At 47.9% G+C, this 259244-nt stretch overlaps 3 protein-coding genes and 1 non-coding gene across 10 annotated transcripts; 3 read left to right on the top strand and 1 right to left on the bottom strand.

Annotated features, from left to right (window-relative positions):
• The first annotated feature begins 20515 nt into the window (after positions 1 to 20515).
• On the top strand, positions 20516 to 213050 carry RAPGEF1 (Rap guanine nucleotide exchange factor 1). Of its 6 annotated transcripts, none has more exons than XM_060250718.1 (26): positions 20516 to 20657; positions 118007 to 118146; positions 125923 to 126101; positions 128563 to 128719; positions 133099 to 133187; positions 133712 to 133864; positions 138580 to 138703; positions 141195 to 141378; positions 143198 to 143686; positions 150306 to 150508; positions 151020 to 151178; positions 166216 to 166503; positions 168228 to 168320; positions 177346 to 177434; positions 178496 to 178607; positions 182034 to 182109; positions 185441 to 185514; positions 190581 to 190684; positions 193331 to 193516; positions 194048 to 194132; positions 196110 to 196204; positions 198588 to 198666; positions 199382 to 199483; positions 203845 to 203942; positions 204114 to 204242; positions 211974 to 213050. In XM_060250718.1, the coding sequence occupies exons 1-26, from the start codon at positions 20633 to 20635 to the stop codon at positions 212122 to 212124; spliced, it is 3663 nt and encodes a 1220-aa protein (XP_060106701.1). In that variant the 5' UTR covers positions 20516 to 20632; the 3' UTR covers positions 212125 to 213050. The 6 variants fall into 6 exon arrangements, with proteins under 6 accessions (XP_060106701.1, XP_060106700.1, XP_060106699.1 ...); XM_060250717.1 differs by lacking the exon at positions 20516 to 20657 and adding an exon at positions 97511 to 97668 and having other exon boundaries at positions 151023 to 151178; XM_060250716.1 differs by lacking the exon at positions 20516 to 20657 and adding an exon at positions 97511 to 97668.
• Positions 213051 to 221919: 8869 nt separating this feature from the next.
• PRRT1B (proline rich transmembrane protein 1B) lies at positions 221920 to 234858 on the bottom strand. 2 transcript variants are annotated; one of them, XM_060250939.1, is made up of 4 exons: positions 234713 to 234858; positions 230670 to 231104; positions 228508 to 228651; positions 221920 to 225227 (listed from the first exon to the last, which is right to left on the bottom strand). In XM_060250939.1, exons 2-4 carry the CDS (start codon positions 231051 to 231053, stop codon positions 225081 to 225083), a joined length of 675 nt encoding a protein of 224 aa, XP_060106922.1. In that variant the 5' UTR covers positions 231054 to 231104; positions 234713 to 234858; the 3' UTR covers positions 221920 to 225080. The 2 variants fall into 2 exon arrangements, with proteins under 2 accessions (XP_060106922.1, XP_060106923.1); XM_060250940.1 differs by having other exon boundaries at positions 230670 to 231070; positions 234713 to 234815.
• On the top strand, positions 233825 to 233896 carry TRNAT-UGU (transfer RNA threonine (anticodon UGU)). The gene has a single exon. It is a non-coding gene; the product is annotated as a tRNA-Thr (tRNA).
• Positions 234859 to 239717: 4859 nt separating the features above from the next.
• Positions 239718 to 255096, top strand: UCK1 (uridine-cytidine kinase 1). The gene is made up of 7 exons (XM_060250981.1): positions 239718 to 240022; positions 243197 to 243356; positions 246058 to 246154; positions 247421 to 247563; positions 249419 to 249513; positions 249769 to 249817; positions 253377 to 255096. The coding sequence occupies exons 1-7, from the start codon at positions 239789 to 239791 to the stop codon at positions 253562 to 253564; spliced, it is 966 nt and encodes a 321-aa protein (XP_060106964.1). The 5' UTR covers positions 239718 to 239788; the 3' UTR covers positions 253565 to 255096.
• Positions 255097 to 259244: the final 4148 nt, after the last annotated feature.

Here is a 259244-nt window from a genome sequence, read left to right as displayed (position 1 = left end):
CTTGACACCCATTTTTCTCAGTGCTGTTCCAGGTTGGCTGTTGCGGTCCTGGAACTTTGTGGGAACTTGGCAGGGTGGCCAGATGCTGTTTTTGGCTTCCGAACAAACTCTCAGTGCTGGGACTTGCAAGGAGAAACGAAATTGGAGCTTGGAGCTGTCATGCCTTGTAACGTTTCTCGCTGGGTCACCTTTCCTTCCAGAGCATGATTTTTTAGGATTTGACTTTGGAGTATTGATTTTGATTTGCCTTGTTTTGTTTCATGTTAATTTCACTTGTTTTCTGCAAAGCAAGCCCGGAGTCACCTTCAACGCCAGGCCAATTGGGGTTGGGAGGAAAGACTGCTGCGCCTTTGAGACCGATCGCTACGGCCTTGGGAGTAATAGCTGGTAAGAGCCGATGCGGTGTAGTGATTAAGAGCATCCGAATAGTATCTGGAAGACCCCAGGTTTGAATCCCCACTGGTGCCGTGGAAGCCAATCACACTCTCAGCTTAACCTACCTCACAGGGTCGTTGTGAGGATAAAATGGAAGAGAGGAGAATGATGTTAGCCGCTTTGAGTCCCTATTGGGGAGAAAGGTGGCGTATACCCAGGGATAGAATTCTAGCCGGAGCTCCTTTGCATATTAGGCCACACACCCCTGATGCAGCCAATCCTCTAAGAGCTTACAAAAAAAAGCCTTGTAAGCTCTTGGAGGATTGGCTACAGCAGGGAGGTGTGGCCTAATATGCAAAGGAGATCCTGCTAGAATTCCGCCCCTGAGTATACATAAATTTATGAGCCCTGGGAATTCTATAGAGGAAATCAGCTCAGTCTTTCTAGAGAAGAGGCATTCAGATGGTTCTTGTGGGCTTGTTGGCGCCATTGGGAATTCCAGAGCCATCCTTTTCAGCTAGTGATAAGCTAAAGTTAATTCAGCAACTAGCCACAGAATGTGGCCTGCCCCATGCTTGTCGCTTCGCTCTCCCAACCAGCAAAAACAGGAGGGACATGACTGAGCCTCCAGCAAGCCAACCTAGAGGGTTTGATGGGCCACACCACGTTTGCACAAGACAGCTTAGGGCAGTTTACAAAAATAAAAATTAACTGAACGCAATTGACTCTTAAAAAAAAAAAAAGACTCTAATTAGGATTGTCAGCTCCAGGTTGGAAATTCTTGGGAGATTTGGGGAGTGGAACCTGAGGGTGGAGTTTGGGAAGGGGAGGGGATATTTTTGAAACTTGAGAGGGTTTTCTTTTTTGAGGAGAGGCACCAGATGCTATGCTGAAAATTTGGTGCCTCTGGCTAAAAAAACAGTCCCTCTCCCAAGCCGCAGATCCCCAGGCATCAGTTCTCCATTATACCCTATAGGAATTGGTCTCCATAGGGTATAATAGAGTGCCCAGCAGACATTTCTCCCCCCCCCCCCCCGCCGTTTCTGATAACCCTGAAGTGGGGGGAGGGCCTCCAAACTGGGGGATCTTCTGCCCGCCAGCTAAGGGTTGGTAACCCTAACCTGGAGGGTGGCAATTCTAAGAGATGCCAGAAACCTGGAGGGGGGGGGGAAGTACTGCTCCTTAAACGGGGGCTTAATTAGATGCTATTTACCAGGAGTTCTTATTTACCTCCAAGCCCTGAGAAGCTTCAAGTGTCCATTTTTAGGCTTTATCAAAGAGGCAGTACAATTTCCCCCAGACCTTCAGCAGCTCTATTATTTTCCTGTGATGGCATAATAGTGTTTGCACTGTTGTCCTCCTGTCTCTTTCATAATGTGATTTGTGGCTTATTAAGGGAAAAAACACACACTTGTATTTGCAACCTTGGGCTGCCCACCCCAAGTTCTATTAATGTTTCTCAGGACTACCATTCTTTTAAATCTTGCTCTCTTCCTTTGGCTTCCAGTGTAGTTAAATTTCTTCCTGTTCATTCGGGTTAACACCATATTCATCAATAGGTAGTTATCAGGTTGTGTTCCCTGACCAGTGTGCTAGCAGCGGAGGTGGTGGAGGAGGAGTTTCATGTGAACAAAGGTGTAACAGAATCCAGAAAAGTCTGCAGACCACAGGCAGGAACATAAACTGTAAAGAGGTTGTTAATTTAGCAGTGACCAGAAGGTGGGGGCTACTGGCACATGTATTAGGCACGGTATGATGTATGGCACTCTGGCTTTCATGAAGTGTGCCTGGCTTGTACCGTTTCACACTGCAGGTTTTGTGCTTACGTTACTGAAAAGATTAATCATGCAGCCCAGTTCAATCCATGTAACAAACCATCTGTCTGGGAGGAGGGCTCTATCTTTCATCCTAGCATGCAGGTTTTCTCTGCATCGGAATCTTTGGTTGTGTGTGGAAGGATTCCATCACCAGAGCCCTCACCCACCAGTTTGAACATGCAGATCCTATGCACAGACATGGGATGAGAACTAGGGACAAATAGACACATGATTTGTAATGGCCAGGGCTTTTTTTTTTTTTTTTGATTCCCCACTCCTCCACTTGCAGCTGCTGGAATGGCCTTGGGTCAGCCATGGCTCTTGTAGGAGTTGTCCATGAAAGGGCAGCTTCTGGGAGAGCTCTCTCAGCCCCACTCATCTCACAGGGTGTCTGTTGTAGGGGGGAAGGTAAAAGCGATTGTGACCGCTCTGAGACTTTGAGATTCCGAGTATAGGGCAGGATATAATCCAATATCTTCTTCTTTTGCTGTATGTGAGCAAACCTCCCCCTCTCTTTCCATTTGCAGAAACAGAATTGGTTATTTTTTTTCCTCCATCACTGCAGAAAGCCAAAAGAATAGAGCAGCTGAAGTAAGGTCTGAAGGCCAAGTTTCAAATCCCTGCTGCACCGAGAAGCTCACTGGGTGATCTTGGACCTATCATTCTCTCTCTGCCCATCATACCTCGCAGGGTTGTTGTGGGGAAACAGTTCGGAGGGGGAATGTTATCCCGCTTGGAGCTCCCTGAAGGAAGGATAGATTCTCAAAAAGGTGGACACTTCACTGCTTGGGGTTCTTGCAAAGGTAAAGTCGGATAGTCCACATATACATTTGCTCCTTGGATCACATCGGACTGGGTGGCAGTTTGGGGAGCTGCTATGGGACCCTGCAGGCTCTGCTCCCTGGAAGGCACCACAAAATATGTTACAAGGGGCTTAACATAACAACATAAGAGGAGCCATGTTGGATCAGGCCAATGGCCCATCCAGTCCAACACTCTGTGTCACACAGTGGCTAAAAAACCCAAGTGCTATCAAGAGGTCCACCAGTGGGGCTAGAAGCCCTTCCACTGTTCCTTCCCCAGCACAAGAATGCAGAGCATCACTGTCCCAGACAGAGAGTTCCAACTATAAGCTGTGGCTAAGAGCCACTGATGGACCTCTGCTTCTGCAGGTGCCAGCCTGCAAATGGGCAAAATCGACAACTGCCCCATACCAGTGCCTTCTCCGTTGTGGCCCCAGCCTTGTGGAATGGCCTGCCCAAAGAAGTCAGGAAGGCTTCCACTTTCCTGGCCTTCTGCAAACTACATAAAATGGAACAATTTGAGAGGGCTTTTCTGCACAGGTAATAAGGCTGCTCTGTACAAAATGGTTTCACAGACCTACTTGGATAAATTATTAGGGACTGTGGTCTATACTGTTGCGTTTAGCTTATTGTAAGTAGGATCTGTTTATGTAATTTCTCTACTGGGCCATATTTATGCTATACTTCAGTTCTTTCTGGTGGTTCCAGACTTCTGAAATCCTAATGCATTGGAAAAGAGCAAGAGTCCTATAGCATCTTAAAGACTTAACAAACTGAGCCAGTTTGGTGTAGTGGTTAAGTGTACGGACTCTTATTTGGGAAAACTGGGTTTGATTCCCCACTCCTCCACTTGCAGCTGCTGGAATGGCCTTGGGTCAGCCATAGTTCTGGCAGAGGCTGTCCTTGAAAGGGCAGCTGCTGTGAGATCTCTCTCAGCCCCACCCACCTCACAGGGTGTCTGTTGTGGGGGAGGAAGAGAAAGGAGATTATAAACTGCTCTGAGATTCGGAGTGGAGGGCGGGATATAAATCCAATATCATCTTCATTTGTGGCAAAGGAGTCACTGTTCACTCCTTCAGATCTTGACCTAATGCATTGGTTACTGAATGCCCCGTTTTGTTTTATATGTATAATCTTTCTGAGTCTCTGTAAGAAAGGCAGAGCATAAATTACATAAATGAATAATTTTCAAAAAAAAAATCACAGCTGGAATTTGCATGACTGCATTGTCCTGAAAAAGGAGGCCTCCAGTGGAAATACCAAGAGGAAGGGGAGCGAGAAGGCATTGGTGTATTTATAGATATAAAATATACACAGATTTAAAGTATTACTGCACAGAGCTTCCAGTTCTGTTTCCTTAAATCCATGCCCAAAGCTAGGCTGTCTGGCTGTTATAACAAAGTTCGGGGCCTACAGTGCCTGAGGAGTCAGGATCAGAGCAGGTGAAGTCATCTTTTAGAAAGCAAGATGTTCAAGTTGATCGGTATATGACTCCTAAGAAATTGGCAAAGATGAATAATAAGATGCCAGACAGATGTTGGAAATGTAAAAAACATGAAGGTTCTTTCTACCATATGTGGTGGACTTGTGAAAGACCAAAAAAGTATCGGCAGATGATTCAACAAGAAATTTCTAGGATCTTGGGATATGAATTTAAGAAAGTTGCAGAGACTTTTCTGTTGGGATTACAAATGGAAAAATTTCCAAAAGAAGATAGAGCTATAATTTGGTACTTGCTTTCAGCTGCTAGGATGTTATATGAGCAGTTGTGGAAGCAAGAAAAAATACCAGAGAAATGGGATTGGATTGTAAAAGTTATGGCATGGATTGAAATGGACAAATTAACAAGGATTTTAAGAGACTATAATTTAGAAGTTTTTAAGATGGAGTGGAAAAAGTTCAGAAGATATGTAGAAAAAGAGTGGAAAATAAAAGGACATTGGACAATTTTTGATAATGATTAAGTCTTAGAAAAAAGAAGAATATTAATTTTTGTTTTTATTAGTTAAGAGTACCTTTACACATTAGTACTTTAAGTAAATAACACCAGTGGGGGTCAAGTAATGGGGGGAGGGGTGGGTAGAAAGTAATATATGGGATAGATAAAAGAAGTTATTAATGATGCAAGAAATATAATTTGTTACCATGTGTTACCAAATAAAATTGTTTTAACAGGAAGATGTTCTAGTTGATCAGAAAGATACGATACTTTAGGACAAACCAGCTCTATATCACTATGTCAAAAACAAAGGTCATGTCTGGCATTGGGGAGGAGACCCTAACTCAGTCATAGAGCATCTGCTTGGCATGCAGGAGGTCTGTGCAGGTTCAGTCTCTGGCATCTCCGGTTAAAAGGAGTTGTTAGGAGGTTATGGGATGGGGACTTTGGCACTCCTTTGCCAAGCTGAATAGAACATGCTGGCCTTGGTAGACGAAGGGTCTGATAAGGCAACTTAATGTATTCATGTGTAAAGATCATTCATGTTTTATCTTTGGGAGAAGCTACTTTTTTCTTACAAAGATTCAGGTGGGTAGTTGTGTTGGTCTAAACCAGGGGTGGCCAAACTGCTGCTCAAGAGCCACATGTGGCTCTTTTACACATAATGTGTGGCTCTTGAAGCCCCCACCACCCTGTCAGCCAACTTGGAGAAGGCATTTCTCTCTTTAAATAACTTTTCCAAGCCAAGGTAGCTGGTGGCTTGGAGATTGCATTTAAAGTTAAAGCTGCTTTCTTTCTACCTATCTCTCCCTCCCCATCTTCCTTCCTTCCTTCCTTCCTTCCTTCCTTCCTTCCTTCCTTCCTTCCTTCCTTCCTTCCTTCCTTCCTTCCTTCCTTCCTTCCTTCCTTCCTTCCTTCCTTCCTTCCTTCCTTCCGTGTTGCGTCTCTCAAACATCTGACGTTCATGGTTTGCAGCTCTCAAACATCTGACATTTATTCTATGTGTCTCTTCCATTAAGCAAGGTTGGCCAACTTTGGTCTAAAGAAACAGAACAAAGTTTGAGTCCAGTGGTACCTTTGAGACCAACCACGTTTAATTCTGGGCATAGGGTTTTGTGTACCTGTACATAAAAAGCTCATACCAAGAATTAAACTTTGTTGGTCTTAAAGGTGCCACTGGATTCAGACTTTGTTCTGTTTCTTTCTCTCACAAAGTTACCTCCAAGTCCAGAAAATCTACTGAAGATTTATTATATTGATATCCCACTTTTGGGGTTCAAAGTGGGATTTTAGTCTGTTAATTATGAACTATAGTGTTACTGTTCCAAGCTCAATCTCAGACCACTGCCAGTTCCAAAAAATACAACTTGATTCTGTGATGTGATTTGTTTTAAACCTCTAATGGGCTAGACCACTTGCTTCTTTACTGGCCCTGGACAGCCAAGAGGACCAAGTTGGGTGGAGCCAAACAAATGGTACAGATAGCACTCATTGGCTAAAAGATGTCATTCTCCCTGATGACTACAGCCAGTCATAAAGGGCAGAGGGCTGGATCCTACTGGCAAAGGAATATATGACAGGAAGTGAGCAGATCTTTGCATCTGACAAAGTACCAATTTTTTTTTTGTTATCTGGCAAAGGGAGTACTGATTCTACAGCAGACCAACACAGTAGGGTTGTCAAGTCCAATTCAAGAAATATCCGGGGATGTTGGGGGTGGAGCCAGGAGCAAGGGTGAGACAAGCATAATTGAACTCCAAAGAGTGTTCTGGCCATCACATTTAAAGGGACCGCACATCTTTTAAATGCCTTCCCTCCACTGGAAATAATGAAGGATAGGGGCACCTTCTTTTGGGGCTCATAGAATTGGACCCCCTGGTCCAGTCTTTTTTGAAACTTGGAGGGTATTTTGGGGAGAGGCACTGGATGCTATGCTGAAAATTTGGTGCCTCTCCCTCAAAAAACAGCCCCCCCCCCTGAGCCCCTGATATCCGCAGATCTATTCTCCATTATACCCTATGGGAATCAGCCTCCATGGTGAACAATGGAGTGCCCAGCAGGCATTTCCCTCCCTCCCCCCCGCGCTTTCTGATGATCCTGAAGCGGGGGGAGGGCCTCCAAACTGGGGGAAGGACCTTGAGCCTTTTGGAGTTTAGTGCCATTTTGAAATCTTACTGGAGACTTTCTGTCCCATTTGTCCATCGGGAATTCTATGTGCAGTCTTTGGACGCACTGAAAAAGAATCTTGTGGGTTTTGCAGCTTTTTGCAACTTACTTGATGCATCAGAAGCACTTTGATATTATTTCTGAGCTTTTGCCTTCGGTTGAGAGATGTGGCTGGAGCCCCCGATGCTAGGAAAGGATTCGAAGCAGGAATAAGTCGACCTGTTCACTGGAACTCCTTGGATGGAACTGTGAAACTTTTGGGGAATTGCTATTGCTATTTAGTCTTCTATTGAACATATTTGCATGCTTTTGTGTCAGTGCATTCTTAGTTATTTGGTCGCTATAACTTCGGTTGTGCTGTCTTTACCCACCTGGGGACTGGCAACCCTGCAACACAGCTGCCTTCTGAGTTTTTCCATTGATGCATATAGACTTGCTGTCGAGTCACCCTGATCTTCCTTGATGGTCTCCCACCCAAGTGCTAACTGTGGCTGACCCTGCTTAGGTGCCTGGCCCTGAGGAGTACAGGCCAAACTGGCCCCTTCAGCCTGCCTGGTTGCTCCCAGGAAAAGAAAGGGAAGGAAAGGTCCCCTGTGCCGGCACCAGCCGTTTTCGACTGGGGTGACGCTGCTCTCAAGAACTCCCCTTAAATAAAATCCTCTAACTTCTCTTATGTCTCATGCAATGCTGCCCTCTTCAGGCCGGATATAGGAAAGCGCTTCCTTGTTGGTACCAAATCACTCTTTTATGTGTTATCTGATTGAATAAAACGGAGATCTAATCATGAATTCAAGAACCGCTGCTCGGTAGATTAGAAATGGAAAAAACCCTGATAGGCAAAATAAAGCACATTTTGGAATTAGGATTAATAGCTTGCTTGCTCCTAACTACATTTATTCAGACGCCAGTTCCATTTATTACAAAGCAGCTTGCTTCCAGATAGAGATGCTTAAAACCTCAGCCGCAATCTCTTCTTTCAAGCCATATCAGTTAATGATATATACATAAACTGTGTATTATCATTTCTCAGGAACAAAAATGTAACAGTCTAACTAGAGCAAATGAAGGCCGTCCGCAGAACAGAGTGATGCCTTATTGCAACCCTGCCCCGCCAGATGCAAAACTCACTGGGTGACCTTGGATCAGTCACTCACTCAGCCTAATCCCAGGGTGGCCAAACCTGCTTAACGTAAGAGCCACATAGAATAAACGTCAGATGGTTGAGAGCTGCAGGATGTTTGAGAGCAGCAGGAAGGAAGGAAGGAAAATAGATGGGGAGGTAGACAGGGAGAGAGGTGGAAGGAAAGCAACTTTAACTTTAAATGCATTCTCCAAGCTGCTGGCTGGCTTGACTTGGAGAAGTGATTTAAAGAGACAAATGCCTTCTCTAAGCTAACCGATAGGGTGGAGGGGGCTTTAAGAGCCACACAATATGTGTGAAAGAGCCACATGTGGCTCTCCAGCCACAGTTTGGGCACCCCTGGTCTAATCCCTTCTTCACAGGATGTTGCATGCGGATAAGTGTCCATGGGGGGATAATGTGTCCCAAGCTGTTCTTCTTGGAGGAAGGGCAGAACAGCACTGTCATTAATAGCCAAAGAAATGAATGCACCTAGATAGCTTCCTCTGTGGATCAGGCACCAGAGGAGCAAATTAGGGAGTCCAGAAGTTCCTTCCACAGGTCTGCACTGCTTGGTTTCCCTTGGGATGAGCTTTCACATCCTGGACCAGCTACTCATACAACCAGAAAAATGCGCAAGCAGATTTTTTTCAGGTGGAAAATCATTCTAGAAATGTGTCTTAAATACCAAGAAACAGTAACCATATTGCAAATGTTTTCTTTCTGTATGTGTGTGTGTGTGTGTGTGCGTGCATACTGTATGAGAAATTAAAAGAGAAGGGGGTACTTTCTTGTTATGTATGAACATACACCAGCTCTACTCGGCTGGGAGAAACCTGGAGACCCTAGCCTGGTTTTAAACCCTGCTGTGAGGTTGAAAGCCACTATTAGAGTCTCCTGAAGTGTTTTAAAAGACTAAAAGCAGCAGGGGGGGGGGGGTCCCAGCCACAGTGCTGGAAAGGGATAACTCTACCACCGCCCCCAGGCATGGTACCAGCGTGTTTTCTGGTTCCTCAGTTTAAATCTGGCTCAGTTGCATCTGATTTTGGCCTTTATTTCATGCCTCTTCCTGATCACAGGGACCTTCAAAAAGATCCCATTTCCCAGATCTACTTGTGAGTAAACATGCTGATGACTGGCTTTTTTTACTTTGTAAAAAGGCGACCTAGCACCCATTCCGCAGAAATAAGTCCAGGTGGCAGATAATCTGGAATATGAGGTATATTCAATGGAAAACCACCAGCACCGCCCCCCCCCCCAAAACCACCCCAAAACAAATAGAGATGACTATTCTTCCATAACTATAAGATAGTTCAGAGATTTTTTTTTTCTGAGGGAACACACTGGAACAGAGTTCTAGAACCTCCTTATGGATCCAGAATTCTAAAAGAACTTTAAAAGTTTGTGAGGGGCACCCATGTGTTTCTCCTTCATTTCTTTTTTGAGAGTTCTTGCACCTCTTTTTCCAGAAAAACAAACAAACCCTGACAGAGTTATCAGAAGATCTTACGGGTCACAGTCTTCCTACAGATCAAATGGTTTGTATTTCAGACGAATAATGAGTATTAATGCATTTTTGTAAACATGATACAGAAAATGTAGTAATTTGCAAGGTACACTATGAACCTGAGCATTCACAATTATTCACTATTTTAAAATGTTTACCTACTGCTTTTCTGTCACGGACTCACTAGGGGGCAGGAGTGCTCTTTCCAATGGGTCTCTCCTGTGTGGGGGAGTTGTATCTAATCTATCTATATCTTCTGCTAATGAGGATGTCAGAGGTGTGGTTATGGGAATTGCTTCAGGAAGTGACCCGGTCATGATATATTTTATCATCTATTAACCTCACTTAGCAACTTTGTCATTCAGAAAAAGATAAGCAGGACTTAGAGGGAAGCAGGCTGGCTTGCCTGTGGACAGAGAAAAACAGAAGATCATGCCTCTCGCTTATGTTAATTCCCCTGGAATAACTATCGCCTTCTGGGCCAATACTTAAGCCATTAACTAGATTGGTAGTGGTGGCCAGTGCCATCAAGTCACAATCCACTTATGGTGACCAATGTTCCCTCTAAGCTGCAGTCTTGTGAGCAAAAATTCTACTTTGTGAGCTACTGGCAGGCCTCGGATTCAGTGGGAGCTCACAGGAGTACAGCTCCTGAACCTTTCTGAGAGTTCCACCTCCTTCTCCATTGAATAGTAGGTGCAGCTGCATAACAATCCCTGGATGAGCTCCACCACCTATTTTTCTACAGAATGACCCCTGGTGCTGGTATTAAAGTTGTGAGCTACTGGCATTAAAGTTGCAAGCTACTGCATAAATTCTTGTGCTCTGGGGTCCTCCTTCCTGATCTGAGACCAAAATGTGTGGGCTGGAGGCTAAAAATCTGTGAGCCAGCTCATGCTAACTCATCTTAAAGGGAACACTGATGGTGACCCCGTGAGGGTCTTTTAAGGCAAGAGACATTAAGGGGTGGTTTCCTGCTGCCTGCATCTGCACAGCACGCCTGGACTTCCTTGGTGGTCTCCAATCCGAATCCTGACCAGGGCTGACCATACTTCTCTTCTGTAACTGATGAGATTGGGCTAGCCTGGGGCACCTCGGTCGGGACTAGAGCAGATGAGAACCCTCCATTTCATTCCATCTCGATATGAGCAGACTGAATGAGTGGGAAGACATCCGGTCTCCACCTGCCAGGAAATTAGTTGCTGTGGATCCGAACTGTGAGCGATACCAGAGAAACCATGAGCAATCATAATACTGTTGGGACTGCTACCTGGACCCCCGGATCTCTTGCAGCTTGAGATGCAGTAACTTAAACTGGCAACACAAAATAGTGTTGTGGGTTTTCTGCCAGATTACCGTGAGTGAGTCTAACACTGTGAGTTGCTCTGGTATGGCACACCTGCTTGGGAGCCAGGATCTGTGTCAGCATTCCTTAGAAGTTGCAGATGTTTCCTCAGCAGGAACTATCAGGCAATCGTTTCTGAACAAAAACTCTTTCTTTCTTTCTTTCTTTCTTTCTTTCTTTCTTTCTTTCTTTCTTTCTTTCTTTCTTTCTTTCTTTCTTTCTTTCTTTCCTTCCTTCTTTCTTTCCTTCTTTCCTTCTTTCTCTCTCTCTCTCTCTCTCTCTTTCTTTCTCTCTCTGTCTCTCTTTCTTCCTTCCTTCCTTCCTTCCTTGTAGAGGCCCCTCAGAGCTTGGAGAAGGGGATGCCTCTCCTGGCTGAAGGGAGCAGGAGACGGATGTGTGAGCGGATGGAAAACCAGCCGGCTTGCAGAGTGAAAGAGACGCAGCAGAGGGGCAGAGCTGACAGTTGTCTGGGGGTGGGGAGTGAAGCCCTGGCAGAGTGCAGGCTCTCTCTCTCTCTCTCTGGGAATCTGACATGGGAATGCCACCCTCTATTTATTTATTCCCTTTCTCTCTCTCCTTCTTTCTTTAAGGGAACCAAAGCAGGATATACACAGATTCCCAGGAACTCTGGCATCTAGGCAGCAACCAAACCAGATGCGGTCAGCAAGTCTGAAGTATTGCATACTACTACAGAGAAGCAGTACTTTTCCTCCGCTAATATTCTGCTCGTGAATAAAGCAAATTTTCTGGCTTTAGCAGTCTGAAACTTAAATAACTGACTTGAAAATAAGCCCAACTGAATAAGGGATTCTTCTCAAGCATGTGTTCAAGCAACTGCAGAGTTCTGGCCCTGGCTCAGGGGTCCCCTAGGGATGGGCACGGAACGCGGAAATGGTGATTCGTTTCATTGGTTTGCCCGAATCGGTTCGTTTCATTTCATTTTTTTTTAACTTTCTGAACGAATTTTGGCTCATTTGGCTCAGGATGACTAGAAAGCGTTGGAGTGCTGCAAATGTGCCTGCTGTGATGACATCACCCATAAGTGACGCTATTACACCAGGCACATTTGCCGGGGCGGCAGCGTCACTCCTGGGTGATGTCATCACGCTGGGCACGTCATGGCGCACAAGGAGAATTCCCCACCGCTAATGACACAGACAAACCACCCAAAAAACCAAGCAGCTTAATTTTGCGAACCATGCATAGCATGAGTATCCAAAAAGAATTAACTACAAATCAACTATTTTAGGCATGAATCGTGATTCGCACTTTGATTTGTGCCCATCCCTAGTTCCCAACTTTTTTGAGCATGCCGGCTGCTACAGGGGGAAGGGCTAAACTCAAAATGGCTGCCACGGGAGGTAGAGCCAAGCAGAATTCCTCCCTCCTCGTAATTCCTGGGAAAAAGGAAAGCTTGAAAGAGAAATGGAACCACACACTGACTAAGGAGAGCTCTGGTGCTTAGCAGTCCTGATCCTCCAGTGGCTGCCGAGTATTACAGACAAGGAAACCCCTTTAATTTGAGTGAGGGAAGCCAATAAGAAGCCCTGTTTTACAATCCCTGCCTAGATGTTTTAAAGAAAACACATCCATTCTGTTGTAAATAAAAGCTGGATGTTCCTTTTAAGACACTGGCTGTCTAACTTGGAAGTCCTTGAAAACTTATCAGGGGTTGTTGAAAGACAGTTTATCTGCTATTATGTTTGCAATATACATCCTCAGTGGGGATGTTAGGAGTGTTCCAGATCTACTCTCAGTATGGTTGCTGCCAACTCTGCGTTGGGAAATTCCAGGAGAATTAGGGATAGAACCTACAGAGGGCAGAATTTGGTGAGGGGAGGGACCTCAGTGGGGTATAATGGCATAAAGCTCACTCTTCAAAGCCCACCATTTTCTTTGGAAGCACTGAACTATGTTGTCTGGAGAGCAGTTGTAATTCTGGGAGATCTCCAGGCACTACCTGGAAGTTGGCAACCCTCACTTTCAGGGCTTGCCTGGCGTCAATAAGGGGCAACAAAGACAGCCCCACAACTTGGCCTGAGTGCACACCTTAGAATATTCCCCATAATCTGCTGGTCTCGAATTCAGCAGGAGCACAGCTCCCGAACCTTCCTAACGGGCCCTCCCTCCTCCCCACCTACCTTGTCCATTGAATAGTAGAGGCAGCTGCATAACAATCCCTGGATTAGGAGAGCGGGCAGTCAGCCAGCCACCAGGAGCTTTGCCACACCCCCAGCAGCCCTCATAAATCCCTGGAGAAGCCCACACCATCCTTTCTCCACTTATGTGGTTTCGGGTGGCAGGTGGCTTTTGACTGTGGTGGTGGGGTGACCAAGGAAAGCCCCAGGTGAGTGAGGCCTGCTTGGACCTGCTGGACCTCTAGCCAGCCCAACCAGGCGTTGCTTACTCGGGGCTCTCCCCTCTTGCATCAGGTTGCTTTTGGCTGGTAGGGGGGGCAGCATATGTTAATGAGCTCCACCACCTATTTTTCTACGAAACGATCCCTGATCATCTGCATAAAGTTTGGTTCCAGTGACACCTTTAAGACCAACAAGGTTTAATTCTGGCTATAGGCTTTTGTGAGCAGGCACCAATGTGCATGCACATGAAAGCTTATATCCAGCCCAAACTTTGTTGGTCTTAAAGGCGCCACTGGAATCAAACTTTGTTCTATGGCTTCAGACCAACATGGCCACCCACCTGAATCTATCCCCATAACGGTCTGCAACCTGAAGAGCTCCACAGCGCTGAAGCTGATATGGAAACCATTCCCTGAAGGCAGAAAGTTTGAATGGCACTGCCTTGAACTTGGAAGGAAGCATGGGCCAGGTCTGTATGGCCTAATTTCTCTTCCAAACCACTAGAGGTCACCAGTTTTTCCTCTTTCTTGTGCTCTTTCTTAAATGTAGGGGCTTTCCACAGGATCTGATTCGGGACAGCCTTTGAAGCGGTGTGGGCAGCAGATTCCTGAAGAGGACTCAACTTTTCTGCACTCGGCTCTGTTACTGTTTCTAAAAAAGGAGTTCACCGCTTTCCAGTTAGAACACCGTAACAGCCTGACCTCATCCCTATAAAAATAAAACTGGATAGGTGTGTGCTTGTTGTTCAGGAGAGGAATGTCTGACTGGCAAACCGAGTGACGCTTTCCCCGCTTATTATCTATTCATCTATTTGCCAGTGAGGGGGCTTGGAAATCTTCCTGTAAGTAGAGCCAGTTAAAAAACTCAACTCAACTCCAACCCTGGGAGACTACAGACCGTCATTCCCCATGGATTTGCTCCTGTCTTGTGGTAAAATCCTTGCCTTTTTAGAGAGCCAGTTGGTGTAGTGGTTAAGTGCGTGGACTCTTATCTGGGAGAACCAGGTTTGATTCCCCACTCCTCCACTTGCAGCTGCTGGAATGACTTTGGGTCAGCAATAGCTCTAGCAGGAGTTGTCCTTGAAAGGGCAGCTGCTGGGCGAGCCCTCTCAGCCCCACCCACCTCACAGGGTGTCTGTTGTGAGAGGAGAACATATGGGAGATTGTAAGCCGCTCTGAGTCTCTGATTCAGAGAGAAGGGTGGGGTATAAATCTGCAATTCTTTTTGCCGAATGATACAGCCGTTAGTCAGGGACTGGGATTTAGATATATGGCTCAAGCTAGCCCAGTTGCAGAACATAAGAGAAGCCATGTTGGATCAGGCCAATGGCCCATCCAGTCCAACACTCTGTGTCACATAAGAACATAAGAGAAGCCATGTTGGATCAGGCCAATGGCCCATCCAGTCCAACACTCTGTGTCACATAAGAACATAAGAGAAGCCATGTTGGATCAGGCCAATGGCCCATCCAGTCCAACACTCTGTGTCACATAAGAACATAAGAGAAGCCATGTTGGATCAGGCCAATGGCCCATCCAGTCCAACACTCTGTGTCACATAAGAACATAAGAGAAGCCATGTTGGATCAGGCCAATGGCCCATCCAGTCCAACACTCTGAGTCACATAAGAACATAAGAGAAGCCATGTTGGATCAGGCCAATGGCCCATCCAGTCCAACACTCTGTGTCACATAAGAACATAAGAGAAGCCATGTTGGATCAGGCCAATGGCCCATCCAGTCCAACACTCTGAGTCACATAAGAGAAGCCATGTTGGATCATTCCAGTGGCCCCTCCAGTCCAACACTCTGTGTCACATAAGAACATAAGAGAAGCCCTGTTGGATCAGGCCAGGGGCCCATCCAGTCCAACACTCCGTGTCACATAAGAGGAGTCCTGTTGGATCAGGCCAATGGCCCATCCATTCCAACACTCTGTGTCACATAAGGACATAAGAGAAGCCAGGTTGGATCAGGCCAATGGCCCATCCAGTCCAACACTCTGTGTCACACAGTGGCCAATGTGTGTGTGTGTGTGTGTATATACACACACATACACACACACATATATACACACACACAAATAGAGGAGATTGTGACCGCTCTGAGACTGATTCAGAGAGAAGGACGGGGTATAAATCTGCAGTTGTCTTTTTTTTGACTGGGGCCTGGATTTCACAGGCTGATTTGGAAAATACTTCCTAAAAAGCATTGCTGATTTCCCAAAGGGAGTGTGTGTGGGGGAGGGGTCTAAATGGCCTTTTAGGCACCCTTCTTGCTACACAGACTGACTCAACGAAGACCCAAGGAGAAAGCACACAATCTGCAAAGACCTCTGTTCCGTGTAGCAATACGCAGTTTGTTGAATAACAAAAACCCAACCTATTGTAGAACAATATTCTCAGAAAAAATACGTTGTTGTAATATACAATACAAAGATAATTCTCAGTAAAGCTAAGCAGGGGTGGCCCTGGTTAGTATATTTTTTGATTTACTAAATTGGGTTTCTTGACTACCCTTCCCCACTTATGCAGGGCTCAGGGTGTTTTACAACAATTTGCTTAATACAATATAAAACAAGTTAAAACCATAAAAACAGTATTTAAAACATTCCGTGTTTGTACATTCAAAGCATTTGATCAAGATGGCAGTGCTAGCATTCAGTCATGGGCAGGGGTCATTTTGTAGAAAGAGGTGCCGGAGCTCATAAGCACAACTCATTTGCATCCGTCCCCACAATCATCTGCAACCAGAAGAGCTCCACGGCCCTGAAGCTGATGTGGAAACCATTCCCTGAAGGCAGTATTAAATTATATCAGCTTAGTATCTACCTTAAAATGCTTCTTGAATTATAACTTGAGTTATAAACCTTACTCCCATCATGCTTTTAAAATTTCTCCTATGTGGTCCTAGTGGCAGGATGAAGATTTTCATCTGTCTGCTTTACATGTTTTGGTTATGTTCCCTTTTTTGTGGGGGGGAAATATTAGAAAGTTTGTCAGATCTTAGAGTTCAGCAAAATTCTCACGGGGGGGTTGAACAATGGAGCTCAGAGGCAAATATTGAGGGGGGGATAAGAAAGAAAGCACAATACAATTTAGAGGTTCCAGAGCTCCGCTCCTGTGAGCTCCTGCCCAAAATGAGGCCTCGTCATGGGGGAGGGATAGGAGGGTGGCAGGCAGATGTAAAAGCCATACTGGGATGGGAGACCACCAAGGGAAGCCTAGGGTTGCTATGCAAGGGCAGGCAATGGCAAACTACCTCTGTTTGACTCTTGCTTTGGCAAAAAAACAAAAAAACCCACTATGGGCTCACCCAGGGTTTTTTTGGTAGAAAAAGCCCAGCAGGAACTCATTTGCATATTAGGCCACACCCATGACATCACCATTGTTATACACAGGGCTTTTTGCAGAAAAAGCCCAGCAGGAACTCATTTGCATATTAAGCCATACCCCCTGCCACCAAGCCAGCCGGGACTGCGTTCCTGTGTGTTCCTGCTTAAAAAAAAAAGCCCTGGGCTCACCATAAGTCAGATGTGACTTGACAACCCATTCCACCACATCCTATCCCAGATCTGCATACAATGGATGGAAAAACTGGGCTTAGGGGTCGCTGAGATAATGGGGAAGTAGCTGTGAATTTCCAGGGTGGTTGGATGACGACCGTTGGGGTTTCTTTCAACTCTGTGTTTCTATAAACTGCACTCCTAACCAATTGGCAGGACAGTACAGGAGACCAAACTGAAGCGAGAGGGAGCAATCAGTGGTGATTCGTATGGCCCACAGAGACACAGCTCCAGACATCGATTGCTACGGACAGAGAATTCAAGCAACCAGCTTGCCACAAGGCAACTGTGTGCAAACCTTACCCCTGGGTAAATGGCCCCAGATTCTCCATGTGCGACAGGATGTTGGTGTGAGGAGAAAGCAGAGAAGAGCCATTAATCCCATAGCTTTTGAACTGGCATCAGGAACTGGGCTCTTAAACAGTTTGATCTGTTGCAGTTTAAAGATAACGTTTCACTCTACATCATGAAAAACATCAGCTGCTTATTTTTGCACATCAAAGGCACAGAAAGAAGGGAGGTCTCTTTTGGGGCTAGCTGGCAATGTTACATGCCACCCTGAATTCTGTTTATGAAAAATGGGAATAAAATTGTCATTAAAAAAAAGACAGAAAAATAAAGGTGAATGCCCTCGACAAGGGAGAGCTGATGTGGAGGTGGAAGGATGGAGTATTAAATTACCGTATGACCTGGGGACAAGACTGCCAACCCCCACTCTGCAGCAAGATCTGCTAAGCTGAACATGGGCCACCATCAGCCTAACCTATCTCACAGAAACAAATGGAAAGGTGAACAATGCCACCCCACCTGGAGCTCCTTGGGGGGAAATGGACCAGACATGTCCTTATTTCAATTTGTGAAATGCTGGAAGGGGAAAAAATGCATATTTTATTTTTTTATTTTATTCCATTTATATCCCGCCCTTCCTGCCGAGGCGCCTCAGGGTGGCTTACATGGTCATGCATGTGCATGAGTATAAACATACAATAAGACATAAAACCATAAAACAGTTTAAAAACATAGAAGATTGACATTTCGGTGCTATAATCCTAAATATCAGATTGATGTTCTCTGTGAAGCAGATCTTAGATGGTCCTCTCCACTGCTGCTATACAGTAGATTGCAAGAGGTGGTCTGTATGTTATCTAAAAATGGCCGGCGGTCTAATTTACAAATAGAGAGCATAACGTTGCCAACTGCAGTTTGGGAAATTGCTGGAGATTTGTGGATGGAGTTTATAGATGGCAGGTTTTGGGGAGTGCGGGTACATAGGGTTGCCAGCTTCAGGTTGGGAAATACCTGGAGATTTGGGGGGGCAGAGCCTGAGGTTAGGGTTTGGGGAGGGACTTCAATGCAATATAATGCCAGAGTCCACCTTTCGATGCTGCCATTTTCTCCAAGGTCCACTGATCTCTTGGCACCTGGAAATCAACTGTAATCCTAGGATATCACCAGCCACCACCTGGAGGCTAGCAACCTTAGACATGGGGCATAATGCCATAGAGTATACCCTGCAGCCATTTTCTCTAAGGGAACTGATTTCTATAGTCTGAAGATAAGTTGTAATTGAGGTAGGAGCTGTGGCACAGTGGTAGAACACAGGACCATAGTGCGCTTTAGAGAACATGTCCTCTTTTTGTGTGCATGTGTGTGCCCATCTTCTCTAAGGGAACTGCAGTAACTCACAACTTTAATGCCAGTAGTTCACAGCTTTAATATCAGTAGCTCACAAGGTAGAATTTTTGCTCACAAGACTCTGCAGCTTAGAGGGAACACTGGTTGCTAGATGTTTTCTTTCTTTTTTGGTAAAGGTAGTCCCCTGTGCAAACACCAGTCATTTTCGGCTCTGGGGTGACGTTGCTTTCACAATGTTTTCATGGCAGACTTTTTACGGGGTGGTTTGCCATCGCCTTCCCAGTCATCTACGCTTTCCCCCCACCAGTAAGCTGGGTACTTATTTTACCGACCTTGGAAGGATGGAAGGCTGAGTCAACCTGGAGCCAGCTACCTGAAACCAGCTTTCACTAGGATCGAACTCAGGTCGTGACGTGAGCAGAGGGCTCCAACTGCAGTACTGCAGCTTTACCACTCTGTGCCACAGGGCTCTTTTCTTTTTTTGTAATACCTAATTTCTTTGCTCTTTTTAGAGGACATGTCTTCTTTCTGTGTGCATGTGTGTGCCCATCTTCTTTTAGGCTCTTAAAAAACCCGATGGAAATGTCCTTTTGGGGGGATTGGAAGGTCTCAGGACCATTCCTAGTGGGCAGCAGTTCCCCCAGCTGAAAGAGCAGGAGGATTTCAAATGAGAGCCGTCACAGGGATCACTAAAAGTGGCTTGAGGTCATCAGCCTTGGAAGGTGGCCTCTTCCTTTGCTTTCCAAAATCACTAAAAATGGCTTGAGGTCGTCACCTTGAAAGGTGGCCTCTTCCTTTGCTTTCCAAAACCACTAAAAGTGGCTTGAGGTCGTCACCCTTGAAAGGTGGCCTCTTCCTTTGCTTTCCAAAACAACTAAAAGTGGCTTGAGGCCGTCAGCCTTGGAAGGTGGCCTCTTCCTTTGCTTTCCAAAACCACTTAAAATGGCTTGAGGTCGTCACCTTTGAAAGGTGGCTTCTTCCTTTGCTTTCCAAACCAACTAAAATTAACTTGAGGTCGTCAGCCTTGAAAGGTGGCCTCTTTTTTTGCTTTCAAAAACCACTAAAGTGGCTTGAGGCCCTCAGCCTTGAAAGGTGGCCTCTTTCTTTGCTTTCCAGAACCACTAAAAGTGGCTTGAGGCCATTAGCCTTGGAAGGTGGCCTCTTTTTTTGGTTTCCCAAACCACTAAACGCGGCTTGAGGACATCAGCCTTGCAAGGTGGCCTCTTTCTTTGCTTTCCAGAACCACTAAAAGTGGCTTGAGGCTGTCAGCCTTGAAAGGTGGCCTCTTTTTTTGCTTTCCCAAACCACTAAACGCGGCTTAAGGACATCAGCCTTGAAAGGTGGCCTCTTTCTTTGCTTTCCAAAACCACTGAAAGTGGCTTGAGGTCCTCAGCCTTGAAAGGTGGCCTCTTTCTTTGCTTTCCAAAACGACTAAAAGTGGTTTGAGGCCGTCAGCCTTGAAAGGTGGCCTCTTTCTTTGCTTTCCAGAACCACTGAAAGTGGCTTGAGGTCCTCAGCCTTGGAAGGCGGCCTCTTTTTTTCCTTTCCCAAACCCGCCGAATAACGTTGCCCGCCGGTGCAGCGCGTCTGAACTTGGGCCGCCTTCCCTCAGACCCAGGCCTCTCTCTCTCCCTCAGCGGCTGCCGGCCTGCTTTTCCCCAGCCCGGCGGCAGGGCGCGCTGTGCAGCCGGCCCCGGCCTCTTCCGCGCCGCCCTCCCCTCTCTCTCTCTCCCCGGGCCCGCCGGCGGGAGGAGGGACCGAGGCGACGCGAGGCGAGGGGGCCGGGCTGAGGCGCTCGTAGGCCGCTGCGGCGTCTCCTGGCCGCCGCCGCCGCGCGCGCGTCTCGTGTGTCCGGCCGTGCTGCTTCCCTCTCCGTCTGGCGGCGGCGGCTCCTCGTCCACCCGCCCCCCGGCCGGCCGGGCTGGGCCTCTGAGCCCGAGCTCCTCCCGGGCCCCCTCTCCGGCGGGCGGGATCGGAGCCCAGCCCCGGCGCGGCCGCGACATGTCCGGCAAGATCGAGAAAGCAGGTGGGCAGCGGCGGGAAAGGAGGGCCGCGGGGCCGGGAAGGGAAGGAGGGGGTCGTCTTTCTGGGGGGCGGGAGGGGCTGGGGCTGGCCCCGCTTCCCCCACAACCGCCGCAGGGCGCCTCTGAGGCCCTCCCGCCAGGCTGGGTCAACCCCCTCCGCCGTTTATAACCTCCTCCTTCTTCCTCCCTCCTTCTTCCTCCTCTTCCTCCTCCTCCTTCCTCCTCTTCCTCTTCCTCCTCCTCCCTCCTCCTCCTCCTTCCTCCCTCCTTTCTCCTCCTCCTCCTCCTTCTTCCTCCTTCCTCCTCCTTTTTCCTCCCTCCTTCTTCCCCTTCCTCCTCCTCCTCCTTACTCTTACTCTTACTCCTCCTTCTTCCTCCCTCCTTCTTCCTCCCTCCTTCTTCCTCCTCTTCCTCCTCCTCCTTCCTCCTCTTCCTCCTCCTCCTCCTTCCTCCTCCTCCTTCCTCCCTCCTCCTCCTTCCTCCCTCCTTCCTCCTCCTCCTTCTTCCTCTTCCTCCTCCTCCCTCCTTCTTCCTCCCTCCTCCTTCTTCCTCCCTCCTTCCTCCTCCTCCTCCTTCCTCTTCCTCCTCCTTCCTCCTCCTTCCTCCCTCCTCCTCCTCCTCCTCCTCCTCCTCCTCCTCCTTCTTCTTCTTCTTCTTCTTCTTCTTCTTCTTCTTCTTCTTCTTCTTCTTCTTCTTCTTCTTCTTCTTCTTCTTCTTCTTCTTCTTCCGCTGTCTCGCTCGCCCCATAGCAAGAGCCACTTCGCTTCCTCCTTCAGCGCCAAACCCCGCGGGGCAGGCTTCCTCTCGGCCCCACAGAAGAACTGCAGCTTCCCCATCTCCTCCCAGGGCCGGGGAGGGGGGGGTGGTTTCCTGCCCTAGAGAGGAGGAACCGGTGCCCAGCCCTAGAGGACTCACTTGCCTCTCACTCAGGGGTGCCAGGGCTTAGGGGAGGACAGGCCTAGATTTGGGAGGTGTATCTGCCCCCCCAAAACAGATTGTCAGCTTTGAGCCCCATAGGACTGCCCCATAGGAATAGAGCAGCACTGGGTAGGGGTTTTTTTTTCCTTGCCCCACGAAATAGGTGTCTGACAGAACTTGCCCCCCATTTCCTTGCTTCTCAGAGCATGGAGGAACAGACCCCCAAAACTGGGGTTCAGGGTGTGACTCTGGTTTCCACAGGATGCTCTTCATTTCGCCATTCAGAGAGAGGCCCTACCGAGCAGCGTGCTCATCTTTTTCTAGGATGTACCCATTGAGCTGAGTTCCTCACACCCTACAGAGTTCTGTCCCTTTTTTCCTGCTTTGTAAACCCATACTTCCTTAAGGTGGTTGAAGTAGGTGGTCTCTTTTTCAAGCCCCATAGAAGCATTGTCTTAAGATTATACGGCCCCACAGAAAACTCTTTCCTGGAACTCCTCTTGCTCTTTTTTCAAGCCCAGCCTCAAAGTATTCTATAAGGAGACCCCCTGCAGGTCAGATATAACCCCTTGCAAGAATTCAGTAGTACCCACTATTAATTCACAGACTTTAAAAAAAGACAGTGCTTCTCTAAATATATCCTTGCCCATTCCAACCTCACAGAAGAGATGCCCTCACACACACCCCCCCCCGTCCCCCGCAGAATAACATACTTCTCTTTCAGACACACAGAATAGCTTCCAAGGTTCTCAACAGCCAATAAGCCCACCCTATAGAGTCACACTCCTCCCCATTCATAGAATTACCCCATAGGGTAATACTCCTTCCCATCCGTAGACTCTCCTAAGTTCCATGATTAAGCAAAATCACAACTCATAGAAAATCCTGTCTCCTCTCGCAGCCTGTTACTCAGCCCTTTAAAATAGATTCCCAGTACAGAGTGACTTTAAGGGCTGTTGCAGCCCCACAGAACATCCACCCCCCCCCCAGCTCCAATGGTCTAATTTATCCTACCACAGAGAACAGCCCCCCACCCTTAAACAGGGCTCTCTGGAAAAGCTGTACTTGTGGTGCGGGGAGAGGGAGTGATGCTTTCCACATTTATGTATAAGCCTGGAACTCCGCTGACCAGCCCCTGGAAAAAGCTTGCAGACACACCCCTCAGCTTCACAAAAGCTCGCTCTAACATAGCTGATGGAATTTCCATGTTTTTGGTTCCTTATTTACTGTGCAAGCCTGGTGGTGTTTGGGGGAACTGGAAGGTAGGGCTGGATGTCTCAGATCTAGACTTAAAGTGGGTGTGGGGAGTGCCTGTACCATGGAGGTGGAAGGTGTGGGATGACTCTGCATTGCTAGTAAAACTTGAATAGAAATAAGAGTAAGGTCCTTGTAGGGAGAGCCCCAGGCAGACACTGGGAAGTTTCCTGTCCATTTTAAATTTCCTTTCAGTCTTATTCTTTTGCAAGCTGTGTGTAGGGGGAACCCCCAAAAGTAATTGGAGTTACCCAGCCCTGGCTGCTATTTTATTTTATTTTTTAAAAAGAATATTCAAACTTGTTTCTGAAAACTGTATGCGGCGTCTCTTTTTTTGTTGTTGTTCAGTTGCACAGTCAAGTCCCCATGGACCAAGTCACGCCAGGCCCTCCTGTCTTCCACCATCCGCCAAAGTCTGCTCAAATTCATGTTTGTTACATCAGTAACACTGTCCAGCCATCTCATCTTTTGCCATCCCCTTCTTCTTTTGCCTTCTGTCCTGACACTAAACACGTCTCTAAACACATCTAATTACAGCATGCATTTAATAAGTGGAACCAAAGGTGTTAATGTGTCATGTCACCTATATGTGATGGTCAATTTGTAAGTACAAATTCTTGTGTGTGGGGGGGGGAGAGAGAGAGATGTTGCATTAGTGTCCCTTTACTCTCCTCATTCTCCAAAATGTTGGGTCAGGCTTGGATTTCTTGTCTGTTTCCTGAAAAGAGTTTTGGAAGGTACTGCCCTGCTTGAAGTGTGTAACTGGGATGTCGTAAAAATTCTATGAACTCGCTGTTGCTGTTTATAGCTATATTTGGGTGTACCAGGGGTGTTATATTTAAAGATTCAATTAGTGTTTTGCAAATCAAACGGCAAATTTATTTGGTTTTATTATGCAGCATTTAATTAGCACAGAGAAATCAATTTTGTATTGTGTTTCGTGATGTAAGGACTCGCTACATATCTTCCTTGGGGAAATGTACAGTAACAGGGAAACATTTCCACGCTATCTACTTTCTCTTTGACTATCCATTGCTTAGTCCTACTTTTGCTAGCTTGTGTCAGTGGCAGGGAGATTCTGAGTTTGAGTGCTTCAGATATGGTTTGTCCTGGCTTTGGAGCTCTGAATCTGGCTTCCTGTGGTGTAGTTCTGGAGGGGACTCTGGGGAATAAAAATGACTTGGTCTGCTTGAAACTATTGTATGTTACACAGCCATGTCTCCTTTTCCACTGTCTAATAAGAGAGCATCACATCACGGAAGATGTCCCTGAAATGCTGCAGATTAATTGCTGAGTCATCTCTTGGGCGATTGTCCTACTTGGCTGGAGAAAGAGATGGAGCAGGCTAGGTACTATCAGAGAGTTCTGTGGGGCAGCCCTGTTCAAGGGACCCTCCCGTCCACAAGTAGGGGTTGAAGGGGAAGGCCCTGATATTGAGAGGGATGCAGGGATCTCAGTAGTACTGGGAGAGGATGGATGATGAGTATGATTTACGTTAGCTGTGTGTGATAACCTATTTTGCCTGCCTTGTAAAATAGTGACTAGCCAGGTTGCCTGTGGTGAGAAGTATCAGTTGCCTCCAGGAGACCTTGGAGGATAGAGCTACAAAAGCTGTTAAGGTTATCTACATTGCACTAATTTCTTTGACAAATGTTTGACAAAGGTTTCCCATGTTTCTGATCACCTCTGAGGCATGCTCCCCCCACGTTGGAGACACCCTTCATTTTTACCTGCTCTAAGAGGATGCTTTTCAGGTATAAAACTTGTAGCTTGCTGTTATGCCTTCTGATTAGAGGAGAAGTGGCGTGCAGAGTTTCAACCGGCAGCCTCCTGTGAGAGCAGGAAATTCTGGACCTTCATTCCAAGTAGTCCAGTTATCCTGCAGAACCTTGGCGGAATTATGTATTCCAGTGAAGGAAAACAAACCTGAGCAGTAAATCATATGGAGAGATAGCAGTCAAACTCCTCTGTAGGTGGGTGCTTTGACAGTTCACAAGTGCCTTTATTTCATTCATTCATTTCTCGCAGCACATAAGGAATTTTTTCGTGGCACATAGTTTGGAAATTACAAGTCCGAGGGTTTTCAGGATGTTCAGTGCTCAGTTTTGCCCTTTTGCTGATCTCAGTTGTGTTCAGTTGCGTTTTTTGTTAAAAGTGTGGTTCTGTTCGAATGCAGAGACGAATAGCAAGCATAAAAATGAGAATCTCATTGGACCTTTGTGGGATGGGTGGATGTTACATCTGGTAGAAGACTGAGTAACAGTACATGGCCTCATAGGTGTTGAAAACAGAATGGTTTTAATTGTGCAGCACTAAAGGAGAAGTATGGTCTGTGGACTCATTGAGGCAATATGTAGATTCCTAGAAGGGTGTAAAGAGAGAATGGATGTTTTGGGGTGGGGGATGGGGCGAAGAGAGACAGCTGGAGTCTGTTGGAACGCAAGACAGCTGACTTGCAGCATAACAAAAAAAAAAAAAAGCTGAAACTGGAAACAATTTCTAAATTTATTTTCTGGGTGTGGATGGTCCATTTTGGGCCCTATCTGAAAGAGGAGGAGGACTCGTTCTGTCTAAAATTATCCATTGGTGCAACCTGGCAGGCGGGAATGTCTCATTTATCTGAAGCTCAGTCTGCTCTCTCTGTGTAGCAGTAGGCGGCATTACTGGATAATGTTTTTCATGCCTGGAAGAGTGTTTGGCTAGTCTTTCCTGTGCCAGCGAGGCAATTTGGGACAGTGCCTATAATTTCCTTTAGCCCTTCTGTCCTTCATTGAAATGTTTTGTGCCGGTTTCCTTTTGCCTTCAGGCCACTGGTTGGGACAGGGGATATTGCTGCTCTTTCTGTGACTGCTCAGCCGCTGCTCTCAGAACTAGCAAACTGGCCGCACGGAAAGCTTTGAAGATTGCAGAAGTCCGTCTTCGATTTACATTTTTGCTGAAAGATACCTTAGCTTTATCATACTGCAGTCAAATTCTGCTGAAAGCACAACCGTACCTTAAGAAAGATGTTAAATTTTGAAAGCTTGGCAGGGAAAAAAAAACGTTTCTGTGTTTTAGAGGAGGACAAAGTTTGGGAAAAGTTGACACATCTGCGATATTCGCTCCCTTATCAAGCCTAATTTTATTTTACTGTTTGAAGAACATAATTTCTAACTCGGCAAATAAGACTACTATCAAAGATTTCAGGTTTTCACGGCTGGTAACATCATTAGGGTTTGTAGAATCTTTCGGGATCAAGTGCCGTGTTCTACTGGATGTTCCAGTAGAACACGGCACTTGATCCCGAAAGATTCTACAAACCCTAAATAAGACTACTGCTTGGCATGTTTATGAAATTTAAAAGTAAATGCCTTAGATTTTTACAAGCAATATTGCCAACACATCTGAAACACATCGTAGTGGTTCGAGCAGCAGCCAGGAGAAGAGTCCCAGGTTGTATCCCCTGTCTTCCATGGAAGCTTGTGCTAGATGACCTTGGGCCAGGCACACATTCGACCTAACCTACCTCACGGCCTTGTTGCGATGACAGAATGGAGGAGAGAAGAATGATGGGAGCTGTTCCAGGTCCCCACTGGCAAGAAAGTTCGGGTATAAATGGAATAAAGATATAACCATGGCAAGAGAGCCGTAAACTGCTGCACTCTAGACCACGGGCCTCAAACTCTCTTGTTATGAGGGCCGGATCTGACATAAATGAGACCTTGTTGGGCTGGGCTGAGCCATGTGTGTACCTGTGTAAGATTGGGTAGCAGAGATATTAACTTTATAAAGGACACAGACAGACACAAAGATTTTTTTTTTAAAACTTAAAACAAAGCATGCTTAAAATATTAGCACTTGTTGGTCTTAAAGGCCCCGTGGCGCAGAGTGGTAAAGCAGCAGTACTGCAGTACTGTGGTCTGAACTCTCTGCTCACGACCTGAGTTCGATTCCGGTGGAAGCTGGATTCAGGTAGCCGGCCCGAGGTTGACTCAGCCTTCCATCCTTCCGAGGTCGGAGAAATGAGTCCCCAGCTTGCTGGGGGGGAAGTGTAAAAGACTGGGGAAGGCAATGGCAAACCACCCCGTAAAAAGTCTTCCGTGAAAACGTTGTGAAAGCCCCAGAGTCAGAAACGACTGGTGCTTGCACAGAGGACCTTTCCTTTCCCTTTGTATTTCTCTCATGGGATCCAGGGAACTGGCAAGAGAGACCAAAAGAGTGAGGAGCCTCAGCCAGTAGAAGGAAGAGAGGCATGGCTCAGTAGCTCTGTTGTGTGATGGAGAGAGCCTGATAAAGCAACGTCTGCCTCCCCCCCTCAGCCAATGAAGAAAATAGAGGTTTTGCTGTGTAGCTCCTGTGCAGTTGAGCAAGTCTTGCAAAGCAAGCTGTGATGCAAAAGAAAGCAAGAGAGAGGGAGAAGGAAGCCAGTTGCTCGGGGGCCTGATTTGGCCCCTGGGCAGCATTTTTGACACTCCTGCTTTAGACTATTTAGTGTGCGTGCATTTGCCATTGAGAGAGAGAGAGAGAAAAAATTTTGAAATCACAAATTTTATAGCAATTGAAAGGGAGTATGATGTTTGGAGAGAGAAAGCGTATCATACAATCATAACAGAACTAGTAACAGATTTGACTGTTAAACTTTATGATAGCGTGTGGTAGAGAAAATCAGTTGCATTTAAACACATATATTTAATAAAACATTGCATATGCCTATTGTGTACACATGAATGATCATTATATCTGATTCTCAGCGTAGTCCCAGATGTTAATCATTATACCACAGATTGGGACAACTCAGAAGAGAGATATTTTGACAAACCGGGGAGGGTGCCCAGGCAGAAAGATCCTAAACCTTTAAAAGAGTGGAGTTACTTAAGGTTATATCAAAGGGATGGCCAGCTGTGGCTCTGGAGCCACATGTGGCTCTTCCACACATATTGTGTTACTCTTGAAGTCCCCACTACCCTGTCAGGCAGCTTGGAGAAGGCATTTCTCTCTTTAAATAACTTCTTCAAGCTAAGCCAGCTGGTGGCTTGGAGAATGCATTTAAAATTAAAGTTGCTTTCTTTCCAGCTCTCCTCCCTCCCCCATCTATTTTCTTTCCCTCTTCCTTCCAACATTTGATGTTTATTCTATGTGGCTCTTACATTAAGCAGATAAGATTGACAAGATAGGGAAAAAATGATGATATACTATGAGAAAATGGTAGAATATGATGAGTAGGTTGTTATAGTTTTTTAAGCTGCATCATATATATCTTTAAGCTGTAATGCTCTCTCTCTATATATATCTAAGCAATCACACCATATATACTATGTTATTATTTTTAAACTGTTATGCTATATACCTTTTTTATTTACATGTGTATTAAGACAGAGGAATGTCCTTAATATCTGTAAAATTGCCCTTTACATTGTGTTTCTGGTAATTATATTTCTTATGTATTTTTCCCCATTTCCTTTTTTCATTCTAAGAACATAAGAGAAGCCATGTTGGATCAGGCCAATGGCCCATCCAGTCCAACACTCTGTGTCACACAGTGGCCAATATGTGTGTGTGTGTGTATACACACACACACACACATATGTATTCTACATTTCCTTAAAATTCAAAATAATATTTATATTTTAAAAAGACTGTGTGAGGGGGGGGGGGGGACGGGGAACAAAACCCGGAAAGGTATTGTCTTCACAAGTGCAGCCACACCGTAGTCCTGTCCCACTGGCCACAGACTTACTGGTGCAGGGCTGGCTGTCTCCATGCCAAGCAGCCCTGAAGAGACCTTGAACTGAGGTCATAGGCCTCTGCATGGGGCAAGGGCCGACACTGCCTTATCCACCCAACTCCGGGCTTTTTTTGTAGCAGGAACTCCTTTGCATTTTAGGCCACACCTCCCTGATATAGCCGATCCTCCTGGAGCTTACAGTAGGCCCTGTAAGCTCTTGGAGGATTGGCTACAGCAGGGGTGTGTGGTCAGATATGCAAAGGAATTCCAACTCATGGTGGAGGCAACAGATTGAGGGCTGTTCCTGGTCCAGCCCAGGTGTGTGGTTGTGAGGAGTATGGGGGGAGGTGGGGGGGCAGTGGCAGCTCTGGGGAATGGAAAGCCACCACTCCTTTCTTGCGGTCCCCGTACATAAGCCAGGAAGGTAGAGGGGTGGTTCTGCAGGTGGACAGGCTGGCCAGTGAATATACATCCTAAGGAGGGAATGAGGAGAAAGTATGGGATTCTCCACCATGAGTCCTGTAGGTCCCCCACATGCTATTATCTGATTCTGAAGGTTGTCTTACATGAAAATCTTAATACTGCAGCAAGTCACACTTTCTCTTAAAAAGCATTCTACTCATTCCGAAAACAAAAAAAAAATTTACAAGCTTTTTCAGTATTCTCCAAAATTTCCATCTTTTCTGTTTGACATGAAAAAAAGTCCGTGAGATGGGGAATCAGAAATGTTTCCCTCGATTTTTTTCCTTCTCTGGTCCTTCATATCGCTCTACCCTATGATTTTACTCATGATTATCTTAAAGGTGAAGCAAAGCATAAGTGTTAACGTGACTCGTTTAGTGGTGCGAAAATTCCATAGAAGGCACCTACTTAAAGCGATATATTGTATGAATTGTACACAGTGGCATAGTCCACAATCCCTAACGCTTTACATCAGGCTTCTTTCTGAACCCCTTTCTTACATTACAGCCCTGTTTCTTTTGACAAACTGGGGAGGGTGCCCAGGCAGAAAGATCCTGAACCTTTAAAAGAATGGAGTTACTTAAAGTTGCTTACTGTATGTTATATCATCCAACAAGATTGATAAGATAGGGGGGAAAGCCCTCTTGAATCATTCAGTTTTGCTTCATTTGTGGGAAGCCAGGGGGATGGAGCCTTCCTGAACATACCAAGTAGGCCATTCCATATGTTGGGGGCCACAGTGGAGAAGGCATGTTGATTTTGCTCATTTGCTTGCATGGCAGCACTTACTGAGGCCCTGCTCAGATGAGGGATGCTGGAAAATCATAAGGGGAGAGGCGGAAAGGAAAGTTTTACTCAAAATGCTGCTTTCAGTGAAAATTTCATATAAGACAATCTGCAGCGTTAGATAATAATTGCCATGTATGTTGGAGACATGCATATTTTCAAGAATATGTTGAGATGTGAGCAATCTGGGCAACAATTATAATGATTTTAATGGTAATGTTAAACAGTTTGGCATTCTCAATGTTATAAAAGTTTCTTGATATCCAGATACGTTGGTAATCCTACATATTGTGACTATGTGAAGTTTTTTCTGTCCCAGTAATACACTTTATTTTGTTAACTGCAGAATCCCCCCCATCTTTAATGTCTATTTTTTCTTATTATTTCAGATGGTAAAAATTAATATACATATAAAAGTAGCATGTAGGGTGCAGCAGTTTACAATTCCCTTTGGCTATATTTGCAGTTTTTCCTGCAGAAAGCAAAGATATTTATACTTTTAAATTCCATAAATATACTGAACAGTACAATCTTATAAGCTAAATTATAAATGATGCATATTATGTTGTTAGATCAGTAAAATAACTTTTTAGGCTTGATAGGAAAGTGAACATTGCATATACTTCAGAGTTTCCCCCACATTTCTGTTTTTCCTGAGAACAAAACAGGGTGTGTGCTCCTCGTGGTTTCAACATTTCCAGAATTCTTACCAACTCTCCATTTTCGTGATGGTGTTTTTAAAGCGTCACAGTTGTTGTTTCTGGTACGTGACCTCTTTAAACCTGTGAGTACAGTGAGGTTGTGTGTATCTTCAAAATACTGTGGTATGTAATTACAAAATGAATGAGTTTGTTTAGATGATGTTTTGCTGTTTATCTCCAGTGCTGTTTATTTAATCCTGCCAGTCTGGGGAACCATTCAGGCATGCTAACATCCTTTGAAAGAATTCACTCACATAATTTCCTCCAATACAAAACCGTTTTGAAAGGTCTGGGCAACTCCCTCTTCGTTGTAGCAAATCTTTCTCTCTCGCTCTCTCTTAAAAACCCTGTGTTTTCTGATAGAGCAAATTTCCATGCCCATGTGATCCAAATGCTGTTAAAGTAGCCTGAGGAATGTTCTCCAGATTTAGAAACTTTTTTTTAAACTCGCCAACTGTCATGCAATGAAGGGCTTAAGGGGGAATCGATAGTTTAGCCAGGGTTTTGTCTTATGACTTGTCTATTAGGTTCAAACTAACACCCCCCTCCCCCCCAAAAAAAACCTTGGAATGCTCACTTTGGCTTAATTAATTATGACAAAAAGAAAACTCAAAACTAAGGGACTGCCTTAGTGGTATGTCATTAGTGTTTCCCACATTTCGGATAGTTTACATGCGTTCTTTTCCGATTTTAAGATATTTATTCCCCTCCCAGGATATTTTTACGGCATCTATTGGCTGTGGTCAGTTGCTGTTATTTTACTATCTTGTGGGATTGTTAAAAATTTCAACTGTATGGAATATTTTATGAATACTGTTACCCGTCCTGACCCTTGTTATACAGGGGAGGGTGAGCTATAAATTGAACTTAAAAACAATTGGAGGCATGCTATGAAGCATGAGAAGTTGCTGTTCCCACAAGCTTAGAGTGAAACAAGGAAATGTTATACCATTAACCTGTATCCTTTCACACATACCCACACGAAGCTGCCATGCTGAATCAGACCATCGGTCCATCAAGGTCCATGCTGTGCTGTCTTCTCAGACGGACAGCAACTCTCTGGAGTCTCAGGCGGGGGTCTTTCACATCCACAACAGCCTAGTCATTTTAACTAAAGGTGCCAAGGATCCAAACTGGGACCTTCTTCCAAGGTTCTTTCATTGGGCCACTGCCCCTCCCCAAAGCCCCTCCGTATCCAGAAGTCACTTCCATGGTTGTCATGCATAACCTGTGATCTTACATATGTTTCTGTTGCACATATGCCCCAACATTGCAGTTGGCTAAAGTTTCCTGCTTTGCTTGCTGAGTCTGCAGTGATTTACCAAGAGCTTATCTGTTTCCTCACGTATTGCCATGCTGAACAAGACTGCCAGAAACTTCTTTCTTTTCTTATTACTCTCATTACAAGTTTATACTGTTTTCTTGCTCATGTCTTTTAAGTCTTGTTTTCCATCTTTATTTATAAACATTCTTACTTCCTTTCTGTTCTAACCTTATCCTTGCAGCCCACTCCTCTTCCTTTTAATTCCTTTAATTTCATTTTTATCCCACCTTTCTTGCTGAGACACAAGACATCCGATGAGCAATGTAGCAGGACGGGGGTTACAAAATCAGAAGACAGGGCAAATAAAAGCAGTCTGAGAGATGGCATACTGTAGACCAGGGGTGGCCAAACTGTGGCTCGGGAACCACACATGACTCTTTCACACATATTGTGTGGCTCTCAAAGCTCCCACCACTCTCTTTAAATGCATTCTCCAATGCACTTGAATGCATTTAAAGTTGCTTTCTTTACACCTCCCCCTGTGTTACTCCTTCCTTCCTTCCTCCCCTCCCTCCCTCCCCCCCTCCCAACCTCTGACATTCATTCTATATGGCTCCTGCTTTAAGCAAGTTTAGCCACCCCTGCTATAGACAGTGTACAGTGTGGATTGGAGATAGAAGACAAAGACTGCAGACATGTACCATGACGTGCACAAGAGATTACAATCCTGCTCTCTTTATAAAATTGTTATACTGTGACCCTGTTTCTTCATAAAAGGCCGTTCTGATCATTTTTTTGTTTTACTCCCGAGAGGCATTTGCCAATGTTGAGGCAAAAGATTCCTTTTATCTGCTCTTCATTTTCACATCCTTCAACATTGCTTTGATTATTCTGTCGTCTGGTGCACCTTTTGCTCCAGCTTCCTTACCAGCTCTATGTTGTTTCCTTCTCTTTTCCAGTTTCTGCTATTTGTTTCTTTGACCCAGTTGACTTCTTCGTTTTTTGAAATGTATTACCCTATTAATCCTTCTTTTACTGCATATTCACAGTTATTTGCCATCTTTCGGTTCTTTCTCTTCCTCCTTTGTCTGCCCTTGTTACACTTGATAACTCATTTCTGAAGCCTTCGACCTTTTCTATTACACTATTTCTCTCTTCTCTTTTTCTTCTGCGGAGGTGGTGTCTGCCCTGCCCCTTACACCTTACTTTCCGTTTTGCCACCTCTGATCTGGTTTTCACTCTTTTAATTGAGCAGTGATAGCTATAGCTTCTGTTTCCAATAATCTTACAGCAAAACGTAAAAGTCTCTCTTCTTTCTTCATCCTTCCATGTAGCTGTTCATTTGGTATAGTTTGACCATTCAGTTATCTGGCCTTCTTCGATAGTATTTTAATCATAGTTTCAGTGATACAGGAGAGCCAGTTTTCTGTGGCAAGTTGTCCAAAACGGAAAATTCTCTAGGAAACTTTCCGCTACTGTATTGCTCCGTTTCAAAAAAAGAACTCTCTGCTGGTACATTTTTCTGTAGATAAATCAGTAACTTTGAATGGCATTTGAGTCAAATTCTGCTATTTCGGAGTTGTAATTAACAAGTGATGTAATTAAGAGTGATGGTGAGAGCACAGAAGATTTGTGGATGTTCTCTCCCCTCATTGGTGGATCTGTATGATATGGGATGTAGAAGGAAGATACAAATGATCTTAAGGGACCCTTCACATCCGGGCCACTTGCTATTTGAGATTTTACCGTCAGGTAGGCGATATAGAGTGTTGAAGGCAAAGACAAATAGATTCAAGGGCAGCTTCTATCCAAGTGCCGTGGTTAAGCTAAATGCAGGGTTATGAATGGTTATGTGTTTTTAGATGCATTTAAATGTTCTATGTATATGTCCTTTTGTGGGTGTTGATGTGTTGGTATGTTTGTGGAAGAGCACCTCATTTCGTTGCTCTCATTTTCTTTTTTGAGAACAATGACAATAAATTTATCTATCTATCTATCTATCTATCTATCTATCTATCTATCTATCTATCTATCTATCTATCTATCTATCTATCTATCTATCTATCTATCTATCTATCTATCTATCTATCTTGTAGGTCTGTCTTTAGGGTGCAGATGGTTTGCTGTTGCCTGCCTCTGCATAGCAACCCTGGACTTCTTCGATGGTCTCCCGTCCAAGTACTAACCAGGGCTGGCCTTGTTTAGTGTTTGAGGACTGAAGAGGTCAGGATATCCAGTGTAATTACACTGTCCTAAACTTGTAGGTTTAAGCCGGCCTCATTCTTCACAGGATTGCAACGTGAAATGTTGATGTCAAAAGCGTTAAGCAAAAGAAAAGTTTAAACCTGCACAGCAGATTCTCGTTTCTGTTGTTTGAACTATAGATTGGAAATGATTAATTTGGGTCGGCTGATGTGAAAGCAAAACAAAAGCAAGGCACCCAGATGCGTAGTATCAGCATATTGTGATATGTTAGAATCATAGAATCACAGAGTTGGATGGAGCCGTGCAGGTCATCTAGTTCAACCCCTGCTCAATGCAGGATCAACCTGGAGCATCCCTGACAGCTGCTGCTTAAACTACCAGTAAGAGGGAGCTCACCACCTCCCTTGGTAACTGATTCCACTGTTGAACAATTCTTGACCGTAAAAAATGGTTTTTCTAATATCTAGCTAGTACCTTCCTGCCCCCTATTAAACCAATTATTGTGAGTCCTCTTCTCTGTTGTCAACAGGAACAACTCCCTGCCCTCCTCTTCGTTGTTGTTTTGCTTACCAAATAAAAGCCTAAACATATTAAGTCAGGTGAGCTCAGTAGATTTAGAGTGTTAGAAGGTCTTCCATTCAACAATCTGTAGAAAATGTATGATTTATTGAACTTCCCCAGTTTGCATACAAAAAGTATCACTAGTCACACAGAGACATCCAGTGTTCCCTCCGAGCTGAGTTGGTGTGAGCTAGCTCACAGTTTTTTAGCCTCCAGCTCATACATTTTTGTCTTAACTCAGGAAAAATGGCTCCAGAGCAAACTAATTTGTGCAGTAGCTCACACCTTTAGTGCCATTATCTCACAAAGTAGAATTTTTGCTCACAAGATCCCAGAGCTCTAAAGGAAACATTGGAGACATCTGTATCATATCTCTGCTTCCAACTTTTTAGTGTTCTCTGCTATCTCTCACTGAAAAAACTCTGAGAGCCAGTTTGGTGTAGGTGAGAGCCAGTTTGGTGTAGTGGTTAAGTGCATGGACTCTTATCTGGGAGAACTGGGTTTGATTCCCCACTCCTCCACTTGCAGCTGCTGGAAAGGCCTTGGGTCAGCCATAGCTTTCACAGGAGTTGTCCTTGAAAGGGCACCTGCTGTGAGAGCTCTCTCAGCCCCACCCACCTCACAGGGTGTTTGCTGTAGGGGAGGAAGATAAAGGAGATTGTGAGCCGCTCTGAGATTCAGAGTGAAGGGTGGGATGTAAATCCAGTGTCGTCGTCATCATCATCATCCTTTCTCTCAAATTTAACACTGCCAAAATTGCAGGGTTTTCCCCCTTCCTCTTCATCCAGGCTATCCCTTGTTGCAGCAGTCTTTGCATGGTGAACATGCTTGTGTGAATCACCTTTCTTAGACAGTGGCTTGCCCGAGGCCATCTGGTGACTTTTCATGATTGAGATGGGTGTTTGGACTAGTGGTCCCCAACAGTTTTGAACCTTCAGGCACCTTTGGAGTTCTGACCCAGAGTGGTAGGCACAACCACAACATGGCTGTCACAGGAGGTGGAGCCAGCCATGTTTTTCTCGGTGCTCAAAGTAAAGGGGCTCACACAGTTCGCTCCACCATGCAAAGGATCATGTTGGAAATGTGTTTAGTTGGATGGCTGCATTTGCATATTCATGCAATTAACTTGATTTACATGGTGCATTTATGAATTTGTCAGGTAGGGTGCCAAACGGCAGTTAGTGGACGCTTTAACGCTTGTTCATGATTGCTTACATTTAGGTGTGAAGGAACCTCGGGAAGAATTGATTCATTAACTACAAGGGAGCCCTTGTTTGAGAGCATATTTATGTCCAAAGCACTTCACTGTTTGTATCTCATTTAGCATCTCCATCGTAAATCTTAGTTTTTAGTATGAGAGATGGTAGCGCTAGGCAAGGCAGCTCACAGGCAGGTTCCTGACTGTGGAGGGATTTGAACCCTGGTTTCTCCATCTAGTTCAAACATTTGGGCATTCTGCACCACGCTGGCTTCTAAATTAGAAAGGCCCAGTGTGGGTTCTTTGCTTCATTGTTTTGCTTTGTTTGTTTTTGCTTCCTTATTTCTCATCCTTCTGATTCAGAATAGCTACTCACCTGGTCACCAGTTCGGAGTAAGACTTTTGTGGGCAGGTGGGCTAGAAGAAAATTATGTGGTCCTGTAATTTCTGTGGAAGGGGCTGTGGCTCTGTGGAAGATCCTCGGCTTGGCATGCAGAAGGTCCCAAGCTCAATCCCTAGCATCTCCAGTTAAAAAGACAAGGCAGATGCGGTTCATTGGGGCCAAGAATCCCAGCTACAAATACAAGTTGATGGGATGTGAACTGGCAGAGACTGACCAAGAGAGAGATCTTGGGGTCGTGGTATATAACTCACTGAAAATGTCAAGACAGTGTGCGTTTGCAATAAAAAAGGCCAACGCCATGCTGGGAATTATTAGGAAGGGAATTGAAAACAAATCAGCCAGTATCATAATGCCCCTGTATAAATCGATGGTGCGGTCTCATTTGGAGTACTGGGTGCAGTTCTGGTTGCCGCACCTCCAAAAAGGATATTATAGCATTGGAGAAAGTCCAGAAAAGGGCAACTAGAATGATTAAAGGGCTGGAACACTTTCCCTATGAAGAAAGGTTGAAACGCTTGGGACTCTTTAGCTTGGAGAAACGTCGACTGCGGGGTGACATGATAGAGGTTTACAAGATAATGCATGGGATGGAGAAAGTAGAGAAAGAAGTACTTTTCTCCCTTTCTCACAATACAAGAACTCGTGGGCATTCGATGAAATTGCTGAGCAGACAGGTTAAAACGGATAAAAGGAAGTACTTCTTCACCCAAAGGGTGATTAACATGTGGAATTCACTGCCACAGGAGGTGGTGGCGGCCACAAGCATAGCCACCTTCAAGTGGGGTTTAGATAAAAATATGGAGCAGAGGTCCATCAGTGGCTATTAGCCACAGTGTGTGTGTGTGTGTGTGTGTATATATATATATATATATATATATTGGCCACTGTGTGACACAGAGTGTTGGACTGGATGGGCTGTTGGCCTGATCCAACATGGCTTCTCTTACGTTCTTATGTGATGTGGAAGACCTCTGCCTGAGACCCTAGAGTAGAGGTGTCAAACTCATTTCTTATGAGGGCCGGATCTGACATGAATGAGACCTTGTCAGGCCAGACTGTGTTGGGCCGGGCCATGTGTGTACTTATTTAAGATTAGGTAGCAGAGATATAAACTTTCTAAAGGACACAAACACGATTAAAGATTTCTTTTAAAAAAAATATGCTGAAAACATTAGCACTTGTTGGTCTTAAAGGTACTTTTTTTGTATTTCTTCCATGGAATCCAGGCAATTGGGCAAAGGAAGCTCTGGCTGTTTCCCTCCCTCCTCAGGGGACTAGGAGGGGGAGGAGCCTCAACCAATGGAGAATATCAAGGTTTTGCTTTGAGGCTTCTGTGCAATTGGGCAAGCCTGGCAAAGCAAACTGAGATGCAGAAAGAAGCAAGAGAGAGGGAGAAGGAAGCAGACAAGAGCCAGTTGCTGGGGGGCCTGATAGAAGGAAGCAGACGAGCCAGTTGCTCCAGGGGCCTGATTCAGCCCCCGGGCCGCATGTTTTGACACCTCTGCCTAGAGAACAGAGGCTGCTGGTCTGAGCAGATGGCATTGACCTTGATGGAACGATGGTCCGATTCAGTCTAAGGCAGCTTCTTGACTTACATTCAAGGTTGTTCTGGTTTATTTCCAAGCTGAGGTCTACAGCCATAAGGACCAGAAAGCCGGATAACGGTACAATGAAAGCTGGGATTTGTGTATCATGCTTTCTGTTTAGTTCTGCCAAGCCTTTGCAGAGCTCTACCGCGAAACCACTTCTAGAACATTTAGGCACCAGATCACCTCACCTGACATCTCGTCTTGAGCAGCTGCAGCGAGACAGATTTGATCCCTCATGTTCTTAATGCATGCAAGTTCCATTGAGCTCGGAGGCTTGAACTTTCTGAGAGAGATTACATAAGCGCGGATATCTGTTGCATGTTTTTTAGTCATCTTATTTTCCATCTCTGAAAAATGCATGTGTGGGAGTCTGCCTTTCCAGTTGTCTGACATTAGGAGCAGCTGTAAAGTGAATTATTCATCTGAAAGGGTAACTTCCAGCAGTAGGGGAAATCTGTAGACAGTCTTGGAATAGCTCATCCTGAATTTTCAAGCTTTTTGCGCACAGAAACACAAGTGGTACGCGTTTATGCTGCAAGCAGTTGATGCTTCCTAAATAATGGGGAAAGCAATGAAACTTCTTAGCAGACATCATTTTTGTATTTTGTGGAGGAGCATATTTGTCGTCGTCATCATCATCATCTAATCCCTACTCCTGCTGGGTTCTAGGCCAGCGGTCCTCGACCTTTTTGGCACCAGGGACTGGTTTTGTGGAAGATAATTTTTCCACGGACCAGGGGGGAGGCAGAATGGTTTCAGGATAATACAATTGTGCACTTTATTTTGGTGTGGTGGCTAATGTGCAGACTCTTATCTGGGGGAACCGGGTTTGATTTCCCACTCCTCCACTTGCAGCTATTGGAATGGTCAGCCATAGCTCTTGCAGAGTTGTCCTTGAAAGGGCATCTTCTGGGGAGAACTCTCTCAGCCCCACCCACCTCACAGGGTGTCTGTTGTGGAGGAGGAAGATAAAGGAGATTGTGAGCCACTCTGAGATTTGGAGTGGAGAGCAGGATATAAATCCAGTGTCGTCGTCTTCTTCCTACATTGTAATATATAATGAAATAATTATACAACTCACAGCCCAGTTGCTAACAGGCCATGGCCTGGTACTGGTCCACGGACCGGGGATTGGGGACCCCTGTTCTAGGCGATGTACAACAATGATAAAAACATCAAAGGATAAAATATATAAATAATGCTAGAACCACAAATCCGAGTTTGATTCCCCACCCCTCCACTTACAGCTGCTGGAATGGCCTTGGGTTAGCCATAGCTATCGCAGGAGTTGTCCTTGAAAGGGCAGCTGCTGTGAGAGCCCTCTCAGCCCCACCCACCTCATAGGATGTCTGTTGTGGGGGGAGAAGATATAGGAGATTGTAATCCGCTCTGAGACTTTTGATTCAGAGAGAAGGGCGGGGTATAAATTTGCAGTCTTCTTCTTTCAAAAGAATCAGATGGTGAATTTCAGTTATTTCCCAATTTCAGACAGCCGACCACTTCACAGGTAGAGGGGAAAGAGAGAGAAGTGCAAGTACAGAGACCAAGGAGGATGCCAGCCAGAATGGAAGCTGTTGCTGTCTTCAGCCAAAAGCCTGGCAGGACATCTCTGCCTAATAGGCTCTGCAGAATTGCATAAGATCCCTGATGGTGTTCAGCAGAGAGTCCCACCAGGTTGGGGCCAGGATCAAAAAGGCCCTGGCCGAGGACAGTCAGAGGCCTTTGGGGCCAGGGATCACCAGCAGATTTCTGTCCAAAGAGCACAACACTCTCCCGGGGTCATACTAGAGAAGACAGTCCCTTTGATACAACAGGATATAGTTTGTGTCTCTACCCATGTAGGTTTTTCATCTGTGAATACTCTGTGCTGAAAGGCAGTGCCCATTTGTTAATTGCCTTTGTTACCAGGTTTGAGTTAATGGGTACCGGATGAATTATACCGAAAGTACCAGCAAGCACTGGAGCTTATCGTGCCGTTTTCTTTTACACTGATGGAGGGGATGGTTTCGTTAAGATGGGGGATTCCCGTGAGTCAAAGTGGGCAGGTCCTAATCTCAGAGTTCCTGTTTTCACAGGTGGGGGTCAACCTGCTTCTCACTGTGGGAGTTTCCCAAACCACAGAGGTTGTCTCTTAAACTCTGAAACAAACTGTAAAATAAGTCGGCTAACCAGTATAAACCAGCAGAAACACTGTAACATGTAACAATAACAGTCGAGAGAGAGGAAGGAATGAAGAAAGCCTTTGGAGAGCTAGTCAGCCAGTTTCCCCCTTTAATTCAAAGTAGGGTAAGCTGTCCTTCCTTCCTCAAGAGAACCTCCATAATAAGTTCCTGCATTCCTTTCTCACGCTGAGGAGGAGAGTGTCTTACCTTGGGATTTCTAAAAGCAGTCTCCCCACCCCCCATGTAGGGTGGGTATGGCTGACAATCTGCCTGAGCAACTTTTCACAGAACTCTTTGACCAAAAGCTGCGTCAGCCAAAATAAGAGCAGGGTGACCATTCATGACCACCAGAGACCAGGAGTTTAATATTAAGATCTTTAATATTAAGATGTTTAGCCTGGAGAGGAGGCAGCTGAAAGGTGATATGATCACCATCTTCAAGTACTAGAAGGGCTGTCATATAGAGGATGGTGTGGAATTGTGTTCTGTGGCCCCAGAAGGTAGGAGCAGAACCAATGGGTTGAAATTAAATCAAAAAAGTTTCTGACTCAACATTAGGAAGAACTTCCTGACCATTAGAGCGGTTCCTCAGTGGAACAGGCTTCCTCGGGAGGTGGTGGGCTCTCCTTCCTTGGAGGTTTTTAAACAGAGGCTAGATGGCCATCTGACAGCAATGAGGATCCTGTGAATTTAGGGGGAGGTATTTGTGAGTATCCTGCATTATGCAGGGGGTTGGACTAGATGACCCTGGAGGTCCCTTCCAACTCTATGATCTGCCTCACCTGTGTTAAGATGCTGTCTCCTTCATCAGAGTAAAAACCTTGTATTTATTTGTAGTATGCTTTCTATCACTTTATTTGGTATACGTTAAATTAGTATTACTTGGCCTGTCAGATTAATATTGTCTGCTAGACCCAGAAAAAAAAACAGATTCCCATTCCAAGGAGTTCATGGTCAAAATTCCATCCATGGGAAAGATGACAAAGAGAGAGGCTGGCTAACAAAGGAAGAATGCGCACATCCTTTAAAATGTAGCCTCACTCATTTGTAAATACCTGCAAGTGTGTGATTTAAAATCTGGAAGAGACTGACATGATGATGATTTTGGATTTCTATCCCGCCCTCCACTCCGAAGAGTCTCAGAGCGGCTCACAATCTCCTCTACCTTCCTCCCCCACAACAGACACCCTGTGAGGTGGGTGGGGCTGGAGAGGGCTCTCACAGCAGCTGCCCTTTCAAAGACAACCTCTGCCAGAGCTATGGCTGACCCAAGGCCATTCCAGCAGGTGCAAGTGGAGGAGTGGGGAATCAAACCCGGTTCTCCCAGATAAGAGTCTGCACACTTAACCACTACACCAAACTGGCTCTCCCCCCACTTCTCTTGCCTTCGAGCAGAATCTGGGATCTGTGGCCCTGGAGGACTGGAAGAGGAGAGGTCTTGAACAGTGTTGATGAAAAACTCAAACTGAATCTAACAGAGTTCTGCAGAGCCTGTTGGAAGACCTAAGAAGCAGCAGTGACAGGGGCCCCAAATCCTACTGTGCGGCAGCCACCATTTCATCAAATAGTTCTTGCCCAGCTCCAGTTGTTTAAATATTTCAATGTTTCTTGACTCGAAAGTCTGAGCCTTAAATTCCTAGAAACTGATGATTAGTTGTGAAATTTTTGTGAAGTTTTTTTTTGCTGAGAAAATCTCTCAAAAGCTTTTTGACTTGGGCTCTTTTTTTTAATACAGATGAGACAATAGGAATTCCCACTGCACTAATGTGCTCCATTTGTAGACCTTTTGGATCTGGTAACCACAGTGGATATTGTCAGGATTCTGGGACCTATGAAAGCCACTATTTGTATTTTGGGTCCTTGTCCATCCGGTTACTGAAAGCATGTATGGATCCCTGGTGTCTATCATAAATCATTAACTGGCTCAGCAAATCATTTTCCTCAGTCTCTAAAACAGGTGGGTCATCTGTTTGCTACTTTATGATCCATCCCAAGAGAAGAATTATGTGGCCAGATGTCACCTGGTGTCTCATATATCCTTTTTGGGCAAGATGAGAGAGAGAACAGTAGCAGAATCACTCCAGTTCTTTCTGGATAACTTGTCTGACATCAAGCTAGACTGCAGAACAGTCAACATTAGTTGATAACGTCCATCCAAATGTAGAAACAGACAGTGTCTCTTTATTGTTTCGGCTGGATTTATCAGCTCACTTTGGTAAGAAGACCATGCCATCTTCCTGAGACCTTTGACGTAGAACTAGGGCTTAAGGGATGTCCTTTGGATAGGTTTACATTTTCCTTACGAGCGGAACGCAGAGGATTGCGGTTCAAGACCAGTTGTCATCTGTGTGGGACTTACCTCATAGAGTTCCACAAGGCTTAGTCTTAATGCACAGGCTATTTGGTGTCTGTATAAAGATGTTAGGGGAAATCATTTGTGGTTTTAGACTAGGCTGTCATCAGTCTGCTGATGATGCCCAGCTGTATATTTCTTTATCCGGATCATCTGGTAATGCTGCAGAGGTCCTGAACCGGTGCCTCACTGCTGTGGTTAAATGACTATGGGTGAACAAGCTGGAACTGAATCTGGGCAGGGTGGAAGTAATAAGAACATAAGAGAAGCCATGTTGGATCAGGCCAACAGCCCATCAAGTCCAACACTCTGTGTCACACAGTGGCAAAAAATTTTATATACACACATACACTGTGGCTAATAGCCACTGATGGACCTGTTCTCCATATTTTTATCTAAACCCTTCTTGAAGGTGGCTATACTTGTGGCCGCCACCACCTCCTGTGGCAGTGAATTCCACATGTTAATCACCCTTTGGGTGAAGAAGTACTTCCTTTTATCCGTTTTAACCTGTCTGCTCAGCAATTTCATCGAATGCCCACGAGTTCTTGTATTGTGAGAAAGGGAGAAAAGTACTTCTTTCTCTACCTTCTCCATCCCATGCATTATCTTGTAAACCTCTATCATGTCACCCCGCAGTCGACGTTTCTCCAAGCTAAAGAGTCCCAAGCGTTTCAACCTTTCTTCATAGGGAAAGTGCTCCAGCCCTTTAATCATTCTAGTTGCCCTTCTCTGGACTTTCTCCAATGCTATAATATCCTTTTTGAGGTGCGGCGACCAGAACTGCACACCGTACTCCAAATGAGACCGCAGGCTGGGATGACTGAGAACTTGAAGGACATTGTACATACCAATTTTGGTGGGGTCCAGCTGATATTTGCAGACTCAGTGAAGAGCCATGGGGTTATACTGGATCCAGTAATGTTGCTGGGGAAGCAAGTTAATGGATCTGCAAAAAATGTATCCTTCCATCTATGTTTAGTCCAGAACATGATCTTGCCTCAGTTGATTTGGCCTTATGGGTCCATGCTATGTTATTTTTATGCACTCTGTATGTGTTTGCCCTTGAAGACAACTCAGGAACTCCAGTTGGTAACATCACAGTCTAGTTACTACAGGGTGCTAGGTGGAATATGCCCATTCTGCAGAAACTGCATTGGTTACTAATCTGTTGGTGGGGGAAAGTGCTGTCAAGATGCAGCCAATTTATGGTGACCTTATTGGGTTTTCAAGCCAAGAGATGTTCAGAGATGAGTTGCCATTGCCTGCCTTTGCCTATCAACCCTTGACTTCCTTGGAGATTTCCCATTCAAATACTAACCAGGGCTGACCCTGCTTTGGCTTTTGAGATCTAATGAGATGGGGCTGGCCTGGGCCAGTTACAGGGTCCAAGTCAAGTTTCTAGTTATCCCCTACAAAGCCATTAATGGCCTTGGACCTACACACCTGCAGGACTGCCTCTTCTGACATGGTCCACTGTGGCGGTTTTGATTATGTGATAAAACCTTCCAAAGAACTCAAGCTGCGCAGTCAAGTCCCCAGCTATACACGGAATCTAGGATACAGTCTTAAACTTCCTATGCTGAACTTAAAAAGCTGTATTTGAGTGGCAAGGCTTGGATGCTAGTGGGGGGTGGGTGGGTGGAATGGCTCCCCAGCCTTGTCTCTAGTGCATAGTGCAGTCCCATCTATTATTATTATTATTGTTTATTTATATTCCGCCCATTCCCCCATTGGGGGCTCAGAGCGGAGTACAGCAAATAGAAATAAAATCACAATAAAACCAACGACAACATTCATCAAAGTGCAGCAAGATGATTCAGCAAGGTGACGTGACAGCAGGGTGGTATAGCATAAAATAGTACCACAATACAGCATCACAGTACAGTAGTGCAGTAGTCTTACTCACCATCCCAAGGGGGCTGTGTTTGGGTTGAAGCTGCAAGTGCTAACCTCTGATGGCTTTAGCTGTGGACGGCATGAATGGGGAATGCACTGGAATCTGGAAGGGCTAACTTGGAAAAATGAATCATAGAATTTGAATCGGTGGATCATAAACATGTTGATGCTGAAGTGACTGGCGGTGATTTCAGCTTGACTGACTTCCAAAGAAGCATGCTTAAAATTGCTGCCTGAGGCGGTCTAAATTGCTGCCTGAGGCGGTCTAAAGTCTAAATTGCTGCCTGAGGCGGTCTCATAGGAGTTGTCCTTGAAAGGGCATAGCTCTCATAGGAGTTGTCCTTGAAAGGGCAGCTGCTGTGAGAGCTCTCTCAGCCCCACCCACCTCACAGGGTGCCTGTTGTGGGGGGAGAAGATATAGGAGATTGTAAGCCGCTCTGAGTCTCTGATCCAGAGAGAAGGGCGGGATATAAATCTGTCTTCTTCTTCTTCTTCTTCTTCTTTCTTCTTCTTTTCTAGATTCAGTGTCCCTCTCCCCCCTTCCTTGTGCCTCTAGGTGTCCCAGGCTGCATACCTCAAAGTAACGCCAGAGCCCTTTTCCTGCCTCTAGCTTTCTGAAATAATAGTTTAATCATTATGAAGGCCCCTGTTTTTTTGAAAAGGCAAGCAAAAGTCTTCTGCTGGAAGAATTCTTGGAATTCTTGTTCCGGGCCATGGGTCGGGGGGGGGGGGAGGAGGCTTCTCTCGCAGCAGCCAGATTCCGCACACGGAGCCCAGCTGTCAGGCCTCCGGTGGGACAAACAAACAGTCTTGGAGCTGCAGGTTCCTGTTAAGTGATTCTCTTTGGAAACTTCCCAGTTTGACTCTTTCCCTCCCCTTCTTGTTTGGAAACATTCTGGGATCTTAAAATAAAGCTGTCAGAAATGGAAATTGGGGAACAGATGACTAAATGATCAGCCACTTAATGATGTTTATCCACAAGCAAGACTGAAAATAAACAACAAATACCATTTGAAGGTTGGTAGTCAGTTTGCATGGGTTGGACTTCAGTTTGCAGACATCTTCCCAAACTTTGAGCTTTCAGGATCCAACCCCAAAAATGGTATCTACTAGTTGTGGGGTGGGGGGCAGATTTCCATCAAGCATTAAAAACTGAGTTGCCACGGCTTTTAATTTTAGCTGTGTCCACAGGACCTGAAGTGTGTAGCACAGGGGTGGCCAAACTGTGGCTTGGGAGCCACACGTGGCTCTTCAACACACATTGTGTGGCTCTCAAAGCCCCCACCGCCCTGTCAACTGGCTTGGAGAAGGCATTTCTCTCTTCAAATCACTTTGCCGAGCCAGCTGGTGGCTAGGAGAATGACTTTGAAGTTAAAGTTGCTTTCCCTTCCTCAAACATCTGACCTTTATTCTGTGAGACTTTTACATTAACCAAGTTTGGCCACCTCTGGCTTAGCATAAGACCAGCCTGATGAATGGACTCAAGTCCATGCAAATGGCTTCTCTTAGTTTTCTGATGGAATGGAAAGAGTTATCACTCTCTCTTCCATTCCAAAAATAGCTTCCATTTCTGATCTCCTAGAGAACCTCTGCTTCCCAACGGGTGACCAGGCTAGTGGTTGGTCTGCATTTTAAATATTTCTGGATGGGATTATTTGGGAAGTCATATTGTGAGAGCCAGAGTGGTATGGTGGTTAGAATATTGAAGTAGAATTTGGAAGGCCCAGGTTCGAATTTCCACTCTGTGATGGAAGTGTGCTGGGTGACATTGGGCCGGTTACACACATTCATCCTACCCTACCTCACAGGGTGGTTGTGAAGATAAAATAGAGGTGAGAACAATGGAGGCTGTTTTGGGGTCCCTTTTTGAGGGGGGGGAAAGGTGGAGTATAAATGACACAAAAAAATAAGTACCACATGAGTCTAATATGATGCTTTGAAGTATGAAGAACTTTGCACACAGAACTGGAGAGCCAGTTTGGTGTAGTGGTTAAGTGTGTGGACTCTTGTCTGGGAGAACCGGGTTTGATTCCCCACTCCTCCACTTGCACCTGCTGGAACGGCCTTGGGTCAGCTCTGGCAGAGGTTGTCCTTGAAAGGGCAGCTGCTGTGAGAGCCCTCTCCAGCCCCACCCACCTCACAGGGTGTCTGTTGTGGGGGAGGAAGGTAAAGGAGATTGTGAGCCGCTCTGAGACTCTTCGGTATGGAAGGCGGGATTTAAATCCAATATCTTCATCTACCTCACAGGGTGTCTGTTGTGAGGGAGGAAGGTAAAGGAGATTGTGACTGGCGATTGTGAGCTGCTCTGAGACTCTTCGGAATGGAGGGCGGGATATAAATCCAATATCTTCTTCTTCATCTTCTTATATCTTGAATAAAATCTTGAACTCAAGATTATATCTTGAACTCAAACTTTGTTCTGTTGCTTCAGACCACCATGGCTGCCCACCTGAATCTGCATGCTTTAACAGATTGTCTTAAGCAAACAGCTGCGATTTTTCTTCAGGATCATGTGAAGTTGAGCGGGAACATCTTGGTGTTCTTCTCGGCTCCAGCAGCAGAAACTGAAGGCTGTGGCTCAGTTGTGGACCATCTGCTTGGGGTGCAGAAGGCCCTGGGTTCAGTCCTCAGCATCTCCAGAGATCAAGTGGTAGGTGATGTGGAAGACCTCCCTCCGCCTGAGATCCTGGAGAGCTGCTGCCAATCTGAGTAGCCAGTACTGACTTTGGTGGACCAGTGGTCTGGTTCAGTATAAGCACGGCTTTTTTTGTAGCAGGAACTCCTTTGCGTATTTGCCCACACACCCCTGATGTAGCCAATCCTCCTGGAGCTTACAGTAGGCTCTGTAAGAAGAGCCCTGTAAGCTCTTGAAGGATTGGCTGCATATGAAGGGCGTGGCCTAATATGCAAAGGAGTTCCTGCTACAAAAAAAGCCCTGATAAGTATGTTAATCTAAGTTGTTGCATATGCCTGTGACAAAAAGAAGCATTCTGGGAGGAGGAGTGACTTTCCCACCTTACACAAGCTCCTGTTTTCAGGCTGGCTCAAACTTTCCCATACTAGTCCTGGAGCACCTGTGGCTTCTCTGCCTTCCATTAGAGTGACATCAGAATGGAGGAACTTTGCAGGTCTGTGCAGGGGAGTTGTACTTCCAATCCCCCCTCCCCAATTGAGGCGCCAACATTAAGGTGACTTCCATATGGTTTCTCTGTTCTTATAGTTATTGTAGGAACTGCAGGGGCCAATAAAGAGGCTCGCTGCCCCCTCCCACCTTTCCTGGCTTAAGTAGAATAAATGAAGGGTGGGGCAACTTTTAAGCACAATATTAGACTCAATTTTTCTTTTAAAACTTGGTGGGATTTTCTCCCCAGAAAGAAGCTTGGTTAGGTAGACCAAAGAGGGCGTGGGCCTTTGCTGTAATCGTCCCTTGGGGCTATGGTTCCTTGCTGGAGCAGGGGCAATTAAACCATTGTAAACATGTTGATTTAGCAAAGCACTCATCTGTCTAAACTAGAGCCGGGCATGACATCATTCTCTCTACATCTTTTTGAGCTTGCCTGATGCAGCCCTTCTTGGTACAGAGTTTGCTCTTCAGAGAAGCTGTGCACTAGCAGTCAAAATGTTGTCGCTGTGGGTGAAAGGGAGGAAGAACGTGCATCCCGTTGTAATCGCTGTTAGAATTTAGCTATCAGGCACAAAATGCAATATCTTGAGAGGTCTTCCATTAAATACCCGAATGCCCTGCAGAGTTGCTTACCTTCCCCTAGCGACCGATAGAAGCAGAATAAATGAAGCATCCGAGCGTGTGTTTGTAGGTATAATTAATCTGCATGATTTATACTAGCAGCAGGACTTCCATTGCCCCTTTTAAGGAAGAGTGTATTGCGCCCTGCCCTGTATAGGCCAATTTAGCCTGATCTCGTCAGATCTGAGAAGCTAATCAGGGTCGGCCCTGGTTAGTAATTGGATGGGAGATCACCGAGGAATGCCAGGATCACCATGAGGAGGCAGGTAATGACAAACCGCCTGTGAACTTCTTTTGCCTTGAAAATCCTGCAGGGTCACTATAAGTCAGCTGCAACTTGATGGGAAAAGAAAAAAAAAAGTTTATCCCAGACCATAGATGTTAAATACTGAATAGCCCCACCTGAATAGCTAGTTTGGTGTAGTGGTTAAGTGCACAGATTCTTATCTGGGAGAACCGGGCTTGATTCCCCACTCCTCCACTTGCATCTGCTGGAATGGCCTTGGGTTAGCCATAGCTGTAGCAGGAGTTGTCCTTGAAAGGGCAGCTGCTGTAAGAGCTCTCTCAGTCCTTCCTACCTCACACGGTGTCTGTTGTGGGGAGGGTGGGGTAAAGGAGATTGTGACCCCTCTGAAATTCAGAGCATAGAGTGGGATATAAATCCGATATCATCATCTTCTTCGCTTGTTGTCATGCCTTGCGTACAGAGGGATGGGGGGAGGTCAGTAGTTTGTTTATTTGATTTCAGCCCACACCTGAACCGAAGCAGGCTCGGGGTGGCTCACAAAACATAATAGAATAACAATAAAAACAGTTAAACATTAAATTAAAACAGTTTTAAACCCTTTGAACAATTTGGTGCTAATTCCATATAATTTAAGGATGGCATTCGGTGTTCTTGGACATCCAATTGGATCTAATATCTCAGCAGTGGCTGTCATTCAGTTAAAAGCTAACTGAAATAATATCGTCTTGCAGGCCTTGCGGAACTGGGCAAGGTCCTGCAAGGCTCTGGCCTCCTCAGGTCAAGAGTACAGTTCAGTACAGTACAGTGAGCCAGTTTGACGTAGTGGTTATGCGCACAGTTTTTTATCTGGGAGAACCGGGTTTGATTCCCCACTCCTTCACTTGCAGCTGCTGGAATGGCTGTGGGTCAGCCATAGCTCTCACAGAACTGTCATTTAAAAGACAGCTTCTGTGAGAGCTCTCTCAGCCCCACCTACCTCACAGGTTGTCTGTTGTTTATTTTATTTATTTATTTTATTTGATGGACTTATATCCCGCCCTTCTCACCGAAGTGTCTCAGGGCGGCTCACAACACAATGATTCATACAATTCCATTTAAAACATTTACAATTCCATTTAAAACATTTACAGATACAATAAAAGCATAGTTAATAAAACAAGATAAAATAAAGGCAGCGGTCTATAAGAGCATTTTGTTCCATCCAAAGATGTTCCATCCAAAATATCAGTTAGGTGTTATAGGCCTGCCGGAAGAGGGCTGTCTTGCAGGCCCTGCGGAACTGCCCTAGGTCCCGCAGGGCCCGCACCTCCTCCGGCAGCTGGTTCCACCAGTAAGGTGCCGCTGTTGAGAAGGCCCGATCCCTGGTGGATTTTAGGCGGGCCTCCTTTGGTCCAGGGACTACCAGCAGATTTTGTGAGCCGGAACGTAGTACTCTCTGGGGAACGTGTGGGGAGAGACGGTCCCTAAGGTAGGCAGGTCCTAGGCCATACAGGGCTTTAAAGGTAATGACCAACACCTTGTACTGGACTCGGAATGTTACTGGCAGCCAGTGCAGATCCCGGAGCCCCGACCGAATGTGCTCCCATCTTGGGAGCCCTAATAGCAGCCGGGCAGCAGCGTTCTGCACCAACTGCAGTTTCCGGGTCCGGCACAAGGGTAGCCCCATGTAGAGGGCATTACAGTAGTCCAGCCTCGAGGTGACCGTAGCATGAATCACTGTTGCTAGGTCGTCGCGTTCCAGGAAGGGGGCCAACTGTCTCGCCCGCCTAAGGTGAAAAAAAGCGGACTTGGCAGTGGCTGCTATCTGAGCCTCCATCGTCAGAGAAGGCTCCAACAGCACCCCCAGGCTCTTGACCCTGCCCGACGCTGTCAGTGGTGCGCCGTCAAAAACTGGCAGGGGGATTTCCCTTCCCGGGCCGCAGCGACCCAAGCAAAGGACCTCTGTCTTCGCTGGGTTCAGCTTCAGCCCGCTCAGCCTAAGCCACCTAGCCACTGCCTGTAACGCCCGGTCCAGATTTTCTGGGACGCAGGCGGGCCGGCCGTCCATAAGCAGATAGAGCTGGGTGTCGTCTGCATATTGATGACAACCCAGCCCATACCTTCGGGCAATCTGGGCAAGGGGGCGCATATAGATGTTGAATAACATCGGGGAAAGTACCGCCCCTTGAGGCACGCCGCAGTCAAGCGTGTGCCTCTGGGACAGTTCCTCCCCAATCGCCACCCTTTGTCCCCGACCATCAAGGAAAGAGGAAAGCCATTGCAAGGCCAGCCCCTGAATCCCAGCGTCGGCAAGGCGGCGCGCCAGAAGCCGATGGTCGACCGTATCGAACGCTGCCGATAGGTCCAACAACATCAGCACCGCCGAGCCACCTTGTTGTGAGGGAGGAAGGTAAAGGAGATTGTAAGCTGCTGTGAGATTCAGAGTGAAGGGCGGGGTATAAATCCAATATCAGCAACATCATCTTCTTTTTGCCTTAGGTTCTTCTTGGGTTGTGTTCTGTTGATGAAATGCAAGAAAGTGACATGGCAGTTTAGAAGCAGAGCTGTCTGTTCATCAAACCTCATGTCGGATGGACTTTGACTCATGTAGGATGGGAAGTGGTACTCAGACTTCACTGGAAAAATTGGAAGGAATGTAAAGCATTTGTTTTTACAAATGTATTGAATCAATTAAGCCGTGCACTCAGTTGCATGCAACCCTTCAGCAGCTGAGGAATCTCTTGGAAAGCTGACTCCTTTGATGAATACAGAGTGTCTCTTGCAAAGAAGGCTGGGAGCATTTGTGGGGTTTGGCAGCCTGAGCAGGAAGCTGGAGCGATCTTCCTGGGTCCTCACTTTACCCTGAGCTGGATCTGGCAGGCTGTTTGAATTCTGACCGCTTGCACAAAGGCCTGGATGTTTACGCTTGAGCAGTGGGTTGAGCTGTGAGAGTTAAAGTCAGATGTGGCTTTTAGTTCAGTAGATGCCAGCTGCACGCCCAGTTCAGTCTGCATAAGGATCAATTCAGTGAGTCTGCATTTTATGGAGAGAGGCAGGATGAATTTAGCGGGGGTGGGGGAAATCCCATTGGGTCTCTCTCAGCAGTACCAAACAGTTTGTTCCTGATAGTCCTATAGGCAGCAACACTTTGGCCGATAGGTTTGGCAGGATCCGGTCACTCCCAAACTGCATGTTTAGGCATAATGGGGCTGGACTTTCATTTTTAAGGGGCCGTGTTGGATTCTCCTGCTTCTCAGCGCTTGATTCCCCCCCATCTCCAAAACCGGCGATGCTGGTGCAGTGGGATAGATGCAGTGGTGGGATTCAAATAAATTAACAACAGGTTCTATGTCCTAATGACCATTTTAACTATACCAAAAGATATACCGAAAGGTAGTTTAATAATTCATGCATTAAATACCGCAATAAGAACAGTAAAAGAGGTAAAGACAACTAGATTATGTTTAAAGAAAGATTTATTGAAGATATTTCCATATTGGGAGTTCTGGCCCTCACATTTAAAGGGACGGCACACCTTTTCAATGCCTTCCTTTCATAGGAAATAATGAAGGATAAGGGCACCTTCTTTTGGGGCTCATAGAATTGGACCCCCTGGTCCAATCTTTTTGAAACTGGGAGGGTATTTTGGGGAGAGGCACTACCGTCCTCCACTGTGAAGACTGCCCATTTATACTCACTCTCTGATTCCTATTACTCAGCCAGTTTTTGATCCACAAGAGGACCTTCCTTTTACTCCATGACTTTCAAGCTTTCTAAGGAGCCTTTGATGAGGAACTTTATCAAAAGCTTTCTGGAAGTCAAGGTAAACAACATCTATTGGGTCCGCTTTGTCCACCCCCTCAAAGAACTGTAACAGGTTAGTGAGGCAAGATCTTCCCTTACAGAACCGATGCTGAGTCTTCCTCAATAACCCGTGTTCATCAATGTGCCTGCTCATTCTGTCCTTGATAATGGTTTCTAACAACTTTCCCGGTATTGAAGTCAGACTGATTGGCCTGTAATTTCCTGGAAATCCTCTGGAACCCTTTTTAAAGATGGGGGTGACATTTGCTACCTTTCAGTCCTCAGGAACAGAGGCAGATTTCAATGAAAGATTACAGATTTTTGTTAGAAGATCCACAAGTTCAACTTTGAGTTCTTTCAGAACTCTCGGATGTATGCCATCCGGACCCGGTGACTTATTAGTTTTTAATTTGTCTATCAGTTGTAGGACCTCCTCTTTTGTCACCTCAATCTGACTCAGGTCTTTCAACACCCCTTCCAATATTAGTGGTTTTGGGGCGGGCAAACACTTCTCATCTTCCACGGTGAAGACGGAGGCAAAAAATGCATTCAGCTTCTCAGCCATTTCCCCATCCTCCTTCAGTAATCCTTTTACCCCATGGTCATCCAAGGGCCCCACTGCTTCCCTGGCTGGTTTCCTACTTCTAATAGTCACCTAATTTGACTGCCATTTGCAAAAAAACCAAACAAGCCCGACGCCCCCACAAGCGTTTGCAGCCAACAGACCTTCGCCTACTCATGCTTCCAGGAATGAAAGTGGGCGGGGCTTCCTGACTCCACGAGTGCGCACGAGCGAGCGGAGCCCTTCTTTGCCGAGGGGCATGCCGCGTCTGGTAGTCTTTCAAGCCTCCTGCCCGCTGCGCTACCGAGCGCAAGGACTACGAGTCCCAGAAGGCGCCGCGGTGGATAGCTTGAGCTGCTTTTTCCTCGGCGCCTGGGTTTTAATCACACGTGGGAGTGGTGAAGCTGGAAGGGGCTGGAGGGAGGGAGATGCAATTCCTGGCAGGGCGCACGTCTAACTTGTTCGCTTGGGCTTTTTTGCAGTCTGGTGCGGAAAAGAAACTGGTGAGTTTTAGGCACTTAGAGGGGAGAGTCCCCGTTGATCCGAGGGCACCAGACCAACAAACGGTTCTATAGAACCGATAGCACATTAGGTAACGGTTCCATAGAACCTGTGCGAACCTGCTGAATCCCACCACTGGATAGATGTGCACTGTAGCCCACACCTGAACTGACAACCATGAGCAGTGCTCAGGAAGCGCAATCTCATCCATGATCCTTGGATGTCTGGGCAAAAGGGGAGAGCTGTATTGATCACACTGTCTTCCAATTGCAAGGTGTTGGGTTGTCTATTTAAAATGGATTATTTCTTCATCATTTCTCTAGAAAACTGCTCGTGGCAGCTTGCAACAGGTAAAAAAAACCTCTCATCAGTCATAAAACAGCCACAATAAGCAGAAAAACACAATGAAAAGCACAAAGCGATAAAAGGTATCCAAAACAATAGCAATTACCATTGAAATCAGCAATATATATGTGTGTGTGTGTGTGTGTGTGTGCGTATTGCAGCATCATGGGATGAGCTCCAGAAACTGAAATGGTAAGAACATAAGAGAAGCCCTGTTGGATCAGGCCAATGGCCCATCCAGTCCGACACTCTGTGTCACATAAGAACACAAGAGGAGCCATGTTGGATCAGGCTAGTGGCCCATCCAGTCCAAAACTCTGTGTGACATAGGAACATAAGAGAAGCCCTGTTGGATCAGGCCAATGGCCCATCCAGTCCGACACTCTGTGTCACAAAAGAACATAAGAGAAGCCATGTTGGATCAGGCCAATGGCCCATCCAGTCCAACACTCTGTGTCACATAAGAACATAACAGAAGCCATGTTGGATCAGGCCAATGGCCCATCCAGTCCAACACTCTGTGTCACATAAGAACATAAGAGAAGCCATGTTGGATCAGGCCAGTGGCCCATCCAGTCCAACACTCTGTGTCACATAAGAACATAAAAGAAGCCATGTTGGATCAGACCAATGGCCCATCCAGTCCAACAATCTGTGTCACATAAGAACATAAAAGAAGCCATGTTGGATCAGGCCAATGTCCCATCCAGTCCAACACTCTGTGTCACATAAGAACATAAAAGAAGCCATGTTGGATCAGTCCAATGGCCCATCCAGTCCAACACTCTGTCACATAAGAACATAAGAGAAGCCATATTGGATAAGGCCAATGGCCCATCCAGTCCAATACTCTGTGTGACATAAGAACATAAGAGAAGCCATGTTGGATCAGGCCAATGGCCCATCCAGTCCAACACTCTGTGTCACATAAGAACATAAGAGAAGCCATGTTGGATCAGGCCAATGGCCCATCCAGTCCAACACTCTGTGTCACATAAGAACACAAGAGGAGCCATGTTGGATCCGGTTAGTGGCCCATCCAGTCCAACACTCTGTCACATAAGAACATAAGAGAAGCCGTGTTGAATCAGGCCAATGACCCATCCAGTCCTACACTCTGTGTCACATAAGAGAAGCCATGTTGGATCAGGCCAGTGGCTCATCCAGTCCAACACTCTGTGTCACATAAGAACATAAGAGAAGCCATGTTGGATCAGGCCAATGGCTCATCCAGTCCAACACTCTGTGTCACACAGTGGCCAAAAAAATTATATATATATATACATACACACACACACTGTGGCTAATAGCCACTGATGGACCTCTGCTCCATATTTTTATCCAATCCCCTCTTGAAGCTGTCTATGCTTGTAGCCGCCACCACCTCCTCTGGCAGTGAATTCCACATGTTAATCACCCTTTGGGTGAAGAAATACTTCCCTTTATCCGTTTTAACCCGACTGCTCAGCAATTTCATGGAATGCCCACGAGTTCTTGTATTGTGAGAAAGGGAGAAAAGGACTTCTTTCTCTACTTTCTCCATCCCATGGTAAGCTGGTGAAGATTTAAAAAAAACACAACCCAACACAATCGGCCAGTGTTGTGGGTAAATAGACACCAGGGGTCTGTGAGCTTTGGTATACTCCCTGTAAAACGGGAGCATTGGTGGTCTACCTCAAAGGTGGACTCTAAAATATTTGGCATGCTGTCAGTGGCAAAAACATGGTTTTAAAAATAGAAAGAGAGAGGTGGAAACATGAGTTGCCCATTTCCTGCATTCTCCGGGGGTGTGAAGAAGATCAGCACTTCAGCTGAAAGGAAACAGCACCTTACAGATGGAGCAAGGAGGAGTGGGGTTTTTTAGAATGAGCTAGTAGAGTGGCTGAAGAGTGAGACACAACCTTTTAGCACAGCAGATCCCAAACTGTGTGCGTGGACATGCTACTATGCCATGAGAGATTTCTTAGTGTTAGGGGAGGGAAATGAAATAAAGAGTTCTGGGACACAGAAGAGGCTATCCCATGTCTTTTCATGATTTAATGCCCTGATAGTACCCTTTTCCAGTTGGCCTTATCTTGTGAGCCTGTTTGGTGTAGTGGTTAAGTGTGTGGACTCTTATGTGGGAGAACCGGGTTTGATTCCCCGCTCCTCCGCTTGTACCTGCTGGAATGGCCTTGGGTCAGCCATAGCTCTCACAGAAGTTGTCCTTGAAAGGGCAGCTGCTTTGAGCTCTCTCAGCCCCACCCACCTCACAGGGTGTCTGTTGTGGCGGGGGGAGGTAAAGGAGATTGTGACCACTCTGAGACTGAGATTCAGAGTATAGGACAGAATATATATCCAATACCTTCTTGTTGTGGTAGAATTGTGCCCATGTCAGTATTGGGTGTGACTGGAGTCTTCAGGCATTCCTAATGCAGAAGCACAACAGAGCTACCCACCTGCTGAGGAGGCAGTCCAGTGTGTCCCTTCATGAGTTGCTGTTCTGAGTTGATTTCTTCTAATCTGGAAGCAATCTTAGAATATTGACTACCTCAGCCCTGAATGCAGAAGCGTGGGGTCTGAGGGTGGATTATTTTTTACTGCCCCTCCAGCAGTAATTTTGGTGGCAGTGCAAGAGTAAAGTGAGGGTCTCAAGTTTTTTTATTGTAAAAAAAAAAGTAGTGCATCTCTGCTACTGAGAAATCCGTTTGAGGGGCTTGGCTCTTTGGATGGCATGCCTCTTCTTGGCTTTTCACTCCATTGTGGCATTTAGTGGAATGGAAGCAGCAGCCGGTTCCTCAGTGCGAAGGCAAATGCCAAATAGCGACACAAACCGCCATCTGGATGCTCATCTTTGAGGGGAGAGCCGGAGCTATTGCCCAGCTTTCTCTTTGCACACCTCTTTCTTGGCATTCCCTCTTTACGCTGCAGATCAGGGTGTGAAAAATAATTTTCTGCAAAAGGCTGGAGGGAGCTCTTTTCACAGATGTTAAGACTTCTAGCATGGGTTCTCGCAAGGCAAGCATCATGCCTAAACAACAAGGGCAGGACCAGGGGATGGGAACCACTGAGTCGGGTAGAGCTGAATGCCCAAGAAATGCCCCAGGCAATATAAAGATGAATTCGATGACCTCTGTAAAAATCACGCAAACTGAACAGATTTACATAGCTTTGTTTCCATCGTTTGCTCTTATTTTGCTATATGCAAAGGTCCAGCAGGAAATCATGGCACTGTAGCTATGCCCACAGCCTCTGGGAAATATATTCTGTCTCTTTCCCCACACCCTTCTTGGCTACTGAGCTTTAAGCAGGCATACGCTTGAGTGGTTTTTTCACACTCATAAGCCCCAGAAACTTGCCTTGTAAAGCATCATTTACGATTCTTATGAAGGAGGATCCTGCACCAATTAACACCCTTCACGTAAACAAGTGTCCATGAAAACACTTGGCACTGCCTCTGCCGGTAATGTGGGTTTTGTGGAAAACATTGAATAGAAATATCTTCAGGGGGTGGGGGAATTCTACTACCCTAAATAGAGCCCCATGGCGCAGAGTGGTAAGCTGCAGTACTGCAGTCCAAGCTCTGCTCATGACCTGAGTTCGATCCCAGCGGAAGCTTGGTTCAGGTAGCCAGCTCAAGGTTGACTCAGCCTTCCATCCTTCTAAGTAAAATGAGTACCCAGCTTGCTGGGGATGAAGTGTAGATGACTGGGAAGGCAGTGGCAAACTACCCCATAAAAAAGTGTGCTGTTAAAACGTCGTGATGCGACATCACCCCAGAATCGGAAACGACTGGTGCTTGCACAGGGGACTACCTTTACCTTTTAAATAGTATGAGCTTTGATTTAGCATGTTCCTTAACTTTATATGCTGGATAAATATCTCGGTTATTGTCTAATTGTGCGTCCACACGTGCTTTTAAGTTCAGTAAAGCTCATTGCATTTGTTTTTAAATGCTCAAGTAATCCAAAGTTTTCTTGGAAACAATTTTTAGTGTGTTGCTTGTAAATGCCCCGACCTGGATAGGCCAGGCTAGCCTGATCTGGTCAGATCTGGGAAGTCAGGCCGGATGTGTCCTGGTTAGAATTTGGACGGGACACTACCGAGGAAGTCCAGGGATTGCTATGCGCAGGCCAGCTACGGCGAAGCGCCTCTGCTCCTTTCTCGCCTAAACTCTCCCTGGGGTTGCCAGAAGTCAGCTGCGGCTTGAATGCAACTTCCACCACCACTTCCCAATACTTTTAAAGAGGAGGCATGCCCTTTCCTTATATTGTGTACATTCAAAGAAAGAGAAATGAAGTTGCTGTGAATTGTCAGGGAGGCGGATCCATGTGGGTAGCCGTGTTGGTTTGAAGCAGCAGAACGAATTTTGAGGTGTGAATAAAACTTTGTTGTTCTTAAGGGTGCCACTGGACTCCCGACTTTTGTCAGGGTGATCATTGGGGAACACTGAACAGGCTGGGATTGATATGCTGCCCTTGTCTGCTAATCAACTACAAAAAAAGCTCAGCTCTCAGCTGCCCAGCATGATCGTCATTGTAGCCATTTCGTCTAATGCTGATTAATCTTTTATAAAACATCTTTGGAGATGGCAAATGTACTTCTGCACATCTCTGCCCCTTCTGCCTCTGGCAAGCATCCCTTCCCTTCATTGCCAGCAGCAGACCGTGCATTAAAGGCACTCAGAACCGTCAAAAGGCATGGCAAAACCTCCCTGCCCTTTGGAGACATTCCAGGCAATGTGTAAGTCAAGACTTTGCTTGACTCTGGAATTTGAGGGGGGGGGGGCGGGGTTGATCTGTCTTTGCATCGTGCTTTGGAGGTGGTGGTTGGTGGGAAGTGAAAACTAAGTTTTAAAAAGTCTGCTGTCAATGGAAGATTCATAAAGTTTGGCTCACAAATGCTCTCTCCATATAGAATCAAACAGCCTTTAAGTCTGCAAAGGCTACACAAAGCACACCGTTGGGGAGGCTATATACTTCTTTGCCAGGTGAAGAACCAAGCAATGATCCAGTGTTGAATGCCCTTTCCAGAATCCTACCTGCTGCCTCTCGAAAACAACCTTAGTCTCCAGCCACAAAACCAGTTTCAGGTATAAATAAGAAGTTTCCCACTGGAAGAAAGCAAGCTAATGGGCAGTAATTGAATGGATCAGGCCTACATCCTTTGTTGTACATGGTTACAATAGTAGCCTGAAGGCTCTGAAATTACATCTGTGTCATGCATTGAGGTAAACAAAGCTGTAATAGTGGCAGCCACCACTGGGAAAGGTCTTTAACAAATCTGCTGGCAAGAAATCTGGCCCTGCAGTTGGAATGATTGGTTGTGTCCAAGACCACTCAGTCATTGGATTGTTTAATAAAGGAAGGTGGGCAAGTATAAATAATACCAGGCTGGCCAAAATCTGTGGGCTTTGTGCACAAACCTGGGTTGAAAGAATGGCTGCGTTCAAGGCTTTTTTCCTGGAAAAAGAGGTGTCGGAACTCTCAGGAGGAAAATGAAGGAGAAACACATGGGTGCTCCTCATGAACTTTTGAACATATGAACATATGAAGCTGCCTTATACTGAATCAGACACTCGGTCCATCAAAGTCAGTATTGCCTACTCAGACTGGCAGCGGCTCTCCAGGGTCTTAAACTTTTAAACTTTTGGTTTCAAACCATTTTATTAATAACATATGGTAATAAATTTCAATTTCTTACATCATTAATGATTACTTTTTTTTAATCTATCCCAAATATTACTTTCTACCCACCCCTCCCCCCGTTACTTGACCCCCGCCGGTGTTATATATTTAAAATCTTAATATTAAAGGTACCCTTAATAAGAACCAAAATTAATATCCTCCTCCCTCTTGTACTTAATCATTATCAAAAATTGTCCAATGTCCTTTTATTTTCCACTCTTTTTCTACGTATCCTGAACTTTTTCCACTCCATCTTAAATACTTCTAAATCATAGTCTCTTAAGGTTCTTGTTAACTTGTGCATTTCACTCCATGTCATAACTTTTACAATCCAATTCCATTTCTCTGGTATTTTTTCTTTCTTCCACAACTGCGCATACAATGTCCTAGCAGCTGAGAGCAAGTACCAGATTAAAGTTCTATCTTCTTTTGGAAGTTTTTCCATTTGTAATCTCAACAGAAAAGTCTCTGCAACTTTGTTAAATTCGTATCCCAAGATTTTAGAAATCTCTTGTTGAATCATCTGCCAATACTTTTTCACTCTTTCACAAGTCCACCACATTTGGTAGAAAGAACCTTCATGTTTTTTACATTTCCAACATCTATCTGGCATCCTATTGTTCATCTTTGCCAACTTTTTAGGAGTCATATACCATCTGTACATCATCTTAAAACAATTTTCTTTAATACTCTGACATGTTGAGAGTTTCATAGAGTTCTTCCACAAATATTCCCATGCATCCATCTGTATTTCTTTATTTACATTAATTGCCCACTTAATCATTTGAGATTTCACTACTTCATCTTCTGTAGATCATTTTAAAAGTAACTTATAGATTTTCGAAATTAATTTTTCATTATCCCCAAGCAGAACTTTTTCCATTTCTGTTTGTTCTCGTCTTATTCCTTCAGTTTTAATAGCACTTTCCACCAAACTCTTTATATGTTGCATTTGAAACCAATCATATTTATAATTCAGCTCCTCAGCAGTTTTCAACTCTATTTTACTACTTTGTATTTGTAATAGTTGATTGTATTTTTAATAGTTGATTCTTTTTAAAAGAATTTTGTTTTCACAGAGAGGTCCCGGAACTGCCATGTTCCCCTTGAAAGAAGGCCCTGGCTGTATGGGTCTCCCCTACTTTGTCCTCAAAGCAACCCTGTGTGTTAAAGTTAAACTGAGAGGGACTGGCCCAAGACTCCTTAGAGACCTTGCGTGGCTAATTGGATTTGAACCCAGGTGTCCTTAGGCCAAGGCCAGCACACTACCCCAATATTTCTCACACTTCTAATAATTGGGGCACCCCCTTTCTAAATTAAAACCGGAGGCATGCTTCACCTCTTACATCTTGAAAGATTTATTTTGGAGTATTTAAGACCAAAACTATCTAGAAGAAGAAGAATTGCAGATTTATATCCCGCCCTTCTCCTTGAAACAGAGACTCGGAGCGGCTTACAATCTCCTATGTCTTCTCCCCTCACAACAGACACTCTGTGAGGTGGGTGGGGCTGGAGAGGGCTCTCACAGCAGCTGCCCTTTCAAGGACAACCTCTGCCAGAGCTATGGCTGACCCAAGGCCATTCCAGCAGCTGCAAGTGGAGGAGTGGGGAATCAAACCCGGTTCTCTCAGATAAGAGTCCGCGCACTTCACCTCTACACCAAACTGGCTCTATCATCAGGGCTGGCCCTAGACTGTCTGGCACCCTAGGCAAGGCTAACTTCCGGCTCCCCCCTCTGCACTAATAATGTCACGGAGTCACATGAGGGGGGGAACCCAATTTGGTGCCCCCTGAAGGCTGGTGCCCTAGGCAGTTGCCTAGTTCGCTTAGTGGCAGGGCCTGTCTATCATGGAGAGAGACAGTGGGCAGGCTGCCCATGGGCTCATGCCTGGGGATTACCAAAATTTGAGGTTTTTAATTAACATATCCTCTTGGGGCTCATTAGCTTTTAGTCCCATAGCGCACCAGTGTGCTTTAGCATCCAGTTTGGGAACTGCTGTTCTCATCCCGATCTCACACTGCGTGAAGGACTGGGGTGTGTATGTGTGGTGTGTGTGATTCCCACCCCCCACACGCACACATAAGTGCAGCTTTTGAGTGTCGTCTCTGAGTGGTCTTAAGGATGGCTTTGTGTCGCATCGCCTGACTCTCTCGCGACGGCACTTGTAGCAATCTCTCAGTGCTGAGTTAGGAGTCTGGTTTTTAAAAAGCTCCTCTTGTCAGGGCAGTTTATCCAACAGATGCCTTTTAACACCATAATGTTTGTCCTGATGACTCCGGATGACTGTGACTACATTGTGAGCGGCCTGGTTCCACAAGGAGGCCTTTGTGTACTGGGTCTCCACTGGATGCCCAGGCTGTGGAAGGTTTGCATTCGGGGCCAAGGCAGTCTTAGTGTCTGGGGCGGCCAGCATCTGGGGAGCTTTATTTGTTGGGGGCTCAGCAACAGGGCCCACGGGTTTGCATCCTGAACTGGAAGGCTGTGGATTGTATTTGCATGATGTTGGCCATGGCAAGAGCCACCACCGGAGTGTTCAGTGATAGGTGTTTTTATAGGCCACGGTTTTCAAACTCCAATCTGAGAGGCTTATAAGAATACAACGTGGCCCTGCTGGATCTAATCCAGTCCATCTAGAAGAACATCCTGTTTCCAGCAGTGACCAGCAGGGTGCAGGCAGGAAGCCGATGGAGTGCAACGGCCTTTGGGTATATTCTTTTGCAGCGGGCAATTTCAAAGAAAAGTCAGATTTGTTCTGGGGCACCCTCTTAGTTTATGTTGGTACTGATAAGGCTCAATACTCCATATGAACTGGCTGGGCAACCTAGAAGATGCACCGGAATCTTCTGTGTGTCTCCATGGGGGCTTCTGTGCAGACTGGTTGATGGGGAAGGAAGTCCCTAGGTGTTAATATATTTAAAGGCACGCTGGTTCAAGCTTCCATCAGATGTGAACTGCTTTCCAAGGGGGATCAGAGGGTGAATGAGAAGGAGAAGAACTGTAAAGCATTTCTGTACATTTTAGAGCAGGGGTGTCAAACATGCGGCCTGGAGGCCAAATCAGACCCCCAGAAGGCTCCTATCAGGCCCCCGAGCAACTGCCTGTCATCTGCTTCTCTCTCTCTCTTCTTTCTGCATCACAGCTTGCTTTGCTAGACTTGCTGAATTGCACAGAAGCTACAGAGCAAAGCCTCTTTCTCCTCCATTTGCTGAGGCTCCTCCCTTTGGGAGGAAGGGGCGAGGAATAGCTTGCTTTGCCAGGCTCTCTCAATTGCACAGCAGAGCTACTAAGCCAAGCCTCTCTTCCTTCTATTGGCTGAGGCTCCTCCCCCTCCTGGTCCCGTGGGGAAGGAAGGAAAGAGCCAGAGCTTCCTTTGCCCAGTTTCCTGGATCCGTTGGGAGAGATACAAAGAAAGCACCTTTAAAACCAACAAGTGCTAATGCTTTAAGGATGTTTTAAATTTTTTTAAAAATAATTGTGTTTGTGTCCTTTATAACAATTTTGTCTCTGCTACCTAATCTTAAATAGGTACACACATGGCCCAGCCCCAACCTGACCTGGCCCAACAAGGTCTCATTTATGTCAGATTCGGCCCTCATTACAAATGAGTTTGACACCCCTGTTTTAGAGGGCTTTGCCTTCCTGAGAGGCATTGATAATAGTTTTGCACAGAACCAAACTGGAACAAAATAAATATGGTAGCAAGCAGAATGCTGATGGATGATGCCATATCAGTGCCTTCCAGCTTTGTCTACAACAGTTATTGGTGGTGGTGAAAAGTGCCGTCAAATTGTAGCTGACTTACGGCAACCCCATAGTGTCTCCAAGGCAAGTGAAGATCAGAGGTAGATGGCTGTTGCCTGCCTCTGTGTCACGATCCTAGCATTGCTTGGCATTCTGCCATCCAAATACTAGTCAAAGCCAACCCTGCTTAGCTTCCAATACGTGGTCAGGGCACAGAAAGTTACTAGCCCACCCAAATTTTTGTTCCGTTCCCTGTCACACACATTTTTTTAGTCCTTAGTCGCACATGCAGGCAAATGCAATCACCGAAGCCCCGAGGTAGTAGATTAGTCTGCACCACTTGAAACAGCAGATTGTCGATTCAAACTTTTATATCCTAAAAAAAAATCCCACTACATACCTATTAAAATAACATAATGGAGAAAAGTTCTGTCCCTTTATGCTCCCTAGGAAAACCCACAACCACCTGTCTCTGCGCTGTGTTGTTTTTGTACATGGAAAGAATTTTTAACTCAGGCATTTTGCAAGTATAAAGTAGGGCAGTCCATTTTACTGCTTTGCTGCAGTGAATTCTTGGGCACATGTGAACTACGCTGGGGTCATTTGTAGCACACTTACGGCCTGGAAGAGATCCAGTTCAAGCTTACCCAAGCTTCTCCGTCTGGTTGCTTGGGTTCATTTCTTACTCACTGCAAGCACCCATGCAGGTGGCTATTCACAAACCTGCCACAAAACTATTCACAATAGTTTTGAACTGGTTTTATACAGCACACTACTGCTGCAGAAGGCTGTCGTAAATGTCTTTATAGAAAACCAACAGGGGTGCATGTGTGGATTTTCTCATGTGAATTTTGTACATCAGGGAAGAAACTCTGTGCTTTGGGGTTTTGGTGGTAAAATAGAATCTTATGCCGGAAACAATACCAGTCCCACGCTAGGGACTTTAGGATGTCATCTTAGCCTGGGAAACAAATCTAAACCATTTTCCCGTTCAGCAGTTTCTTTTTCCAGTTGTATAGAGGGTGTAACTCGAAGGGAGTTCCGATGGAGGGCGGCCAGTTTTGCAAGACCCCTAAGATCTAGAATGGAAGTTTATTACGGAGGGGAAGGTCTGACTTCCCGATTCTCTTTGGCACTGAAATACATTGATTTATATTTCAGCCAGGAAACTGCATGCTGATCCTGACCATTTCCAAAGCAGCTGTTCCTTATGTGTAAGCCCACATGAAGGAGGAGGGGGAAAAAGTCGGGAAACCCTCAGCATCAATAGGAAGCGGTTACCGCCTTAGCTGCTTGGCAGCATAATGCAACAGCTGGCTCTCTGGATTGTTCTTTCTCTGTATCAGGGAGTAAAAGTAGGAAATTACTGAAGATTATGAAATGCCCCATAATTTTGAACTAGCTGTTATCTGTTCTCTCAGTTTAAACCATTTATTGTTATAACAAACCATGGAAATGGAGTTAACTCCTCATCTTAGTATGTGGGGTTTTGGACTCATGAAAATGGGTCTGTGGTTGTGTGACTCTGGAAGCTTCTGAAGCCAAAGTGGTGCAGCAGCGACCCCGTTTGCAACTCCGCCCGTAGCACTGCTCGATTGGCTGATGTACAGTGTGGGTTGGACTTGCTGACTAAAGTGGGTGGCACATAAGCATGTGCCCCATCGCTTGTCATGGAGCAGCATTGGCTTGAGCTCTCGAGTTGAGCCCCTGTCACCAAAACTTCTTACCCCTCTGGCAGTGGGTTTCCGCCGCTTCACAATGGGAACATAGAACCCGCTTAAAAAGACAGTCCTTTCAATGCAGCCAGTCAGCATGTCTGGGCTACGAATCCCAAATACTGTAACACGCAATATGGATTTCGCATGAATTCAGAACACTCTTCCACACGTGTGCTGCAGGATTGTTGTTGTTTTTAAAGGATTTGCCTCTCAGCTTGTAATTTCATGTTGTACGTAAAGGTGAAGTTAGTCTGTCAGTGTATATTTTCAATCACAGAGCATGTTGTCCACACTTTGGTAGCCCTGCAGGGCTGGATTTCACAAATGGATCCAAGTTGCCACTGGAGAGCATTCCTGACCTGCCTCTGTGTGATTCTGCTCCCTTGTGGGTCCTCCTGGTATCTCTCTTACCCTTTTAATTTTGGAGTAGAGGCATCCAGCAGGAAACTGCCGGAGACTGATTTAAACAAAGGGGAACAGCGTAAAGGGGTAGTTGAGTCCTTTTCAGGCCATCAGGAAGAGGGAACGATTGTTTACTTTGGCTGGCAGCTGTTTCCTGGGGTCCCAAGCAAGAAAGGGTCTCTCCAGCATCTGTGATCCTTCAGCCGGCGACGCCTGGGGTTGAAGCTTCGAGACCTCTTGCACACAGAAGGGACTAACTCAGTGGCAGAATACCCACTTCACATGCAGAAGGTCCAGCTTCCCTGGCATCTCCAACTAAAGAATCTCTATTAACACGTCTCAGGCACTAGGATCAGAATAGACTTAAAGTGGGCCGCTGGTCTTAGGGAATATAAGGCAGCTTCATATGATCAAGGCTCCGTTTGAGAGAGATGGATTTTCTTCACTTCCGGACTCAGCATTAGGTTCGTTTCCCCCTTCTCCAATATTGTCTTTTTTAACATCCTTTTGAGGTAGGATGGGCTGGGAGGTGCTGAGGCCCAAGGACATCTACTGTGTTTTATGGCAGAGAAAGAATCCGAATCCCACACTCCCTGGTTATTACTAGCCATGTGCTCTAACACCACGTTGGTATTTGGTTTCTTTTTTAATGTGAATAAAATGGTTTCATGTACATCTTTTCAGAATACACAGATACTTTTGTTTGCTCACCTTTCTCTATAAGATGAAATGTCCAGATAGTCCAGGCCTGTGCAATGTGTGCCTCTCCTGTGAATCTACTATGGAGACCTTGGCCTTTTTTTTTCTTTTTTACTGCCTGTCTAGGACTACAAAAAGGGGAGGGCCGTTGAAGCCCCCGGAAGCCCGCCTGGCCTTTGTTATACAGTACTGTCTTGTGTTGTTGTTTTGATTGTATTTTATTGGTTTTATTGTATTTGACTGGTTTTACCTGGATGTAATCTGCCCTGAGCCCGCCTGGGAAAGGGCGGAATATAAATTTACCAAAATAAAGTAAATGTATTTGTGCTGGGGGTTCGTAAGGTGCACAGGGCCAGGGCCGATCCAACACTTTGTCTCCCACTGTAGCCAGCTGGCTCACAAGCAGCACATATCATGAGGAAGTGGCCATCCTTTGTCTTCTGTACTTTGCATTTCTTCATCCGAGTTGCAGTGCCTCTAAATGTGGAAGGTCTTGTCTTCAAGCCTCTCCTTTCTATCAGAGCCTGTCAGTACTCCATCCCCAGCTGTAGCAGCCCTTGTACCTATATCAATTGAATCCCCCTCCCCTTTTTTCTACAACTTGCCTTCTCTTTCCTTCAAGAACCCAATATTCAAAGACACATTGAAAGAAAGCACTGCCCCCTTGAGACTGCCCAGCTTTCCTGGATCTGTTTCTCATCATCACTCTAGATATGTTCTGTGTAGTTTGGTGACTGAGATCATATTGACCTCCTTAGCCCTTTTCAAAATGCCAGTTATGATCCTTGAGGCATTTGTAAATGGCTTTGGACTAGGAAACCTAAAGGAGAGCTTGCCTGCTCCAAGCTGTCCATCGATTGAGAGCTACATCTGAGGCCCTGCTCCATTTTGTCTCCTTATTGGAGGTGAGACTAGCAATAATAACAAACAGGGCCTTGTCAGTTGTGGCACCTGAATATGGAGAAAAAATGCAATCTGTTGACAAACGTATTAAGTTTTCAGCAGCAAAAAAAGACAGGCATTTTAAGCATGCTATTTTATTTTTTGCTGAACTGAAGAGATGGTTATTGGCTGAGTTTTCACACACACACACACAAATTTAAACTGCATGTGATGTGTTTTGTAAGCTGTCTGTAGAGCCTGCATTTACTGAGGAATGCAAGATGGAAATGTTTAAAATACATCTTTAGATAGAGGAGATTCTTAGTATGAGTCTGTGGCTTTGCTCTCTTGTCTGAACCAAGCCAGGCCCACAAGCACCTTTATGGGGGAGGGGGTCTATTGGTGTGGATTTTGTTAAGCAACCCTGCACAACTTGTGACCCACTTAGCTGAATGCAGCCTCCATGTTGCGCTAACTGGTGTCTGAGAAGCTGCTTTGGTAGACAGAGCTTCCACCAAAGGCCTGTCTAGCTCAGCCCTGCCTATTCCAATTTGCAGCAACCATCCAGGGTCTCATCGAGAACAGTCGTTCTAAGCACCTATGTGAGAGGTTTTAACTGGAGATGTTGAGGATTAAGCCTTCTGCATGCCCTACCACTGAATCATGCCCCATCCCAAGTTAAGTAGACTTCTGCCAATTCTTTTGGAGAACTCAGCTTGAAACTCCTGCCAGTTAATGATCTGCAGAATAGGGGGAGAAAATGGGGCTCTGTGTGCTAGCTGACAGCTTCCTACTTCAAAGACCTGTCCTTTCTATCAGGGAGCTGAGGGACCGCCTTTCCCCATATACGCCCCAGACGTTATTGTGATCGGCTACGCAACACCTCCTGACCACCCCTGGCCCTAAGGACGTCTGATTCGCCTTAACCAGGGCCAGAGCCTTTTCAGCCCTGGCCCCTGCCTGGTGGAATTAGCTCCCTGTGGAGATCCGGGCCCTACCTGAACTACTACCATTTCATAGGGCCTGCAAGATGTAGCTGTTCCGCCAGGCTTATGGTTGAGGCAGCGGGTGTCCTATTATCCATCATCTGGCCTCCCTTGTGGGGACATTGTGCGCTTGTGGTGATACTATACCTTACCGCAGCGCTATCTTATCTTATTTCTATTGCCATCATTTAAATGTGGGCCTATAACTGTTTACTTTGATATGCTTTGCCCTTTTCACCGGTGATGCATTTTATTTATTGTTGTATTTACTGCTTAATTTTAATGTGGTGTTTGAACTTTGTTCTGTAGGTTTTTATTGTTATTATTATATTTTGTGATCCGCCTTGAGCCTGGTAACAGGGAAAGGCGGAATATAAGCCTGCAAAATAAAGAAATAAATAAAAAGAGAAGGATGCTGTCAGCTAACTCCATGCTTGAGAGTGTCATACCAAGAGCCAAGGAAAAGACAAGTAGAGTTCAAGATCTTTATTTCAGCTTCATGGGCATACAAGCTCGCCAGTTCTCCCAACTTATAAACCTTTGCCCTGACCGTTATAATTCAAGCCAAAGCGTGGCAAGCTAAAGCGGGGGGTTTGCGCGGGGTTTCTATTAAGCTCTCGTCACCACAGGTGCCGTTATCAGTTCTTGGGTCACATCTCCTCCTGTTCACGGCTTTGGTTACATAGCAACTAGCCAGCTCCCAGACATACCATCCCCCCTTCAGATAAGCAACAAGCAGCAACTGCATCAAAGCCGCATAGCTAGCACAATAATAATAATAATAATAGTAATAATACATTTTATTTATATCCTGCCCTCCCCGCCGAAGCAGGCTCAGGGCGGCTAACAACATGTAAATTTCAGCTTACAATAAAACATCAGTACAATTAGATAAATAATTCATTACATAAAACCATCATATTTAAAACCATCATTCACAGTTTAAAAATTAACATAAGTGGTGCTGTCTCAGATGTTTCCTCAGTAAGTTTGATGGCTGGATATGTCTGCAGCAGCTCCGTCTTAGGTCTATATTTAGGCGAAGGCCATTTTAAAAAGAGTAGTCTTGCAGGCCCCACGGAATTTATCAAGACTCCGCAGGGCCCGCACTTCATCCGGAAGTTGATTCCCCCAGTGTGGAGCTACGATCGAAAAGGTCTGTTCTCGTGTGCTCTTCAATTTGGCCTCTTCGGTCCAGGGATAGTCAACCAGTTCTTTCCCCCTGATCAAGCATAGTATTGTATAGCTGGATACATATGGCAAGAGGAACAAGATGGGGTGACTCTTGACAGAGAGGAGATGACTGGAGCATGACAGCAGAGTCCCAGTTACTCTTAATGATTAAAAAAGATACTTTGACACATTAGTCTCCTGCTTTGACATATTTATTGGTCCCCCCCCTTAATTAAATCCAAACATATTGTGACATAAATTTAGTGCGTTATTAGTATGTAGCCTTTGCATATGTCAAAACACCTTCATTTGCCGCTCACCTATGTAGAGGCATCTGCCTGTATGTATGAAATGTCAATTTCCATCTCTACATAACTGAAGAAGTGTTCTTGCGCACGAAAGTTCATACCTTGAATAAACCTTTGTTGGTCTTAAAAGGTGCTATTGATGCTGTGGGGAAAATTCTGGACATGGCAGCATCATGTAATATAGCAGGGGTGGCCAAACGGCGGCTTGCGAGCCGCATGCGGCTCTTTCACACATAATTGTGTGGCTCATGGAGGAACTTAATACAGGCTTACTCTGAAGTTAGCGTGTGTAGCATCAGGACCTCAATCAGACTCTGAGTGCAGATACGTAGGTAGGCAACTATTTCCACTGTATATGAAGTCGGGGGGGGGGGGCGGGGAATAGGCGTGCTGGCTGGTGCAGACCTGATTAGCCAGGGGCTCTGGCCGCCTGAGTGCTGTTGTTCCCTGACAGATTTGTGGACAAGCTGAGCCTGGGGGAGCCGCTGCATCCCCCTCCTGCACTGGACTTTAGAAGTAAGCAGGTAAACTAGTCTCCCACTAGGCTCTGGGAAGTTGCAGACACATCAGTGAAGTCATGGTGTTCCTAGTTTTGCCTGTGATAACACTTTGCACCTTGAGTGCCTCCCCCCCCCCCCCCCCGCCACCTTAGCTCTTGCATGAGCTGTATTTACTAACCTTGGTGTCAAGGCAAAGAGAGATGCATAACAATGCAAACAGTGGGTAGCAACTTTTTGGGTACTTATGTGTTTCTTTCTCCCACTGGTGTCAAAAAATAATTCCCTAACCTCTCCCTATGCTGGTCTTATAGGGACTGTTATTCCCAGCTTTTGTTTTAATATAAGTCTCCTTCTAGTATGGCCATGTTATAACGTGCATAATTTGTATTTTACCTTTCTATGCAAAGAACGTATTAAGAGTTAACTCTCATTTCCTTGACAGATAGTGTAATACCGGCAAATTCTGAAATATATCTCACCTATAGTCTGATGTAGATGTCACAAGAATCAGAGCAGACTGTCGGATTTGGCCTGTGTAGAAAAGTAATTTGTTTTCACATCTCCTCAGACATGGAGGGGGAAGGGAGGTTGAGGAGGGAGAGATGGAGCAATATCTGTTTTTACCCTTTTTGTTTTTATTTTTGCAGTCTTATTTAATGTTAATTTTTTGAATAAAAACATATGTATAATATTTGTTTATGTCTTGCAGGGCTCAAACATCTGATGTTTATTCTGTGTGACTCTTACGTTAACCAAGTTTGGCCACCCTTGTCATATAATGTGTGATGCTTGAGAGTCATGGCTAAGTTTAGTGGATTTATACCTTCTTTTCTCCCAGTGTGGAACTCCCAGGAGATCTCCCATCCAGGCTGGAGCCAGGAACTGACCTTACCTGCCTGCTTAGCTTCAACCAGGTGGTTGTATCCTACCGTTGACTCCAGAGACAGGAAATGGGGCCCGCCGTTGGATCTAGTCAAAGTTTTGTATTGATGGCAGGCTCTAGTTCTCCCCCAAAGGATCCATTATTTTGTCATCTCAGAACTTTTGAGGCGCTTTAGCAAATGACTCTTTGCTTCTTTCAGCACAGTCGGGGGGGCTCTCTCCATATGCACGTCTAAAATCTAAGTTCTGTTGTGATTCCATAGCTGCGGCCAGATCAGTTGCATGCGTCAGCAGCTCTGTGGGCATTTGAAACGCACTTCATTGCCCTGCACATACCAGCTCTTTTCTCTCTCTTTGCACTGATAGCTTTCGGGGCCTCCAGGCAACGGGCAGCTGTTGTCCACTCCCTGTTAATTAGGGAGGCAGCGGGAGGTCTGGGGGTGTGGAGCGAAGAGATGGCATATTCTCCCTGGGGGCAAAGCGGAGCATTTCGATCTGATTCGAAAGGACCTTGTTGGAGTCAGGCAAGGAGAGTCCAGAGCATTTCCCTTTCCCCTTGTACTGGACACGTGGAAATAAAAGAAAAGGCAGGAGTTTAAAGCATCAGTGGAGGTGGGAAAGAGATGTGATCCAGCATCATAACCTTGCCTCCAGTAAAGTGGCCTTTGAGGTCCTTTGGGAGAACTGTCAGCCCCCTGGGCTAATGTTGTTCCTGATATCAACATCCAAAGGATTACGCAGCAGGCAGTGACTATGTTTAATGAATTAATTAATTGCTTGAAGGCTGCATATTTCTCATTCCACGCATTGACCTGAGTGTCTTGTAAAACAAGAAAAATGGCATAAATACGGCAGGCGGTGAGCTGCTCTGAGCCATTCAGACGTAACGTTTTAATATGGTTGTTGTATTGAAAAGGCTGTTAGATCTGCTGACAGTCTTGAACAGCTATGCAGTTTGCTCATAGTAGGCAAGGAACAATATTTCTGGGTACACTCTGCACTCACGTTGCGCTTTGTGCAAGTAGGCTTTTTTGAAGATTGCCTGCAGATTAGGGAGGTCCACATATGTGCATTGCAAACATTGCATTGTATTAACACACAGCTCAGCGCACATGCTGTCTTCCAGTATTAAAGACCTAGCAGCACTTCAAGGCTAAAAGACAGAGGACCAGGACCACGCGTGCTGCGGTAGCACCGTGCTGTGTTAATCTTGTAGGTTTTGAAGAGTTAAGGTAGTGCGTGGGGTCATATCAGCTGGGAAACAGCATGGGCAAAAGAGGTGGGTAGAGTGGATGGAGCTGATGGGCAAAGACTCTCTCTTGCAGAAGGAGCTGGCAGTTTGACAGGATCGCTCTTGTGATGTGGTCTCTTCCTTGTCATCTTCCTTGTCAATTACGTGGATTGGCAACCCTGATGAGAAAGACGCGTGCGTGCTGGCTGGGGTTGCCTTGGAGACGTTCTTCTATGCATTTCTACAAGATCTGTAGCCACTCTGTAGACAGCTCTCTGTCAAATGTGGGCACGTGTGTGCTACAAGTGTGTCAGCTGACTTAATGGCCATGATTCCCAGACAAGGCTTCTTGGCCATATCACCGCATGAGTCCCGGGTGCTGGGACCTGAGCCCACAGGAAGCTCTGGACCATGGGCATGAGGGACACTGAAACGGCACCACAGCCCCCAGAAACAATGGGGAAAGGACAATGTGGCTGCAGTCTTCTGCAATCTGTTGCAAAAAAAAAAAAATGTGTAACAGCCTTTGGCAATGGGTGGGGGGTGGGTTTGCCCACCTCTAATTAAGTGCTTGTCCTTACAGGGCTCCATCATCTAATTTTTTTTAATGTCATTTAATTTATGCTGGGTGGGGGGAAGATATGTAATTAAGAGGTGATTCTGATACACATATCCCTAGATTTACTGAAGCTCCTTTTGGCTTTCCTGGAAATTCCTTGGATATTCCCCAACAGTGAGGAAACTCCAAATGCTCTTAGGATTTCATGATGGGCACCAGCTGCATGCAAATATATTCTCATGATGGTACAAGAAATTTGTTTGCCCTGTCATTGGGAAGCTCAGAGACAAGGCTTTTCTTTAAGCCAGAAGGGTTCTCAGGCTAAAAAAAGAGCTTGAGGAGGAGGAGGGGGAAGAAGAGGAAGAAGAAGAATTGCAGATTTATACCCCACCCTTCTCTCTGAATCAGAGACTCAGAGCAGTTTACAATCTCCTATATCTTCTCCCCCCACAACAGACACCCTGAGGTGGGTGGGGCTGAGAGGGCTCTCACAGCAGCTGCCCTTTCAAGGACAACCTCTGCCTGAACTATGGCTGACCCAAGGCCATTCCAGCAGGTGCAAGTGGAGGAGTGGGGAATCAAACCCAGTTCTCCCAGATAAGAGCCCGCACACTTAACCACTTCACCAAGGATTGGAAAAGACCTCAGCCTGAAATTTTGGAGACCTGCAGCCTTTCAGAGTAGACAGTTCTGGGCTAGAGGCAACAGTGCTCCGAACAGGAGTAAGACAGCTTCATGTGTTCATATGAAAACACTTGTGTGTAGCCTCATTCACACATGCAGGTGACTCTTTTGATGATGGGTAGATGTTCAGTTTGGTTACTGCACTTAGTGTCTTGCCCTTTCTTCAGGGACTCAAGACATGCTTTAATGAGGTGGGGTGGGAGAAATAGCCAGCTGTGTCCTTACGACACTTCTGCAAGACTGAGGAGGATTCACTTGTTGACAGTGAACTTCATGGTTTACGCTTTGCTCTGGTAAGACCTCACCTGGAATATTGTGTTCAGTTTTGGGCACAACATTTTAAGAAGGATATAGATAAGCTGGAACGGGTCCAGAGAAGGGCAACGAAGATGGTGAGGGGTCTGGAGACCAATGAAGAAAGGCTGAAGGAGCTGGGCATGTTTAGCCTGGAGAGGAGGCGGCTGAGAGGTGAAGATGATCACCATCTTCAAGTTCTTGAACAACTGTCATATTGAGGATGGTGCAGAATTGTTTTCTGTTGCCTCAGAAAGCAGGACCAGAAAGAACCAATGAGTTGAAATTAAATCAGAAAAGTTTCTGACTCAACATTAGGAAGAACTACCTGACAGAGCGATTCTTCAGTGGGACAGGCTTCCTCAGGAGGTGGTGGACTCTCCTTCCTTGGAGGTTTTTGAGCAGAGGCCAGATGGTCATCTGACAGCAATGCGGATCCTGTGAATTTAGGGGGAGGTACTTGCAAATTTCCTGCATTGTGCAGGGGGTTGGACTAGTTGACCCTGGAGGTCCCTTCCAACTCTATATGGTTGAGTGCAGATTGGAATACCACTTCCAGCATTTGATTTACTATATTGCATTGGCTCTCCCCATTAGAATTCCTCCTTGGGGAAAGGAGGCTCTTGTTTTTTAAAAAGGTGATAGGGGGGAGCAAAGAATTTTATAGCTCCCCCCCCCCCCTTTTGGCATCTGTCCGGGAGGTCCCCTCCCTCCAGTCTCCCTTAGTGGAAGTCAGTAAACACTGAATCACTTCCCAAGAGTTATGAGAGCTGGGACCTTTAATTTTTTTATTGCCTTTTGTAGGTAATTGGGTTCCTAATGAAAATTGCTCCCACCAGAGCAGAAACCTCAACAGCCTTTAATCAAGCGGCCTCCTATTGATGATTCACCAGTCGGATGGTCTAATGAGCAGAGATATGAGCAAATAGCTGGAAGGGGTGGGCAGGCATGTAGGGAACACTGCAGTGTTGAGATCAACAAGGGGTGGCCACTGGTATCTGTCCGCGGCAACCCAAGCTTGCTAGCATGGGGATAAAATGTTTTTTATTAGAATTTTTGTACAAGTCATGAAAAAGGAAAACGAAACAAAAGAGCACCTACACACAAAAATAGAAACAACTGCAGTTGTAAAAGAGGGAATTAATATCTGACTTTCCCCACTACTGGAATCCATACATTTACAAAGGGTCACCATCAGTAAACTGACTTGATGGCACTTTCCACCACATCTCTTGTGTTTTATGGCATTTTAGCTGCACAGTTTTGTTTCCTGCAACCACCCTGCAGGGTAGGTTAAGCAGAGGGAGAGTAACTGACCCAGGGTTACCCAGTGGCATTCATGGTTGAGCACCGAACTAGATTTGATGATATCTTCGCGTCTTTATTGGAAAAGCCATCATGTCTAGTTGGGCCCTGAGTTGAGCTGCCTTAGGTCAAATGAAGCTGCCTTCTACTGAATCAGAGCCTCGGTGCATCAAAGTCAGTATTGCCTACTCAGACTGGCAGCAGCTCTCCATGGTCTCAAGCTGAGGTTTTTCACGCCTATTTGCCTGGACCCTTTTTAGTTGGAGATGCCGGGGATTGAACCTGGGACCTTCTGCTTACCAAGCAGATGCTCTACCACTGAGCCACCGTCTCCCCAAGCCCTAGACCAGTGATGCTCAGCGCAGTTGCCATGGTCGCCACCAATTTGTTTCCTGGCACTCAAGAGAGGAACAGAGGTGGTCTGCCATTGCCTGCCTCGTTGTACAACCCTGGACTTCCTTGGTGGTCTGTCTTCTAAGAACTAACCATGGCCAACCTTGCTTAGTTTCTTAGGACTGATGAGACCAGGCTAGAACAGGCTATCCAGGTCAGAGTGACAGGACTTTTCTCATAGTAGGAACTCCTTTGCATATTAAGCCACACACTCCTGATGTAGCCAATCCTCCAAAAGCTTACACGGCTTTTGGTACAGGGCCTACTGTAAGCTCCAGGAGGATTGGCTACATCAGGGGTGAGTGGCCTAATATGCAAAGGAGTTCCTGCTACAAAAAAAAAAGCCCTGGATCATACAAAACCCAAAAGGAGTCTTGTAAGCTTCTGTAGGCTAGAGATCGCTTGCATCAGAAGTGAACTATAGCATACCAACACTTGTTTCAGTAAGTGCTTAAAGTGCTGCAATACTTTGTTTTTGAGTGTTTATGTGTGTGGTTGCTGCAGAAGATCTGTCTGTCTACCCTGCTGGAATTCCTATACATCATACTATCTTCTATTGTTTTCTCCTTTATACCCTAAAGACTGGTTATCTTTTAGCTGACAAAGCGGAATTTTGTAACTTTAGGATTGCATTATTTGCTGTAGCTGCTGAGATTAGAAGCAAATTTTTGTGGACTGTCGCAATATCCTGCAGTGGAAATAACTTGACAGCAGCTTCCCTAAGTGTTACTCATGGCTGCATTACAGTGATGTGTGCGCGCATCTCCCTGTTAATTTGAACTGCAATTCTTTGTGGTGTCCTTCAGTTGTAACAAGCGAACTGTCTGGCCTTTCTTTCGCCATCACATCCTCATCCTGACTTTGCTTCTCCTGCTGCCCAAAAGTCTTGTGCACTCTTGCACCATCATTTATTCCCCGCTGCTTCTTGCATCTTCCTACAGCACCTGTGTGATGCTGCTGCTTTCTTTTCTCTTCGCTTTCTTTCTCCCCATTTCAGATCCTTTTATAAAGCTCACTTTTTTCAGGGTTGCCTTCCCTTCTTCCATCCATCTCCCCAAGCAAGGTTAAGCGTGACACATATCCAAATTACTTGCATTCATCCCTTATTTCTCTTGCCTACCTTTTGATGCCCTTCTTTTGTTCTTGCCCCATTCTGGAAATCAAGACTGTAAACTCCTTGGGGCAAAGACTTTTTTGTGCTTCTATTAACAGGGGTGGCCAAACTGTTGCTTGGGAGCCACATGTGGGTCTTTCGCACATATTGTGTGACTCTCAAAGTCCCCACTGTCCCATTGGCCAGCTTGGATAAAACATTTCTCTCTTTAAACCACTTCTCCAAGTCAATCTTGGCGAATGCATTTAAAGTTAAAGCTGCTTTCTTTCCACCTCTCCCTTCTTCCTCCCTCCCCCATCTGTTTGCTTTCTTTCCTCCCTCCCTTCATGCCTTGTAGCTCTCAAACATCTGATGTTTATTCTGTGTGGCTCTGATATTAAGCAAGTCTGGCCGCCCCTGCTCTAGAAAGCAGCAGGTATAGACAGCGCTGTATGTGGCAAGCGGTTTCTGGCTCTGTAGTTCTGTCATCTCCTAACAAAGAAACCCCTGTGCCCTGATAAACTCTTAACTCATTTAACCTGATATACTCATTTAACCTGTTGGATTAAATCACTTCCTTTTGTGGTTTTGTTGTGTCCAAATATTGGGCTCTTCTATAGCAGTGGTCCCCAACCTTTTTGGCCCCAGGGACCAGCCCCAGGGCCAGCAGGGTGGGGGCACCCAATTCAGCCTCCCCCCATGGCTTTTCCTCCTTCCTCCTTCGCCCCCTGCGCAGCCTTGCCACCTCCTCCTCCCATTTTCCTCCCGTTTCCTCCTCCCTCCTTCGCCCCCCCATGCACAACCATTTCCCCCCCTTTCCTTCTTCACGGCCACTGTCTGCACAGCCTCCCCACTTCCGTTTTCCTTCTTCCTCCTTCGCCGCCTCCATCCATGCAACCTCCCCGCCTCCCCCCCTCTGTTTTCCTCCTTCCTCCTTGGCCGTTGGCACCGCCTCACTGCCTCCCCCCTCCGTTTTCCTTCTTCCTGCTTCGCTGTTGGCACCGCCTCGCTGCTTCCCTGCTTCCCAATCTCCGTTTTCCTTCTTCCTCCTTCGCCGCCTCCATCCATGCAGCCTCCCTGCCTCCCCCCTCCGTTTTCCTCCTTCGCCACTGCTGTCAGCACAGCCTTGCCTCCTCCTCCCCCACCACCCGTTTTCACCATTTTAAGACTGGGGAAGGGGCTTTCCTTTCCCTGGCCTTAAAATGGTGAAAACAGGGGGAAGAGGAGGCGCCACAGGAGGGGTGGGGGGCGGCGAGGCTGCACGGCCCAGTACCGGTCCCCGGCCCAGGGGTTGGGGACGCCTGTTCTACAGGGTTGTTTCAGTGAGAAATTATGATCAAGCCGTTGTCAAGATCTTCTAAAAATGTACTTTGTTGCTTGGACTGTGGATGAAATTTAAAAATCTGCCTTTAGTCAGTCCACCTAACTTACTCCTGTTTCCTCTGACTGGCAGTGGCTTTCCATGTCATCTAGGCAGAAGTCTGTCCCAGCCTTTTTGCCTGAGATCCTTTTCAGTTCGGATGCTGGGATATGAACTTGGGACCTTCAGCATGTGAAACATGTCCTCTGCCGCTGAGTCACAGGCCCTTTGCTTAGTAGTACGTTTGATAGTTTTGCATATCACTGTTCTCACAGTGGTGTCAAACATGCAGTTTGGGGGCCAAATCAGGCCCCCGGAGGGCTCCTTTCAGACCCCTGAGCAACTGGCTGTCATCTGCTTCCTCCCTATATCTTGCTTCCTTCTGCATAACAGCTTGTTTTGCAAGGCTTGCTAAATTGCACAGGAGCTACAGAGCAAAACCTCTATTTTCTCCATTGGTTGAGGCTCCTCCCTTGGGGAGGTAGGAGGGAGGAATAGCTTGCTTTGCCAGACTCTCTCAATTGCACAGCAGAGCTGCTGAGCCAAGCCTATTTTCCTTCTATTGTCTGAGGCTCCTCCCCCCCCCGCCCCCAGTCTTCTGGGGAAGGAAGGAAAGAGCCAAAGTTTCCTTTGCCCAGTTCCCTGGATCCCATGGGACAAATACAAAGAAAGCAGCTTTAAGACCAATGAGTGCTACCATTTTAAGTTTTTTAAAAATACATATCTGTTGTTTGTGTTTTTTATAAAATTTATATTTCTGCTACCTAATCTTAAATAGGTACACACATGGCCTGGCCTGACATGGCTCGGCCCAACCTGACACGGCCCAGCCCAACAAGGTTTCATTTATGTCAGATCCGGCCCTCATAACAAATGAGTTTGACACCCCTGCTTTAGAAAGTTCAGTGTTTATGTGGGGTCCTCAGAATAATTTCATCCAGGCTGCACCTGCTTAGTTTTGGCAGTGCCACCCCATCAGATGCTCCCAAACCACATGCTGAAATGTGAATTCTGTGATTCACAGCTGCCCTGTGGAAGAATCTGTTTCCGATTTTAAAGACAAAATTCCAACTTTTGCGACTGCAAAGGCATCGATCAGTATCTGTCTCAGCAGGTGTTGGGGATGGCTGAGCAGATGTGCCCGTGGTCAGGGGCTGGACATTGAGGCGTATTTTGGTATGCAAATGAGACACGCGTGTGTGCAAGTTTGCATGATTTGTTCAGGCTTCAGAGTGAAAGCTTTTCTTGGATCAACATTTTGGAGGCGATATCGTTAAAACCTGGGTTTGGTTTGGTTAGATAGATGCGGGACAGTACTTTGTGGTCGTGAGTGGCGAGAATGTTTAATGTGCTGTTGGCATATTAAAAACAGCAGCAGCAGCAACAATAAAATGTGAGTGATGTTGGAATGTATATTTGTAACAGTGTAAACCATCACCTTTGTAACAATGAAAACTTTTTATAAATTTTGCTTATTTTTCTGACTTTGATGTATGAACGTTAGAACATTAGACTTGCTTTAGAAACAAACCCTTGAAGCGGATTTATCTGCTAGGGGTTTTTTTGGCAGTGCTTTTAAAAGCTGAGAGTTAATTGCAGTTAAAGTGTGACAGATTGTTGGGCTGAACCTTGAATAAATGGAATGGCTGTCCGGATGCTGGGGTATTTTAACCTGACCTCTCTTGACCTCTGACATCTCGAGTGCCTAGCTAACACCTCCTGTAACCATGAGCTGGGCAGGCTTACTGTCCTGGTTTTTTAGTCTGGGGTCTCTTGCTTTTCATTTGTCTTTGTTTTTTTTAAATGGACTGTTCGTTCTCAAGGAAAGCATTACTCAGCATGCCATTAGCTAAAATTAGTATTGATCTGCCCTTGACAGTCTAGATGATAGGATTGCAACATGATTTGGGATTTGCATTTAACCCAGGCAGTGCAGAAGTGTCAGTTTGGTGTGTGTATGTGACTAATTCGGTAAAAATATAGCTCAGCTTCAAAGCTGTGCGTTAATAGCAGGCGCTGCTGATAGCTCAAGCACGAGCAGCTCTGAAATAAAATAGGAGGCCTTCTTCAGTTGTACATCCTCCAAAATTGGCTTTTGGGCTGTGTGAAAGAATTGTCTGCCAAAAGAACCACAGCCTTGTCAGTTTGGTGTAGCGGGTAAGTGCGTGGACTCTTATCTGGGAAAATTGGCTTTGATTCCCCACTCCTCCACTTGCACCTGCTGGAATGGCCTTGGGTCGGCCATAGCTCTCCTAGGAGCTGTCCTTGAAAGGGCAGCTGCTGTAAGAGCTCTCTCAGCCCCACCTACCTCACGGGATGTCTGTTGTAGGAGGGGAAGGTAAAGGAGATTGTGAGCGCTCTGAGATTCAGAGTATAGGGCAGGATATAAATCCAATATCTTCTTCATTGCTGTATAAGCTGTTTTTCTGAGCATGCCCCTCCATAGGAAGATTGGTGACTTGTGCAGAGGGGCAACAGGCATCCTCCTCAGATGTTGAGCAAGTCTGCTGTGCTTCTTTATCAGAACTGGCTGAATGTGAAGACGGGGAATAATTCCCCACTTGTAAGAGAACACCAAACTGTACAGGGATGGAGTGGTCACTTTGAGTTCATACAGGTGATTCTTGAGTTCCAGTCTTACAGCCCACGGCTTTGGCATTTGTGGCTTTCATGACTGACCAAAGATTTGAGGCCCATCATGACAAATAGGTGTGAAATTCTCTTTCTTCTTCACAACTTCTTGCTTACCTATTCTTCTCCTCCACCTCCTCCCCCCCCCCCCCCCGCCTTGGTTTTAGGAAAGGTTTTGCTTTACCTCCCTTTCTTATGGGCCTGCCTGGTCCTCCAGTTCCCTGACTCTGCTGCCTCTTCCTCTCATCCTTCCCTGCTTCTGCGCCCACCGCTTGTTTTATCTTCCTGTCTACATAGTTTTCTTGTGACCCCCCCCCCCCTTTCCTCCAGACCAGGGGTGGCCAAACTTGCTTAACATAAGAGCCGCATAGAATAAGTGTCAGATGTTTAAGAGTCACAAGAGATGAATGTCAGACATTTGAGAGCTGCAAGAAAGGAAGGAAAAGTGGAAAGAAAGTAATAGCTGGGAGAGGTGGAGGTGGAAGGAGAGCAACTTTAACTTTAAATACATTCTCCAAGTCCCTGGCTAGTTTGGCTTGGAGAAGTGATTTAAAGAGACAAATGCCTCATCCAAGCCGACCAACAGAGTAGTAACGGCTTCAAGAGCCACACAATATGTGTGAAAGAGCCACATGTGGCTCCCGAGCCACAATTTGGCCATCCCTGCTCCAGATCCTTGAACTGCTGCCTCCATTCCCCTCTTCCCAACTGCATTCTACTCCTCTTCGGGGGGGGGGGGGGCTCTCTGTCTGCAACTGGAATACCCTTCCTTTCCTCATGGTTGGAACCAATCATGTTAAGTAAGGGTGTTCTTAAGAAGAGGATGGTGATTTTTTAAAAAAAAGTAATCCTCCCACTATCCTCACTTGTTTCCGAAGGTCTTTCCGCCTGCCCCGAATAACATTTCAAGGGGCTAAGAAGACTGGAGTGGGAGGAGGGAAGCAGTCAACCAGTAAATATTTACTACAATCAGAGACCAGCATGAGTTCACAACATCTCTTAAAATCAGGGCTTTTTTTGTAGCGTGAACTCCTTTGCATATTAGGCCACATCCCCCTGATGTTACCAGTCCTCCGAGAGCTTACAGGGCTCTTAGTACAGAGCCTGCTGTAAGCTCCAGGAGGATTGGCTGCATCAGGGGTGTGTGGCCTAATATGCAAAGGAGTTCCTGCTACAAAAAAAGCCCTGCCATCATTGAACATCCATAGAATTCTAAAAGTCTGTTTTGGTAATTCCAACCATTTCAGCTTTCCAGTTGCTATAGTACAGAATTTTGCAACCATATAAGTTACAGGTTTCTGCGTATCTTCTAAGAGATATTTCCAGAGTACTTCAGTCCTAAAATTCCTATAACAGAAAATTTGCCCACCCCGCTCTTAAGAAAAACGTGTCCATTTTCTTAACTGCAGCATTGGACCTCCCCTGGTATCTTGTTCATTCTTTCAGTCTTCTCCCACAAGGATTTTCCTTCACTCAGACCTATCCTTCTTATACAGATGCAAGTCTCCTGCTTTTCAAGGAAGAAGCATTTAGGGAAATGAAGAATTTTTATCTCGTGTAACAGAATATCGACTCTTCTGCTGCTCACAGGCTGGGAGGCGGGGAGCCAGCTTAGGCAAAGAAATGAAGAATGAGGGTCTCTTTTGGGAAAGTCCGTGCCTCGTTTTCAGAAATACGCTGAGCAGCATGAAGCTGTGGCTTCTGGCACAAAGGCTTTTTTGCACCAGAATTCTTTGACTGGTTTTCTATCTGTCACCCCCTCCCTCCCCAGCCACTTATAATAAATATGCTGGCCTTGTCGGATCTTGGAAGCTTAGCAGGGTCAGCCCTGGTTAGTAATTTAATAGGAAATTGCCAAGGAATACTAGGGTCACAATGCCAAGGCAGGCAATGGCAAACTGCTTCTGAGTGTCTCTTGCCTTGGAAAACCTACAAGATCCCTATACTTCTGCTGCAACTTGATGTATCGGACAGGTATATGTATAGGACAGGGGTAGCCAAACTTGCTTAACGTAAGAGCCACAAAGAATAAAAGTCGGATATTTTGAGAGCCGCAAGACGTGAACATCGGATGTTTGAAAGCAGGAAGGAAGATAGGAAAATAGTGGGGGGAGGGGAGGGAGAGGTGGGAAAAAAGCAACTTTAAATGTATCCTCCAGATGGGCTAGCTGGTTTGGTTTTGGAGAAGTGATTTAAAGCCTTCTCCAAGTTGGTTGAAGGGGTGGTGAGGGCTTCAGGAGCCACACAATATGTGTGAAAGAGTCCTATCCGGCTCCTTAGCTGTAGGTTGGCCACCCCTAGTATATAACATGCATGCAAACATCTTTATAGCTGGGTCTAGAAACTAGAATAAATTACTGAGTGCCAGCATCACATTTTTAGATTCCTGAGCAACCCAATGGTTGGAACATTTCTAGGTCCACAGAGGTTAGCCAAGAAGGTAGTCAATGGAGGGCAGGTGGTCTGAGAGCTCAATGTGTGGTTAAGTGATAAGTGACTCAAGCTGAGGCACCTGGCTCAGTCATCAGCTTTCTAGGGTCACTTTATTCCTGCTGGCCCCACCTGTCAGCTCACTTTGGCTGAGCTGATACCTGCAATACTATCTTTTAGCCCTCAATGGCAGTGGTGCCAGAGGGCAATGCAAAGAAGGTCAGCTACTAAGCCAAGTTGCCTCAGCCCTGCTAATAGAACCCCCTGATGTGAGACCATTGATATCTTCAGTATATACGTAGCATAAGATTATACATGCTAGGTCAGGGGTGGCCAGACTGTGTCTCAGGAGCCACATGTGGCTTTTTCATACATATTATGTGGCTCTCAAGCCCCCACCTACCTGTCGTCTGGCTTGGAGAAGGCATTTCTCTCTTTAAAGCACTTTGCCAAGCCAAGCCAGCCTGTTGCAAGATACTTACATAGCACAGTACTTACATAATTTTAATTGGAAGACTGAAAATCTGATCATATGAATTTTGTGCTTTCATTTGAAACGGATAATTGAGAGGAGCGTATTTCATCTGCAGTCAAGATTTGCTGACATTGAAGGCTTCCAGCAGAACTGTATATTGATTTAATGTTTGTGGATGAACTTGCAAAGGGATTGGATGGATTTGTTTAGATTTGTTTATTGGAGTAAAGGTGTTTGTAATTTTCACAAGAGTATTGTTCAATTTGCATAGTAATTTAAGTCACATTTTTTATTTTCATAAGCCAAGCCAGCCAGCAGCTAGGAGAATGCATTTAAAGTTGCTTTCTTTCCACCTCTCCCTCCCTCCCTCCTTCCCTCCCTCCAACATCTGATGTTTATTCTATGTGGCTCTTACGTTAAGCAAGTTTGGCCACCTCTATGCTAAGGTTATACAGACTTTGTCCCTGAGTACCTTGCCCTGATTTGGATGGGCCAGGCTATCTCAATCTCATCAGATATCAAAAGCTTAAGCAGGATCAACCCTGGTTTGTACTTGGAGGGGAGACACCATGGAAGTCCAGGGTCACCACTTGTGTTCTTATCTTGCCTTGAAAAACCTACAGGGTCACCATAACTTGGTTGTGACTTGATGGCACTTTCCAGCAGCAGTTTGCAGGGGGACGTGTTATCCCTCCCTGCCTCTCTTGGACCACTTGCACATGCCTGTTTCCCTCTCTGCCCTGTCCCATGTTCCTTTTTCATTTGTTTAAATGGATACTCTGGAAGCTCAGCTTTTGCGCTTTCATTTCCATTGCAGCTTTAGAACATCTGATACTGCTTTGGGCTGGGCAGAGATAGCAGCTCAGCAGAGAATACCCTCAGACATGGATTTACTCCAGTTACAACGATGGGAGGAAGTAAAGTTAAGCTTCTAGAAGGATAACTGTTGATGGGATCTGGAAATAGTGTATGGAGTACAAAGATACATGCTGTGTTGGTTTGCTTGGAATTTAATAAATCATAGAGTTGGAAGGGACCTCTAGGGTCATCAGCCCCCTGCACAATGCAGGAAATTCACAAATACCGCCCCCCCTCCAAATTAATAGAATCCGCATTGCTGTCAGATGGCCATAAAATGAAGGTTGATGAATGGGAAAGACAGGTGTTCTGGGAGAAATGGTTCAAAGTGACTTCTGCAAAGTTTACTGCACAGAGCTGCCTTAGAAAGAGGCAGATGCTTGGGTCGTCAAGCCCAGTATTGTTTTAGCTCAGCAAAAATGGCCCCAGAGCGAACTAATTTATGCAGTAGCTCACAACGTTAATGCCAGTAGCTCACAAAATAGAATTTCTTCTCAAAAGACACCACAGGTTAGAGGGAGTATTCCAACCTACGAGGTGGCCATAGTCTGGAATAGAAAATCGAAAGGAATTTTGCCACCTGACTTTTTAGAATTCTGTATTAGTATTGTTCTATTTTACAGACTTGATGTTTTTAATGAAATGATGTACATCGCCCAGAGCCCTGCAGTAGCAGGAATAGGGCAATCTATAGATTTAATTAATTAAATTAAATTAAGAAGGAGGAAATAAACGGAATGTTCCTACATAACTAGGAAATGATATAGGCACTTATATCAGGGGCGATGCTCTGGTTTTCACTGGCAATGACTCTCCAGAATTTCAGATGGAGGCCTTTCACATCTGCTGTTACTTGGCAATGCCAGCAATTGAACCCAGGACCTTCTGCAGGCCCGAGTAGATGAACTCTTCCTAAGCCCTAGTTGAGCCCATAAAGGCCCACACCTGGGCTCAGTTTCCTAAGCCTGTAAATTGGGACTAGTGGTGATTTTATTTCTGGACTGTTTGACTGGATAACAGTGGTTGTAGAAAACTTCACACCACAGGGCTGTAGAAATTATTAACAACAGTAAGACTAATTAGATTTCAGTCCAGTAGCTTCTTAGAGACCAACAAAGGGTATAAGCTTGGGGGAGGGGTCATGACCTTTTGAGAGTCGAAACTCCCTGTGTTTAAAGACCAAGAAGATTGCCAGGGTATGGGGTTGCCAATCCCCAGTTGGGGGTGCAAATCCCCAGTTTGGATCCCCTCCCCTCCTCCAGAGCTATCAGAAGGTGGGGGGAAATGATGATGGGACACTCGTCTCTGTGGTAGGAATTACCCCTTTCCAACAGGCAAGGCAGCAATTTACTGGTGATCCTTAGACAGCAATTATTGGTGATCCCTGGCCCCAAAGATGTCTGGCTATCCTCAGCAAGTGTCAGAGCCTTTTCAGTCCTGGTGGAACTCTCTGCTGAATACCGTTAGGGCTCTGCGAGATCTTACATAATTCCACAGCAGGGCCTGTAAGGCAGAGATGCTCTGTCTTGAATTTTTGGTTGCAGGCAGCAATGGTTTCCATTTTGGCTGGCCCCTTCTCTTCCTGCCCCCTCGCAAGTTCCCTCTAAGCAGAGTTAGAGTGAACTAGCTCACAGCTTTTTAGCCTCCGGCTCACACATTTTTGTTTTAGCTCAGTAAAAAGGGCCCCAGAGAAAACTAATTTATGCAGCAGCTCATATATTTAATGCCAGTAGCTCACAAAGTAGAATTTTTGCTCACAAGACTTCACAGCTTAGCGGGAGTATTCCAACCTATGAGGTGGCCATAGTCTGGAATAGAAAACCGAAATAAATTTGCCATCTGAATTCTGTATTAGTATTGTTCTGTGTTCTATTTTACAGTCTTGATGTTTTTTTATGAAATGACGTACATCATCCAGAGCCCTACAGTAGCAGGAATAGGGCAATCTATAGATTTAATTAATTAAATTAAATTAAGAAAGAGGAAATAAACGGAATGTGCCTACATAACTAGGAAATGATAGAGGCACTTATATCAGGGGCGATGTTCTGGTTTTTGGCAAAACTGTGGCAGAATCAGCTTGAAACCAAAGAGTTTTGCCCAGATCCATAGTGTCTCCCCCTACATCACCTGTCTCCTGCTGGTGATGTAAGCAGGTCATGTTTATTTCCTGCTTCTCCCCCCTTTGCTTCCAGAAAAGTAAGCCCTGCCTACCAACCTGCCAATCCTACCAGTCAAAATTCCCAAGCTGCCCTCTGTAGCAATAATAATTGGAACAAATGAACAGTGTCAAAAAGATATTGCTGGTAGAGCAGCAAGTTATAAGTGTCTTATGTGGATTGATCCACATGTTTTTTGGTTCCTTGGCAGAATCTGTACTGAATAGAAATGAAGCACTTTGGGGATAAAGATAGAGATTCCATTAAGAAATAAAAACCTCTCTCTTTGAGGGAGTGTCTTGCATCTGAGCTCTTAAACTGGGTAGCTCCTTGTTAGCGAAGGCCTTGCAAGCACGCAGTTCTGGCCAGCGCTATTCTGGAGAAAGGCAATGACATCACCCGGTTACCTTGGTGATGGGTAAACAGCCCCCGGCAACAGGGCCTTCTTTTTAGCATCCCAGCATCCAACCAGACAGCCCTACGCCTTGAAATCCAAGCCTAAGTTACAAAGGTTTGGGGGTTCCCACCCCCCCCCCCCAGGAAGGGCAGAGGCCCAAGCCTTCCAGAGGGAAAGGAGTAGTGGGCTGAGAAAGAAAAGAATTCTGCTTCAGTTGGTCTCCAGTTTGAAAAGGCCTTGAGGAAAGAGCCTTTTGTGTGTTTCTTCTCCAGAGAGTGGGTGTGGCGCAGGCGGCTTGTGCCACATATCCGGTGCCTGGAAGGTACTTCGCTTTCCAGAGGCTGAGTCACAAGCTTATTATCCTCTTTGGGGCTAGGCTGTCTTTGCCGTGTCCCTAGGACTGAAGAGAGTGCTTGAAATTGGATGCCTGCCCTGGGCCAAAAGCCCTTTTGGCAGGAAACATGCAGAAGAGTCTTGCTGGGCCTGACTCCTCTAGCCCATCTGGTTGTCAGCTGTGTCCTGCCCATTATAACCTATAAAAGTATTGAGCAGGCCCAACCCAGAAGCTTTTAAAGAAGATTATTCATTTATTTTCTCCATTTATAACTCTCCCTACCTTTCTCTCCCCAGTTGGAGATCCAGAGTGGCTTATGTTGTTTTCATTTCTTCTATCTTATCTGCACAACAGCCTTGCGAGATAGGTTAGCCTGAGAGCATGTGACAGGCCCAAGATCACCCAGCGGGGTTTCTTTGGTTAAAGTGAGGATTCGAACCTGGGTCTCTCTGATCCTAGTCTTGCACGCCGATGGCCACACACCATTGGCTTGAGTTGGAGGGAGGGGAAGGACTATTCAGTTGTTAAGATGCTTCCAGCCATTGCCACCTTTGATCAAAGCTGGGCGGTGGCAAACGGGGTGAATCTTTTCCTGGAACCTCTTGGGTTCAGGAAACACTGCAGGTTTTGATTCCCAAGTCTGCCACCAATCCAGCTTAATTTAAACAGTCTTTTCATTTGACGGTTAACAGCTTGGTTATTTAACAAGTGTAGACGACCACTGGCATGCATGAAAAACAGCGGCATGCCCGGCCTTTCTGTTTGGCACGCAGGGTTAGTATTCCTCACAAGAGAGGGAGGTGAGCTGCGGAGGGCATGGCAGTGCCAATGGGTTTCAGTTTCATCTAGGGTTGCCATGGCAAATGCCAGGAGATTTAGAGGGCAGTGCCTGGGGAGGGTGGAGTTTTGGGAGAATGTGACATCAATTCCAGAAGATGCTCTAGGTATCAAACATGCAGCTGGGGAGGCTGAATCATGCCCCCAGAGGAGGGCTCCTATCGGGCCTGTGAGCAAGGAGAGCCAGTTTGGTGTGGAGAGCCAGTTTGGTGTAATGGTTAAGTGTGCGGACTCTTATCTGGGAGAACCGGGTTTGATTCCCCACTCCTCCATTTGCACCTGCTAGCATGGCCTTGGGTCCGCCATAGCTCTAGCAGAGGTTGTCCTTGAAAGGGCAGCTGCTGTGAGAGCCCTCTCCAGCCCCACCCACCTCACAGGGTGTCTGTTGTGGGGGAGGAGGGGAGGAAGGTAAAGGAGATTGTGAGCCGCTCTGAGACTCTTCAGAGTAGAGGGCGGGATAGAAATCCAATATCATCTTCTTCTTCTTCCTTCTTTCTCTCTGCATTGCTTTTTCAGTTATCAAAGACTGTTAAATAAAGTATTGCAAGAGTGCTAATCCTTTAAGCATGTTTTATTTAAAGCTTTTAAAAATATATAACTTTGTGTTTGTGTCCTTTATAAAGTTTATGTCTCCACTTCCTGACATTACAGTTTATGACACACGTGGCCCGGCCTGACAAGGTCTCATATATGTCAGATCCGGCCTTCACAACAAATGAATTCGACACCCCTATTTTAGGAGTTTCCCCTCATCTCTATGGTAAAGATCATAGAGACCAGTGGAAATTTCTAGAGCGTCACTGTGGAGGCCATTGATAACAGGCTGTCACAACCAAATCCATTTTATGAATGGATTGCATATTATAAGCTATAGCATGCCAAAGAATATATGTGGGTGGATCTCATCTTTGATTTCTTGAAGGTGGAGCTGAGAATGGGGATTTACCTGCAGAAGGTAGGCCATTGGCTTAGGCCCTTTGCCTCCCTTTTCCCCATTTTGTTTGGCGATGCGGCAGCGGCTTTACAGATAGACATTTCAGGGCTTGGGGCTCTTTTGCTGTAAGGGTTGCCATTTTGAAATAGGTCTTTAGCCAGAGACTCTAGCAGTACAGCAGTGCCTCAATTTCTGTGTCCACTGGAAAGAAACACTGGCTTATGCTCTGCTGTGTTGCAGCGCCACCACTGTGCATGGCCAGATGATGGTACTGCAAGTTTGTCTGAGAAGGAAGCTGCCAGCCTGCACTTCAGCAGTATTACAAGCACTTGATTCAGCAGGAGCCAGTAAAGTTCCATGCGTTTTTAACAAGATGCCAGTCATATTTGCTTGACTGCATGCCTGCTTCAAGACTTTCAGACCTGAAGTAGATAAGGATGTGTGTTTTTTAAAATCCCACTTTTGCCAGTTTAACTGTGACTAGCTCCCCAAGTAAATCAAGCCCACATACAAACATTTGCCAAAGATAGTCATTGCTGGCTTACCTTACAAGCTTGTTGTAAGAACAACTGAAGTAAGGCCCATGTACAGTGCCTTGAACACATCACGAGTGCTACTTGACATTGCCAAGTAGGGTTGCCAAGTCCAATTCAAGAAATATCTGGGGACTTTGGGGGTGGAGCCAGGAGCAAGAAGAAGAAGATATTGGATTTATATCCTGCCCTCCACTCTGAATCTCAGAGTCTCAGAGCAGCTCACAATCTCCTTTATCTACCTCCCCCACAACAGACACCCTGTGTGGTGGGTGGGGCTGAGAGAGCTCTCACAGCAGCTGCCCTTTCAAGGACAACCTCTGCCAGAGCTATGGCTGACCCAGGGCCATTCCAGCAGCTACAAGTGGAGGAGTGGGGAATCAAATCCGGTTCTCCCAGATAAGAGTCCGCACACTTAACCACTACACCGAACTGACTCTCAAGGTCGTGACAAATATAATTGAGCTCCAAAGGGAGTTCTGGCCATAACATTTAAAGGGACTGTTCACCTTTAAAATGCTTTTCCTCTGTTGGAAATAATGGAGAAGGGCACATTCTTTTGGGGCTCATAGAATTGGACCCCCAGTCCAATCTTTTTGAAACTTGGAGGGCATTTTGAAGAGAGACACCTCTACCTCAAAAAACAGTCCCCCCCCCCGAACCCCAAATATCCGCTGATCAATTCACCATTATACCCTATGGGAATCGGTCTCCATAGGGAAAAACGGAGTGCCCGACAGACATTTTGTGCCCTCTCCTCGCTTTCTGAGGACCCTGAAATGGGGGAATGACATCCAAACTGGGGGATGGATCACTTGCCCTCACTTGGGGATTGGCAACCCTATTGCTAAGTATATTATAATTTATTATTTTGAGGGGCCCAAGAAGAGTCAAGAGGAAAGGAGTAGCCATCTTGCAGTTCCAGCAGGCTTTCAAATTCTGTTCTCAAAACCATTCTTGCCGTGTAGAGCTCCTGCTCGAACAGGCCCTTCCCATTTCTTTCAATCCGATGCAAACGCTCTCTCGCTTGCTCGCTCTCGCTCTTTTTTCCGGATGGGCCAGGCAGCTGGAAATGCCTCATTCGCTGTTGCTCAGGATAGTGGGACACCCCCCCCCCTCCCCGGCAAATGTTCTCTGTGGCAAATAAAAAAGTTTGGCTTGTTCTGGCAGCCCCGATGGGCACATGGAAAATAATGAAGTCTGTGAGTTAATGAGCGTTGCCCTAGCTGCCATTTGGGGAGAGCCCCCGTTTCTCTGCCAGCTTTCAGATGCTGTCCTTGCCCTTTATTAATGCATGCCAAGTTACGTTCATTTGCTAGTATGTTGCCAAAGAAGCAAAAGGGGCCGTCAGTCTTCTCTGCTTCCCAAGGGCCAGCTGCTCGGAGAGAAACGCGACAGCCAGTGGAGGAGAAGTTCCTCCATCCATCCAGCTGTCCTGTTTAGATTCTGCAGGGCCTGTCCTTGTCCCCTTCCTCTGAATCCTATCTTCCCTCCTGCTGTGTTAGTTTCCCTAGAGGAAGTGCTGGGAGAGCTCAAAAACCACTCCACCCAAGCTACAAAGGCTAGGGTGGGCCAATTTCCTGGATGTCACAGTATCCTCCCTATATTAAAAAAAAAAAACTCAGCAAGATTGCATCTACTTCAACACCACTAAACAAGTTTAGATACTTTCTAGGGGACAAAGTTTGAGTCCAGTGGCACCTTTCAGACCAGCAAAGTTTAATTCCGGGTATAAGCTTTTGAGTGCATGCACACAAATTTAATTTTGTTGGTCTTTATTTATGTATACTTTCAGTTTATGAATTGCCCAATCCCGGAGTGCACGGGGCCCTGGGTGATATACAATAAAAGTTAAAAACATCAACATAACATTGTTAAATAAATGAATCGTTCCTATATTATTAAAAAATCTCCAGATGGCATGACTAATTTAGTCTTACAGGTGCCACTGGACTCAAATTTTGTTCTGCTGCTTCATTCAAACCGAGCTACTCACCTAAATATACTTTCTAGGGGTTATTCAGGTGCTCATAACAGCTGGACCACTTGCCCAGGTTTGTGCCGGAGTTGAAAAAGATCCCACAAGATAATGCAGTGAGGTGATAGGAAGTAGACTGGCATTAATGCAGCACCAGAGAGTCAGTCCAGCTGGTGAGGAGATCATGGGCTAGGTCCATGGCTAGAACATCCATGAAGGGGACCAGGAAGTCAACAGCAAGCAAGCAGACCAGGAAACCGAAGCCCTGAAGGGGAGTGAGCGAGCTAAACTGGCATGCCAAAAGCCACCCGGAGAAAATAAGATAGATGAGGCCAGGATGTGACTGTTGCCCGGCAAAGAACTGAGCCTGACCTGGAAGTGTGTGATGTCAGGCCAGGTCAAGAGAAAGCAATTGTTCGCCTGGGGCTGGAACTTCCCTTTGACCAGAGAAGAATGCATTACATGAGTGTCTAGCGGTATGTAGTTTAGATTAGCAGCTAGAGTGCAAGGTCTGCACGTGGGAGAAAAGCAGCAGGAAGTCAGATGAAAGAATGCAAGATGGCACCCTTGTGCAAAGGTGGGTCCCCAAGGTGATAGGGACAGCGACCACTCCTCCTGTGTCTGAGGATCTCTCTGGAGAATTGTGCTTCATTGGTGAAATGATATCGGATGATTGCCGAGTTCCCCCCTGCTTGGTTTCTCCTGTGTGATGAAGTCACAAGAAAGTATAGATCAGGGGTGGCCAAACTGTGGCTCGGGAGCCACATGTGGCTCTTTCACACACATTGTGTGGCTCTTAAAGCCTCCACCGCCCCATTGGCCAGCTTGGAGAAGGCATTTGTCTCTTTAAATCATTTCGCCAAGCCAGCTGGTGGCTTGGAGAACACATTTAAAGTTCCCTTCCTCCCTCCCTCCCTCTCTCATCTGACGTTTATGTCTTGTGGCCCTCAAACATCTGACATTTATTCTATGTGGCTCTTAGATTAAGCAAGTTTGACCGACCCTGGTATAGAACAAACCCAGCTGCTGCATCCCACACCTGGCTTGCCCTCCTGTGTTACCTCTCAGCCCCCTTACCTCCATCCAGAAGTTCAGTGCCAGATTCTTTAACCTGTTCTGGCTTCCCATCCACTACCTCAACCAACACAGCAAGCTCCTTGTCATTACCCAGAAATCTCTCCTCACTGCCACCATCCCTCTTCTTTGTTGACTTTCCTCTGTTGAAAAGAATTTTGGGAAGGGTTTGTTTTGTTTTTTGGCTAATAAGACCCTGTAAAAATGCCTCACACATTGAAGATGCTGTATTAATAATTGTCTAATATACAGTGGCACAGGAGCTAGGCTCATGCGTTTCGTTTACGGACTTCATTTTCCAGCTCCCCATTCGCTGAAACGCCACTTTCTTTCCTCTTGGCACTGCCATTTTCTTGGGTCTTAATTGACGTTCTTTTGCTGCTCTTCAAGTGACTGAGAGGTGCCCAAAGACAGACTTGCCATTTTTTAATGGGCATCGGTTGCGTAACTTGTTACATAAGTCGCCTCTGTGCCTGAGAGATCTCTGGTGAATTGTGCCGGAGCGGTTTGTTGCGATTCATTATTGCACGGGAAGAGAGAACCTTTGTCTCTTTCCCTCCAGTGGCTTTTTGGGACGCCCGCTTCCCCTCAGGCGTTTCTGGCGATGGCTCGTAAGCTCTGCAGCTGGCATGGGGTTCAGAACCTGCGGTGTTCTGGCAAAAGCTTTGGCCGTTTGGTCATAATGAGTATGTGGCGTTTTGACTGGTTTACAGCTTTTTATCTTTGGAGGATATCAAACATTTCGGATCGCCTGAACAATTTCTCTTGGCCTGACAATGCACACAGATAATTCACTTCAGGGGGAAATAGTCTGAAAATGCATTGCTGGAATTAAGAGGCGAACATAAATGGCTTTTATGCTGGCAGCGCAGACTGACCTTTCCTGGGCAACAGAGGCAATCAAAAAGCCTGTGTTTGTAATCTGCTCATTGAATACATTTCCCTTTCTTTAGATCCTTTAGCCCAGGGGCTCTCAACCCCCAGGCCGCGGACCAATACCGGGCCGCAGCCTGTCCTTAACCGGGCCACCTAGCCTTGGCGGCTCCCCACGACCCCCCGCAGCCTCGCCGCCCCCCGCACTGCGCCTTCCCCCCACTGCAGCACCGCCTCCTCCTCCCTCCATTTTTACAATATTAAGGCTGGGGAGAAGGGACCGTGAAGCGCCTCCTGAACTCTGTAAAGGCCGCCTCCCTCCCCCGCCAATCAGCTGATCAGTGGGGAAACCACGTGAAACAGCGACAGCAGCGGCCACTGAAAAAGCCACGCTGCCCTGGCTTCCTTCCCACTAACTTCCCCCGCCCAGGAAGGGAGTGGGAAGGAGGCAAGGGCAGTGCGGCTTTTTCAGTGGCCGCTAGCCGCTGCTGCCGCGGTTTCACATGGTTTCCCTGACGATCAGGTGATTGGCGGGGGAGGGGGGGCGGCCTTTACAGAGTCCGGAAGACACTTCATGGCCCCTTCTCCAGCCTTAATATTGTAAAAACGGAGGGAGGAGGAGGCGCCGCTGGGAGAGGGGCGAGGCTTCCCAGCGCCGCGAGGAGGGGAGGCTGAATTCAGTGCCCCCACCCTGTCGACCTTGGGGCCACAGCAGGCCGGTCCCTGGGGCCAAAAAGGTTGGGGACCACTGCTTTAGCCCATCTCATAAGCTCAGGGTGGCTATCAGTGTCACATTGGGGAGGGACGGTGGCTCAGTGGTAGAGCATCTGCTTGGGAAGCAGAAGGTCCCAGGTTCAATCCCTGGCATCTCCAAAAAAGGGTCCAGGCAAATAGGTGTGAAAAGCCTCAGCTGGAGACCCTGGAGAGCCGCTGCCAGTCTGCGAAGACAATACTGACTTTGATGGCCCAAAGGTCTGATTCAGTATACGGCAGCTTCATATGTTCATATGTTCATTCTACGATGATAGTTTCAGGGGGTAGCTGTGTTGGTTAGCAGAACAGTTAGATTTGAATCCAGTACCACCTTAGAAATCAACAAGGGTTTCACAAAATTTGAATTCCCTGGTGCCCTTATTCAAGGTATAAACTTTCATGTGCAAGCACACGTCTCCAAATAATGAAACAGGATTTCCTGAACAGAGAAACTCAAGAGTTTCACATATAAGCTTTGGATCTTGAAAGCATATACCCCCAAACCCTTGTTCGTCTCTAAGGTACGACTGGAACCAAACATTTTGTGAAATTCACAAGTCTCTGACTAGGGCAGGGATGTCAAACATGCGGCCCAGGTGCCAAACCAGGCCCCCAGAGGGGTCCTATCAGGCCCCTGAGCAACTGGCTGTCATCTGGTTCCTTCTCCCTCTCTCTTGCTCCCTTCTGCATCACAGCTTGCTTTACCAGGTTTGCTCAATTGCACAGGAGCTACAGAGCAAAGCCTCTATTTTGGGTATTGGCTGAGGCTCCTCCCTTGGGGAAGAAGGGGGGAGGGATAGCTTGCTTCAAAGGAAGCTCTGGCTCTTTCCTTCCTTCCCCAGTGGACCAGGAGGGGGAGGAGCCTCAGCTAATAGAAGGAAGAGAGGCTTGGCTCGGTAGGTCTGCTGTGTGACTGAGAGACCCTGGATTGCTCTGGAGAAATACAAAGAAAGTACCTTTAAGATCAACAAGTGCTAATGTTTACAAAGGGTTTCACTGGGAGGGACGGTGGCTCAGTGGTAGAGCATCTGCTTGGTAAGCAGAAGGTCCCAGGTTCAATCCCTGGCATCTCCAAAAAAGGGTCCAAGCAAATAGGCATGAATAACCTCAGCTTGAGACCCTGGAGAGCCGCTGCTCTCAGGGTAGACAGTACTGACTTTGATGGACCAAGGGTCCATCACCATCACCATCACCATCACCATCACCATCACCATCACCATCACCTTCACCTTCACCTTCACCTTCTTCTTCTTCTTCTTCTTCTTCTTCTTCTTCTTCTTCTTCTTCTTCTTCTTCTTCTTCTTCTTCTTCTTCTTCTTCTTCTTCTTCTTCTTCTTCTTCTTCTTCTTCTTCTTCTTCTTCTTCTTCTTCTTCTTCTTCTTCTTCTTCTTCTTCTTCTTCTTCTTCTTCTTCTTCTTCTTCTTCCCTGGCACCCTTATTCAAGGCATAAGCTTTCATGCGCAAGCACACGTCTCCAAATAATGAAACAGAAAGAAATAGAAAGAAAGCACCTTTAAGACCAACGAGTGCTAGCAAGCCACCCACCACCCAGAATCACATAAGAAGTGGAGAAAGGGTGGTGTGGGCTTCTCCAGGGGTTCAAAAGGGCTGCCGGGTGTGTGGCAATGCTCCTGGTGGCTGGCTGGCTGGCTGCCCGCTCTCCTAATCCAGGGATTGTTATGCAGCTGCACCTACTATTCAATGGACAAGGTAGGTGGGGAGGAAGAGGGGGAACCCTCAGAAAGCTGCGCTCCTGTGAGCTCCTGCTGAATGCAAAGTCTGCTCAGGCTAGCCCGGTTTTGTCAGATCTCAGAAGCTAAACAGAGTTGGTCCTGGTTAGTGCTCGGATGGGAGGCCCACCAAGGAAAGCCATCGTTGCTACAGTGAGGCCGGCAATGACAAACCTCTTCCGAATGTCACCCGTCTTGAGAAACCCTGCAGGTTCACCATAAGTCAGTTGTGGCTGGACGGCGGTAGAATTAATGCATTTTGCTCATTGTTTTCATGAAGGCAGCAGCCAGCAAATTCCATATATTAAACCTTCCCTATTCAGACACTGATGCTTGGAAGAATTTTTATTTAAAAAGGATCAGCCTTGGAGGGAAAAAATAAATCTCGGATCCGTGATGTAGAAATAACGAGGGTGGGAAGATGTAATATATCCTGAGCCGGCTGCGACTTGCCCTTCTTCCATTGTGCTGGCGGCAGAGAAGCCCCTGCAGCTCAGCTCCTTCCCGCTCTGTTCAGGAGAGAAGCCCCAGCCTGGGTGGGAGGAGCCCCTGCACTGTGGTTCCTCACCGGGCCAGCCATGCCCCAGATTCAAGGAAGGCAGCCATGCCCCAGATTCAAGGAAGGCAGTGCTGGCATGGCCATTTGGCACATTTTATAGAGTATGATCTAGCCACGTGGCGCAGGTAAAGCTGCAGTACCGTGATCTGAACTCTCTGCTCACGACCTGAGTTCGATCCCAGGGGAAGCTGGTTCAGGTAATCGGCCCAAGGTTGATTCAGCCTTTCATCCTTCCGAGGTCGGTCAAATGAGTCCCCAGCTTGCTGGGGGGAAAGTGTAGAGGACTGGGGAAGGCAATGGCAAACCACCCCGTAAAAAGCAACGTCACCCCAGAGTCGGAAACAACTGGTGCTTGCACAGGGGACTACCTTTATCTTTTTTTTTTTTTTAATAGAAGATGATGGCAGAATCTGAAATGGTATTTCAGACTTCTGGTTGCCAGGGAGGAGGAAGACCACCACCTTGTTTTAAAGATGAGCTCTTGTTTTTATGGGGAACCCCCCCCCCAACAACTCCTTGGGCAGAGCCGGATTAAGAATTAGGCCAAGTAGGCACTGGCCTTTGGGCCCCCATGTCTTTAGGGGCCCTGGGCCAGCTTCCCCCCGCTTGCAGCCCTCCCAGGATGCGCAGCCAGCAACCGAGCCGCTCTTTGCCCGACTTGCCTGGTGCGGCTGCTGCTGGCGTCGTCGCCAAGTTTGCCTCTCCCCCGCAGCTTTGTCAAAGGGGCTTTTAAAAGGGTGCCTGCAAGCTGCAGCGGGGGCCGTGGGCGGTGGGGCAGTTTGCAAGGGGGCCTCCAAGATTTTGGCTGTCTAGGGGCCTCCACAGGATTTAATCTGGCACTGTCCTTGGGTGAAGTCAGGTGGAGGGAGAAGGGGATTTCGTAGATGGTGATTTGCCGGTTTACAATATCCAGGGAGCAGTGTTCCCTCTACGCTGAGTTGGCGTGAGCTACCTCACTGTTTTTTAGCCTCCAGCTCACACCTTTTTGTCTTAGCTGAGGAAGGATGGCCCCAGAGCACACTAATTTATGCAATAGCTCACCGCTTTAATGCCAGCAGCTCACAAAGTAGAATTTTTGCTCACAAGACTCTGCAGCTTAGAGGGAACATTGCCAGGGAGTATCTTGCCTGGATATATATAAGAGGCCTCCCTCTAGCCTGGGATACACAATCTAGCACGTAACAGTGTTCTTCTGTGCATGGAGAAAATTTGTCTTTTGCTGCATGTCTTAAAGCAGAATGTGGCCCCCTCCAAGGTAAAGATTGTCAGTTTAAAACAAGAGCAGCAGCACTTCTCTTTGCTCCGGCTCGGATCCTGCAGCAGGTCTGCAGCCCCTTGTATCTCACGCCTCGCTTTGTGCTGCCTTAATGATCAGCAGCGTTGGCCAACTGACAAAGTTTGCTCAAGCCAGTCGCACCCGGCAGTGTGTGTGTCGAAACATCGCTCAGGCACCGGGGTTAGGAGACCGGAGGTGAATTGGAAGGGCTGGTGTTTCTGGCACCTGACGCAAGACCTCAGTGTGGAGGCACTTCTGCAGACAGAGAGAGGGGCGTGTGTGTTTGCGTAGCAAGGGACTGGGCGCGTGCCGCCTGTGGGGAGGCGAGCTTTAAAGCCTCGGCAAGGCCATGACTCAACTGCTGGAGCATGTTCAAACTCAGCCTGACTGGCCCTATTTCTCTTTGCCAAACAGATGAAATTAGCAAGAAAAAGAGACTTGGATTTGTGTGTGTGTTTGTGTGTGTGTGTGTGTAGCTTGCTGCTGGAGACCGGGAAAGGCGAAATGTGCGGCTGGCTAACCGGCCAGAAGATCTCGGGGGCTCAATTACTTCCATATTAGTCTTCTAAGCAGAGAAGTATCCATGCAGATATAATACGAAGGGACAGGCGCCAGTGGAAGGGGACAGAATGGTTGGCTTTGGTTCTCCTTGGCTGTCTAGAGGTGAGCTGGCGCTGCACTCCCTGCCCCCTCCGCCCCGTGTAACCATTTGATCCCTGCGCACCAAGCAGCATGGGATGCTTTCTGCCAGCCACCAGAAGGCAGTTGGGTTCACGGTTGGGTTTTCTAATTAGCTGCACAACACATGAGGCTCCGTGGTCTAGAGGGAGATTGGCTCATCGTCTAGGATCCTTTTAAGGCAGAGGAGCCCCAATGGGATCTTCTTGGCTAGTCAAATTGGTATCTTGTGGCTGAAGCCCCAGAGTCCCATGCTCTCGTGTACTTCAGGAGCCAGAAAAAGATTGCGTACCCGTAGGATTTGCACGGCTTGCTATTTGGTATCCCAGGATTTTTCCCCCAGCTTTCTTAAGCACAGTTCTGTTGTATTGCATTGATTTATTTCGGTGCCACGTACTAACCACCAATATGAGGGCAGTTCATAGTTGTGGGGTGAGGGGGGCTTTATGTGTAACATTTGTAACGTCAGAAGAAGACGACTGCAGATTTATACCGCGCTCTTCTCTCAGAGACTCAGAGCAGTTTACAATCTCCTATATCTTCTCCCCCCACAACAGACACCCTGTGAGGTAGGTGGGGTTGAGAGGGGTCTCACAGCAGCCTCCCTTTCAAGGGCAACTCCTGCAATAGCTATGGTGAACCCAAGGCCATTCCAGCAGCTGCCAGTGGAGGAGTGGGGAATCAAACCCGGTTCTCCCAGATAAGAGTCCGCACACTTAACCACCACACCATACTGGCTCTGGTGGGGAGGAGGGGGGAAACTAAGGAAGATGTCCTGAGGTTCTGCCTTCTGTGCCTGACACCTTCCTTCTTCTACCTCCTCCAGGTCCCTGTGGGGCACCTCTCCCCATATTTCTCTTTGTTCTCGTTCTTCCCGTTTCTTCAGCTCCTTCCTGGGAAATCCATCAGAACAAACTTTGCAAGTAATTCCCATAGTTTGGATCCTTGCCGCTGAATAAGAGTTGCCCTGCTGGATCTGACACAACAGGGCATGAGAGCAGGCACCGGATGAAACAGTTTCCAAGAGATGTCTCTGAGAGGTTCACAGAGAGGGATGCAAAGAAGGCAAAAGCCCCCCTCCCCTGTTGTCCCCCCCCCCCAGCATCCATTATGGAGGGAGGTCGAGCAGGGCCAGCCCAAAAGCATGCTGCGCTCCAGGCCAATTTACTGCTTGCGTGCCCCCGGGCCGACCCCCTCCTGCCTTCCCACCTGTCCCCTGCTGCGCTCAGAGTAGCAATGCCAGCCTCATGCTTACTCACTTCAGCCGGCATCGCAATAGACCCTTCTCTTAATATAAAGCAGGAAGAGGCTTTGCTCTCACCCCTCCCTTCCAGAACAGGAAGGGAGGGGGGGAGCGAAGCCTCATTCTGCTCTCTATTAAGACAGCGCTATTCTGATGCCCCCTCCCCAAAACTGGTAAGCACGAGGCTAGCATCTGAGCGTGCTGGAAGGGAGCGGAGGTGGCCTGCCCGTGCAGGGGGAGAGGTGGCCTGCCCACTGCCGCCGCCGCCACCTAACTGCCCCAGTGCCCCAGGGCAATTAGATATTTGTCTTGGGTGCCGGGAGGGGAGAAAGAGCCCAATTCGGCATGCACCCCTCCCGCCCCGCCCAGCACCCTAGGCAAATGCTTAATTTGCCTAGTGGGCGAGCTGGCCCTGAGGGGGAGAGAGAGAGATTGCTTCTGAACATGGAAGTTTCATTTAGGTAAAGGCCCCTGGGCTGGTGACCAGAAGAATACCTCTACCAGCAGAATTGGGCGGGGGGGGGGGGTCACCAGCACCTTTGTGAAGCTGCTGGCCATGTGATGTCATTTCTCACACAGGCCAGAAGTGACATCATCACACGGGGCAGCACTGTAGCATTCACTCGTAGGTTTAACCATAGTTTGGAGTGAATGTTACAGCATCACCTCTACACGATGATGTCACTTCTGGGTTGCACTTGAGGTGATATTATCACATCATCAGTGATCTCTCAATTCCCCCACCACCACCACCACCACCACACCAGCCCACCAAGACGTAGCAGGAAGAAGGCCGCTGGCAGTCTGAAAGACTTGGCAACCCTTACTGTGCAGCATGATCTTTGTCTAATCCTTTAAAAGCAAGGATTACGCTCAGGCTGACAAGCATCTCTTCATGAAGTCGTAAGGCTGGAGTGCTCTGAAGATAATCTTTTTCAGCCACCTCGAACTAGAGATCTGATTTCTTAAACCCACCGGGCTTGCTCGTCTTTGTTTCTCTCTGCAAACATGACTGTGGTGGTTGACTGCATGCTAAGAAATTCATTGCATCCCTCCAGTGCTTTGAGAGAACAAAACATAAAATAGAAATCGCAAAACCCTGCAAAGAGTTGAATTTTGGCTCAGGAAATCTCATTTCAGGTCCCTCCCACCCTGTCCTGAACTTTTTGTATAGTCTAAGGCAAAATCAGCCTCTGGATGTAAATGACTTCTCTCCACATGGCCTTTTGCAGTGTGATAGTAAAGCATTTGGCAAAAATATCTAAAACTAATTGCAATCAACACGAGAAGGGGGAAAAGTCAGAGTATTGGCAGTTGCTAAGCTTTATTATCCTGTAGATGCAGCTCAGTGCATATTGGAATGTGAAAGTAACCTTGACAAAAGTTAGCCTCATAATTAAATATGCAGTGTGTGAATTTTATTTACTGTTTTATTCCCACTCTGGGACATCAAACACTCCCTTAATTGTTCATAGTAGAATAAAACCTTGAGTATAAATGCAGGTTTGTTTGTGTTTTTTTAAAACTAAGCAAGGATACAAAGCATTAACCTAGCAGTCAGGGGAACAAACAGAATGCAACAGCATAAACTATCCAACCAAAACCAGTCAACCCAAATCTCAGATGAAAAGCCAACCCAGAGGAAAGAGAAATGTGAGGCAATGTTCCCAAATGCTCCTTAAGGGGGTGGCAATTTAATCTTGGCGCTGCCACCAAAAAGGCCCAGTCACACATGGCCAGCTGCAGCAGTTCCGATGGCCGTGGCGCACCTTGCCAGGTGACGTCTGTGTCTGGATCGGCCAGTCATTCAAGACCCCGCATCCTAAGCTGTTGTTGCTTTTCAGATGAAGAACAGCATATCTGGAAATAGACTAGGGAGCCTTTGAGCATGAACCCCAAAACCTGCCAAAAGCTTTACTGTTGCGAAATTCGAGATCAAAATCTGAGCCAAGAAAACTGGATTATATTATGGTAACTTCTACATAGGTGGGAAACCAAAAGTGAGCGAAGACCGAAGTGACATCAAATCATAGCTAACTTAACAGCAACTCTGGTGTTTGCACAGATAGGAAGCAACAGAGGTGGTTTGCCATTGCCCGCCTCTGTGTAGCAACTCTGGATTTGTTTGGTGGTCTCCCATGCAAGGACTAACCAGGGCCAACCCTGCGTCTAAGACCGGATGAGATTAGGCTAGTTTGGGTCATCCAGGTCAGGGTTTGAGTGCGTGAGCCCAGCTGAAATCGCCATCCATCGTTGGTTCCTGGTCTAGATTCCGACCGTCGTGGTCAGTTAGCATGCTTTGATTTCTGGAACAAATGCAATCTATAACAATATCTGGTTTTTAATAAATAATCAGCTTTAAATAGTTATGAAAGCATCAAGAAGCATTATGGATGATCAAAGGCCCTCCAGGTTGAGTACCTGCGGATAATAAGATGGATAATTAGAGGGACAGCATTTTCAGACGAGAGGGCTGCCAGAGCTGGGAAAAAAGTAATGTTCGTTATGTATTCAGCTTATTATAGAAGAATGTATTCTGTGTTGTAAAATTATTAAAAGAGCAAGGGAAGTAGTGTAATGCAATATTAATTTGATCTAAGAATATAGGGATATAAGAGCCTGCTGGATCAAAGCAGCGGTCCATCTAGTCTATGATCCTGTCTCACACAGTGGCTAACCAGTTCCTGGAGAAGTCCAACAACAGGACACAGAGGCTGAGACCTTCAGCTGATGTTGCTTCCTGGCACTGGGATTCAGAGGTTGGCTGTCTCTGAACATGGAGGTTCCTTGTGGGGGATTCCTCCAATTTTTGAGGTTCGTCCTCATTGCTGGCCAGCTGGGGGAAGCCCTGCCCCAACAACCATGATGTGCCTCTAAATCTCAGCAGGACATTTTAGATCAGGGATGTCAAACATGTGGCTCGGGGGCCAAATCAGACCCGTAGAGGGCTCCTATCAGGCCCCCAAGCAACTGGCGGTTGTCTGCTTCCTTCTCCCTCTCTTGCTTCCTTCTGCCATCGCAGCTTGCTTTGCCAGGCTTGCTCAATCGCACAGGAGCTGCAGAGCAAAACCTCTATTTTCTCCATTGGCTGAGGCTCCTCCTTTGGGGAGAAAGGAGGGGAAGGAGAGCTTTCTATGCCAGGCTCTCTTAATTGCACAGCAGAGCCTCTCTTCCTTCTATTGTCTGAGGCTTCTTCCCCTCTTTGTCCCCTGGGGAGGGAGGGAAAGAGCCAGAGCATCCTTTGCCCAGTTCCCTTGATCACACAGGAGAGATACAATATTTTCAATTGTGTCTGTCTGTGTCCTTTATAAAGTTTGTATCTCCACTACCTGGCGTTACATTTTATGACACACATGGACCTGCCCCACAGAGTCCCATTTATGTCAAATCTGGCCCTCCTAACAAATGAGTTCGACATCCCTGTTTTAGATGAAGCTTGCAAACTGTGTTTAAATCTCAGCAGAATAGAAGTTGCATGGGGAGAGGGCGAGCACGCACAGCCACCTGGCACTTCCCAGGGAGTGTGTGAAGAGAGGAAGAGAGCACAGGCCCTCTGTTTGCTTTGCAATTGTTTTAGAAGTCATGTGTATATAGTAAAATGAATAGTGAACTGTTAACTAGAACCTGATTATGGGACGGAGGAAAACTCCACCCCCTAGACTGCTCTCTTCCTGACATTCACTCTTCTGCTAGTTTGATGTCGTCTGATTTGTATGTTTCAAGTAGACCTGGCCAATTGCCACTGTTCAGCAGTAGCCACCTTGTGAAACCAGCATGCTGTAGCAGTTGGAGCAGGGGTGTCAAACTCATTTGTTACGAGGGCCGGATCTGACATAAATGAGACCTTGTTGGGCCAGGCTGGGCTGTACTGGGCCATGTGTGCACCTGTTTAAGATTAGGTAGCAGAGATGTGGTGCTGCTTTCGAGCTGTGGTGCTGGAGAAGAATCTTGAGAGTCCCTTGGACTGCAAGAAGATCAAATCAGTCAGTCCTAAGGGAAATCAACCCTGACTGTTCCCTGGAAGGTCAGATGCTGAAGTGGAAGCTCAAATACTTTGACCACCCAGTGAGAAGGGAGCACTCACTGGAGAAGACCCTGATGCTGGGAAAGACAGAAGGCAAAAGAAGAAGGGGATGGCAAAAGATGAGATGGCTGGACAGCGCTACTGATGTAACAAACACAAATTTAAGAAGACTTCGGAGGACAGTGGAAGACAGGAGGGCCTGGCGTGACTTTGTCCATGGGGTCGCAAAGAGTCAGACTCAACTGTGCGACTGAACAACAAAGCAGAGATATACACTTTTTAAAGGGCATAAACGTGACTAAATATTTCCTTAAAAAACCTTAAAATAAAACATGCTTAAAACATTAGCACTTTTTGGTCTTGAAGGTGCTTTCTTTGTATCTCTCCCATGGGATCCAGGGAACTGGGCAGGGGAAGCTCTAGCTCTTTCCCTCCCTCCCCTCGGAGGGGGAGGAGCCTCAGCCCATAGAAGAAAGAGAGGCTTGGCTCAGTAGCTCCTGTGTGATTGAGCAAGCCTTGCAAAGCAAGTTGAGATACAGAAGGAAGCAAGAGAGAGAGAGAAGGAAGTAGGCAAGAGCCAGTTGCTTGGGGGTCTGAAAGGAGCCCTCCAGGGCCTGATTTGGCCCATGGGCCGCATGTTTGACACCCCCGAGTTAGAGCTTTAGCTTAGGGTCTGTGAGACCCAGGCTCAGAGTCCCATCTTGCTGTGGCAGCTGACTGGGTGATTTTGGACCAGTTATCTCCTTTCAGCCTAACCTGCCTCGGAGGGTGGTCTCGACTTCACTGTACCCTACTGAGGTCCCTGTCTTCCCAAGACTCCACCCCCAGATTTCCCAACCTCGACCTGGCAATCTCAGGGGAACTGATCTCTGCAGTTGGGAGATCTGTTATGATTCCAGGAGACCTCCAGTCGCTACCTGGAGACTGGCAATGCTAGAAGTAGAGAAGGAAGCCAGAAAAAGGGAGGGACTAGGAGGGCTTCCAGGAAAGGGGAAGAGGAAATAGTGGGAGAGGGAGAAGTGAGATGCCTTCTGCAGGTCCTTGCAGGTTCTCACTTGTCTCTGTACTATTAGCCACCCATAGCTAAATCCATGTATTGGGGCCACAAGGAGGCAAAGCAGATTTTCCAGCAAACTTGGGGGCACTCGCCAGGTTTGCAGAAAAATCTGAAATTAAAGCAACAACATGGGGTGGGGGGTTAAATCCCCAGGGAGCTACTCAGCTGTGGGCCGCACACTGGGTCTGCTGGTTGCAGTGGGTATGCAGCCCCAGCCTTCATGCAGGGCCCAGTGGCATCCATGCAGCCCGGGACACACACCAGGTGTACGACCACTGCTGCATCCCAGGAGCCACTTTGGGCATGCTGCCGCTGGTGGCGCAACCCTGGAATTGTGCCAGGCCCGAAGATGGCAGAGGTGCAGTCTTGGGGAGGTCACACTGGGCACAGGCCTAGCAAAAATGCGGGGGTGAGTGTCATGGGCCCACACTTGTACCCGCCAGGTATAGTGGGCCTTTTCTTGTCGTTTCACAAACCTCTATCATGTCCCCTCCACCTTAGCTGTCTCTTTTTGCTAGGCAGAGGGACCAAAGCTGAGGCTGGGTGGGGGATTTATTTACTTTATTTGCCTTTCTGGCAGAGATGCACAATGGGAGTTGCTCTCCTACCAATGGGGGTTACTCTCTCCTTGGAAAGTTTGTGTGATTTCAGGTTCAGTAAACAAGCTGCAAATGATTTGATTACCAAGCTCTGCAGGGGGCTTTGCTTTCCAATAACGTTGAAGCCTGAGCCCGAACGCTGAGTGTTTGTGCTTTGTCCACCTCATCCTCTTCAATCTCATTTCACAACAGGACATGGCTGCTGATCTCTTGTCTTTCCAGGGCAATATTAGAGATTTTTTTAAAAGGTAAAGGTAGTCCCCTGTGCAAGCACCAGTCGTTTCCGACTCTGGGGTGACTTTATGCTTCATGTTTTCACGGCAGACTTTTTATGGGCTGCTTTGCCATTGCCTTCTCTAGTCATCTACACTTTCCCCCCAGCAAGCCGGGTACTCATTCTACCGACCTCAGAAGGATGGAAGGCTGAGTCAACCTTGAGCCAGCTACCTGAACCCAGCTTCCGCCGGGGATCAAACTCAGGTCATGAGCAGAGCTTAGGACTGTAGTACTGCAGCTTTACCACTCTGCGCTACAGGGCTCTTAATATTAGAGATTAGGCCACCAGCAAACAAATAAACTTGGTTGATCCATCCTATGAACTTTAGTCATTTGTAAGTTTGCATGTGAATAAAAAGTATTGTAACCAGAACAGCCTATTTGGTTTGCAGATGCTGCTGCTATGCATTTTCCATAGGTTATGAGTCCAGTCGCACCTTTAAGACCAACGAAGTTTAATTCTGGGTATAAGCTTCCGTGTGCACGCACACTTCTTCAGATACATCTTATACCCAGAATTAAACTTCATTGGTCTCAAAGGTGCCCCTGGACTCAAACTTTGTTCTGTTGTTAGGGTTTGTAGAATCTTTCGGGCTCAAGTGCCGTGTTCTATTGGAGAAAGTTTTCCTTCCAGACGTTTCGTTCTCAGCTGCGGAGAACATCCTCGGTGGCGTTGCAGCCGGAGCAGGCGCTCTGACCTTCTTGGCTGCTGTGCATTGAGTGGGGCCAGGGCTGCTGGAGAGCTGCTATTTCTAGGCTGGAGGGGGTGTGGTGAAAGGGCATCCACAAACCAATTGCCCTGTCATCAAGACGGAAAACTGAACTACAACAGACTGCAGGTGACTAAATACTTCTTCATTCGAAAAATTCCCCACACATTGATAGCTAGCATGCCAGGGACAATGGTTGTTACCAAAGATTTCAGGTTTTCACGGCTGGTAACATCATTAGGGTTTGTAGAATCTTTCGGGATCAAGTGCCGTGTTCTACTGGAGAAAGTTTTCCTTCCTTACATCCACAAACCAATTGCCCTGAAATCTTTGTTCTGTTGCTTTGGACCATCATGGCTACCCAACAGAATCTATCTTCAGTAGGTGTTACTTTAAGAGGAGGCATTCCCTGTGGCGTGAGAGATGACGCTTTCCCCATTGCATCAGATATCCTCTTCTGAGATGGTACCCATAGTAAGATGAGCAAACATTATCTCATAAAAACAAAAGTGGATTCTTTTCTTCAGAACGATGGTTTCTGTACTTCTACTAAAAATGAAAAAAGTTTGCTACTCAGTTCATTGGTGCCAGCTTTTTGTCCGTCAAAAGGTCTTTAACTGCTAAAGATATTGCCTTGGCTAGATGTCCTTCCTACATCCCCCCCACAAACAAAACAAAACAAAAACATGAATCAGCCTTACTGTTATCAACTTTCTTAATCTGCTGCTGGATTTTACTAGAGCCATTGCAGTTATTTTTTTCGTATTTCGGAGCTCTTTCAAATGATATAGGTGAGCAAGAGTGGAATTGTGATCCTGACAGAGCATGGATTTAAATGTTCAAACAACATTCAGGGTTTGCTTAGGAGGCTGAAGTTGGTTCCCAGTTCTGTGTTCATGATTTATTCATGAATTCAGCTGAAGCACTTTGAGGAGAGTTTAAAAGCTCTGAACCCCAAAATAAGGTTTGGAGTGGGCCACCATAAATCATACACCAACACATTCAGGGAACTCTGCCCTTCGATGAAGCATATGGAGTTTCCTGGTCCAGAGTGTGGTTCTCATGCCAGCTGCTTCAAAGTGTGGGGTGCCTCTAGGCAGGGGTGGAGTTCTAGCAGAAGAAGAAGAAGAAGATATTGGATTTATATCCTGCCCTCCACTCCGAAGAGTCTCAGAGCGGCTCACAATCTCATTTATCTTCCTTCCCCACGACAGACACCCTGTGAGGTGGGTAGGGCTGGAGAGGGCTCGCACAGCAGCTGCCCTTTCACGGACAACCTCTGCCAGAGCTATGGCTGACCCAACGCCATGCTAGCAGGTGCAAGTGGAGGAGTGGGAAATCAAACCCGGTTCTCCCAGATAAGAGTCCGCACACTTAACCACTACACCAAACTGGCTCTCCTTTGCATATTAGGGCACACACCCCTGATGTAGCTAGTGCTTCAAGAGCTTACAAAAAAGAGCCTTGTAAGCTCTTAGAGGATTGGCTACATCAGGGGTGTGTGGCCTAATATGCAAAGAAGCTCCTGCTAGAATTCTACGGCAGCTCTCCAGATGTTTTTTGCCTACAACTCCCATCAGCCCCAGCCATTGGCCATGCTGGCTGGGGCTGATGGGAGTTGTAGGCAAAAAACATCTGGAGAGCTACCATTGGCCACCCCTGCCCTAGGGCAATCATACCTGAGGTCCTTGATAAAAGACTGGTTGAGTTGAGAGAACATGATGGGCCCAAGGTCCTAAGCAAGTTCAGACAGAATGTCATTTGAACCTGGCTCTACCAGATCCCAGCCCACCACTCTGTTTTGTGAACCCCTCGGTAGGGAAGGCACAGAGAATGTATTTTTCAAATTTATATTCCTCCCTCCCTGCAAGTGGGCTCAGGGTGGATTACGGACAAAAAATTAAGCCATTCGGCTTTGCAGTAGCACAAAGATTAATAAATAGTTAAAACACATTAAAACAAGAATTTTAAAAAACAAATTGCACCATTTTTTTATGTGCCTAGTCTCCAAAAATTGTGCCGCTGAACTCTGACATTTCTTTGATCTGGACCATGTGGAAGTGGTATCTTCAGCAGAATGAGCCTTTATCGATGCCGTTTTAAAAGCCGCAGTCATCCCGTGAGGAGGCCCCTTTTTACCCATAATGACACAGTGGAAACCCAGACACATTTATTCTTTAAATTTGATTTACTCTTCGCTAGAATGACTTGGAAATCTTTTCTGCAGCTGTCCTGCACGCACACACAATGTGCGCTTGCACAGAAGCTGTGACGATGAATACCGAAGGGGCTGCAGAACTGATGCTGCTTCAGACATGACTCTGGTCACCTGCTCTCTGACCCTCTGAGATCTGTATCATGTTCAGCACCAAACAGCGGTCCAGCATCCGCTTGGCATGCAGAAGGTCTCAGGTTCAATCCCTGGTATCTCCAGGTAAAAGTTCTGACAGTAGACGATGTGAAAGACCTTTGCCTGAGACCTTGGAGAGTCACTTATGGTCTGAGTAGACAATACTGACTTTGATGGACTGAGGGTCGCTGCCACCTACCTCCACTGTAAAATTCGCTTTTGGCCCTCTTGATGCCTTCCCATTAGCCCAATGGCAGGCCTTTTTGAAGCTGTGAAGAGAGATTCAGTTCAAACTTTTCAGTTTACAGGTGTGAATCCAACTGCTGAGGCTCAAGCAGTTGAGATGCCTCTGTCTCCCTGGGGCATTGTGATGCTGGCATTACATCAACATTTGGGTAACAGGGACCAGTCTCTGGGCAGCATGGCTGATGGGGAATTGGGGGGCAGGAGAATAGGGGTCAGCTTGGGGCTATTACCCAAGAAGCATTCTGTAGATGAGAAATGATAACTAAGCATAAATGGTTAACACATCGTGACACATTGGATTTTTCTCAAGGGGGCTGTAAAATGAAATTAAGAGAAGAGTAGATAATAGAAGGAAATACTTGCCAGTGGTTTTTTAATGCACAATTATTAGAAAGGTTTAAAGCAGATAAAAGATTGCGTGGTTCTGAGCAATTTAAGACTGAATTTTAAACAGAATTATCTACAAATGACAAGCATGTTCTTGCTAAAGTGTATAAACTTATTGAAATTTAAGACAAGATGAACAAATGAAAGAATCTATGATGAAGTGGGCCAAAACCTTGATATAATACACAAATGGAACAATGGGAAAATATGTGGATGAAGGGTTTTAAATTTATGCTGAGCTCTAGCATTAAAGATAATTTTTATAAAATGATATCATTGGTCTGTGACATCAGAGAAATTAGCAAAAATGCATAAAATATTTTGAGTTCATGTTAGAAATGTGGACAAAATGAAGGGATGTTCTATCATTGATGATGGACATGTAAGGAAAGCAAAAAAAATTGGATACAAATCCAAAAGGTTTTTAAAAACTAATATACAATTGAATCCAAGAGTTTTTCTCTTGAGACTAATGGACTGACAGCCAGATAAAAGTCATGGAACTTTATTCTTATATATGACAACAGCAGAAAGACACAATAATATAATAATATGTACAAAAATGGGAAAGTGGGGGTGTATGATGTGACGCTCCAAACTTTATTTTGTTACCTGCTCCTTTGCGGTGTTTTTTGAGTTCTCCGGTTTCACCTCATAGTTTCCGGATGTCTGAAGGCTGTCCCGGAGCAAAAGGAGCCTCAGACATCCGGTTCACGGTTGCCATTTTTTTTACTACTTAGCGATATGTGCATAACTGCATAACCACATAATGTTTTAACCTGTGTGCATGTGCACATAATGCACATAAAAGTGGAGAAAAAAGAACTGCATGGTGCCGTCGTGTGGACGGCAGAAGACGGTTTCACCACGGAGTGATTCGAATTGCAGTATGGCAGTCTGATTGATATTATCCGGAACAAAGATATTCGGTACAGAACCGGGTCAGTTTAACACGGACTCAACATGCTGTGTGAACAGGGCCATGGTGTCAGAACCAGTTTTTGGACTGGGCCACCAGTAAATGTCATCCTGCAGGCGATAGACCCCAGAGTATGGGAATGTGTCATCTGGGGTGGGCCAAAGATTGTTTTGGTGTACAAGCTGGCCCCAGTGCTTGCCTGTGTGATTGTTCTGGGGCATTACACTTTGGAGCAGCTGGCATAAGAACTGCTTTGGACCAGGAAACACCTTCAATGGGAGACATCCCCTGAATGTGGTGCTGTATGATTTTCAGTGGTCCAGATCTTATTTTGAGGTTCAGAGCTTTTAAATTCTCCTCCGTGATCTTTGGCTGAGTTCATGAATAAGTCACAAATAAGGAACTGAGAACCAACTTCAGCCTCCTGGTTTGCTTCTATATTCAGGTCTGTCTCAGAAGCAAGGCATGAAGGGGAAGTACGTCCTTGTGGCCATGCTTCCTCCTTGCCAAAGTTCGCTGCGCTGGAAGTCATTTATTAATACTTCTAATAGGCAGTCAGGTTGACTCAGTAGTCTAATTATAGAAGAGATTTCGTGGCATTTTCTGCACAGGCTGTGTTTTATATGGAGATGAAACAAGAAGACCACAATGGCTAGGCCTCGTGAACATAAGAACAGGATGCAGGGGAGCAAAAAGCACCCCTTTTGGAATGATGTTATTACTATTGTTATTATTGTTACTATTTAATACCAGAAGTTCCCAGAACAAGATTTTTAACAGATACACAGCATGGTTTTTAAAAAGCAGGGCTATAATTTATTCTTCTCATGGTTGGAATCATTTAGATACTTGCTTCGAATATATACATGTCTCTTTTGGATGAGAATTTGGATTTTAGCTGTTTCTTCTAATTTGTAAGGGTTTCTCCCCCCCTTAATCTGTAATATGTTGGGTTTTTTTTTTTAAAAAAAAAATACTTTGGTTTAAATTAAGAGAACCTTCTTTTATTGTTTTTGCATGCTATATTCCACATGACAAAAAAAAAGTTGTAATGGTTATTGTGGTCCTTGTACAGAGGTCGGTGAAATGAGTACCCAGCTTGCTGGGGGGAAAGTGTATATGACTGGGGAAGGCAATGGCAAACCACCCCGTAAAAAGTCTGCCGTGAAAACGTTGTGATGTGATGTCACTCCAGAGTCGGAAATGACTGGTGCTTGCACAGGGGATTACCTTTACCTTTTTACATTTCTTCATGGGTTTAAGGATTTCTAAGCAGACTGTTTTTGTAACAGGAACTCCTTTGCATATTAGGCAACACGCCCCTGATGTATCCAATCCTCCAAGAGCTTATAGAAGGCCTTGTACAAAGAGCCCTGTAAGCTCTTGGAGGATTGGCTACATCAGGGGTGTGTGGCCTAATATGCAAAGGATTTCCTGCTACAGAAAAAGCCCTGTATTCTAAGTAAAAGGAGACTGTGCCTTTCCCTCTGGTCATGTGATGTGTCCCTTCTCAGTTGCTGCTCCCTGGAAAAGGTGGACCAGGCTATGCAGGGAAATGAACCTTGGAATATGGGGCAAAGGGGGACTGTTAGCCAGAACCCCCAAGCACCCTCTCTGTTCCTTGGCAAGAGATTTGGCTTTTGGGCCCTCGGTTGCTGATCCCCAGTCACGTGGCCCCCCTGATTAATTGCATTTCATTCTGGTGAAAGAGTGACCTCAGCAATAACAACTTGATGAGTCACCTTCTATTTCTTTTTAAACACCCAGGTCAGGAGGCATGTTAGAATGTCTGGAAACACGCACACACCACACCCCTCGGCGAACACTGCCCATAGCATTTGTTCTGGTGATGTCAAATGCCCGGGCGTGCACATAGAAATCTCGTTAGAAATGTCGCAGGCTAGCCAATTCCATAGCAAACACATTTCGAGCATTCTCCTTGGGCAAAACGCAGTGTGACTTTGAGAGGGAGGGAGCAGAAGACGCTTACAAAGACCACGGTGTCGAACGATGACTTACCAGCTCCCCGCTGAAATGGAAGCCAGCTGCAGATTAAAGGTGCAAAGGGGTAGAGCGAAATGCTTAATTCTGTTATGTTGTGGTGTGCACTTTCTGAGTGCCGGCCTGCTGAGCTTTCAGTGTGACTCAGCTGGACAGCTGTCTGTGTGCTAATGGCCCGTCTTAGCTTGCTCAGTGGTGCCAGCTCTGGGCTTGCTGCAGTAGGGTTACCGCACAAGTATGGAATTCAGCACCCCGAGGGTGTCTGTTCTTGCTTAAACTGGAGCTGTGGAGATAAATTGAAAAAACACTTTTTGCTGTTTGCTGTGAGACTGAAATCAGGCTTACAAGTTGCCACCAGCCAGTGGCGAATAAGAAAAAGAGCTGGAGTAGTGTAGAGGTTAGAGCAGGGGTGTCAAACTCATTTGTTATGAGGGACGGTTCTGTCATAAATGAGACCTTGCCGGGCCACGTGTGTCATAAAATGTAATGCCAGGTAGCAGAGATATAAACTTTATAAAGGACACAAACACAAGGATTTTTTAAAAAGCTTAAATAAAATATGCTTAAACATTAAACATCTCGGCTCATCTCCGAGAATGATGAGTCTGCGTATAGGAGGGAAGTTCATCAGCTGTCCCTTTGGAGTAAAGTAAATAATCTTATTTTTAATGTAAATAAGACGAAGGAAATCATAGTGGATTACAGGAAGAGTAGTCTGGATATTCAGCCATTGTTTATTGATGGTGTTATGGTAGAACAGGTGACAGAATGGAAGTTTTTGGGAATTACTATGAAACAGGATCTAACATGGGGGGCAAATACTTCAGCTCTAGAGAAAAAGGCCCAGCAACGACTATACTATTTAAGACTCTTAAGATCACAACAACTGTCAGGGAGTCTGCTGGTTGCCTTTTATCGTAGTTCCATTGAGAGCATTATATCTTATTGCCTCTGCGTGTGGTTTGGGAGCTGCATGGAAGCAGAGAGAAGGGTGCTCCAAGAGTGATGGTAAGAGCACAGAAGATTTGTGGATGCTCTCTCCCCTCATTGGTGGATCTGTATAATATGGGATGTAAAAGGAAGATACAAATGATCTTAAAGGACCCTTCACATCCGGGCCACTTGCTATTTGAGATCTTACCGTCGGGCAGACTATATAGAGTGTTGAAGGCTAAGACAAATAGATTTAAGGGCAGCTTCTATCCAAGTGCTGTGGTTAGGCTAAATGCAGAGATATGAATGGTTATTTGTTTTAGATGTAGGCTAAATGTAGGGTCATTAATGGTTATTTCTTTTAGATGTATTTAAATGGTTTATGTATATGTCTTTTTTTTAGTGTTGATGTGTTGGTATGTTTGTGGAAGAGCACCTCATTTCGTTGCTCTCATTTTCCTTTATTGAGAACAATGACAATAAATTTATCATATCATATCATTAGCACTCATTGGTCTTAAAGGTGCTTTCTTTGCATCTCTCTCATGCAATCCAGGGAACTGGGCAAAGGAAGCTCTGCTCTTCCCTTCCTTCCCCAGGGGACCAGGAGGGGGAGGAGCCTCAGCCCATAGAAGGAAGAGGGGCTTGGCAAGCTATGATACAGAAGGAGGAAGCAAGAGAGAGGGAAAAGGAAACAGATTACAGCCAGTTGCTTGAGGGCCTGATAGGAGCCCTCTGGGGGCCTGATTTGGCCCCTGGGCCACATGTTTGACACCCCCTGGATTAGAGTGTCAAACTAGAGTCTGGGAGAACCAGGTTCAAATCCCAACTCTGCCATGGAAGCTTGCGGGGTGCCCTTGGGCCAGTCGCACACTCTCAACCTAACCCACCTCACAGGGTTATTGTGAGGGAAGAGGATTGTGTACGAGAGCCCTGTTGGGAAGCCAAGCAGATGTGCTTCTGTAAACTGGAAAAGTGCCAATTCGCTGCTGCTTGGTTTTCCCCTTGTAGTTGTCAGCATCCCACAGATAGCTAGCATAGACTTGTGGGCTGGCTTAAAAATAATTTTTAAAAAGCCTTGAATCCTTCAATGGAAGAAAGGCAAAATATAAATCTTGAAAATGAATAAAATAACTAAATTTTTTTTAAAAAAACAGTGGTGTTCTGGAAAGCAGAATGGAACCTCCATGTGCACAAGCAATGTTTCTCACTGGCAAATGGTAGGACAGACTAACAGGGGAAAGCTCTTTTTGGAAACAGAGTCCTGGATTCAATGGATTCCTTGACCTGGCTCTGAAAAGGGATTCTGATATTTTTGTAAAGAATTAGACTCATTCACAGATTACCTTCAGCCTCCCAACTGTAGCTAGGATTGGATCCTCCTTGTACAGACGCAGTCTACCAGCAGCCTGGGAGCAAAGAGTGGGCGGCCCTCACTTTCATGACTTGCTTGGGAGCTGCCTAGAGACCTCCGTCTGTTTGAAAACAGGATACTAGTCACCGGGGCTTTTTTTAGTAGAAAAAGCCCATCAGGGACTCATTTGCATATTAGGCTACACCCCCCTGTTTCACATAGGGCTTTTTGTGGGAAAAGCCTAGCAAGAATTCCTTGACGTATAAGGCCACACCCCCTGACACCAAGCCAGCTGGAACTGCGTTCCTGCTAAGCTCCGCTAGTCACAGTCACAGAACCTTTATCGGCATAACGGATACTAGCCTAGATGGATACTGGCTGGAGCCAGTCATGAGTCAGATCCAGCAAGGCAATCATTTCTTTCTTGCCAGAAAGAGATTTGGGTAACAGGTTATATTTGTTATTTGGAAAGCAGAGTTTAAAAGTCCCCCCTCCCCTCCTCTAGCAGCCATGAAAAATAGGACTTTATAATAAAAGAGTGAGACCCAAGATTCTTGGTGTGCCCTGCTCAATGCCAGAGTAAACTCTGCTGGCCAAGCATAATTGCACGTGGTTAGGAAAAGGGCAGGGATCGTTTATAACCAAGGCAGCCTCATCCTTGCGCAGGGAGGGGGGAGGGGGAGGACACACATGCGCGTGCATGCACGAACAGCAGAAACATTTTTTCTTCTGCCTTTCGATAGCCTGGAAGGCAAGTCCTTTGTTTGCTATATAACTTGGCCTCTTGCAGCACTCTTTCCAAAAAGCATGTGCAGAGTTGTTTGCCGTGAAAAGCAGGCAGATTTATTTAGATCCATAGCTGTCCTTTTAAAAATATCTGCCGGCACTGAAATGCTCAGCTTGCAGGCCCAGAGCTCAGAGTTTTAAAACATGTGCAGAGACTGAAATAGCTCACACAGAAAAAAAATGAATGGCAAGGAGGAGAAATCCTTTGTCCACTTTGCCCCCTGCTTTCCTTTAAAAAATTGAACCGTGCTTCTTGAAATATTGCTTTGGACCCCTTCCTGTGTTCATTTGGCAGGGAAATTCCTGGAAGTTTTGAGGGATAGAGCCTGGGGAAAGGGTTTGGGAGGAGGGACCTTGGTGAAGTATAGTGCTTTCAAAGCAGCCATTTCTCAGTGGAACTAGTCTCTGTAATCTGGAGATTAATTGTAATTCTGGGAGATCTCTAGGCGCAACCTGGAGGTTGGCAACTCTCTACATGGCTTTCTCCTTTCATACCAGGCTGTAATAAAGGGCTGGGCCTGCCCTAAGTGTGCAGAGGGAAGGAGCCATTGCCCACCCAACTGATGCTCAAGATGCAGTTTCTCTTCTCCCTTCCTATAATTGTTCCTCCTCCTCCTCCTCATTGTTGTTGTTCTGCCACACTTTGCTGTGTTTACAGTTTGAGAGCTAGTTCGGTGTAGTGAAGTGTCTGGACTCTTATCTGGGAGAACCGGATTTGAGTCTCAGAGCGGCTCACAATCTCCTTTACCTTCCTCCCCCACAACAGACACCCTGTGATGTGGGTGGGGCTCGAGAGGGCTCTCACAGCAGCTGCCCTTTCAATGACAACCTCTGCCAGAGCTATGGCTGACTCAAGGCCATTCCAGCAGCTGCAAGTGGAGGAGTGGGGAATCAAATCCGGTTCTCCCAGATAAGAGTCTGCACACTTAACCACTACACCAAACTGGCTCTTATCTGGGAGAACTGGATTTGATTCCTCAATCCTCCACATGTGGCTGCTAGAGTGACCTTGAGTCATTCATAACTCTGTCAGAGCTGTTTCTCTCAAGGGCAGTTTCTGTCAGAGCTCTCTCAGCCCCACCTACCTCACAGAGTGTCAATTGTGGGAAGGGGAAAGGAAAGGAGATTGAGCGGGATATTTATTTTATTATATTTATACCCGCCCTCCCCTATCGGGCTCAGTATATAAATCCAGTCTCTTTTTCTTCATGGAATTGTGACTTATGCACAGGCCTTTGCGTAGTCTGTTTGGATCTTCCCATTCCGAGCGAGCCTGAAGGCTTGTAGATGTCCCCTCTTGTTAGAAGAAGAAGAAGAAGAAGAAATTGGATTTATATCCCACCCTATACTCTGAATCTCATTTTCTCCTTTACTTCCCCCCCCCACAACAGACACCTTGTGAGGTAGGTGGGGCTGAGAGAGCTCTCTCAGAAGCTGCCCTTTCAAGGACAGCTCTAAGAGAGTTATGGCTGACCCAGGGCCATTCCAGCAGCTGCAAGTGGAGGAGTGAGGACTCAAACAGGGTTCTCCCAGATAAGAGTCCGCGCACTTAACCACTACACCAAACTGGCTCTTACTTCTTCCCCTCCTTCTGTTCCCCAAGTCATGCTCCCAAAGCAGTGGGGGGAATGTGTGATCTCTGGCAAACACGACCTGAGGTTTTAAAAGTTCGAAACCCCCTGCTGGGTCAGCCCAGAGGGCTATATAGTCCTGTATCCTGTCTGTGCTCGATGCTTTCAGGAAACTCGCCAGCGGGACGTAAAGGCAGTCGCCCTCCCGTGCTGTTTATCACCAGCATTTGCTGCAGAGAGGCAGCTTCTGAATGTGCACATTCCATCCAGCTATCCATAGCCCTATTCTTCCCTATGAATGTATCTAATCCCCCTTTAAAGCTGTCTAAGCCAGTGGCCATTTGCCGCCTCTCGAGCCGTAGATTCCACAGCTGGTCAGGCCCCGCATAAAAAAAATGTGCTTTCTCTTGTCTCTCCTACATCTACTATCAGTCATTTGGGGGTTCCTCTGTGTTCTGGCACTCTGTAAAAGGGGAGGGGGGGGAGTGTTCTCCGTCTGCCCCGTGCATAATTTTAAAAAGCTCTAGCAAATCTCCCTCTGTTTGTCCTTTTTCTAATAATTGAAAAGACCCTCCAAATATATACACTGAATGGGGTATATTTTGTGTCCTCACAACTTGGTTGCTGCGTTGTTAGCCGTCTGTGGGGAAAAGGTGGGATGAAAATGTTTAAAAGAAGTCTTTTTCCTCGTCGGGAAGGTGCACCAGCCCCTTGAAGAGGTTGGCTGCCCATTCTTGCCAGCCCTCAATGCACTTTTGAAATGGGGCAGCCAGAACTGCACGCTGTATCCCAAAATGCAATAGCACCATAGATTTTTAAATGAAATGCATCAGAAGGGGTGGAGGCTTGCATGAGGCTGGCAGAACTACACAGTAACCCCCAGGTTACTCGAGTAGGGTTGCCAAGTCCGGTTCAAGAAACATCTGGGGACTTTGGGGGTGGAGCCAGGAGCAAAGGTGTGACAAGCATAATTGAACCCCAAAGGGAGTTCTGGCCTCACCTTTTAAATGCCTTCCCTCCATTGGAAATAATGCAGGATAGGGGCACCTTCTTCGGGGCTCTTAGAATTAGACCCCCTGGTCCAGTCTTTTTGAAACTTGGAAAGTGTTTTGAAGAGAGGCACGCGATGCTATGCTGAAATTTTGACGCTTCTATCTCAAACACCCCCCCCCCCCAAGAGCCCCAGATACCCACAGATCAATTCTTCATTATACCCTATGGGTCTCCACAGGGAATAATGGAGTGCCCAGAAGACATCCCCCCCCTCTGCTTTCTGATGACCCAAAAGTGGGGAGAGGGTCTCCAAACCAGGGGATCCCCTGCCCCCACCTGGGGATTGGCAACCCAAGCCTCAAGGGACTTGTGCAAATGGTTGTGGAGTTTTCTAGCTAAGCTGGGCAGGGCTGGGTCATCCGAGAACTTCGGGAAGCCTCCCACTTGGAGCAGGCCTCGCTGCCGCAGTCCTCAACACGGGCCGAATTCAAAGATTTCAGGTTTTCACGGCTGGCATCATCATTAGGGTTTGTAGAATCTTTCGGGCTCAAGTGCCGTGTTCTACTGGAGAAAGTTTTCCTTCCAAACGTTTCGTTCTCGGCTGCGGAGAACATCCTCAGTGGCGTTGCAGCCGGAGCAGGCGTTCTGAGACCTTCTTGGCTGCTCACTCAATGCACAGCAGCCAAGAAGGTCAGAACGCCTGCTCCGGCTGCAACGCCGCTGAGGATGTTCTCCGCAGCCGAGAACGAAACGTCTGGAAGAAAAACTTTCTCCAGTAGAACACGGCACTCGAGCCCGAAAGATTCTACATACCCTAGCGGGCAGAATTGCTTCCCATTTTGACGGTGCGAATCCCTGTGCTCTTTCTTCATAGACTCCCAGCGCTCCCACCTGTCGTCCCTCACCATGAAGTTTATGGACAAGTTCCATTCGCCCAAAATAAAGCGAACGCCCTCCAAGAAAGGGAAGCAGCCGGACCTAGTGGAGAAAACGCCCGAAAAAGCAGGAAACAAGGTAAGCCGCTCGCAGAGATGGCGGAACCAGTCTGTGTGGGGTCTGCTTTGAGGTTTGCTTTGCTGGCATTATGGCAGTTTCTGAACAGCTGGTATGGCTTGGTACGAGAGACTCCCCTGGCATACGGATCTGTGGCGTTATATTCATACAGCGTTGTGTTTTCTGGAGAGCTTTATTTTTATTTATTTTATCAAATTCATATCCTGCCCTCCCCTAAAAGGTTCAACAGTTAAAAACCACATCGAATATGAAAAAAAATATACAATAAAATCAATCCACGCATTTTAACCAAGATGCACATCAATGTTTCTGAATATCTATATTTGTCCAGTGGGATTGTCAGTGCTATGGGACGTTTGTGGTCTTCTTTGCAATCTCTGTCCCCAAATGTGGCCTGTGAGAGATTAGCATGGCCAGGTGATTTTGGGCAGTGGAGATGACAGTGAAGGGAGAAGGGACAAGAGAGTCAGGTGTCCAGAAGTGGCTCTAGAATGCCTAAGGGTGAGGTGCCAGCAGCACCGAAAAAGGCTTAGTGGCAGCCCTGAATGGTACCCCAGTCCCCAGGACCACTATATCAGTTGGCTCATTCACCTTCCCCACCTATCTCACCTACCTTAATGTAGGAACTGCATAGAATAAATGTCAGATGTTGGAGAGCCGCAAGACATGAACGTCAGATGCTTAAGAGCAGGAAGGAAGGAAGATAGGGAGAGGTGGAAAGAAAGCAATTTAATCTTAAATGTGTTTTCCAAGCTGCTGGCTGGCTTGGCTTGGATGAGTGATTTAAAGAGAGAAATGCCTTCTCCAAAGCCAGCCAGTGGGGTGGTAGCGGCTTCGAGAGCCACACAATATGTGCGAAAGAGCCACATGTGGCTCCCGAGCTTAAGTTTGGCCACCCCTGTAACAGGGGGTCTGTTGTGGGGGGAGAAAGGTAAAGGAGATACGTCAGCCACTCTGAGATTCAGAGTGAAGGGTGGGGTATAAATCCAATATCATCTTCTTCAAAAAGGCAGAGAGGAAAAGCATGCGACTGCTAGCTCTACACCACCGGGCTCCACTCCCTCCCTCCCTCCAGCTTTGTGGTGGCCACAGTGGCTCTGTGGGCCTGCCTTTTCCCCTCCCGTCCCTACAAAAGAGGGAGGGGAGAGCAGGAGGCTGCCGGGCTACCTCCAAGCTTTGCTCTCGTCATCTCAGAGCACACCTGGGCCAACCACAGGCTGCCTGGCCAGGGCAGGGTCGCTGGGTGTGAAGGAATCCCTCCTAATTCTGAATGGAGAAATTCGCTGTGGAGCACTGGCTGAAGACGGGACTGCAGGGAGAGCAGCTACACCAGTCAAGGAGACTTCTTAACACCAATAAGGCCAGAGCCAGTCATGTGACACTGTGTCCCCCCTGGGCTAGGCTTGGTCTGTGCCGTTAGCTGAGCAAATAAGAGACCTGCTTACTTCACGGACCACCTCCCCTTCACCCCCTCTGGGGGTTTTTTTGCCTTGCCTGAACTGCACAGAAGCTGGTTCTGCCAAGAGGCTTCACTTCCATTTGGGATCAAGAGGGCACTGTGGGCTTCGCAGCAGGAGGCAGGCAGTGCAGGCAATCCACACGTCACCTGTGCCTCTTCTGAGCACTGCTCCCCGATGTGCACCTCCTTCATCTGTCAGTGTTCTAGAAGAGAAGTCGAACGCGTGGGACAGAGAGGGAGGAAAGGGGAAAGAGTTTAAGAAATCAGGAGGCTTTGGGACAGGTGGGAGGGAAGGTGGCTGGTGGGCATAAAAGGTCACAGAGGCGGCTATAGCTGGCCCGCAGAGCAGTAGCTTGGTGAGCTAGCAAAACGAGGTGCAGGAGAAAGCAGCAAAAGGATCTGCAAAATGGCACCCCAAAGCAGTGTGGTCTGAGCGTTCCTGTGGCAGGAGCACGCCCAGCTGATGCAGCTGGCTAAAAACAAAGAGGGAAAAGAGCCTAGTGGCTGGCCTCGTGATGCAAACATTTTAGCCGTGCAGCTGGCGGAAGGGTTAACATGCAATCATTTTAATGACTGTCTGTGGCCAATTGATTAGCTGAGAGGCAAGTGATAAGATTGAGCGGGAGGGAAGGGTGGTGGTAGCTGAGGCGGGGCAAAAGAATTACCCTGAGATTTCTGCAGAGCCAGACTGGTTGTTCTAGAGCAGATGGGGTCTTGAGTATCAATATCTATTTGTTTGGGGAGGGCCATGTCTAACTAACTGTTGGCAAGATGGCATTTAGCTGAGGTGGAAAAATTGCATTATTGGGCCATACCATAACTGCCCCCCCCCCCATCAGATTGCTAAACACGGCACCTGTGTTTGCAGAAACCACTCTTGAGGTCAGCTGTTCCTTACACACAGCTTGATTCTGCATCCTTTCATCCTTTCAGCATGAAGGAAAATGATACCCCACAGTGGTTGTTTAGCGCTCCAGGCCTGTGACACGTCACCTGTGCCTCTTCTGAGCACTGCTCCCCGATGTGGCACCTCCTTCATCTGCCAAGCCATTGCCCAGCGCAGCTTGTGGTTGGCAGGTGGCTCCGACCTAGAAAACAACTGCTGCTGGAGGCACTGGAAAGTTATGGTTGTGTGTTAAAGATGGAAGTAAATGGCTTGGAAAATCAGGTGGATGCCGTTCGAGATTATAGTTATAACATCCTGACCTGGATGGCCCAGGCAAGCCTGATCTCATCATCATCATCATCATCATAAGATATTGGATTTATATCCCGCCCTCCACTCAGAGTCTCAGAGCAGCTCACAATCTCCTTTACCTTCCTCCCCCACAACAGACACCCTGTGAGGTGGGTGGGGCTGGAGAGGGCTCTCACAGCAGCTGCCCTTTCAAGGACAACTCTGCCAGAGCTATGGCTGACTCAAGGCCATTCCAGCAGCTGCAAGTGGAGGAGTGGGGAATCAAATCCGGTTCTCCCAGATAAGAGTCTGCAAACTTAACCACTACACCAAACTGGCTCTTATCTGGGAGAACCGGATTTGATTCCCCAATCCTCCACATGTGGCTGCTAGAGTGACCTTGAGTCATTCATAACTCTGTCAGAGCTGTTTCTCTCAAGGGCAGTTTCTGTCAGAGCTCTCTCAGCCCCACCTACCTCACAGGGTGTCAATTGTGGGAAGGGGAAAGGAAAGGAGATTGAGCGGGATATTTATTTTATTATATTTATACCCGCCCTCCCCTATCGGGCTCAGTATATAAATCCAGTCTCTTTTTCTTCATGGAATTGTGACTTATGCACAGGCCTTTGCGTAGTCTGTTTGGATCTTCGCATTCCGAGCGAGCCTGAAGGCTTGTAGATGTCCCCTCTTGTTAGAAGAAGAAGAAGAAATTGGATTTATATCCCACCCTATACTCTGAATCTCATTTTCTCCTTTACTTCCCTCCCCCCACAACAGACACCTTGTGAGGTAGGTGGGGCTGAGAGAGCTCTCTCAGAAGCTGCCCTTTCAAGGACAGCTCTAAGAGAGTTATGGCTGACCCAGGGCCATTCCAGCAGCTGCAAGTGGAGGAGTGGGGAATCAAGCCCGGTTCTCCCAGATAAGAATCCACACATTTAACCACTACACCAAACTGGGTCTCAGATCCTGGAAGCTAAGCAGGGCCAACCCTGGCATGTATTTGGAAGGGAAACCTCAGAAGAATACTGGATTGGGAGGCAGAAGCAGCTCTATCAAGCCTGAATGTCCTCCATGCCCCAGTAGGAGTTGCCAGAGGTTGCGGTGACTTCCAGGCATGGACGCGCACATGCACACACACACAAATTATATATATATATATATATTTTCCTTCGTGATGAAAGGATGCAGAAGCGTTCCCTTCAGCAAACATTATGAATCAAGCTGTGTGTAAGGAACAGCTGACCTCAAGAGTGGTTCCCTCAAACACAGTGCCGTGGGGGGGGGGGGGGGCAGTTATGGTATGGCTCAATAATGCAATTTTTCCACTTTAGCTAAATGCCATCTTGCCAACAGTTAGCTAGACATAGCCCTCCCCAGACAAATAGATATTGTTCAAGAGGCAAAGGTCCCTTCATCAGCTGTACGTTGGAATGGAGAACCCAAGTTAGAAGGTGGAGGGGGGAGGTATTGGAAACTGGAGACACAGGATTCAGAGATACAATGCATCTTGTAAAACAAAGCAGGAGTCAAGTGGCACCTTTAAGACCAACAAAGTTTTATTCTGAATGTAAACTTTCGTGTGCTAGAAGCACACTTCATCAGACAATAGGATGGAACCTAGAAGTGTGCTTCTAGCAGACGGAAGCTTGCATTCTGAATAAAACTTTGTTGGTCTTTAAGGTGAAACTTGACTCCTGCTTCAGACCAACAGGGGTGCCCACCTGGATCAGTGCACATTGTAGTCAGCTTACTTACAGCACTGAAGAAATGCTTTGGGACAGAAAAAATTAGCATCTGTAATGAGATAAGAATCTTGTTTCCCTATTCAGCCCCGGGGGGCGGGGATGGCATTGTTCTGACTTTGCGAATGAACTTGAGTCCAGCAATCTCACATTGTAATCTCCCATTGAAGCTTCTGTGTTTGACTCTTTAGGGTCAGCAGTGGACTGATCAGCGAGATGAAAATGTTCTCCCACTCTTTTTTGAGCGCTCTGATTTTTTTTTTTTTGTAATGTCACGTTTATGTCCATTACGTCTTAGTAGTACTGGACTCAAATCTAGCTACCGTATTTGCCAGCGTATAAGATGACTTTTTTGCCCTGAAAAACATGCCTCCAAGTGGGGGGGTCATCTTATACGCCGGGTGCCCATAGTGGCCTCCCGATGCCCGCCCATCTCATTCATATCTCCGCAATGAGGTTGTTGAGGGAGAGCCGGCGCTCTGACAGCTTACAATCTCACAGCCGGAGGAAGCGAATCGCCGAGACGGAGGTGCCCGCCCTCTGCTGAGCGGAAGTTTGGCACTTTTTTTACAGCCAGAGAGGCCAGCACGACTCTAGGCAGCCGGGCGGGATCATGGGCAAAGCTTCGCCCTATCGACGGCGGGAGATCCCGTGCCTCTGCCCCGTTGCGTTAGGAGTCGCACATCGACGAAGCACGGAGGAGGCGGCGGCGAGCTGGGCATGCAGGGAGCGAGCAGCGGGACGAGCCCTCTATATTTTGAGTGGAATTGTTGGGGGGTCGTCTTATACGCCCAGTCGTCGTATACGCCGGCAAATACGGTAATATTACTCTTTCAGCTGATGGTGGCAGTGAATATGGCTCTCTGCAGCTCACTGTGTGAGTACCGCTGTTGTAGCATCTCTGAATATTTGAAAGGCGATTGCTTGCTTGATTTGCATACCCATAACATTTTTACCCTTCCACACACAAAACATACATAGGAAGTTGTGTTGGGCTGAGTGTTTAGTTTTCCTGGTATCTCAGCTTCCCCTGAAAAAGAAAAAGTCACTGCCCCCTGTGGCTGGCTGCACAGATATCCTTGAAAGTGTGTGAGCGTAACAGATACCTGCCTTAATCTCCAAAGTCAGTGGAGGGGGGGAGCTGAATAAGATTTTTCAAGCTTTAGACATGGAATGGGATTACAGTGTCATGAATCCTTTTCTAGACCCTCCCCATCAGCTAAACCTATTATGCGAAAAAAAATAAAATTAAAATATGCAGAAATGTTTACTTTCCGCTGTTTATGAAAACTGGAGATTATGGCCTTTCTTGGCACAAAAATTTAGATTTTTTTTTTTAAATGCAGAATTTTAAAAGTGTGTTTTAAGCATGAATCACAGACAGTCCTATTTATAATATTAGCATGTGCAAGTACTTCTTCACCCAAAGAGCGATTAACACATGGAATTCGCTGCCACGAAAGGTGGTGGCAGCTACAAGCATAGATGACTTCAAGAAGAGATAAACATATGGAGCAGAGGTCCATCAGTGGCTATTAGCCACAAGGGATAGATGGAACTCTCTGACTGGGGCAACTGATGATGATTCTTGGTGCTTGGGGGAGTACAACAGTGGAGGGCTCCTAGTGTCCCAGCCCCACTGGTGGACCTCCTGACGGCACCTGGTTTTTTGGCCAGTGTGTGACAGAGAGTTGAACTGGATGTGCTATTGGCCTGATCCAACATGGCTTCTCTTATGTTCTTAAGTATCTTTAGCTATTGTTGATTTGTCTGGATGTGTATTTTAACCACCCTGATTTCCTTTTCCTTGTGTCACCCTCTCTCTTGTTTTGTTGGGAGAAACGGAATAGGCAAATTTCACACGCTTAAGAGAACAAAGCTCTCGTTTTCCAGCTGTTGACCGGAGGAAATTCAGGCGCTCTAAAAAGCCATTGTTTCCCATCCCAATACAGCAGTGTGAAGACCTCTGTGCTCTTTCCTGCATCTACTGCAGGGATGGGGAACCTCCGTCCCGAGGGCTGTATGCGGCCCTCGAGGTCACTTGGTGTGGCCCTCGGAGATTGCTGGGCTGAACTGAGCCATGTGGCAGCCTCCCTGGGGCCTGGCTGGCCAATGAGGATCATGGGGCCCAACCGTGCTGTGCAGCAGCCTCCCCAGGGCCAGGCAGGGATCACAGGGCTCAGATATACTGTGTGGCAGCCTCCCTGGGGCCTGGCTGGCTGGCCAGAATTGCTGCAGGGCCTGGAAAAGTTCAATTTGCACTTGATTATCCCAGATGGTATGGCCTAAGATGCTAATGGGTGTGTGACCTAATATGCTAATATTAGGGGATGTGGTCTAATATGCTATTGAGTTCTTGCTGGGCTTTTTCTACAAAAAAGCCCTGGACCTGTGCATTTGCCTAGGGTGGCGGGCCAGGTGTGTTTGTGTGTGTGTGTGTGTGTGTGTGTGTGCGCCAGATTAGGCTCTCTCCACATGACTTCAAATAGAAAAACAATTATTTGCATCAATTTTGAGAGCCTGAATCGTTCTCCCTTCGCAGAGCACTGTTTTTTAAGTTGATAATTTTTTTATGGTCTGCGAATGATGTTATAAATATCCATATGGCCCTTGGCAGAAAAAAGGTTCCCCACCCCTGATCAACTGCCATGTCCTCGCCTGTGTCCCTTCTTGTGTCCTCATCAGCCTGGGGCTCTCCTTTTCCTGTTTCCCTTGGGATGAACTTCTCTTAGATCTCCCTGTTTCCACCTCACCTCACGTCTGACTGGTTTCTGGCAGGAATTGGACTCATTCTGTTTTTGCCCCATCTCTCTGCAAAGGCCTTCCCAAGACTGTGAACCAAAGCCCCCCCCCCCCCCCTTATCATTTTTAGGAAGATTTGCAACATGGGTTTATCTCAGAGACCATCGGGCCGCGTTTATATATTGCTGAATTATGCTGGTGGGGACTTTTGAGAAGGTGGAGTGTGAATTTACTAGCATTTTTATTATGGATTTTTGTTCTTTTTAAAAAAACCCTCTTTCCTTGAGCCATTCTGAGATGAATGTTGGCATCCATGTCTGTTGTTTTCTTTGAGAGCTGGTGAGAATTGTTGGGGGGGGGGGAGGTGTTTTTCATTTGTTTGTCGTACTTTGCTGTGCTGTGGCTATTTTTAGCCGATGCTTTTGCAAGCTGCTTTGAGCCTCCACCAACGGAGGAAACATCATGATAAAGAATCTCCTTGCCTGTCTTGTTGGTTTTTAATTGGAAAGAAAGGCTGGCTGCTCTCCGCCAGGTTGCAGCGCTAACGTCAAGCGAGCCGGGGAGGCCTCGTGAGCCGGAGCTTGAAGTCTGGGTTCCCTTGGCAGTCCTTGCGTCTCCCTTGCCATCTTTTCTTTTCTTCTCCTCCCTGCATTCAGAATCTCATTTGGCTGGAGGAGAAAGAAAAGGAAGTTGTCAGTGCCCTGCGCTATTTCAAGACCATCGTGGACAAAATGGCCATCGACAAGAAGGTGTTGGAGATGCTGCCCGGGTCGGCGACTAAAGTGCTGGAGGCCATCGTGCCCCTGGTCCAGACGGACCCACGGATCCAGCAGAGGTGAGATTGGGGTTGGGGAGGGAATTAGGTGGAAGGACCAGGATACTGAATGAGGAACCCACTAGCTCTGGAGTGTCAAACTCATTTGTTATGGGGGTCAAATATGACATAAATGAGACCTTGTCAGGCCAAGCCACGTTGGGTTGGGTTGAGCCAGGCCATGTGTGAACCTATTTATGATTGGGTAGCAGAGACATAAACTTTATAAAGGACACAGACAAACACAAAGATTTTTTGAAAACCTTAAAACATCCTTAAAACATTAGCACTCAGTCTTAAAGGTGCTTTCTTTGTATTTCTCCCATGGGATCCAGGGAGCTGGGCAAAGGAAGTTTTGGCTCTTTCCTTCCTTCCCCAGGGAGCCAGGAGGGGGAGGAGCCTCAGCCAACAGAAGGAAGAGAGGCTTGGCTCAGTAGCTCTGCTGTGCAATTGAGAGAGCCCGGCAAAGCAAGCTATCCCTCCCCCCTTCCTCCCCTAGGGGGGAGCCTCAGCCAATGGAGAAAATAGAGGCTTGGCTCTGTAGCTCCTTTGCGATAGAGGAAGCCTGGCAAAGCAAACTTATGCAGAAGGAAGCAAGAGAGAGGGGGAAGGAAGCAGGTGACTGCCAGTAGCTTGGGGGGCTGATAGGAGCCCTCCGGGGGCCTGATTTTGGCCCCCGGGCTGTATGTTTGACACCCCTGCACTAGCTGATGCTGCAGTCCTGTGGCCCAACAGACTCATGAGAACTTGTGAAGCAGCTTGAGGACTGGATGAAAAACTCCCCTGGGCCTTAATCTGCCCACCTCTGGGCTGGGATCTCACCATCTCCATTCATATTGCCACTTTGAGCCTACAATTTGGTTGAGTTTTCGCTCCTCAAAGGCTCAGAGCAATGCCACTTTAAGCCCACAGAGAATCACAACAGGGGGCAAATATTCAGATTCTGTGCCAGTCTTCAGAGGTTTTCTCTCTGGATGCTGGCCAAAACAGAATAACGTATGCAAAATAAGCAAGTAGATGCAAATCGCTTAGCCTCTTCAGGGCACAGAATTCCCCTTTTCATAGTTTTTGAGTGGCAGTTAACTTTGGCTTTACCCAGCCCTTCACCTGAGAATAGCTGCTGACCACAACTATTTCCCTTTTATAACTTTGGCAGCACTGTGCTTTCTGTCATGAGCCTTTACATTCATGCAAGCGTGTCAGTCCATTCAACCCCAGAGTGTTTTGTGCTGGCAACAGGGGAACCAAAACTATAACAAGGAAGTTGTTCAGTTCCACTTTTCCCCGTGAACGGCAACCACAGTGTGTTGTTTTCAGAACTAGGGAGACAAGGGGCGAGAGGTGGAGCAAGCCCAACAAATCCATGGTTGTACATATTAGAATGAAAATTAACAGTCTTAATGAAAGTGTTTAAATTTGGCAAATTGTCCTTTGTAATCTTGAGAATGGATTACTGTACTATAGTGCGCATTGGGCAGCCCCCTGAAGATGATTCGGAAACATCTGTAGTTGGTGGAGAGCAGCTTACAGAACCAATGTGAGGTTGTGGTTAGAATGTTGGGCTGAGACGAGAAAGATCTGTGTGCAGATCTCCATCAGTTTTACAGATTGTCTTGGTCTAGTCCAGGGGTGGCCAAACTGCGGCTCAGGAGCCACATGTGGCTCTTTCACACGTATTGTGTGGCTCTTGAAGCCTCCACCACCCCGTCTGCTAGCCTGAAAAGGACATTTGTCTCTTTAAATCACTTCTCCCAGCCAAGTCAGCCAGCAGCTTGGAGAATGCATTTAAAGTTAGTTGCTTTCTTTCCACCTCCCTCCCTCCTCCCCATCTATTTCTTTTCCTTCCTTCCTTCCTTCCTTCCTTCCTTCCTTCCTTCCTTCCTTCCTTCCTTCCTTCCTTCCTTCCTTCCTTCCTTCCTTCCTTCCTTGCAGCTCTCAAACATCTGATGTTTGTTCTATGTGGCTCTTACATTAAGCAAGTTTGGCCAGCCCTGGTCTAGTCTAACGTTCTATCTAACCCACTTTACTGGGTGGTTATGAAAATAAAATGGAGGTAGGAAACTATGTCAGCAGCTAAGCCTGATTTCTTTGGATGCAGAGATGCCTTAGACTAAGATGTTCATACTGCATGGGACACTTCCTGTTTAGATCCACCAGAAGAGAACCCTCTTCTGTCACGGGACTGCCCATCCCAGCTAACCGCATTCCAAAGTTCTCACCACCCAACTGGTGGGGTTTCCCACACCCCATGTATTCCGCATCTGACACATATAACCCACAAGACATGTGCTTGTATTGAACTGCCTATTATATATACAGTCAGAGCTTCTGAATCTGTCTAAGACAATGGTGGGGTGGGGTGTGATTTGGAATAAATCACCTCGTGATAGAGAGCTTGACCAGTAGTTTTGTTTATTGAGCTTGGCGGTAGTTTGTTTACTGAGACCTCGGTGTGGTCTTTCTCATGGTTTTGTCCCTCCAGTTCCGCCATCTCCTCCTGCTACAGCCGTGTATACCAGAGTCTGGCCAATCTGGTTCGTTGGTCTGATCAGGTGATGCTAGAAGGTGTGAACTCCGAAGACAAAGAGGTGGTGAACACAGTAAAAGGGGTCATCAAGGCTGTTCTAGATGGAGTCAAGGTACGGTGTGCTGCAAGGTGCATGCTCATTTTGCCCCCTCTGGGGAAAGGGTTTTCTGTTAAAACAAAGGCGACAGTTTTTAAGAAGCGGGTAAAGGCATTGAGCCCCTGCTTCCAGCCTGAGAGAGCACTAATCTCTTAAAGCTGATGATAACCATTGTGAAGCTAGTCTTCTCTGGTGGATTCCTTCCGATGCTCTGGGTAGTGTTGTGCTCTTTGAAACCATCTCTTCCGCAGTGGCTGGCAAGCTGCCAGAATAAATACGCTTCCAAGCATTTGGCTAATTTTTAAAAACATTATTGTTTTTAAGTACTGATTTGCTTGGGGGGATTTCTGGGTGGCTTTTCTTTTCTTCTTTTCAGAGCCATCCAAACCATTCCCATTAATATAGAGCAGCTTAAGATATGGTGGAGTCTTTGTGGGGCTCACAATCTCCCTTCTGTGGATGATCTCTGAAAGGCCACCAGTGGGCACCACTCATGAGAGTCTGGGAGGGTCCTCTCTTTCCAGCACTTAGCAGTCGACAGAGCTGGCAAGCACCCCTAGAGGGGCAGAGGCAGGCCTCAGATCCAGTGGGAGCTCACAGGAGCGCAGCTCCTGAACTTTTCTGAGAGTTCCACCTCCTCCTTCTGAGAGTTCCACCTTGTCCATTGAATAGTAGGTGCAGCTGCATAACAATCCCTGGATGAGCTCCACCACCTATTTTTCTACAAAACAACCCCTGGGCAGAGGAAAGAAGAGACTGACAGTTGCCTGTTAGGTTTGTTTTTGATCTGTCAGTGCACTGGATCAATATAATTTTCACAGAGATAAATCCAGGGGGTGGGCAAGCAGTGTTGGTCTGAAGCAATAAAACAAAGTTGGAGTCCAGTAGAACCTTTAAGACCAATGAAGTTTTATTGAGAATGTAAGTTTTTGTGTGCATGCACGCTTCCTCGTACAAATGCACACAAAAGCTTACATTCTTAGTAAAACTTTGTCAGCCTTAAAGGTGCTACTGGATTCCAACTTCGTTCTGTTTCCCACAGAGGACAGTATACACAGGCACATGGAACATGCATGTAGTGGTTAAGTGTGCGGACTCTTATCTGGGAGAACCGGGTTTGATTTCCCACTCCTCCACTGGCAGCTGCTTGAATGGCCTTGAGTCAGCCGTAGCTCTCATAGAGGTTGTCCTCGAAAGGGCAGCTGCTGTGAAAGCTCTCTCAGCCCCAACCACCTCACAGGGTGTCTGATATGGGGGAAGAAGATAAAGGAGATTGTAAGCCGCTCTGAGACTCTGATTCAGAGAGAAGGGCGGGGTATAAATCTGCAGTTGTCGTCTTATATTGAATCAGACCATCACTTCATCAGGGTCCCCGCTGTCTGCTCAGACTGGCAGTGGCTCTCCAGAGTCTCATGCCAGAGTCTTTCACATACAATACTACCTGGACTTTTCAGCTGGAGATGTCGGGGATTGGAACACGGGACCTTCTGCATACAAGCAGACGCTCTTCCTTTTTTGTAGCACGAGCTTAGTCCTGCTGTTGACAAAACAGTGCTTGAGAACAGGCTTGAGACAGTAGATGTCATGTTAGATAAAAATATGGAGCAGAGGTCCATCAGTGGCTATTAGCCACAGTGTGTATATGTGTGTGTATATGTGTGTGTGTATGTATATATATATACATTTTTTGGCCACTGTGTGACACAGAGTGTTGGACTGGATGGGCCATTGGCCTGATCCAACATGGCTTCTCTTATGTTCTTATGTGACACAGTGTTGGACTGGATGGGCCACTGGCCTGATCCAACGTGGCTTCTCTTATGTTCTTATGTGACACAGAATGTTGGACTGGATGGGCCATTGGCCTGATCCAACATGGCTTCTCTTATGTTCTCCCTTGTTCATTTGTTTGGAAAGCAAGTTCCATGCAGTTAGTGTGCTGGGGAAGAAAGATCACTGAATTCCCGCTCTTCCCCGCTCCACCCCCCCCCCCCCCCCCCTCAGTGCTTGCAGGACTGGTTTTAGCTCCTTCTCCCCATCGCAGTTGAGAGTTACTGAAAAATATTGGTAGCCACCCAGTTACAGATGAGGGAACGGGCTGTCTCTTGCCCTCTCATTCCTAGGGCTTTCCATAACCCACTTGGTATTCTCCACTCCTCTGAACTTGGCACAAGCGTCTGTTTTCAAGCCATCACGATTGGGCTTAGAGTAGCATTTCTGATGCCAGCAACCTGGTGCAGAAATGAAACTGATCTCCCAGACTTCTGGCTCATGTGGCTGCACAGCTTAACTGATGCTTAGGGAAATGATTATTCTCTCTTGTTTGCCATTCGCTTTAGTTAGTTACAACAATTATATTGATTCCCCCCCCCCCTGCTTCTTAGAAGCTCGATTGCCTGGAAGGAATGGTGGTTGTTCAAGAGCAATAAAGCTTAAGCAAAGATCTTTAAGTCCCAACGCCAAATCAAAGATAAAAATTGATTTTTGACTTCTCAAAATGCAGTAGATGACATGTTTCGGTAGTAATATTTGAATTGTCCAATAATCCAGCTGAAATGGATATAGAGAGGGGGAGGTTGGGGCTTTTCTCCTCTCTCTGGGCAGAGCTTCCAGCCCGGTGACTCCAGTATTGGCCATTTCTTGGTTCTTCGCCATACCATTTGTGTCCCCTTCCAAGACAAAGACTTCTTCCCAGTATCAAACTCAGTAGGACTGGTTGGTTACATCTCAGCTGCTAGGAAGCCATTCTTTTGGCTCAAGGCTCTGTTTGTATAGAACCAGGGTGGCCAAACTGGAGTGGCTCCGGAGCCACACATGGTTCTTTCACACATATTGTGTGGCTCTCGAAGCCCTCACCACTCCATCTGCCAACTTGGAGAAGGCAATCCAGCCAGTGGCTTGGAGAATGCATTTAAAGATAAAGTTGCTTTCTTTCTACTTCTCCCTCCCCCCACCTATTTGCCTTCCTTCCTTTCTGCTCTCAAACATCTGACGTTCATGTCTTGTGGCACTCAAACATCTGACGTTTATGTCTTGTGGCTCTCAAGCATCTGACGGGTATTCTATGTGACTCTTACATTAAGCAAATTTGGCCACCCCTCGTATAGAAGCTATCTATTCCAGTATAGCAGCCCCCCAAGTACCCATCTTTTGTACCCTTTTGTGGTCCTACTGCTATTTCTGAAAGACCAGCAGATCCCTTTCACTTCTGCTTTCCAGGGGTTGCTTCAGTCTTTGCTGCATCTTACACCACATGAGTGTTGCGTGCAGTGCTGATCTGAGATTCTCTCTTACAGTATCTCCGCAAACCTTTGATATTTATGGCAGAATTAAGGTTCTTCAGCCCTAACTTGGATAGCCCAGGGTAGTAAGGCCTGGTCAGGATTTGGATGGGAGCAGGGCTTTTTTTTTTTTTAGCAGGAATCCTTTGCATATTAGGCCACGCCCTCATGAAGTAGCCTATCCTCCAAGAGCTTACAGGGCCTATTGAGTTCCTGCTACAAAAAAACCCCAACACCTGTATGGGAGACCTCCAAGGAATGCCAGAGATGAGATGCAGAGGCAGGCAGAGGTACCTCTGAACATCTGTTGCCTTGAAAACCCAATGAGGTTGCCATAAGTCACCTGTGACTTGACGACAAAAAAGGGGGGTGGGGTCTTTAAGTCTTCCTTTTGGAATTTCCTTTTGATGGATGGAGAGAGCACGATGGATGAGGGTTCAGGAAGAAGGGTTTAGGACAGAGGCTGATTCACACAGTACAGGCACCACCTAGAAGCTGCCTGAAAGTGAACCTCTGTGGAGAGCTGTTTTTGTGAACCCCGCCTTGCTGCGCAGTTTATTCCCCTGCAACGCTTTTGACTCTCCTTGTTAGCTTCACATGAGTGTTGTTGTTTTTGGGCACAGATTTCACTCGCAGAGCATTTTTAAAAATGCTCTAGTGGCACCTTAGAGAGTGATAAGTATCTGTCTACAGAAGAAACTTACACAGACTTCATCCGATGTTAGCAGTCGTGTGCTGCAAGCTAGGCAGGTGACTTGGTGTATTTTTTTGACTGCAGAGTTTTCAAAAGAATGATGCATGGGAAAGTCGAGGCTATAAAAACAATGCCAATGAAGTTGGACGGGATTACCGCAGACTTTAAAATTAATCTTTCCTGGATGTTTTGGCTGTGTGGCCCAAAATAACAGAACAAACTTCATGGCTAAGTGGGGCTTGAACCTGGTTCTCCCAGGTCTTCGCCCAGCACTGCAACCATTCCCCCATTCTGTCTGTCTGTCTCTCTTAAATCTAAAGTTTTGAAGCAGGAAGCCCACTTTCCCACATGAACAGAACATTGTCATGAACTTTGCCAAGTTTTGTTCTTATTTTTTTTATTATTATTGTTGTTATCAGGAACTGGTCAAGCTCACAATTGAGAAGCAAGAGCACCCCTCCCCCACGAGTCCAGTCAAACCCATTTTGCCTGCATGTAAATCAGACAGGTGAGTAACAGCAGTATTTGACAGAGGGCTTAAAGTGCTGTATTCCTTCGGTGGGGAGGGCTGTATGAGCCACAGCAGACCTGGGGATTGTACCCCAAATGGAAACTGAAAGGTGGGGGGAGAGACTTCTGTCCTTGCAAGTAGGGGTTTTCTTTAGGGCTTGGGTATGTTACTGAATCCCTATAGCTCATCATGCCCTGGTCCTTTGGGGGATGGGGGGAGGGTATTCTCAGTGGCTGCATGCATTCCCCCTCCCTCCGGGGGGGGGGGTGTCACCCAGTCATTTCAACAGAACCTGCCTGTAGGCTCACCATCCTAAATACAAAAAGACAAAGGAAGAAGAGAGCCACTGGATTAATAGACTGCAGTGCATTAGAAGGGCCTCACGGCAGTAGACAACTCGCTTCTCAAAGAGCAGGAGAGGCCGCATTTTACAGAGTACCTATATGCTTTTCTGCTGTCCCCTTAGGGGTGTAAGATGCTCCTAAAGCTTATTCAAATGCTGCTCTTTTGACCTCCCTCAGCCCTTCGGAGCTTCCCCTGACGGATCGGGAGATGGAGATTCTCAACAAGACAACGGGGATGACTCAGGCCACAGAGGTTTCAGCAGATTCCATAGATGAAGAGGTTGCCCCTCCCAAGCCCCCCCTTCCTTGCATTCGGGTCGCTGAAAACAGGTAACTGGAGAGTGAGATGCCTCAGTCGCAATGAGGTCTACAATATGAGCGGTTTTCAAACTTCCGACTTTAGGAGAACCTTTAATTTGTCATCTGCAAAGAAATCCTTGCCTGTTTCCCGCAGGGCCCTTGAAGGTTGCAGAGGGTACCAGAGCGTGTTTGGAGACATGGAGTTGGTTTCCATGGCACTGTTAGCCAAACCTGGTTTGTCACTTTATGAACTTGGGGTGTGCCCTCAAATAGATCCAGCGCTCCACTGTTGGGTCCCCTGCTGGGTTGGGGAAGGTCACAGAACCAGATAAGGGTCTGGAGCCAAACTGAATTGGCAGTTAGTGCCAGTTCCGCCTTCCTGCTGCCGACCTGTGCCTGTGTCATTCTGTGATGTCCCCAACCCCCCCAGGAGCAGTGCTTCATGGAGACTGGTGGGCTGCGGTGTGAGCAGGGAGGCAGGAAACTTCCATTTGGCTGCTGGAAAGTTGAGACCAGATCCAACCCAATACATTTGTCAGGGAGGTGGATCTGCAAGGGCTCCGGGGTTCCCCACAGCTTGCTTTTGAAAACTATGGGCAGAATCATTGGCTGAGTGCACTCACTGGTGGATGAAAGATGCCGTGGGTAACATGTTTACAAAGTCCTGGGGGTTGAAAAGGTACTTACTTTATTTTGGTGTTGGATGTTTTGAAGCAAGGCAGCAGCATGTTCAGCTTGCCTGTCCAGTCATTTTAGTTGTGAATGAAAGATGAGCTCATGGGTGGAACTCACGGCTATTCATCAGCCACACAAGAGCATGTGGAAAGTGGAATGTGATGTTGGATGCCTTTGAGCCATGGGGATCGGGTGGTGGATCCCTACTCCAGAGCCAGTTTGGTGTAGTGGTTAGGTGTGCGGACTTTTATCTGGGAGAACCAGGTTTGATTCCCCACTCCTCCACTTTCATCTGCTGGAATGACCTTGGGTCAGCCTTAACTCTTGCAAAGGTTGCCCTTGAAAGGGCAGCTGCTGGGAAAGCCCTCTCAACCTCACAAGGTGTCTGTTGTGGGGGAGGAAGATAAAGGAGATTGTGAGCCGCTCTGAGACTCTGAAATTCAGAGTGGAGGGCGAGATATAAATCCAATATTTTCTTCATCTTCTTCTTCTCTCTATAGAGTTACAATACAATACAATACCCTTTACTGGCATGATATTGAACATGACAAGGAACCAATGCACCCATCAAATGGCAATTTACAAATAATTTAAGTGCCTTCTAGATGCTAAATATAAACATTTTGCAAACATTTTAATTACTAATTGGTTCCGAGTTGACAACAGGAAGACAATTTTATATTTGTCGGGCTTCACTGTTTGCTCACTCAGACAGAGATCAATGAGTATGGAGTGCAGGTCAGAGTAAAAAGTACAGTTTAGGAACACATGTTCTAAAGTTTCAGTTCAGTTTATTATTACAGTCATTGACCAGAATATTTTAGTCATCTAGAACAACCTTAAAAATACCTTATAAAGAGTTCCACAAAGAGTCTGCATGTTAAAATTTGATGACTTGAGGGTTATAACAGTAAAAAAAAAAGAATTTAAAAGATTATTATTTAACCCTTCAAACCATTTTTATATGTCACTTTAAAATTTGTTAAAAGATCTACAGTTTGGCCTAAAATTCTAAAGTTTCTATCTCTGGACATTTTTCTACGTTCAGAAAAATCATCTTTCTTTTTGATCAGACAAAGATTGGTTGATATTGAATTGCAGGTCCTTGAAAGCCTTGCTAAAGGCTTGTTCACCCTTGAGTTTGGGGTTTTTACCTCCTGGGTATAGGGCTGAATATCTCACCTGCCTAACGGCCCCCTGGCAACACAGAGCCTATTCGCTAGCTAGGTTCAATGTGCTACCATCTGTGAGACTTCTTGGAAAATTCCATCAAACTCCTGATGCCAACAGATTGTGCCCTGGATAGTTGAGTCACAGACAGCAATGTTCCCTCTAAGCTGAGTTAGTGTGAGCTAGCTCACAGGTTTTTTAGCCTCCAGCCCACACATTTTCACCTTAGCTCAGGAAAATTGGCCCCAGAGCAAACTGATTTATCCGGTAACTCGCAGCTTTAATGGCAGTAGCTCACAAAGTTAGGATTTTTGCTCACAAGACTCCCCAGCTTAGCACGAATATTGGTCACAGGCCATTTCAAGCAAGAATCAAAACAACACAAAAGGGAATCCTTTCAATCATGGGAATCTCCTGACCCCCAAAGAGCCAATCCCATGCCACTCCCTTGCTATGTATCTTGTGGACCCTACAGTATTTTCTTAGTCTCAGGTATAGAAGATGAAGATAGGAGATAGAAGATATTGGATTTATATCCCGCCCTCCACTCCGAAGAGTCTCAGAGCGGCTCACAATCTCCTTTACCTTCCTCCCCCACAACAGACACCCTGTGAGGTAGATGAAGATATTGGATTTATATCCCGCCCTCCACTCCAAAGAGTCTCAGAGTGGCTCACAATCTCCTTTGTCTTCCTCCCCCACAACAGACACCCTGTGAGGTGGGTGGGGCTGAGAGAGCTCTCACAGCAGCTGCCCTTTCAAGGACAACCTCTGCCAGAGCTATGGCTTACCCAAGGCCACACCAGCAGGTGCAAGTGGAGGAGTGGGGAATCAAACCCGGTTCTCCCAGATAAGAGTCCGCACACTTAACCACTACACCAAACTGGCTCTCCAAGATACCAAGGTATCTTCCTTTGGTTGGCTTGCCGGCTTCTCCTTTCCCGTGCCTATTTCCTGGGAGTTTTTCTGTCCTACTGTGCCTTTCAGACTGTGGGATTCTGACATTGCCTTGGTCCTCCTGTCTGTGCTCCAAGCTCTTTCCCAGACAGCCTTCTCTGCTTTCTCTGCCACCCTTGTGCTTTGACCCTGCCAGCCTTCAGAATGCAGGGGTCTGACAAGGGACATCCGTTCAGCATCTGCACAACGCTCCAGCTAGTGAACAGTTGCGCATGTCAGCATCTGTGCAAAATGTTCCTTGCAGATAATTTAACACACACTGACTGTCAATGTTCCCTCTAAGCTTGTGAGCAAAAATTCTACATTGTGAGCTACTGGCATGAAAGTGGTGAGCTGCTGGCATTTAAAGTGGTGAGCTACTGCATCAATTAGTGTTCTCTGGGGCCATCCTTCCTGAGCGAAGGCAAAAATGTGTGAGCTGGAGGCTCAAAATCTGTGAGCTGGCTCACGCTAACTCAGCTTAGAGGGAACGCTGCTGACTGTCACGGTTCCTGGTGTGTGTATTTGTGTGCAGAGATTTGGCAAGGAAGCAAACCCGCATGGGGGAAGAAGGACAAGACAATAGAGAAAAGGCCCACTTTTATTTTATTTTTCTCTTTGCTTTCTGCATCTCCCTCTCGAAAGTGCCTGAATATTGTTTTCAAAGGCAGGTTCCCCACCGCCGCACCCCTAGCTTTAGAGTTTTTACCCTAACCACCAACAAGGCGAGGAATATGAACATGGTGTGGTTTGGCTAAAGTGTGGTTGCTGGTGAGAATTTCCTGTGCAATTTTTCTCAACACTGAGCTGAAATTGGAGGCGTTTTGGGGGAAAGCCGAATACTTTGCACGCACATCGGTGTGAGGAAAACCCAGCCATTGTCAGCCCTGCCTTGACCAGTCAAAAACAACTTTTCCCACCTTTGCATTGAATGCACAGGAGAAGATACTGTTTTACCTTCCCCGCCTCCTCAGCTTGAATTGACAGACTTGTGTTTCTCGGTGGAACTGAAGTGAAATAAGCCTAAAAAGGGTTGGCTTGCACCTGGGACGTAGGAGAAATTGTGGCCTCTCATGTCTCCTCGATGCAAAAGCAGGCCTGGCGCTGAGGTTTCTAGAGCCCCAGGCCGAAATCCCCGCCCCCCTCCCTTTTCTTTTTTACAAACTTTTGCGCGCACTCTGCGTGCACAGCCCAGCAACATCGTGATGAAGTCATCAGGCTGTGCATGGCGTGTGCGGGCCCCCCTGTTCTCACTTTGAAGCGGGAGAGAGCCGGGCACCCCCCCACACACACACACACCTTGCAAAGCCTCGGCAAGAGCAGGAAGACAGCAGGCGCTCTCAGAGCCACTGGCTCTGATCACGCTCGCTCCCCCCCCCCCCCCGCGATCTTGCCGAGACTTGCAGAGCCTCGGCAAGATCGCCCACCCCCCCCAGGCTGATCCTTATCCTTCCCCCCACCCTCCCTCTGTTGCAGCGCTGCAAGCCAGGCCACACTGCCCCCCCCTCCATTGCCGCCGCCGAGACTGGTCTTACCAGCTTCAATGTGGCTGCGCACGGCTTCTAAGCCTTCGAAGGGCCCGCGGGAGGAGAGTTCACTCCCCTTCCTTCCTGGAACCAGAAGTGCGGGGGAGCGAACACTCCTATCGTGGGCCCTTCGAAGGCTTAGAAGCCACGCGCAGCCACATTGATGCTGGTAAGGACCAGCCTAGGCTCGGGGGGGGGCAGCACCGAGTGGAGCGGGCCGAGTGGAGCCAGCACCGCAAAGGGAGGGAGGGAGGGAGGAGGGCTGTGGGGGGGGGGGGCCAAGGGGCACAGATCATGCCAGAGGGGAGGGAGGCGCCCCTGTGGGAGCCGGCGCCCTAGGCCGTAGCCTAGTTCACCGACTCCCACGCGCCGGCCCTGTGCAAAAGTATCTGATGCAGATACGGGGTTTTTTGTTAATCTCTTGCTTCTCTCCCACAGTCCTCCTCCAGCGCTGCCGCCAAAGAAACGTCAGTCAGCTCCGTCTCCTACAAGAGTGGCTGTCGTGGCACCCATGAGTCGGACCACCAGTGGCTCCAGTTTACCTATTGGAATCAACAGACAGGTAACAGTGCGGCTCCTCCGAAAGCATTTGGGGTGGCCTGGTGGGAACCTCGGCGGCGGTGGGGGCGTGCACTTGCAAAACGGTTATTTAAATTCCATATTGGAAAGCCAGGAAGGGAACTGTTATAATTTTAGTTAAATGTTGGGAGTATTATCATCATTCTAGAAATCTCAGAGCAATACTCCCGATATTGTCCTTCTCAACTTTCCCATAAATTTTGCAAGGGCAAGGACAGGAAGGAGGCGGCAGACCAGGATACAGGAGTCACAGTAGTCCAAGCTGCTATCCGAGACTGAGGAAATCAGTAGAATTTACTTCTGAGTATACGTGCTTGGGATTGCACCACACAAGTCTTGTCTGCAGATTTTGAGAGAGGGCCCTAGAGCAGTGTTCTCCAACCTTTTTGGCACCAGGGACCAGTCTTGTAGAAGACAATTTTTCCATGGACCGGGCAGGGAGGGGCACACTGGTTTGGAGATGATACAATTGTGCACTTTACGTCTATTAGTTTGATGATGATGATGATGATGATGATGATGATGATGATGATGATGATGATGATGATGATGATGATATTGGATTTATATCCCGCCCTCCACTCAAGAGTCTCAGAGCGGCTCACAATCTCCTTTATCTTCCTCCCCCACAACAGACACCCTGTGAGGTGGGTGGGGCTGGAGAGAGCTCTCACAGCAGCTGCCCTTTCAAGGACAACCTCTGCCAGAGCTATGGCTGACCCAAGGCCATGCTAGCAGGTGCAAGTGGAGGAGTGGGGAATCAAACCCGGTTCTCCCAGATAAGAGTCTGCACACTTAACCACTACACCAAACCGGCGTGTAGTGATTAAGCGTGCAGACTTTTATCTGGAAGAACCGGGTTCGATTCCCTACTCCTCCGCTTGCAGCTGCTGGAATGGCCTTGGGTCAGCCGTAGCTATCGCAGGAGTTGTCCTTAAAAGGGTAGTTTCTGTGAAAACTCTCTCAGCCCCACCTACCTCACAGGACATCTGTTGTGGGGGAGGAAGGGAAAGGAGATTGTGAGCCACTCTGAGACTCTTTAATTTGGAATGGAGGGCGTGATATAAATCCAATGTCATTGTCTTCTTCTTATTATTATTATTATTACAGACAGGTTAAAACGGATAAAAGGAAGTACTTCTTCACCCAAAGGGTGATTAACATGTGGAATTCACTGCCACAGGAGGTGGTGGCGGCCACAAGTATAGCCACCTTCAAGAAGGGTTTGGATAAAGATATGGAGCACAGGTCCATCAGTGGCTATTAGCCACAGTGTATTTGTGTATATAAAATTTTTTGCCACTGTGTGACACAGAGTGTTGGACTTGATGGGCCGTTGGCCTGATCCAACATGGCTTCTCTTATGTTCTTATGTTCTTACATTGTAATTATATAATGAAATAATTATACACCTCACGGCCTGGTTGCTAACAGGCCACGGACCGATACCGGTCCATGTACCCAGGGGTTGGGGACCCCTGCCCTAGAGGATGGGACAAAGTTTTACATGATTAACTGAAGCAACCCAGCCTATTCAAAGAGTTTAGCCATTCCATGAGACGTGGTGAGCATGGAGCCACAGTGGATTGGGGTGTTTTCAAGGCTAGGCGAGCAGAACAGCACATGGGAGAATGCATGCATTTCCAGTCCATGGCATGGAGGCGAACCATGAACACAGATGGAGGTTGACAATCCAAGTGTTCTCTGTGCTGGTAGGAGAAGAAGAAGACGACATTGGATTTATATTCCACCCTCCACTCAGAGTCTCAGAGCGGCTCACAATCTCCTTTACCTTCCTCCCCCACAACAGACACCCTGTGAGGTGGGTGGGGCTCTCACAGCAGCTGCTCTTTCAAGGACAACCTCTGCCAGAGCTATGGCTGACCCAAGGCCATGCTAGCAGGTGCAAGTGGAGGAGAGGAGAATCAAACCCAGTTCTCCCAGATAAGAGTCCGCACACTTAATCACTACACCAAACTGGCTCTATGCCCCCAAAGCACCCCCAAATCTCAGTGACTTGGGGAGGGACGGTGGCTCAGTGGTAGAGCATCTGCTTGGCATCTCCAAAAAAGGGTCCAGGCAAATAGGTGTGAAGAACCTCAGCTGGAGACCCTGGAGAGCCGCTGCCAGTCTGAGAAGACAATACTGACTTTGATGGACCAAGTGTCTGATTCAGTATAAGGCAGCTTCAAATGTTCATATGCTGACCTCAGTCCATGGCCTCACTGCATGTTATGATGGGATTGCGACCTGGTTATTGCGTAAGAGAGGTGTGTGTGTGAGAGTGTCGTGTGTTTGTATGTGTGTGCTCAATGACGGACTGGCACCCAGTTTGGAACTGGCCTATTGGAAATGGATTTGTGTAGGACGTCTGCCAGAAATCCCCAAATACACCTGTTGCTTAGGAAGAGCTCAGTCACCGATCAGCAAGGCTTCCATGCTCGGTATCGCTCATGTCCATTTTCTGTCTCCAGGATTTTGACGCCGACTGCTACGCTCAGCGCCGGCTGTCGGGTGGCAGCCAGTCCTACGGAGGGGAGTCCCCCCGCCTGTCACCATACAACAGCATGGGCAAGCTGAGCAAGTCTGACGAGCAGCTCTCATCGCTGGATTGTGACAGTGGGCAGTGCTCCCGCAACACCAGCTGTGAAACGTTAGGTAGGCAGAGGGAAGCCGAAGCAGGGAGGGGGAGGCTGCAAGGGAAGAAGATGGAGCTTGGATGCAGTCAGAGGGGACCTGGGACAATAACCAAGTGTTTATTTTTTTGTTTTATTGATTTGGTAGATTTATATTCCACCCTTTTCCCATAACGGGCTCAGGGCAGATTACAGAACAATAAAATAATGATATACAATTAAAACACCGCTCAGTAAGATATAACACAGGCAGAGTCAGAAGGGAGATATCGAAGGACTCCATACAGCGAAAGAACCTGGACCTGCCCCATTGATGAGGTGGAAACACTGGAACATCTTCTTATTCATTGTCCCCTCTATAAGGAAGTTAGGGACAAGACCATTCTCCCTATTTTGGAGGTGCTAACAGATAAGATCTCTCTGGGGACACTGCTGGTTGAGCAGACACCAGCAATCACTAGAATGACAGCTAGGTTTTGCTCCCGAGTGATCAAACAGAATAGTTTTAAATCATAAGAGCTTTCTCTTTTGGTGCAGAGTTTGTGGAGCTATTACAAATAACTACTGCTATGTACTAAAATTTTATCTACATTTCAATGTTGTTGTATTATGTGGACATGTATTTTAGTGGTATACCTTTGACAGGCTTGTACTGTTTATTACTGATAGATTTGTGCTTTTTACCTGGTCTATGACTGTTACAATAAACACTGACTGTCATAGGCGGAGCGGGCACATTTTACAGATTAAAACATAAATATTGACCCGAATATAATAGCCCAGCTGGTGAGTCATTGTAGGGGAGGGCAACGGATGGTATAAGCAGTAGAAGGACGCCCGCTTGCCTCAACCAAAAGCCTGGCAGAATAGCTCCGTCTTGCAGGCCCTACAGAACGGTAGTAAATCCAGTAGGGCCTGGATCTCCTTGGGGAGCTGATTCCACCAGATCGGGACCAATATTCCCTCTAAGCTGCGGAGCCTTGTGAGCAAAAAAATTCTACTTTGTGAGCTACTGAAATTAAGGTTGTGAGCTCCTGGCATTAAAGTGGTGAGCTCCTGCATAAATTATTGTGCTCTGGGGCCATTTTTCCTGATCTAAGACAAAAAAGGTGAGCTGGAGGCTAAAAATCTGTGAGCTAGCTCACGCTAACTGAGCTTAGAGGGGCCTCATGCGCTCCTGACCACACAGAAGAACTAGTTTCACACATGTTCGTAGCAGCTAAATTCGCAATTGCCCTGGTTTGGAAGCAACAAACTCCTCCTTCGAGACAGGCACGGTGGCTGAAATTGTGGGATTATTTTGTCTTAGATAAGCTCACCTATGATTTGGATCCTCGTTGCTCCTCCCAAACCGCTTCCCTAGACTTTATGTGCAAATGGCGTCCCTTTATTGATAAAGTCTCAAAGGACAGCAGGAACCCTAATGACTCATACCATGCTATTTTGATGTCATGTCAACTAATGTTGTAATTAGCCTTTAATGGCTAACGTTGTATGTTTCCATTTCCCTATTTTATATTGGTACATGCTACACATCTGTTGATGTCTCATCACTATTGTACCTTGACCTTTATATTAATAAAGCTTTTCAAAATTAAAAAAAAGAAAGAAAGAAAGAAAGAAAGAAAGAAAGAAAGAAAGAAAGAAAGAAAGAAAGAAAGAAAGAAAGAAAGAAAGAAAGAAAGAAAGAAAGAAAGAAAGAAAAAACTGAGCTTAGAGGGAACACTGGTCGGGACCTGGGCCAAAAAAGCCCTGGCCCTGGTGGAGGCATTGGAAGGGATGGGTTTGAGCCTGATCTCTTCATCTCATGACGCTTTTTTTGTTGTTGTTGTCCTGCCCAGATCACTACGATCCAGACTACGAGTTCCTGCAGCAAGACCTCTCCAACGCCGACCAGATACCTCAGCAGACCTCTGGAGCGCTCAGCCCTTTGCCGGAGTCCCTGGCAGAGTCCGGCTCCCCATTTCACGGACGTGCGTTCCAGCTGCCGGAGCACTGCAGCCCCTCGGCGGCGACGCAGGCGACAGAGATTCCTCCGGCTCTGCCAGAGAAGAAGAGGAGAGGCACAGCCGCCCACGCTTTTGATACCTCCTCCGGTTGCCGGATCTTATTCGAGAGGCACCCCTCGCAATACGACAACCTCTCTGAGGACGAGATGCACAGCCTGTCCTTGATCCCGACGATGCACTTCACCCCATTTGCCACTGTGCTGCCCTTCCAGCCGGGAAACTCACCAGCCCCAGTAGAATTCCTCAATGACTTTGCTGCTCCGGACTCTGTGGGGGACTCCGAAAAACCGCCACCTCTGCCTGAGAAGAAGAACAAACACAGTAAGCCCAGTGTCTGCTTTGGGGGGTTTTCTGCTCTTGCATCTGCTAAAGTTCCTGAGCGCATCTTTATTGCCAGATGCATACACGGAATCGTGCGAGAGAGATGGACTGTGTTCCCCTACGTGTTTGAGAGAGCCAGTTTGGTGTAGTGGTTAAGGGCGCAGGCTCTAATCTGGGAGAACTGATTCCCCACTCCTCCACATGCAGCCAGCTGGTGTGACTTTGGGCCAGTCACAGTTCTCTCGGAGGTGTTCTCTCAAGAGCAGCTGTCGGAGAGCTCTCTCGGCCCCACCTAACTTGCAGGGTGTCTGTTGTGGGGAAGGGGATTGTAAGGCGCTCTGAGACTCTGAGTGAAGGGCGGGTTATAAATCCAGTCTCTTCTTCTTGGGCTTCTGGTTGTCCTCAGGTGATGCTGAGGAATCGGAGTGCAGGTGTCAGGGACCAGAGCATCCCTCAGGTCCCATGACTGTCAGGGAAGCCAGGGGCCCACCCTGTCATCCATGAGCCAGCCACACCTGTGGCACCTTTTTATGGCAAAACCTGCCGCTCCATTGCTTGATAAGGACCGGCCCTTTAACAGTCCACTGCCTGATGTGCAGCTGAATACAGTCTTGAGCCAGGAGTGGGGGGGATGAGGAGGTGAATCACAGCTGGGATGTGGGCGGTAAGCAATGGAGAGAACCACTGAAAGAGGTTGAAATAAGCGAAAGATGAACATATGAAGCTGCCTTATACTGAATCAGACCCTCAGTCCATCAAAGTCAGTATTGTCTACTCAGACTGGCAGCGGCTCTCCAGGGTCTCAAGCTGAGGTTTTTCACACCTATTTGCCTGGACCCTTTTTTGGAGATGCCGGAGATTGAACCTGGGATCTTCTGCTTACCAAGCAGATGCTCTACCACTGAGCCACCGTCCCTCCCCAGTGGGAGACCCCAGTGGGAAGATCAGTGACAAATAACTAATACAAGTTCTACTTCTGACCAATGTGGGATGTGGACAGCAGCAACTGCTTCCCACAGGGATTCCTCAAATCCCATGGGAGTTCCGCAGGGGTGGAGCCTCCAAAGGGGTGGGCCCCAGAACTAGCCAAGCCCTAGAGAGCCAGTTTGGCATAGTGGTTAAGCATGCAGACTCTTATCTGGGAGAACCAGGTTTGATTCCCCACTCCTCCACTTGCAGCTGCTGGAATGGCCTTGGGTCAGCCATAGCTCTTGGAGGAGTTGTCCTTGAAAGGGCAGCTTCTGGGAGAGTTCTCTCAGCCCCACCCACCTCACAGGGTGTCTGTTCTGGAGGGAGAAGATTATAGGAGACTGTAAACCGCTCTGAGTCTCTGATTCGGAGAGAAGGGTGGGGTATAAATCTGCAGTCTTCTTCTTCTTCGTAAGAAGGGAGGTACTGGAGGACTGCCCCTGAGGGTGAAAGGAGTAGGGTCAGGAGAGGTGAAAAGGCTGAAGGAATATGCTACCACCCCCTGCTGGCAAGGATCTGCCAGACCCAAGCACATAGTTTGTTGCCATTCCGAGGTCTAGACCATGTGGTGCAGAGGAGAAATGTCTGGTGCCACGTTCTAAACATGCACACGCTCAAGCCATTGGGAAGACCACTTTGCATGCCATTTGTTGTAAAGAGACATTGCACATTTGGTACATACATTTTCTTTTCAAGCTCAGCAGTCGCAATGGAACACTGGGGTGGAAGGGGCCTCTTCAGAATCCCTGTCTTGTCTTAGTTTGCAGAGACCTTCTTGTCCCTTCCATGCTGCATATAGGCAAGGGCCAAATATCACCCAGCCTTCAAACTCTGGAGCAGCTAACTAATAGTGTAGAAGAAGAAGATATTGGATTTATATTCCACTCTACACTCTGAATCTAAGAGTCTCAGAGCGGTCACAATCTCCTTTACCTCCCCCCGCCTTCCCCCCACACACAACAGACACCCTGTGAGGTAGGTGGGGCTTAGTGGGCTCTTACAAGCAGCTGCCCTTTCAAGGACAACTCCTTGGCTGACCCAAGGCCATTCCAGCAGCTGCAAGCGGAGGAGTGGGGAATCAAACCCGGTTCTCCCAGATAAGAGTCTGCGCACTTAAACACTACACCAAACTGGCTCTGACAAGAGGCCTTCTTGTCCCTTCCATGCTGCATATAGGCCAGGGCCAAATTTTCACCCAGCCTTCAAACTTGTATACCAATAAGGCAGGGGTGGCCAACTCCCATCAGCCCCAGCCAGCATGGCCAGTGGCTGGGGCTGATGGGAGTTGTAGGCAAAAAACATCTGGAGAGCTACCGTTGGCCACCCCTGCAATAAGAGATTAATTTTTTTCCTGCCCCCTTCAGTCCTTTTCTACAGGCGAAGTGGGAGGTTCCAGTATGTAATAAGTGAAAAAGGTGCGTACAGTTCTCATGCGGGGCAAATGAGAGTCTGGCGGTCTGACCGGGAAGGAGTCTTCCCTGGATGGTGACATCTTCCTGGCAGTCCATGGGAAAGGGTTGAGATCTTAGCTGTTGCCTGTGAATAGAGTCAATTGTGAATTCATTATTTTTACATCTCCCTTCCTTCCCTTGCCAAAAATCACCACATCCTGCGCTATTCATAACTGGGCCTGTTGAAAAGCACGGTGAAGATTTTTTGTGTGTGTGTGTGTGTGTGTGTGTGTGTGTGTTTTTTGCAAGTCTGAGCAAAGAACGTTCTCCCCTGCTGTCAGAATTAGTTTCGGTTCTGCTTTTCATCCTGGTTGAAAGCACGACTGTGTTGCATAGAGTTCTGTTTATGAAACAACAAGCGATTCTGGTGTTGTGTATGGAATCTGCTCCCCCCCCCTTTAAAAAGAAAGCAACAAAACATCCTCATTTCTGAGAATATTCACTTCCTAAGTGTCCCGCCCAGGACTGCCGCTGGCACCGCCAACGCGCCCACCCTCCTTCGGACTAGCCTGACCCCTCCAACCCACCAATGCAGCCCCCCCACCCCCAGCCAGGACACAGCGAGCCCCAGCCACCTCCACTTATCTGGGAGGCAGGAAAGCTGACACCTGCTGCTTCAGCTGCAGAGGCGGCTGGTGGGAGCAGCAGGGAGGAGGTGAACCCCCACAAAGATGCTGGCAGGAGGGCGCAGCCCCGTAGGCGGGCAAAGCACCGCCCTGACCCCGCTGAGGTTCTGTGGGCCGGGGAGGCAGCAGTTGGAGGACAGAAGCAGCCGGGGCTGCAGAATTGAGAGCGGGGCATTCTGAGCTGCGGCCCTAAGGCAGCAGCCGACAGCTGCAGACCCTGGGGTTGGAGGCTGCTGGACGTCTGTCAATAAAAAGGGGGGAGGGGCTTGGGACGGCAGCCAGTGGGAGGGCAGCCAGGAAGCAGAGGAGGGAATAAAAGGAGGAAAGGGCGGCCGACAAGGGGCCCGATGAGGATGGTGAGGTGGAGCTGGAGCTGAGGCAAACCAAGCCAGAGAGAGAGTGAGGGAAGAGCCCAGCCAAGCCAGCCAGCCAACCAGAGGGGCTGAAGCAACCTGGCCTGCCTCCTGTTTCTGAGACCTCCCAGCCACCCCAGGGTGGGGCCCAGGGGGTTGCGAAGCGACGGCTACCCGAGGGGCAGGGCCCCAGACCAGGCAGAGCGTGACACTAAAGAATCCAGTTAGGTGCTGCTTTTCAGAAGCCCTTGCCTTGGTAGCTGCAGTTGTAGACTGGGAGGCTCCAGGCAAATTGTTCAGCAGCTGGAGGGCCAGGTGAGAAGGCTGGATGTGCCCCCCAGCCATGATCTGCCTGCCTCTGCCCTAGAAAAGTGAGCATACCCACTGAGTTTTGAGATCTCTTAGTCCTGGGAAAATGGCCTCATCTCTATCTGTCTTGCAAGTGCCATAGCAGCATAGAGCTTTTTCCCTTGCCAGACGCAACGCTATGCCCTCTGCCATTCTTTATGGCAGATTTAACAAGGCAGCCTACTCAGTCAGATACTGTCTCTGTAAGCAAAAATGTGTGGAGTCAGTTACTCATATTCTTCTTGATTGTAATTTGTATACAGATCTTCGTCGCAAGTATTTACATCCTCTTTTAGTTAGCATGGCTGATTGTTCTGACGCACTTAAGGTCTATAATCTTTTGAACGATACTTCATCTAGCGTCACTGAGAAAGTGGCTAAGTTTATTTATTCTGTTTTAAAGGCACCTCAGAGGATCTCATAGAAACAGTTTATGTTTATACTTTTCCTGATGTTCATGTGCGCAATCGTTCCATTTTATCTTTTTTTTTAACCAATTTGCTCTGATATATATATCTTTATATTTTATGCCACAAAGGCTAACTTGACTTGACTTCAAGTGAGCATAAGTCGGTTGGCCTAACAGTTAAGCAGCTTATGTTCCCCTACGAGACTTGAGTCTCCATGAAAGTCATTGTGAGGTGTGGACTCTTTTGGCAGTCGGCACTTTTTGTCGCTTCCTGCGCTTTGGCCTCCATCACCGGGGCTGTAGGAGACATCCCTTCAGTTTGCTGTAACAGTCAGTTCAAAGTGGGCAGAACTTGGTCGTCTGTCTAAAGCTCCAGGAGGATAGGTTAGACTGCCTTGTCCAGCCTCAGGGAAGCTCTTCCCTAACTAGGCTCCTGCCTGCTGGGGAGAGTTCAAGATGCAGTGCTGGGGCCAAAGAATCTGGGGCTGTGAAATTAGCTTGCTTCAGCTCACTTAACCAGTTTCCAGCTGAAGCCCTTAATCCACTGGTTATCTTGGGAGGGGCTGTGGCTCAGGGGCAGGGCTTGTTTTGTAGCAGGAACTCCTTTGCATATTAGGCTACACCCCCTGATGCAGCCAATCCTCCAAGAGCTTACAGCAGGCCTTGTAAGAAGAGCCCTGTTGGAGGATTGGCTGCATCAGGGAGATGTAGTCTAATATGCAAAGGAGTTCCTGCTACAAAAAAGGCCCTGCTCAGGGGTAAAGCATCTGCTTAGCAGACAGGAGCACCTGGAGTCAAGCCAGGCAACTCCAGTTAAATGGATCTGGTAGTAGATGATGTTAAAACACCTCTCCCTGGCTGGGTACAGATGGGCAGCTTTGGGTGTACTGGAGTTGCCCCAAACTGGAGTGGACAAAGAGTGATCAGATGCTCCTGTGCGAGGTGCCTGTATCTCACACGAGGGGCACTTCAGCGCAGTTAGACAGTTGTTGCACACCATCCCCTTAGCGTGGTTTGAGTTTCTTTTGTCCCTTACATTTTTTTAGCGGCCATATGCTCATGCATCTAGGGCAATTTTTATATATATATATATATATATATATATATATAAAAAAAAGAATACTGGTGAGCATTTAGAGTGGATTGGCGGGTTCACACTAGGGGTGTGCATTCAGTTTGGCCGAACCGAATACGCCCCCAAAAAACAGCTGTATTTATTCCATATAGAGCCGAATCAGATTCTCTGATCTGATTCAAGAGCCGTATACTGCAGATGCGAATTGCTGCCAAAATTCGGCAGCCGTTTGGCCGCATTATACCCTACGGGCCATTGACGTCAATGGCAAAATAGGGTATAATGAAGTGCGGCTGGGGGGCAGGGGGTTTGAGGTAGAGGCTCCAAATTTTCAAGGGAAGCTTCAGGAGCCTCTCCTCCACAGAACCCCCCTGTTTCAAAATGATTGGACCAAGGGGTCCTCTCTCCTGCTCCTTCCCATTTGCTCCCCCTCTCTCCACAACCAGCCATGATTGTTTCCCAGAGCTGCCAGTCAAGCTGTGGACAACTGATGCGGGAGTTTTTAGGGTTCCCGGAAGTCCACCTCCAGCGTTGCCTAGGGATTGATAGAATTGGTGCCAGGCTGTCTGGGAAAACGAACCATAGAAATGAACCAAATTAACCGTTTTTTTGTTTGGGCCCATCCGTACCGCAGATTTAAATGTCTGCAGATTTTGGGGGGGGGGGTGTTTTGACTGTTTGATAAAGGAGAGTAACATGAGGAGGGTAATTCTTGGTTCCTGAGGTAACTGGGGAGCCCTCATGGCCACTGATGACTCTTTGTGTCCCTGCTCATGTTTGATATTGCTGGCAGTAGTAGCAAGAGGCAGTAGGAGCTTGGCCTTATGGGATATTTGACTGCGGTCAAATAATAGTGGTTAGATAACCGTGGGTCAGTTGACTATATTCCATCCCTATGACAGGGTCATGCTTCCTCTCAGTTTGGTGTAGGAGAGCCAGTTTGGTGTAGTGGTTAAGTGTGCAGACTCTTATCTGGGAGAACTGAGTTTGATTCCCCACTCCTCCACTTGCACGTGCTAGCATGGCCTTGGGTCAGCCATAGCTCTGGCAGAGGTTGTCCTTGATAGGGCAGCTGCTGTGAGAGCTCTCTCCAGCCCCACCCACCTCACAGGGTGTCTGTTGTGGGGGAGGAAAGTAAAGGAGATTGTGAGCCGCTCTGAGACTTTTCGGAGTGGAGGGCGGGATATAAATCCAATATCTTCTTCTCTCTTGCCATTTGTATCGAAAGCACCAGCTGACCTACAGCGTGTCTCAACGACGAGGTCCATCGTTGGTCAGTTGAACTGACAAAGCAGTTCCGACTGGCTCTGTACCTGAAGTGCCAATGCTGGCTGAGGTGCAGGGAGAGGAGAGTGACCCCCCCCCCCCGTGTGCCATTTGTTTTCCAGTGATGGCCTACATGCAGTTCGTGGAAGATTACTCCGAGCCGCAGCCTTCCATGTTCTACCAGACGCCGCAGAACGAACACATCTACCAGCAGAAGAACAAGCACCTGATGGAGGTTTATGGGTTCAACGACTCCTTCAGCAGCGCAGACTCCGGCCAGGATCTGGCCCCACCCCCAGCTCTCCCACCGAAGCAGCGGCAGCTGGTGAGTCCCCTCGTCATTGTTTGGCCCCCAGATCAGGCATCTCCAGCCTTGTCGATCTCTCTCGCAAGACAGGCAAGCGCCATCCTGGTTTTTGCATCCTGATGCTTTGTGTTTTTTGGGCATCCGTTGAACCCAAGGTGAAGGCACTGGGGGATATTAAAGGGGAGCCATGGTAGCTTGGCCTCTGGAGGGTGAGTTTGGCTTTGCAGCTTGCGTGACATAGATAGACCGGCCAGCTGGATGCCAGCTCTCCTGTTTTGCTTCTCTTATCACACGCGCTCTCATGCCTCAAGTCCAGTTTTTTTTTGTATTTTAAAGGTAGAACATGTGTTTGTCATTTGCATTTTCTTCAAAAGCAGTTGCAATGTGTAATACATACACTGGTTTAGTGTAATTTATTCTTCTTGTGTGGGGAAGGGGCACTCTTTGGTTTAAATGCTTGCGGGGCCAGCTTCGTTTTGTCCTTTTCTTTCTTCGTCTCCCTTGCACTTTTCTCTCTCTCTTCCCTCAGCAGGCCTCTTTTGCCACCTCCTCCTTCTCTTCTGTCTCCTTCTGTGTCCAGCCTCCTCAAGTGCCCTTCGGCCCCGAAGACAGTGGCACTGCTCAGGGCCTCAGTATGTCCGTCTCTAACTCCTTCCTCCACCAGCACAGCTCCTTCCCTGTGCACTCGGTGAGTTACTAACTGGAGACTCTTCTTCTTCCTCTCGCTCTTCCTCTGGCTCCCTCCGCTGAGAGGATTTCCTGGTTCGGGGCGGGGGGAGACACTGTCTTTTCCGCTCCTCTCCCAGTGCCCAGGTTAACTGCTGAGGGGGCTTGTTTCAGGAACACACGTTGGAATGCCAAAGCTCACATTCAGGACACCCCAGCAAGGAAATTGAGTCTTGGCAGGGGGGGCATCTTTTAGAACGGACTCCCCCACCCCCAGGCATTGAAAATAAAGCCAAAATAAGGAAAGGCAGTTGGGAACCTGCAGCACCCCTCTACAAAATGTATCAACTACACATAAAAGCTGATGATATGTAAATTTTGGGTCTTCTGAATAAATCAAAATAGATCAAAACCCAAAGTAAAAAGTAAACATTCTTTTATCGTTGCCATCACGTCGTGTTGAAATCGTAGACGAATCCCCTAAAATGCTTTAGTGATGATCGCTTCCATATTCAAGTCTGCAAAATGGTGATTTTGGAACTTTGGAGCTCCTTCAACATCTTTGAGCATCACTCAAAGATAATGAACAAGGTGGAACTTCTCTGTGGAGGGAACACCCAGGAATGCTTGGCCTCTTCCTCTTGTCTCCCTCCTGCTGTTGGGTGTAGAGCAGAGACGGAAGGCCTCTCCGTATAGGGAATCTTCAGTTACACCACAGTTTGTTTTGATATCCACATTTGGATGCTTTTGACCTGCTGTTTCATTGTTCAGGGTCCTAAACCATGATTATACCATAGTTTAAAATCACAATCGCTGGGCAAGAGTAACACCCCAGTAGACCTGGGGATTCATCCAGGACTTTAGCATTTGGTGTATATCTGTACTACAGACGTGAACTGGTTTAACTGTCATTCCCTCTCCCTGGGGAACTGCACAGTTGTGAGAGGGTGGGATAAGGATCTCTCAGTAAATGAATGCCTGGGACTCTTTGAAGGAAGCCTTGACGGTTTATCTGGTGTTAAACCATAGGAGTATAGGCATGCCTTGTAGGGACTAGAAACTTAACAAATTCAGTATGTGCAGTCTGCCCAGAACCTCAGGCTGTTTCTAAAAAGTGTCTTTAAGTCTTCCAGTTTCCTCTGAAGGCTCTCTAGAGCAGGGGTGGCAATCATACATCCCGCAGGGGGACCGAAGCAGCCCATCCTGGGTCTTATCTGGACTGCAAGCAACTGATCATTACCTTTATTGCCAGATGACAGAGGCTGTGTGTTTCTGTCCCCTGTATAGCGTTGTGGTGCTAATCGTGGAAGTGGGAGGGGGGGCATCACCTGTTAAGGAAATACTGTAAGAGTGTTAATGTTTTAAAGCATGTTTGTATTTGAGTAGAAGATAATATCGTTAATTGATTTGCCTGTGTCCTTTATAAAGTTTATACCTGGCATTACATTTCATTGCACCCGCGGCTCAGTCCGACAAAGCGGCACTTAGGTCTGATCTGGCTGTCTTCTCAAATGAGTTCCCCACCTCTGCTCTGAAGTCCTTAGGTTTTTGTCATCTCTGTTCACGTTTGCCCAGCTTTGAGGAATACGTATGATCTGGTTAAAAGATTCCAGTCCTGCAAGGGGCACCATACAGGGATTTCAGATACCATACAAGGATGTCAAACCCTGGATCAAAGAGTGGGTTCCAGCTGCTGATCTAAGAGAGGAGGTTTACTAGACAGACAGACAGATGTGTGTATAAAGTACTGTCAGTTCAAGGTTGAGTTATGGCAACTTCATAGGGCTTCCAAGGCAATAGACAAAGGAAGATGGTTTGTCACTGCCTGCCTTTACATGGCAACCTTGGACTTCCCTGATGGTCTCCCATCCAAGTACTAAGCAGGGCTGACCCCGCTTAGCGTCTGAGATCTGATGAGATTGAACCAGCCTGGGCCCAGTCAGGTCAGACAGATAGAAGAAGAAGGACACTGGATTTATATTCTGCCCTCCATCCTGAATTTTAGAGTCTCAGGGCGGCTCACAATCTCCTTTATCTTTTTCCCCCCGCACAACAGACACCCTGTGAGATGGGTGGGGCTGAGAGAGTTCTCACCAGGAGCTTCCCTTTCAAGGACAACCTCTGCCAGAGCTATGGCTCGACCCAAGGCCATTCAGCAGCTGCAAGTGGAGGAGTGGGGAATCAAACCCAATTCTCCCAGATAAGAGTCCATGCACTTAACCATTACACCAAACCTGGCTCTATCAGGCTAACTGTCATTAGACCCAACAGATATTAAAATATGAGAATTCTGTTATGGACGAGATGTGGATGCAAAGAAATAGCATGAAGCAGCACTTTAGGAGAGCTTTGTGGAAGCCCTTCTTTTTCAGACTGTAATTAGTTGAAAATTTTTTGAGGAATTCGAACTTCTCCAAAAAAAAACCCTGATCCTTTTGCATTTTTTACTTGCCTACAAGTCTTCTGTCAGTGACTTGGCTTCTCTCCCCACCCCACCTAGGTAATAACGACAAGCCTTTTAAACAGTCAAAGATAAACCTATTAAGAGATTAAGTAGCAAGGACCTGAAGATTACCACCCTTTAAAGCGATACACCCTCCCAGAGAAATCTCTTCTCCATAGGTGCCCAAGCCTATTAAATCAATAGGTGGGAAGGAGAAAGCAAGGTAAAGGTTGTATACTGCAAGCAGACAGAACCCAACTTCTCCATGCCTAGAAAATTTTCAGACCTAACCACCGTGGTTAGTGTTCATGCAGAGTTAGCTTCCCCTCCCCCCCAACCCCACCCCTCCCACACACTTACATTCTGCTTCAGGAAACCTAAATACAGGTTACATGATCTGCATATTTTACTTACGAAGATTATACAGATTACTGATAATGAATGCTTGTAATTCAGCAGTTGGCATAATTCTGCAGTTTTATTCCTTCATGTAGTTTATTCTGCTTCTCCCTGCACCCGAGGAGGCATCTGCACTTGTACGTAATAACTATGTACGAACCTCTTCGCCTGTGAGAGTTGCAAGTTGCTGTTCACACATTTGCCTTAGCCTGAGTTGAAAGAGAGGAGTGTTGGAATCCCTCGCTCTGTGTGTGATTGTGTTGGACTTCTCTGATTCCATCCGTAGATGCATATGGACAAATCAGAGGTTCAGGTTTTGTTATACCAGGGCAGATGAATGTTGAGCCCCCAGAGATTCGGTGGCATTATTTATTTATTTCCATCACCCTTGATATCCCACCTTTCTCCCAGTGGGGACCCAAAGCAGCTTATATCATTCTCTCCTCCACAACAGCCCTGCAAGGTAGGTTAGGTTGAGCGTGCGGCTGACCCAAGGTCATCTAGCCAGCTTCCATGGCCCGAGTGGGGATCTGAGCCCGGGTTTCTCCAGATCCTAGTGTGACACTCTAACCACAGCACACACTGAGTCCAGGAATGTGCTCAGCGGGTATTTGTGGGAGCCTTCGCATCCCAAGCATTGTTGCTTCCTGTCACTATATCCCCTTTCCTTCCTTGCAGAGCGTCTCTTTGCTTGCTTTCCAGATTAAGGTGAGATCACCTTTCTGGGTGGCTTATCACCCATATCTTGAATTCAGAGGCTTTGCATTGCGTTCTCTTTGCTGAGTGGTGCTGCTGTTGTGTCCTGATGTTGCATGGTTTGGTCTCCAAACCTCAGAGCTAGTTAGTGTGCAGCAAAGGAAGATAGGAGGCAGAAGTGAGAGGAAGGATCTTTTTGTTTTCTGGGATTTGGGGGAGCCTTCCTTCTTCCTTCCTTCCTTCCTTCCTTCCTTCCTTTCCTTCCTTCCTTCCTTCTTCCTTCTTCCTTCCTTCCCTCCTCCCTCCCCCCCTCTTCTTCTTTCTTTCTTTCTTTCTTTCTTTCTTTCTTTCTTTCTTTCTTTCTTTCTTTCTTTCTTTCTTTCTTTCTTCTTTCTCTTCTTTCTTTCTTTCTTTCTTTCTCTCTCTCTCTCTCTCTCTCTCTCTCTCATCTTTCTTTCTTTCTCTCTTTCTTTCTCTCTTTCTCTCTTTCTCTTTTTCTCTCTTTCTCTCTCTCTTTCTTTCTCCCTTTCTCCCTTTCTTTCTCCCTTTCCCTTTCCTTTCCTTTGTGTGCATGCATGCCTGGAAGTCTGGCAACTTCTGGCAACCCCTACTGGGGCATGGAGGACATTCAGAGAAGTGCTTTCACACAGCCTGCCTCTGCCGCCTGCTCCTGGTATTCCAAGGAGGTCTCCCATCCAAGTACTTGCCAGAGTTAACCCTGCTTAGTTCCAAGATCTGATGAGACTGAGCTTTGCCTGGGCTACCCTAGTTGTTGTTCTTGTTTGTCTTGCTGCTCTCTTCCCCTTCCCTCAATGCTTCCAGGCAGCCCATAGTTCAGATTGTCACGGCTTGTAGATACAGAGGAGTTAGCTGTGTTAGTCTGTTGCTGCAAAATAGTAAAGAGTCCATTAGTATCTTTAAAACTAACAAATTTCAAGCTTTCGAGAAACACAGCTCTCTCTGTCAGATGCATCTGATAAAGAAAGTTGTGTTTTTTACGAAAGCTTCCACTACAATAGAAATTTGTTAGACTCAGAACTTTTTTTTGTAGCAGGAACTCCTTTGCATGTTAGGCTATACTCCCCTGATGTAGCCAATCCTCCTGGAGCTTACAGGGCTCTAATTACAGGGCCTACTGTAAGCTCTTGGAGGATTGGCTGCATCAGGGGGGTGTAGCCTAATATGCAAAGGAGTTCCTGCTACAGAAAAAAGCCCTGGTTAGTCTTAAAGGTGCTACTAGACTCTACTATTTTGTCATGGCTCGAGCAGTCTTGGAGTGAAAACCGGCAAGAGCTTGCTCAGCGCAATGGCTTTAGAAAGCATTCACAGCTGTTCACGCAGGCACCGTCTCCAGACTCCTCAGGACAGCCCTGTGAGCAGTGTTCCCTCTAAGCTGCAAAGTCTTGTGAGCCAAAATTCTACTTTGTGAGCAACTGGCATATTAAGGTTACGAGCTCTTGCATAAATTTGTTTGCTTTTGGGCCATTTTTCCTGAGCTGAGCCAAAAATACGTGAGCTGGAGGCTAAAAAATTGCGAGCTAGCTCACACTAACTCAGCTTAGAGGGAACATTGCCTGTGAGGTAGGCCAGCGTGTCCATTTTTGCAGTAGGGGGCACCGAAGGCAATGAGTAAAGGTTCACGGGTAAGATGTGCCTTACCTCCCACTTCCCAGCCCTTAACCAGATTTCATTGTAGTGAAAAACCCTTCCACATGGTGGTGGTGTAAATGTTCCCCCAAAAGAGTGGTTTAATAAATATTTAGAAAGGATTTCTTCATATGAAGCTTTGGATGAGAAGGAAACAGGTTGCAAACAGAGAAGCAGGGCGGAGGGAGCACCAGCCTGGGAGCAAAGAACAGTGATGTCCAGGGTGATGCAAGACTTCTCTTTTTTTCTGGGATCCATTCTGCAGGGGCTGCTTCCCTCTTTTGTTGGAAACACTTGTGGCATAGAGCTGTAAGGCAGGGGTGTCAAATATGCAGTTTGGGGGCTGAATCAGGCCCCCGAGCAACTGGCTGTCATCTGCTTCCTTCTCCCTCTCTCTTGCTTCCTTTTGCATCACAGCTTGCTTTGCCAGGCTCTCTCAATTGCCCAGCAGAGCTACTGAGCCAAGCCTCTCTTCCTTCTACTGCCTGAGGCTCCTCCCCACCCCAGTCCCCTGGGGAAGAAAGGGAAGAGCCAGAGCTTCCTTTGCCCAGTTCCCTGGTTCCCATGCCACCAATGTTCCCTCTAAGTTGCAGAGTCTCGCGAGCAAAAATTCTACTTTGTGAGCTACTGCCATTAAAGTTGTGAGCTGCTACATCAGTTAGTTTGCTTTGGGGCCATTTTTCATCAGCTGCGACAAAAATGTGTGAGCTGGAGGCTAAAAAATTGTGCCCTAGCTCACACTAATTCAGCTTAGAGGGAATACTGGTTGCCACCCTCCTTGCTGTGGCTGGAGGTCTCCTGGAGACTTGTTTGGAGGTTTTTAAGCAGAGGCTTGATGGCCATCCGGCAGCAACGCTGATTCCGTGAGCTTGGGCAGAGCAGGAAGGGTTGCATCACTGCTTAGCTCTCGTGGCCTTTTCTTACGTGCCTGGGGGAAATGCCAGTTGCCTCTTTGGGGTCAGGAAGCAATTTTTCTCCAGGCTCGTTTGGCCAGGGATCCTAGAGGCTTCTCTGCCATCTTCTGGGCATGGAGCAGGGGTCACTGGGGATGTATGTAGAGGGGAGGTATTTGTGAATTTCCCGCATTGTGCAGGGGGTTGGACTAGATGACCCTGGAGGTCCCTCCCAGCTCTGCAGTGCTATGCTTCTGTTTTGTTTCACTCGCTTCTTGGAAGAGGTATGTCTGGTGCCAGACCAAGGGGGCCTCCCCCTGCGTTAGGATAATCCCTGCAGTTTTCTAGTGCTGGTGGCGCCCACTAGAGGCTTCACTAGGGTGGTCTTTGTCTCATGCTGGTGAGTCAATAGCGGCTGGCTCTGACGGCAGTCTGATTTTCATGAAATGGCTTTGGAAATCCTTTTCTTTGTCTGTCTGCTGCCGGGCACTGTCTCCTTTCCGCCTTCCCTGCGAGAAGCGCTCCGCTTGACGGACAGGCGACCGATGGGGGCTTAGGGGCTGCGTCAGCTGCTGCTCTAACCCTTCTGACCCTGACAGAGTTAGGCGGAAGTGGGGGGACTCAGGCGCCAGCCAACTTCCAAGTCTAAACCTTCAGCTGCGGTTGGCAGGCTTGCAGCAGCCGCATTGAACAGGGCCGTTCCTCCCCCTAAGTGGAGTGAATCTTTCCCCCGAGGGGGGACGGATTGACTGTGTTTCTTGGCCTCAGTCTCTGCCCGCTGGAAGAGGAAGAGTACACACAGAGGCCGTGTGGGGATGATCTCAGAAAGAGGGTGGTCTTCTCCCTGCTCTCTCCACCCCACCCCCCCTTTAGAATATTTGTCTCTTGTCGCAGCATGACTGCATACTTTGGATTCCCGGGCTGCTTGCAGTCTTGCTCAGCTGCAGAGGGACGGAGGCCCCTTAATCTGTGAGAGCCCAGAATTCTAAAAGCCTGTTATCAAGCTATGGTTCCTCCAGCCAGAAAAATACACGCTGCTGCATCCAAGCAATCCAGTTTCTCAGTTCTATGCTAGCTGTTACAGGGCTTTTTTTTGGTAGCAGGAACTCCTTTGCATATTAGGCCACACACCCCTGATGTTGCCAATCTTCCAAGAGCTTACAGTAGACGCTGCAATAATTGCCCTATAAGCTCTTGGAAGATTGGCTACATAAGAGGGGCGTGATCTAATATGCGAAAGAGTTCCTGCTACAAAAAAAGCCCTGGCCGTATACATCAATTGCATAACTCAGCCCATGTTTTCCTATTTTGCATCACTTATTCATAAAGAGGGGCAAGGGAGCTAAAGGGGGCAGTGAATCAGACCACAACCAGAGGCCTTGGTCACCTGCCCCTGGTCACCAACCTCGCCTCTTCACAATGATGTCTCGGCAAATAACAACCTCATTGCAGTTTTTAGACGTACCTGGTTTGAACCGGGTTCTGAATGTGTTCTTGTTACGTTAGTGATGTCATAGCTTCTCAGGGCGCCTTGTTTTTGGTTCCGATTGCCATGTTGATGGCTTCCTTTGTGGTCCCTGTCCAAGCAGCACACTCTTTTTGAAAATTCAGACTTTTCTGGGGAGGGCGTGGTAGCTAAGAAGCATACCTCCCTTCAGAACGTTCCCTGCTCTGTGCAATTTCTGTCCCGCGGATTTATTTCAGTGGGCTAATTTAGACAAGGATTGTTTCCATAGGAGGATATTTCTGGTGGCCCTGGGGTTTGGGGGACAAACAGATGTGGTGTAGTTCTTGTTTGGGCTGAGTCTCTGTGAATTTCTGTAATTCTGTAATTGCTGTTTCATGGATATTATTATAGGGTTTTTAATGACTGAAGCTGGTTTGAATGCAGTAGACTCAGGGAAAAGTTTGAAAAAAACAAAACAAAATGAAGGGGGCCTGTATTATGGTTGTTTGGGGGCAGCATACATAGGTTTCGTTTTTTTTATTTGATCAGCTCTTCTCTGATGCAAGCTAGGCTGAGAGTTGGTGACTGGATGTGGGTTTGTGGCTGCACAGGGTTTTGAACCCAAGTCCCTCTGCAGCCAAATCGAGAACTCTGCACGCTGTCCCACACTGGCTGCAGTTGGTCCAAAGACAATGCCCACCTCCCACAGACCACCACGCCCACCCCTTGAGCTCTGCAATTAAGATATTTCTCCTTCTTCTTTCCTCAAGAATTAGACATACCCCTTGCCCATTACCTTCTCCGACGTCCCGGGACTAGACTAGGGCTTTTTTTTTTGTAGCAGGAACTCCTTTGCATATTAGGCCACACCTCCCTGATGTAGCCAGTACTCCCAAGAGCTTACAGGACTCTTCTTACAGGGCGTATTGTAAGCTCTTGGAGGATTGGCTACATCAGGGCTTTGTGGCCTAATACGCAAATGAGTCCCTGCTACAAAAAAAGCTCTGATAGACCTGATCCTGAGAAGGCTTTCTTCTGCAGCTGTGATCCTGGAAACCAAGTTCACGCCGCTTTCTCAGTCTCCCTTGCAGCCTCCTCTCCTTCCTGACTGCCTCTAAGCTATGAAACTTTCACTGCACTATTTCCCAGGGGGGTCGTAATGCATGCATCAGGCAGTCAGGGCCAGAAGAAAAGATATGCTGAGCTAGGCTCGAGGTCACAAGCTGGGAGACTGAACTGGGGGATTTACCGTTTTGGGCCCAGCCAGCGAGAGCAATCTGGAGCACGGTCTGCATCCCAGAGTCGACACGGTGATTAGAGCTGTCAGGGTGACTGAGGTAGCGTCAAAAGCTGATGCCTCTCCCCAGCCAGCTCCGCTCAGGCGGAAGGAAACCAACACGACAGGAGAAGAGCTTCTTCCGAGGCCAAGATCTTCATCCGTCCAGGCAGCCCAGACAGACTCTTTGTCTTTTTTTCATTTTCTCTCCCAAGAGAATCCCCTTTCCTCAGTTTCTTCTCCATGCAACGTGATGTCAGGGGGCCGGGCTCTCAGAGACGGAGCGTCGCAGGCCGCGTCGGGATCACGGGAGGCGAAAGCTGCTCCGTCAGTGAAATGTCGGGAGGTAAAATTGGAGCTGCCAGGCCCTCTCGGTTGAGGGTCTCGCTTCTCTCTTTCTGGCCCTGAGGGGAAGGGGATACGCAGCTATGATGGGCTGGAGTTATTTTTACCTGCAGATTCCTGACAGGCTTCTGAGGACCGCAGTGGGGTGAGCTGTATTAGTCTGCTGCAGAAGAAACGACAAGGAACCTTGTAGCACCCAGAAGATTACAGGGTTACTATGGCAGAATCTGCCATGGGGCTCAGCTAGATTCAAGTCCAGCCAGCACCTTGGAGACCAAGAAGATTTCCGGGGGGGAGCGGGGGGTGGGGGGATGAGCTTTCACCAGAACCTTGGAAGCTCATACATCCTAAAACCTTTTTGGTCTGTAGGGTGCCTCTAGGCTCAAATCTACCTTTCCTTCTGCAGACCACCACAGCCGCCCCCTGAAGCTGCTTCTGAGAGGCTCATGGCACTGAAGTCATATTTCTTGCATCTGCAGTTCTGTGAAAGTTCTGTCCCGGCACATTAAAACCAGTGGGTTTTGTCTGGAGTCCCTTTGCATAGGATTGCGCGATCAGTTTTGCGTTGGCTGAAGGATTCCTAGCTCTGTGTGCATGTGCGTGCTTGCATTTAACGTTCATCTCTCCGTTCTTTCTTAAATTTCCTATGATCTTACATAGCGCTATCCCTGAATGTATACTTTAGAGACTGGCGTTTTGGGATCTTATGGTCAAAATGGTGGCAAAGGGCAAGGCTGGAGTAACGAGGGCTGAGCCTGAGGAAAATTCAGGCTCGTGGATGGGAGGTTCTGTTCAGGGGGGAGTGAAGAGGACTTCAGAGATCTCAGGAAAGCTTTGGAGGCCTGAGTGCGTAGCTATTTCTGGTACTGAGGTGGTCTAAGAGGGAATGGGGAGTAAGGAGAGAAGAAACTGTTTCAGCTGGTGAACAGTGGGGTCCAGACAGGAAGATCTTCGAAGGGTTACTTTGTGGGGGGAAGTCCTGTTGGATTGTTTTTACTGTGTGAAATTGTAAAATCTGCCCTCGCCCAGAGGCTGGAGCTCGCCTTCTGTTGCATAACGATCTGTTGAGTTGCATATTAAGGCGAATGAAATCACAAGTTCTGTTTTTTATTGTTGGCTTTGTGCCCAGTGTGCTAAGGAGTGCTGGCGAGGGAGATGTTTTCAGGGCCAGCGTGGCATCTCATTCCCCATTCTCAAGTCCCGCAGCCTAATTTGGCACGTCTGGAAGAGTGGAGTGGCTCTCAGTCGTGTCTTTCGGAGTCCTTGGCCATTCCAAAGATGTGTGCATTTTGTAAAACAAATGCCACCAATCTGGGTTAATGAACGCTCTAAATAGGCACAAGTGGGGTGAAACGTGGATTTGAGAGGGAAGGAAGGGACTGCGATGTAGACAATGAAGATTCCTTGTTGGTTTAATGTAGCCAGAGTCGTTTTCATTCTGCACCACCATCCCCTCCCCCTCCCCCCCCAACCCCCCCCCCCCTGGTTTTTGCCTCCAGTATAAATTATATAACGTGTAAATTAGGTAACATATACATAATATATTTGCATAATTTGTTTTGACTTCACCAGTCCTAGGAAGTGGAAAGGACCTATGAATGGCACGGAAGGGTCCTACAATCAACTGCACATGCATCAAAATTGTTATTCAGCAGCTTAAGTTGGTTTCTGGGGCATCAGCTGATGTTGCCCACAAGCCCGTCCTCACAGTCTTGAAGACTAGAAATTTGTTTCTTAATTATAATTTAATATTTGGGGTGACACGATAGAGGTGATGTAATACGGGGTGACATGATAGAGGTTTACAAGATTATGCATGGGATGGAGAAAGTAGAGAAAGAAGTCCTTTTCTCCCTTTCTCACAATACAAGAACTTGTGGGCATTCCATGAAATTGCTGAGCAGTCGGGTTAGAACAGATAAAAGGAAGTCCTTCTTCACCCAAAGGGTGATTAACATGTGCAGTTCACTGCCACAGGAGGTGGTGGCGGCTACAAGCATAGCCGGCTTCAAGAGGGGGTTAGATAAAAATATGGAGCAGAGGTCCATCAGTTGCTATTAGCCATAGTGTGTGTTTGTGTGTGTGTATAGGCCACTGTGTGTGTGTGTGTGTATATATTGGCCACTGTGTGACACAGAGTGTTGGACTGGATGGGCCATTGGCCTGGTCCAACATGGCTTCTCTTATGTTCTTAATATCCTGAGGTTGCAGTGGAGCTGACCACTTAGTGTATATCAGTTGTCCTCATGACGCAGTAATGAAGGGTATGGTGGTGTGGAGTGAGCGCAGCAGCGCTGTGAGCGTGTGTGTGTTATGGGTGACATCAGAGAGGACGTGTCCCTTCACCATCTGTAGCCATCTCTGTTCTGTTGGCATGTGCACTTTTTCGCCTGATTGGTCCACTTCTGCTTCAACATTAAATTTTCACGATAGCAGTTTGCAGAGTCATTTAAAAACCTCACCTTTGAAGTGGACCAGAAAAGAGGTTCTGTGTCTCCTTTAACTCATGTAAAGCATGCAAAGCCATTCTGTGTGTGCATCTGCCATATTGCAAACTTTTGTAGCTTGCTGGCTTCTTCAGATTTGATCCTTCCAACAGTCATTCGGGGTGGATTAGTCTAAGAAAGAGCAATCACTGATTGGTCCAAAGATATTTGAGGAATCTTCTCATTCAACAAAGATTTCACCAGCCAGCCACAGCCCCTTCAAGAAAATCAAATCAATCTGAAATAATAGTAGAAATGGAAACTGAGCAAGTTGGCCACTGAGTCAACCTCTCCCCCCCCTCCAGTTGTGCTTGGGGTGCCAGCTGTTTTGCTCCGTCACGTATCATGACATACTTCTCGTGACAGCCATCCAGTTCTTATTTCAGGTTTCCATACTTGTCGTACTTCACTTGGTACGATGATGTGAGGATGGCTTCTAGTAGCATGTACTGCTTTCATCCTGATGCTCTTCTCAGGAAGCAGATCTTAGCGTCCTGTGTGTTGTTGAGCCTACGGCGTCAAGAACACACAAAGTTGCCTCTTCTAAGCCAGACCGGTGGTCCATCAAGGTCAATATTGTCTACTTTGACTGGCAGCTGCTCCCCGGTGTCCTGGGCACAGAGGCCTTTCATCTTGTCTCCTGCACGATCGATCCTCTTGACTGAAAATGCTGGGGAACGAACCTGGGACCTTCTGCATGTTCTTCGGGGAGGGGAGGCAATGCACCCTGGTGCAGCCATTCCCACGATATGGCAATCAGGGGACCTCTTGCAGGGCTCTTGCCCATCAGGTATGAAATCATGTTGGCCAAAAGAGACCGTGTTCCACAGAAATCAAATGCCCGTGACCTGCACATATCATTTGAAGGGTGTGTATCTCCTGTGTTCTTCATAATTCTTCCTCTGCTGCTTATGGAAAGGAACAAGAATGACGTGGAAACCCTGACCTCAGACTTCTGCAGAACCAGCTTCTCCCCTCTCCCACTCTCCCCACTGTGCAACATTCCAGCTTCAATGCTTTTGGGTAGCCCTATGGACTAGCAACCCTTTTAAAATTAGGTTTCGGTCTACTAGGGTCTTAGAGACCAACAATTTCCCTTCACTTTGACTCTAAGAAGCTCACACCTCAAACATTTTGTTGGTCTCTGAGGCGCTACTGGACTCAAATCTGATTGATCTTCTTCGTGGTCTCTGTGCAGTCCCACATATGGCCCGATCGTGGCGGATTACCCATATGTGTGACTGCACAGATGACCACTTGAAGATCACCAGTTACAGGTAAGAAACCTGTCCATCTTCTTCGTGGTCTCTGTGTAGTCCCACATATGGGTAATCCGCCAGGATCGGGCCATATGTTTGACTGCACAGATGACCACTCGAAGATCACCAGTTACAGATAAGAAACCTGTCCTTTTCCTGCAGAGCAACCCTCTGAAACTGTATTTTTTTAATTTAAAAATTGGAACTGGAGATGATCGGGAGGCTGAATTCTGCAGCCAGTGCCAAACTCTTTGCTTGCATGACACATCTGCGGAAAATGCACATATTGGGGCCAGCGTTCCCTCTAAGCTGAATGTAAGCTAGCTCAGTTTTTTAGCCTCTGGCTCACACATTTTTGTCTTAGCTCAGGAAGAATGGCCCCAGAGTAAACAAATGTATGCAGTAGCTCACACCGTAATGCCAGTAGCTCGCAAAGTAGAATTTTTGCTCACAAGACTCTGCAACTTAGAGGGAACATTGATTGGGGCACGTACTGGAGTTCCGTGGGGCACAGAGAAAAGGCATGTAGGGTTGCATATAGGGTTACCAGAGAATCTCTATATTTTCTTTCTTTCAAGACAAGCAGCTTATAGCTCTGAGGTGGCTGCAAAGACGTGTTTGAAAAGGTCTGTGCAACACTTAGGGTCACAGGGGAAGCTGATCGAGACTTCCTGTGGTCAAGAAGTTGGGGCCTCAGTGCCTTGAAGAGCTCCTCCTGTTTCCCCAGTGGCTTGTAAAGCCAAGCTCAGTGATGCAAATCAGCCAAAAAAATAAATGCTGGCTTAGATCTAAGGTCGCGTCTGTTCTGCTGCAGGCACTGCTTTCTTCTGGTGGAAGGGGCCATTGTCTGGCCTGAGGCTCTTTCTGAAGGTCCCTTGCATCGGAAGGAAAATGCCGCTGTTAGCAGAACAAAGTTGCGGGCCCCAGTTAATGTTGCCAACCTCCAGGATTGGAGATCTCCCAGAATTATAGCTGCTCTCTGGATGGCTTGAGTTCAATTCCCTTGGAGAAAATGGCTGCTCTAGAAAGTGGACTCTATGGCAATTTACCCTTCTGAGGCTCCTCCCACTACCCTTCCCAAGCTCTACCCCGAAATCTCCAGGGACTGGCAACCCTAGACCCAACCCAGTGTGAAGTCAGAAAGTTTAGAATCATAGAGTTGAAAGGGACCTCCAGGCTCATCTAGTCCAACGATGCAAGAAATTAATGGATGCCTACCTCCCATACACATGCCCAGTTACCCCTGCTCCATCCCCAGAAGAGGGCAACAACAACAAAAACCCGCCAGGATCCCTGGCCAAACTTGCCAGGAATGTAAATTTACTGTATTCAAATACTCTCAAATTATAGAAGGTAAAGGTAGTCCCCTGTGCAAGCACCGAGTTGTTACTGACCCATGGGGTGATGTCACATCACGACGTTTTCTCGGCAGACTTTTTATGGGGTGGTTTGCCATTGCCTTCCCCAGTCATCTGCACTTTCCCCCCAGCAAGCAGGGTTCTCATTTTACCGAACACGGAAGGACGGAAGGCCGAGTCAACCTCGAGCCGGCTGCCTGAACCCACCTTCCGCCGGGATCGAACTCAGGTCGTGAGCAGAGCTTAGGACTGCAGTAGTGCCGCTTTACCACTTTGCACCGCAGGTCACAAAATCCAGCCTTTTCTCTGTAGAAGTTTCACACCAATAGGAAAGTGTGCCCAGCCTGAAGTATGACCTTTTAAACTGTCTTTTTGGTCCAGTGGCAACGTTACCTTGACTAGCATTGCTTATTTTTGCTGTTGAGTTCGCAGCCAACGTATGGCGAGCCCATAGGGTTTTCAAGGCAAGAGATGTCCAGAGGTGGTTTGCCATTGCCTGCCTCCACCCCGCAACCCTGGTATTCCTTAGAGGTCTCCCATCCAAATCCTGACCAGGGCTGACCCTGCTTAGCTTCCAAGATCTGACGAGATCAGGCTAGCCTGGGCTGTCAGTGTCAGGGCAGATGGGGATTTGCATCTCAGCAAAGAAGTTTCTTGCGCGGGCTGAGCTCGTGCTGCCGGCCATTGCTGTTGATCTAATTTCTCTCTCTTTTTCTCTGTCTCTTTCTTTTCCTCCCTCCCTGCCCCCTCCGCACCTTTTTCTGTTGGTTTGGCTCCTTCCCTCCACCGTCGCCCTCCATCCCCTCGCAGTACAAATCGGTGTTCAGGTCTTACTCCCAAGACTTTGTGCCTCGCAACCAAGTTTCCGTCCCTCCTTTTCTCTCATCTACCTCCGCCATCTCCTCCCCGCCTCTGCCCTTCCCGCCTGTGCACCAGCCTCCGAACTCTGACACGGCGGCCATGCCAGCCGCGGGTGGTCAGTCGCTCAGCGCTGTGGACGGGGCCACCTCCTCTTCTCAGGAGAGCAGCTTTAATGGGATTGCTTCTGTCTGCCTTCCTTCTGAAACCTCTTTCACTGATTCTCTCCAGACATCTTCGGTGAGAGCTCTGATTGTGCAACACTGTGTGTGCGTGTGTGTCTTGGAAAAGGTACTGGGCCTGATGCCCTGTTTAGATCCCCCTGGCAGTCTGCGTGCAACGAAGACAGATTTTGGGCTCTCTTGGTGTGGATAGACAGTGAGTGTTTAGTATGGGGAGGGACCGTGGCTCAGTGGTAGAGCATCTGCTTGGGAAGCAGAAGGTCCCAGGTTCAATCCCTGGCATCTCCAACTAAAAGGGTCCAGGCAAATAGGCGTGAAAAGCCTCAGCTTGAGACCCTGGAGAGCCGCTGCCAGTCTGAGTAGACAATACTGTCTTTGATGGACCGAGTGTCTGATTCAGTAGAAGGCAGCTTCATATGTTCATATTAAAACAGTGGTGGGTTTCGGACAGTCAGATGGGTGCATTGTAAGGGAGGGAAATGCCCTCAGCGCCCCAGGGAGGGGCTGTTGGCTCATTTCGTTCTCTGGCATCTCCAGTGAAGAATCAGAGAGTCGGCGAGGGGCTGACCTGCTGCCTTTTTGGCTCTCTCCTCTCTGTCTTAGCCACTCTTGTGTCAGCGAGGAATCCGTTCCAGGCCATCGGCTCTAACACAGGTTGCCAAGTATTTTGTTTCTTGAAGCATGTTTCAAGAAATCCACCTATAGCATCCAGTTTGGTGTAGCGGTTAAGTGTGCGGACTCTTATCTGGGAGAACCGGGTTTGATTCCCCACTCTTCCACTTGCAGCTGCTGGAATGGCCTTGGGTCAGCCATAGCTCTGGCACAGGTTGTTCTTGAAAGAGCAGCTGCTGTGAGAGCCCCACCCACCTCACAGGGTGTCTGTTGTGGGGGGAGAAGATATAGGAGATTGTAAGCCGCTCTGAGTCTCTGATTCAGAGAGAAGGGCAGGGTATAAATCTGCACTCTTCTTCTCTGGGAAGAAACATTCCAAACTCCAGAGGGGGCTCAGAATATTTAAAGGCACTAAACTAGCAGTTCCAGACTGTGCCGATGGGGGAAACCCCGTGGGACCAGAGTGCTGCTGCCACTTCTCTGCACAAGTCACTGCTCTGACCTTAAGTCCTCCCAACCAGGCTCTGCTGCCAGATGTGTGATTCTGCTAAATGTGTGCATTTGGTGGGCTTGGAGCATCCTTTTCTTCCAGTGTAGTGATGTAGCACAGGTACCCAAGAAGAGGCGCCCGCACGTTCCTGCGGGAGTCCCTAATTTTCATCGTCCAATGAAAAAACAGACTGGGCCATGCAGAAAAGCACGGGAGAGTGGGGGTTTTGGAGGACAGACCATTTTGACTACTCCACATTGAACATAAAAATGTGGGGGGGGGGGGGCGTGATGGTTCCTCCAGTCATAATTCGCGAGGGAAGGAATCATAGCTGAGCTATTAGAAGTTTGGGGAAGATGACAGGGATGGAAGAGGGTTGTGGTGTCAAGTTTCGTCCTGATGGGCCTCTCGGATTCCAAGAGATCTCTTCTGATCCCGCTTGACTCAGCCGCGCAGCCTGAGTGCGTTTGGAAGTGTCGCAGATGTCGTCTTCCTCTTTAAACAAGAAGGTAGAAACGCATTGCCTCGGAAGACCCCAGAGCTGAATGAACGTCAGTAGCTCCCTGTCTGCCTGCTCTAAGTTGGGAGGGGGGAGCAGGTGGCAGCAGGGGAGGGGGGGCCTTGCTGCACAGACATCGCAAAGCCCCATCACCCGTTTCCTTTCGTCCTGTCTCCTGTAGAGTGAAAACGCCGGTGAGGAGGCTGGGGAGGGTGAATACGTCAATCTGTATTCCTCTGGCCAAAGCAACGGGGAACTCCCTCACTCTGAAGGAGTAAGTAAAACTGCATAGCGGGGGCGAGCTGCATGTGGGCCACGCTTACGCCAGGTGATTCCAAGCACATCCCACTGAATCTTCTCCCCCCTGCCTCCCCCCCACCACCTAAAATCTTCCAGAGGTTGGCCACATAGGCCTCTCACTCAGTGTGAGCGTCCCTCTCCTCTCTTTCATGGCGCTTTTGCTGCTTTTGTGCATGGCTGCGGGAAGTTCTTGGCTTTTTCCTCAAGCGCATTTTAAACCCGAAGCTTGTTTTCGCCTCCCCACGTGTGCTTTTGCGGCGCTTTGCTTTTGGCATAGATCAAGGGGGTGCGGTCATCACAGTACCCTGCTGCTCCTGTTTTTATTTTGTTTTATTTATTCCCTTAATAAAGCTTTGCATTCACAAGTGGATGTCAGGATGTGTTATACGAGTGATCTGTACTCAGAAGGTGCACCCTTCATGTACTGAGAATATGAAGTCAGATCCCAGGGAGGTCGCTAGTAGAAGGGTGGAGACTCTTGCTGAATGTATTTAACAGAATCCAGGAAAGTGGAATGAAAGAATCGTGCATCAGAGCAGTGTTTCCCCACTTGGTGGGTCTGGGACCCAGAAGCCTCTGCAGGTGGGCTGTGAGCCATCCCTCCCTAATGACTGCCCCTGCCCTTACCCAGCACCCGCCCGAGGTCACATGGCACCCTAGGCAGACTGGGTGGCCTGCCGCCCCCCTCCACAACACCCACCCTGCGCCTCCCCCCCCCCCCCGCGGCGCTGCACCACCCCCCGTGCCTCCTCCCTCCCTCCCTTCCCCACCCCAGGTTGATTTCAATGTCCAGAAGAGCTATTGAGCGCTGCTCCGGCCTGTGTAAAGGCGCCCTCTTGCCGATCAGCTGATCGGCGGGTAAAACCACACTGTGCACTCACTCAGCGCCCGGGCAGGCCAGTGGTAGCTTGAACGAACCGTGTCTTGAAAGAGTGCCACGGCTGCTCCCTCCTCCGCACTTCCTGGATAGGAAGGAAGTGCAGAGGAGGGAGCAGCAGCGGTGCCCTTTCCAGACGCGGTTCGTTAGAGCTGCCGCTGGCCTGTCCAGGCACTGAGTGAGTGCACAGCATGGTTTTACCCGCCAATCAGCTGATTGGCGGGGAGGGCACCTTTACACAGCCCAGGGCAGCGCTCGATCACCCTTCCGGACATTAAAATCGACCTGGGGTGGGGAAGGGAGGGAGGAGGAGACGGGGATCTAGGCATTTGCCTAGGGGGGAGGAGGGAAGGCCAAATTCGGTACACCCACCATGCCGGCGCTCTAGGCAACCACCTAGTAGGTGAACCGGCCCTACCCTTACCATTGCTCTCTTCTGGATATTGGAAACCAAGATTTGACCCTGGAAACAGTGTCTTCCAGGTCATATAGTAGTTGGTATTTCTTCCCTATTATTTATATATTGTGATCAAGTAAAGCATGTCCTGATGGTCACTAGAATGAGTGGAAATCTTAAGGGTTTTTTTCAGAGGGAATAATGGAGAAGAAGAGGGTGGACAGAGGCTGGAATCTTAACCTCCGTATGCAAAGGCTGTGTGTGCTGCAGTGGGGTTCATCACCTGGGCCACTGTACCCTTTTTACGATGCTTGTCAGTCAGCCGCTGTAGGAGATGGAATGCCGAACTGGATGGGTGCCAAGGCCATAGTTTGTTTAGAGTGCCAAAAATACCTGGCCCAGCCTTGGAGGAGTTGCCACACTTAAGTAGATTTGAACTTGTGAATCGCTGTGCAGGAAAGATTGAGAACCACTGCTTTGGAGAAGCCTCACAGAGACATGGTCCAGTAACTTCCACCCATTATGACCCTTCAGGAACCTGAATTGTGAACCGAGGGGACAGCCCGATCTCCCAGCAACGGTGGGACCGCAGCCCATTGGCCTGATTCAAACCAGTTTCTTTCTCCTGGGTGACCCTGGGTGAGAGCCAGTTTTGTGTGGTGGTTAAGCATGGGGACTCTTATCTGGGAGAACCGGGTTTGATTCCCCACTCCTCCACTTGCACTTGCTGGAATGGCCTTGGGTCAGCCTTAGCTTTTGTAGGAGTTGTCCTTGAAAGGGCAGCTGCTGTAAGAGCTCTCTCAGCCCCGCCCATTTCACAGGGTGTCTGTTGTGGGGGAGGAAGGTAAAGGAGATTGTGAGCTGCTCTGAGACTGAAATTCAGAGTGGAGGGCGGGTTGTAAATCCAATATCATCATCTTCTTCTTCTTGTTAAGAGAAACCTTTTCAGTCATAGGTGGGGAAAATATCTTGGTGAAATCTAGCAATATTTTCTGTTTTATTCGCTATAATGTAGTCATATCTAAAGCCAGGTGTAAGGGGCGGGGGGTGGAATCCAGTTCCCTTTAAAAAAGAATCCTGCTAATTCCTTAAACAAGTTGACTGCTAGGCCTCTAGGATGTATGCATAACTGGCTGCTATTGAAAGAACTGACTTGAGGGGAGTAAAACGAAGTAAATGAAAAGCACATGCAGTAGAGAAGCCATGGACCTGAACCACGAACCTCCTGCCATATGATGCTGATGTTCTGCTCTGTGAGCCGCTTTTTCTATCCAGAAAAATACTGGCTTCTATGCACCTCAGTGAGTTAATGAACTCTTTGGTTCACTCCACCCCTCCACCCCTGTGATTGGCCACATCTGTTTTCAGTCCCTGTATAAGCCCCCCCCTTAATCAGCTGACTTCCTGTCTTTGTACATGCGGTTCGTATTATACATATCAGATGGCACTAGATCAGGGGTGGCCAAACTTACTTAATGTAAGAGCCACAGAGAATAAATGTCAGATGTTTGAGAGCTGCAAGACATGAGCATCAGATGTGGGAAGGGAGGGAGGAAGGAAGGAAAATAGGGAGAGAGGGAGAGGTGGAAAGGAAGCAACTTTAACTTTAAATGCATTCTCCAAGCTGGCTGATGGGACACCCCTGTACTAGATGAACCCTCTTATTGCCTCCCTGTTATGAAAATTTCAAATTATTGATTGGGAAGAGATGTTCTCTGGGGTGTGCCGCTTAGCCACAGATGTTAAATACATACATAATTCATTTTTAGAACACATCTTAGACTGTGAGAGAAGTTGTGGAAGGTCTGTGAATGAGGGCCGTGCTCTACCTTTACTAGAAAGGATCTTCATGTGCTTCCATAATGAATCCCTGTGGAGTCACGGCGAGGTCTTGCTCAGCCATCATGTCCATCCTCCCTAAAGGAAGGAACAGTAAAGTCTAGTTATTTGCTGAAAGCCATTGTGCACCTCATTATCCTGTGTAAAGGACTGGTCCTCTCAGTGCAAAGGAAGGCCCTTCACAAATTTCTTGGTTGGGGTTTATTCTGCTACCAGACCCAGGGGGACAATTCAGGTTGGGCCATAACTGGGGGACAATCTGAGCATTAAACTACCTGTCTGAGGCCTTTTATATGTACCTATAGGTATTCGTTCATTTTCACAGACTCTGCGCCATCCCACATGGGAGCCTGCACGTGCTCGCCACAGAAAATTCTGGAGTGCAGAATATTCCCCCTCTCTTTCCATTGGTTTTTGAGGAAGAAATGAGGCTCACTTGCTCTGATGGAGAGCCAGTTTGGTGTGGTGGTTAAGCTGCTGGAATGGCCTTGGTCAGCCAGAGTTGTCCTTGAAAGGGCAGCTTCTGTGAAAGCCCTCTCAGCCCCACCTACTTCACAGGGTGTCTGTTGTGGGGGAAGAAGATAAAGGAGAGTGTAAGCCACCCTCTGATTCAGAGAGAAGGGCAGGGTATAAATCTTCATTCTCTCTCTCTCTCTCTCTCTCTCTCTCCCTCTCTCCCTCTCTCTCTGCTGTTGCAAAGAGAAGACCAATTTGGGGAATTCTTTGTGCTTCGTTATGTTGGGGGAGAGTGTTTCCCTCTCTACCACTTGCCTGCCTGCTTCTCTTTTTCCAGGGTGCAAAAGTCTTTATTCAAAAAGTGCTCACATTGTGAGGGAAAAAGGGCATAATTGGACAACCATTCCCTGTACTTATTATGTCTGGGGATGAATGACAAGTCCCCAAAGCCCGTAACAATAGGCCATTGCACCTCAAAGCCGCTCTGTGAGGAAAAGCTTTAGTTGGTTCCTATCATACAATCCCACCTTCTTTCAGAGCAGAAGAAAGTTCCTTTGAAACATCGTTCACGATCTACATCAGTTCCAAAACCGGGACTAAAATCTACCGCTGTGGAGCCAGAAGGCAATATCTCTAGTACATAAACCACTGGAGACAAAGTAAAATTACCGGAGCCAATTAGAACCATCTGTTAAGGAGGCAGAGACAAAAATCTAAGCACAGGGATCAGTCTACTCATGAGAGGTCTTAAGGCAGGAGCCAGTCATCTGTGTAAGTTCAAAACAAATGCTTCCCCCCCAGTACTGCTAGTTCTGGAGAAGATTGGTGACTTCATGCCAGTAATGATGATGCCATCTCCTTGGAGCCAAGGAACCAGAGTCATGGCTACCATCCTTCCAGTTTGGGGGGGGAAAAGACTGACCCATTCTTCTAGAGTAGCGTTGGTCAGAATGATGGCACTGCTCCCAATAGTGCTGTCTTTTAGGGGAATCTGGAGTTGCCTCCTCTAAAGGGCTTTGATCAGGGGTGGAATTCTAGCAGGAGCTCCTTTGCATATTAGGCTACGCACCCCTGATGTAGCCAGTTCTCCAAGAGCTTACAAAGCTCTTTTTTGTAAGCTCTTGGAGGATTGGCTACATTAGGGGTGTGTGGCCTAATATGCAAAGGAGCTCCTGCTAGAATTCCACCCCTGGCTTTGATGAAGGTGGGACACAACAGGTTCTTTCCTCCTGCTGCAGACATCAACTGCTCACCTGGATCTACAGATCAGTCACATTAGCCTGTTGCTGGCTGGGAAAGAAAGAAAAATCGTGTAGCATCTGCCAGATTAACTGTGTTGTTGTAGCAGATTTTTTTTTTGTGGGTCAAACTGGAAAGGACCTATGAGCAATGTTCTCTCTAATCTGCAGAGTTTTGTGAGCAAAAATTCTACTTTGTGAGCTACTGGCATTAAAGTTGTGAGCTGTTGTTGCCTAAATTAGTGTGTTCTAGGATCATCCTTCTTGAGCGAAGACAAAAATGTGTGCTCTGGAAGCTCCGAATCTGTGAGCCAGCTCATGCCAACTCAGCTTAGAGGGAACACTGCTTGTGAGGGTTTTTAAGGCAAGAGATGTTCAGAGGTGTTTTGCCATTGCCTGCCCCTATGTAGCAACCCTAGACTTCCTTGGGGTCTCCCATCCAAGTATTAACTGGGGCTGATCCTGCTTAGCTGCTACGATCTGCATCCAGATCAGGGCAGGTCCAGGTACCTCTTTCAGTTTTTGGATTTTATTTGGGAAATCAGCCACATAACAGGGGCGCACACACAGTTGGTTGGAGAAACATCATTAATTCATTTCTTTTTCAGAAAAAATGAGGAGTAAAGCATTCAGTGGAGTCTTAATTTGGTGTGTGTGTTTCAGCCATAATATATACAAAAGAGAAGTCTTGTACATGTTGGGGGAATGACTGGGGAAGGCAATGTAAAAAAAAGTCTGCCAAGAAAACATTGTGATGTGACGTCACCCCATGGGTCGGTAACAACTTGGTGCTTGCACAGGGGACTACCTTTAACTGTTACGTCTGCTTTGCATGGGCTTCAGTATACTGCCAGCTCTCCTCCCTCCAAAATGACCACCATCCATCCCATAGTTTTGATTGCCTGATGGGATCAAGTATGGCTGTTTAAATGCTAAACACTCCTCTGTTCAGGTTAGAGCGGATAGAAGGAAGTACTTCTTCAACCAAAGGTGGTGGCAGCTACAAGCATAGACAGCTTCAAGAGGGGATTGCATAAACATATGGAGCAGAGGTCCCATCAGTGGCTATTAGCCACAAGGTATAAATGGAACTCTCTGTCTGGGGCAAGTGATGCTCTGTATTCTTGGTGCTTGGGTTGGAGCGCAGTGTGAGGACTTCTAGTATCCTGGCCCCACTGATGGACCTCCTGATGGCATGTTTTATCTGGGATATTCAGGCAGGTCAGGGAAAGGTGACAAGCATAAATACATTTAAATACCATTAAAATAGAAATTCAGTTGAAGACACATAAGCAACTCTGAGAGTAGGGCCAATAACCCTTACTTCCTTCCCCTCCCCTCCCCTCCCCTCCCCACCGCTCCCCTCCCTCCCTCCTTCCTTCCTTCCTTCCTTCCTTCCTCCCTCCCTCCCTCCCTCCCTCCCTCCCTCCCTCCCTCCCCTTCCCTTCCCTCCTTCCTCCCCTCCCTCCTTCCTTCCTTCCTTCCTTCCTTCCTTCCTTCCTTCCTTCCTTCCTTCCTTCCTTCCTTTTCCTTCCCTCCCCTCCCCTTCCCTCCTTCCTCCCCTCCTCCCTTCCTTCCTTCCTTCCTTTCCCTTCCCTCCACTCCCCTCCCCTCCTTCCTCCCCTCCTCTCCCCTCCTTCCTTCCTTCCTTTCCCTCCTTCCTTCCTTCTTTCCTTCCTTTTTCTTTCTTTCTTCAATTTTTATTCTGCTGTTTCCTAAAATGGGCTCAGGGCAAATCACAGCATTCTAAAAACAATATAAAACAACAGTTAAAACCCAATCAATGTAACGAGACAATTTGATAGATCACATACGTTATAAATAGCATCTCGGTTGGGCACATGTTATATAAACTGAGAGCCTAAAACAATAGGTAGAGTAAAATTCATATTACAGCAGAGATGGTACCGTTGCATAGGGCCAGTTGATGGAGTAGGACGCCTGCTGCCTCAACCAGGCGGAATAGCTCCGTCTTGCAGGCCCTACAGAAAGGTAACAATTTCGTGAAGACCCAGATCTCTAAAGGGAGCTGATTCCACCAGGCCGGGGCCAAGACTGAAAAAGCCCTGCCCCTGGTTGAGGCAAGTCGGACATCCTTTGGGCCAGGGACGATCAGCAGATGTTGTGTACCCGATCGTAGTGATCTCCGGGACACACATGGGGAGAGGCGGTCCTGTAGATATGTCGGTCCCAGGCCGGGTAAGGCTTTAAAAGTCAGAACTAAAACCTTGAAACAGATCCGGTACTCAGTTGGTAGCCAGTGCAGTTGGTGCAGCGTTGGCCGAATGTGTGCCCGACTAGGCACTTTTATCAACAGCCAAGCTGCTGCATTCTGCGCCAGCTGGAGTTTCTGGATCAGTCTCAAGGGTAAGCCTATGTAGAGCGAGTTACAGAAACCCAACCTGGGAGTGACCGTCGCATGGATCACTGTAGCTAGGTCTTAGGGGGATAGGTAGGGCGCTGGCTGCCTGGCCTGCCAAAGATGATAAAAGGCAGATATTAGGGGCGTGCCAGACTAAACAAAAAATATCTTCATCTGCTGGCAGAAGAAACCAATAGAGGGAGGCAGGCTAATCTTCCTGGATTCAGGTAGCCGACTCAAGGTTGAGGCAGGTAGCCAGGCCTTTGGTTGAGGCAGCGGGTGTCCTACTTCCTGAGTTAGAAAGTTTTAGTGCCATGACAGAGAAGATGCTTTCTCAGCTTGCCACCTGTCTGGCCTCAAGAGGGCAGGAGCAACCAAAGCCGGGCTGCCGAGGACGCCTGGAGGGAGCAGGTGGGTTACGTCCCATGTCCAAGCGGGGACGGCAGGCCTTGCAGCTGAACGGAGAGGGGAAGTGGAAGAATAAGGTCGCCAGCTCAGTCTCAGCAAACGCTAGAAGATTTTGAAGGCAGTATCTGAGGAGGGTGGACCGGGGAAGGGGGTGACATCATTTCCAGGTGACCAGGTGATGCTCTAGGAATTTCCCTTATGGTAAAGGCTACAAAGACATTGGGGAATTGGTAGAACTTCGCTGTAAAATGGCCATTTCCCACCCATTTTCCCCCTCACATTCTTTAGTTCCTGGAGGGCACAGGGTTGCAGCTGTGGGCGGGGTTTGCCTGCCACAGGTGGACAGATGGCAAACATATGGCGGAAGCTGCCCAGTGGCCCAGAGGAAGTAGGGCTAGCAGGCCCACTGAGGCTCACACACACAGGCAGAACCTGGGAGACGGCAGGCAACACCTCATTTGTCCTGGTGCAGAGAATGATGGAATGGGTGTGGACTAACAGAAGCAGAGGATGGGACCTGGCCAGTTGGTAGAATGTCCTAGCTATGCCTCAAGATACGGGGCACAGCTAAGAGGAAAAGTTCTTACCCAGCAACACAAAAAATAGCTCTCATCCTGAGGAAAAGCACCCAGTCATTGACTCAAGGAGTGACGTCACATCGTGACATTTTATTGGCAGACTTTTTACAGGGTGGTTTGCCATTGCCTTCCCCAGTCTTCTAGCAAGCTGGGTACTCATTTTACCGGCTTTAGAAGGATGGAAGGCTAAGTCAACCTTGAGCCGGCTTCCTGAATCCCGCTTCCGCCGGGATCAAACTCGGGTCGTGACTTGTGAGCAGAGCTTGGACTGCAATGCTGCATCTTACCACTCTGCGCCACGGGTCTCACTTTCGCACCCTGAGGAAGGATGAGCTAAAACCTTGATCATTCAGAATTTGCATTTGGAGGGGGAAGTCCTAAATGAGGATTATGTACTTAGGAAACCCAATACATGCTGGACGGGAGTAGGGAGGTGTTCCACTTTGATCGGATGATACCAGGGTGCAGTGAGGGAAAGGCAGTCTGTTGCTTGCACACAGATATTTCGGACTTTACAGCATATTTGACAGTGGTCAACCAACAGTCCGCTGAACTGACAGAATTTGACTGGTCAGGTGACTGGAAGTCATGCAGCCCGACAAAATTTTGAAACCACGTCTCAGAGCAAATGAGGAATCTTCTGTGAAAGTCTTGAAGGCTTTTCTCTGCTTTCCTGATCTGATTTGAGTTGCACGTGGTATGGTCGGCTGTGTGGCGAAAGTGCCCTCCCTGGGAATCCTCAGCGGGAAGCCATCGTAGAAACTGCGGCTGTGGGGCGTGTGTCAAGTCTCCTTCCGGCGAGAAGGGCCATCTTAATGATCCAAGGCTTCTTTCACCCTTCCAGGAATCTCCGGCGGTCAGAGATGGTCACCCCAAGGACTCTGCCTCGCTCAGCAACACCCCAGGGAAAGAGAGCCAAGATGAAAGCAAAAGGTGAGGTCGTCTCACATTTATTCTGATGGTGGTTCCTGTGTTGCTTCCAACACCATGTGGGAGTTTTGATCCCTCTTTTCTTTGCCCTCACACAAAGCCTCTGAGGTGCAGCGGGCTGAGGGAGCCATTTGCTAAAAAGCTCTCTCAGGCTCTGGCATCAGCTGAAAGGAAAGTAACACACACACACATATGTATCTTGCCCTACTGTTAGTTGGGATGAGGGCTTTTTTTGTTTTGTTTTGTTTCAGCAGGAACACACAGGAACGCAGCCCCGACTGGCTTGGAGTCAGGGGGTGTGGCCTAATATGCACATGAGTTCCTGCTGGCCTTTTTCTACGAAAACTAGCCCTGGTTGGGATATAGAATTAAAATCACTCTGTAGGCCCTAATGTTTGAAATCCAAGCCATTTGTATGGAGGTCTTACAAATAATTGTGGAGATCGGGGGCATCCATACGTCTTTTCTCAACAGCTCCCTTACCCATCGTGCCTTTTCCAGTCCTGATTGGGCTTGCAGAACTTCCGAGGGGTTTTCCAGCTCCTGGTTCCTCTTTCTCTCTCCTGGGTCTCTCTCACACAGGCTGGAGAAAGGGGAGAGAGAGCCTGTCCACCTCCTCACCAGCCTGCTTCCAAGCCCTTTAACGAAGCTGGTGCAGCAGCCTGCACGTGCTCAGTCACTTCCCCTGGAGTCTCAGGAGAGCTTGCCTTCTCTTGAGATCTCAGGGGCCTGGTGGGCTGTGTAACTCCAGCCTCTTTTCCTCGTCAACTGCCTTGGCCAGGCCAAACTGCCTTAAAAGACCTATATATTACATTAGCAAGGAAATTGTCCTTGTCTCTGCCCCTGTGGGCTTCCCTGTCGCTGTCCCCATGGGTTCCCCAGTTAGCGTCCGGTGACTCTCGGGTAAGTCCAGGGTGGCTCCGGAAACGGGGGGGTGGGGGTTCACCCCCGTCCAGTAATGCCGGCTATCAGAGGAAACCTCCTCTCTGTGTTGGGGGCCTGTTCTCTGGCCAGTAGTCTGCCCTTTTCCCTGACGTGTTTGTGACCTCTCATTCCTCGTGCAGGCAACAAAAGTCGCCGGAATCTTTGGAGTCTTCCCAGCTGGAAGAGGAGGTGGACGAGTTGTCGCTGGTCGACCACAATGAGATTATGGCCAGGCTGACGCTGAAGCAGGAGGTAAGGCAGCCTCTTTCCCCCCAGGTGGGTTCTTCTGTGCCACAGGGCTTGTGCTTGCGAGAAGCTGGCCTGGATTTGCCAGTAAATGCAGCTTTCACACCCGATGGGCTGAGGTGGACATTTGCCCAGTGCTGCGTAGTTAAGCATCCTAAGGCTCTTGGCCTCATTTCTTCTTTTAAGAAGCAAGTTTCCAGTCCTTATGCTTGCTAAGGGAGTCTCAAAAAACATGCAGTCCACGCCTGCTAAACTTCGAGGAACAGTGGAGGGGTTGTGGGTTTTGAGCTATCACCTGTCATGGGAGAGGCTGTTGTTCATTGGTAGAGCATCTGCTTGGCATGCGGAAGGTCCCCGGTTCAATCCCTGGTGCCTCCAGTTAAAAGAATCACATAATAGGTGATATGAAAGCCCTCACTCTGAGACCCCAGAGAGCTCTGCCGGCCAGAGAGGATAATACCCATCTTGATAGACCAACGGTCCGATTCAGTATAATCAGGGCTTTTTTTGTAGCAGGAACTCCTTTGCATCTTAGGCCACACACCCCTGATGTAGCCAATCCTCCAAGAGCTTACAGGATTCTTAGTGCAGGGCCTACTGTAAACTCCAGGAGGATTGGCTACATCAGGGTGTGTGTGGCCTAAGATGCAAAGGAGTTCCTGCTGCAAAAAAAAGGCCTAAGTTTAATGCATGTTCCTGTGTGGCATGGTTCCCCAACATGGGGCCTGGGGGCACCACAGGGCCGACCAGTACTTCCTTTGGTACCCACCAAGCTCTTCAAGAAAGAGGGCGGGGTCATTGTAAGGCAGGGCTTGTTATTGGCTGCCCACATGGAAATGAAAGTGTTTGTTTCCTGCTGGAGAATCAGGAGGGCTGCTAAGCTCTGGGACTTTCCTTAGTCAGTATGTGGTTCCATTCCCCTTTTAGGCTTTCCTTCTTCCAGGCATTGTAGGGAGTGGGAGGTATCCCATTCAGCTCCGCCTTCTTTGGCAGCCATTTTGGGATTGTTCACACCACACAGACTCAAAAAGGTTGGGAGGGGTCTCAGTCCACACATTTCCAAGCTTCCTTTTCAATTCTCGAGACCGGTTTTCTTAAAAGTGAAATCTCCACTTGGGTTGTCAATCCCCAGTTGGGGGCATCAAAAAGCAGGGCTTCAGGGTCATCAAAAAGCAGGGTGGGGATGTCTGCAGGGCACTCTATTATTCCCTATGAGACTAATTCCCATAGGGTATAATGGAGAATTGATCCACAGGTATCTGGGGTTAGATAGAGGCACCAAATTTGCAGCATAGCATCTGGTGCCTCTCCTCAAAAGACCCTCCATATTTTAAAAAGATTGGACCAGGGGGTCCAATTCTGTGAGCCCCCAAAGAAGTTGCCCCTATCCTCCATTATTTCCTATGGAACGAAGGCGTTGAAAAGGAGCACAGTCCTTAAATTTAAACGTGATTGCCAGAACTCCTTTTGGAGTTCAGTTGTGCTTGTCATACCCTTGCGCCTGGCTCCACCGCCCTTGTCTCCTGGCTCCATCCCCAAGGAATGAATTGGATCTGGCAACTCTAATTGTGGTTCTTGCACAGCATGGGGATTGCAGCGGGGAAAAGAGGAGGCTTTGCAATCTTGATTCCAGTTCCTAAATAGCTTTGGAAGGAGGGAAGGAGCTTCCTCAGCCAGGTAGCTCTACTGTTACCTGAAGAGATGGCTGTTCTGGCCGGAGCCCAAGCGCTTCTGCCAGGCAGCCAGGCTCACTTTGTTATCTCTGGGCCGAGGGGAATACTTTGGGGCCTTTGAAGCTTTCAGGCTATCAGAGGGGCCCCGTCTGGAAACCAGCAGCAATCTGTCATTCGCCAGCACTTGCTGCAGGAGAGAGGCTCCGGCCATCCAAGATCCGCCAGCCGGTGTGACAAGCTATTACTCATTGCTTAAATGGAATTCCAGGAGCCTTGCCAGAGGAATGCCTGAAGTATTGCATTGTGAACATAATTTTCTCAGAGGCTTGTGAGCCTGACAGCCCCTTCGGGTGACTGCGCTTCTAGCATCCGGTGCCCTTGCCTCGTCTTCTGGGTATATAATCCGAAAGACAGCGATGTATTTCTCCCCCTCTTTCCCTCAATTGCTGATAACTCTGATGTCAAGGCAGCCCCGGGCATGCAGGTTTTTCATTGGCTCACCTGCAGTGATGTCATAAAATGGACCGCTGATCTTTGCCAAGGTCAGAGATGGCCAGTTTGGGGGTTGAGTCTCTTTTCCAGTCAGTTTCCTGACTGGAACAATAAAATGACCCATTTGCTGGTGACTTGTACAGGTTTTTCCATTACAGGAGAATGCAAACCCTGGGAGAGATGATGTTAAGCATGGAACATCTTACTTGTTGCACTGGTGTTTCTTTGAATGAAAGCAAACTGTTACAAATGTTTTTAGCTGTACCTCAGTTAACACTTGGTAAAGCTCCCGTGGGCTAGGATGCTTGGGGGTCCAGGTTCATACAGCCATCCCTGGCCTAAACCAACTGCAGGAGGGGTCTTCTGAAGCTGTAGAACTGCTAGTGTCTGTGAGCAACCTTGGTGTGAATGGAAGCCCTTCGGCTGTCTCTGAGTCTCTGGGCTTTTGAATAACCTCTTGCTGTTGCGACCAACAAAGTTTTATTCGGAACGTAAGCTTTCGTGTGCCCGAAGCACACTTCCATCGGACAAAAGTATGGAACGGCAAGCAGTCCTGAATACAGAGAAAGTGGGCAGTGAGTTAGTATGCAGAGTCATGGGAATGCTTTTTAGCAGATTAAAAGACTAAAAAACATTTCCGTGACTCTGCATACTAATTCACTGCCCACTTTCTCTGTATTCAGGACTGCTTGCCGTTCCATACTTTTGTCTGATGGAAGTGTGCTTAGAGAGCACACGAAAGCTTACGTTCTGAATAAAACTTGGTTGGTCTTAAAGGTACAACTTGGTTCTTGCTTTGTTCTTCTGCTTCAGGCCAACACGGCCGCCCACCTGGATCTTGCTATTGTGTTTACTGAGCACAACCAGGAAATACCATGTGTATCTCTCTAAACTGCACTGTGTTTTTTTTTCCCCTGGTGGTTGGCTTTGGGATGCTCCTTGGCTTTCACTACACTGAGCCTGCTCACGTTGACCCCTACAAACTCCCGTGATTAACAGAGGCCATTAATTTTCCTTAGTCTCCCAAGAGTTCAGAGACCAAGGTCCCCTTTTAGTCTCATGCAACAAAACCCCCGAGTTGTGCCAAAGGCCATTTCTAGTGCTTGACAAGATGGGGCTTTCTGTCCCCCCGCCCCCCACTCAAGTCTTGGCTAACCCCTGGCAATGCAAGGAAAACTGGTGTGGAGCATGGAGTCGATTTAGCTCTGGGGAGTCTGGCTGCCCCCAAAGGAAGCTACCCATCTGCTTTGTGTTTTTCCATTTGCAGGGCGATGATGGGCCAGACGTTCGCGGGGGATCGGGGGATATTCTGCTGGTCCATGCGACTGAGACTGACAGGAAAGGTATTGCAGAAGGGCCATGGCACCTCAGCGCTCTTGGCCACGAGCTCCCCAACGAGGAATTTGTCACATTACATTCACAGATCGTCCAGGCGAGGCTGGATTAGATTGGGGGGGGGGGGGCACGCAGAGATTCTGCTTCGCTTCAGTCAAACAAGAGATAAGCCGGGATAAGCTCTTGTAGCCGTCCATTGCGGAGAAGATACGACGGACCGTTTAACTCTTCCGTGCCAGGGCTGAAAGATGAGGCATGTTGGAATTCATTGTTTTTTACATAATGCCATCTCAATCGTTATTTATTAAAGGCTTAAAACGTAGTCACAACCAGGACGGTTTAGAATCAAAAAGCAAAGCAAAGGAAGGAGGGGGAGAAGGCGAGCAAGAAAATGTCAACAGTGGCTGGAGTCAGCACACACGTTGGGTAAACAGAGTCCCACTGCAGTTAGCTCAAGGGTGCAAAGCTGCTGTGATGGAGAAAAGCGCCCTCAAGTCACAGCAGACTTAAGGCAACCCCTCCTGGGGTTTTCAAGACAAGAGATGGTTTGCCACTGCTTGCCTCTGCACAGCAACCCTGTACTTCTTAGTGGTCTCCCCATCTGAATACTAACCAGGGCTGACCTTGCTTAGCCACCAAGATCCAATGAGATGGGGCCATCCAGGTCAAGGCCAAAGGAGAGGGACGGTGGCTCAGTGGTAGAGCATCTGCTTGGGAAGCAGGAGGTCCCAGGTTCAATCCCCAGCATCTTCAATTAAAAAAGGTCCAGGCAAAGAGATGTGAAAAACCTCAGCTTGAGACCCTGGAGAGCCGCTGCCAGTCTGAGTAGACAATACTGACTTTGATGGACCAAGGGTCTGATTCAGTAGAAGGCAGCTTTATATGTTAGGGGAGGGACGGTGGCTCGGGCGTAGAGCATCTGCTTGATAAGCAGAAGGTCCCAGGTTCAATCCCCAGCATCTTCAACTAAAAAGGGTCCAGGCAAAGAGATGTGAAAAACCTCAGCTTGAGACCCTGGAAAGCCGCTGCCAGTCTGAGTAGACAATACTGACTTTGATGGACCGAGGGTCTGATTCAGTAGAAGGCAGCTATTTGCTTTATTCCTCAAGAGCCAGTTTGGTGTAGTGGTTAAGTGCACAGACTCTTATCTAGGAGAATGGGATTTGATTCCCCATTCATCCACTTGCAGCTGCTGGAATGGCCTTGGGTCAGCCATAGCTCTCGCAGAGTTGTCCTTGAAAGGGCAGCTTCTGGGAGAGCTCTCTCAGCCCCACCCACCTCACAGGTGCCTATTGTGTGGGAGGAAGATAAAGGAGAGTTAAGCCACTCTGAGATTCTGAGTGGAATGCGGGATATAAATCCAGTATCTTCTTATCTTCTCCTCTTGCCCCTTTGCCATTTCAGGGCCTCAGTTGTTTCCTTTCCCTGCACTCCTCTGCCGAATTCCCACCAGTCTATTACTCTCCAGCCAGTGATTGGTCAGAAACCCTTCCCTCTTTCCTTTCCCCTCTTACGTCAGGGCAGTTCAGCCAATCAGCAGAGGCGTCATCCCTGCTTATCCAGGAACTCTTCTTGCCTTTCACAGATTATGCCTTCTTGAATTCATTAGTCTTCCAGATGACACTATTTGTTTCCCTTAATGAGAGCTGAGACTAGCTAAGAGATGGGAGGAGCTCTGAAACTGCTGCTTACTCCAGCCTGGCCAGCTTTTTAACAGGAATTCATTGAAACCGAGGCACTCCAAAGCTCGGGGGGGTGGGGCGGAACTATAAGGAGACCCAGTTTATATGTGGAATTTCTGGTCTCCTTGGGATGAGCGCAGAAGAATTTGTGTATGATGTTAACCCAGCAGTTGCAGAACTGGCGAGGGTTAATGAATTAAGCCTTTGATGAGGAGAATGCCAGGCGGGGCTCGTAAATCAGCCAGCAGCCGGATGTTTCAGTGGGTTCCCTCCCCTCCCGTACAAATTTCTTGGCAAGCCGCGAGCTAGAGGAAAAGCCAGCTGCCTCCTGGGGCAGATGGGAATTGAGATTTCAGTCCTGTTGAACTCATGCTGGGGTTCCCCCCCCCCCTTAGTGCTCCTCGTTCAGAGTTTGCGGGGAGGTTAATCGAGGTGACGGGGCTGTGGATCAGCGGTGGGAAAGTTGGGGAAACGAAGCCCTTTCTCAGCCTGGGCCTTCCCCCTCCCAGAGAGCCGCTGCCTCTCAGAGCTGGGGATGCTGCGCTTGCGGGTCCCATGAACAGTCCCCTTCTTCGGAAGGGGCCGTAGCTTAGTGGCGGAGCCCCTGCTTGGCATGCAGAAGGTTTATTTATTTATTTAATTCGAGGGGGGGGGGTGTTGTTTTTTTGCCCGCCCTTCCCGTAGAACAGGCTCAGGGCGGGTTACGTCATAAAAACAGTCAACAGTAAAAACTGTAAAAGAACAATTTAAAATATATAAGAATCTAAAATTACAAAGACTGAAGATGACAGATTCCGCCTCACAGGCGTGGCTTGTTGTCCAGGCCCAGCAGGTCTTGTGGTACTGGGATGGAATGAAGGGGGGGAGGCCAGTAACAAGTGACACCCACCGCCTCAGTTGAAAGCCTGGCAAAAGAGCTCTGTTTTACAGGCCCTGCGGAACTGAAGCAGATCCCGCAAGGCCTGGATCTCCAGGGGGAGCTCATTCCACCAGGAAGGGGCCAGCGCTGAAAAGGCCCTGGCCCTCATCGAGGCCTGATGGACGTCTCCGGGGCTGGGTATTGCCAAAAAGTTGTTGGGGCGTTGATCGTAAGGACCTACGGGGCTCATACAGGGAAAGGCGGATCTGAAGGTATGCTAACCCCTGGCCGTTAGGGTTCCCAGGTTCATTTCCTGGCATCTCAAGGTCAGGGATCTGTCAAGATACCAGGAGAGCTATTGCCAGCTAAGCCCAGAGCTCAGCAGACAAGCACTGTGACTCGGTAGGAGGCCGTTTTGCATGTGCTCCTCTGAGTGGGTTGACTGGAAACGCCGTGGGCAGAATGTGTGCTCTGCAAGCCTAGAACTCCTCGACCCCTCTTCCGAGGTTGATTCTGAACCTCTTCGGTGCCAGCCACGTTCCAGCCGACGGTAGACTTCAAATGGACAAAAGATTTCTGTCGGGAGTCTTTTCTGCTGAGGCAAAGAAGCTTAGGAAATAAGCAGAGCGTGTAAAAACGAAAACAGGCCATGTTCTTAAATGCACGAGGGAGGTCTGTTGGAAAACATTGCAGCTTCAGTGGCATTTACCTCTTAAGACGCTAACTTCGTCTCTGGAGTTCCCGCTTGAAAGACCCAGTTGACTGACGGGCCTTTGTTCTTTTCTCCTCCCCGCCTAGATTTGGTGCTGTACTGTGAAGCCTTCTTGACAACTTACCGAACCTTCATCTCCCCGGAAGAACTCATCAAGAAGCTGCAGTACAGATATCCTTTCGAAATGCCCAGTACTCTTCTGTCCTAGAGACGTGCTTAGAAGAGTGACAGCAAAGCCTGAGGGTGACTCACAGACGATTGGCTTCCAGGCTAGGAATTCCTTTCAAGCGGATTGGCTAGCTTCTGAGTGCACTGGGGCATTATGGGCAGAGCAGGGTTGTGTGGAGCAGACCCCTCCTTGTGGTTGCCGAGAGCAGACTCCTCCTTAGGGTTGCTGGGTCTGTGTTGGGAAATACCTAGAGACTTTGGGGGTGGATCCGGGAGAGGGCGGGGTTTGGGGAGGGGAGGGGCCTCAGCATAGCACAATACCATAGAATCCGCCCTTCAAAGCAGCCATTTTCTCCAGGGGAGTATAAAACCAACTTTTATTCAAAACGTAAGCTTTCGTGTGCAGGCACGCTTCCTCAGATGAGGAATGTGGTACAGTAAGCGGAGCTACATACAGCTGGTGGGGTTTAGAAGGCAAAGTGGTACAAAGCTAAAATTAACTTTGTATGTAGCTCTGCTTACTGTACCTCATTTCCCATCTGAAGAAGTGCGCATGCACACGAAAGCTTACATTCTGAATAAAACTTTGTTGGTCGTAAAGGGGCCACTTGACTCCTGCTTTGTTCTACTGCAGGCGTGGCCAAACTGTGGCTCGGGAGCCACATGTGGCTCTTTCACATGCACTGTGTGGCTCTTGGAGCCCCCACCGCCCCACTGGCCAATTTGGAGAAGGCATTTCTTTCTTTAAATCACTTCTCCAAGCCAAGCCAACTGGCAACTTGGAGAATGCATTTAAAATTAAAGTTGTTTTCTTTCCGCCTCTCCTCTATTTTCCTTCTTTCTTTCCTTACTCCCTTCAAACATCTAACGTTCACGTCTTGAGGCTCTTAGACATCTGAGGCTCATGTCTTGCGGCTCTCAGACATATGGTGTTTATTCTATGTGGCTCTTACATTGAGCAGGTTTGGCCACCCCATCTACTGCTACAGACAGGCATGGCTGCTCACCTGGATCTACCTCCTCTGTCCCATTATTCCATTCAGGGCCGCCTCTTCACAGGGGTCACGTCTAGGCAGAGACATCCCACTGCAAAGGGACAGAGAGCGATGGCTTCTGTGAACGCCCCAGAATTCCACAGGCTCTTCTGAAAGAGCTGTAGCTACCATTGCCCTGAGGCGAGAGATTTTTCAGACCGCACACCCCACTCTCAACGCAAGTAAACGCCTGTTCCTGCTCACTCAAGTGCGGGCATGCTTCGGAGACCTGATGTCACACCACTCTTGAGCTGGCTCAGCACTGCCACCTGCAGCCCAGGAGAGACACCTGCAGCTGGTGATTAATTGGCACAGCGGCCTCCGTGTTGCCCTCTCTGCTGGCGGTTGAACTCGAACACTTTGCAACGGGAGCCGTAAATTGTCCTTCCTTCTGCTCAGACGGAGACCTGGGGCAGCATTCTTCTTTGCCCCTCCTGTGGAAAGTGTATTTTTCTTTTAACGAATAGGTTGCTTTCCACCCCACCCCCCTCCATTGCCTTTCAGGATTGCATGGCAGCCTGGGCTTTCTTTGTAGAAAAAGCCCAACAGGAACTCATCTGTATATTAGGCCACACACCCCTGGCATCACCATTGTTTCACATAGGGCGTTTTTGTAGGGAGAAGCCCAGCAGGAATTCATTTGCATATCAGGCCACACCCCTTGCCAGCACCATTGTTTCACACATTGCGGTTTTTTGTAGAAAAAGCCCAGCAGGAACTCATTTATATATTATCCCACACCCCTCGCACACCATTTTGAAGGGAAAGCTCAACAGGAACTCATTTGAATAATTGGCCACACCCCTCACCATCACCATTGTTTCGTGCACCATTTTCTGAAGGAAAAGCTCAACGGGAACTCATTTGCATATTAGGCCACACCCCTCGCCATCACCATTGTTTCACACACCATTTTTGTAGGAAAAGCTCAACAGGAACTCATTTGCATATTAGGCCACACCCCTTGCCATCATCATTGTGGCAACAGGGGCATGACACCATGGGTAAGGCCACAATTGGGACTAAAACCTGGCACGTTGACCAAAGGGCTGTTCCAGACAGGACCGGTTGGCTGCTTCAGCTGGTGGGCTGCACAGTCTCCAGAAGAATAATGCGAGTGTTCTAGCCTTTTCCCTTCGGCCTCGAGAGGAGCGGGACAGAACTGTGGAGTCATGAAGGCAGCTCTAGCCTCAGTCCCTCCAAACGGAGATGGTGTCTTAGGGCCAAACGACATTGATCTCCCAGATCGCAGAACTCCTCCTCTCAAGGCAAAAAAGAAGGCAGACTCAGCCAGCAAGGGGGCAGCAGTCCTGCGGGGAGAGGAGTCAGGCCTCGCACACAGGCTGTGGCCCATTCCCCTTCTTGCTCTTAAGACAGTATTCTACAAGTTCCCAGCGTGTTTTCCCCAGCCAAGCGGATAGCTGCTTTGCAAGACTGACTTGCAGCTGAGACCATGCCGGGGTCCCAGTCTGAATCCCCCTGCCTTCGCACGCTTGTTTTAGCCCAGGGGTGGCGAACTCGTTTGTTATGAGGGCCGGATCTGACATAAAGGAGACCTTGTCGGGCCGGGCCATGTCGGGTTGGGCTGAGCTATGTTGGGCTGCGCCATGTGTGTACCTAAGTAAGATTAGGTAGCAGAGATACAAATTTTATAAAGAACACAGACAAACACAAATATATATATGAATTTAAAACATGCTTAAAACGTTAGCACTCATTGGTCTTAAAGATGCTTTCTTTGTCTTTCTCCCGTGGGAACCAGGGAACTGGGCAAAGGAAGCTCTGGCTCCTTCCTTTCTTCCCCAGGGGACCAGGAGGGGGAAGAGCCTCAGGCAATAGAAGGAAGAGAGGCTCAACTCAGTAGCTCTGCTGTGCAATTGAGAGAGCCTTGCAAAGCAAACTGTTATGCAGAAGGAAGCAAGATATAGGGAGAAGGAAGCAGATGACATCGAGTTGCTCGGGGGCCTGATAGCCTTCTGAGGGCCTGATTTGACCCCCAAACTGCATGTTTGACTCCCCTGCTTTAGCCCATGCAAGGAGGCAGGCAACCCTGATTGCTGATCTCCAGCCTCAGGCGGCGTGCCACCCTTCTGCTGGAAGCAGCACATGCTGCCACTTCCTTGCACAGCAGTGCCCTGCACAAAGCATCCCTGTCTTGGGACCCAGATGCAGCAGCTGTTCAGCAAGAGTGAAATCAATCAATCAAATCCAAATTCAAATCCCTTTATTGGCGTAGAAGTAAAAACTACAGCATGGCAAAGTTGCGCAGAGTTTCAGTTATAAAAACCAATCAAGCATCAAGGAGGGGAGCTAGTCTTTTGCTCCCTGATTGTTGTGGCAGCCAAAAGGTACTTTGCAACTAGGCTAGTGGTATTGATTATGGTTTGGCCGACAAGTCTCTGCATATCTCTTTTGGTTATGCCAATAAAGGTGTGATTGAAATCAATCACACCTTTATTGGCATAACCAAAAGAGATATAGAGACTTGTCGGTCCGAACAATAATCAAATATGTCGGTTCAAAGCATAAAAGGCTAAAATAGGATTAAGAGTCACAATAAAACCTGTTTAGAATAGTTTTTGACGATTTCAGCCAAGAATTTGGCAACAGCTCTTGTGATATCAGTTATGTTGTCATTTAGTAAGAAGCGGCAATCAATCCTATTTTGTTGAATGTAGGACGGTAAGGAAAGACTACCTAACAGAACCTTCCGGAGATTAGTATACAGTTGGCAGTTCAATAAGATATGCTGGATGGAATCAGGCGAACTTGACCCGCATAGACAATGTCTCTCGCTAAAGGGGACTTGACAAAATCTCCCATAGAGAACGTTGGAGGGAAATGCATTCATCCTAGCCAGCATAAAAGCTCTCCGATGTTGATGGGTTATCTAGTTCAGATAAATATTTGGCCATTTTTCTGGCCGTCCGGTCAAGTCCAAGTGAGGCAGGAGAGCAAGTATAGGATTGGGCAGGACACAGTTTATGGAGTTCTAGATCTAAGACCCTCTGTTTGATAAATCTAAAGTTATAAGATCCATCAGATGAAAATAGATCATCGATGGCAATGCCCATGTGTTTGAGCTTCGACATGATTCCATCTAGTCAAGCAGCACTGTAAGGGTCTCGTATTAAGCAGCTGAGCAGGCTAGCTGGTTCAGCCCTATAAAATAATCGTAACCGATATTTAAAAGCTAGAGCCCAAGCTTTCGTTTCAGTCAGAGATTGGCCTGTTTCTGAACAGATTACAAAATAAGGAACACAGTTGGGGGTTCCTAAAATTTGTCGCAAAAATGCAGCCTGAATATTTTCTGTTTTCTGGTTCAGAGCGTTAATCCACAGAGGGATACCATACAAAATTTGTGATAGTGTTTTAGCATTAAAAGCTCTGATTGCAGCAGGCAAACATTGGCTACCTTTTTTTATAATAAAACTGTTTAATTTGGGACGAAGACCAGCTAGCTATATTTAATGTTCTATCACGGTGAACTGCCCATTTAAGGTCGTAATTAAAGGTTATGCCCAAATATTTAAAGCATTCGGCTTGCTCAGTTTCCGGCTTGCCTATATACCATTTTTGTGGTCACCAAACTTTGCGGTTGACAAACTCGCTCGAAGTGGGAGGAGGAGGCACTTCCGGTGGCAGATGGAAGAGGAAAACCACGTGGTCTGGAGCAAGGGTGGCCAAACTCGCTTAATGTAAGAGCCACATAGAATAAGCATCAGATGTTTGAGAGTCACGAGACATGAACATCAGATGTTTGAGAGCCGTGAGACAAGAAAGAAAGAAGGAAGGCAAATAGATGAAGGAAGGAGGGAGAGAGGGGTGGAAAGAAAGTCAGGAGTTTGGCACACTGCTGTCTTAACGGGGCTGGCATCAATATTGGTGTGTGTCTTTGTGCCTGCATCCGAATCTGGGGGTCGTGTTTTTTTTTTGGGGGGGGGGGTAGTTTCCCCTCAGGTGCCCTGTCCGTTTGCCATTGTGCTGGCTGTGTAGCCCATCTCCCATCTTGTTAGTCCTTAACTTGACCCCCACATATGAGAAGTTCTGTCACTGTCCGGACACCTTCAAGAAGCGGGTCAGCAAGAACACTTTCTTCGTCCTGGTTCGAGTGGTGGATGAGCTGTGGTGAGTAGCTGTTTGTCTCCCCCCCCCCCCCCTTTGCCTTTTTAAGCCTCATGCCAGCCCAATAGAGATTGTGAAGATGCAAAGAGCGTGGTCTCCATTGCCCCTGCAGCATGGGGGTTCCTCTTAGTAGAGGCCAGAATGGCTCAGAAGGAAGCCACCCCCCCCCTCCCACTGGCTCTAGGGTTACTAGCAGCCATCTGCCTGGCCTCCTGCCGTGGGTACCTGTGGCCAGCAAGAGGGGAGGACGGCCGGAAGCGGATTGAGGTGGCTTCTTTCTTTCTGCTCTCATACACCCATATGGGGAAACTGCTTTATAAAACACTGTTGCAGGCTAGTAGACGTCGCGGGCTTTGTTGCGGGACTGCCCTTGCCATGGTGGTTGTGGCCCATTTCATTTTTCTCAGATAATTATTTATTTATTTGTTATTACTTTAGTCTTCTGTCCCACCCTTTCCGCAAGTGGATTCAGGGCGGCTGACTGTCAATTCAAAAACGTTTACAATTGCAATTTAAAAAGATAAAATAACATAAGAGAAGCCATGTTAGATCAGGCCAATGGCCCATCCAGTCCAACACTCTGTGTCACACAGTGGCAAAAAATTGTTATACACACACACACACACACACACACTGTGGCTAATAGCCACTGATGGACCTCTGCTCCATATTTTTATCTAAACCCCTCTTGAAGGTGGCTATGCTTGTGGCCACCACCACCTCCTGTGGCAGTGAATTCCACATGTTAATCACCCTTTGGGTGAAGAAGTACTTCCTTTTATCCGTTTTAACCTGTCTGCTCAGCAATTTCATCGAATGCCCACGAGTTCTTGTATTGTGAGAAAGGGAGAAAAGTACTTCTTTCTCTACTTTCTCCATCCCATGCATTATCTTGTAAACCTCTATCATGTCACCCCACAGTTTCGACGTTTCTCCAAGCTAAAGAGTCCCAAGCATTTTAACCTTTCTTCATAGGGAAAGTGTTCCAGCCCTTTAATCATTCTAGTTGCCCTTTTCTGGACTTTCTCCAATGCTATAATATCCTTTTTGAGGTGCGGCAACCAGAACTGCACACAGTACTCCAAACAATTTAAAATACATTTTAAGGTGCCGTTCAACTCAGCATAGGCAGGATCTTCTCTCTTCTGACAGTGATCCTGTAATGATTGTAGTTCCTCAGCAGTGTAGGGTGGCAGTCCACTCCCGGTTTAGGTGTTAAAGGCCTGCCAAAATAATTGTTTTGCAGGCCCTGTGGAATTGAAAAAGATCCTGCAGGGCCCTTATGGCCTCCAGGAGGGCATTCCACATCTCTGGTGCTGCCACTAAGAAGGCCCTAGCCCGTGTGGAACACAGTCTGGCCTCCCTTGGTCTGGGGATAGATAGCAAGTTTTGCGTCCCTGAACACAGTGCTCTCTGGGGAACATATGGAGAAAGGCGGTCGACAGGAGCTGTCTGGCCCACTTGTGTCTCCATAGCCATTTTCCCTCCTGCTTCATAACCCTTCCCTAGCTCCATGCTTTCGACATGGTGGAGTGTGACAAAGAATTTCAGCAGCTAGGCTTTTTTTGTTTGCAGTAATGGATGTGTGTGTGTCTGTGTGTGTGTTATTTTTTTTACTACATTGACAACAAGCTCTACCTTAATTGCAATTATTTTACATCCTTGACCTTTTGCGAGTTGTGAGGCAGGCGCCACTCATCTGCTTCCCGACACAGGCGTTAGATACAGGCATGGAGAAAGGCAGCTTGGGAAGAATCCTAGGATCATAGAGTTGGAAGGGACCCCCAGGGTCATCTAGTCCAACCCCCTGCACAATGCAGGGAATTCACAGATACCTCCCCCTAAGTTCACAGGATCCGCATTACTGTCAGATGGCCATCTAACCTCTGTTTAAAAACCTCCAAGGAAGGAGAGCCCACCACCTCCTGAGGAAGCCTGTTCCGCTGAGGAACCACTCTAACCATAGAATCATAGAGTTGGAAGGGACCTCCAAGGTCATCTAGTCCAACCCCCTGCACAATGCAGGAAACTCACAAATACCTCCCCCTAAGTTCACAGGATCCACATTGCTGTCAGATGGCCATCTAGCCTCTGTTTAAAAACCTCCAAGGAAAGAGAGCCCACCACCTCCCGAGGAAGCCTGTTTCACCGAGGAACCGCTCTAACTGTCAGGAAGTTCTTCCTAATGTTGAGCCAGAAACTCTTTTGATTAAATTTCAACTCATTGGTTCTGGTCCAATCTTCTGGGACCACAGAAAACAATTCCACTTCATCCACAATACGACAGCCCTTCAAGTACTTGAAGATGGTGATCCTATTACTCTCAGCCTCCTCCTCTCCAGGCTAAACATCCCCAGCTCCTTCAGCCTTTCTTCATAGGGAAGAAGCCCCCCGAGTCTTCAGTGGGCTGTCAGACTGCCCTCTGTAGTCTTGAGGGCTAGCCACCGGCTTTTTTCTTTTTCAAATAAGCAGAAGCTCAGATTCTCAGGGTGCGGAATTCTGCGCCAAATACCAAATTCTGTGTTTACGTGGGCCACGTTCAGCTGCCTAGTTGTTGACTTCAACGCAGGGTTTTTAAACAGCTGGCTTTTAGGGACTAAAACTCTGGGTTCCTCCCCCCCCCCTTTTTTTTTTGTTGTCTTTCCTCAGTTTGGTCGAGTTGACCGAGGAGATCCTGAAGCTGCTGATGGACCTGGTCTTCCACTTGGTCTGCAACGGGGAGCTCAGCCTCGCCCGGGTCTTGCGCAACAACATCCTCGACAAAGTCGACCAGAAGAAAATCCTGCGCTACACCAACTCCATCAAGCCTCTCTCGGCCCGGGGGGTGGCAGCCAGGTGAGGAAGGGCAAAGGGGGCAGGGCGGAGAGCACTGTATTTTCCACCAAGGATCCCAAATAGGCTTCCCAGCATCTGGATATATATATGGCATTAAAGCTGTATATAAAGCTGCATGAAAGCTGATATATATATCAGCTTTCATGCAGCTTTATATACAGCTTTAATGCCAGTAGCTCGCAAAATAGAATTTTTGCTCACAAGACTTCACAGCTTAGAGGGAGTATTGGTGCTAAGCTAACGAGGGTGGGGGGGGGAGCTTCATTCTGCAGCCCCGCATGAATTATGGGGAAGTCCTGAACCCCTGCTCCCTTCACCAGAAGTGTCAGCTGTCCCTTTGGCTTCATGAGGTCTCTTTGCCTGAGGCTTTGCAATCCAGAGCACTGAGAACCTTGATCTTGAAAGAGCAGAGTCAAACTGAGGCTTTCTGGGGTTCAAACGCTCTGCCTGATGCCAGCTGCTGCACTTTTCCCGCTGTCTGGGGAACGCCCGCAGTCCTGTTTAAAGGCCTTTGCTTTTTGTCTCTTCCAGACCTGGAACCCTCCATGATTTCCATAGCCATGAGATAGCCGAGCAGCTGACCCTCCTGGACGCAGAGCTGTTCTATAAGATAGAGGTATGACTGCTACCAGCCATATTTGTCCAACACCACCCAACTGCTATTTTCTGTGGTAGATCCCCCATAAGAACATTAGAAGAACTTTGCTGGCTCAGAGCAGTGGTCTGTCTAGTCCAGCATCCTGTCTCACGCAGTGGCCAGCAAGTTCCTCTGGGGGGCCAACAACAGGGCATAAAGGCAGAGGCCTTCATGAGAATATAAGATGAGCCCCGCTGGCTCAGTCCAGTGTCCATCTAGTCCAGCATCCTGTCTCACAAAATGGCCACCTAGTTTCTCTGGAGGGCCAGCAGCAGGGCATAGAGGCCGAGGCCTTCATGAGAACATCAGAAGAGCCCTGCTAGCTCAAACCAGTGGTCCGTTTAGGACAGCATCCTGTCTCACAAAGTGGACACCCAGTTTCTCTAGAGGGCCAACAACAGGGCATAGAGGCCGAGGCCTTCATGAGAACATCGGAAGAGCCCTGCTAGTTCAGACCAATGGTCCGTCTAGTCCAGCATCCTGTCTCACAAAGTGGACACCCAGTTTCTCTAGAGGGCCAACAATAGGGCATAGAGGCCGAGGCCTTCATGAGAACATCGGAAGAGCCGTGCTAGTTCAGACCAATAGTCCGTCTAGTCCAGCATCCTGTCTCACAAAGTGGACACCCAGTTTCTCTGGAGGGCCAACAACAGGGCATAGAGGCCGAGGCCTTCATGAGAACATCAGAAGAGTCCTGCTGACTCAGTCCAGTGTCCATCTAGTCCAGCATCCTGTCTCACACAGTGGCCAACCAGTTCCTCTGGGTGGCCAACAACAGGGCATAAAGGCTGAGGCCTTCATAAGAACATTAGAAGAGCCCTGTTGAATCATAGCAGTGGTCCATCTAGTCCAGCATCCTGTCTCATGCAGTGGTCAGCAAGTTCCTCTGGGGGGCCAACAACAGGGCATAAAGGCTAAGGCATAAGAACATCAGATGAACCCTGCTGGCTCAGTCCAGTGTCCATCTAGTCCAGCCTCCTGTCCCACACAGTGGCCAACCAGTTCCCCTGGAGGGCCAAAAACAGAGCAGAGAGGCCTAGGCCTTCCCCTGATGTTGCCTCCTGGCTCTGAGATTCAGAGGCTTAGTGCCTTTGAATGTTAGAGGTTCCCCAGATGCGGTGTAGTGGTTAAGAGTGGCAGAATCTAATCTGGAGGACCCCCACTCCTCCACATGAAGCTTGCTGGGTAATCTGGGGTCAGTCACAGAGCTCTCTCAGACCCACCTGCCTCACACCATGTCTGTTGTGGGGTGAGAAAAGGAAGGTGATTGTAAGCCGGTCTGAGACTCCTTCGGGTAGTGAAGGGTGGGGTATAAAACCAACTCTTCTTCTTAAAAGTGCTGGACTCTAATCTGGAGGACCGGGTTTGATTCCCCACTCCTTCTCCACATGAAGCCAGCTTGTTGACCTTGGGCCATTCTCAGTTCTGTCAGAGCTCTCTCAGCCCCACAAGCCTCACAAGGCATCTGTTGTGGGGCAAGGAAAGGAAGGTGATCTTAGGCTGCTCTGAGATTCCTTCGGGTAGTGAAGAGTGGGGTATAAAACCAACTTTTTCCTTTTCCTCCTCCTCCTCTTCTTCTTCATACTGATTTAGGGCTTTCGAAAGCCCCAAGTACCCCCCCCCCCACAGGAGGCTGGTTGGTGCTTTCCTGCATTAGTTTCTGTTTCCATCCACCTCCACCAAGAGTGGATAACTGTTGTCAGCTCTTCACCTCAGCTGTGATTGCATCGCTGGCCTCTCCCTGAGACACATCTATAGCTGGTCTCATACCGTTTGCCCCCAGTTACAATTTGCACAACAAGAAATGCAGGGGGGGAGGGAAACTCCTCTGCAGATGCCTCCAAATTCTTGTTGGTCTCAAAGGGAGGGTCCTGGATTCAAATACAGATGTTCTACCACAGACGGGCACAGCCGCCCTCTGAAACTCTTTCGGTATCCCGTTTCTGCCTCTTTCAGATCCCTGAAGTCTTGCTGTGGGCAAAAGAGCAGAATGAAGAGAAGAGCCCCAACCTGACCCAGTTCACGGAGCACTTTAATAACATGTCATACTGGTAAGAGAGAGAATGGAATGGGGAGCGGGAGGTCTTGAAGCTCAGCTCCCTGGCACCACTCTAGTGCCCCCCTCTCCCCCCCCATCCATGAATAGCCTGGTTGCAAATCTTGGTCTTGTTTTGCTACTTGGGACACCTGAGAAAACACAAATGCTGAAAGGGACAGCTGGAGGAAGGAGTCTTTCTGCTGGCGGCCAAGTGCAGTTTATGTGCAAACAAACAGCAGCATTTGGTAGGGTGCATCGTTCATTGTATCAGTGTCACCTAAGTAAAATGACAGCTATAAATCATCAAAGCAAAGCATAGGAAGACGTGCCACAAAGGCAGTGGCAAAACCATCAGAAAGACATAACCGACAGTTGCCTAATCTCTCCCCGCTCCCCACCCCGACCATCTCTAAGCTCATCTAGTGCCTAGTTTGGCACCAGGGACCGGTTTTGTGGAAGACAATTTTTCCACGGACGTGGCGTGGAGGGACAATGGTTTCAGGATAAAATGGTGCGCTTTATTTTGGTGTGGTGGTTAAGTGTGCAGACCAGGGGTCGTTTTGTAGAAAAATAGGTGGTGGAGCCCATCCAGGGTTTGTTATGCAGCTGCATCTACTATTCAGTGGACAAGGTGGGAAGGAGGAGGTGGAACTCTCAGAAAAGTTCAGGAGCTGTGCTTCCGTGAGCTCCCGCTGAATCCGAGGCCTGGTGCAGACTCTTATCTGGGTGAACCAGGTTTGAGTCCCCACTCCTCCACTTGTAACTGGAATGGCCTTGGGTCAGCCATAGCTCTTGCAGAGCTGTCCTTGAAAGGGCAGCTTCTGGGGAGAGTTCTCTCAGCCCCACCCATCTCACAGGGTGTCTGTTGTGGGGGAGGAAGATGAAAGAGATTGTGAACCACTGAGATTTGGAGTGGAGGGCAGGATATAAATCCAATGTCGTCTTATTATTATTACTATTACATTGTAATATATAATGGAATAATTAATTATATAACTCACGGCCCAGTTGCTAACAGGCCACGGACCGGTACCAGTTCACGGCCTGGGGATTGGGGACCCCTGATAAAGTCAAGGAGTCCTCATTTAAAGTTTCCTGACCTCCTGTACTGGCAGCTCCCACTGGAGGAGGAAGTAACGAAGCCCAGAGCTTCCGACCCAGGGAGGGAGGGAGACGCTGTAGAAGTTCCAAGGGGAGGGGGCTGTTTTCTGCGGCAGCTGCCCATTCAGCAGGAGCATAACATAGAAGTCAGGATTGCAGTATGTAAGAACCTAATGACAAGAGTATTATCTGCAATAGCGCAAAGTATTCAGCCGTACAAATGAATAAAGCTATTATTTTAAATCTTACATTGAGGTTGTTATTGTGGAACCATCATAAAGGTACATAGGAACAATTCTTATAGAAAATATATAAAGATGCAAACTCACAGCGAACTAAACAAAGTATGTATAAATACAGCCAGCCGTAGAGACACCTATAAGTTCAATTCATCTCACGTACAGTGTCATACACATCCAGGAGAGCCAGTTTGGTGTAGGAGAGCCAGTTTGGTGTAGTGGTTAAGTGTGCAGACTCTTATCTGGGAGAACCAGGTTTGATTCCCCACTCCTCCTCTTCCACCTGCTAGCATGGCCTTGGGTCAGCCATAGCTCTGGCAGAGGTTGTCCTTGAAAAGGCAGCTGCTGTGAGAGCCCTCTCCAGCCCCACTCACCTCACAGGGTGTCTGTTCTGGGGGAGGAAGGTAAAGGAGATTGTGAGCCGCTCTGGGACTCTTCGGAGTGGAGGGCGGGATATAAATCCAATATCTTCTTCTTCTTCATTACATTTAGCAATTCACAGTTCCAAGAATAGTTCCTTGTCCCTAGTGAATGCACAGCCTGCAGTCAAGTTGCTGTATGCAACTTACCCGTATCAAAAAGTGATTGATAAATTTAAAACAAAATAAAAATGAATCCTGTCAGACCCCCAGGCTGATCAAGTGACCTAAAGCAACTACTTTCCCTTCATAATATGGAGTCTTCCCAGTGGCAAAGTCCTCACCTGTTTTAGGGCTGTGCGATCCACTAAGTGCGCTGGAGAGCTCCTGGAATTGGCACACCTTCTGTTCCATCTTCAAAGAGAGGTTAATTTCAGTCCAAGCGCCTTGGTGCTTCCTCTGTGTAGCAGAAATGAAAATTCCTGGGCATTTCGTCCAATGTGCAATAGATGAAGGCCTTTTCCTTCCAAGAGCCATCATCAGACCCAGCAAGGCAGCTCTGCCAGCTTCCCAGCGTGGCTGGTGGTAATCCATTAGCAGCTCCGCGGGTCCTTTTGGCCGGGAAAACCACTTGGACAATCAGCCCCGACTGCTGCTGTGATGCTGTTTTTCTCTCTCTCTCTCTCCAACCTCACAGGGTCCGTTCGATCATTATGCTGCAGGAAAAAGCTCAAGACCGAGAGAGGCTGCTGCTGAAATTCATAAAGATCATGAAGGTAAGCGCTGCCAGCTGTTTGTTCCTGCAGGGTGTGAATCTGAAAGCCATTTGTCAGTGATGACAGGAATGCAGGGGTGATGCCCAGGGCTCTTAAGGGGCCAGGCTGAGAGGGCCTGCCCAGGGCTGAGCCCTCTTCAATGGAACAAGTCGCGTGATGTCAGGCCTTGGGATTGAAGGAAGTGGTCGAAAGCTTCTGGACTGGTAAGGCCCAGAATAAATGGGAGGAGCCTGGTGGGCTGCTGCCTGCTCCCTTCACACTTCAGCCCAACCTTAGTTCCAGCGGCCGAACTTAGGAAGCCTTAGAACATAAGAGAAGCCATGTTGGATCAGGCCAATGGCCCATCCAGTCCAGCACTGTGTCACACAGTGGCCAAAAAAACCAAGTGCCATCAGGAAGTCTATCAGTGGGGCCAGGACACTAGAAGCCCCCATGCTGCCCCCCGCCCCGAGCACCAAGAATACAGAGCATCACTTGCCCCAGACAGAGTTTCATCAGTACCCTGTGGCTAATTGCCACTGATGGACTTCTGCTCTATAGCCCTCTTGAAGCTGTCTGTGTTTGTAGCTGCCACTACCTCCTGTGGCCTTGCATTGGAGAACAGGTATCAGACCTGGGTTCAAGTGGACGTGGATGGGCATTCTGTTAGAGGCGATCCTGGCCTTTTCCTAGAAATGCTTTTGAAATGCCTCTTGATCTCTCTCCTCCACTCCAGCACTTACGGAAGCTCAACAACTTCAACTCCTACTTGGCCATCCTCTCTGCTCTGGATTCGGCACCCATCCGCCGGCTCGAGTGGCAGAAACAAACATCAGAGGTGAGCTTGGTTTTTTGGGGTTTTTTTTTAAGCATTTGTTTGTTTGCTTTGGGAACATTTCATGCTGCCTTCCCAAAAGTCCAGCCATCAGGATATCAGCACCGGCGCACAAAATCCTCCCATCGGTGGACTGGAGCAGCTGCAAGAGAACTTGCCCAAACTAGCCCACCAGCTACCTCTGCTGGGTGTTGGTGAGCTGTCGATCTGAGAGGGGCCAGAAGGAATATAGAGTGTGGCACCACAAGTCAGAACGGCAGCTGCTGGCCCTGAAGCAGGCCCACAACTCGGCGTTGCATTGGCCGAGAGGCGGCGGCTGCTGCAGTGGGTCTTCGTGCTCTTTCAGCCGGCTTCAAAGCTGTCTGCAGAAGCACGAAGATCCGGCCTGAGGAGTCCCCACTTCTTTCTTCCCTCCTGCTCAGCCAAGAGGAAGGAAAGGCAAGAGGTGGCCATGAGTGCCTCCCCACACCACCTTTTTAAAATACCCCCGACCTAAAAAAAAAATCCTGATCCCGATGTTCACACCAAAATGAGAAGCTGAATGCTGTGATGTACAGAGAATGTAGAACGGGGTTCCTAAATAATGGAGCCCTTCGACTGAAGAAGGAATTGAAACATCATCGAAATCCAGAGAGACTTTTTAAGAAAGCGGCTGCGTTGGAGCTGCGTTCCTCAGGAACACCCGCCTTGTGAATTTCAGTTGGACTATTTCCAAGTTTGGACTTCTAGCTATTCATTTGGGGACGGGGTGTTTTGGCCCCCTTGAGATTTCCGTTACTTTAAAAGGCCCTAGCACCGCCGGCCTCTATCAATATTATATTGTTTATTATGTGTCGTACGCAGTCCTTGTAATATATTTTCGAAAACTGAAAGACAGCGTATAACTTGGTGGCTTTGATCAGTCTGCTAATTGCACCAAGTGCCCTTCAAGCAGCAGCCTAAAAAAAAAAATCCTGGCTAGGCCCCTGTGCTTTATGTCACGAACATCAGCGTGGCTCGCCACAAGCTTCTGTGGCTGAGGCCTCAGGACAGCCAAGATGCAGGGCGGAGTCCACTCCTTAACATGAATAAAAAGCATCTTGGCCATTGAGCCAACTATTCACCTGGTTGTTTATAGAACCAGTGGCACATGAGCCGGAGGAGCCTCCGTCTGTCAAGTTCAGTATTTGCCGACGGGCTTGCAGCGGTCTTCAGATCTTCCCCATCAGCCACTACCCAGTCCTTTCACTGGAGATGTTGAGGACCAATCCTGGGGACCTTCAGGCCAAGCAAGTCTCACTTCCCTCACTGGGGAGAAGGAGCGGTGCCGTTCTCTCCTGGCCATCAGCGGCATGGGAGGGGACTGGCATCCCCTTCTGGAGCTGGTCAGGGGCAACAAGGGCTTGAGGGGGGGAGACGCAGACTTCTGTGTCCCTTGGTTGAAGCAGCCGCCTGTCTGGAAAGAGCCGTCATTCCTTGGACCCTGAGAGAATCTGTTCCAAAGCATGAGAGCCATGTCAGAAAAGGCCAGCATTCCAGCCTTCCGGTTCTCTCTACAACCAGGTCTCATTTTGGGCAGGAGCAGAGCTCCAGAACCTCTTAAGTTTATTGTGCTCTTTCTTTCTTAAACCCCTCCCCTCCATACTTGCTTCTGGGCTCCATTGTTCAAACCCCCCTGTGAGAATTTTGCTGAACTCGTAAGATTTAACCAACTTTCTAATATTTTCCTCCACAAGAAATGGGAAAATAAACAAAACCTATAAAGCAGACAGATGGAAATCTTCATCACACCACTGTGGCCACATGTTTCTTTTTTTTTTGTAGTTCCCCGTGCAAGCAGCAGTCATTTCCGACTCTGGGGTGACGTTGCTTTCACAATGTTTTCACGGCAGACTTTTTACGGGGTGGTTTGCCATTGCCTTCCGCAGTCATCTACACTTTCCCCCCAGCAAGCTGGGTACTCATTTTACTGACCTCGGAAGAATGGAAGGCTGAGTCAACCTCGAGCCGGCTACCTGAAACCCAGCTTCTGCCGGGATCGAACAGGTCGTGAGCAGAGTTTAGGACTGCAGTACTGCAGCTTTACCACTCTGCGCCACGGGGCTCTACTTGTGGCCACATAGGAGAAAGTAATTTAAAAAGTATGACGGGAGTAAGGTTTTATTATGACCAGTATAATTCAAGAAGTGTTTTAAGGTAGATGCTGAGCTGATACAATTTTGTACACCTTTGAGTGACATCAGGGGTTTGCAGCATATGTAAATGAGTTGTGCTAATGAGCTCCGGCACCTTTTTCTATGAAATGACCCCTGCCTACCACAACCCCTAGTCGTGTAGGCCTCCATTCTCAGCTCTGCCCCCTCCCCCTGTCTTTTTTGCCTCTGGAGTCTGGGCAGGCTGATGGCCCCCAGTCTCGCTGTTCCTGCTATAGGGACTCCAGGAGCTAGCCCTATATGGTCAAGGACCTTCCTACCTTAGGGATTGTCTCTCCCCACATGTTCCCCAGAGAGTACACAGATCTGGAACACAAAATCTACTATCGATCCCCAGGCCGAGGGAGGCAAGATTAAAAATCACCAGGGAGAGAGCCTTCTTGATCGCTTCCCCCTCTTGGTGGAACCAACTACCGGAGGAGGTTAGAGCCTTCCGGGACCTCGCCCAGTTCTGCAAGGCTTGCAAGACAGCATTATTCCAGCTAGACTTCGACTGAATTCCTGCCATTGTAATACAAAGGATACCTAAGAGCACTGAACGCCATCAGAAAATTAAATCTTAGCACCAAACTGTTTTTAACTGTTATATTATTGAATATTGTATTATTTTAAATGCATAATTAATGTTTATTGTGATTTTATTGTGAGGCGCCCTGAGCCTGCTTCGGCGGGGAGGGCGAGATATAAATCTAATCAATCTAATCAATCAATCAAATCAGTTAAGAGGGCTGAAGGCTGCTCAGACCACTAGGGTGGCCCAGGACCGCAGTTCCCTGCACCACAGGAAGACCAGTAGTAGCTAGACTAGTAGCCACGATAGTAGCCACTGGGCTTCACCTAAAAAATTCCTCTGCGCAGGCCTGAAGGGCATATCCACATACACAACCCACAACGCATCAAGTCCTGCAGCGATGGGCAAGGGGCGAAACGGCAGGTGGAAGGTGCCACTGGAAGCCGCAGTCCCGATCCTGCATGTAGGCGGTTCAGGGTATTGGTCGCCTGATGCTAACCCGGAGACGAAAGCATTTTTCGGCAGCACCCTGAACGACCAAGCAGCCTTATCTAGGGAAGAATCGCACTGCTACAGCACCAACCCTAAATCAGACTTTTCCCTGCAGCCACTGTGGCCGGACCTGCCTGTCCTGCATTGGTCTTGTCAGCCACCAGCGAGCCTGCAGCAGACGTGGACTATTGCACCCTTCTTAAATCTTCGTTCGCGAAGCCAAGCCGAGAGAGTAGCCACGATAACCTCTCGATTCAGTGGCAGCGTACCTCTGATTCCCAGTTGCTGAGAGGGCAGTAGCAGTGGGAAGACTGTTGCCTTAATGCCCCGTTTTTGGGCTTTATCAGCTTGGCTGTTGGTGGATACAGGATGCTGAGCCATCTTTGGTCCAACCGAGCAGGGCTAGTCTTGCGTTCTCACCTCTCAAAACGGATCTGCACTTCTTACAGCCTCCAGAGCCCCTCAGTTGTTAAGGCTTTTACAAAGTCAGCTGGAGGGCACCGACTCTCTCTAGGGAGGTCATTCTACTGTCTTGGGGACACGACTGAGAAGGCCCTGTTCTTTGTCATTCTCATAGAAGCCTCTTGAGGATGACCAGGGTTACCTTCTGTCCCATGATTCCATGGGATCTCAGAATAACTACCCTTTTTAACAATGGCCTTCTTTTTATGGTATTTGTCACCAAGTTTCTTTGTAATGATTTTCACCACAATCCTTTCATGCCAATTTTACCAGGAGATACGGGCAGGGTTAATTAGTCCCTTAATAAGTAGATTTCAGGGCCATTTCAGTTTTTCTAATTTTGAGATCACTAGGAGGTTTCTTATGGGAGTGAACCCACAGATTACAGGTCCTTGTGCGAGGGTCTTTTCCATTGCGTGTAAAGTTTGCAATGATATATTATGTTCTGAAGCCAAATTTTAATTGCTATTTTATATAACTTCCCACTGTTATCTTATGCGATGTTCGAATATATTGTAAGTATTTTAGCTTTTGTAAATTTTTTTCTGATTTGTGCTGGTTGTTGACCGTATTAAAATCGAACGAACGAACGACCAGATACACTGTTAGGCGAGAATTCAGTTTTCTGAGGATCTCAGCACAGCACCTTTTTAAAAACAAAGCAGCTGAACAATTAGCGTCACATCCTGTATTTTGTCTCCTGCCAGGGCCTGGCGGAGTACTGCACGCTGATCGACAGCTCTTCCTCCTTCCGGGCATATCGAGCGGCTCTCGGAGAGGTGGAACCACCTTGCATACCCTACTTGTGAGTAGTTGCTCCTTCCGAGGTGGGGGATTCACTGGCGGGCTCCCTTCTCTGGTTTGCAATCGTTTGTTCAGCGTGTCTTTGAATAATCTTTGCCTCTCAGAGACATGCTCGAGGCAGAGTACGGCCAACAAGCTGAGTCTCCTCCAGCCTCTTGTTTCTTCCCTCCAGAGGCCTCATCCTGCAGGACTTGACCTTTGTCCACCTGGGGAACCCGGATTACATTGACAGCAAAGTGAACTTTTCCAAGCGTTGGCAACAGTTCAACATCCTGGACAGCATGAGGCGCTTCCAGCAAGCGTAAGTAATCTCGGCTGCCTTTACTGCACGTGCGAACACCAAGGACAAAAGGCTCACCTTGGCACATAATCCACATTATTCGATTGGAAGTCGTTCAGGAGTTTTCAGGTTCCTTCCCAGAGATGGCCGTCCCTTCATAAGATGGTCTTTGACCCACTCCCCACTCAAGTTCCTCTTGCATCTCCCATGGACCCCCTGAACCTGTTTGCTTCTTCCTGCTCCCTCTGCCACTGGCCTCTGCAATCCCGATTGTTCGGGATCCTGATTCTCGGTATCCCTGGTTCTGCAGTCCCGATTGCCTTGCCTTCTTTTTTATTTACTTAAAATCTTTCTTGGCCGCCTTTCTTCCTTATGGAATCAAGACAGCTCGCCCCATAGATAAAATACATAAAATAAATACACTAAAAACAGAAGGCCCCACATTTACAATCACAGCTCAGATACAGTCCTAAATAGAACCATCTTTAGCTGCCTTCTAAAGCTTGAAAGTGAGGGGGCCAGGCGCACTTCCCTAGGGAGGTTCTTCCATAATCGTGGGGCTACAACTGAAAAGGCCCTCTCAACGAGCTTGTTTGATTGCCTGTGATCATAATTCCCAGGCAAGAAAATATGGGAGAACAGATCTTATATGTAGGGTCTTATATGCATGTCATACCCAGAATTCTTAGCATTCACAGTGGCCAGTCCACTGGGCTGCAGCTCCCCCCAAGCTCATGAAGCCAAGGGATTCCACACCCTCTTCTGTTTGCCATCCCACCGACATCTTCATAGACCTTTCCCATTTTCAGCATTAGGGCCCAAAAAGTGCTGTCCCCCTGTGCCACGGCTTCAGCACCTCTCAGCCTCCACTGTTTGGTTTGGACCTTGAGGAGCAATTGGATCTCAGCAACAGATCCCTGCCTGTTAAAAGAACATAAGAAGAACTCTGCTGGATCAATAGTCTAGCATCCTGTCTCACACAGTGGCCAGCCAGTTCCTCCAGAGGGCATAGAGGCTGAGGCCTTCCCTGAATGTTGCCTTCTGGCTCTGGGATTCAGAGGCTTCATGCCACTGAATGTGGAGGTTCTCCTCAGTCACCAGGGCTAGTCGCCATCGATGGACTTTTCCTCCATGAATCGATCTAATCCCCTTTTAAAGCTGTTCAATCTTCTTCGTGGTCTCTGTGCATCACACTGATGGGATTAGGTGCCAGCACCGATCACAATCGGTAAACTTAAAAGCTGCGGATTTCCGCACCGATGTCCCAGTGCGCATGCCCAGAAGCCCCACTGCACATGCTCACTGAGACGGGAGCGGACATCCCGCCAGTTCTCTTCTGACTGCCGCTCAGATCAGTCAATCATTTCTTCGCTACGGTCGGTGAACTTCTACCTTTTAGAAAGACAACAAAAAATCTGTTAGTGTATCATTTAGCTATATCTTGTTTTCCGGGACTATCTTCACTTTTTTTGGGAGTGCGGGGTACGATGGAACTTTTCCGCCTTCCCCCCAGCCCCCTTCTCCCCAGACAATTTGTATGGAAAGACGCTGGGGCTTTTTAAAAAGGTGTTCCAAGTGTGGGAGTAAGATCGCCCCACCAGACGGCCACACATTGCGCCTACTGTGCCTTGGGGAGCTCCACAGAACTGACTCATGTGCGCACTGTGCAAAATTCTCCAGGCAAACTAAGAAAAATAGAGCTGCCCGTCTCGCTGCGGCCCTAATGGAACAGGCACTCTCTCCATGTAAGATGTCTTCGTCGACTTCAACAGACTGGGTCGTTCAACCGATCTCATCCACCGTCTCGAAGACGGTCAATACCGATCGCCCCCTTTCCGACGCCGACACCCTGGTAAACGAACGGGCTCGGCTGCTAGGTCAGAGTCCTCTACGTCTGCAAAAAGGCATAAGGAGGATAAGGGATCTCACTTGGAGAAGAAGAAGACGAAGAAAACGGATAAGCCGAAACATAGCAAACCCATTTCTCCAGCCTCTCCGACTTCACCATTGGACCCGACGGCACCAATCATTCCTCCTCTGAAGCTCTTCACTTCACCGAGTCGTTGGCTAAGCCCTCCGATTCTCGCTTCAATGTCCACCCAGCTCGCGATCACTTCCGACTCTAATCGCGATATAGATGTGGCACAGCGCTCCGGTACCGAAGGGAGCCCATCTGATCGGATTCGCACGGTATCTGAGACTCCTCAATCCCGACGTCCTCTTCCTCGATGTCGACTGCAGGAATCGCGAAGGGATCGATCTCTACGAAGTCGCTCCCCCAGATATAGAGCAGGTGATCGCTCTCCATGTCATCTCACCATCACTCCAGAGATCCCATGGGATCAGTGTCAATGGCAATACTTATACGGGGCATACCCGATGCAATCATCCTTTCTTTGGTTTCCTCCGCACCAGATGGATTGGGACCAGTACTCGGAAGCCTCTTGCCGATCCCGAACCTCGTACAGACCGCCCAGGCGAGGTCTGTCTGTGTCCTTAGCTAAACCACCCGGCGCTGAACCAATCCGACATTGAGATTCTGCACAACAGGGTGCTACGGAACGGATGAAGGTCACAACAGCAGACCCCGTGTCGTCACCAACACCGCACCTTTCGGAGCACTCTGACTCTCCTGAGGCTTCCCCTAGATCCTTTGAAGAATCGACCCCAGAAGACTAAGAAGCGTCTTCATCACCTGAAGAACCTTCTCCATCTCAGAAGATAGCAGAGGAGCAACCTATTTTACCCTCAGAGGACTTAAAGTCTTACGGAGACCTCATCAAGTGCATGGCTCAATCCCTGTCCCTACCTACAGTCCAATCACAACCAATAATTACGGACACCGTCTTCGACATAGTTCAAATGGACACTTCCACAGCAGTAGCCTGACCATTGACTACTGTTATGCTTCACACTGCCAAATCCTCTTGGGAAAAACCAGCGTCTACACCCATTTCATAACATAGACTAGATCATATGTATCGAATCCAAGAATCCAGTGCAGACTTCCTCTTCACCCACCCCAAACCGAATTCTGTGGTGGTGTCCTCATCATCTAAGGCAAAGAAGACACATTCTTCCCCGCCAGATAAGGAAGGAAAGAAACTAGACAACCTGGGAAGGCATCTTTATTCTGCTGGTTCTCTGGGCGTTGAAATTGCTAATTACTCCACATGCATGGGACGTTATCAATACACCCTCTGGGATCAAATTTCCAACATTTTGCCTAGCCTTCCGGAACAAAGCAGGATTGCATTCAAGAAGATACAAAAAGAAGGGATGACCCTAGCCAAGCAACAACTCAATACGGCTAAACGTTCGGGTGACATCTGTGCTAAGACCCTGACCATGGCCATTACTCTGAGAAGACACTCTTGGTTGTGTTCTACTGCCTTACAACCGGACACACAGGCCTATATAGAGGACTTACCCTTCGACGGCAGTGGCCTCTTTAGTTCCAATACCAATTCCGTTTTGCAAGAAATGGATAAAAGTATTCGAACCTGGGAGTTCCCACCTCATCAGGTTCCCAAAATAAATGTCCATGGCCCAAACCATGGAACAAGAAACCATACTCTAAACCACCTATGGATCAGCCTTGGCATTCAAAAGCTACATCTTTTTCCAAGCCACGTTATACCTCCAAACCCAAATATTCTCCCACACCTTCCCAATCATCACGTCAGAAGGGCCCTAGACAGCCCAAACAGGGACTTGGACTGCCTTTTTCTTTCCCTCCCTTCCCACCTTTCTTCTTCAGACCATACCCGCCTTTTCCCTTTTCTACAGGCATGGTCCAAAATAACTTCAGACCAATGGGATCCTATCCATAATCCGGCTGGGTTATGTGATTGAATTCCATCAAAACCCTCCTATTCCGACCTTCATCTCCACCCATCCTTCAAACACACTACGGGAGGAGGTTCAATCACTTCTTCTCAAACAAGCCATAGAACAGGTTCCCTCAAACCAAAGGGGACTCGGCTTTTACTCACACTACTTCACGGTCCCAAAACGGGACAGAGGTCTTCGGCCAATCATGGACCTTCGAGCCTTAAATCTGTTCATCACCTACCACAAATTCAGAATGACCTCTCTACCCGACATCCTTCCTCTTCTCAATCGAGGAGCTTGGATGGCCACTCTGGATTTACAAGACGCTTACTTCCACATCACTATTCACCCTTCTCATAGGAAGTACTTAAGATTCACCATGGGAACAGCCCACTACCAATACCGATCATTGCCCTTCGGTCTCTCTACAGCCCCCAGGGTTTTCACGAAAACTATGGTGGTCATCGCAGCCCATTTGAAACTACAGGGTATTACGCTATTCCCGTACATAGATGATTGGCTTCTTGTTGCAGATTCCAAGCCTCAACTCTTGCATCACATCACCATCATGCTCTCTCTTCTTCAGGAGCTAGGGCTGCGAGTCAACCAAAAGAAGTCTCATTTACAATTTATAGGAGCCATAATAGACACCCTTGCTTGCAAGGCCTTCCTACCGCCGAAGCGAGCGGACGACATCATGGCTCTTGTTCAGATCTTTCTACACAGTCCCACTGTCACAGCACATCAGATTCAGTGTCTCCTTGGCCTCATGGCCGCCACCACTTCAGTTCTGGTCTTTGCCAGACTTCATATGAGGATCCTGCAGTTGTGGTTCCTCAGACACTTCAAATGCAACCTCGACTCTCCATCGCGTCGGATGACCATCCCTCCGGAAGTACTATCCTCCCTCACCTGGTGGCAACAACATCATCATCTGTTAGAGGGAGCACCCTTTCACAAACCATCCCCATCAGTCACGATAACTTCCGATGCGTCCCTGTGGGGTTGGGGAGCACACATGAATGGCCTCTGTGTGGGGGACAAGTGGCCCGAACACCACGCGCATCATCACATAAACTTTTTAGAACTGTTGGCGATTCACCATGCCATCCATTCCTTTCAGCCACTCCTCACGGACAAAACGGTAGCCATTACGACAGACAACACGACAGCAATGTCCTACATAAACAGACAAGGGGGCACAGTTTCATGCAAACTATGTCTACTATCTCTGAACATATGGGAGATTTGCAGAACAATAGGTTCATCACTGATAGCGACGCATCTTCCGGGGGACCAGAATGCTTGTGCAGATTTCCTCAGTCGAGGGGGAGCTTCTCTCCACGAATAGGAACTAAACTGGGAATTCCTACAACCCATCTTCCTAGATTGGGAAACTCCAGAGGTAGACGTGTTTGCCACTCACAGCAACAGGAAATGCGAACTTTTTTGCTGCAGGGGAGGGGCGGACCCCTGGTCCTTGGGGGATGGTCTCGTTCCGTGGCATCAGCGTCATGTGTACCTGTTTCCTCCCATTATTTGATTACCAAAGTAGTGCAGAAGATATCAAAGGAGCGGCCTGTGGGAATCCTCATCACCCCTTCGTGGCCCAGGCAGCACTGGTTCTCCCTGGTCCTTCGTCTGTCCAAGGGAATTTTTCACCAATTTCCTCAGGTCTCGAATCTTCTCACTCACCAAGGTCGAGTGGTGCATCACAATGTGCTTCATCTGAAATTAACAGCATGGCGCCTGCAGTGACTCAATTATCAGACAGAGCTCAATATATCATTCCGAACAGCAGGAAGCCGTCCACGCACAAATCGTATTCTTGCAAGTGGTCGGAATTTGTTCACTTTTCTTCTGCTCTTTCCCTAGACCCACCTGCAGTGGGTTTACCCACAATATTTGATTTTCTTCTTTTCCTTTTGGACAAGGGATTATCAGTTTCATCGCTATGAGCGTACCTGGCGGCCATCTCTGCCAACCATTCCCAGATTGATTTACATTCTGTCTTCACCCATTCGGATACAAAGAGATTTCTCAAGGGCCTCTCTAGATTGTATCCTTCTACGAGACAGCTGACCCTGGCTTGGGACCTCTCTCTGGTCCTTCACGCACTCTCTGGGAAGCCTTTCGAGCCGATGTCTTCTTGCTCTCTCCAATTGTTGGCGTGGAAAACGGCCTTCTTGGTGGCGATTACATCCGCAAGGAGAGTGGGTGAGCTAGCAGCACTTAGATGTTATGCCCCTTACTTGTGATTCACTAATGAAGGGGTCTTGCTTTGTCCAGACATCACCTTCCTTCCTAAGGTGATTTCCTCTTTTCACTTGAACACTCAAATTTACCTGCCGGTGTACTTCCTTTATCCAGCTACAGAGTCTGAACGAAGACTACATGCCTTGGATGTGAAACGAGCGCTATCTTTCTATCTCCATCGTGTAAGTCCCTCTCGGAAGAACTCTAGACTTTTTATTTCCTATGCTCCCACATCCTTAGGGCAATGGATCTCGGCCCAAAGACTCTCTAAATGGTAACTGAAACCATAAAACTTTGCTATTTATTGAGCAAGAAACCCCTTCCAGAGCCCATAAGAGCCCACTCCACTCAAGCTATGGCCACTTCAGCGGCTATCAGGAAGGGCGTGCCGCTACGGGAAATTTGCAAGGCTGCCACCTGGTCCTCCCCGCATACCTTTGTAAAACACTATGCGCTGGACTTACATCTACACCAGTACACGTCGGTGGGCCGTGCTGTTCTTCGGTCTCTTACCTGCTGATGGACCGTTGCACCCTGCTCCAGGTAGGATTAAGGCTTGCTAATCTCCCATCAGTGTGATGCACAGAGATCACGAAGAAGATAAACAGGTTGCTTACCTGTAACTGATGATCTTCAAGTGGTCATCTGTGCAGTCACACTACCCGCCCTCCTTTCCCTCTGCTGCCAGTCCATCATTGGGATCATGCAGCGGTCAGAAGGAACTGGCGGGATGTCAGCTCCCGTCTCAGTGAGCATGCGCAGTGGGACTTCTGGGCATGCGCACTGGGACATCGGCGCAGAAATCCGCAGCTTTTAAGTTCACTGATCGTGATCGGCGCTGGCGCCTAATTCCATCAGTGTGACTGCACAGATGACCGCTCGAAGATCATCAGTTACAGGTAAGCAACCTGTTTTTCCTGTTGCCATCAGTACATCTTCTGGCTGCAAATTCGACATTTTAATCACTCACTGTGTATAACAGTATTTTGTTTTGTCTGTCCTGAACCTGCTGCCCATCAGCTTCATGGGATGCCCTCGAGTTCTAGTATTTTGGCAGAGGGAGAAAGACTTCTCTTTGTCAACTCTGCCCACCCCATGCATAATTTTATAAACTGCTATACTATAGACCACGGGTGGCTGAACGTACTTAATGTAAGAGCCTCATAGAATAAACATCAGAAGTTTGAGAGCCACAAGACAAGAAGGCAGGCAAGCAGTTAGATGAACATATGAAGCTGCCTTCTACTGAATCAGACCCTTGGTCCATCAAAGTCAGTATTGTCTACTCAGACTGGCAGCGGCTCTCCAGGGTCTCAAGCTGAGGTTTTAATGCCATTTGCCTGGACCCTTTTTAGTTGGAGATGCCAGGGATTGAACCTGGGACCTTCTGTTTACCAAGCAGATGCTCTACCACTGAGCCACTGTCCCTCCCCTAGATGGGCGGAGAGGTGAAAAGAAAGCAACTTTAAATGAACTCTCCAAGCCACCGACTGGCTAGGTTTGGAGAAATTATTTAAAGAGACACATGCCTTCTCCAAGCCAGCTGATGGGGTGGGAGGGGGGGGGGCTTTGAGAGCTGGGCAATACGTGTAAAAGAGCCACACGTGGCTCCCGAGCTACAGTTTGGCCACCCCTGCTACAGACTGCCTTCTTTCTCTGCAGGCACTACGAGATCAAGCGGAACGATGACATCATCTCGTTCTTCAACGACTTCAGCGACCATCTGGCCGAGGAGGCCCTGTGGGAACTCTCGCTCAAAATCAAACCCCGGAACATAACGAGGCGAAAGACAGACCGGGAGGAGAAGACCTAAGCAGAGGCGGGCAGAGGCCGTGGGCATCAAGGATCGCCGGGCGCACGCGTGGACGGCAGCTGTAAGACATGGACCTGACCCTGGGCCGTGCCCCCCTCCTCTCCCAGGCCAGCCCCAGCGGCTGGAGAGTCTCGGCAGGGAGGCCGTGTTCATCGGCGTGCACCGTCCTTCCAGGCGGGCTGTGGGAGAGAGCCGCCAAGCCCTTCCACTCTCCTTCCGGCGCTGCCCAGAGCTCGGTGCCATAGATCAGTTTTCAGTGCGGAAAGAGAGTGTCGTGGAAAGGGGGGGGGGAATCCGTACCACCGTGTTCCCGCTTTGCCAGATTTGAAGTTTGACTTGCGCTGTGTGTGCCGGAGAGAGGGAGAGCCTTTGCCTCTGTTTCCACGTGAGAAGGGGCGAGGAGAGGAAAGCCACACAGAGCTGCCTTGCGTTGCACCGCCACAAGCTGCTTGCGTGAGCGTCTGTGCGGTAGATGGAGCGGCTGCCGTCAAGGTTGCTTCCTTCGCCGGGTCCCCAGGGAGCACCGTCTCAAATTGCATTTCCACACCAAGAGCCCTGGGGAAATGGGAGGCCAGAAGACATTATGTCCCCCCCACAGAGCGTGTATGTTTACAGGGATATTTAAGTGAACGCCTCCAACTACCGGGATGGAAGAGGAAAGAGGGGAGTCAGACGGCTGTTCTCAGCGCCGTGCTCTCTCCCTCTCCCCAGATCCGCCAGGATCTCCTGATCGCCACCTACATTTCAATCTCCGCTCTTGGCTCGGGAATCCGGAATTGCCAAGATTCTATGCCCCGCAACCCCACCCCCGCCCCTCCGTGTGTGGGGAACGTGTATTTTAATGACGGTACTATCTGTAACAGTAAATATGTAGTATACGGGACTGTCTGTAAATAGAAATCTCTAGATGCCATGGTTTAATTTTATTTTGATGCATGTGTGAATTGCCGCTGGGTTTTTTAAGAGGAAACTTTAAAGGGGGGAGGGGCAGTGTGCATAAAATGAAGCGGGGTGTGTGACCATCACTGTGTGAAAACGTCAAGAACAGTGTCGGGATGAGAGAGGCCTGTGTAGCAGAGGCAGTCAGAAGTCAAGGTAGGGAGTGGAAGATATAAAACCCACAGCTAGGAACTCTGGGTAGAGATGAAATGAGGGTGCAGGAGTGGAAAATCCAAAGGCCTTAGCAGCCAAGAGCTCGATTTGTCAGAAAGGACAAAAGAAAACCCCTTCTAGAAAGTGTAATTTACTTGCGGGCAGGACTTTTTTGGTAGCAGGATCTCCTTTGCATATCAGGCTACACTCCCCCCCAATCCTCCAAGAGCGTACAGGGCTCTTTTTACAGGGCCTACTGTAAGCTCCAGGAGGATTGGCTATGTCATGGGGGTGTGGCCTAATATGCAAAGAAGTTCCCGCTACAAAAAAAAGATCTTCTTACAGGGCCTACTGTAAGCTCTTGGAGGATTGGCTACATCAGACGGATGTGGCCTAATATGCAAAGGAGTTCTTGCCACAATAAAAGCCCTGCCTGTGGGACTCATTGCCACTGGACAGCAGCAATAGCGAAAAGCTTAGTAGACTTGAAAAGGGGATTTGGCAAATTAGGAGGGGACAGATCCCTCAATGGCTAAATGGAGCCTCCATGTTTGGAGCAGCGTTCCTTGGAATGCCAGTTTCTAGAGTGCGGGGCAATTACAGGAAGCGATTTTGGTTCCTGTCGCTGCTTGTGGGCCCTCCAGGGAGTATCCATCTGGCTACTGTGGGAAAGCAGGAACCGGGCCAAACCCCTCCTTGAAATGAGCCGGAAGCGCCCAAGAGCATGGCAGAGCCTCTCATGCAGGGGGTCAGGTGTGTCCCCGTCTTGCTCAGCCGTCTCTCGGAATGAGCTTCTCGGAGCCTGTCTTGGCTAGGAAGGGGGCCTGCCCGCCCCTCCCCTGCATTGTCAAACTCTGCGCAAGGCAAGCTTGCCAGTCAGTTCTGCCGCTGCGCTTCAGCACTGCCGCCGGCTGGTCTTGGAAATCCTCCCGTTTGCAAAGCAAGCCCCTTAAAGCGAAACAGCGGGAGCAGCTTTGCGCTCAGGACTGGAACCGCAGCAGGCATGGAAGCAGGGCAGAGATTCTTCCTGCCAGGGCTTTTTTTTTTTGTAGCAGGAACTCCTTTGCATATTAGGCCACACACCCCTGCTGTAGCTAATCCTCCAAGAGCTTACAGGGCTCTTAGTGCAGGGCCTACTGGAAGCTCCAGGAGGATCGGCTACATCAGGGGTGTGTGGCCTAATACGCAAAGGAGTTCCTGCTACAAAAGAAGCCCTGCTTCCCACGAACCACCAGGCACTGCAGTTCTTGTTCAAAGCTGCAAAGCAATAAAGGTGTTTTGTGTGCTCCCTTGGGTCTTTCGTTTCCCTCGGCTGGTGTTCTTCCTCAGTTGGCACGTTTTGTTTTTAAGGAACCTCTTTTGCATTTGCCAGTGGCACGTGGGAGTAGGAGGGGTGGCTGCAGCTCAGGGGACGGAAGATCACAGGCAGAGTCTCCGGTATCTGCTCTCGAAAGGATCGGATGATGTGGGGAGGCCCAGAGAGCCGCAGCCAATCAGAGTAGACAAGACCGGCCTTCTCAGGTCAAGGATCTGACTCAGTAGAAGACCGCTTCGTACGTGAAGCTGTAGAGAAGGTATTGGTAAACGGTGTGTGTTTTGGTGGCATGTTCTCACCTCCCACCTGTTTTCAGGGATTGGTAAGGAAATATTAGAAAAGGAAGACCCAGGTTCGAGTCCAGTAGCGCCTTACAGACCAACAACATTGTGGGGAATAAACACGTTTGTTTGTTTTTTGTATCAGGGACTCCTTTGCGTATTAGGCCACACCCCCTGATGTAGCCAATCCTCCTGGAGCTTACAGTAGGCTCTGTCAGAAGAGCCCTGTAAGCTCTTGGAGGATTGGCTACATCAGGGGGTGTGGCCTAATATGCAAAGGAGATCCTGCTACAAAAAAAGCCCTGGGTATAAGCTTTCGAGAGTCAAGGATGCTTTGTTGCATCAGATGAAGGGAACTTTAACTCTCAGCAGTTTACGCCCGGAATATCTTGTTGGTTTCTAGGTTTGCCAATCTCCAGATGGGGCCTGGAGATCTGGAATTATAACTGAACTCCAAATGAGAGAGATCGGCTCCTCTGGAGGGAATGGCTGCTTGAGGGGGAGGGGTGGAGTCTGTGGCATTGTACCCCGCTTGAGGTTTCACCCCAATCCCTAACCTCCCCAGACTCCAGCATCCCAAATCTCTGGGAATTTCCCAACTCAGAATTGGCAGCTCTCTATGAAACTCGAATCCAGGCCCAGCTCTTCTGCTACAGAGCAAGACGGCTACCCTGAAATGATCTTCATTAGAAAAGGAAAATTGGAATGTGTTACATACAGGTGTCTCCGGGGCTTTTTTTGTAGCAGGAACTCCTTTGCATATTAGACCACACACCCCGATGTAGCCAATCCTCCCAAGAGTTTACGGTAGGTCCTGTACAAAGAGGCCTGTAAGCTCTTGGAGGATTAGCTACATCAGAGGGGTGTGGCCTAATATGCAAAGGAGCTCCTGCTACAAAAAAAGCCCCGGGTGTGTCAGACATTTCCAAACAGACAAACTTTTAATATTTTTATGTGTGCTTTTAATTTTCTTCAGAGCATAAAACCAAAATCTCCTGTCAGTTGTTAAGTAATTGCTTTTAATTGTTTTAGTCTTTCCCCCCCATTTTCCAAGAGGATGGGGGGTTGACCTTGGTTACAGCCTAAAACTTGCATCCACGATGGTGGTGTCAGCTGCTGGGGTGCTCCCCACACTCCCCACGCTCCTGGGGTGCTCCCCACACTTAATCACCCACCACTTAACTGCTGGTGGGTGGTTAAGCAGCTGTGGTGTACCAGTTAAGAGCGACAGGCTCTAACCTGGAGAACTGAGTTCAATTCTGCACTCCTCCACATGCAGCCAGCTGGGTGACCTTGGCAAACCACAGTTCTCTCAAGAGCAGTTCTCTCAGAGCTCCCTCAGCCCCACCTACCTCACAAGGTGCCTGTTGTGGGAAGAGGAAAGAAAGGGAGATTGTAAACCGCTCTGAGACGCCTTCAGGTAGTGAAGGGCAGGGTATAAAACTAGCTCTTCTTCTTACTCCCCCTCCCCCCAAAGCCATAGTAGGCAAAATGGATAGGACAGAGAACAACATCTGTTGGGGAAGGAGGTAAGGGTTGGACCAGCCTGCCTCCTTTGTGGGAACCAAATGATGATGGTTTAAGTCACCATTGGAAAGTTTCCCTCTTGAAAAGGGCAGAGAGCTGCCCAAGAATTCCTTCAATCATTTTTTGCAAAGTCTTGCGTGCGTTTCCTGCCTTTCCAAGGTGCTTGAGTTGTGCAGGTGTGTGGCGTGTTCTCCTTACTTGCGAGAAGTGCAATGCAAAGAGCCATCAGATGAATCTCACGAGTAAAGCAGAGGAGCCAGGCTCTTCCTCAGAGGACTGAGGCTCGTTGTCTGTTTCAATCCCTCAAGGAGGGAAGGGGTGAGTCCTAGTCAATGCTGGGATGCCCCTGGTCTGCTAGCTGCCAATCCTTAATTAAAACCAGGACTTTTTCTCTAGCAGGAACTCCTTTGCATATTAGGCCACACAACCATCATGTAGCCAATCCTCCCAAGAGCTTACAGGGTTCTTAGTACAGGGCCTACTGTAAGCTCCAGGAGGATTGGTTACATCAGGGGGATGTGGTCTAGTATGCAAAGGAGTTCCTGATACAAAAAAAGCCCTGGTTAAAATATGAGACTCAACATCAGAGGAGATCGCTTACTGACCCTCTCCTTGTGTTTAAGCCAAGGGCCTCTGGAACTAGCGAACTGCACATGTCTGGAAGTTAAGGAGACCCTCCCCCCCCTCCGCCCAAGCTGGCAATTTGCAGTCCTTTCTGTTCCACCTTGATATCCCCCCTCAGTGTTGGAAGTCAGGCATTTCACGAACTCTCAGACTCACTCCTCCGTCCTGTGAAATGGGATCTACGGAGGCCGACTTTGCAGAACAGGAATGAGGAGGGAAGGGAGAAAAGAAAGATTCAGTCATTTGCCTGAACCTTAAAACTGAGAGCCAGTTTGGTGTAGTGGTTAAGTGTGCGGACTCTTATCTGAGAGAACCGAGTTTGATTCCCCGCTCCTCCACATGCACTTGCTGGAATGGCCTTGGGTCAGCCATAGCTTTCGTAGGAGTTGTCCTTGAAAGGGCAGCTGCTGCGAGAGCCCTTTCAGCCCCACCCATCTCACAGGGTGTCTGTTGTGGGGGGAGAAGATATAGGAGATTGTAATCCACTCTGAGTCTCTGATTCAGAGAGAAGGGCAGGGTATAAATCTGCAGACGTCTTCTTCTAAAATAATCTGCAAAATTATTTGGTCCTTGCATTTCAATTTTCCTTGCATTTCAAGGAAATGGTCTTTGCATTTCAAGTGTGCCCGGAGGGTTCTGGCATTCGTTGTGAGCGGAAATTGTCTTTCCTGAGCAGGTGCTTTGATTCCACAACTCAAGTGTGAAATAAAAACCTTTGGGGGTGACTTTAGAGGTTGGCCATTAGAGGCCCTGAAGTCTAGCCCGTTCCTTTCCGTCTCTGATCCCATGACTGGTTTCTCTCCCATCCACCCCATTGTGCCCATTGGCTGCTTTTTTATAATTGGAACATAGACAAAAGGCTCTTTTAACCCTCTCCTGCCTGGACTGGCTGTAGCATATTTTTCTCTCACTAGTGCCGGAGTCACCAACCATTTTGAGCCTACGGGCACCAGTGTGGTGGGCACAGTCACGAAACGTCTGCCGCAACTGGACTTCAGTCACATAGGAAAGATCCTTGTGCTGTGGCGGCTTTGGCAGCAGCATTTTTAAAAACCTGCACCGCCGTTAAGATTTGTTGCGGCCAATGAAAAGTCCTACCCGCTTCCAGGGCTTTTTTTGTAGCAGGAACTTCTTTGCACATTAGGCCACACACCCCTGATGTAGCCAATCCTCCAAGAGTTTACAGTAGGCCCTGTACAAAGAGCCCCGTAAGCTCCAGGAGGATTGGCTACATCAGGGGTTCGTGGATTTATGTGCAAAGGAGTTCCTGCTACAAAAAACGCCCTCCTGCTTTCTAAAGGCATTTAGTCAGTGCCAGGAAAGGTGCTGGGAGGTGCCCACAGGCTCCACATGGGGAGCCCCTGCATTAGTGCGACAGTATGAAGGCAAATGGAAATTAGCAATTGAGGTGTGTTGGCGGGTAACTAGGAGAGCCAGATTGGAGTAGTGGTTAAGTGCGCAGACTCTTCTCTGGGGGAACCGAGTTTGATTCCCCACTCCTCCACTTGCAGCTGCTGGAATGGCCTTGGGGTCAGCCATAGCTCTCGCAGGAGTTGAAAGGGCAGCTGCTGTGAGAGCCCTCTCAGCCCCACCCACCTCACAGGGGGGAAGGTAAAGGAAATTGTGACCGCTCTGAGATTCAGAGTATAGGACAGGATATAAATCCAATATCATCATCTTCTTGAACAACTCTGGAGAAGAAGAGGTTCAAGTTAGCCCTTTGCTGACATTTTGCCTCTCAGGGCAAAGCAAATGCACCCACCCCACCTTTAGAGCCCCCGCTCAGTTCAAAATTTAGGTCCTTGTCGGAGGCTAGTTGCCGACCAGAACTAGACAGAGAGACAGACACTGCACATAAAAGTTGGGTTTGCTGTGAAAATTCACCACTTTCTAATTTGTCTCACTTTTAGGGTGTGCTTTTTTAAAGAATGGGTTGCTGTTATAGTCATTCCTGCAGCTGGAGTTTGGGTGACAAGGAAAACCAAAGGCAGCGATGGGGAAGGGAAGCGTTAGATTTTGGGATCTGTATAGCCGGTCGTTTGGGACGACTTGAATGGTGTGGTTCCCTTTTCAAGTTACCCTGGGTTGACTTCCGTGGTTTTGCCAACAAGACTCTTCTAACCTTGCATTGTGTATTTATAATGAACCCAGTAGCAGCAACTACTTGCAGAAACATTTCAAAACCTGTTACTTTTGATATTCAAGTTTAAAAAAAAATGGTAATAAATGTGGTTAAAGAACCCAGCCTCTGATGATCATCCTGTCGATGGTGCATGCGTTGATGGCCAAGATTAAAGTGACAATCGAACCCACTTTTCTCCCTCTGGTGTGTGGCTTCTTCCTCGTTGACTGCAGCATTTCTCTGACTGCTCCCTGGTTAGAGCATGGCGTTGACAACTGGGGAGGGCACAGAGTTTGAGGCCCGTTTGCCTAGCTGGGCTTCTTAAATCCATTTTTAGTAAGAATTTTTAAGCTGAAAGGTAAAAACTAAGAATGGATATTTTAAAAGGAAATAGAAATACAGAGCTGAAAGGAAAAGAAGGAAAGAAAAAGGGATAAAACAGTTAAAAGAAGTGACTTCCGATTTTTTCTATGACAAATATGAGTAAAATTACCAACGTAACACACCATAATTACAAAGAAAAAAAGCTCTCTTTTTCCTGTTATCTAATCCCCTCCCCTCCTTAATCATCAAATCTACAAATCGTTTCATTTTTCTCCATTTCATGCCAAAGGTCTATAAGGGATCTCCAGTTAAAATATAGAGAATGGGGGGTTTTTTAATCAAAGAAGTAAGTTTAGCCATCTCTGCAAGTTCCATTATCTTCACCAACCATTCCTCTGTTCTGAGTTGCCTAGCAGGTCTTCTGATTGGTCACTGGAGATTTGAATGGCTCAGCAAATTTTTAATGGTTTACAGCAGAAGCAAAAGGATCTTCATTGTGTGATTGAAAGGAAGGGGTATGTATGCAAGAATATTTATTTTATATCTATACTAGGAAGAAGGCCTGTTGTGAAGAAAAATACAACAGGCTCTAGAAGGAAGCTCTGGGCGGGTGCCTTATTATCTTCCCACCCACTCAAGTGAAGGCATTCACTCCCCCTCCCCCCACCTCAAGGAGAGCTGATCTCTGCCATCTGGAGAGCAGTTGTAATTTTGAGTGGTCTCCAGTCCTCACCTGGAGATTGGCAGCAGTGGTTCCCTAGAAGGAAATAGCATTATAACCTGCTTGAGGTCCCACCCCTCCTCAAATCTGACCCTCTCTAGACCCCACCCCTTAAATCTCCAGGAGTTTCCTAACCTGGAGTTGGCAGCTCTGTAGCCTCTACATAGGAAAAGAACAGTCTTTCTTCAGGGGGGGGGGGGACCAAAGCAGCTTACATCATTATCCTCATTCTTCCCCCTCCCTTTGATCTGAACAACAACCCTGTGAGGCTTCCCTATCTGCTTCTCAGGCAACCATCCTGGGGCAAGGCTGAGGAGAGAGAGAGTGACAGGAAAGAGGCTTGAACGACGGTAAAGATGGGACAGCCATTCCCTCTGAGGAAATACTCTTGGTGGTGCCAGACTCCCTGGCTATTTCAGTGACAGTGGAGGTGTGTGTGCCGGGCTGCTGTGTGAGCCATTGATGGGGCGGCAGAGGTCTGTTGACAGCAGTGGCCCTTAGGCCTTTCATGAGGCTGCAGTATAGCAGCAGCCCTTTCTGAGGCCAGCTGACAAAGAAGACAGAGAAGAGCATTGGTGATGTGTCTGTCTCTGAGGTAAGACTGTTTTGGCAGTTTGTTCAACATTCCTGGGCCTGAGTAGGCAGGGGCAGGGGAGTCAGCCAATGGGAGGCCAGAGATGGTGACAGATGGTTCATTAGTCAATAGTGGATACCCTACATCCAACACATGAGGGAGCTGGGATTTGCCATTCCACATGGGTTTTATTACTAAAAGATTTATTAAACATGGTCATTTGAAGGTAAAGATAGTCCCCTGTGCAAGCACCAGTCGTTTCCGACTCTGGGGTGACGTCACATCATGACATTTTCGCGGCAGACTTTTAACGGGATGGTTTGCCATTGCCTTCCCCAGCCATCTACACTTTTCCCCCAGCAAGCTGGGTACTCGTTTTATCGACCTCGGAAGGATGGAAGGCTGAGTCAACCTTGAGCCAGCTATCTGAACCCAGCTTCCGTGGGATTGAACTCAAGTCGTGAGCAGATCTTGAACTGCAGTACTGCAGCTTACCACTCTGTGCCACGGGGCTACTATTTGAAAGGTCATTTGAAAGGGTATCCTAATTTAGCAAAGCTTCTGCCTAAAATGTTGAAGTGATACTAACAGTTATACATAGTCTCCCTGCCTGAAATTTAGCGGCTGTCTCTTCTTCCTGTGGCAGCCATCTTCTCATTGCACTCACCCTCTGAATCAGAATTCCAAAGTGCAGGGTGAGAAAGATCGGGGAGCCCTACTTTCTGCACTGGGCGAGGAAGGAAGCATGTGCCGCCCTGTACATGGGCCCCCACACAAGGGCATATAGGGGATCTGAATCACAGTTGAAGGACTTTGCTGAGTAGCTTATTTTCCAGGAATGCTATTGAAAAAGGGAACCATTTTAAATTCTCGTTCAAGTTACAGTTATCTCCAGCAACTAAGCTTTTGTGTATAATATTTTTCGGGGGTCGTCTTCTATTCAGGGTCATCTTCCTTTTGAGTAACACCGTAGGTGTCTCGGATTGGACAAACACCCGTTCCTTGGGGCTGTTGGGAAAACCGTGTGGGGCTTGAGTTCTGCCCCATAGGTTGGCAGTCCTGACCCAAATCAGACCCACATACACACACGCACACACGTCTAAGAATCAAGTGTGGGCAAGAGACTCCCAGCAGACATCTGCACAGCCAGAACTTCTATGGCTTAAGGCAAATTCCAAGCCTACTTGTAGGAACACGAGAGAACTGGAGTCAAAACAATGTGAAATACACTTTATTATTTCTGACATCTAATGTGGGACAAAGCCCCTCTCCTTCTAGATTTCTCCCCGCCAACCTTTGTCCATCAGACTTCCCCCTGAGCAGCCAAGCATCGCCACCTTCTGACCGACGGAACTCCTAGAGGTGCAGCCTGCAGAATCGCAGCATCTAAACCCCAGAGCATGTAGGAATTGCTGGCTGTGAAGGGTCGGGGCGAGTCAGACCCCTTTGTGTTCCTGCCCCGGCTATGGCAGCAGCGCGTGGAGAAGGGCTGTTCTGCTGCAGAGCCCTGGAAGTGCAGCATCTTACAGACCCCGGCGAATGGCCAGCGTGTGCAGCAACCAGCATCAACCATCCCTCACTGCCGGCCAGACGTCTGCAAGGTACCTGCAACTACTGGAGAACTCGCTTCTGCTACCGTCTTTGTAAGAAGGAACTCCTGCCCTCTGCTGGCCACACTTTGAAATTCAGCCAGTTTAGTTCTTTGGAACTGACTTGAATTTTGATGTCCTGAGGCCGCGGTGGGTGGTCTTTAACAAAAATTGCTATCGGTGCTGAAAACGTAACCTAAATCTCTGCTTTGTGTCTAGCTTTTCTGGCAGGACTCCTCTGGGAAGGAGAAGAGAGCTGACAACCTTTAAAAAAAAAAAAACAGACGGAACCCCCCCGCCCAGCAACAACATTTAACAACCTGCAGCTTGAAATACAGAGGAAGGCAGCTGGAAGCATTTGTCCCCCCTGCTAGGAAAAGTTTTAGCTGCCGATTTCGGCACATCAGGCTGTTGTGAATGGCATGTGAGCCCGCTAGGCTCTCTTTCAGGTCAGTTGGCAACTCTAAAGACAAAAAGAAAGCCAGGTGGCTGCTTTCTGTCCCCAAGTTTTCTGCCCAGGGGCCAGTTGTTCCGGCTGCTGCATCTCTCTGTCTCTGGAAAGGCAACTGGGTTTGCTAGTTATATCCTGTTGGCTGTCAACTGCAGACTTGAGATGTGTTCTTGTTGTTAATGATGAAACGATGCAGGCATGGGTCATTCTGTAGAAAAAGAAGTACCGGAGCTCATAAGCACACCTCCTTTGCATAGGCCACACACTCCTGACATCACCAGAGGGTGGGCTAAATTATATCAGCTCAGCATCTACGCTGAAACGTTTCTTGAATTATAATGGTTATAATGAAACCTTCCTCCCATCCAATGCTCCCTCTAAACTGAGGAGTCTTGTGAGCAAAAATACTACTTTGGGAGCTACTGGCATTAAAGTGGTGAGCTACTGCATACATCAGCCTGTTCTAGGACAATTTTTCTGAGCGATGACAGAAATGTGTGCGTCAGCGGCTAAAAAACTGAGCTAGCTCTCACTAACTCAGCTTAGAGGGAACACTGCTCCCCTTATACTTTTTAAATTCCTTTCTCCCAGGTAGCCACAGTGGCATGATGAAGATTTCCAGCTGTCTGCTTTATGTTTGGTTATTTTCCCATTTTTTAATGGGGGAAATATTAGAAACTTTGTCAAATCTTAGAGCTCAGCAAAATTCTCTCGGGGGGGTTGAACAATGGAGCTCAGGGAAGGGGGGGGGGAGGTTTTGAGAGAAAGAGCACAATAAAATTTAGAGGTTCCGGAGCTCTGCTCCTGTCAGCTCCTGCCCAAAATGAGGCCTGGATGCAGGCACCAACAGGATAGGGTAGCCAGGTCCCCCTTTCCCCCAGCCACCGGCACGGGATCAGAGGGGGAGGGTTGCCACATCCAAGTTGGGAAACTCCTGGAGATTTAGGGATGGATCGAACTCGGGTCATGAGCAGAGCTTTGGACTGCAGTGCTGCAGCTTTTACCACTCTGCGCCATGTTTGGCCCCTTTAATCAATGCCAATGGCACACTGTCCTCTTCTGCCTGGTTCCTATCTGCTGATCTGTGTTCTCTGGAGATCAGCTGGTTTACTGAGTGATCTCCAGGCCCCACCTGGAGGTTGGCAGCCTTACTTCTGGCAGAGGGATGTGCAGCTCTGAGCCCCTTTTTTTTCCAGCTCAGGCTGCTGCCATCAGAGATTCAGTGTCAGAGAACACAAGGGGGGGGGGGTGGCTCAGTGGAAGCTCCTCTGTTTTGCATGCAGAAAGCCCCATGTTCAATCCCTGGTATCTCCAGTCAAGAAGACCAAGCAGCAGGTGACGTGCGAAACCTCAACTTGAGACCCCAGAGAGCTGCTGCCAATCTGAGTAGACAACAGTGTTCCCTCTAAGCTGAGTTAGCATGAGCTAGCTCACAGATTTTTAGCCTCCAGCTCACACCTTTTTGTCTTAGTTCAGGAAGGATGACCCCAGAGCACACTAATCCATGCAGCAGTACACAGTGTTAATGCCAGCAGCTCACAAAGTAGAATTTTTGCTCACAAGACTCACAGGGAATACTGACATCAATGAATTAGTGGTCTGGTTCGATATAAGGCAGTTCCCTGAATGCGCACATGTGTTCGAGGCACCTTTAGACCTAGATTTGAGCACAACTGTCCAGTGTCCCAGCCCTTCATTCCATTCCCCTTCCTTGATACATTTGTCATTTGCATCGACTCTTTGCATCATAATCGACTTGAGAGCCAGTTTGGTGTAGTGGTTAAGTGCGCAGACTCTTATCTGAGAGAACCGGGTTTGATTCCCCCATTCCTCCACTTGCACCTGCTGGAATGGCTTTGGGTCAGCCATAGCTCTCACAGAGCTGTCCTTGAAAGGGCAGCTGCTATAAGAGCTCTCTCAGCCCCACCTATTTCATAGGGTGTCTGTTGTGAGGGGAGGGAGATAAAGGAGATTGTGAGCCGCTCTGAGACTCTGAGATTCAGGGTATAGGGCAGGATATCAATCCAATATCATCATCATCATCATCTTCTTTGGTGCCTTTCCCTCCCCTTCTTAAAAACTGCCTCCTTCTGCTAGTAGAATTGGCACTCCGGCCTCCTGTGCTCGAGGGAAAAGCTGAGGAGAAGCCAGTTCTGGAATTCGCTCCCAGTTCCGCATGGCAGCCTTTGCGGGGGCAGAGAACCAGCGGCCTGCTTTGCCTCATGGCCTCAAACGGCTGCACGAGTTCTTCCTGTGTGCGCCTCGACCCAATGTGCATTCGCAGAGGAATGAGGTGTCCTAGAGCGACCGACCGGGACAGATCTGGCCATCCGGGATCACAGATAGAGAGCCACCACGACGTAAATCACCCAGCTGACGGAGATAAAGACGCCAAAAAGCAGGCTGAAGAGGACCAAGGCTCGAGCTTTCCGGGAGGCTGCCCCGGCTTGGACGAGGTCTCCTCTGTTCAGAGCGGAGCGTGTCTACGGGAGGAGAGAAGATGTTAACACAAGACAGGGTTGCATGCTCGAATGGATGTAAAGCTTTCGTTGACTGGTGACGGTGCCCGTTTGAGTCGGGGAAACGGAATTATGATCGCTTCATTGAAATCGCCGGCATTGCTTCACTTACAGGCAATGCTACTTTGGTGGTGGCTTGCCACTATTTTTGATCTTCGAGCAGGATTGTCTGTACTTGTCTCCTCACATTTTGCCTTGGAACACATCACTCTCCAGGCAAACATCTCTATGGTGCAGGCTGTCAAGCTTCCCCTCAAAAAATTCTCCTTAATTATTGTGAATTTATATGTACCACGCTCTCTAGGTAAGCTGACTCTTTTGCAATATTGGGTCACGCTCATGGAGGAATTAGAGAGGAAATTTCCAACCATAGAAATCATTCTAGTGGGCAACTTTAATGCTAGGGTAGGGAAGGACAGTAGCATATTTTTTAAAGCTCTTGATTTTAATCAAGACGACACCCTTCCACCCATTTTCTCCTATCCAAGATACTCCAAGGATAGCCTTCTAAATTCAGCAGGCATCTGTCTTGCCAAATTCTGTATGCAGTACAACAGAATTTGGTTAAATGGTTTGATTGGCTGCCCAAATTCAGGAGACTTCACCATTGTCTCCCCGAGGGGCTGCAGCGTAATTGATTACATTTTAATCTCTCCTTTATTGAAACCGTATGTCAAAGATTTTCCATTGGGGGATTTTATTATTAGTGACCATTTCCCCCTCATATTGACTCTTCAAATTGGTCCTCACATTTATCCCTCCTGTAACTTGTCCTTGCAACCTTATAAGACTGACTTATTACCCAGAATTCCATGGAACGATCACACAGTTTGGAAAACCCAGCAGCCCTTCAGATCTGGTCCCGCTGTAGACTACAGCTCCTCTTTAATATGTGCATCTGTCCCTAATGTGTCTGTATCGACTTACCATTCTTTAACATCTTACATCTCTGAATCACTGAGTGTCAGTTCAGGGTGCCCAAGCAGAGGTGCAACTATTCTAGTAAACTCTACACACTGATGGTTCGACAGAGAATTAAATTCCTTTATACCAGGGGTGGCCAAACTGTGGCTCAGGAACTAGTGCCACATGTGGCTCTTGAAGCCCCCAGCATCTCGTTGGCCATCTTGGAGAAGGCGTTTGTCTCTTTAAATCACTTTTCCATGCCATGGCATGGAGAATACATTTAAGATGAAAGTTGCTTTCTTTCCACCTCTCCTTCCCTCCTCCATCTATTTTCCTCCTTCCCTCCAACATCTGACGTTCCTGTCTGGCGGCTTTCAAACATCTAACATTTATTCTATGTGGCTCTTACTTTAAGGAAGTTTCACCACCCCTGTTTAATACCTGGCCGTCCTCCTCTCCTCCTTTTTAATTCTCGTGGCCATCCTGTGAGGTCAGTTAGGCTGAGAGTGTGATTGGGCCAAGGTCACCCGTGAGCTTCCATGTCACAAGTAGGGATTCAGTCCCGGGTCTCCCAGATACGAGTCTGACACTCTTAACCAGCGCACCACCCTGGCTGTCAACTGGCTGGCTACGACAGCAGGAATGAAGGGTCAGAGAACCGTTCTAGAAAGGAGAGGCAGCTAGGGTTGCCAAGTCCAATTTAAGAAATATCTGGGGACTTTGGGGGTGGAGCTAGGAGTCTTTGGGGGTGGAGCCAGGAGACATTGGGGGAGGAGCCGAGAGCAAGGGTGTGACAAGCATAATTGAACTTCAAGAGAGTTCTGGCCATCACATTTAAAGGGACTGCACAAATTTTTAAATGCCTTCCTTCCATAGGAAATAATGAAGGATAGGGGCACCTTCTTTTGGGGCTCATAGAATTGGACCCCCTGGTCCAATCTTTTTGAAACTTGGGAGGTATTTTGGGGAGAGGCACTAGATGCTATACTGAAAATTTGGTGCCTCTAGCTCAAAAAACAGCCCTCCCAGAGCCCCCGATACCCACGGATCAATTCCCCATCATTCCCTATGGGAATCGTTCATAGAGGTGCATGATGGCTCTGGGGGCGGGGCTTCCCCCGCCGGCCAGCTGGCTGGGGGAGGGGGGAAGCCTGTAAAACCGGGGGATCCCCCTCTGAGACCTGGGGATTGGGAAGCCTAAGCTACTGAGAGAAACGTCCTGCTTTCCTTCCCTCCAGTCTAGCACAAAAGCAAAACTCCATTTTGGTAATGTCCCGTCGTATTGAAACACAGCCCATCAGTTAAAATGCATCTCCTTGAGTTCTATGGAAGGCGACACTGGGTTGATGTTGGGAGGGGGGGGGGAGGACGTGAATGATTGGGTGGAATTTTTTTAGGGCACATTGAACTCCCACTTTATTGCAGTGCAGACGAATGTGGGGGGAAAGAGAATTCTAGAAGCCTTTTAAGGTGGAGGCTGAGCGAATATCATTTAGTCCACTTTCCGGTGATGAAATGACCCCTGACAAGAGTCCAAACTCTTTCTCACAAGCTGTGCCCGAGGCTGCCAACTCTGGGTTGGGAGATTCCTAACAATTTGACGGTGGAGGAATAATGGCAGGGCTTTGGGAGGAGGCAGTGCTCAGCAGGAATGAGATGCCATAGAGCCCACCTTCAATCAATCAACCAGTCAGGGGTCGTTTTGTAGCAAAAATATGTGGTGGAGATCATTAGCATAACTCATTAGCATATGCCACCCACCCAGCCAAAAGCAACCCGACGCCAGAAAGGAGAACCCCAGGCAAGTGAGGCCTGTTTGGACTGGCTAGAGATCCATCCAGCCCAAGCAGGCCTCACTCGCCTGGGGCTCTCCTTGGCCACCCCCCCAGTCAAAAGGCCAGCAAGCCACCCACTGCCCAAAATCACATAAGTAGTGGAGAAGGGATGACATCGGCTTCTCCAGGAGTTAATGAGGGCTGCTGGGGGCAAGCAAAGCCCCTGGTGGCTGGCTGGCTGCCCGCTCTCCTAATCCAGGGATTGTTATGCAGCTGCACCTACTACTCAATGGACAAGGGAGGTGGGGAGGAAGAGGGGGAACCCTCAGAAAGGTTCAGGAGCTGTGCTCCTGTGAGCTCCTGCTGAATTCGAGGCCTGCAACCATTCAATAATTCATTATGGTAATGGATCAGCAGAACAAGAGTCCACCCTCCAAAGCAGCCATTTTCCCCATGGGGACTGAGCTCTGTAGTCTGGAGATTGGGGAGGGGGTGTCTTAAGGCCCCTCCTGGAGGTTGGCAACCCTATTAGTGCCACAGACATGCAAACACACATTCCTTACCTCTTGAGAATACACAAGGGCAACCACACCGGTCAGCAGGCAGCAGAAGAGCGTCACCATCACGGATTCCACAAAGTAATCTTTGGGCGGCGGCCTCCTGGGGTTGGGATCTCTTGGGATCTCGCTGAGAAGGGAGCTGTTGTACTGCAGGGCAAAGAACAAAGGACTCCGGGTACAATGAAACCCAACCACCCCGTCTTCATGATGTCCTTTGCCATAGAGCCTCATGCGGCCCCCATCGCCCCATCAGCCAGATTGGAGAAGGCATTTGTCTCTTTAAATCACTTTGCCAAGCCAAGCCTGCCAGTGGCTTGGAGAATGCATTTAAAGTTACAGTTGTTTTCTTTCTATCTCCTCCCTCCCCATCTTCCTTCCTTCCTCCTCTCAAATATCTGACGTTCCTGTCAGGGGGTGTGGCCTAATATGGAAATGAGACCCTGCTTGGTTTTTTTCTACAAAAGAGTCCTGTGTGAAACAATGGTGATGTCAGGGGTGTGTGGCCTTATATGGAAATGGGTTCCTGCTGAGCTTTTTCCTACCAAAAAAGCCCTGAATAAAAATGCATTTGACTACACTTCTCTGAAGCCAGTTTGTCCACAGGAAAATATTCCAGTTTGGAAACAGTTGTTTGATTGGAGGCCCTGACCTGGCTGTACAATTGCCAGGCCCATGTTGGAAAACACCTGGAGTCTTCGGGAGTGGATCCGGGAGAGGGTTGGGTTTGAGAAGGAGAGGGAGAGGGGCCTCAGCATGGCCCAATGCCGCAGAGTCCACCCTTCCGAGCAGCCATTTTCTCCAGGGGAGCTGATCTCGGCCAGATAAGTTGTAAAAGCGGGAGATCTCCAGGCCCCACCTGGAGGCTGGCAACCCTACCTGGATGGCTTAGAGTAGCCCAGTCTTGTCAAAAGCCAAGCAGGGCCAGCCCTTGTTAGTACTTGGGAGGGAGACCCTCCCCACCCCCCAAGAAAGTCCGGGGTTGCTACAAACCAACTCTGAACGTTTCCTCCCTTGAAACCCCCGCAGCCCTTCCCACCACCCCCTTTATCTTCATAATTGCCTTCCACTGTGCTGCAGAATGGTTGGAGCGTTGGTCTCCATTATGAATTGTTAAGTGTTATTTGAAGCTTGTGGAAGCCTTGTGTGAAACAGGGCCTATAGCGCATCCCTGTTGCCTCCTTTTGCCTTGCTGCTTTCATCCTCTCCACTGGCTAAAAGAGGACTTGGAGCGTTGGACTCTGTTCTACTCTACGGCTCATTATACCCTCCACCTCCCGGGTTTTGAAACTGAAAGAATGAACTATCGGCTATGAGTATTTGAATTGTATATGGGAGTGGTCTGTACTTGCACCTTATTGATGCTCTTTATATATGTGTTTTGACTACAAGTAATTTTTCATTATATAAATCATTTAAATTATTGAGGTTTCTTTTGACGCGGATGCCTTTGGCTGTATACCTGTGCTTCATTTCACGTTACTCTTTTTGGGTTGCAACAATCCCCAGGTGGGGGCAGGGGATCCCCCAGTTTGGAGGCCCTCCCCCCGCTTCAGGGTCATCAGAAAACGGGGGGGGGGGAGGGGAATGTCTGCTGGGCACTCCATTATTCCCTATGGAGGACAATTCCCATAGGGCATAATGGAGAATTGATCTGCGAGAATCTGGGGCTTGGGGGGGGGCTGTTTTTTTTGGATTAGAGACACCAAATTTTCAGCATATCATTCAGGGCCTCTCCCCAAAATATCCTCCAAGTTCCAAAAGGATTAGACCAGAGGGTACAATTCTATGAGTCCCCCAAGACGGTGCCCCTATCCTTCATTATTTCCAAAAGGCGTGTGGTCCTTTGAAATGTGGTGGCCAGAACTCCCTTTGGAGTTCAATTATGCTTGTCACAACCTTGCTCCTGCCTCCACCCCCAATGTCTCCTGGCTCCACCCCCAAAGTCTCCTGGCGCCACCCTCAAAGTCTCCTGACTTCACCCTCAAAGTCTCCTGGCTCCCACCCCAAAGTCCTCAGATATTTCTTGAATTGGACTTGGCAACCCTAGTTGACCCCCACCCAGAGAAGTCTGAGGCGTCGTCTGCGCCCTGCAGCATTTAAGCAGGTGGTCATAAACAAGGAACGGGGCAGCTAGCCAATCAGGCCCAGTGCGTGCGATTACGTACAATGGTGAAGGGGTAGGGTCCAGATCCAGACAAGAAGTGCAGCTGGGAGTTCAGGGCTGTCGGCTGGAAGAAGATGGGCCCCTGATCGGAGACGTTGCCCTGGAAGGCTGGGTAGATCAGGTGAACTGTCTTCGGGTCTGGAGGAGAGTAGGGCGGAGGCTCGTCCACAAAGCCAGGGTTGGTAATGCCCGTGAGAAGCGTGGGATGGCTCTCCTGTTGCAGGTTGGATTTGTGCTGAGCAAGTGGACCTGTGAGCCCAGCAGAGGCAGCAGGGCTCTCTGTAGAGGACTGCGGCTCCCCTTCTCTGTCCCTTCCTCTCTCTCCATGATTAGGATCAACACCTCTGGTGGGCGCTTGTTCTCCTTCCATGGTGGCTTCGTTCATGACCTGTCCTTTTTCCTCTGGGGGACAGAGAGTTTCTATGAGTCACTGGCCCTGTAAGAAAGCAACATCCAGTGGGGTTGACAGGTGTGAAGCACATGGAAGCAAAACAAGAAGTGTCACCTGAAATCCTGGAAGGGGACAGACATCAGGGCCTTTTTATTGGTGGTACCCAACAGAAGAGGTGCAAACCCCAAAGAGGTCTGCCTGGCCTCATAAGCTCTGTCTTTTCGTTATCCAAGAGCCATCAAGTCAGAACTGACTTATGGTGACCCCAGTGAAGGGGCTTTCAAGGTGTGTGATTAAGCTGAGGTGGTTTGCCATTGTACTCCTCTGCAGGAGGGGCTGTGGCTTAGTGGTAGAACCTCTGCTTGGCATGTGAAAAGATCTGGCAGAAGGTGATTTTGAAAGACCTCTGCTTGAGACCCTGGAAAGCTGCTGCCGGTCTGACTTTGATGGACAAAGGTCTGATTCTGTATAAGGCAGCTTCATGTGGTCCTGTGAGTTGTCTTCTCCTTTCTGCATCAATTCTGCTTCGCTTCCAAGATTGGGTTATACAAGGGGTGGCCAAACTTGCTTAACATAAGAACCACATAGAATAAATGTCAGTTGTTTGAGAGCTGGAAGGAAGGAAGGAAGGAAGGAAGGAAGGAAGGAAGGAAGGAAGGAAGGAAAGAAGGAAGGAAAGAAGGAAGGAAAGAAGGAAGGAAAGAAGGGAGGGAGGGAGGAAGATTAAGGGAGGGATGAGGAGGAAGAAAGAAAGCAACTTTAAATGCATTCTCCAAGCTGCTGGCTGGCTGGCTTGTCTTGGAAAAGTGATTTAAAGAGACAAATACCTTCTCACAAATGCTTTGAGAGCCACACAATGTGTGTGAAAGAGACACATATGGCTCCCAAGCCACAGTTAGGCCACGCCTGGGTTATACCATGCCACCTTGCCGCCTTTCTGTGTTTCAGACTTCAGATAAAAATGATCCTGTTTTCTCAGCCCAGACTGCTGAGAGGGAGAGGAATGAAAGGGGGGGGGGGGGGTTTGCAAAATTTCAGGGGCCTCAGAAGGGCAGAGGGACTTTTGTTGCGGGAGCTGTTGTGTGGGTGGGGGTCTCACAGCAGCCCTGTCCTCAAATCTTTCTCCAGTTTCTGCTGATCTCCTTTCATTGCAGATTTCTTTATTATCGCTGCTGCTATTTTTTTTAAATTTAAAACTCCTGGGTTTTATTATTTTGGTTAAGAAATAGATTTGTTGTTCAAGAATGCGGGAAAACGGAATTGGGTTGTGCTTAATAAATGAAGATTTCCTCTGCCAAATGAGCTACTCATTCCCTAATGGAAAGACTTTTCGCGGAGGAATCAATGGGAAACCTCTGTCTAGATCGTAACTTGATAGCCGAGCACAAAAAGGGTTTAAGCGGCATGTCTCTTTTGTTGGAGTTCTTTGTTCTTTCCTGTAAATTTTGGGAAGTACGTATATCATGCCTGAGCGCAGCTGCGTGCCAAATGAATAGAATGCGTAGCCCTGCTAATGTTCCTAAGCATTTCTAATTCATCGCTGCTTGTCTTCGGAACAACCCGGGGCCATTTTTGTGCTGTTTCTACAGCATTTTGGGTGGCACAGATGTTGCCTCGAGGACTTGATGGTTGGCGAGACACCATATCATTCTTATAAAGAAAATTATTCTCATTATTTTGCAGACCGGGAGTTGAAATATCCAAGGCTGCCTAAGGAATTCACACATGAAATCTGCAGCTCCAAAACTCTCCGCTCCTGGCTGTCATTGGTCAGCCCGCTAGAATGCAGAGGCTCTTTCTGGGGAATGAAGGGCCCAGTGACACTTTTCACAGCCATTGTGAACAAACATTCTGTATAAATCAATGGTGCGGTCTCATTTGGAGTACGGTGTGCAGTTCTGGTCGCCGCACCTCAAAAAGGATATTATAGCATTAGAGAAGGTGCAGAGAAGGGCAACTAGAATGATTAAAGGGCTGGAGCACTTTCCCTATGAAGAAAGGTTGAAACGCTTGGGACTCTTTAGCTTGGAGAAACATCGACTGCGGGGTGACATGAGAGAGGTTTACAAGATAATGCATGGAATGGAGAAAGTAGAGAAAGAAGTACTTTTCTCCCTTTCTCACAATACAAGAACTCGTGGGCATTCGATGAAATTGCTGAGCAGACAGGTTAAAAGGGATAAAAGGAAGTACTTCTTCACCCAAAGGGTGATTAACATGTGGAATTCACTGCCACAGGAGGTGGTGGCGGCCACAAGTATAGCCACCTTCAAGAGGGGTTTAGATAAAAATATGGAGCACAGGTCCATCAGTGGCTATTAGCCACAGTGTATGTGTGTATATAACATTTTTTGCCACTGTGTGACACAGAGGGTTGGACTTGATGGGCCGTTGGCCTGATCCAACATGGCTTCTCTTATGTTCTTATTGTAAGTGCAAGAGCCAGTTTGGTGTAGTGGTTAAGTGTGCAGACTCTTATCTGGGAGAACCGGGTTTGATTCCCCACTCCTCCACTTGCACCTGCTGGAACGGCCTTGGGTCAGCCATAGCTCTGGCAGAGGTTGTCCTTGAAAGGGCAGCTGCTGTGAGAGCCCTCTCAGCCCCACCCACCTCACAGGGTGTCTGCTGTGGGGGGGGGGAAAGGTAAAGGAGATTTTGAGCTGCTCTGAGACTGAAATTCGGAGTGGAGGGCAGGATATAAATCCAATATCATCATCTTCTACGGAAGATGTGTTTAAATGTACATTAAACGTACATTAGGGGGAGGGGTGGTGGCTCAGTGGTAGAGCATCTGCTTTGTAAGCAGAAGGTCCCAGGTTCAGTCCCCGGCATCTCCAACTAAAAAGGGTCCAGGCATGAAAAACCTCAGCTTGAGACCTCGGAGAGCCGCTGCCAGTCTGAGTAGACAAGACTGACTTTGATGGACCGAGGGTCTGATTCAGTAGAAGGCAGCTTCATATGTCCATGTGTTCAAACCAAAAAGGCTACCTATGCAAAGTGAGTCATCAGCTGGTTCACCACCTTCCCCTAAAGACTAACAGAAGCTCACAACTGGGGTATGAAAACTGTATGCCTCCGCAATTGTCTCTCCCCAGCTTTTGGGACTCAGAGGTAGAGTGCCTCGTAACACGGAAGGTCTACTTTGTTCTCAGGTCTGCTGTCTCTCATTTCGGCGCAGACGAGAGACATCACGGCTCCCTGGTCCTCGAGCATTGCAAGCCCCCAAATTGTCAAGAGGGGCACGGTTCTGCTCACACTGCCCATCGGAGCAAACACAGCTGTGCCCAGGGTTAATCTGCGTCTGCAGGCCTCCTGGGTCAGCAAATGCCCACCATGTAAGGTTTAGAGCAGGGGTGGCCAAACTGTGGCTCTTGAAGCCCCCACTGCCCTGTTGGCTGGTTTGGAGAAGACATTTGTCTCTTTAAATCACTTCTCCAAGCCAAGCCAGCCGGCAGCTTGGAGAAGGCAAAGTTAAAGTTGCTTTCTTTCTACCTTTCCTCCATCCTTCCTCCACCCATATATTTCCTCCTTCTGCCCATCTGTTTTCCTTCCTTCCTTCCAGCTCTCAAACATCTGACATTTATTCTACGTGGCTCTTACGTTAAGCAAGTTTGCCCACCCCTGGTTTAGAGCTTGAAGAGCCTTGACATTACCTGGGAGCGTCCGCCAGCGTTCCTTTTCCTCTTCAGCGACCTTTGCTCCAGGCCGGGGAAGGTGCGCTTGGCTGTCCCTGGCCTTCCATGTCGACAGATGTTGCCCAAATTGAGGAAATCGCCCTCCTCTCTGCGAGTCCCCAGAGAGCAACCTGTTCCATCTGCTGGGCTTCGGTTTCCTGGCTTTATTAATAATTGACGGGCGTGTTTGCAGATGGCGATGCGTAGAAGGCTGGCGGGAGCCGCTCAGAGTGCCATGAAGTTCCCGGCAAGGCCAGGCTGTACCAGTACCTGCCTGCCCTGCAGGGGAGGGGTGGGGGTGGACGGGGGCGAAGCCCAGCTATGCTGGGATCAAGCCTTATCTCGCCTGCCAGAGGGAACGTAAACCTTCCCTGCTCCGTGCATGGGGAGGCACGTATGCAGAGGAGGGGCGCCCTTTGATCTGTCAATAATTACATCTGAAGTCTCCCTCCTGTGCAAGTCGGGTCAGGGGAGGGGGGAGCTTTTCAGGATCATTAAGAAGTATTGCTGTTGTCTGCTCAGTGTCCCAGGGGAAAGGAGGGAATCAGGACGACAGCCTCAAGGAGAAGGTTTTAGCTGGATGCTCCTCCATACTGTGTGTGTGGGGGGGAAACCACATAAAAATCTAGTACAGGGGTATCAAATATGCAGTTCCAGGGGCCAAATCAGGCCCCCGGAGGGCTCCAATCAGGCCCCCAAGTGACTGGCTGTCATCCACTTCCTTCTCCCTATATCTTACTTCCTTCTGCATCACAGCTTGCTTTGCAAGGCTTGCTCAATCACACAGGAGCTACAGAGAGAAACCTCTAATCTCTCCATTGGTTGAGGCTCCTCCCTCGGGGAGGGAGGGGGAAGGAATAGCTTGCTTTGCTAGGCTCTCTCAATTGCACAGCAGAGCTACTGAGCCAAGCCTCTCTTCTATTGGCTGAGGCTCCTCCCCCTCCTGGTCCCCTGGGGAAGGAAGGAAAGAGCCAGCGCTGTCTTTGTCCAGTTCCATGGATCCAACGGGAGAAATATAAAGGAAGCATCTTTAAGACCAATGAGTGCTAACGTTTTAAGCATGTTTTAAGTTTTTAAAAATATATATCTTTGTGTTTGTGTTCTCTACAAAATTTATATCTCTGCTACCTAATCTTAAATAGGTACACACATGGCATGGCCAATAAGATCTCATTTATGTCAGATCTGTCCCTCATAACAAATGAGTTGAACACCCCTTATCTAGTATGTTATGGGCAAAGATTCTAGGTTAATTTTCTCCCTCACGTGCTAGCTTTCTACATGCGGGGAGTTGCGTGGAGGAGCATTCGCTTATGCAAGCTGCCTTCGTCTTCCTACCTTTGTAAGAGGCAAATGGGCCTTCTCATAGTCACCATAATCAAGCTAGACTTGTGGCCAGACTGGCCTGGAATCCTGGAAAATATTGATCAGATGAATGCTGATGGGCCTGCTCAACAATCTTTTTTTTTGGGGGGGGGGAGCTGGAGTTCAATGATGGTGCGCCCCCAGGCCTCCATGACCAAAACTGCCACTCCTCCCTTCCCTCCACATACCCCATTTGCCTCTGGGCTGGAAATTGGGAAGGGGCAAAAAAGGGGCTGTATGGATTTTGGTCTATATGTCACTGGCTGCTAACCCCTATTTTAAAAGGCTGCCATCCATTTATCGACGGGGCGGATTGTCCCTATTTTGGGAGCTCTGTCCATAAGATGTAGCCGCAGCAGAGCCACCCTAGGGTCGTGGTTAGAGTGTCTGACTAGGAGTTGGGAGTCCCAGGTTCCGATCCCTGCTGGGCCATGGCAGTTTGCTGGGAGACTAGGGTGTTTGGAGACTCTGGGTGGGGAGATTTGGGGGCAGGCCTGTAGCCACAGGGCGGCATGCGGGGCCACTGCCTCCTGACTTCCAGGCAGGTCCCCCTCAACTCCCAGGGGGCCCTCCAGGCCACAGTCTGCTTTTTTCTCTTTTTCTTCTTGCCATGGCTGAGCTGGCGAAGCAGCAGCCGCAGCCAGATCTGGGAGAGCTGAGCAGGGCACAGTGCACGGCAGCCGTAAAAGCAGCAGGCGGAGAGGAAGAAGAAGATGATATTGGATTTATATCCCGCCCTCCACTCCAAAGAGTCTCAGAGCGGCTCACAATCTCCTTTACCTTCCTCCCCCACAAGACACCCTGTGAGGTAAATGAAGATATTGGATTTATATCCCGCCCTCCACTCCGAAGAGTCTCAGAGCGGCTCACAATATCCTTTACCTTCCTCCCCCACAACAGACACCCTGTGAGGTAAATGAAGATATTGGATTTATATCCCGCCCTCCACTCCGAAGAGTCTCAGAGCGGCTTGCAATCTCCTTTACCTTCCTCCCCCACAACAGACACCCTGTGAGGTAGATGAAGATATTGGATTTATATCCCGCCCTCCACTCCGAAGAGTCTCAGAGCGGCTCACAATCTCCTTTCCCTTCCTCCCCCACAACAGACACCCTGTGAGGTAAATGAAGATATTGGATTTATATCCCGCCCTCCACTTCGGAGAGTCTCAGAGCGGCTCACAATCTCCTTTCCCTTCCTCCCCCACAACAGACACCCTGTGAGGTAAATGAAGATATTGGATTTATATCCCGCCCTCCACTCCGAAGAGTCTCAGAGCGGCTCACAATCTCCTTTACCTTCCTCCCCCACAACAGACACCCTGTGAGGTAGATGAAGATATTGGATTTATATCCCGCCCTCCACTCCGAAGAGTCTCAGAGCGGCTCACAATCTCCTTCACCTTCCTCCCCCACAACAGACACCCTGTGAGGTGGGTGGGGCTGAGAGGGCTCTCACAGCAGCTGCCCTTTCAAGGACAACCTCTGCCAGAGCTATGGCTGACCCAAGGCCATGCCAGCAGGTGCAAGTGGAGGAGTGGGGAATCAAACCCGGTTCTCCCAGATAAGAGAGCTCTGGCTGACCCAAGGCCATTCCAGCAGGTGCAAGTGGAGGAGTGGGGAATCAAACCCGGTTCTCCCAGATAAGAGTCCGCACACTTCACCACTACACCAAACTGGCTCTCCAGGAGGGAGGTGAAGGAGCAGAAGGCAGAGGAAGTCACATGGAATAGGCCGGGTAGAGAACGGATGGAGTTGTTGGCTGCAAAGCGTGAGGGTGGGCAGAGGGATGTCAAAGGAAAACCCCCTGCTTGCACACAAGGTGCAGTCCCTTCTCGACTCCAAAGTTTTAGGGTTGGCTGCCTTGAGAGAGCCAGTTTGGTGTGGAGAGCCAGTTTGGTGTAGTGGTTAAGTGCGCGGACTCTTATCTGGGAGAACCGGGTTTGATTCCCCACTCCTCCACTTGCACCTGCTGGAATGGCCTTGGGTCAGCCAGAGCTCTCTTATCTGGGAGAACCAGGTTTCATTCCCCCATTCTCCACTTACACCTGCTGGAATGGCCTTGGGTCAGCCAGAGCTCTCTTATCTGGGAGAACCGGGTTTGATTCCCCACTCCTCCGCTTGCACCTGCTGGAATGACCCTGGGTCAGCCATAGCTCTGGCAGAGGTTGTCCTTGAAAGGGCAGCTGCTGTGAGAGCCCTCTCAGCCCCACCCACCTCACAGGGTGACTGTTGTGGGGGAGGAAGGTAAAGGAGATTGTGAGCCGCTCTGAGACTCTTCGGAGTGGAGGGCGGGATATAAATCCAATATCTTCTTCCTCTTCTTGACTTCGCACATTCAGAGCCTCCAGCTTTTGCCCCCATGCCAGAAAGCTTCTGAGAACCAGCAAGCCCCAAAGTGGACAGGAAAGGGTGCCCCCCCACCCGACATTTTAAAAAAGCCCCCTGGCTTTTAAAATCCTGGCTATGGCCCTGTTTAGGGGTGGGGCCTGGGGAGGGCAGGAACTTCTCCGCTGTTTGGGAGGGGTAGCAATCTGACAGTTGAGAGAAGTGGGGAAGAGAGAAGCCCCTGGTTGGAATCTTGCCTCTTGCCACAGATTCGCTAGACTTTCCACAATTCCGCAGGGCCTGTAAAACATACCTGTTTAGACAGTCTTTTAATGTCTAACCGGAGGCATTTTAACATCTGATAGCAATGCTTAGTACCCATCGTCCCACGGCAAAAACAATAAAAGGGAGTTCCTCTCAGTTAAGCACTTAAAATAGGGGACACTGAAGAATTCGATTTCCCTATTTCTTTACACATTTCTTATAATTTTCATTTGTTTATTCCAACCTTACCTGCTTGGACTCGAGGCAACTAGTAATGCTGTAGTCACATTGACAAGGTGCGCTTTATAACCATTCACTTAACATGATTAAAATGCACAGATTACAAAGGAAAAACACCATTAAAAAAAAAGTTTCGGTTTAGTGGGTACTGTCAGGAGGTGGGTAACCTAGGAAGCCCATGCAGGTGTTCTATTTAAAAACATTAAAATAGACGTTTCCACCTTTTAAAATTATTCTTCTGCTATGGTTTCTCTGCTACGGTTGTCAGCTTCCAGGTGGGGCCTGGGGATCTCCCAGAATTGCACCTGATTTCCAGACGACACAGATCAGTTCTCCTAGGAAGAATGGCTACTTTGGAGGATGAGCTCTATGGCATTACAAATCCTGGCTGAGCTCCCTTCTCCCCCCCTCCAAGGGTTCGCTCCTGAATCATCTCCAGGAATTTTCCAGCCTGGAGTTGACAACCGTACCTCTTTTAATGATCAAAGAAGCCAGTCTGTTTTATCTCGACCTCATCCCCCCTCCCAAACATATTGCAACCTCTAAACAGGAGTGGCCAAAGGTAGCTCTCCAGATGCTTTTTGCCTGCAACTCCCATCAGCCCCAGCCATTGGCCATGCTGGCTGGGGTTGATGGGAGTTGTAGGCAAAAAGCATCTGGAGAGCGCTACCCTGCTAAAACTCCAAGCCAATCACCAGTAGCCCTGCTGAAGCCCCGACCCTTGAGCATCCAAGCCCCGCCCTCACGCTTATCCCCGCCCCTGCTACTCAGCCCCGGCCTGTCGCTCGGGCTTCTTGCGTCCCCGGGAAGGAGCCTTTGACTCGCGCAAGCTCCTCTTCCCTTGACTTCATTTCCCACCATGCCTTGCGGCTCCCCCGCCATTCAGGCAAGCGCGCCTTTCGCCTTGAGGCTTCCTGGGGGATGTAGTTTATCCGCGCTGACCGGCCTCGCTTGCGATGCAACCCGGGCCATGGCTTCCGCGGGTTGCAGTAGCAGCAGCAGCCTGGATCTCGTAGGCGCCGCGGGGGAGCTGGAGCGGCCGCACCCGAGGCCCTTCTTGATCGGGGTGAGCGGAGGCACCGCCAGCGGCAAGGTAGCGCGCCCTTTTGCCCCCCTCCGAGACTTTCCTGTGCCGGGGGGGGGGGGGGGGCTCAATGCTTCCTATCGCCCACCCACCCCCTTCCACGAGTTGCATGAGCCCGGCCGAAATGCAGGGGCGTTGTATTGCAAATCTTGCTGCAGGGAGATCGCTGCGTTGCAAAATGCATGCTTTGCGGACTTCCGTCGCGTCGTGAGAATGGATTTAATGCGTGTTTTGGCGGTCACGCGGCTGAACCCCGCGCCCCGCTTGCCTCCCCTTGCATTGCCGACGGAATCTCTGCGTGGGCCAGCCCTATTAGTAGCACTTACTAAGCTCCGGTGGCTTTAGAAAGGGATTGGCACAAATGCCAGGGAGGAGGAGAGAGGCCTCGGAAAAGGCTCTTGGGCAGACGGTGCAAGGGACCCTCTAAGGGCCAGTTCCGGGGCAGGGGGGGGGGTACTCTGCGTGCTGGCCTGCCCTTTGCACCTGGTTGATCCAGGATGCTGGACTAGATGCGCCCTTGGTTTGCTTTTGCACAGGGGTGGCCAAACTGCGGCTCAGGAGCCACCTGTGGCTCTTTATTGTGTGACTCTCCAAGCCCCCACCGCCCCCTTGAAGAAGGCATTTCTCTCTTTAGATCCAAGTAGGAGTCAAGTGGTACCTGTAAGACCAACAAAGTTTTATTCAGAACGTAATATGCAGGCATGCTTCTTCAGAGAGGGGATAAGGTACAGTGATCTTTAGATCACTTCTTCAAGCCAAGCCAGATGGGAGTTTAGAGGATGCATTTAAAGTTGATTTCTTTCCATCTCTCTCTCCTCCTTTCCTCCCTCCCTCAAATATCTGAGGTTCATGTGTTGTGGCTGCTAAACATCTGACGTTCATTCTGTGTTGCTTGTACGTTAAACAAGTTTCGCCACCTCTGGTTTAGCAGCTGGGCTCTTCTGTTCTCTGGCTTTGATTTTTGGGGAAAGGAATCCTGCGTGACTCCACTGAGCTCCTCAGGGGCAAGGGCACACTTAAAATGTTTCTTCCGTAGCAATCTTCTGGTGCCTGAAAGAATTTACTGTAATTTACTGTAAAGACCACATCTCCTGTAGTGGAAACTTGAGTGATCAGTGAACAAAATGTAGTTCAGTTTTGAAAGGATTTTTTAAAAGTGTGTTATTAGGAATATGATTATTCAGGGAAACTCTTATAAGCGACAGTCTTATCCATCGGCGCAACAGGCCATATTTTGCAAGCCCATTTCTCAAGGCAGTTTCCAAGCCTGCACTTACAGTTTTTTGGCTGCCACCAAAAGATTGTTAAGCTCGTCTCTTTTTTCTCTGCAGTAAAACTTCAAGCAGAATAGTTGAGAGAGCTTCCTTAGGCTCACACCCTTATAATCTAGGATATTGTTGACTGTGTGGGTGCAGAATCTATATGCCAGTAGACAATGCCAGCAGACGTGAAAACTTTTTTTCTTTTTTGCAATGCCACCATATTTTAGAAGCACCAGACAATATTTTTGCAACTCTGTCAGGCGTAAAGCCAGGCCAGTAGCCAGGATTTTTCATTTGGTGGGGCCCAAAGCTAGGGCTTTTGGTTATTGGGGGGCACATTTTTTGTGGGGGCCCTAATTATTATGCTTAAGTGCGTAATTTGGTCCCATTGCTTCAGAACATTTCTTTTAACCAGTCTGACACAGTAAGGCAGGTTTAATTCAGTTGCCTTTTACTGAATAGTAACATCAATACTAACATGTTAAAAATTTGCAAACAGAGAAGCTATGGGTAGGGTAGAATCTTCACACAGTAGTAAGACCTACAGAATGCCTTGGACCTAAAATTAAAGTTAAAACCCAAAACTTTCATTAGTAAATAAATAAATGGCCCCTCCAACCAGTTGATTGGAGGGGCCATAAAGGTAGAACAGGGGTTTGATTGGAGGGGCCTAGAACCCCCTGAAAACCCTCTAGCTACGGGCCTGTGTGAGGCACATAAAGGTTATAACATTTTCCCTTATGCCTGTATGAATTGATGACAAAGGGAACTTTGGCTGGAGTCACACACACGACATCAGGGGTGGCCAAGCTGTGGCTCGTTCACACACATTGTGTGGCTCTTGAAGCCCCCACTACCCCGTCAGCTTTCTCTCTTTAAATGTCTTCTCCATGCCAAGCCAGCTGGCAGCTTGGAGAATTTAATTTGAATTTAATGTTGCGATTTATACCCCACCCTATCCAGCAAGGCGGGCTCGGGGCGGCTTACAACATTAAAGCATTGCAGTAACAATAAATAAAACATATCCAGTTAAACACAACGAAATTAAAATATCTCATAAACATAATACATAAAATAGAGGGTCATAATTCCAACAGTAATACAGCCAAAGGCCGTAGTTCAGCTGTTGGTATGACTTCAGCTAGTCAACACCACTTAGCACAGCTTCAGGTCATTGACACCACTTCAGGTTGTAACTCAGACCCTTGATCCAACTCAAACACATGGGTAGTAAAGCGCTGGGGGAAGGTTTCAGAGGACGCCCGGTAGATTAAAAGCCTGGCGGAAGAACTTCGTCTTATAGGCCCTGTGAAACTTAGGTAAGTCCTGTAGGGCCTGGATTGCCAGTGGGATCTCCTTCCACCAGGTAGGGGCCCGGATGCATTTAAAGTTAAAGCTGCTTTCTTTCCACCTCTCCTTCCCCCCATCTATTTGCCTGCCTGCTTTCCCTGCAGCTCCCAAACACCTGAGCTTCATGTCTTGTGGTTCTCAAACATCTGACATTTATTCTACATGGCTCTTACGTTAAGCAAGTTTGGCCATCCTTCCACTACGTAATCCACTTTCAGTGCACTTTCCAGCTGAGTTTTACAGAAGAGTGTCTGCAATCACACATGCTAAATCATGTGCTTTCAATCCACTTTCAGTGCACTTTCCAACTGGATTTTACTGTGTGAACTGGCAAAATCCACTTGAAAAGTGCATTGAAAGTGGATTGAAAGTGCAGGATTGAGTGTGTGTGATCGCAGCCCTAACAATCTTGTTTGTCTCTGAGGTGCTGCAGGATTCGAATCTGGTTAAAGGCTGTTTGCTAGTTTCCTTCTTGAGCGTCATGAGCTGTGCATTAAAAGTTGTTTCCTTCAGCATCTGTTGGAAAGCGGATCCAGAGCCGTTCCCCTCACCTTGCTTGTTTCTCCTGCAGTCGACAGTATGCGAGAAGATCATGGAACTCCTGGGTCAGAACGAAGTGGACCATCGCCAGCGGAAAGTGGTCATCCTCAGCCAGGACCGGTTCTACAAGGTGCTCACAGCCGAGCAGAAAGCCAAAGCCCTGAAGGGGCAGTACAACTTCGACCACCCAGGTACGGCTGGGAATGTCCCAGTAGTGTGCTTGCCTGGCTGGACTTGGGACTTTTGTGAAGGGAAAGGGTGGTGTTATTACAGGATTATTTAGGGAGATGGTGGTCTCTTTAAGTTCTCGGAAACCCTGGGGTTTCTTGGAAGTCAGGGTGCTTGTTTGACCAGTCAAAGAAAGATTTGGTCAATTGATGATGATATTAGATTTATAACCCCACCCTTCACTCTGAATCTCAGGGTCTCAGAGTGGCCTACAATCTCCTTTACCTTTCTCCCCCACAATCCTGTGAGGTGGGTGGGGCTGAGAGAGCTCTCTCAGAAGCTGCCCTTTCAAGGACAACTCCTGCAAGAGCTATGGCTGACCCAAGGCCATTCCAGCAGCTGTAAGTGGAGGAATGGGGAATCAAACCCGGTTCTCCCAGACAAGAGTCCGTGTACTTAACTACTACACCAAACTGGTGTGTTTTAATTGTTAACAGGTTGGATACAATGTACCCTCTAAGCTGAGTTAGTGTGAGCTGGCTCACAGAGTTTTAGCCTCCAGCTCACACATTTTTGTCTTAGCTCAGGCCCCAGAGCACAATAATTTATGCAGGAGCTCACACCTTTAATGCCAGTAGCTCACAAAGTAGAATTTCTGCTCACAAGACTCTGCAGCTTAGAGGGAACATTGGTTGGAGACTATACTAATTTACAAATTTTTTTTTGTAAAATTAGTGTTATTGTAAAACCAGAGCTTTATTCATAGAAAAAGCCCAGCAGGAACTCATTTGCATAGGAAGTCACACCTCCACATGCCAAGCCAGCCGGAACTGTGTTCCTGTGCATTCCTGTTTTAAAAAAAAAGTCCCGTGTAAAACAATGAAATCCATTAATTATAATGCATTATTATAATTTATTTTAAACCTCAGGCAAGATTTTGGTAACAGGTCTTCTCTTTGGCTTTTCTCTTGGCGCTCCTGTGTCAGAAAGAAAGCCAAGTAACATTAATGGGTGTGTGTGTGGATGTGATTTTTTAAAGACAGTTGGCCTCAATTGGCAACAGGCCCCGTTCTACCTGTTTGAAGACCTCCGGGGTTATACCCAGAGCCGATTCAATTCTGCTACAGGGTGGGATGTGTGGGGGGCAAGTAGGCCCCACGTCCACCCCGGCTGATAAATGTCTTCCTAAGAAAAGAGAAGCAGCCACCTGCACAGTGATGTTTTTGGCAGCCTGGAAGAGCTGAACGAAAGTTTCCTCAAAGAGAGGACCAGTCTTGGTGGAGAAAGTGACCCATTGGGTCTTCTCTCAAGACTCATAGCTGCAGGGGAGAGCTTGGCATATCTTGTGCGTTTCAGAGCGGTGGGCTCTAATCAGGAGAACCGGGTTTGATTCCCTACTCCTCCTCATGAAGCCTGCTGTGTGATCTTGGGTCAGTCACAGTTCACAAAAGAGTTCTCTCAGCCCCACCTACCTCAGATGGTTTCTGTTGTGGGGAGAGGAAGGGAAGGCAACTGTAAGCCCCTCCTCTAGTGAAGGGTGGGGTATAAAACCAACTCTTCTTCTTCTGGTATGCTCTTATATAATGCAGGGCAGCGGAGAGCTGGGCGTGTACTCTACAGCTTGCCCAGAATCCTCTGCGGCATCCAGCTGCCCTGGGGTACATGAGCCAAGGCAGAGAGAGTTCCCTGAAACTTTGGAAGCTGCTGGGTGGAGCAGGTGGGTAGAGGGTGATACAAGCACGTCCTTAATATGAAGTATAGCAAATTTTATGTCTTAATGAATTGTGACTTGTTGTATTGATGCTGTTGCCTACAGAGAGATGGGTGCTTAGAAAATACATTTCTTCTTCTGTAAGAGACCAAAGGAAGGAATGGAGGTTAGGGTGAGGTTGAGACGCTGGTGTCCTTTTCTTGTTCATTCAGAAAAGATGGTTTTCACATTTGGAAAAAAATAAATAAAAGGCAAGCCAACTTTCCCCACCTCTGTATATTTTAAGTTTTAACAGCCCACCTATCCTAGGTGCAAAGAACTAGGAGAAGCTGAGGAGGATTGATGGTCACTTCTTCACATCTCCGCTTCCCCACCTGTGAAATGGGTAGTGTAGCATTCATTACCGTTATGACCAGTGTTCCCTCTAAGCTGCAGTGTCTTGTGAGCAAAAAGTCTACTTTGTGAACTACCGGCAGAGCTTTTTTTTTGAGCAGGAATGCAGTTCCTCCCAGCTCAACATCAGGAGGTGTGGCCTAATATGCAAATGAGTCACTGCTGTGCTTCCTCCACAAAAAAGCCCTGTGTGAAACAATGGCGAGGTCAGGGGTGTGGCCTGATATGCAAATGAGTTCCTGCTTGGCATTTTTTTTCTACAAAAAAGCCCTGGCTACCGGTATTAAAGTTGTGAGCTGCTGCATAAGTTAGTGCGCTCTGGGGTCATCCTTCCTGAGCTAAGACAAAAATGTGTGAGCTGGAGGCTAAAAATCTGTGAGCTAGCTCATGCTAACTCAGCTTAGAGGGAACGCTGGCTGTGATCACAGTGGAAACTGCTTCCATAAGGCCTTGCTGTGTGCAGTTCCACAACCCATACAGTTCCCATTTTACAGCTGGTGTTGATGCAGCGTGGCTTTAGACCCCATGCCCCAAAGGGTAAAAAGCAAATCAGGCCTAAGGATGAACTGACAGTACTGCTGTCCGGATGCTTAGCAGAACCTTTTTTTTAAATTGCACAGACGCTTTTGACAACGAGTTGATGCAGACGACCTTGAAGAACATCGTGGATGGCCAGACAGTTGAGGTCCCAACGTATGACTTTGTGACTCATTCCAGGTCTGTGTAAATTTCTTACCTCCTGCACAAAGCCCTTTTTGTCAGTGCGAGAGAGTTTCAGTGCTTGGGTTGTGCCGAAAGGGCCGCGCATGGCCTCTGTTGCCAGACTGTAGATGGTTCTCTTATTTCTTATATCTCTTTATTTTTTTATGTCTTTATTTCTTATATGTCTTATTTCTATGCCAGTCCTTGGATGGCACTTTTATTATTCCTTATTTTATTTCTGTGCCGCTTTTCAGCTCAACTCAGCGTACCCACAGCAGCAAACATTAAAAACATTTAAAAAGCATGCAAAGCACAAGTACGTCTGAAATATTTAAAACAGTTAAATAAAGCATAATATGAGCACATATGGTTCCATCAGCTGCAGCGCGAGGCCTCCTTTTCCCCTCTCTTGCGGCTGTGCCATTTCACAGGAACAGCTCACTGTGGGGATGTCCATTTGGATGGCTACGAATGAGCAGTGCAGGACCAACCTCTGAGGTTCTGACAAGGTTTCCTACAGGTTCCTTTAAGGAACCTCAGGACAACAGTCGGCCTATTGGAAACGAGCAGCGGCTGCTTGTGCATTGAGAGAAGGCTTCTCATTCCCTTGTGAATTTCCTCTACCAGGGAAACTACAGGTGCTGAACCCGAGCTCTTGAAAAAGAAAATTTTGAATCAAAATGATCCTTGGGCTTATGGTCCTTCCTGTGGCCCCTCTGGATATGCAAGTCTCCCGGTCTATTGTAGAGCTGGAGTACCTTAAAGAAATACTGTAATAAGACTGTAGTGAGAACCTGGGACTTTATGAAGACCTGTTTTTGATGAGCTTCCTCTGAGGGTTTAGAATGGACACTGTGGAAGATTTTTTACCCTCTTGGAGTAGACATGTTACACTGGCTGCAGGACTCCTAGTGCATTGTTTCTATTATGTTCTAGTGTGATATTGTTGTAAACTGACTTTGATTACATCTGTTATGATTAGTTCGTCTCCTGCCATCTCTCTTGTTTTGCTACTTCTTCTATTGGTGTCTCTCGGTAGTGGGTGAAGAATTTTTTGTTTCCTCCTCCTGTGCTGTTCCTCCTTCTCATTTCTGGTGCTGTTGACTATGTGTTTTTATTGAACTATTTTTATAATGTAAAGTGCATATTTAACTGTTGAAATGTTTTGGTTCATTTTTTTAAGTTGGCCACCTTGGGGGACCCTGATTGGGTGGAAAGGCGGCATAAAAATGTTTTCCATCGATCAGGCTTTCTGAACCGCTGGGTGGCATTCCTCTGCAGGCTGCCTGAGACGACCATGGTCTATCCCGCCGACGTGGTCCTCTTTGAGGGGATTTTGGTGTTCTATAACCAAGACATCCGGGACATGTTTCACCTCCGCCTCTTTGTCGACACGGACTCAGATGTGAGACTCTCCCGGAGAGGTAATGCCCCTCACTGACATTGCAGGGGGGAAGGAGAAGGTAACTGGCCCAAGTGGATTCTGGGATACCGTCAGTGCTTTGTCAACTGCGTCGAGTACAAGGAGATAAGTCAGAATAGCAGGATTTTTTTTGAGCAGGAATGCACAGGAACGCTGGTTTAGTGGCCAGGGGTGTGTGGCCTAATATACAAATAAGTTCCTGCTGGGCTTTCTCTACAAATAGTCCTGCACAAAACTGGTGGTGCCAGGGGGTGTGGCCTGATATGCAAATGAGGTCCTGCTGGGCTTTTCCTACAAAAAGTCCTGCGCAAAACTGGTGGTGTCAGGGGGTGTGGCCTAATATGCAAATGAGGTCCTGCTGGGCTCTTCCTACACAAAATCCTGCGCAAAACAGTGGTGGTGTCAGGGGTGTGTGGCCTAATATGCAAATAAGTTCCTGCTGGGCTTCTACAAAAGTCCTGCGCGAAACGCTGCTGTCAGGGGTGTGTGGCCTAATATGCAAATGAATTCCTGCTGGGCTTTCCCCACAAAAAGTCCTGCGCAAGACAATGGTACCATCAGTGGGTGTGGCCTAATATGCAGATGAGTTCCTGCTGGGCTTTTTTTTTAACAGAAAAACCCTGCAGAATAGAAATGTTTTAAAGAAATACTTAGAAGAACTTTGTGCAAGAACAGAGTGTATTTAGGTTGATGATCTGGCTAGCCTGATCTTGTCAGATCTCAGAAGCTAAGCAGGGTTAGCCCTGGTTAGTATTTGGATGGGTGACCTCCAAGGAATACCAGGGTCATGATGCAGGGGCAGGCAATAGCCAGCCGCCTCTGAATCTCTTGCCTTGAAAACCTCACTAGGAGTCACAATAAGTCAACTGTGACTTCACAGCAATTTCCTTCTGGTCTCAAGAAAGAAAGAAAGAAAGAGTAGAACATTTCCTTGGAGCTTCCTTTTTGCACTTTCCATGCTTGGGGGTTGTGCAGTTCTTTAAGGACAGTGACTTTTGCCACTCCGAAATGGTGGAAACCTTGCTGGGCTCCCTGATGGGTTGTAATTTGGAACTGGGTGCGGTTTTGCAACAGGTTTCAGCTGCCCTGACAGTCTTCTGTGGTGTTCCTTTGTGTCACTTTCTATTGTAGTTGTAACCAAGGCAGATTTCCCATACCTCGGGCTGGCCAACTGAAATCCAAAGTGCAGTGAATTCTGATTTTAAGGATAGGATTTTGGGTTTGGGTTTGTTTGCTGTTCCTTTCTCCAACATTGTAGAGGGAAGCTACAAGTATTCCAAAATATTGGTTGCATTTGTAAGTGCTCACAGAATGGGCCCTGCGGATTCATCTAGAGCTGTGACTGCTAAAAAAATTCATAGGACAGTCTTCCCTAGCTCGGGAGATGCATGGTGATTATGCCTCCTAGGGGTAGTTTGGTGTAGTGGTTAAGTGTGCAGGCTCTTATCTGGGAGAACCGGGTTTGATTCCCCACTCCTTCTCTTGCAGCTTGGATCAGCCATAGCTCTCATGGAGCTGTCCTTGAAAGCGCAGCTTCTAGGAGAGCTCTCTCAGCTCTTCCCACCTCAGGGTGTCTTGTGGGGGAGGAAGGTAAAGGAGATTGTAAGCTGCTCTGAGATTCAGAGCGAAGGGTGGGGTAGAAATCCAATATCTTCTTTTATCTTCTTCTAACACTGTTGCCCCCACCAAGTCGTAGGAAACAAATTGGGATCCCTGACAGGTTTCAGCAGTTGGGAGTACTTTTGCCATCGTCATAGTTTGTACCACCCAAATTGGCCGTTTTCCTTCCATAATCTTTGGAAATTCTCACGCACAATATAAAGCTCTAATGAACCTCTTCTTTTCTTCCCCAACAGTTCTTCGAGATATGAAACGGGGAAGGGACCTGGAACAGATCCTGACCCAGTACACGACTTTTGTCAAGCCTGCCTTTGAAGAATTCTGCTTGCCGGTACTGAAAGCCTTTTTTCCACTTCTCAAACCGCGTGTTTGATTTTTTTTCTTTTTTTAACAGTGTGGAAGATTGGTGGAATGAGATGATTTTCTTTTGAATGTTCGATTTCACCAAAGCAAAACTAGGAGTGTCCCTGGCAGCACAGAAAGGGGATTGGTCCTTTTCCTGGTGTGGCTTAAATCTGATGCTTCTAGTAGTTTCCTTCTTGGCCTGACTCTCTTGAGAATCCTGGTTCTGTTTCTTATTTTGCAGACCAAGAAATATGCTGATGTGATTATCCCTCGAGGAGTCGATAACATGGGTAAGAGCCTTTTCTTTAACTTTCCAAGGGGATACATTTTCTATTATTCTGTTTGCAGTGAACATTTGAAGCTGCCTTATACTGAATCAGACCCTGGGTCCATCAAAGTCAATATTGTCTACTCAGACTGGCAGCGGCTTTCCAGGGTCTCAAGCTGAGGTTTTTCATGCCTATTTGCCTGGACCTTTTTTAGTTGGAGATGCCGGGGATTGAGAACCTGGGACCTTACCAAGCAGATGCTCTACCACGGAGCCACTGTCCTTCCCCTAATAATGGGTTTAGATTAAGGGCAGGAAGGTACCAGATGGGTATTAGGGAAAACTTTTTTACAGTCAGAGTTGTTCAACAGTAGAATCAGCCACCAAGGGAGGTGGTGAGCTGTCCTCATTGGCTGTCTTTAAACAGCAGCTAGGCAAACACTTGTCAGGGATGCTTTAAATTGATCCTGCATTGAGCAGTGGGTTGGACTCAATGGCCTGTATGGCTCCTTCCAGCTCTGTGATTCTATGATTCTAAGGTCAGGAAGGTATAAGCAGCAGCTCCAGTCTCAGTGGGAAAAATCAGAATGGCAAATGATCCACAAGCCAAATGAGAGTTTTTACGAGGGCTGCCCTTGAGACAAAATGATTTTTATAGCTGGTAGCAGCTCCATTTTGCCAGACCTGATCTGCTTGTAAGCAGGTTTTCCCTGAAATTGGCTGGCCAGGCTTCTTCCGTATTTCACCCAAATTATTGAGGATGAGAAGCAGGGCCTTATCTGCTGTGGCACCAACACTTTGCAGTTCCCTGCCAAAGGGAAATCTATCTGACCATCTCCCCACGTAGTTTTTATTATCTTATGCATGGAAGGTAGAGAAAGTAGTACTTTCCTCCCTTTCTCACAATATAAGGACTTGTAGCCGCCCTGAGACACTTCGGTGCGAAGGGCGGGGTATAAATCCCAATATAAATAAATAAATAAATAAATAAATAAATAAGTGCTCAGTGAAATTAATGAACTTAGTAGACTTAGAACAGATAAAAGGAAGTACTTCTTTGCCCAAGGGGTAATTGAGTAATGGAATTCACTGCTGCAGGAAATGATGGTGGCTACAAGCATAGACAACTTCAAGAGGGGATTGGATAAACTTATGGAGCAAAGGTCTATAAGTGGCTGTTAGCCACAAGGTACAGTTGGAACACTCTGTCTGGGGCAGAGATGCTCTGTATTCTTGGTGCTTAGAGGGCAACAGTGGGAGGGCTCCTGGAGTTCTTTCTTCACTGACGGACCTCCTGATGGCACCTGGTTTTTTTGGCCACTGTGTGACACACAGTGTTGGAATGGATGGGCCATTGGCCTGATCCAACATGGCTACTCTTATGTTCTTTCATTGACAAATGAAGACCCCATAATATCCCGAAGTTTTTCTCTGGCTTGTAATTTGGTAAATCCTGATGGAGCAAGCTTGATTTCCTTTTCTTTTGTTCGCTGCTGTGACTTTAGGTTGTTGCTATTGTTGCTTCTCTAATTTGGGTAAAAGTTTTTTCTTTTTGCATTCTCCGTGGCTTTGGGTTGCTCGTGGTTTGAAAGGCAGCTGTTAAATAACTTGGTGCATTGATTCAATCCTACGATTTTGGAGGTCTGGATGGATAACCACTTGTGACTGTGATGTGGGGGGAGGGGTGCTGTCTGTGCCTGCCCAGCTGGCATGAAACACATTTTAAAGTAAGCTGAATGTACAATTAGCAGTATGTACAAATGGTGAAGATGAGTCAGGGTGACAAACGGAGTGGGGTTTCGTGTGTGTGTTAGATTTTGCTTTAGGAAGTAGTTGCAAAGTTTATGCACTGGTGATAGGATCTCTCTGTCCCCTCTCCCCCCCCCCCACAAAATTAAAATTTATTGGATTAAAAATGTGTCCACCTAAGAACTGGGATATGAGATATGACTAAAATTGGGGTGGTCCTTCTGTGGTTCTATTAACTCTTCAGCAAGGGCTCCCTTTGACCAGTTAAGGGGAAATTGCATCTAAGTGCCAAAAGGCTAGTTGCTTCAGAATGGACAATCTGGGAATACTCTTCCTGCAAATGAAGGTCTTAACAGGCGGGGTATGTTCACAGCAAAATAGGTGGTATTCTGCATTTATTACAAACTTATCCAATTGTTGATCCGAGAGCTCGGGTGTTTGTGTGTGTGGTTTTCCCCTCTTCCATTCTATCCACACAGCAGCTGTAGCATAGGCTGGAGAAGAGTTGCTAGTGTGAAGGAAATTGCCGAGACATTCATGGCACTGTGGAGATTTGAATACAGACCTCCCTTCTATGGCACATAAGCTTCTACATCCTATTGGTTTTCATTTAAACCGACCAACTGTGTGTGTGTAAAAGACGGCCCACCCTCCAGCAATGTTTTGCAAGCTTCCAGTAGCCATGGTGCATTCCCCCTTTCTCTCTGCATGCACTGCTGTTCTACTTCCTGTTTGAAAAGAGAGACTCATGCAGAGACAGAGTGGACAGCCTCCTCCATGGACAGGGTCTTACATTTACTGCTGTGGGAGTGACTGAACTTTCCAGTTGTGTTAAGTGCAGAATTGTTCATTTTCCTGAGACGGTTGATCAGAAAGAGTCAAGACTGGGGCAGAGATTCAAGGCAGTCTCCTCCCTGTTTACGGATGCTTTGGGTTAATTAGAAATCTTTCCTTATATTTTGTCCAGGGCTTTCATGGCCAGAGTTCATTAGTAGTTGTAGATTTTCCGGGCTGTATGGCTGTGGTCTTGGCATTGTAGGACCTGACGTTTCGCCAGCAGCCGTGACCGTCATCCTCAGAGATATAACACAGAAGGCTAGAGTTCTCTCTGTGTTAAAGTGAGAAAATGGTAGGCAACAATGTTTCCTCTAAACTGTGAAATCTTGTGAGCAAAAATTCTACTTTGTGAGCTGCTGGCATTAAACTTGTAATCTGCTGCTTAAATTAGTTTGCTCTAGGGCCATTTTTTCCTGAGTTGAGAGAAAAATGCGTGAGCCCGAGGCTAAAAATTGTAAGCTAGCTCACACTAACTCAGCTTAGAGGGAACACTGGTAGGCAGGTAATTTGTATCTACTCAAGAAGGTGGGGTAGTGACTCAGAAAGCTAGAGTTCTCTTTGTGTGTGAGAAGTGAGAAGATAATGAAGTGAAAATGACTCCGCCGTACCCCACCTTCCTGAGTAGATACAAATTACCTGCCTACCATCTTCTCACTTTGACACAGTGAGAACTCTAGCTTTGTGTTATACCTGGCGAAACGTCAGGTTCTACAATGCCAAGACCATGGCCATACAGCCCAGAAAATCTACAAGAACTAATTTCCTTATATGATCCAGGTTCTTGTTACGTTCTTATTAATTTTGCTAAGTATGCACTTAGTCCTCATTTCTCCCAAATGAGCAATTAAACGCTTTGCCCACAGGTTCCCTGTTTAAAAGAGGAGCCCCAAACCGAGAAGGGGATGACTGTTGCTCTCCTGCCCCGTTTGTGCGACTGGGGAGGCCGAGCCTAGTCGCCGGATTCCCACCTCCAATCTCTTCCTTTTCTTTTGCAGTGGCCATCAATCTCATTGTGCAGCACATCCAAGACATCCTGAATGGAGACATCTGCAAATGGCACCGGGGAGCCCCCAACGGGCACGGCCGCTCCTCCAAGAGGCCTTTCCCGGAACAAGCAGACAGCACCCCCCTCCTGGCCCCTGGCAAGCGGTCTCACCTGGAGTCCAGCAGCCGTCCCCACTAACGAGGCCCCTCCCTGGAAGTTCTGGGACACCTGGGTCTCCTACAGCTGGACTTCAGAGAGCCCCCCATGGGTTGGAAGGTCCCTTGGCATGTCTCTCCTGTGTTTGGAAGCTCAGCCAAATGGGGACAGAAGCAGTGGGGCGTTTTTTTCACTGCCTTCTACTCTAGTCCCTCTCTTTTTTTGGGGGGGGAGGGATGGTAATATTGCCCCCCCCCCCCCGAGCATCCCTGCGAAAGAACAAGGTCCCTCTTATGGAGCTTTTCTTAGCAAAGTCTTTTGGGGCCTTTGTGACCTGTTCTTTTTTCTCCAGGAAAGATTGGCCCATGAGGCCGCTTTCGGTTTTAATCGTTCCTCCTTTCTCTCTTCCCTGTTACATTTGACGTCGATATGGTGCAGCGTGTCGTGGGAGTTGTGTACAGTGCCCCCAGCCTCTGCGCCTGGTGACTTTTCCACAGCACCTTTTCCAAAGACATTTTAAACTGCCTCTTCACCAATGGGTGTGGCAGACAAGGTGGGCCCAGATGAGACAGATCTTGTTTTGGGACAGGCCCAGGCTCACAAAGTCTGTATTTGGCTGCTTCCCACCCACCACCCACCCCAGAAAGGGAATCTTAAGGGCAACAGCTTGGGGGGGAGGAAAAGATTCAAGGGCTTCCTGCGTTGCGGTAGGATCAAGCGGGAAGTGAAAGGTAATCGGCTTCTCCCCTCTGCAATCCACCACCCACTGCAGGAGAAGGTACACTCTCCTCTTCGTTTGTTCCACGGGAAAGAGCATTTGCTGATTTTTACCTTCCTTTTCTGTTTTATCTTCAATGACAAATTGAAGATTTTTAAAATTGGCCAATGAAGCGAAACCACCCCCCCTGCAGAGGCAGCAGCTGGGCCTTCAGAGGCTTGTGGTGGCCCCAGCCTTAGAGAGGGAGAGAGGTGAGACGGAGGCAGGCAAAAGAACACGGATCTGTCTCTCTCCTCTCCCCCACTCCTGTCTCACAAACAGCACAGGGAAAGTTAGTTCCTTGGTTGTAGCTGGTTGCAGGCACTTTTAGATGCTACTGGATTCTGCCAGGCAGCCGGGGCTTTTTTTTTTGTAGCAGGAACTCCTTTGCCTATTAGGCCACACACCCCCTGATGTGGCCAATCGTTCAAGAGCTTACAGCAAGCCCTGTAAGAAGAGCCCTGTAAGCTCTTGGAGGATTGGCTACATCAGGGGTGTGTGGCCTAACAGGCAAAGGAGTTCCTGCTACACACACACAAAAAGCCCTGCAGGTAGTCAAGTAAAAGTACCAATATGTGGAAAGTGTTTCTTCCCCCCGCCTCCCTTTTTACTTCTGGTTGATTGCATTTCTGCTGCCAACGGTATTTACAGCTTTGCAGTGTCCCGGGCTTCCTCTCACTTTGGAACTGAGATGAAGGAGAACGGAGGAAGGGGCTGCCTGTCAATCTCCCCCCCCCCTCCTAACAACGGAGCCTGACTGGTTGTATCAGCTGGTTGTCAGGCATGATACAGAAATTAAAAAATGAGCAAAGCAACGTACAAATGAGTCAGGGTCCCTCTCTGTCTCTCCCCTTTTTGGAATTTATTCAGCATTATACTATTTACACAACACTTTCAAAAGGCATGCCGGTTAACCCTTCGAGTGGCATCAGTGCTCTTAGCCAAGTAGCAAGGCTTGTGTTTTCAAGACATCTGAATTAGAGGCATGGGATGTGTGTGTGTTGGGGGGGGGGAGTGGGCTGTCCCTTCCCTCCAAAATGGCAACGGTGAGTTCATCCACAAAATCAGGAAAATGGACACCATTCTCCCCTCACCCCCCAGAATAGGGATCCAGGGTTCTTGTCACACCACAGATGTTCATCTTCTGCCCTGAAGCCTGCCTGCCTTGCTGCAAGCAAGCTTGCTTACAACGTGGATTGTACCTCTGCAGCCTTTCTTTGCAACACCCACCTTCAGACTGGGAGATGCAAGGGCTCGGGGAGCTCCATTCTGGCTCATATCTGAGGAAGGGAGCTTTTACGTTTGAAAGCTCATCCACCCCCCCCTCCCCCCCCCCCCCACACAAAAGGCTCATGCATCTCTGAGGTGCTTCTGTGCTCCAATCTACTGGAGTGCACCTTCCCAAAATTGGGTTTTTTAAAGAAAGAAAACTCTCTCCACCCCAGAGTGTTGAGAGATTTACCTCTGTGGGGGTGATATCATTCCAAGCTATCCTCCCCCACCGCCGCAGCTATCGTGTGCTGCAAGGGAGTAGCAGGCGCTGCTATCACGGATCACAGGCCTGGGTCACACCATGAGCCTTACCCGTCTGCACCTCATCTTCAGCCGGACAGAGGGCTCACGTTTTAGCTAGTCCAACTAACATTTGGGCACAGTACTACTGGATATTTAGGGGATGAGCCAGCCCAAGCCTGAAGTCGGAGGAAATACATCTGTATTGGTTACCAATACATTCAATTACAGTGTTTGTTTGTTTTAACTGCATTCTGTGCAGTTTAAAACTCTGGGCTTGTGGAGATGGTTCAGTGAACGAACTCTCCTTCAAGACAGCCAGCCTGCAATACCAGCTTGGGAGGGGAGATCCCACACACCCTTGCTGTGGGCAACTGAGACAAAACACATGTGCAACTCAGCCCTGCAAACTTGAAACCTACCTCCTTTTTCCTCACTGACTCCAAAATGCAAAGAGAAAGATCCTTTCCATGCCACCGTGACTCCTTTCCTGTGCCCAGCATTTCCAGTGACTAGTTGAGAACCATCTGCCGCGTGCCAAGTTCCCCACCTGCAGAGGCCAATACAGGCTCCGTTTACTGGATAAAAAAAGGTGTCTTCTCTGCTCCCCCAGGAAGCAAGCGGCAACGTTTCAAAATGTTATTGGCGTATATCGCGGGAACTGGCCATTCCTTGTGGCTCTAGTGCCAGGGGCAGTTCAGCTGTATTATCCCCAAACTTTCTCTGCCCCACCTGGGTTTTTTCCTGCCTCTTGAGAAAAGCGTTGCTTTTGCTGAAAATGGTTGAAAGCGGAGGAGTCCGCGGTCCATGGCAGCCCACGGGGCTATGCCAGAATACGGGTTCAGCCACCCAAACGCTTGCGCTGGGTCCAAAAGGTGGTAGCTGGGAGGCTTCAAGCCGCGTTGGGACCCGTCTGCTGTGGTTCCACACTGCTTGGCCTCCACTCTCTGGTGAGCTCTCATCCTTCACTAGAAAAAAGGAAAACAAAAGCTGTGCTCAAAAACAGGTCGAATACCTGGCAACTGTTGTCCATCATTGTAGTAATTGTCATAATGAAACCTTCCTTCTTTTTGTGCCTGCGCAGAGCAGCAGTTTAGATGCTTCTAAGCAGGCCTCTGGAATCTTTACATTTTATTATGCTATCTTACCACCCCCCCCCCAAAAAAAAACACTTGCTTCTGGGTTTCATTGTTCAGACCCCCGTGAGAATTTTGCTGAACTCTTAAGATTTGACAAACTTTCCAATATTTTCCCCCACTAAAAAAGTGGGAAGATATTTATTTATTTTATTTATTCACCTTAAATTTATATGCCGCCCACTCCACATACGGACTCTGGGGGGCTCACAGGCGTAATACAACGCTAACAATACCTTATGACCATAAAATCAAACATATCAACAATTTAAAACTTAAAAATGGTGCTATGAAATTTCTTACATAGGCGGTCCAGCTTCGTTTTGGTTCTTATACCCAAAACACGTAAAGCAGGCAGAGAGAAATCTTCATCCGGCCACTGTGGCCGCATAGGAGAAAGTCATTTAAAAAGTATGATGGGAGTAAGGTTTTATTACGAAAGTTATATAATTCAAGAAGCATTTTAAGGTGGATGCTGGGCTGATATAATTTATTACACCTGGTGATGTTGGGTGTGTGGCATATGCGAATGGGTTGTGCTAACGAGCTCTGGCACCTCTTTTTCTACAAAATGATTCCTGCGGAAGTAAAGTATGCCATCGGGTCACAACTGACTCACAGCAACCCCAAGAAGTTTCACCTCAGAAGGCTTTTGTGGTGGACCAGGCCTGTGTCAGCTGGCAGGCCCCAGCTCTGCCCACCTCTCCTGGAATTCTGACCTGAAGGGGCCGTTTCACTCCTCAGCCTCTGGGTATTGCTGCCACCACAGTCTCTGTCTTGGGCTCTGGTTAGGCGGGACAGCCTCCTCACCTCCCTTCCACGCCACTAGGAACCCACTTTGGGGCTTCCCAAGGATCTTTGGAGAGTTGGCAACTGGCCGTTTTGCCACTTTTCTCCTTCCTACGGATTCTCTGCCGCGTTCCTAGCATTTCCAAGTGGCTGGGGGAACAATGTCATAAAAAGGGACTTCACTCCTTCAACAGTTAAAAGATTTATTTAGAACTCACACCTACCTACAGGCCTATTAGAAGTGAGCGGAAGATATAACACAGGCAAAAATCCTCCATCTGTTTCCCGACTATAAATTCATGCCCTATATCTCGATGGTAAGCAGGGCAGGCCCCTCACTTAGTTACTGTTGGGTAAGCTGGCCACACACATTCCCCAAAAGGGCCACTGTCTCTGGCCCAGGAGCAGGGCTCTGTTTGTGGCAAGCTCCAACCGACGACTGACTGGCTTCCTACCCAAAATTCACAGCAGTTCTCTCCCAAGAAGACGACATTGGATTTATATTCCACCCTCCCCCCTGAATCTCAGAGTGGCTCACAATCTCCCCCACAACAGACACCCTGTGAGGTGGGTGGGGTTGGAGAGGGCTCTCACAGCAGCTGCCCTTTCAAGGACAACCTCTGCAAGAGCTATGGCTGACTCAAGGCCATTCCAGCAGCTGCAAGTGGAGTGGGGAATCAAACCCCATTCTCGCAGATAAAGAGTCCACGCTCTTAACCACTACACCAAGCAGGCTCTCTCTCGTGCAGCATTCTAGGGCAGCTCTCTAACCTTGAGGGTTTTCCTGTCCTCTCTAGGGAATTGACCTCAGACTACTGGTTACAGAGAGGAGGGGAGGGGGGAATGAGGAGACTAGGCCCAGGCTTACCTAAAGTTGGATATTCTCTTTCCATCCAACTCACTGTTAACACACCTCCAATGGCATTTCTCCACAGCCTTCAAGGCAAGAGGTGAGCAGAGGTGGTTTGCCATTTGCTTCCCTATAGACAGCAGCCCCAGTCTTCCCTGGTGTTTCCCATCCAAGTACCGACCCCTGCTTAGCTTCTGAGCGCTGATGAGACCAGGCTAGCATGGGGCCGTTCAGGCTGCTGCCTGGGTTTTTAGGGCTGGCAAAAAAAGAGCAACTGCACTTTAACAGAAATGCTGAAAGCAGAGACTAGGGTTGCCAAATCCCTCCGCTGCTCTGGTGGGGGTCTCTGGCACAACAACGTCACCCAGAAGTGACATCATTATGCCAGGCATGCCAAGCCACAGACACTCTAGGATTCATGGTAAAACTCTATGGTACCATAGAGTTTTACCGCTAATCCTAGAGTGTCCCTGGAATGACACTAGGATTTGTGGTTAAAACTATGGCATCATGGAGTTTTACCACAAATCCTAGATTGGGCCCAGCGTGGTGACATCACTTCTGGGTGACATGGTGCAGGGCACTTGGTGACAGGACTGTTTGGGGACCAGGTTTCTCCCTCCCCGCCAGTGGCCTGTTCTGTGTTGGCGGGTTGGGCTCCCCAAACCAGGGGATCCC

The sequence above is a fragment of the Heteronotia binoei genome, chromosome 12 (genome assembly GCF_032191835.1).
Source record: "Heteronotia binoei isolate CCM8104 ecotype False Entrance Well chromosome 12, APGP_CSIRO_Hbin_v1, whole genome shotgun sequence".
NCBI classification, from domain to species: domain Eukaryota; kingdom Metazoa; phylum Chordata; class Lepidosauria; order Squamata; family Gekkonidae; genus Heteronotia; species Heteronotia binoei.
Note: the sequence above shows the minus strand (reverse complement) of the source record. Positions and strands in the feature narration are given on the sequence as shown.

Coding starts and splice junctions, on each gene's coding strand:
- RAPGEF1 (XM_060250716.1), top strand. CDS start 97,635: ATGGTTGGCTTTGGTTCTCCTTGGCTGTCTAGAG. Junction 133,188..133,711: donor CCTGCATGTAAATCAGACAG/GTGAGTAACAGC, acceptor GACCTCCCTCAG/CCCTTCGGAGCTTCCCCTGA. Junction 204,243..211,973: donor ATGAGGCGCTTCCAGCAAGC/GTAAGTAATCTC, acceptor CTTTCTCTGCAG/GCACTACGAGATCAAGCGGA.
- PRRT1B (XM_060250939.1), bottom strand. CDS start 231,053: ATGAACGAAGCCACCATGGAAGGAGAACAAGCGCCCACCAGAGGTGTT. Junction 228,652..230,669: donor GACCCTACCCCTTCACCATT/GTACGTAATCGC, acceptor TTTGCCCTGCAG/TACAACAGCTCCCTTCTCAG. Junction 225,228..228,507: donor CCCTTGTGTATTCTCAAGAG/GTAAGGAATGTG, acceptor CTCCTCCCGTAG/ACACGCTCCGCTCTGAACAG.
- UCK1 (XM_060250981.1), top strand. CDS start 239,789: ATGCCTTGCGGCTCCCCCGCCATTCAGGCAAGCGCGCCTTTCGCCTTG. Junction 247,564..249,418: donor TGTGAGACTCTCCCGGAGAG/GTAATGCCCCTC, acceptor CTTCCCCAACAG/TTCTTCGAGATATGAAACGG. Junction 249,514..249,768: donor TTGAAGAATTCTGCTTGCCG/GTACTGAAAGCC, acceptor CTTATTTTGCAG/ACCAAGAAATATGCTGATGT.